The sequence below is a fragment of the Talpa occidentalis genome, unplaced genomic scaffold, assembly GCF_014898055.3.
Source record: "Talpa occidentalis isolate TD23 unplaced genomic scaffold, MPIMG_talOcc4v2.1 talOcc4.13, whole genome shotgun sequence".
Lineage (NCBI taxonomy): Eukaryota > Metazoa > Chordata > Mammalia > Eulipotyphla > Talpidae > Talpa > Talpa occidentalis.
The window spans coordinates 67,223,036-67,502,251 of NW_023601322.1; the positions used below are offsets into that span (position 1 = coordinate 67,223,036).

The window sequence follows — 279,216 nt, forward strand, 5'->3', positions numbered from 1 at the left end:
GCAGAGGCTGCAGATAGCTTCATAATGCTGCAATTTAACTCCTTGCACCACGAGGGAGGCCCTAGAATGTAAATTTTTTTTTTTTTTTTAAGATTTATCCATTCATGCATACAAGAGCTGGGGTACAGGCTAGAGATGGGGGGGTGTGTGTGTGTGAGAGGATTCACCAGACACAGAGTGAGAAACAGAACAGGCGGATTGACTGAGGGGAGCAGCTGGCGAGACAGGAGAGGTCTGCTGCGCCATGTGGGTTGCTTCCTGCCTGGCCAGGGATGGAACTCGTGCTGCAGAGGCTGCGGATTCCTTCATAGTGCAGTGCTTAACCCTTGCGCCACCAAGGAGGCCCTAGAGTGTAAATTCTGAGACCACAAATCCTATTTGTTTTCATCTCTGCCATTCCTCTGGTGCTTCATATAATGTCTGACACACTATAGGAATTCAGTGATATTTGTGCAAAGAATAAATGATTATGAGTTTAGTTCTGTTTTTGACACTTAACAGCTCTATTTGGCTTTTTTTTTAAAAAAAAGATTTATTTATTTTTATACAAGAGCTGGGGTACAGGCCAGAGGCATGGGAGGGTGAGAGGATTCACCAGACACAGAGCAGGGAGCAGAACAAGCAGCAAACAAATACACTGCTGAGGGGAGCAACAGGCGCGACAGGAGAGGTCTGTCACACCATGTGGGATTCTCGCCAGCCGGTGGGAATCGAATCTGCACTGCAGAGGCTACAGGCCGGGGAGCAGCCGGGGATTGAACTGGCATTGCAGAGGCTGGCCTCTCTCTTTGGCTTTTATCTTTCTCTCTCATATATAAATATACATTGTGCCTTGGCAGGAGGGGGATTTCTGCAGGACTCACAGTGTAAAAACTTGCAAGCTTTCTATCAAACTGCAAAAGTCATGTCTGTAGATGAAGGCTCATATATGTCACATCCATATCATTATCCTTATAATATTTAAAAGGAGGGTTTCTGTGTTACCCCCTCCTGCAATACAGCACATCATAGGGATTGTGGTGCTGAAGGAAAGAATGTAGGATGAAGAATTAGAATTCTTTGTTACAATTGTTTGACAAAAATATGGCGCCTGGAACTCTAAGAATAACCTTAGGACATAGCTACAAAGACAGGCAATCAGATAACCATTACTCACCAGATTATAGCATCAGATGCCAAAGTAAAAAAAATGCTTGGTGGTCTGTTAATTTATTCAGCAACTATTTATTGATCACTTAAGTGTCAGACATTCCTTTAGGCTCTGAGTACATAGTATAAATTATACAGTATGCCTTTAGGGGAGCCTACAAATAGATATACAATATTACGTGAGGTTCTAGTAAGTGTTACAAGGAAGAAAGAAGATGAGAACCCAATATAGGATTTTAATGGAGATTGGACTTATGAAAATGTCTCCTTGTATGTGTGGAAGGAGGAGACCAGTTAGAAGGCAATGGCAATAATACAAACAAAAGATATAGTAGTTTGAACTAGCTTGATGGTGCTGAAGTTGATAAAATTGGTTGAGTTGGGACATACAGATAAAGTTGGCGTGATTAGATAATGGATTTGGATGTGGAAAGTTAGATAATAAAAGAAAAAAGTGCTCCTTATTTTGTTTTAAATGTTTTGGTCATTGGGATGGCTTTTACTGAGAAGGAGAAAGTCAGTTAGTTTGGGAATGGAAAATCAAAAATTTTGGACATGTTAAATTTGAAATGCTTGCTAAGCATCTAAGTTATGTTGAGCAAGCAATTGGATATTTGGGTCTGAGCACTTAGGAAAGGATTCTCATCTAGAAATACCAATTTTGGAGTAAAGATTCAGAAAGCTGTAGTTAAAGCCAGAAACTCATTGAGATCTCCTAGGGAGATCTACATAGAGAAAATGGCCACCCTGGGCACTTCACCATTTAGAGGTCAAGAAAACTGGGAAAAGCCAGGGAAGGAGACTGAGTGGGTTAGTAGGCAGTGTGGTAGGAGGAAGTTCAGGAGAGAATGTGCCTTAAAAGTCAAGTGGAGAAACTGTGTTAAGGAGGAAGTACCACTGAGAGTTTGGGAAAATGAAAGTTTAGAAAGACAGGGGTCCCTCGTGACCTTACCAGAGCAGATTCAGTGAAGTGATAAAAACCTGATCTATTGTGATGATCCATTATGAAAATATTTTACAGCTTGTATTCCTTTTAAATAATACTACATGAAGTGGAGATTATATGAAACACCAAAACTGATGATCTGTATACATGTTATACATGTAATAAATTAAACTAAATGCACAATTTCTTGATATTAAATCAGAAATGTAGATTGTTTCACTATAATGATGGCCTGAGGGGAATACTGTGACAGTTTCTCATAGCTCTGAAAATACTATTTTATTCTCTGCCTATGATTTGCAATAATGGGAATCACATTCTTTCATTCTCCTTTTCTGAAATCTACTTTGTGCTTTAAAATAGAAAAACAAGCTTTCTTTTTGTGTAGCTCTTTGTTGAGCTTCCTATTTTGTCTAAGCCAGCAGCTTTCAAAGCATTTGCTAAGGTTTCTGTATGATACATTGTTTGCAAGCTAGTTCTTTGTATTAGGGGTTTTTATTATGAGGTTTATTCTAATAATTGCTACCATGATTATTAGCCCTCCTAATCTTGCAAATGGTTCATTCCACAGAACCTTTATGGGAAAAGTGTATACTGGTTTAGAGGCAGTGGAACAATAGTGCATTTGAAGAACACTAACAAAGGTAGTAAACTTTTATCATTTTACTTTAGGGTGGCCTGCCTGCCTCACTATTACTTAGTGACTTTCAAACTACCTTAAAAATTGATTATTCATTATTATGGATAAATGTTGGCATTTATCTTTTAACTTATTTTATGCAATAATCAGTATTTGCTAATATATTTCAGCTAATACAGAAATACTACCATAGGTGATAATTTTATGAATATTTTTGAAATTCTTCTCAGATAATTTTAGAAACATTTTTAAAAGTAATATTCTCTAGCTCTTCCCAAATTGGCTAAAAATCGCAGTTGTTAATTAATTCACTCTGAGGAGGCTCCGGAGATTCTTTGTACAAACTAAGCACTTTCCCTTACCCCAGTTCCACAAAAAGGGTCATGATAAATGCAATAACTTATAAATATTTATTAAATGATGCCTCGTTCTGATATGCTCGGACTATGTCACTAAGGAAATGTAACTTCTAAAATGTAATAAACTCAAGGTAACATATAACTGCTCACTCATCCTCTTGTTACTCCGGAGCATCTGTATGAAAAAGGTAAACAAAAATAGATGACTAGGTCTTATATGGGAAGTTAAAGTTGTGATTTTTCTGTCTATGAGAAACTAAAGAAACACCCAATAGAACCTTCATTTTTACATTTTAAGGGAACTGAGGACCAAAGCAATGCAATGTCTTAACTGCAAGTTCGCAACACAACTGCCTGGAAATCCAAGTCTAGTGCTTTTCTCATTATCACAGTCAACCATTGACCTTCATGAAAATGCTTTTGAGCTTTTTTTTTTTCTTTTTCATTATATTTATTTTCTTAGATCATTGTTAAGTTTTGTGCAGTGTTTGATTTCTTCCCGCAGGCCCCCATAGTTTTCCCACCACTCTAGCACCTGTGCACCATCACCGTAGCCCCTTGTGCTCTTCCCTCCTGTTTTGACTCCTCCCCCTCACGCTCCCCTACTGTAGGCCTCAGATCTGTGGTCAGCTTGCAAGCTTTGTCTTTTTCCTGACCCTTACTTAGTTCAGTTTCTCTATATTCCACATATACATGAATCCAATATTTATCTTTTTCCTCCTGACTTACTTCACTTAGCATTATTCCTTCCAGCTTCATCCATTTTGCTGCAAATGGCATGAGTTTATTTATTTATTTATTTTTGATCACTGAATAGTTTTCCATTGTATATATATGCCAGAACTTTTTGATCCAGTCACCTGTTTTGGGGCATTTAGGTTGTTTTAGCTATTGTAAATAGTGCTTCGATAAACATGGGAGTACAGGTTTCCTTTTGAATTAGTGTTTTTTGTGTTCTTTGGGTGGACTCCTAGGTGTAGAATTGATACCGGAATTGCAGTTTTTCAGGCCTAGTCTCCCAGCCAGGAATGGACCCCAGGCTGCAGGGGCTGCGCTGAGACCCGGCCACTAGACCACCACGGGCTGGTGTCTTATGAAGCCGCAGCGGGAACTTCGCAGACGCTCAGGCAAGCAAGCGAAGAGGCAGATTTGTTTAGAGAAAGAAATAAGTTTATTGAGGCGAAAAGGAACAGAAATAAAGTGGGACTCCCAGGCCAATGAAACCTGGCCAGAGAGGGGCAGGGAAGCCCAAGTGGAGTCGTGCCTCAGGGAATATATCTCTTTTCCCTAATTATTCTAAAGCTCCACCAGTTTCCTTGTGATTGGTTGGTTCTCCGTGGTCTCACTCACTGCCTAAATGTCTCTGTGCCCACAACTAAGTCTCTGTGTCCCAGCTTTTTTTTCTTCATTGTCCTCCATTCAGAATGTCCTGTTGACCCTAAGGTCATAACATAAGTCCCTACTGTCATAAGTCCTGGGGTGTTTGATTAGTCCTCTTTGGAGTTTGTTGCCCTTATCTCTGGAGCCTTCCTTAACAATCCTGAAGTCCCTGAGCTGTCCTTGAGGCTGCCTAATTATCCCTAACTTGCCCTAGGACTCAGAATCACTGGATCATAAGTTACATCCATTTTTAGTCTTTTGAGGAACCTCCACACAGCTTCCCATAGTGGCTGGATGAGTTTACCTTCCCACCAGCAGTGTAAAAGGGTTCCTTTTTCTCCACATCCTCACCAGCATTTGTTGTTGCCAGTTTTTTGTTTGTTTTTAACTATGGGCTCTTCTCACAGATGTAAGGTGGTATCTCATTGTGGTTTTGATTTGCAAAATGTTTTTGATCTTCAAATGTTTGAGCCCCCCCCCCCCCCCCGCTTAGAAATCCTTTTATTTTAGCCAATTAATAAATACTTATAGATTGCCTCTGATATTTTAGGATTATTCTAAGTGCTGGGGGATATAACTGTGAAAGATAATCAGACCACTGATGCCAGCTTAATCCTGGGGATATTTTTAGAACTGGACACATTCGAACTTCAGAGTGAGTGTGTGTATTGTGTGTTTTTCCCAAGAAAAATTTATTCTTTTAAGGTATGCAGTTTGATGTTTTAGCAGATGACATACATAGCCATTTAACTGCAGCCACAGTCAAGATACAGAACATTGACCTCAAAGTTATCTCATGCCCCTCCCTTTCTCTTCGATCCCTACCTCACCTGAAGCTCCTGGTAACCACTAATCTGATTCTTTCTTTGTATAAATGGAATCACAAAGTTTGTCACCTTTTGTGCCCAAATCTTTCTTTTCCATGATGCTTTGAGATTCATCCATATTGTTGCATGTAACAGGAGTTAGTTCCTGTCTATTTGTCTCCAGTGTTTGGTAACTGAGCTTCAGTTTTCATATCCTCATTTATTAGCACAAAATTTGGAATCAACAATATGGAAAGTCTAAGAGGAGATTCTTCCTCATCCCCAGTCAGAGGAGAGATTTTGAAAGGGCTATTCTCTGTGTTGTGACTGAAAGTCAATTATAAACCAATGTAATGACTGAAATACAGCTGAGTTGTGACTTAAAAGAAAGCTGTATTTTGGCCATAACTGATGGAAAATTTTTAAAGATTTATTTATGCATACAAGAACTGGGGTACAGGCCAGAGGTGTGGGGGGTGAGAGGATTCACCAGAGACAGAGTGAGGAACAGAACAGGCAGATTGACTGAAATACACTGCTGGGGGGAGCAGCAGGCGAGTCAGGAGAGGTCTGCTGTGCCATGTTGAGTAGCTCCTTAGCCTGGGGATCAAACTCTTGTGCTACAGTGGCTGCGGATAGCTTCATAGGTTGCATCTTAACCCCTTGCACCACCAGGGAGGCGCAAATGATGAAATTTTAATATGGACTGTATATAAAGTTGTGGCAGCTCCTGCCTCCATGGTTGGCAATGCCACTGTTGCCACCATTGCTCGCCAGTAATTGGATGAAATAAAGAGTGGCTGTACTGTGGATGCTCACAAATAGAGTACGTAAGACCCTCTTCCCCTGTGCGCTGGACTGGACAGTCAATGACGGGTAAGATTGGGGGCAGACTAAAGAAGGCACTGGCCAGCCTCATGTCTGTGACTCCTGACGACCTAAGACAGACGCAGTCCCCGAGGGGCTTCATCATAATAAACTTTGGCGTTCAGATCAAACAAGGCCTACAAGCCTATAAGCCCAATCTAGGCAATAAGCCTTCAGTAAAAAACCCCTTCTTTGCTTGAAAACAAGGCTGCTGAGAGCGTTGCCTACAAACAAGCCTGATGGAATTACCTACAAAGCAGTTTAACCATTAACCAGTTAATCATTGTTTCTGAATAAGTAGTAACTTAGCAACTTGTCCATAATTAATTTTCTTACCTGACTTTTTCTATATATGTAAAAATCAGTTTCAGGAAATGTAATCACATATGCTTAGCAACTTGTAAACTATTAGCTAGAAAATTGTATTCTATGCCTAGGTAACAAGAAACATTGTTATGCTGGGAAAATAGATTTTGTGTGACCTAATGCCTTTTGAAAATGTATAAATATGCGTAATGATTTGAGCAAATTACACTCAGATTTTCACTCTCCCTTGAGTGTGTCTGTGTGTCATTCTTTCTTGTCCCCCGCCCTAATTCCTTCGACCACCTTTTGCTCGTTCTCACTCAACCCAGAGACTGTCTCGATCTCCCGCCACCGCTGAGCTGGTCTGTGGCATAAAGTAGAATAATTGAAATACTGTTAATACTCTTATTTGTGGATATGTCGTTGTGATTGTGGAGGAGAATGTCCTTATTCTTAGGGGATGCACATTGCATTATTTGACACAGTGGTGAGTCATAATATTTAAAACTTACTTTCAAATGATACACCAAAAAGTATGCAAGAAGAATAGTGAGAGGAAGGAAAGGAGAAAGGGAGAGAGAGAGAAACAGAGAAAGAGAAGTGACTGTGGTCAGTGCTATGGAGTAGTGAAGCTTGATATAGAAGTATGGATGTTCATTTTAAGAATCTGTCAACTTTTCTGTAGACTTTTCTTAAAAAGGAAAAAATCCAAACCATTGCAACTATCTCTTGAGGCCAGATACTTATTTCTAAAATGAAAAATAGTGGTTCCAAATGAAGTCATTAGAGTTTTTGGTTTAAGTAGCTATTCGGGCTAGTTGTTGAAATGTAATTATTTTAAAACTTAGGGAGAAAAAGAGATTAGGAGTAGAATTGGAGCTAAGTAGTGATAATTATCTCAAGGAGCTTTTTTGGGATAAAGAATAGCTACAAGAAAAATTAATAAAGATGTGAGAAATAACAATATGCTTGTCTACTGATGGAAAAGATCTGTAGAAAGGAGAAACTTGGTAATATAGGAAAGGCCAAAAGTATCGTCTTGAAATACGTGACATGAGCAGGGATTTGAGCCTAAGTGGTAGGGTGGCCTTCGCCAGGATACTGCTTGGATACAGCTTGTCCATAGTCATGGAACATAAGGTAGGATTTAAGGGGACAAACAGATCAGAATGTGGTGAGAGTTTGTGGACATATTCCTGGGATTGCTTTGCTTATCGAGTACAGCAATAAGATGCTGTATTGTTAGGGGAGATAAGGGTGTGCTGAAGGTTGGAAAAAGATGAGAAAATATGAAGTAGTTATGGCAAAATGGATAAGGACAAGAGGATAAACAGGTTAGGAAAATACAGTTTGATTATCTGACAGAATTAAGGGCCATTTAAAAGTTGCAATCACGAATCTAAAGTGAGACTATCCTAAATATAAAATGATGTATTCTGATGTTTTCTCCTACTACTTTAATCTCTGTGACTACAAGCCTGGTGTAGGCAAAGTTTTGGATTTATGAAACATAGTATTTTTACAAACTAGTATGTTAACATGAAATAAAGTCAAGGATAAGGATAAGTATAGAAAGTTAAGTATAGAAAGTTTAGAAAGTTAAGTATAAAATGGAGTGATTATAATGACTGACCATGATTTTTAACTGAAGAAGTAAGGACATGAGTCTGGGGGACAGGCAACAAACAGATGACAGAACTAATGAATTCTATGTTTTGGAGCAGTTGAAGATACTTTTGAAATTAGGGTCCTGCTGGGAATCATTAGGAAAAATCCAAGAGGGTAGCCAGACAGTTTGAAGCTTGAAATTGATGTGAAAAAGTATTGCCATTATTACCATGTTTTCATCATGTCAGCCACATGATTAACATGTTAACAGTGTTATCATGTTAGTAACATAACATGGGTGGGAGTAAGTGGCTGAGGTGAGTAGTGTATTCACTAGTTGGAGGAAAGATGGTCATGGAATGAAGAAATGGGGTGAGAAAACACAGCTGTATGAGTATTGAAGTTACCAATTATGATGGAAAACAGTGCTGGAGAGGATGATGAAGAACCAGTGTTAAAATCTCCCTAAGGGCACAAGGGGTTAAGCACTGCACTATGAAGCAATCCGAAGCCTCTGCAGCACGAGTTCAATACCCGGCTGGCCAGGGAGCAACCCACATGGCGCAGCAGACCTCTCCTGTCTCTCCTGCTGCTCCCCTCAGCAGTGTATTTCAGTCAATCTGCCTGTTCTGTTCCCCACTCTGGTGAATCCTCTCATCCCCCGCATCTCTGGCCTGTATCCCAGCTCTTGTATGCATAAATAAATTTTAAAAATCTTTTAAAAAATAAAAATAAAAAAAATAAAATCTCCCTAAAAGGAGGATGAGCGACACTGGACAGTGGGTCAGCAGATGACTGCTATGGCGTGGATGGCATGCATGGTAAATGTGAGGACATGAGATTCTAAGCTGAGTGTTGCCAGGCATAGAAAGGTAGCATCATCTGGACCTTGCAATGAAGGCCAAGGAAGAGAATTTATGTCTAGGCCCTGTAGAATTAGGACTAAGGAGAAGCGACAGCAGCTTTTTGAGAAAAATTAAGTGATGTCCTCAGAACCAGGTTTAGTTTGTAAGATGGTGATTTTCAGAATAGAGGTTGGCGCTATCGGGGATTTTGTTGATGTACCAGAGGCAGAATAGAAGGGTTTTGGCAGTTGAGGATGGTGGAAATGTAACAGGGTGGTCCCCAGGAAAGGGGGAGGTTCCCTGCCCCACCCAAGGGAGGGTGGAGCTGAGCAGGAAGAGGAGAAGCTGCAGAAGAGACTGAGGAAGGAAGCAGGATGGAGCCAGAAGGAGACCTGGAGGAGGCGCGTGGAGCCTAGAGACATGTGAAGAAACTGCGCTTGTCTTTTGGTCATGGACTGGGTGACACAGATGTGGGTGAGACCCATGGGGAGGTGACAATGGCAGCTTTTATCTTGATGTTGATTTTGCTCTTTTCCTTCCGGGCTTGTCTGCTTGTTTCTGACCCTTTTCTGTGGGTCCCCACTGGAAGATGCTTTAGACTTGTGGCAGGCTTTGGGGCCTTGCTCTGGGCCAGTCCCATATGGATGGACTTTTACCCACGAGGGGACGGGTAACTTTGGGTGCTTCATTTAGAAACTAGACTCTTTGCCTTACCTGTATTGTTTCCTAGTTTTATTAAAGTCTCCTATGTTTTGTGTTGATGCGGCGGATGGCAGAACCCATTTAGAATAGGCAGGTTTGCGGGGTTTGGGCTGCCCCTCTCCCTGTCCTATAACAGATTTAGTATAAGAAAACAAAATCCACAGAACAGTATGGAAATAACTCTCTGGGAGAAAACAGATGATGGGGGAGTTCTGAAGTTTTGACATTAACCATGATGTTAATTCTGATGGTCCTAATGTTAGATGGTGTTGATAAGACTGCACTTGGTAGGGTAGGCTCTTGTCAGAAACTTTCAGAATTCTGGGACTCTACCTTAGCTAAAACTGATGTCTTCCTAAAGGACAGGGCCACCGAATGGAGACCCCTCTGAACCCCTGTCAGTGCAGCTTTGGAGGCTAAAAACAAGGGACCATTGTCATCTTGCATGAGAACTTCCTTTGAGGTCCTGGGTATTATCCATTATAGGAAGAACCAAGGTTCTGGCTTTCTGACCTCTTTGAAGGCAGACCCACCTATTCCTGAAGCCCATGCTTCTCCAGATGAGAACATTATGATAGTTGTATTGCCAATGCTGCTCATTCTTCTCACCTGGGCCAGTGGTCTGTGACAAGCAGAGGGCAACTGGGATGTCTTTTGGTCCTCAGAGGTGAAGAATACCTTTGTTTCCCCTGTGGCAAAGATAGGCACCATGAAATATGAAAAGTTCACTTGGAGTCTCCCAGATGAATTTTTAAGTTCAAAAGTTGTTTATTTTGTATCACCACCATCAGAAACATAACGGCCTAATCAGTAACTGTAGACGTTTTGAAACATCCTAATATTTAAAAGGAAATTAAAAGTAAGTCTTGCTGGGTATCAATGTTAAAAATCACAAATAGACACACACATACTGAGTCACTGTAATAAGTTTCTAGTCTGAGTTCACCGAATCTCTGCAGATTCAATTTGGGATCAAATAACAGGCCATTCTTCTCTGCCACACTGGTCATTAGGAGCTGATGGGGACACTGATAGCACCTTAGCTACAGTGAACAAGTGCTTCCAGGTGACATTTTGTTCTGGGAAAAGTCTGGAAATGTAAGCGTCTGTTCTGTTTTTCTGAGCAATGCTAAGCAAAATTGGAGACTTCATTGTGATACCTTTTCTTAAATCAACTTAATGAGGAGTTAGGATACCTGAGTACACTCGGCATGTCCCATATGAGATGCATTGAACTGAACAAAATTAAATTTTAATCCAATTAGACATCAGGCACATTACATTAATGGATGTTTTGATAGTCTGACTTTCAGTTGATATTGAGAATTTCAACTTTAAACTGATGCTCATGGGAGATGAAAAGATGCGAAAAGGACTTATAAAGGTGCTCTGGGGAAAAGGAGGGAAAAGACGGGAAGAAAGACGGAGGGAGATGGTGAGGAGTTGTAGAGAAGAATCAGGTGCAGAGAGGAAGAGCATGGGAGAGAGCGCACTGGAGAGCTGGGAGGGGTGGGGGGAGAGAAGGAAGAGAAAGAAACTGAAATTGACTGCCAGTGATTCAAAATGTTTTCTTAGTGCCTGACCTTGCTCTGAGATCTTTATGGGTATTAATTATTTTAACTGTTATCCCTCCTGATATATAATTGGACATTAGTGTCAAAATTGACTTTGATGGCACTGTTAACATACATTGCAAACTCTTTCAATAAATCTAAGATCCACAAAGAACAGGCTCTCAATTTGCTTCTGGGGGAGTCAGATTTCTTGCCATGTTCCCAGAGAACCAGGAACAATGTTCTGTGGACTCCTTTTCAGGAAATGGAAAACAGACTCTTGCGTGCCCTGTGTCAGCCTGGGATCACTAGAGAGGCTGAAGAGTAGAGTTTTAGAAGCAAGGTGATTGGGCTTCTGTACTTGAGGCTTTAAGCTCCTGATCCAGCAAGCCCTCTGGGACACAGGCCTAATGCACTGTGTTCCTGCTACTGAAATGTCAAGTCTGCATTTGTTACAGTAATTATCCGTTGCATGAATATATGGACTGAGCATTGATTCTGAGATCACACTATAATCTCTCTAATACATCCACTGCGCCGAATCACACCATCAATTTTTCACACAGTTTTAAAGCCAAATTTGATGCTTGTAGACTTAAAGGCATCTTGTTTTCTGGTAAAGAGTTCAGAACAGTCAAATCATAATGTGAGAGAAGAGATGGAAAGGAATGTGCAACTTTATAGGAATCAAAGAAATACAAGTTAAACCACAATGCTCCATTTACCATATATTCAAAGCTGAGAAAGATTTACAATATCTAGTGGTAGATAAGGTGTAGAAACTGTCATAAACTGTTGGTCAGGGTAAACTGCATTTACGGTGGTGAATTTTGTAGTGTGCAAAAGTTTAATGTGCATATATTTTTCCTTAAGAATTTCAATTTTTGGAACTTGTCCTGAAGAAATATGTATGGGATTTATGTCTGGTGTAGTAAGCGTGTGTTTTTGGCGCTGTTTATGGTAGTAAAAATTTGGAGACTCTTTAATACTGCTAGCAGGAATGGGTTAAATAAATTATGGCGTAGTCATATTGTGGTTTGTAATACGAAATAGATGTTTGGTCTTTACTCCTGTTTCTGGCAAGAACTAAAACCCTGAGTTTCCAAGGGAAGTGAATGAAAGTGTCTTTTGTTATGTTAATGTAGTGACTTTTGGACCAAACCTTTGTGAACTGGTTGCCAAGGAAACTAACCCAGTAATTAGAAGGTTAGGGCTTTCGGTCCCTCCCCACCTCACCCTCCTCCCACCTCTGGGGGAAGGGGAAGAGCTGGAGGTGGAACCAGCCCTAGTGACCAGGGATTTGATCAATCTTGTCTTTGTAATGAAACTTCCATTAAAACCCAAAGGCTGTATTTTTGATAACTTCCAGCTTGGTGAATAGTTGGAGATGCTGCGAGAGTGGTGCACCCAGGAGGGGGCCTTGATGCGCTGTACCCTTTACCCATACCTTGTTCTATGCACCTCCTCATCTGGCTGTTCCTGAGTTATATCCTATCACGATCAGTCCATAACCTAGTAAGTAAAATGCTTCTCTGAGGTCCATGAGCTACTTCAGCAAATTGAACCTAAGGGGAAGGTGTGGGAATCTCTACCTCACAGCCAGTCAGCCAGAAGCACAGGTAACCACAGCCTGGGCTTGTGACTGGGATCTGCAGTTGGGTGTTGGGGGTTCTTATAAGACTGAATCCTGAGAAATCTGATGCTCTCTCTGGGTAGATAGTGTCAGAATTGAGCTAATTGTCAGGCACCTCTAGCTGGTACCCAGAGCTTTGTTGGTTTAAGGGTCCCCTCTTCTCCAAACACATTAGAAATTTGATCTCAGAACCTCAGAATACACGTCATAGAATGTATGCAGATGTAAATGTGTGTGGGATTGAGCAAGTTATAGAAAGTAAGACCAGCTGATCCTTTCTATACCTGTTTACAGAAAACAGTGTCCTTTTGCTCTTTTGGCTCCCCTCCTATGCAAAAGGATCCCAGTCACACTCTCCACTTCGCTCTGTCCTCTGCCCTGTCACTGTGTCTCTCAGTGTTGGTGTGAGGGGCTTGATTGGCAATGTGGGGACAAATAAATGGTTAATAGTTGGCTGAGCTCTGCCCTCTTTCCTCCTGAAATTGAGCTGCCTCCTGGGAATACTAGTTCTTTCCTGCCCCTTCATGCTGTTCTTTCCTGCCTGTTAATGGCAGGAAAGATTCTGGGCTGCATTTGGCAGTCCCTAAAGTTGGCGCTCACATCTCTCTCTACCCTCTAACTCATCTTTATCATTAACAAAAGTAACTTTTTGCTTTATATCATTCACTTGTTTATTAATTTATACATTACTTTAGATAAGGAAGAAGGCAGCTATTTATTGGGCCCTTCCATACCCAATTATATATGTATTGAAAAGGGCTGGGCTAAAGAGATTCCAAACTTTCAGTGGTCCCTCTGAATAGATTCTTCACCTGATACTGTCTAGATTCTGTATGTGTGTGTCTATGCATACAACTTTGTATTCGTTTTGGAGCCAAGAAAGAAGTCAATATTGATATTTTCATGTTGAATAAGAAGAGGAATAGAGCATATACAACAATGAAATACTGCTGTCTATATAAAATAAACACGGCCTCCCTCCTCCTGCGGCTGTCGGGGTATAGTGGAACGGGCATTGCCATCGCACTTGGAGGTCTCGGGTCTTCCAGCCCCTGGTGATAGGAGAATGGCTTTGCTTTGTCAGTGACTAGCTGTGTGATTTTGAGTGAGTTATTTCTCTTCCTCATTTTCCCATCTGTTAAATAAATTTCCTTTACACTGTAACTTTCTATGGTTCTATTCAGTGATGGTTAGTAGACATTAGGGAACACCAGCAGTCAGTTCTAGTGGTCCCTCGGTATCCGATCTCCCCTTTCCTGGGCACTTTCTTTCCCAACCGCGGTGCCCTGGGCCTTGGCTGGTAGGGCCACCTGACTAAAGTGACCCAGTCGGTTTCTCTCTGCGTGAAGAATTTAGAATGGGGCTTTAGAAAGAGAAGACAAGTTTCTGAGGCCCACCAGAACTAAGGGTAAATAAATTTACAAACTGCAAAGAGGAAAGAAAAATTGGCCATAGAGATGGGGAACAAGGAAGCCGATGAAGGGGGTTAATTAGAGACAAGTAAGCGGGGGAAATGGCTTCTTCTTGCCTGCTAGTCTCCGGTCCCTTCTGCAGGCTCAACTGCATTCCCGTCCTTGGTTTCAGTCAGACCTTGTGTGCTTATAGTAGGTTGCCTCCCCCCTTTTTACTGTCAACCAATCCAACTGCTGTTTATACTGCAGCCAGCAGACTATGCACTGAACTTTCACCACAGTAACATGCTGATCTATAAACCATTACCTTAGCAGATTTTATTTAACATATTGCTGCTTTTATTTATTTTTTTAGGGTTGCTTTTTATTTATTTTTAATTTACTTATTGTTACCGAAGTACCATTGATTTACTTCCCTGCTAGTGTTTTGACAGTATAGGATTCCCCCCTTCACAAGTAGTCACCATAGCACTCCCGCTCTCGAAGCACCCACAGTCATCCACCACAGTCCATTGTGCTCTGCCCCCACCCCCCTAGCCGGTCAGCTGTCAGGGATAGTTCTAAAGTTTGTCTTTCACTCTTTGTTTGGTTTTTCTATATTCTTCCTGTGACGACCACCCAGTATTTATCTTTCTCCTTATTCCGCATAGTGCAGTTACTTCCACCTCTACCCATGTTGCTGCATGGAAATGGCATGAGTTTGTTTTTTGATTACTAAATAGTATCCCATTGCGCATATACCACATCTTCTGGAGCCACTCATCTGCTCTTGCACCTAGGTTATTTCCATAGCTTGGCTATTGTAAATACTGCTGCTATAAATACAGGACAGCAGACTTCCTTTTGAATTGGTATGTTTATTTATTTGTTTATTTTTGGTAGATACCTAGAAGTGGGACTGCTGGGTTGTATGGAAGATCCATTTTCAGTCTTTTTAGAAACCTCCAGACAGCCTTCCATAGGGGCTGGGACCAGTCTACAGTCCCACCTTTTTCTTCTTACCCTGGCCAGCACTTGTAGTTTCTGGTCTTCTTGATGAGCGTCATTCTCACTGGGGTCACGTGGCATCTGATTGTGGTTTTGTAAATTGCCCTTTTAACCTAAGTTAAGTGGAGTTGGTTTCTTTAACTTGCAACCAAACAATCTTTTCTATCGTGCACATCTCTACCAGTAGAAGGTGGACTTGTTCCTCAGTCCCTGGGCCTTCTCCTGCCAAATCTATGCAAGGAAAGTAATTGAATGAGCATAAATGTATATCTGATTTAAGCCCAGTTCCTACCCTATAAGCACCCCCGGGTTAGATCCAGCACTGCCTGTCCCAGCATGTATACCACCCATTTAATTTGTTTCACAGCTGGCTTAGCAGTCATGTGAGTTGTGTGTTAAGCTAGCTGAGGCATCGTGATAGCTGTGAAAGGAAGCATGAAGCTTCCAGATTCCAGTATCACTGAAAAATTGACCCTAGGAGGACGGTGATCTGGAAAGTGCAGTTGAGAGGAAGTGTTTGCTTCCTCTGGACAATGAATACTGTCCGTAGCCTTAGAGAATGGAGTCAGCCTAAGGACTTGGGAGTGTAATTCTTACTCGAAAGGTTGGTTTGTATCAATAATGTAGTGAGGAAGATCTCCCAAAGCTATTAGGTAGTTGATTTTGTAACTGAGAATTTTCAACATATCAAGGCTGCTTTTATCTTTGGCTTTCTTATGGCCATTTTGATACGATAAAACTGTATTTCGGAATGACATCAAGCTTCACAAATACTAAATCCATACATCTTCCACTCATCTATGATGTAACAACCTGTGAGAAAGCTGGACAGCTTTCTATGCAGTAGTCAACCAAATATTAATATAGATATTAATATGTATAATCTAACCAAGGGTCTGAATTGTCTTTGAGGCTCCTTTTTCAAACATGAATCTCAGTCTGTGATTGAGTGAAGAAAAATCTTTGGCTGGAGTAGTGCACCAAGGAAAGGATACAGGATAAGTACATGACAAATCTAATTTCTTTCTTGAGAGTCAGTTTTTTATCATTTGTATAGAGAGCCCCATAATTTACTGCTGAGTACTAAAAAGCATTATGTGTTCAGATAGAAAATGTACTTTTTGTAGATGGATTTTTCAATAAAGTACATACCAGCCTTCCAAATTTCTTTTTTGGGTTACACCAGGTTTTATGAAGTTCAGGCACTGAATTTATCAGTGAATAAGGGCTAATTTTTGGTTCTAGTAGCAAAGATCTAGATATAGTCCAGAAGTCCATTGACAGAAGAAAGGGTGAGTGCATCATGACATTATGGTGTGCATAGTGTATGGGGTTATGGAAGAATTACAAAGAGTGATTGAGAGTTGGCCTGGAGAGGTCTCCATGTTATTGTACACCAAAAAGGCAAGCTTCAGGGTCTTGTTTTTAACTTTTGGGTTGTTGGAAAAGTTATGTTTTTTCAAAATACGGCATGACTTTTCCTATAACCCAATATTTACTTAAAGAAACCAGTTATGTGACCTATATGGCACATAAGTTTGATTTTCTACATTCTGCATAACTGGTTATGGCAGGAGGGTTGCGATGCACCACTCAGGCTCAGCTGGAAGGGAGAAGATGACCTTATTCATTGACTGAAGTCTCCTCCTGTTATAGAGCAACCCCGATATTAAACGGGTTCCTGGCTGTGGGTCCTCACCCGCGCGCTTTAAAGGGACTTATGAATACTCTACTACAGACACACACAAAAGGTTTATTTACAAGAGAAAAAGAAATAAGGAAAATGTACAACTCAGGGAGAAAATAGGGAAATAAAGTCTTTAATGCGTCCTACCCGATCCGACGACCTGGAAACCCAAAGTCACTCTCAGAGTTGGCCAGACGCTGCGAGCTGGCCGAGAGCCCAAAAATGGAGAGAGCCCTCAAAGCCCACGTGTCTGCCTTTTGTATCCACCTGGCTGCTTAACCCCACCCTCAGGTCCCAGCCACCTTCCCTTTGGTGGTGATGGGATTTGGAGTTCCCAGTGTCTTTGGCTTTGACCTGGGGTGGGGGTGGAGTCCACAAAGCCTATATGGAATTTGCTTTGGGACATCCTTTTCCCCCTAACACTCCCTGATAATAGGCGTGTGTGTGGGTATGTCTAAGAGAAAATGTGGTAAAACACAAGTGACATCATTACTGTTGGATTCTTGTATGAGAGAGAATTCAAAGAAGCTGGTGAGGAGATTAAATTTTCTTTCTACCCCTCTGGATTCTCTTATTTACAAAAGAAAATGAGTATTATTTTAGAATGAAAATTCAGTCACATAAAATTAGCTAAATAAAAATAAGGCATAACACTGGGAGCTGTTGACTCAGTGCTCCTGTATGCTGGGGTAGCAGTGGTCAGGTTTTTTGGCTCTGCTCTAAGATCCACTGCTGGCTGAGGTGGTCTGAATTATCCATTTTCTTTATGGATTGATGACTCTACAGCCTATGGTAATTGCATAACCTAGTAAATTTCTGAGCTTCGTGTTTTCACTACCCAGTCTCCCTCTTTTCCTTACGTGGACTAGGCGCATATTATGGAAGTAAATTTACCAGTGTCTGCCTCACAGGACCTTAAGCTTAGAAACTTTTTTGAGGTAAAAGACTGAAAATTTGCTGTCTGAGCAGCGAAAATTTTCTCACGGATCAACCCCAAGAGAGAGTGGGAACCAACAAACATTTTTTCTTAACTGATTCTGACAATAACGTGATGTACCACTCAGGAATAACTTCAAAAGAATAGGCCATGTTCATTTATTGAAGTCTTCATTCTAAGCATCATAGCAGTGTTATGTGCATAAAAAGGAAGAATTGCTCAGTTTGCAATTTACGTGTTGTAGCCAGCAGCCTAGTTATTATTGGGAAAAGTTATTTGATCAGCTTCTCCTACAAGAGGGTGAAGCATATAAGATGATGAAATAGGGTAAAGAGTGGCCAACTTGCCCTTTCTTTGGGAAGCTCTTGGGGGTTTCCAGTCCTCTGGGGATGTATCTGTAGATTTTGTTTCAGCGTACTCTTGCTGTTTTGGTGGTTTTGAAATTTAGGTTTAATATTAGAATTGCATTACTGTTTCATCAATTATATTTATGCTTTAGGATTGTGTTTTGAATGAGAAAACATAAAATGCACTAGTAGAAGACTTTTTTTTTTTTTAACCTTGGAGCCTAAAAGCCAGCAGCCAACTCTGGACACTCACTGGGAAACTTCATCCTTCAGAATTAGATGAATTGCCGTTCTTCTAAAGAGTGAATTCTGTGTTGTGTGTGGGACCCTTATCAACAGCCTGGCCATTTAGGGAGATACAGATTGGTTTTGTTCCTGATTAGCTGTAGGACATTAGGCCAGTTTGTGGACCTTTTGATATCATTTGCCTATAATCAAAAGTTGTTGTTGGAGGTGACTATTCTGTCTCAAGTGGTTGTAACTAGAGTCCCATGGAATTCATTTATTCAAACATGCAGAGTGTCTTCAAGCCCTTTGCTCCTGGCTTTGAGTGCTGATCGTTCATGAGGAACAGCTGTGAACACTGCTTCCCTGCCCACTTGTTCAGACCTAACTCTTGTTCCCGGTAGAAAAAGGTCGTGAGGAAATTGACTTTTATTGCAGTTTATGTTGATTGATTTACCATCCCTCACTCACATTTTAATCCTGAGTCTAATAGTTAAACTTTAAAAAAGGGGGTGAGGAGACGAAAGAAAAAGATTAAAAGTAACTTGATTGAACAGTAGGGTGTGCCAGACATTGTGCTCAATCTACCACACAAATCTACAAGCTCTGTACTGCAGGTACTCTCATTCTATAGACAACGAAATTGAAGTGGAAAAACCGAGTAGTGGCCTGCTCAATTTTAGTAACACTGACATTTTTGGCTAAGAAAATCTTTGTTGTGGGGCCTGTCCTGTGCATTATAGGGTGTGTAGTAACATCCCTGGCCTCTGCCCTCTGCCCACTAGTAGCATCCCTTGCGCAGAGAAGAAGGAAAAAAAAACAAAGCGTCTGTGGACGTTGCCAGATATCCTGAGGGCAAAATTGTTCAAAGTTGAGAATCAATGAACCTAAAGCCTGCGCCTCCTTACAGAGGCAGGTGTGGTCTACTTGTCACAGAACATGTGCTGTGACCTGAACCAACCTAGTACAGCACCTGACATACACCCTGTGCTAAGAGTTCATTTCTTGGGCAAGGGCGGGGGTGGGGAGGTCGGGCAATTCTTGACTTCCCAGTTGCAGACAGGCGCAAAGGCCAAACAAATTATGAACAAGATGACTGGAGAGTTCCAGTGAAAAAAGCTAAGTCAACAAGCAGCATAAAATGAGGTGTTAGGGTTTTCTTGCCGCTTCTGCGTATGTGTTGTTGGAGAAAAGGATAAGGCCTTTTCATTTGTTGCAGTTCTTTAGATCAAACTAGTGTACTGGGAAGTGACCCAGAAGCCTCCTGCCTGCCCATTCCAGTAATATTGTGGCGTTTTTGTCTGGATATTATTGGGTGTTTCACCTTGGTAATGAACGCAAAAGCCAGGAAGACGGCTGGAGAGTGATACAGTGAGTTTCATACCACACCTGTCTTCAATATTAACAGCTAATGATAATGTTCTATTTTCTCCTACCCTTTAACTTAGAAATGACCACCATTTCTTTCATACCACCATTTTCCATTTATTAGCAATAACAGAGGAAATACCAATAGCACCAATTAAAAATGAATCCACATGACGTGTTTTATCCTTACAGCTGTAGTAACTAGTAACTAACATGGATTGGAAAGCACTTTGCAAATGTAAAAAGTGCTGTACAGATACATTATAATTATCATCATTAATAAATTAGCCCGATTCTCCTACTATTCAAAAGGCACGTAAGGTCAGGTACATGGGTTTCAGTGGGGCAAAATGATCACAACCTACAATGTAGCAATGGTTTACATGTGTTGGCAACAAGTTTTACCCCATGCAATCCTGCAGAGCTGAAGTTACACACCCTTCCAAATATGGGAGAATGAAGCTCAAAGTAGACAAAACAGTTTTTGTTGAGGTTTAATGCTTTTGTTTTAGTAACAGACTCCTACCTCTTTTATTAACTTTTAAAAGATAATATATAATCAAACTTCTAAATTGTACACTTTAATGAAATTAAAATTTCTTATTCTCTGTGAGCTGATACTCCAGATGACATCAGAATTTCAAAGCATTCTGTAACTTCAAAGAGGTCAGGTTGGTCAATTTTGTGCTTGCACACCCTCAGAGAATATCTTCAGTATTCATTCCAGAATTGTTACTAGAAAAAAACAGCTTTATCCATTCTCTTGCCAGCAGGAGTCTTGGCTAGAGATGGCTCTTGGCTGACCATAAATAAAATTCCTTGAATCACCAGTTTCTTGATTTAAGAAAGAAATTTTACTGTGTCTTTCATACACAAAAGCTGATTAACAATGGCTAAAAAAACACTACTCCACTTTTCCACAGGTGTACAGAGGAAATATAATGGAATTACATTCGACAATAAAGCTTAAAGTTCACTCTAGGTAATAGTTGCATTAACATCCACATACACAAGCACAGAGTGAGTACATCGCAGGAGTCTTATAATAGCATACAGCATACATATGGGGGTGAGTTCAGGAAACGTCGTAGGTGTTAGTAAGATCAGCAAGTCAGAGTGTCATAGAAAAGGAAAACTAAACCAAAGAGGCGGTGTCGGCTAGCACACCAAGACACGTCACAGATTGAGAGGATTGAAAAGTCTGCTCACTGTATGTATGCGAAAACGTTATTTTTCTTCAATTTCTGGGTCTTGATAAGTTGGCTAGAGGAGGTTGTGTATTCAAAGTGCACAAATTGTTTCTTAGAAAAGAGAAAGAGAAAGATCCTTTATTAATTAATACATGCAAGAGGCAGCCCCAGAGTGACCTGAAAGAGTAAAGCTGTGATTGGCAGGTGGCCGGTATAATACAGATGTTCAGGCAATTCTCTTAAAGCACTTCTGTAGCAGCAACGATCATTTAAATGGCTGTAGACGGAGTCTCTTTTGAGGAGCATGTAGGGGACTTGTATTCATCATATTTCTCCTAAAGATTTATAATTATAGATTTTCTCTTTTTAAATAAATCTATCAAATAAGAAAAGTGAGGTGCTGGGGTTTTCTTTCCTTTCGTTTTTGCATATATGTATCTGTTGGAAAAGGATCTGGCCTTTTCATAAACATTGTGTGCAAAAGAATATTTAGTAAAGTGAGCACAAGGACATCTAAAGGAAATACATCAGATCTGCTTCTGTTACCCCAGGTGGCCCCCCCCCCCGTTAAACACTGAACACTTGGCTTGTAGGTATAATGCAAGTTTTAGGTTTATGGACTCCTAAAGCCTTGTCAGTGGGGTTGTTCTGTCTGCTAGAAGGTGGCCACTGCCTCTTGAGTTGTAAGATTTAGAAAGTCTGGTCCCTTTCAGTTTCACATTGCCCCTCCAGATCAGCAACTCCCACTTGGCGCCAGCTAGCCTAACCTGGCCCGTCCCGGCCACTGCGGGGCACTCACATACCCCGGCGGCCACACATACCCGGTGGCCACAGCCACCCAAGCTGCTCAATCTCAGAGCCTTTCAGCCTGCCCTGCAAGTGTCATCAAGACAGGATCCCCGGAGCACAGGGCAGAGAGTCCAACCTCTCACTGGCGGGGCTGGGAGGCCTCTCCTTTGCGGCGGAGGAGAAAGGAAACTTGGGTCTGCTTTTTAGGTTCTGAAAACAAGCCAGAGTGGAGAGAAAGAGTTAACACCAGACTTAGTAAAGCTTTTAAGACAAAACCTGTTAAATGCAATCTAGACAGACACAGGGAACTTGGTGCAGATTTCTGAGGGCTGAGAGAGGGCTGGGGGCGGGGGGGAAGGAGCAGGGAGTTGCTACATGGGAGAGATTTGCCATTATTACAAAAACTGGCTAAGTGGCTTGTTTCCATGAATTGACCTCACTGGTCACTGTTGTCAGTCGTGCTGTTCCCTTTCTCTTTTTTCTCCTGGCTCTTGTTACCCTTCTTCTTTTTCTTCTTTTTCTTGGTCTCTTCCTTTTTGCCGAAGGTTATGAAGTCACTTTTGTCAATTTGGCTGTTAGTAGGCTCCTGCCGGATGGAGATGATTGCAGGAGATCCTGGGATAATGAATTTGTCTGGCAACTCACCGGGACCAGATTGTTTGGGGTTGCCCGGTCCGTATTTAAAGGTCCAGCTGTTGCTGTTGACACCAGCACCGACTGGAGGGGACACCTCTCCTGCCTCTGGTTCTGAAAGACAAAATGTCACAAATCAGTAACGGTTAGTACCTGCCTCCCACGTCTCACGGGCAGGCAGGACACAGAAGCTGCAGGCACAGACCTGGTCCAGGAAACCATAGGTGATTTCTTCCAGCCTGAGGGCAAGCCCGGTTTTGGAAATAAGCAGGAGCGCAGATTTTCTGCCTGGAGGGTCAGGAACCTAATTATCTGGCAACGTGTTTTGGTTCTTTGTGAATACTTTCCTAAAGAATCTGCTTGTGATTTTCTGGCCTGGGAATGGGGCAGGAAATGTACTAGATGAAAGCAGAATACTGTATTCTGCTGAGAGTATATGAATCACAGAACCCATTGCCTGCAGATAGATCTTTTTTTTTTTGGTTAAGATTTATTTATTTATGCATACAAGAGCTGGGGTACAGGCCAGAGATATGGGGGGGGGAGGGGATTCTCCAGAGACAAGAGTGGGGAGCAGAACAGGTAGAGCTACTGAAACACACTGCTGAGGGGAGCAGCGGGTGAGACAGGAGAGGTCTGCTGCGCATGTGGGCAGCTCCCTGGCCAGCCGGGGATCGAACTGGTGCAGCAGAGGCTGTAGATTGCTTCATAGTGCGTGCCTAACTCCTTGTGCCACCAGGGAGGCCCTGCAGATGTAGCTTGACACCTAGTCTGTCCTAATGTTGATGACCTCGAGAGGAGGGGGGATGGGGAGAGAGGAGACAGGAAGAAGTGCAGCATAAGAGGATGGAATCCTGTTGCAATTTGGGCCTTAACCTTCATTTCTGAGCCAGCCTCAGTGCCTGCATGGCCTGGTAGGGACACACACTGTCAATCTAATCGTTTGGGGTTGGGGGTGGTGAGGAGGGAGGGCAGATATATGTACATTAAAAATGGAATTGCTGGGCCTCCCCTGGTGGCGGAGCGGTTGAACGCTGGGCTGTGAGGCTGCCCGCAGCCTCTGTAGCGCCAGTTTGTTCCCCGGCTGCCGGCCAGGGTCCCACCAAAAAAAAAAAAGGAATTGCTAATGATGTTGCAAGTAAATAAGTAAATGCTCTTGGTTTAGGAGCCCAAATGGTGGGGCCGTGAGAGCTGGAGTTTAGAAGCCCTTCGAGATCACCTTTCACTAAACCCTGAGCCCAGAAGTCAGTTTACACTCCCAGACCTCCATTTATTATTATGCCTAGCGGTGATGTCTTTCCTTCCATGGGGTAGCAGCTTCCTTGCCTGTCACCTGCACATGCTGGGGGGTTGGGGGGGTCTTTGGGTCCCACACATCACATGTTCAGTAAGTGATGTCTCATCTCTTCCTGACACTGATATGGATTGCAGGTCACAAAGGAAGGAACTAAAAAAAGCATACGCCGGATTTGTGTGTGTGTGTGTAAAGAACTGGGGAATAGGTCGGGCAGGGGGCATGAGAGGATTCACCAGAGACACAGTAGGGAGCAAAACAGGCTGATTTACTGGAATACACTGCTGAGGGGAGCAGTGGGAACAACAGGAGAGGTCTGCTGTGGGTTAGTTCCCTGGCCAGGCATGGAACACAGGCCATCGCACTGGTAGTGCTGAGACTTAACCCCTAAGCCACCAAGGAGACCTGTGCTCTGGATTTTTTGTGGCCCAGTGGGTTCTTCAAACTGGATGAATCCGGTTATCAAAATGAACTGTTTAGGTTAGACAGGTTTGCCTTCCATTAAATTAAATGGGGGCGGTTTGGTCCAAGACAACCAGATGGGGACCAGAACTTTCCTTGAACTGATTTAATGTATATTAGTCAACTTAGCATCCTAACACCCCAGGGGTGATGTTAAAAATGGCGGTCTCAACTCTGTTTCCCAGGGTTCTTAGATCTTAACAGGCCCTAGAATAATCTGTCTAAACCAGCTGTTTTCCTGGTTGGACAACAGTCCCTGGTCATAAACATAATACTCAACCTATAAAACATTCAGGTGAAGGTGCACATCACACTTCTTATAATACCTCCTTAGACATCCCAAGTGTGAGAACCATTATATTTTGAGGTGTAACCTTGAAGCTCTGACCTTTGCGGTTGGTGCCACCATTTTGGAATTCTGTCAAAGAGTCCTGGAACCTTCTCTCTTTTTTTTTTTTTTTAAAAGATTTTTTTTTTATTTATTTATACAAGCACTGGGTGCAGTCAGAAGAGCGGGAGGGTGAGAGGATTCACCAGAGCCAGAGCAGGGAACAGAACAGGCAGACTGACTGAAATACACTGCTGAGGGGAGCAGCGGGTGCAGCAGGAGAGGTCTGTCACGCCATTTGGGACCCTCGCAGGTGGCCGGGGATCGAACCCGCGCAGCCTCTGCAGCGGGCAGCTTTGTAGCCCAGTGCTCAACCGCTGCGCCACCAGGGGAGGCCCAGGAACCTTCTCTTTTCTAGCCTGTGACCACAACCCTTCCCTTCTCCATCCAAACCCTTTCTCTCCCCCACCCCTTTCAGCGTCCTCCCTATCTACCCATCCCCAGCCTCCCTTTCCCTCCCCTATATTCCCTTTCCCACACCCTGTTACTCCCCCTCAACATGTGACTGTATAGCTACAATGTCAACTTTAACAGATGAGGAATTGCTCCTTGTGGAAAGATGAACAAAGGAAGTGATTTCTTGAGATGAGACATAGTCTTGGTGAAGATGCTATGAACACTGTTGAAATGCCAACACAGGATTTAGATCTGACAAACTTAACTAGTAGATAGAGCAGCAGCAGCAGGGTTTGAGAGGATTGATTCCCATCTTGAAAGAAGTTCTGCTGTGGGTAAAATGCTATTACACAGCATCACCTGCTACAGAGGAACCTTTTGTGAAAGGAAGTCAATCAGTGTGGCAAATTACATTGTTTATTTTAAGAAACTGCCACCACCACCCTGATCAGTCAGCAGCCATCCACACTCAAAGCAGGACCCTCATCAGCAAAGATTATGACTCACAGAAAGTTCAGGTGATAGCACTTTTTAAGGTATGTGCATTTTAGACAATGTCGAGCACACTTACTAGATTAGGGAAGCCAGACAACTCACGGGACTTGCTTTGCCACAGTGGTCTGGCACTGAGCCCAAAATACCTCCCAGGTGTGCCTGTATGTCGTGTCTTTGTCCCCTCCTGTCCATGTTCACTGCTACTAACCTTTTCCTGGGCCCCACTGTCTCTTACTGGACTGCAGCAACAGTCTCTTCTTTCTGTGACTTGCTTCTACTTCTGCCTCTCTAACCCTCCACTTGGTACCCAGTCACTGAATTCCTTTATTTCTCCCCTTTTTAAAAACTTTTTAAAAACAGTACAATCCTTTAAAAAAATAAAATTTGGTTCTACCACAGCCCTTACTTAAAACTATTCAGAGGCTTTGTGCTGGCATGAAAAGAATCCAACTCCCTAGCGTTATATATGGAGAGAGCGTCAGCAATCTCAGCTTTTCCTTCAGTCTCATAGGAGTCTCCCTTTTACCACTGTCCAGCCACACAGGCATCTTGCATCAGGCACCTCTCTGCAATTCTTTTTACCTCAAGACCTCTACATGGGTTTTTCCTTTTGCCTAGAATCCCCTCCCCTTTTTTCTAGGCCCTGTCTCTTGGTTGAGGGAGCCTCTCACAGCAGGCCTGCTTAGCGATAATCTGCTTCTTTTACATGTCTTTGAGCTTCTGTGGCCTTTGCTTGGGATCCTTGGCCCTTAACTGCAAGAACTAATCAGACTTGTGCTCAGCTGCTGCTGCTGAGCAGAACAAGATCTGGTTTCTCCTTGTTCTGGTTGACGTGTAAGCCGGTATCTCCAAGGGCTCATTCAGGATCCCACAAGCATGAACTGACCTCTGATCTCACTCCCTTTAGGGTAAGACCCTTGCCCAGCGTTGCCTGTAAAGTGTTGTGATTGCGGGACAGAATTGGGAAGGAAGACAAGCCATTTCTACCCTGCCCTCCCCACCCCCCAACCCAAGACTAGTTCCCGCAAATAATCAAGGGGAAATTTCTCCTTTCAGTGCTGTCTCCCCAGCCCACCCTGCATCACAAAAGTCTCCTCTCCTTTGTTTCCAGTCACCCAGCACTGACAAACACTGACTGAGATGCAGACGACTCCAATGGATAAGCCTAGAAAGAGGGCGCGCACGCACACACACCCCCGCCCCGCCAGGTGGGGCTTGGATCCTTAGGCAGAGCCCCTCTAGAATCCAGAAGTTTTAATTGATCATAATGAAAGTAAATTGTTTTGTTTTTGCGGGGGATGGGGAGGTGGTGTGTGTGTGGGGGGGGTGAGACTAGTCTCCACAATATGTAGGCATATATTTTAAAATGACAAAATACAGGGTCTCGCCTGTGGCGCAGCGGTTGAGCGCTGGGTTCGATCCCCGGCTGCTCTCCGGCCACCGGAGGGGGGTCCCACATGGCGCGCAGACCTCTCCTGCCGCCCGCTGCTCCCCTCAGCAGTGTACCTCGGTCCTTCTGCCTGCTCTGCTCCCCGCTCTGGCTCTGGTGAATTCTCTCACCCTCCCGCACTCTGACTGTACCCAGTGCTTGTATAAATAAATCTTTTTAAAAAATTAAAATAAAAAAATGAGAACATATTCTTAAAGAGCTTATAGATCTGCAACTTTTAAAAACAGCTCTGGAGATAGCTGACTAGTCACTTCACCCTCTAATGCAGCTAGGTTTCCTTAGGTGCTGCCCAGGGCCTTTCTCCATGGTGAGCTGACTCTGGGCTGCAGGCTGTAAACTCTCCCCTAGCCTCCCGATGGCTCTGGAAGAGGTTTTTCTAATTTAAGCTGATTTTTCCCCTAATAGAACAACAGAACAATTCTGACCAAGGGTATTACTTTCAGGCAAGTTCAGAAGGGGCACTAGCTAGAAAATGTTGGAAGATGTTTAATCCTGGTTTTAACATCCATCATGATAGATTTAACAGTACATTGTCTTGGACTAATCCTGTAAGTATCTGTGCCTCAATTTCCTCATCCATAAACTGGCGATCAGCTTCCTGTCTACAGCAGAGTCTTGGATATATCTTCCTGTCCGTGTGGCACTGGGCTAAGCAGACCGCATGCAGTGTAATTTTTGCTCTTCACATAAAGCATATGGGTATATGGGCGTTGTTTATTTCGTGTCTGTTGTATAGGTGTTTCATAAATGAAAATGTTCAAAAAAAGGTCCAAAATAGTCCCTTGTGCCAAGCCCTAGTCCTCAAACCAAGATTTAGTCTAAATTGCAGTAAAAGCCTTAACCAGGAATGTAACAATAGCAGGTGGTCTACAAGACAACACCCCTGTGCCCCTAGGGGAGGGTTGTCTTGCCCCCGATCAATCTTTTCTTTTGCTAAATACCTGATCTCACTAAAAAACACCTTCCATTCTGTACAGATGCTTAGGAGTACCAGTCTACTGCATAAATGGGGGATCCTGCCTGAAACATGGCCTGTATGGTCTAAAGCCCCAGTCTTCCGGTTTGCTCCAAGGTGAAGGTAAGGAGACTGGGCTGGGGTGTGGGGAGAGGGGAGGGAAGGAGAAAGGAGTGGGAAAGGGAAGAGGTGGGGTGGCGGCAGAGGAGGGGAAAAGGGGGGGAAGGGCTTGGGGAACCGTAGGGGGTGTGGCAAGGGTCAGGGAGTGGGGATTTACCTCTGCCAAGTTCTGCTGGCTTCCCACAGTCCCCTGTTTGGTCTAAAACCCCACCCTTTGGGTTAAGGAGAAAGGTGGGGTGGGAAGGGGAGAGAAGGGGAGAGGAGTGAGGGGAAAAGGGGGAAGGGAAGGGGAAGAGAGGTAGAAATGGGGGAGAGGAGGGGCAAAGGAAGGCGCAATAGTGTTAGGGGGAAATGGTGTGAAGGTGAGAGGGGACCGAGGGGGAAGGGAGGGGAGGGTCCTCTCTGTCTCAGGCTTCTATAGGAGTCCCGCAGTCCCCTATTTGGCCTAAAACCCCAACAGTTGCTTTGAGGACTGGGAAGTTGGCTGAAGGGTGGAAAGGGGTGGGGAAGGGGTGTGGGGGAGTGTGGCAGGAGGCAGAGGCTGGGGGAGGGGGGAGGAAAGGACTGTGGCGTGAGTTCCCCAGTTTCAAGCTGTGTTGGCTTCCCACAGGCCCCCGCTGCGGGGTAGGGCTAGGGGAGGAGAAAGTGGGGGAGCCGAAGTGGCGGAAGGGGGCAGGGAGGGGTGGGGTAAGAGGAAGGGGGGCGGTGGGGGAAAAGCTGCCAGCGGGAAGGAAAGGGAGGGGTTGGCGCAAGGAATCTCCTCTCAGTTCGGAAGCTCATTGGCTTCTCACAGTCCCTTGTCTGCTCTCAAACCCCAACCTTTGGTTTAAGCGGGGGAAGTGGGACCGTGCAGGGGGAAGGGGGAGCAGGAGGAAGGGGCGGGAAAGGGAAAGTGGCGGGAAGGGGGCGGAGGAAGCAGGGAGGAAAGGGCAGGGGAGAGGAGGGAGGGGAGAGGTGGGGCAGAGGAGGGGAGGAGATGGCCAGAGGGTTGGGGGCGGGATTTTGCCGTGGCTCGAGGCTGTGGCTTCCACTGTCCCCAGTGTGCGCGGCCGCGGCAGCCTGGGGCTCCGGGACAGGGCGGGGAAGAGGGGGGCAAGGTGAGCTTCCGCTCAATTTGAAGCTCTGTTGACGTCCCAAGATCCCGTCTTTGGTCTAAAACTGCAAACTTCGGTTTCGGGACTGGGGTGTGGGGGGGGGGAGGAGTAAAGGAAGGGGATCAGGTGGGGAAAAGTTAGGCGAAAAGGGGAGGAGGAGGAAGGTGGGCAGGGCAGGGGGTGGGTAGAGGTCAGGGGGACGGGGCGTTTCCTCTCAAGGCCAAGTTCTGCTGGCGTCCCTGTCCCTGGCCTCTGTTTGGGCTGAATCCAACCTTGGTTTAAGGAGAGGGCTTGGCTGGAGGAGGGCGATTGGAAGGGGGAGAGAGTCGGAAGGGGGGAAGGGGGAGAGAGTCGGAGAGGGGTGGGAATTGGAAGGGGGAAGGGGCTGGGGGAGAGGAGAGAAAAGTGGGGGTTGAAGAGGACAGGGTTGGAGCAGGGGAGGGTGCGAGGAGGGGGAGGAGAACGGCGAGCTGGAAGGGGTGCTTCCTCTCGTGTCCAGCTCTGTGGGCGTCCCACAGTCCCCTGTTTGATGCCAACCTTTGGTTTAAGTAAAGGGTGGGGTGGGGGAACCGGGCTGGAAGAGCCTAGGGTTGGAGGAAGGGGAGGGAGAGGCCCCATTGGTTTGGGGGGGGCACTTCCTCTCTGTGCCAAGTCGCGTTGGCTGTCCAGTCTCTTCAGTCCCTTTTGGTCTAAAGCCCCTGACACTGGGTCTAAGTAGAGGGGCAGGGAGGGGAAGAGGGGCAGGGCGGGAGCTGGAGGGGGAGGGGGCCAGGAAGGGAGCAGTGGGAAGAGGCATCTCCAGGGGAGCGGAAAGGTGGGGAGAGAGGAGGGCAGGGTGGGGAAGTAGTTGGAGGAAGGGGCGTTTCCTTTTAGTTTCACGCTTTATTGGCTTCCCATAGTCCCCTATTTGGTCTAAACCCCCCCACCTTTGGCTGGAGAGGGGTGAGGAGAGGGGAAGGGGGTGGGGGGAGAGGTTTGGAAGGGGCTCTGGGTTTTGAGCTCCCTCCAGTTTCAGTGTCTACTGGATAAGCCAGCAGGAACCTGCTGGGGGGGAAACAGGGGTGGGGGTGAGGAGGGCTAGACAGGTGGGAGGGCAGTGGGGAGAGGAAAGGAGGGGTGGAAAGGGGAGCAGAAAGGGGTGGGGGAAGAAGGGCCGGTTGAGGGGGTGAGGAAAGGCAGCCGTGGGCGGGGAAGGGGGTTTCTTCTGGTTGGGTTAAGGAGGGTTTTGTGGAGGGGGAGGGGCGCGGAGAGCTGGAGAGGGGTGGGTTAAAGGACGGAATTTGGAGGGGAAAGGAGGGTTGGGGCAGGGGACAGGAGCTAGGAAAGAGGAAGGGGAAAGGCTTGGGTCAAGAGGAGTTTCCTCTGACGATCTGTTGGCTTCCCGTGGCCCCTACTAGGTCTCAAGCCCCAACTTTGAGTTGAAGGAAAGGGCTGTGTGGTGGGCAGGGTGGGAGGGGGGTAGAGGGGGGAAGGGGGCAGAGGAGGGGGCGCATTGGTGGTTCGGGAGGGGGGGGAAATGGAGGTGTGGGGGAAGGGAGCAGGCGGGGTGGAGAGGAGGGAAAGGGATGGGGAGGAAGGGTAGCTGGCACATGGAAATTGGTGGGGGGTGGGGCGGGAGGGAAAGGATGTGTGAAAAGATGTGTGGGGGTGATGGGGGGGTGGAGGAAGGGGAGTGTCCTGTTTCAAATTCTGGTGGCTGTCCACAGCTTGCTGTCATCTCTCCCCAGATGAAGGTAAGGAAAGGGGTTGGCTCGGAAAAGGGGTTGGAGGGGAGGGGAAGGGGGAGGGGAGGGAGGAGTGGGGAAGGTAACTGGAGGGGCTGGTGAGGAAAAAGCAGCAGGGGAAGAGGGTGGGGGGGAGGGTGGGGGGAGCTGGAACTGGATGCAGCTTGAGGGGAGGCTGGAACAGTCCAGGGAATGGACAAGGGGGCAGGGAAAGGAGGGGAGGGAGAAGGTAGGGGAAGGGAGAAGTGGGGAGGGAGCAGGCGGAGGGGAAGGGACTGGAGAAAGGCCAGGAAAGGTGCAGGGTAAGAGGCCCAGGGGGGAGACAGGTGCAGGCAGGGTGGTGAAAAGGGAAGGGGTGGAAATGGGTAGGGGACGAGAGGCAGGGGTGGGATGGGGCACAGGTGTGGGTGGGCAGTGGCGGGGCACAGGGGTGAAGGAAGAGGGGGTGCGGGGAAGGGGAGAGGGGAAAGTGGTGGAAGAGGGCGTGGGGTAGGGCCTCTGCTTTACCTCAGAAAACCAGGAAACAGCTGGTTTAGAGAGAATTCTGGAGCCTCTTAAGATCTCAGAACCCTGTGAAACAGGTGACATGGTTACTAACATCACTCCTGGGTGGTTTGGGTGCTGAATTGACTAATTTCAATTCAATCAACTCAAGGACGGTTCTGGTGTTCTCCTGGATGATAATGTCTCGATCAAATTGCCCCCATTTAATTTAGGAAGGCAACTTGTCTAAGGAAAACACTGTTTTGATAACCAGATCGTCAGTTTGAAGAGCCCACTGGGCCACAAAAATTCCGGAGCCTGCAATTTTCAGTTCCTTCGAGACCTGCAGATCCTATCAGCCTCGTGAGTACAGTTTCTGCCTGGAGGAAGAGTTGAGCTGTCACTTCCTGAGCATGTGATGTGTGGCAGCCACAGCAGGGACACCCCAACTTCCCATTGTGCTCTGGGGCCAGGTACAAACAGGGAGGGACCAGCAGCGCCCAATCACCAAAAATTCCTTTGTCTCCTTTAACACCCTTCCCAGCCCTCACCCAGAGAGGCAGCCTGTGGAGAAATCCACGTTCTTCGTCTACATCCTCAGTGCAGATACGCAACTTCCCTTCCTGCCACACAACTCATCTGGTGCCTTCGGGGTGATGAATCACTGGCGTTAACAGGACCCCTTTTCCTATGTACTTTTATAAAACCCAAACCAGCAGCTGAAGTCCTAATGAAGCTACCATTAGGGTTCGGTAGAATTATGGTAAAAGTGTAGGAGAACTGGTGTGTCTTAACAGGTTTTATGTGAAATGGTTGTCTTTTTACCTGATTGTATTTGAAGGATGGAAATTGTCTCTCTCGACACTCCCTTTATCTCACATAATAAAATAGACGGCATGTAAATCTACCTTTCAGGCGATGTGCGATGAGGCCAAATAGGAATAAGTGGGGGGCCAGTGCTCTTGGCAGTGACCCCGCGTGGCAGTGATCATGACAGCTGCATCTCCAGAAAAGGGGGAAGACACCCCGCCCCCATTTACATGCAGTCACCCGGCCTAGCTGCTGGGAGCCAGGGGCAGAACGGAGCAGGATGCCCACTAGGACTTTGGCTAAGGAATTTCCATTTGAGGGTTTTTACTACATGGCTATCTGACATCATTCCCTGAAGTTACCTCTAAGAGTGAAAGACTTCAAGGGGATGACGTCAGAGAAATGCGCTGGTGGGTACAGCAGTGCCCAAGACAGTTTCAGAAGAAAATGGAGTTGGTGAGAGGCAGGAAAGGCAGCCTCTTCACGCAGGATTGACTGCAACTGTGGGAGGAGATGCTAGAATCTGCTGTCTCGGCGGTGCCCTACAGGGAACCAGCTTGGTCTGTGGGCATAGCGAAACCCTCCTTGGGAGACCACTACCCAGACGAAGAAGGTGAGTACAAATGAGCCCAATGGGACTCGTTGCACGATGTTCCAGCAGTGCTGGAGGAACAGAGCAGCGGTAGAAGCCCGTGTTTAGCTTTTCCTGACTCCTGGGCAGTGGCGACCTGGCCTGCTGAAGGCATGCGCATGTGGGGCCTGTGGCCAGTCGAGAGATGCTGCACCTCCCCCTGCAGTGACCTTTAGGGCTAATGGCTGTCGCCACCGTCCCTAGGTCCGGCTGGGCAAGGAACCAGCGCGCAGGGGGAGAACAGCAAAACCCCCAGAAGACATTCCTGCTGCATCTCCCCCTGCAGTGACCTTTAGGGCTAATGGCTGTCGCCATGGTCCCTAGGTCTGGCTGGGCAAGGAACCAGTGCGCAGGGGTAAAACAGCAAAACACCCTGAAGCAGGGGAAGTACAGCAAAGTTCCCTGAAAAGACAGAAGCTTATCAAAAGATAACGACCACCAGAAACCACTACAAAAATGCTAAAAAACCTTATCTGGTCTTTCTAAAACTACAAACTTTAATCCCTTACTGTCTTTCTAAACTTCCTTCTTTCTTCTATAAAGGTCATTGGTTGTTAATTAAAAAATATGAAATCCTTAAAACAAGGCTGACTCAAATGAAACATTACTAAACCCTGTAATAATTAAAATGTAGTTTAGGTAAAAAAGTAGTTAGTAAAATTGTGATTATATAGTTTAAAAACAAAACTAATGGTCTATCTACTTAAAAATGAGGCTGGGTCCAAATGTAGATCACCGCCCTGTAGGTGATAGGCTGAGCCCATGAGCAAGCTGATTTCATTAATATTCATTGTTCCTGTGCTTTTGGAAAACATATATATACTGGTCACAAACTCAAAAAAAATTACACTCAGATTTACACTCTCTCTTGAAGTGTGTCTGTTTGTCATTTCTTTAACCAAATCCCTGACCACCCTGCGCAGTCTCTCAACCCTGAGACGGCCTCATCGTTCACTGCTGTGCTGGTCTGCGACAGAGAGATGTATGAAACCAGGCCTCTTCCTTTCCCAAGGTTAAAAAAAAGGGGGGGGGGGCAACAAGAACTATTCCATCCACTAACAAGGGAGATAGAGACTTCAGTGGCAGATTCCCTGATGAAAAGGCCCTAATCATAGCTGGCAAGTCAAACTGTCGCTGGTAACTCTGGGGGCTACAGAAGGAACACACACTGACTCGGGACTTCGCTAACCTGGCAGTAATGCACATGCGCAGAGTGCTGTTTTAAAGAATTGTCTGTCATGTGGATGCCTAGCTACTGAAAAGGGCCAACTGTAGAGCCTAAAAAAAGGCTTTTCAAGCTGGTTATGCTATTACTACCATATGACCTACTTGAATGGAGTAGGTCACTTGAATCCTCCCACAAACCATGTCTACCCAACAAGCAGAGCTCATTGCCCTCACCCAGGCATGGCAGATAGCAGAATACTAAACTGTGAATACTCACGAGAGCCATGACTTGGGGATATTAATGAAAACAAAGGGTTTTCTTACATCTTCTAGGGCCCCAATCAAAAATGGAGATGAAAAAAATAAATGATCTTAGTCCTGTATTGTTACCTTCTGAAATTGTTGCCATCAAAATGGAGGCACACAGTAGGACGAGCCTTACTGTTGGGGAAATGCCATAGCTGACTTTACACAAAAGCATCTGCGGAATCTATGAAGATTTTGGCACATGTGGATGAAGTCTATTTCTACTTCTCTGCAAAAGATCACCCTCCATTACCAGACTTCTGCCATCCCCATGTCCTTTTTATAAGGCAGTATAGTCTGCTCTTGTTTCAGAGAAATTAAGATTGTGTCATTTATGGTGGTAAATCACATGATCAGTCAAAGCTATACAAAACCCAAGACAGATGCTTGGTTTTGGGGGGCTCCAAAACCATTTTTTGCAGGTTTTGCAATGTTTTACCCACCAGAGTATATTTAAAATTACTCAAAAAAAACATTGGCAGGGAGACTTACATAAAATTGCACAGTCTACAAGCACTGCCTGACTTGCCATAATTCTGGAAAAATTATTTTTGTCCATAGCGATCTCAAGCTGAACGTCCTTCATTCATTTGCCACTTAGCATGGCTTACTGCTATTTTCTTGTTCATGTATGTTTTCCAAATGGGCTGCAGCCTCCCTGCTTTAGGCTGATGATCCTCAGAGGGGCAAACTGTTAAGAGCTGTTTCCCACTCAGGGTTTACCTGCCACACTATCCAGTGATCAAGTTACCCAACTCACTGAGCAAGTCACACAAGCCTTCATAGAAACCTTGCCAGTTTCTTGGAACTCCCACTGTCCCTGTCAGCCTCAATCATCAGACAAGGTTGAGCGAACTAATGGGATCTTCAAACTTAAGATTTCTAAACTTGTCAAAATCACTGAACTCCCCTTGGCCTAAAACCAAGATGCCTTTGGTCTTTACTGACTGTTCACAGTACCCTCTTTGGGAAACAAATTCACTCTACATGACAGTAACCAGCAGATCGGTGTGTACTGGTATAACCTTAGTTGATTCTTGCCTCATGCTATGAACACCTACTGTAAATTGCTAATGTTCTATGCTCAAGTTGGGTTCTGGGTCTTCCAGAACCCAATTCAAGAGATCCTGTTAGTCACAGTCTGGAGCCTGGTGAGTGGCTATTCTGGAAGTGTCACCGATGAAAGGTAGCCCTTAGTCCCCATTGTCCTAACCACTGACTCTGCTGCAAAACTAAAAACTTTGGGCCTCCCCAGTGGCGCAGCGGTTGAGCGCTGGGCTGCAAAGCTTCCCGCAGCCTCTGCAACGCCGGTTCGATCCCCAGCCCCCAGAGAGGGTCCCACATGGCGCGCAGACCTCTCCTGCCATGCCCATTGCTCCCCTCAGCAGTGTACTTCGTGGGTCTGCCTGTTCTCCCCGCTCTGGTTCTGGTGAATTCTCTCACCCTCCCTCTCTTCTGACTGTACCCAGTGTTTATATAAAGAAATAAATCTTTAAAACAAAAAAATGTGGTTCCTTTAAAAAAAAAAAAAAAACTAAAAACTTCGTGGACACATATCTGCTCCTGTGCAGACACTGGAGCACTACAGAACAAACTGATGAGGGGAGAAGTAGCTGCTATCAATGTAGACTGCTTCTACCAAGACACGAGGTCAGGGTTTCATATTTAAACTTGTTTTCTTTTTGTCTTTCCTTTTTTCTAACATTGGCCTGAAAAGATAACCCATGACCCATATCTCCCAGGCTACTACTAAAGGGTGTGGGGGGGGGGGCGGTGACATCTCAGACTAATGCATGTTCAATGATGTTGGGGATGCTATAATTCTGCCCATTGTAGACTTTTTCATGATTCCCAATTGTTCAGTTTCTCTGGAAGAAATTCAGCTCCTCTCTGTTGTGTCAGACGCCGTAATTCTATGTGTCTACCATTTCCCTCTCTTCTTAACTCTTAAAAATACTGCAGAATCTGCTATTAAAGCAAGTGCTATGTAAGTTCCTTTTTTGATTCTCTGACCTAAGTCATTATAACCCTTGATTATCTTTTAGCTAAAGAAGGCAGGCGTCTGTATTGTGACCAACACCCCTTGCTGCACCTGAAATAACACTTGGTACCTAAGATCACTGAGAAAACCACTTGGCTCAAAAGGCTGACTCTTACAACAAGGTCTGTCTTTCATTCATTTGGGTTTTGGGGACTCTAGTTCCAAAGTACACTGGATATGTTGGAATTTATCCTTCTTACTATTATAATCTCCATGGCTTGCTGTAGTCTCTCAAAAGCTTTCAATGCACATTTGCAGCTGCTAACCACAAAACAAATGATGGCCCCAAGACTGCATCATCACAAAAGGAATGAGAAGAATGACTAACTTTGGATGACAACATCATGTTAGTGTAAGATGCTTCCTTTGTTTATTCCCTGCATTCTACAACTAGCAAGACATCCAAAATGCAACAAGGGCTCCTCTGTTCAGCAGACCAAGATGCGGGAGAGAGCCACATATCAAAAGCTTGGTGGGTGAGACACAGGAGGCTAAAACGGGAACAGCAAAGATAGTGCTCACTACAGTGGCTGAGCCTGCAGCCTCAACAAGCCCAGCAGCAGTGACGGAGGCCAGAAGCAGGACCCTGGTTCCCTCTCTGGACTGTACCATAGTAAAACCAGTATCAACAGTAGAGGCAGGGCCAGTGACTGAGGAGTCAAAGAATCCAGCAGTGGCAAACGCACTGCCAACAATACAGACACCCCAGTCACACTGGTGCCAGTCCTTCACCCAAATTTGCCTCCCTATCCCCTCAACACAAAGGCAGTGCCTACAACCCAGGACCTGTGTAAGAAGGGTGTTTGCTACTTTCTGCATTGGCAGAGGTACAAGTCGTTAAACATTATGAAGGATCAGAATAATACAGTACCACAAGAAGAAAATGACAGTTCTCTAGAAACAAAGCTTTCAAGTCATTCAAGAAGATTCTACCTGACAAGAGAATTCAAAATTGCTGTCATGAAGACTTAACTAGCTACAAAAACACTCATGTAATTCGGTGAGCTCTAGAATAAAATTAATGAACAGAACAGATTACCAAAGAACCAAAATAAATGCTGGAACTGAAGAACTCGTTAAGTGAGATGAGCAATGCAATTGAAAGCACTGAAAATAGAGTAGACCAATGGGAGAGGGAATTACTGAGATAGAGGATACAAATCTAGAACAAACTACAAGAGTTTATAACTATCCAACTCTAATAGGAAAAAATAACATAAGTATGAGTCTCTTGGGAGAAGGGAGCAGAGAACTTGTTTAACAAGTAACTGAGAAGATCTCAAATCTGGAGACAAAACAGTATGTAAGTTTATAGAGCTAACAGGCCACTTAATTAAATTATTGCAGCACAAAAAGACCTTTACCAAGACACATTATATTAAGACTGTCAAAAGTCAGTGGTAAAGAATTTCAAAGGCAGCCAGGGGAAAAAGTCTGAAACCTACACTGGTGCTCCCCTTTAGGGATTCATCAGTTTTCACAGCAGGGATTTTATAGGCCAGAAGAATGGAATGATACCATCAAAATACTGAAAGTCAAATGCTGCAAGAACAGTCTACCCAGTTAACCCTCTGATATGAAAGTAAAATAAAGGCTTTCCTACAAACAAAAACAGATGGATTTTTACCACAACTAGACCTGTTTCAAGAAATGTTGAAAGGAGTTTTCCTGCCAAGAAAAAAGTACATAAAACCTCAAGCAAGATAATAGAAAGTTCCAATTCTACATCAAAATAGGGCATTAGGTAATTACATCATAAAAGGGAAACAAGCATTAAAAACAAATACAGACACTTTGATAATGAACTCAGTTTCAAAAGAAAATTTATGACCAAAAAAACATTAAAGGGGTAGATGAGGAGATGACATACATGCATATGAAGAGGCATTCAGTAGAAAAAGGACCTTTTATCTATGAGATGTTTCACACAAATCTCATGTAACCACAAAACAACCTAGAGAGACATGAAGCATTAAAAAAAAGTACAAACTGAGAAAACACCATAGAAAACCACCAAACCAATAATAATGGCAGACACAAGGGAAATACCTCATATCAAAAATGATGCTAATAGTAATTGGACTGAACTGTTCAAAAGACAGAGAGGTTGCAGGGATTAAAAAGCAGTAACCACTATGTGTTGCTTTAGGAGATCCATGTGAGGCTCTATGGATAAACATAGGCTCAAATAATGGATATTAAAAGAAAGCATAGCAGATAAAGTAGTCATCTGTCCAAAATATGGTATTATATAAGATAAATGGGTTGGTCCATTAGGAAGACTTAGCACTTACTAATATAGAGGCATGAAACATAGGAGCACCAAAATGGAAAAAATTAAAGTGAGACATTAACATGATAATAGGGAATTTTAACATCCTACTTATATCAATGGATAAATTAAACAGAAAACAATGGCCTTATGTGAAATTAGACCAGATGGACTTTTAGATAAATACAGAATAGTCTACCCAGAAGCAGAAGAATAGTATTATAGGTCAGTGTTAGTCTGAGGGAGCTGGAAAAGCTTTACCTAACAGTGGTTGCAGATTTCCTTAATTCAGGCATCAGCAGCTGCTAGGGAGGCTTGAACTCTTGGTCTCCTGCAGCAGTCTGCTTTCTGCTGCACTGGATTCTACCCTGTGCTGGCACTAAAGCTCCAGTCATCCAGACAGATATAGAGGAACTGGTTTATAAAGAATAAAGAATAGACAGCCTAGTATCCTCAGCAAACAACCTAGGATTATATCCTGCAGCATGCAATCTTAATGAGTCCAACAAATCAAATTAACAAAACTGTTCAGTCCAACCAACAGAAATTCACAAATAGTTTAGAACAAAATTAAGAAACAGAGGACAAGGTCCTCTGCAGTTCAACCCCCGGCCGGCCAGGGAGCTACCCACATGGCGCAGCAGATCTCTCCTGTCTCGCCTGCTGCTCCCCTCAGCAGTGTATTTCAGTCCATCTGCCCGTTCTATTCCCCACTCTGTCTCTGGTGAAGGCTCTCACCCCCCCCCACACCTCTGGCCTGTACCCCAGTTATTGTATGCATAAGTAAATATATCTTTAAAAAAAAAGGGCCATACTACAAATGATGGAATAAAATCCTGTACAAAAATCTAAATGCAACAGATCTAGGTAACTTACCTAAAGAGTTCAGAATTAACAACCCTAATGTTTATTAAAATAAAGAGAAAAATTAATGAACAAAATGAGACTACAACAAAGATGAAGAAAATATGAAAACGTTTCAAAAACAAATAATACAGCTAAAGAACACTAGGCTAAACTTAAAAATAAAGTGGAGGGACTCAATAGTAAAAAACAAAGCAACAGACAGAATTAGTGGGCTGCAAGACAGGGCAATGGAAAACGCCCAAATGTGGGAAAAGGAAGGAATTAGGAAGTACAGATATTGCCTAAGAATCTTATGGGACAGCATCAAGAAAACACCACCCAAATCATAGGGATCCCAGAAGGAAAGAGAAAGGGGTAATAAACTTATTTGAAGAAATAATGGTCAAGAACGTCTTTAATGTAAGAAAAACAAAAAAGACATTCAGATGTAAGAGATTCAGAGAAGTCCAAACAAAATAAACCCAAACAACATGCAAAGACACATAAGTGGTAAGAAACTATCAAGATAAGGAAGACAATAGTAAAGCATGTAGAGAAAAATGACTCATACGCGAGGAAGCCCCAATGAGATTATCTGTACATTTCTCGGTGGAAACCCTAAAAACCAGAAAAGAATGGCATGATATATTTAAAGTGCTGAAATACATGTATTTTCAGCCAAACAAAAATGAAAAGGAATTCATCATCTCTAAAGTGGCCTTGAAGAAATACTGAGGGAACTCTAACAAAATGAAAATCCCACCTTGAAGCAACACCACAAATATGCAGTGTGGGGGAGGGGAGTATTTAAAATGTGAACCAATAGAATGAGCTTGAGATCAATCTGCCCAGTAGGTTTTAAGTATAAAACATTACACATAAACCTCTTAACTCCAAAATAAAACCCACAGAGGAAATAAATTGGAAAGGGAATTCAAACATTACACAAAATGGAAATGTTAAATAATAAAAGAGAGGTAAGAGAAAAAAGTTCAAATGATGAAAACACACAAAAAGAAAACAATAAAATGAAAATAGTTACATTTCCAAATTTACCTTAAATGTTAATAGCCTGAATCCACCAATTAAAATGTACATAGGAGGGGCCTCCCTGGTGGCGCAAGGGGTTAAGATGCAGCACTATGAAACTATCTGCAGCCACTGCAGCACCAGTTCAATCCCCGGCCAGGGAGGTGACCCATATGGCTCAGCGGCCCTTTGCTGCCCTCAGCAGTGTATTTCAGTCATTCAGCCTATTCTGCTCCCCACTCTGTCTCTGGTGAATCCTCTCACCCCCTGCACCTCTGGCCTGTACCCCAGTTCTTGTATGTATAAATAAATCTTTAAAAAAATAAATGAAATGTATATAAGAGCTGAATAGGTCAAAAATCAGCTTTTTTTTTTTTTTTTTTTTTTGTGGGATCCTTGCTGGTGGCGGGCGATCGAGCCGGTACTGCAGAGGCCGCGGGCAGCCTCGCAACCCAGCGCTCAACTGCTGTGCCACCAGGGGAGGCCCAAAATTCAGCTTTTTATTGAGACTTTTTATGGAGACTCAAAAGACAAACACAGACTTAAAAAGTTGGAAAACAACCCTACAAGCAAATTGTATCCTATAGAAGACAGTTATATCAGATAAAGTAGACCTACAGTAAAAAGGTATGAGAGACAAGGATGGACTTTATGTAATAATTAAGGGCTTAAAACAACCAGCTTATATAACATTTGTATATGTGCCAAATAAGCGAACAACAAAAACACATAAAGCAGTTGTTAATAGAACTAAAAAGTCACACTAATGGTAGCAAAATAAGGGCCCTCCCTGTGGTGTAGGGGTTAAGTCTCAGCACTATCATGCTATCACTGCTGTGACTTGAGCTGGATCCCCAGGGAGCTGACCCACATGGCAAAGCAGACCTCTCCTGTCTCAACCACTGCTCCTCTCAACAGTGTATTTCAGTAGATCCACCTGTTCTGCTCCCCACTCTGTCTCCGGTAAATCTTTTCACCCCCTGCACCTCTGGCCTATACCCCAGTTCTTTTATGCATAAGCAGAAAAAATAAATCTTTAAAAAAAATAAGAATGATGATAGGGAACTTTAACAGCCTATTTACAACCATGGGCAAATCCACCAGGCCGAGAATAAATAAGGAAACAGTCCTAAGTGATAAACTAGACCATATGGACCTTAAATAGATAGATACAGAACATTCCACCCCAAAACAGCAAAATTTACGTTTTTCTCAGGTGCACAAGGAACATTCCAAGGTGAGAGACAATATGTTGGGACAATTGCCAATAAATTTAGGAAGACTGAAATTATACAAGTACTTTTTCTAATTACAGTGCTATAAAACTAGAAATCAACCACAAAAAGAAAACTGGAAAAATCTCAAGCAGAGACTGAACATGCTTTTCAATAACAATTTGGTCAATGAAGAAATAAAAGCAGAATAATTGGAGAAACAAAAATGATGACATGAGTTATCAGAACCTATGGGATATGACAAAAGCAGTACTAAGAGGGAAGTTAATAGCGATACAAGACTACATCAAGAAACAAGATAAGCCTCAAATAAACAATTTAACCTTACACCTAAAGCAACTTGAAAAGGAATAAACCCGAAAGCTGCAAAGAAAGTAATTTAAAAATCAGAACAGAAATGTATGACATATAATCCAAAAAGACAATACAAAGATCAATGAAAGCAAAAATTGGTTCTTTGAAAAGCAACAATTATAAACCTTTAATTTGGCTCAAAAAGTAAGTAAGTAGTAAATTCTAAAAAATAGACTCAGAAATGAAAGCAGATTGATCCCAACAGGTAGCATAGAAACAACAAGGCTGATGAGACTACTATGAACACCAAAATCAATAAATCTGATGATCCTAGAAATGATTAAATTTTTAGAATAATACAGCCTACCAAGACTAAGGCAGGAGGAAACAGAAGACTTGTGTAGACCAATCAAGTATGGAAACTGAAATACTAATAAAAAATCTCCCAAAAAACAAAAGTCCTGGACCAGATGGCTTCACTAGTGAATTTTTATTTTTTAAAAAGATTTATTTATTTATTTATACAAGCACTGGGTACAGTCAGAAGCACGGGAGGGTGAGAGAATTCACCAGAGCCAGAGAGGGGAGCAGAGCAGGCAGAAGGACCGAAGTACACTGCTGAGGGGAGCAGCGGGCGGCAGGAGAGGCCTGCGCGCCATGTGGGACCCTCCTCCGGTGGCCGGGGGGGCAGCCGGGGATCGAACTGGCGCTGCAGAGGCTGCGGGCAGCTTCGCAACCCAGCGCTCAACCGCTGCGCCACCAGGGAGGCCCTTCACTAGTGAATTCTATAAAACCATCAAAGATGAGCTTACACCTGTTCTTCTCAAACACTTTCAAAAAATTGAAGACGGAATACTGCCAAAGACATTTTATGAGTTCAGTATTATAAAGTGATTGCAAAATACACATCACAAAAATAGAAAATTACAGATCAATATTTCCGACCAACATAGATGCATAATTCTTAACAAAGTACTAGCAAAACAAAATTCAGCAATACATTAAAAGGATCATACACATTATAAAGTGGAATTTATTCCAGGGATACAGGGTAGTTCAACATACACAGATCAATTGATGTAATAGATTACATCTACAAAAGGAAGGACAAAATCATAGAACTATCAATAGATGCAGAGAAAAGTATTTGACAAGATTTAGCACCCAGTTATGATAAAATCTCTTAATAAAAATGGGGATAGAAGGAACATACTTCAACAATGATAAAGGCCGTGTACTACAACTCCACAGCTAATATACACTCAACAGTGCAAAACAAAGCTTTTCCTTAACTTAGTGTTAGAGATCTTAGCCCAAGAAATCAGACTGGAAAAAAAAGAAATGAAACTATCATTTGACTATATCAGATATATGATAATATATCTAGAATACCCTAAAAAAAAAAAAAAAACTATTAGAAACATCTTAAATGAGAACAGTAAAAAAGCAGGCTATAAAATCAATATAGTAAATTCTGTGGTGTTCCTATGTGGGAACAATAAGTGAGAAGAAAAAGAAATTAAGAACAGTCCGACTTACAATCACAGCAAAAAGAATTGAATACCTAGGAATATATTTAACAAAGGAAGTGAAAGATCTATACAACTCAAACTACAAGTCATATAATGAATACGCCCATCTTACCAAGAGAATTATACAGATTCAATACAATCACTATCAAAATCCCAACAATATTTTTAAAGAAAATAGAACGAAAATACAAAAAAAAAAATCTCTGGAATCACAAAACACCAAACCATGCTACAAAGTCACCACACTAATCAAAAATAGTACTAAAGATTAAAAATAGATACATGGGTTAATGAAATATAAATGAGACTAGAATTATACACTATTGACAAGCTGTGGCAAAAGAGTCATGATTATACAATGGAGAAATGAATCTCTTCAACAAACAGTGTTGGGGAAACTGGATGATATGCAGATGAGTGAAACTGGATCATTCTTCAAGTCCATACACAAAGATAAATTCAAAATGTATTAGAGACAAGGATGTAAGACATAAAGCTATAAAATACATAGAAGAAAACACAGATGATAGATATGTTCTACATTTCAGCATTAGAGAGAACTTTGCAGACTCAACCCCAATAGCAAGAGAAATTAAAGCAAAAATGAACAGTTGGAACTATATCAATTAAAAAGCCTCTGTAGAGCAACAGAAAGTATTAGTGTGAAAATACTGCCTACTGAATGGGAAAAGGTATTTGCATATCATACATTCAAAAAGGATTATTAATATCCAAGGTACATAACGAACCCATGCAACTCAGCAACAACAAAAAAACCTAATTAAAAAATGGTCAGAAGAATGAATAGATATTTCTCCAAAGAGGACACATAGATGGCCAACTAGCACATGAAAAAATGCCCATCACTTGCTATTAGGGAAGATGTAAATCCAAACACAATAAGATCATCTCATACTTGAACAAGTGTGTGTGTGTGTGTGTGTGTGTATACTTGTACATATATATGTATATATAATATATATAATGATGGTACATGTATAATGGTACATTATGTATATAATGGTTCATATATAATAATGGTGTATATATATATATATATATGAGAGACCACAGACTCACAAAAACCTAGTAACAGTCGATGGTGAGGGTGTTGTGTACCTTTGGTGGGGACATAAATTGTTGCATACTATTTTGGAAAACACTAACTTACTCAAGAAAACAAAAATAGAACTACCATATGATCCAAAATTCTGACTTCTGGGTGTCTATCCAGAGAGTATGAAATCATTACCTCACAGTTATATGCACAGCAATGTGTTTGTAGCATGGTACGCAACAGCTAAGATATGGAAACAGCCTGAGTGTCCACTGATAGATGAAAGAATTAGTTATATATACACAATGGAATACCACTCAACTACTGAAATAATGAAATTTTGCCATTTGCAGCAAATTGGAAGCATTTTGAGGGGATTATGCAAAGTGAGATAAATCAGGAAAAAGACAAATGACTTCAAGTGTGCAATGTGAAGAAACAAAGATTAACGGACAAAACAAAATAGAAATAAAGCAGTAGATGTTGATCAGCAATAGAGGTGTGGTTACCAGAGCAACAAGAGAGTAGGAATAGGGTGGAGAGGTTCTTATAATAAAAGCAGAATGCAAATTCTTCTCAGTGCACATAGAATATTCTCAAGAATAGGCCATACAGTGGTACACAAAACAAGTCTTAATAGATTTATGAAGATCAAAGTCATCAAGCATCTTTCTAATCACAATATTATGAAACTAGAACTTGATCACATGAAGAAAGTTGGAAGTAGACTGAATACATGGAGACTGAACAACATGCTACTGAACAACTATTGGGTCACTGAAGAAACAGAGATAAAAAATGAGACAAATGAAAATGAAAAATACATTAAGTCCTCGATTAATTTTGGTTCTTGGAAACTGCAACTTATGTGAGATAAAGTATAATGAAACCAGGTCATCTAATAATACCCTTTTGTGGAATGCTGGCCAGAATTATTTCCTCATCAATGTTAAAACCAAACAAAATTGAATGAATAGGGCCTTCCTGGTGGCAAAAGGGGTTAAGATGCAACCTATGAAGCTGTCTGCAGCCTCTGTAGCACGAGTTCGATCCCCTGGCCGGCCAGGGAGCAACCCACATGGTGCAGCAGACCTCTCCTGACTCGCCCGCTGCTCCCCTCAGCAGTGTATTTCAGTCAGTCTGCCTGTTCTGTTCCTCATTCTGTCTCTGGTGAATCCTCTCACCATCACCCCAACGCCTTTGGCCTGTACCTTAGCTCCTGTATGCATAAATAAATCTTTAAAAAAAAAATTGAATGATTTCAACAGTATTCAATAATCTACCATTCAATTTACCAGAATATATAGTATGCAGCAAAAGTGGTACTAAGAGGGATGTTTATAGCAATGCAGGAAACAAAAAAATCTCAAACATTCTAATTTTACACTTAAAAGAATTAGAACAAATGAATCCCAAAATCCACAGGAGGAAAATATTTAAAATGAAGGCAGTGCCTCCCTAGTGGCCTAGGGGTTAAGTCTCAGCACTATTACTGCTACAGCCTGCGTTCCATCCCTGGCCAACCCACATATGACACAGCTGACACCTGTCCTGTCTTGTTTGCTGCTCCCCTTAGCAATGTATTTCAGTAAAACCCACCTGTTCTGCTCCCTAGTCTGTCTCTTGTGAATCCTCTCATCCTCAACACCTCTGGCCTGTACCCCAGTTCTTACACACATACACACAAATTTTTTTAAAATGAGAACAGATAATCTTGACTTTCAACTACAAAATAATCAGGGACAAAGGTGGACACTACATAATGAGCAAAGGACAATTTACCAAGAAGATATAACTATTATTAATATTTATGCTCCAAATATAAGAGCAATTAGTTATATAAAGCAACTATTAACAGATCTAAAACAACATATCAACAAAAATACAATCACTGTCGGAGATTTCGACACACCAGACAGAAAATTAACAAAGAAATAAAAGCCTTAAATGAAGTGTTAGAACAGATGGGTTGACTGAACATTTATAGAGCTTTCCATCCCAAAATAAATCAGTATACTTTCTGGAACATTCTCAAGAATACATCATATACTAGAACATAAAACATGTCTCAGAAAATATACAAAAACAAAAAATATAACAAGCATCTTCACAGACCACAGTACTATAAAGTTAAAATTTTTTAAAAGATTTATTTATGCCTACAAGAGCTGGGGTATAGGCCAGGGATGTGGGGGGTGAGAGGACTCACCAGAGACAGTAGGGAACAGAACAGGCAGACTGACCAAAGCACACTGCTGAAGAGAGCAGCGGGCAAGCCAGGAGAGGTCTGCTGCACCACGTGGGTTGCGCCCTGGCTGGCAGGGGATCGAACTTGTGCTGCAGAGGCTGTGGATTGCTTCATAGTGCAGTGCTTAACCCCTTCTGCCACCAGGGAGACCTCTGAAGTTAAAAATGAAGCACAAAAGGAATCCAGTAACAAACCAAAACATGTGGAGACTAAACAAAATGCCTCTGAACAACTGGGTCAATGAAGTAATCAAAGAAGAGATCAAAAAGCATCTAGGAGCTACTGAAAATGGAGACCAGCTATCTGACCCTAATGATGCTCTTAAAGCAACTACTACATGGGGCATTGATGGTAATAAAGGTCCAAATTAAAAAAAAAAACATATTAATTTAACAATCTAAGTCTGCGGCTGAAGGAACTAGAAAAAGAAGAACAAAAGCATCCAAAACCAGCAGCAGGAGAAACAGAACAAATACTGATGAAAACAAAGGAGAAAGGAGGTATCACGCTTCCACACTTCAAGCTATACTACAATGCCATAATAATTACAACAGTTTGGTAGTGGAACAAAAACAGACACACAGACCAATGGAACCAAATAGAGAGCCCAGAAATAAAGCCGCACTTATATGAACACAACTAATCTTTGACAAAGGAGCAAAGAATAGGCAATGGAACATGGACAGTTTGTTCAATAAATGGTGCTGGAAAACGGGACCTCCACATGCAAAAAAATGAAACTAGACCACTACCTCTCACCATGCACAAAAATCAACTCAAAATGGATAAAAGAACTGGACGTAAGACCTGAAACCATAATATATATAGAAGAAAATATAGGTAAAACACTACAAGACATACATCTCAGAAATATCTTTAAATATCATCACCCAAAGCAGTGATAGTGAAGGCAAAGATAAACACCTGGGATTACATCAAACTGCTTCTGCAGAGCAAAAGAGACATTAACCAAAACAGAGAGTCACCCCACTGATCGGGAAAAAAATCTTTGTACTCCATCCAACTGATAAGGGACTGATCACAATGATATACAAAGAAGTCACGCAGCTCCACAAAAACAAAATAAACAGTCAAGAAATGGGCAGAAGAACCCAAAAGACATTTCTCCAAAGAGGAAATGCAAATGGCCAACAGGCATATGAAAAAATATTCAACATCCCTTATAATCAGGGAAATGCAAATCAAAACCACACTGAGATACCACCTCACCACTAAGAATGGCACATATCAAAAAAACAAGCAACAACAAATGTTGGCAAGGATGCGGTGAAAAAGGAACTCTCCTATATTGCCGGTGGGAGTGCAAACTGGTCCAACCACTGTGGAAAGCTGTCTGGAGGTTCCTCAGTCTACTAAAAACGGAGCTACCATATGATCCGGCAATTCCACTACTAGGGATCTACACAAAGGACACAAAAACAGTGATTCAAAAGAGCACCTGTAAACCTATGTTTACTGCAGCACTATTTACAATAGGTAAAACCTGGAAACAACCCAAATGCCCCCAAATAGATGACTGGATCAAGAAGATGTGGTACATATACACCATGGAATATTACTCAGCAATCAAAAAAGATAAAACTCATGCCATTCGCAGCAACGTGGATGGAGCTAGAAGGATTTATGCTCTGTGAAATAAGCCAGAAGGAAAAGGAAAAATATTGGATGGTTTCACTTATAACAGGAATATAGGGGAACCAAATAAGACATCAGTGCAAAACCAGTAGCAGGAAAGAATAAAAATTAGAGCAGAAATAAATGAAATAGAAAACAAAAGGACAGCCCAAAAGATCAATGAAACCAAAAGTTGGTTCTTTGAAAAAATTGACAAGCCATTAGCTATGCTTATAAAGAGAGAAAACCCAAATCAATAAAATCAGAAAGTGATGTAAATACAACAAACATGGCAGAAATACGGAGGCTCATAAGAATCTATTATAAAAGTCTCTATGCAAGCAAATTGAATTCAATGCAATAACTATCAAAATAACTAGAAGAAGTGGACAAAGTTTTAGACTCATACAACTTCCCAAGATTGAAGGAGGATAAAATAGCTTGAACAGTCCAGTCACAAGTGCTGAAATTGAAAGAGTAATAAAAGAAGTGTTCCCAGAAAAACGAGCCCAGGACCAGATGGCTTCCCCAATAAATTCTAGCAAACCTTCAAAGAAGATACAATACCTATACTACTAAAAACTCTTCCAAACAACAACAAAAAATATCTATGAGGCCCACATACCCTGATACTCAAAACAAAGACAGTACAATACAAAAAAAGAAAATTATAAACCAATAACGCCAATGAAAATAGATGAAAAAATTGTCAAGGGGTGGCGCAAGGGGTTAAGCACAGCACTGTGAAGCAATCCGCAGCCTCTACAGCATGAGTTCAATCCCAGGCCGGCCAGGGAGCAACCCACATGGCGAGGCAGACCTCTCCTGTCTCGCCCGCCATTCCCCTCAGCAGTGTATTTAAGTCAGTCTGCCTGTTCTGTTCCCCACTCTGTCTCTGGTGAATCCTCTCACCCCCCACACCTCTGGCCTGTACCCCAGCTCTTATAGGCATAAATAAATAAATCTTTTTAAAAAATCCTAGAAAACTGAATACAACACATCAAGAAAATCATCCACCATGATCAGGTAGGCTTCATTCCAGAGATGAAACAAAAAGGAAGACAAAACCCATGACTGTTTCAGTAGATGCAGAAAAAGCATTTGACAAGATCCAACATCCATTTATGCTAAAAAAAAAACCAACAAACAAACAAAAAAAACTCTTTTAAAATTGTAATGGAACTTACCTAAACATTATTAAAGCCAAATATGACCAACCCTCAGCCAAAATCATACTCAGTGGTGAAAACCTGGAAGCATTCCCCCTAAGATCAGGAATGAGACAGGGATGTCCACTATCACCACTGTTTTCAACACAGTTCTGGAAGTCCTAGTTGAAGCAATTAGGCAGGGAAAAGCCATAAAAAGAATCCAAATCAGAAAAGGCCCCCTAAAGACTCCACCAAAAAAAATATATATTTTATAATATATATGTATTTATATATATAAATACTTTATTTATATATATAAATATTTTATTTATATAAATAACAAATGCAGTTAACTTACAGGTTACAAAAGTCAATATACAAAATCTATTATATATACAAAATCTATGCAACCAGTGAACTAGGAGAAAGAAAAATGAGGAAACAATACCTTTTATGATCACATCAAAAATAATAAAAGACCAGGCCTCCCTGGTGGCCTGAGGGTGAAATCTTAGTGCTATCACCACTATGGGTCCGAATTCGATTCTTGGCCAGGGAGATACCCACATGGCACAGCAGACCTCTCCTGTCTCTCCCGCTGCTCCCCTCAGCAGTGTATTTCAGTCAGTCTGCCTGTTCGGCTCCCCACTCTCTCTGGTGAATCCCCTCACCCCCCACACCTCTGGCCTGTACCCCCCAGTTCTTCTATAAAATAAGTAAATAAGTATTTTAAAGAAAAATGGGCAGAGGACCTAAACAGGCATTCACCAAAGAAGACAGATCATCAACACATGAAAAGCTGTTTTTTATCGCTTATCATGCAAATTAAAACTACTTTAATGGCCTCCCCAGTGGCGGTGGCATAGCGGTTGAACGCTGGGTTGTGAAGCTGCCCACAGCCTCTGCAGCCCCGGTTCGATCCCCGGCTGCTCCCCGGCCACCAGAGGAGGGTCCCACATGGCGCACAGACCTCTCCTGCCGCCCGCTGCTCCCCTCAGCAGTGTACTTGGGTCCTTCTGCCTGCTCTGCTCCCCGCTCTGGCTCTGGAGAATTCTCTCACCCTCCCGCGCTTCTGACTGTACCCAGTGCTTGTATAAATAAATAAATCTTAAAAAAAAAAAAACCTACTTTAACATTTGACCTCACACCCATTGCAGTGAGTGTTGACATGAATGTGGAGGAAGAAATGCTCTTCTGCTCTGTTGGTGGGGATGTAATTGGTGTAGCCACAGGCTGGCAGTTCCTCAGAAAATTTAAAATAGAACTCCTGTATCATCCAGCAAGTCCACTTCTGGGTATATCTCCCAAAATATGAAAACACTAATGAGAAGAGAGATACACACTCCCTTGTTCACTGAAGCACTGTTCACAACAGCCAAGGAATGGGGACAATCTAAGTACCCACCAGCTGACAAATGGATAAAGATGTGGAATATACACGATGCACATTACAACATGGCTTTTTAAAAAAGCCTCCCCAGTGGTGCAGTGGGTTGAGCGCAGCACTGTGAAGCTGCCCGCAGCCTCTGCAGCACTGGTTCGATTCCTGGCCAGCCAGGGAGAGTCCCACATGGTGCTGCAGACTTTTCCTGTGTGTCTCACCTGCTGCTCCCCTCAGCAGTGTATTTCGGTCCTTGTGCCTGTTCTGTTCCCCACTCTGTCTGTGGTGGATCCTCTCACCCTCCTGTGCCTGTGGCCTGTACCCCAGCTCTTGTATAAAGAAATAAATCTTAGGGAAAAAAAAGTGAAATCTGGCCTCTTTTGACAACATGGGTAGGCCTTGAAGGTGTTGGAGAAGTAGCATGTGATTTCACTCATATGCAGAATGTAAAGCAACAAGGCAAATAACAACAGGATATACAGGCAAACCCTTAATCTCTGACAGCTGAAAGGTGGTTACCAGAGTTGAGGAGGGTGAGGAGGGGCTGCGATGGGCTGGTATAAACTGTGGACTTTGGGTGATGATGAAAAGTCCTTGCGGGGTCATCACTCCTGACAGAAGTACCCTCTGGTGGGGGATGTTAACAGTGGGGGTGGCTCTGTGAAGGTGGGGATGGGGTGGACAGGAACTTTGTACTTTTCTATCAATTTTGCTTTGTGTAACTAAAACTAATTTAAAAAAATATTGGGAGCATATATAGTATAAAAAGAAACAGACAAAACTAAACCAAAACAAACCCTTGAAGTCTGACAGCAGAAATGAGGCTCCCAGAAAGAGAGGGTGGGAGATGAGAAAGTGGGAAGGGGAACCTGTGGGCTGGGGTGGAGGATTATGGGTGCTTTGGTGGTGGGTGCGGTGTGTTAACATTCACCGGAAGAGGTGTTGCAGAAATTCTGGTCTTTTCCCCAGGCAGAGGAAGAACAAGCAGTACTTCAGGAATGGTGAGGTCAGGAGAAGCTTTACTAGTCATGCATGAGGCCCCAGACCTGGGTAGCCCGTAAGGTCTGAGCACCTGCTTAAAGACAAAGGGTTCCTTCCATACATAACTCTCTTACGGTGATAGCATCGGTTTTCAGCAGGCAAAACCATTTGCTGCAAAGTCCCCAGACAAGGGAAGAGGGGGCAGGCAAAGGGGGAAAGATGCAGGCATTGGGGATGGCCTTGGGGAGACAGACCACCTTGGCTGGCTTCCCCACTTGGTTGAAATGTAAGTTTGTTTAGATAGGCGCGCTGAGGCCCTGGCCATGCATCTTCAAAGGGAAAGAGCCTAAGTAAGCAAACGTGTCAATTATTATGCCTGCATCGGCGTGTGCACTGTACCTGGGCCGGAAGTTCTGCTGGAATCTTTATTATATTCATTTGCTCGATAATGTATTTTCTCCTCAGGGTGAGCCTACACCACGGAATCACACACAGTGCTGTGGACCAGTTTCATCTCAAAAACAATTTGCAGGATATGCACAGAACTGTTACAGTGTTGCCTCAATGAAAAGGAGCGGGACTGAGGTGGGCTTGATGCTGTATTGGTTCATTTTCACACCAACAGTGTAACTGCATGTTATTTCACAACAGTATGTTATTACTTATTGGAAAATACTCAGAGAAGTGTGCGGGAGATACACACTACACCATTGGAGGGGTTACTTCTGGAGACTGACCCGAGGCGAGGGGGCACTACTCATTTTATTTTAGTTCTGTGCACCACGTATTTGCTATGATTTTTGTTCTTTGGTAACTAAATCAGAGGGGGCAGAAGGAGTGAGATTTAAAAGAACACTAGCTCAGCCACTACTTGCTCTAAGTGCAAATTCAAAAATGGCTAAAATCTTGCTGAGACAGAAGCCCCCTCATCAAAACCAAAGGGCGACCTACTGAATAGGAGACGGTGTTGGCAAAATCGTACATCTGACAAGGGGTTAATATCCAAACTATATAAAGAACTCATACAACTTAACAACCAAAAAACAAACACCTGGATAAAAAAATGGGTGAAGGACCTGAACAAACACTTGTCCAAAGAAGAGATACAGACGGCAAGAGAGGCAAGTAGGAGATGCTCATCTCCTCTCAGGGAAATGCAAATCAAAAGCATCCCGAGTTACTGCCTCACGCCTACCAGAATGGCTGGTGTCAAAAAAGACAACAAGCAGTAAGTGCTGGACCCGCGTGTGGACCAGGGAGCGCTCTACACTGCTGGGAGGCGAGCCCGCGGGGTCACAGTGGAGCACAGTGCGGAGCTGCTCGGATCAGGGACAGGCGCCTGTGACCCACTGCCGGGTCTTTTTCTGGACAATACGAAACACTAATTACAAAAGACAACCTAAGTGCCCACTGACAGATGAGAGTGGACAGAGGAGACGCAGGGCGTGTGGCGCACCCAGACAATGGATTACTCTTCAGAACTGAAAAATACCCTGCCGTTTGTGACAATGGCCATGCACCCTGAGGGTCTCGATGAAGCTAAGTGAAATAAGCCAAGAGGAAAGCAATTACCACATGATTTCACTCATATGTGGAATACAACAAAACAAAGCAACAAAGAAAACAAAAAAACTGTTAGATACAGAGAACAGACTGGTGATTAAGGGGAAGGTCAGGGTGGGTGAAACGGAGGAAAGCCGTTAATGCAGTGGTAATGCAGTGGTAGGCGGGACCTAGACTTCCGGAGGTGATGATCTGTGGAGTAAATGTGTTGAAATGTAATGCTGGACTCCTAAAACCTGCATAATGTACCCTCAGTTGCTTCAGTCAAAATTTATCTAAAAAAAGGAAAAAAATAATGTGGCCCTGGGGTGGTGATGGAGCTCGAGTCTGATACACCTCATCTGGATGCTTGAGGCCCAGCTTGAATTCCCTTTCAAAGGCAAAGAACTGTAAGTTCCCAGGTCCCAGTACCTGGGAATGATGCTAATACCTTAAATTTTTATCACATCCTTGTTAAGCTAATCAAAGTAGGGGGGATTGTTAAAATAACTACAGGCCCAAAATGAAGTCACTGGTGCCAAACCCACTTCAGCAAACCAAGATTTAATATCTAAAGTGCAGCTTCAACGGTTGAGGCGGCCTGGTCAGCAAGAGCAGGCCACGGGCACCTGGAGACCCCCTTCCAGGCTCCTGGCGCCTGGTCTGGCCTGAAACAACACTGAGCAAGCACCCTGCCCCCTGCCGGGGCTCTTGATTACAGCCCCTTCCTTTTCATCAGGTCCTCAGGGCATGTTTTAGGTAGAAGGCACCGCCCAGTGAGGCCCATCAGACGCCCACACTCACTTGGTTGAATTCTGCCTTAACAGAACTCAGCGCTCACGTGGCTGCGAACCGGTGGGGCCAGGACCCTCAGTCGAGGGGTGAGACCTCCCTCCTGGGAGGCTGGCGAAGGCCTGTTGAAGACCCTAGAGCACGATCCAGACGGCACCGTTACTAGGGTCCCTGGCGGCGCCCCTGGAGTGGGCGGCACAGTCCGCCCCGCCCCGCGGCTCCCATTCATCTCTTTGTCGCCCTCTCTGGGATTCTGGTGCTGAGGTTGATAAAGAGCGTCCAGAAAACCCATCATTTTGATGAAAGCCCGGGACCCTCCGGCCAGACGGCTCTCGAGCCCCCTCCCGCCCACCCGCGGGGCCGGCGGAGCCCACGGACGACGAGAGCCGCCTCCGCTTGGCAGGCGCTGCTCTCCGGGCGCAGGGGAGTCAGGCTGCGGAGGCTGCGGATTGCGGGTGTGCGGCCAGGCTTCCTGCGGCCCGCCCCGGCCCTGACGCCTTCCCCAGCCGCCAGCCCCGCAGCCGCAGCCGTCTGGCCGCTCCGATTTCCTCTGAGCCTCCTGGGCTCTGAGCGAAGTGAGCGACCTTTGCATCACCCCCCTCCACTTTCCTGTGCCTCTCGTCCAGAGCTTGACAGATCAAGCAATTATTAAACAGTTATACACACTCAGCTACCAAAAGGCAAAGCCATCAGCATCACACTTCGCTGAAGGCTCAGGCTGCGCAGCAGCTCCAGCTCCTCCCCCGCCCGCCGTCTGTGCGGCTGTGGCCGCGAGGGCAGCTCTGCCTCCCCCAACCCCGTCCCTCCCTCCGCGCCCCGGACCGGGAGGTTCTCGCCGCAACTGCAGCCACCACCACGCCCGACACCGGAGAACCGCGGCCGAAACCCAAACCGCGCGGGACCTGCGGGGGAGGCGGCCCGGCTGGGCTGGGCTGGGGGCTTGTCCCCACCGCTGCTTTGTCCTTCAGGTGACAGTGGAAAGAGTTTTCCATGGAAACAAAGGAACGAAGGCTTTAAAATCAGAAACGCAGTTTAAATGCGACTGCCGCGTGTGATGTTTAGCAAAATATTTAATAGCTCTGGGCCTCGGTTTTCACTTGCAAAGGCGATAACGGCACCGGCCCCAGAATTGGTACAGGAGTAAATGTCATTATCCTTAATTTCCCCTCCCAGCCTTCTACAGAGCCATAACCCAGCCAGCACAAAGCACAACTCATTAAAATTTTACTTGCTAGTAAGAGCAGCACAGCCGAAGATTCGCTCATTTAAGGAATATTGCTTATTATTACGGCCAGAAAATGACATGTATATAGGTATTCAAAGGATTTCCATTTCACAGATCAGGAACCTGAAGGCTTCAGCTACAACACATTGGCTTCCCCAACTCTTACATGGGGATTGGGTAAAAAAGCTGAAAAATGATCCTCACTCTCCGACTCAGTGATAGAACTAGCACTTTTCCTGTGAAGCCTTGGGGAAGGGGGGGAGGTGCAGGGAGAGAGCTGAGCTGTCCCCAGAGCAGGAGGGAGGGGTGCTCAGGGTCAGAGGTGGCCTGGGGAGGGCAAGCTGGCGTCCGTCCGTGCCCCCAAGCTGCTCCCAGGGCTTGGGCCAGGCCAGCGGCGGGCTGAGTGCTCTGGGAGAAGGTTTTGGGGATGTTGGTGCCTCAGGCCACAGCTGGGCTCATTTTCCATAATCTTGAAGCGGAAGAGATAAATACAGTGACTTATTTTTAAAGCTACAGCTCTTGCTTTGTGCCCAAAATAACTCTGCCATTTCTAGGTTAAGAGTATAACGACATCACGTGCTGTGAGCCCAGATTCAAAACTTGGAATGGCTGGTCTCAAATCTCCCTAGGTCTCCATAGTCAGCTAAAAAAAATACATATTTTGCTTGCGTCACCCCCTAGCCCGGCAAGCTCTATGGCCTCCTCTCCCTTCCTTTCCTGGTTGCTAAGTCCCCAGGAACTCGGGAGGGCAATTTCCCCTCATGTCTTCCTGGCTGGCCTTAGACACTGCTTCATCCTGGGGGTAGCAGTGGGCGTCAGATGAAGGTTGGGGGGGGGGGGGGGGCCCTCCACCACTTACTGTTGCATAACTTTGAGCAATACTGGGCGCCTCAGCCCCCATTCCCTCACATGTAACACAGGGGTAACAACACCCGACTCGGGATTGTGCGCAGTCACAGTGCGGTGAAGCACCTGACAGTGTCTGGCGCAGAAGCTGAACTGAAGGGTAAGGCCGTCTTCCTCTGAGGAACCCTATTCCTGCGGCCGGCCTTCCAGGAACGACCTTTTCCAGCGGCCCTTCCACGGGCAGCCTCCCAGGGACCATTAAAGACCGGTAGCTCAGAAGCTCTCCAGCTTGGATGTGGTTGCTAAGAGGACGCTGTCTCTGGAGCCCCTGGAGCAGTGCGGGAGCCGCTTAGACCAGGTGGAAGGCACACTGGCCTGGGGGTGGGGGTCACGGCCCAGCTCCACCATTCTGCTCTCCACTGTCCCCCTACACTGGACTAGGTGGGGGGGTTCACCATTGTGCTCTCCACGGCCCCTTCAAGTTTCTTCATCTGTGAAGTGGATAGGGTGGCTCCCCTGCAAAGACATTGTTTTTCACCCCACTACATTTCTTTCTTTTTCACAGTTAATTACCCATTGTGCTAGGAATTTTCAGGTAGGCACCCAGCCCTTAAAGAGTTAGTAGAAGAAGAAAAAAAACAAACCCACAGGTAAATGAATACCTAGGATATTGCTTTAAGGAATAAGCAAGGTAGGGAAACCATCTAATAAACTTCTAGAGACAGAGCAGCAGTGCTCGAGGACCACCTCAGACCCCAGCAAACCTGTTCGGTCCCCGGCCCGATCAACTCAGTAGACGTGGGGCCCACCTAACCGGGGCGGTCTTGGTTTCCTGAACAGCTAAACGAGCGCCACCCCGGGGGCAGCCACACGGACGCGAGGGCTCACGCATGCGAAGTGCTCAGAGCAACACCTGGCGCAAGTGCACGCGGCACGGTTCAAGGGCTCAGCACAGGTTAGCTGCCATGATGACTATTCACAATGAAATTCTTTCTGCCCCGATATCCTCAGCCCTGAAGGCCAAGTCCCGTGATGGTGGTGTCACTGGGTTCTAAGTGACCAGGCATGAGCGGGAGGGGCCACAGGACAGTACACGTGCGTCCACCCCACGTAACAGGACGCCAGTGTGCTGCTGGCACCCGCTGCCCGGCAGCCCGGCGCTGGAAGGCAGGAGTGCGGAAGATGCGTGTGAGAACGTGCACGGCGGTATGGAAAAAAGCACAGATGCCAGCATGAGAATGGACAGGGTACAACCCAGGCACATTCTTGTCAAGGAAGAACGAGGTAGGTCTGTAGGTCCTGAGCAGGGAGTAGAGCAGGGCGGTCCCCAGGGAAAGCGGAGGGCCCGGGTTCCCTGCCCTAACCAAGGACGGCTGGAGCTGAGCAGGGAGGAGGGGAAGCTGGAGAGGACACTGGAAAGGAAGAAGGATGGGGAGCAAGAAGGAGAGCTGGAAGAGGCACATGGAGCGGAGAGACGCGAGGAAGCTGCACTAGCTTCTTGGTCTGGGGCCTGTACCATGGACTTTGGGGACAAGGAAGGAGACACTTGAAAGACACAGATGTGGGTGAGAGACCCATGGGGAGGTTAACAATGGCAGCTTTCATCTTGATTTTGATTTTGCTCTTTTCCTTCCAGACTCGCCTGGCCCTTTCTGCTTCTTTCCTACGGGTCGCGGCCAGAAGGTGCCTTAGACTTGTGGCAGGCTTTCGGGCCTCAGCTGACCTGCTTTGGGCCAACCCTGTTTGGCTGGACATTTACCCACAAGGGTAAATGGGTGCTTGATTTGGAAACCATTTTATCTATTCTTTCCTTCTTTCCTTCTCTCTTTTTTACCGGGGTACAGGCAGATGTGCAGGAAGGTGAGAGGATTCACCAGAGACAGAGTGGGGAGCAAAACAGGCAGATGAACTGAAATACGCTGCTGAGGGGAGCAGCGGGCGAGACAGGAGAGGTCTGCCGTGCCATGTGGGTATCTCCGTAGCCACCAGGATCGAACCCGAGCTGCGGAGGCTGTGGACAGCTTCACAACACTGCGCTCAACCCGCTGCGCCACCAGGGAGGCCCCCTTCTCTTCTCTTTATTGTACACTAATTGTATTAAAGTTCCTATTCATTAAAGGTCTTACACATTAGAGTATGTTTTGTCTTAACATGGAATATGGCAGATGGCAGAACCTATTTAGAGCAGACAGGTTTTGGGGTTCTGGGGTGCCTCCATCCTGCCCTGTAACTGAAACTGTTAAGTATGAAACAAAAAAGATATGCCAATATGAGTAATATCCCGTTTTGCTTTTTGAAAGCCTAAGTATTTTCTTAAGATTTCAGTTATCAATTATGTGATTAAAAATTAATCTGTTTAATATTTGCAGAGTGAACCCTAGTGTAAACCATGGATTCAGGGCGACAGTCATGTGCAGCGTAGGATCCAGATGGTCCCACGCTGATGGGGGCTGTCAAGAGTGGGGGAGGCTGTGTGGACTTGAGGGGGAAGGAAGTGTGGAAGCACTCTGTGCCTGCCCCTCGGCTTTGCCGTGCACTTCAGACTATTCTAAAAAATTAATTTTCTTTTTTTTTTAGATTGATTTATTTTTATACAAGAACTGGGGTACAGGCTAGAGACGCAGTAGAGTGAAGGGATTCACCAGAGACAGAGCAGGGAGCAGAACAGGCAGCCTGACAAAATACACTGCTGAGGGGAGCAGCGGGCGAGACAGGAGAGGTCTGTCCCGCCATGTGGGTTTCTCCCTGGCTGGCCGGGAATCGAACCCACGCTGCAGAGGCTGCGGACAGCTTCATAGCGCTGCACTCAACCTGCTGCACAACCGGGGAGACCCAAAAAAATTAATTTTCTTAATTAAAAAAAAAGGGGGGTGGCGAGAGTACACACAAAACTGTTAGTTAAAACAAAACTGTTACCTCCCTGAAGGGGGGGTCAGGTTGAGAGACCCTTCAATATTTTCATGAAATGATGGTTAATATTTACATCGGTGATGTAATAGCGTATTATTTTATAATACAGTTCTAAAGGCCCCCATGGTGGTGCAAGGGGTTAAGCACCACACTATGAAGCAGTCTGCAGCCTCTGCAGCATGAGTTCGATCCCTGGCCGGCCAGTGAGAAACCCATGGTGCGGCAGACCACTCCCGACTCACCCGCTGCTCCCCTCAGCAGTGTCTTTCAGTCGATCTGCCTGTTCTGTTCCCCACTCTGTCTCTGGTGAATCCTCTCACCCCCGCGTCTCTGGCCTGTACCCCAGCTCTTGTATGCATAAATAAATAAATCTTTAAAAAAAAGTTTTTGTTTTTTTTTTTAAATACAGTTCTAAAAACTTTACACTTCTAAAAAATCTGGGGATACACTCTAAACTACTGGTAGGGGTTATTTCTGGGGAATGTGACTGGAGGTAAGGAGTGAGGCACTACTCATTTGAGTTTGATACTGATTTAATTTTCTGAGTTTTGGGGGCATCTTTTTATAATTAAATGGCGGGGGGGAGTGGAGATTAAAAAGAATACTAGCCCAGTCCCTATTTGCTTTATCAGCTGCAAGTGTAAAAACCAGTTGAGATAGAAAGAAACCATCGAAACAAAAAGGCAACCTACTGAATGGGAAAAGATATTTGCACGTCACACATCGGACAAGGGCTTAATATCCAAAATAAAGAACTCACAGAACTTGACAACAAAAAAACTCATTCAAAAATAGGCCCGCGATCTGAATAGACACGACACCAAAGAAGACATACGGAAGGCCAAAATGCACGCGGAAGATGCTCATCATCATTCATCAGAGAAAAGTAGATCAAGACCATGACAAGTCATCTATCAACACATCTGCGAGGATGGCTCATATCAGAAGGACAAGAAACTAGCACCGGCAAGGATGTGGAACAACGTGAACCCCTGCCCTGTTAGGGAGAATTTAAACTGGTACAGCTGCTCTTAAAAACAGCATGGAGATTCCGCAAAAAATTAAGAATAGAAATACCATACTATCCAGCTATCCCACTTCTGGGTATTTATCTGAAAAACATGGAAACACTGCTTGGAAAAGACACACTCCTCCCCAAATTCATCGCAGCATTGTTTACAATAGCTGAGATACTGGAACTACCTAAATACCCATTGAGAGAGGAGTGCCTAAGGATGTGGGGCATATACACAAGGGAATACCACCCAGCCATAAAAAAGAAAAGATGAAATCTTGCCATTTGCAACAACTCTTAGACAGAGAACAGACTGGTGGTTACCAGAGGAGGTGGGCAAGGAGTAAAATGGGGGAAGGAGTCCAGACTTTTCGTGGTGCATAATGCTACGCATGTAAACTTACATGTTATAAACCAGGGCCTCCCTGGTGGTGCAAAGGATTAAGCACAGCACTGTGAAGCTATCCTCAGCCTCTGCAGCATGAGTTCGATCCCCGGCTGGACAGGGAGCTACCCACATGGCGCAGCAGACCTCTCCTGCCTCACCCTCTGCTCCCCTCAGCAGTGTATTTCAGCCAGTCTGCCTGTTCTGTTCTTCACTGTGTCCCTGGTGAATCCTCTCACCCCCTGCACCTCTGGCCTGTTCCAGGTACCCTGGAAGCTGGACCAGGTCTATAATTTGCAGGGCCCAGAGCAGAATGAAAATACAAGTCCCTTGTGAGGAGTCAGGAACTTCAAGGTGGCGACAGTATGACATGAAACTGAATGGGGCTTCCTAAGTGCAGGGCCCATGAAGCCAACTTGCCTGCGTCCCAGAGCTCCCTGCAGACTCCTCACAACTTGACAAGGGTGCTTCCCCCCACCATCCATTCTGCTGCCCCCCACCCCCAACTGTGTGAGGTGGAATCATTTCACCCAACAATCACACTGCTTCTGGCTTGCTTGGGTTTCGAAACTCCTCCCCTCCCTTCCCCCTTCACTTCGTTACAATCTGTGTTCTCAAAATTTGGCAGCGATCCCAGGTTCCCATCACTGTCACTTCTCAGCCTTGAGCGACCATTTCTAGACAAGCAGTGCTGTCCCTGCGCCCAGGGTGTAAAATGGAGGTGCGATCAGAGAAGGGGCGTAGAAGGATGAGGAGCATCAGGGTAGCCCTCTTCACCTCCATGACCTCCCCGTTCTGTGCACCTCAACGCTGTCCATGTAATCCAGCAGGAACACTGTGAATTTTCTGTGCTGAGTGCCAGGTATTGTGCTGAATGCCAGGAGGAGTCCATGGCATCAGAGACACCTTTCTTGAGCCACGCCCTGCGCATGTACTATCTCATTCAGCGCTCAGTTTCTGAAGACTAAGCAGATAGTTCATGAGCTCCTCTTGACCCCACGGTTGATTTCTCAAGACTCCGTAAGCCAAGGGGCACCAGAGTCTCCATTCTTAGGAACAGGTCGAACCCCTGGTGGCTCTCCACTGCCAACATGTGAAACTACAAGTTCTTTTTTTTTTTTTTAATAGAGGCATGTTATTTATTTGTTTGTTTGTTTGTTTATACATGCACTGGGTACAGTCAGAAGCGCGGGAGGGTGAGAGAATTCACCAGAGCCAGAGCGGGGAGCAGAGCAGGCAGAAGGACCGAAGTACACTGCTGAGGGGAGCAGCGGGCGGCAGGAGAGGTCTGCGCGCCATGTGGGACCCTCCTCCGGTGGCCGGGGGGCAGCCGGGAATCGAACCGGCGCGGCAGAGGCCGCAGGCAGCTTCGCAACCCAGCGCTCAACCGCTGCGCCACCGGGGAAGCCCGAAACTACAAGTTCTTTAGCAGGATTTGGAAAGGCCTTATGAAACCTTGCCCCAGTCTGCCTTTCTGATCAAATTTCCCGGTAGTCCTGATCCCCACATGACCCTGGTCCATCACACGCACTCTCTGTTCCCCCAGGGCCTGCTCTTCTCTTATTTTGTGCATGTACTGTTCCCTGTGAGAAGGGAGGCCCTTTCAGGAGAGGTGAGTCCACTTGTAGCAGCGTGATAGCCATAGGAAGGGGACGTTCCAGGTTCCCCGCTGCACCCAAGGAGGGGTGGGGCTGAGCAGTGAGAAGTTAAGAGAGACTGGGAGAAGGACTCGGAGGAGGCACGTGCAGCAGAGAGACAGGTAAAGAAGCCGCCGTACTTGCTTCTCGGCCTTGGACTTGCACCAGGGACTTGGGGGACATGGCAGGAGACACTTGAAAGAGACAGAGACGTGGGTGAGAAATCCGGGGGAAGCTGACAATGGCAGCCTTTATCCTGACTTGGGTTTTGATTTTGCTCTTTTCCTTCTAGACTTGTCTGGCTCCTTCTGCCCCTTCCCTATGGGTCCCCACAGAAGGTCCTTGGACTTGTCACAGACTCTTGGGCCTCAGTGGCCTTGCTTTGAGCCAAAACTGTTTGGCTGGGCGTTGCCCCACCAGGGAATGGGTAACTTGGGGTAATAGTTTCATGGGGAAACTATTTTAACTATATCCCTTTTCTTCTCGCTATTGCACACCTAATTGTATTAAAGTTATTTTCTATTGAAGGTCTTATGCACAAAGAGTATGTTTTTCCTTATGGGGTAGATGGTAGAACCCATTTAGAGTGTGCAGGTTAGGGGATCCCAGGGTGCCCCTCATTCTGCCCACCAGTACCCCCCACCATATCATGAGGACAGGACTGTTTATATATGCTTCATCTAGAATAGAGACTGGCCTTACGTAGGCCATCATTAATGTTTAATGACTATACAGAAGGTTCCAACCAAATTCTATCCTGAAGCCAAGCCAAGGAAAAACACCCCTGGACAGGGTACTTTTTGTGCATGGGCTGGGGGTGAGAGGAGGGAACATGAATGAATGAATGAAGGAGAAAGAGCGTGTGCCTAGTGCTGGGTAATGACGGAGCTGCAGGGCCCAGCCTGCGAAGTGGTTTTTCTAGTGCCCTTCAAGTTGCACCATTTAGAAGGCTCATATCCTGGAGGCGAGGTGGTAACCCAGGGCGAGAAAAGACCAAAGAAGCCAATTTATACTTCTAAATCCCTAGATTTGGAAAGAGCTACTGAAGCGCTCATCCTCCCTAAAGAAATCTCCCCAAGGCAAATATTTAGAGTCGATTTCTATTTGGTCCAGTAAAGAAACGTGCGTGACATTGATGACTGAGCACACACACCGCGGGCTGCCGACAGGGACCTCCGCGAGGGACACGTGGTGGCACAAGGGCTGCAAGGGGGTGCTGGTCTCCAGGAGGGGCCTGTGCGGGTCTCATGCCTGATCAATGTCAGAGGCTTGGGGGGGGAGGGGCCTGGGTGGGCGGGGGGGGGGCAGTTATTTTCTGACCCGCCCTGCTAGGGTGCCCGAGGCTTTGGAAATGTCCAGCTTGTTGGGTCTCGCGGAGGCAGCTGGCGTGAGAACATTTTCATGATACAAAATATTCCTGAAAACGAATCCTAAGTGCACAGGTGTCCACAAGCTCCTTGCCCCGGCCCCCACCCCACGAGCGCTGCGGAAAAGCAAGTGGGATTTAGGAATCCTTACCAATGTTCCCCCCAAGTTACACAGCCCCCAACACGCATGCGCACCCCAATTAGGCTCTGCACATTCTTCTTCAGAAAAGCCTGGTTTAAAAACATGCATCTGGGCCTCCCCGGTGGCGCAGCGGTTGAGCGCTGGGTTGCGAAGCTGCCCGCGGCCTCTGCGGTGCCGGTTCGATCCCCGGCTGCTCCCCGGCCACCAGAGGAGGGTCCCACATGGCGCTCAGACCTCTCCTGCCGCCCGCTGCTCCCCTCAGCAGTGTACTTCGGTCTTTCTGCCTGCTCTGCTCTCCGCTCTGGCTCTGGTGAATTCTCTCACCCTCCCGCGCTTCTGCCTGTACCCAGTGCTTGTATAAACAAAACAAACAAAAACAAATAAATAAATAAATAAAAAACATGCCTCTAAAAAAACAAAAAAAAACATGCATCTGCTTTCCCTTCACCCTGACGCTGGGCTCCTGGCCCCACCCTGCGGGCGGCAGCTCTTCTCCTACAGTGCCCTGCAGCCTGGGGGTGACCCAGAGGGCTGTGCTCCCCGAGTTGCTCCCCTAATCTTGGAAACACACACTGAAGCCTGGGACAGAGCTATGTCCCTCGGCCCTTAGCAGGGGGCGCGCTGGCACTGTGGAGACATACCCCCTCCGCTCACAGAGGAGCCCCCGGCACACCAGGCTCCACCCGCTGGCGGACCGCGCTGGGAAGGGAGCTCTCGCCTCTAGTGCCAGCAACTTAAGGTGTGCATCTGCTCGGGGGAGGACCATAAGCCAGGTCTTCGGGACACTGCCTCTGGACTGGGCCAGTGGGCAGCAGCGGCCCCCCTCTCTATCCGCAGCTCCCGAGTCCTCCTCTGCTCTAGCTCGGCCTCTGCTCCCCAAACCAGGAGCTGTCCCCCTTCACCAAGGCCGAGGTCTGCATTCTTGGTTCCCTTCCCTTGCATTTGGGAGGCCGGAGGCCCTGTCATATTCTCCAGACCAACTCTTTTGAGTTCCTGGACCCAATTTTCAATGGGGGGCAGGTGGGGAATCAAGCAGTTCTTGGGCCACCAGGTGGGCGTTCTAAAACTCCGCTATAATCGACACTGTCTGCCCGGAGAGCTGCCGCCTAGGGTTCGCAGGTTAAGGGTTCAGTTGCACAGGCTGCCGACCCCCTTCAGATGCAGGCCCAGTCTGTTACCTGAGCTTCTGACCAAGGGGTACAGGATGGAGGTTTCATTGACCTCCTCCCACCCCCCCACCCCCACTTCAGACTTCAGACACCAACCACAAGTCCAAGTTGTTATCTGTGCTTCTGACCAGCCTGCTGTAAATCAGAGGTCCCTGTGATCACCTCTTCCGGTGCAACTAATTTGCTAGAGTAGCTCACAGAACTCAGAGACGCATTTGATTTCCTGGATCACCAGCTTATCCAGCCTACTTGTGAAGGATATAACCCAGAAACAAGCAGAGGAAAGAGATATATGAGGGCACGTGTTCACCAACCCAGAAGTTCTCCAAACCCCGTCCTTGTGGATTTGCAGGGCGGCTTCATTATGTACGGATGACGGGTTAAATCAAGGCTGAGAGTTTCAACCCCCAATTCACAGGATTGGCTCACTGGCACCCAGCCCTGTACTTAGGAAATTTCCAAAAGTCATTTCATTAACATGACAAAAGATCCCTTTATAGCTCCTATCACTTAGGAAATTCCAAGAGTTTTAGGAACTGTAAGCCAGGAACCCTGGAGAAAGACCAAACAACTGTGAGAAATACATTTTGATCATGTGGATGGCCAGTCACAAATGGCACCATGTTTACCAATAATGAGCCTGAATCTGAACCCCATCCCTCAGGTGGCCTCTTGTGTCAACAGTTAGGATCTGGAGGGAAAGGGAGTAATGAATTAGGCCGCACCAAACTTCTGACAATTACGTATAGCCCACACTGACGACACCCCCTCATGGTCCTAACACGCTCCCTGATTTACCTTCGCCCTCTGCTGAAATGCACACACACGCACGCATGCACGCACCCCTCACGGAACGTGAAAGACCCCAGGGTAGAGAAATAATATGGTAGAGAAATAGGCTAAGAGATCTGTGCCCTATTTCCTGGCATCTGTGATTATGACACAAGAGATTTCACAGCCATGACTAATCCCAGGACATGCAGGTGGGCCCGATGTAATCGCAGGGGTCCTTTTAAGGGAGAAAGGGAGGCAGGAGAGCCACAGGCTCCTGCAGAAGTTCTGCTGCAGGCTTTGAAGATGCCGGAAGGAGCCAGCCCAGAAAGGCAGCTCAATAAAGCAAGGAAACAGATTCCCAAAGGCCTCCAGAGGAAGGCAGCTCTGCAGCCACCTTGATTTTGGCCCATTGAGGTCCATTCTGGACTTGATTCCCATGAATATAAGATAATAAATACGCACTGGCCTGCGCCCTCTGGACAGTAGTTACTGTGACAGCCACCCCAGGAAATGCACGCAGACTTCACACCTGGAAGTAGGGGTACTGTCACAGATAACTGAACAGGGAGAAGGGGCTTTGGAATTGGGCGATGGGCAGGGCCTGGAAGATTTCTGTGAGAAAGTGAATGAGAGAAAGTGCCTCGGTCACCTCTACCTGTTTTAGAAATGTAGACTACCTATTGCTAGAAATAGACAGTAGTGCTCTGATGAAGAGGCCTCAGAAAACAGCGAGGGACACAGGGTGGAAAACATGCGTGGTCAGGGATCACCTCAATGTCCTGAGCAGGCAGATGGTAGCAATGTGGGTGCTGATGGGGCAGCCAGTGAAGACTTGGGGGGAAATGAGGAAGGTGTTAATGAAAACTAAAGAAAAACGAATCCCTGTTACATAGTGACAAGATCACACCGTGATTTTAGCTCAGCAAAATCCACGGTGGGACTTCTGGCCTCCAAAGTGTAAGAGGGTAAATTTGGGTTGTTTCTAGGCTGCACAGGTGTGGTCACTCATGACAGCAGTTACCACGGAGATGAACATGGGCCCCTCCAGTCAGCCTGAAGCTCAGTGACCAGGCCGCTCCTCGCCGCCACCCATTAGGCAGGTCCCAGGGCTCCGCCGACGTGGGTTCTGAAACTGCCTTTGCCATTGTCACTCATTAATGAATTCCACGAACATTATTAAGCACCACTGTGTACTAGACGCTATACTTGATGCTGAGAATATCAAAGAGCAAAATACCTTAGATATGTCTGCATGTGAGGAAGCCCCTTCATTCCTCCGAGCCTCAATTTCCTTATCTAAATGCGGGAAGAGGAATTCCTTCCCTCTCGTTTAAGTACGTGACACATGTGAAATACTCGCCTCAGCACAGCCCTCAGGTCACAGCTATTATTAAGTCTTCCTTTCTCTTGTTCAAAAAGACTATTTCTACAAACTCAGGGGACAACAGCACTGGATTTAAAAACTTTGCAACTTCAACCCAAAGGCCCCATGGCATATACGCTTCCCCACGGCTCCCCATCGAACACACAGCCAGGCCCAGGGCTGGGGGGCTGTTGCTGCTCTGCTCCCCCCTAAACTCCCGACTTGCAGCTGGGGGCACCTCCAGCATCAGTTGCTCACACTGGCTGAGGTTCTGGCTTTGCTTAGCTTTCGGGACCCCGCGGTGATATGGGGACAGATGTGACCCATGTATGTGTCTTGGGTAAGCAGCATCTATGACGTAGGGTCAGAAAAGATGAGAAAGAAGACTGGGGTGTCACCTTACTCCTCATGATGCTCATGAGCAGCAGCTCAGGACACAGGCGTGGCCCGTGGATCAGCCCACGCCGGCGGACTTTCAGGCCATCAGCAACATTGGTTCAGACTTTTATAAAGGCATTATCTAATTTTTAAGTTTCTCTGGTGGTTTTTACATTAAACAGCAGTTATAACCTGGAGGCCCTCTTTGGGACTCAGCAGCTACTGTCTCCACGCTAACCCTTGACAGACTGAGTCCTACAAAGCTCTCAACTTCCTGTTTTACTACCAGCACAAACACCCCTGTGTCCCTTACTTCCTTTGGTGTTGTCACCCTGAGGACCACCTTCACCCAGCCCACTCCTTCAGGGACAGGCTGCTCCAGGCGGGGCTGCTGGGCCGAGCGGAACAGCATCCATCTTACTCCCTCTCCCTTTTCTAATAGTTGGTAAAGAGCGCCAAGCACTGAAGCAAATGGAGGCTGCTCTCCAGGCCACACGCTGGTCTCCAGGCCTCCTGGCGCTCAGCTCCCTCATGACCCTTCTGGAGAGGCCCCCAGCACTTGACCTGACCTTGTTTCTTCAGCTTAGGCAAAGACCTTCTCGACAGCAAGGTGAATAACCACTGCAAAACCAAGTTTTTCTGGGGCCTCCCTGGTGGCACAAGGGGTTAGGATGCAACCTGTGAAGCAATCTGCAGCCACTGCAGCACAAGTTTGATCCCCGGGCAGGGAGCTACCCACATGGCACAGCAGACCTCTCCTGACTCACCCGCTTCTCCCCTCAGCACTGTATTTCAGTCAGTCTGCCTGTTCTGTTCCCTACTCTGTCTCTGGTGAATCCATTCACCCTCCACACCTCTGGCCTGAACCCCAGTTCTTGTATGTATAAATAAATCTTAAAAAAATTAAAAAATAGACGGTGCAGAGTGTTCTTCCAAGGAGACCAAGGGGCCACTGACGGCTGGAGCCAGCAAGGCTTCATGGCTTCTCCTCAGTGGAATCCTTTTCCTCCCTCCAGGCCAGTCCAGAATGTACCCCATAATCTACATAGAGAACCCCAACATACATGATGAGTTCCACATGCCCAGAAAGTGGCAGCACATCTGACAAGGACGCTTATCCCCAGCTAGAGACTGCTAAGCCCACCTGGGCTGAGATGGAAGGGGAGCATGCAGGTGGCTGGCCCCTCAAAGACACCCCCGATTTGATTGTTCAGCCTAGTAAGGATATCACACCCCTCCAGGGCTGCCATTGCCATGGCAACAGAGGCCGTGCAGGGTGAGCAGGTGAGCGAGCAGCAGGCTTTCTACATTCTCCAACAAGGCCTGTGGCCACACTCACTCATGAAGAGGAAAAATTCACATGGCAGTTCTCCTAAGTGGACCCCAAATACTCAAGGCCTGGAGATCAGGCCCTCCTCAGGGAGTTGATTTTGTCAGAGGTAAGAAATCCCAACTCAAATATGACCACGAATCCCCCTATAAAACCAGGGCACAGAAACTGCATCTGTTTTCCAGAGTGAGGGGGCGTGGTGACCCAGGGCAAAAGAACCCCCTAAGGACACAAAAAGACAGCACTTTAAAAAAAAATCTTCTCTATAATAAAGCCTCCCCACAGAGACTACACAGAACATCTCAGGCCTACATTCTGAAGGTGAGGGATAAATTCATACCTTGAAAAATCATACTAGTTCCCCCTCACTAAACACTATTCTCACGCTCTGCAAGGTGTAGATTGTCTCAATTAATTCTTGCTACAGCCCTGGAGGCAGAAGCTACTGTTATCTCCAGTTTACAGAGAAAGAAACAGGTAGTGTGAAAAGGTAAGCAACATCCCCTGGATGTGGAACTGCAGTGTGGCAGAGCCCGAATTCATGGGAGGGGTGCTCTGCCCCACACCTGAGGTCACAGCCATCAGCGCTGCTGAGCAGCAAGGCCGGGGAAGCAACTGCCTTCCCAATATGGTTTTTGAGCCATCAACAACAGCAGATCTCAGGAATATTTACTCTCCACTCTAGACCAGTTGTTGAACTTTAGGTACAACAGGGACACATGGAGGAGCTTTTTAAAACACAGATCACTGGGCCCCACCTAAGACTTTCTGATTCGACAGGTACAGTTGGTGCTGCTGCTCCAGGAAACTGCACTTTGAGAACCACTGTCTGGCCTCCACAGGAAGCCTCTTGCCCCAAGTCTCACAGCCTTGGTTGCCTCACCTACCTAAATGATCCTTCACCCTTTAGTCCTGGATCCCCTGGGGTCCTGCTTGACAAGTTACAACCTTACCTTTCACAAGGCTGTGCATTTCGGAATCGCCAGAATTCTTTTGTAAACAGTGAGTATCTCTCACTCCAAAAATAACCGGTGTCACCTTAGCTAAGTCCCGACATCCCATGAGGAACCTGGAAAAACCAGTAGGAGACAACACAGTAGCCTGGCACCCTGGAGCCAAGCCAACTCCTTGGAAGGCAGGGCAGTCTCTAGAACCTCTTGGGGTTCCCTCTAGGAACTGGCCCCAGGAGGGCACTTGTTAAATCCTCTCCAGAGCATTCACATAGAGAACGTCAGTGTCACCCACATGAAGGACTGGCCCTTCATGCCCTCCGCCCCCTGCCCCCCAATCAGCAGCTGTGGCTGTGCCACATTCCCTGGTCAGCTCATTTTCCTTTGCTGCTCAGTCTCACCGGAAGCTGCTAAGGCCCCTGTACTTTGGGTTTGCTCTCACAGGGCAGGAGGAAGCTGGACAAAGAGCCCAGCCATCAGGATGAACCGACTCAGTGACTGACTTACTTGTGGTGGTGCTGGAAGCATCCCCTGTAATATGTCATCACTCCCTTCAAAGCATGGCTTCTTATCCTAAGCTTTTGTGAAAATGAATGAAGAGTATAGTGTGAAAGCCGAAGAATTCATCCATGGAGGAAAAACAACTGCAAGGAACACATGTGAAGGAGGCTCCATAGGTCCCTACCTGCCACCTGCGGCCGGCAGCGTTGGTCTGAGAAGGAGCTGGTTGTGGGGAGGGACTCGGGTGTCAAGAGACACAGGAGGAGTGGGCACAGGAGGAGCCTTCTGGAAGCAACTGCACCTCCATCAGGGAGCACTCAGGATGAGAGCATCAGTAAGGCAGACTCTACTTGGGACTGGGTTGCTTGGGATACATTTTCCTTTTCTTCAGGGAGAACTAATAAACCCTCCTGTTCTAAACCTCCAGTGGGCAGCTGAGCTGACTGGACTGTGAAGATGCCAGGCTGATCTGCAAAACCTCCAAAACCCTAAACCTGGGCCTAGAAACGGGAGCCACTGAATTCTGAGCTCCATATTATCAGCAAAGATGTATTACAGATTACACCAAAGTGTCCCACAAACAAGCAAGACTAGATATTATTAATCCTGTATGTCAAGCCAGCATTCAGCTCTTCTTTCTTAGTTCTCATGGCAACTTAACGAGATAGGCCTTATTATCACTGTACCAATTTACAGTTAGCTGTTAAGAAAACATGAATTTATGGGCCTCCCTGGTGGTGCAAAGGGTTAAGCACCACACTATGAAGCAGTCCGCAGCCTCTGCAGCACAGAGTTCGATCCCTGGCCGGCCAGGGAGCAACCCAGATGGCGAAGCAGACTCTCCTGACTTGCCCGCTGCTACCCTCAGCAGTGCATTTCAGTCAGTCTTCCTGTTCTGCTCCCCACTCTGTCTCTGGTGAATCCTGTCACCCCCTGCATCTCTGGCCTGTGCCCCAGCTCTTGTATGCATAAATAATAAATCTTTAAAAGAAAAAAAAAGGAAAACATGAATTTAGAGGCATCCCCGATGGAACAAGGGGTTAAGTTTCAGCACTATGAAACTATCCACAGCCACTTCAGCACTAGTTCCATCCCTGGCTAGGAATCTACCCACATGGCACAGCAGACCTCTCCTGTCTCGCCTGCTGCTCCCCTCAGCAGTGTGTTTCAGTAGATCCACCTGTTCTGCTCCTCACTGTCTCTGGTGAATCCTCTTTCACACACACACCCCCTATCCCAGCCAACACCCCAGCTCTTGTGTGCATAAATAAATAAATTTTTAAAAAAGAAAGAAAACATGAATTTCAACAATTCGCTTGCGCTCACCGGGCAAGTTTGGGATTAGTAACCCACTGAGATCTGACTCCATCCAATCATCATCTTAATCTTTACACCATATTCCCTCCACAAAATGCAGAACACATTTTGAGTCCTAAACCCTAAGATTGCCAAAAGGACAGAGCAGGGGGCAGAGAGGAATTTCTTTAACTTCCTATCACCGGGGTGGAATTATGCTGAAAAGTATGGCGCGGTCACCCCAGGGAACACCTGGCTCAGGCCAAAAGGACTATGAGCCCCAAGTCAGCAGCCAGACACAGTCCTGCACCCGAAGGACCACCCAAGAGAGGAGGGCCCGTGGGGGAGGGGATGACAGGGGCTCTCTCCCCAAGTGCCTCCTACCAGTCATCTGAATCTGATGGAGAGACCTGGGCAGGGGCAGATGACATCACCACAGCCAGTTCTGTCTCACATTTGCCTAAGAACATGCGCCAACCAGCATCAAGGAAAGAAAGAATTATTCAAAGTTAGTTCTTGTTTCACCAGACTGGGCTACAGGGCCTCTATGAGAACAAGAAAATCCCTGAAAGGAAGTCAGGCTCCAGGGCAAGACTTCACGTAGCTGCTTTGAGTGAGTGGTCCTCACCTTTCTAGACGCCCCCCACTACCCCGCAGTCCTTGGCAGTCCAGACCCATCTCCTCCTCCATCACTTCTTCACTCCATCGTTGGCACTGGGGTTGTGGATTTGTCAATGAACTATTTCATGTTCCTCCCCTTGCCATCTGGCAATATTAGCTCTCTAATGAATTGCTTTAATGTGTGCTTTTTCCCCCCAACAACTGTGACTTTTACTTGAATTAAGCAACATTCATAAATAGCAAATGCTGGCTGATTAGAATCAATGAAAGCCCTTAGAGTTGCCAGGAAAACTGGGCCCTTAGCTGCACATGTTGCTAGGACAGCCGAAGCATTTGAAAGGCACCTCATTATTTTTGGAAGGAACTTTTTACACACACACTTATGTCATCTGTTATCTATGTATGTGTGGATCTGAATTTGAATGGATTCTTGCAAACTGGCCATGCTATACACGTAAGTGCTAGATGTGCTTGGACTTGGAGCTAGACACACATGGGTTTGAATTTTTACCCCTGCCATTTATTAGCTCCATGACTTTGGGGATGTTTCTTAACCTCTCTGTCTGCAGTTTCTCATATGTAAAAATAGATAAATCTCTTGCAATATTGTCATGAGGAATAAATGAGGTAACACATGTAATGTACTTGGCACAGTGTCTGGGTATATTACGGCTCAGTAATTATTAACTATCATCACATGATATAGTGGGCTGTGGCAGGCACCAGCTGTAGTCTCTGTGACCCATCTCCCGCTGTTTCTGAAAAATGCCACAGGGATGAGCCTCCAAAGCCGTATCTTCATCACATGACCCTGGGGGCCATGTGATTTCATCATATGAAACTGGGTGCCTCCCTGGTGGCCTACAGGTTAAGTGTCACCGCTACTACCACGACAGTCTGAGTTCGATCCCCAGCGAGGGAGCTGACCCACATGGCGCAGCAGACCTCTCCTGTCTTGCCTGCTGCTCCCCTCAGCAGTGTATTTCAGTCATTTTGCCTATTCCGTTCCCCACTCTGTCTCTGGTGAATCCTCTCATCCCCTGTACCTCTGGCCTACACCCCAGTTCTTCTATGCAAAAACAAATTTTAAAAAAAGAGGAAATTAAAATGAAAACAATTATCCTATGTGTATGCAGCCACTGAGGTTTTGATCCAGCCTGTTAGAGTGTCTTTTCCCAAAGCTTAGATTAGGAATTGGACCCCACCGGTCCCAAGCCAGGAACCATGAGGCAGACGGTTCGGCTAACAGCGAGCCTGCACAGCAGTGAAAGAAATGGCTCTGACTCTGACTTGAAGTAAAAAAGGGCGATTCCGATAACTGGCCACTTCCATGAGAAACCTCTTCGCTTTTTCCTACCAATCTACCTATTACCTGTCTCCCTTATGCTTAGGACGTGAATGGCTCTCGCCATCGTCTTCAACCCAAAGGCCTTTGCTAACAGTGTCATCTCAGCCCACGAGGCCACAGACTAAGCATTTGAAAGGTACCTTGCTACTTGTGACGACAACTTTGCACACACCCATCCATTATCTTTTCAACCCTTGAAGGATGTTAAGTAGGACATCATGTAAGGACGTCAGTGGCGGTCAGAAGAGAAATGAAGAAAAAAAAAAGTGTCTTGTTAATATTACTGGTCTTAGAAAAACAGGCCATCTGATTGCTTTGCAGAACCCGAGCAGGAAGGTAGAAACACTGCTCCTTACCTGGTGTCGCACTGGATACCGTTGGCCACTGCTGATCAGGCCCTCCAGGGCCAGCCCGCAGAATGCCAGCCTCCTCCAGGTGCACGGAGCTGAGAAACACAGGACCCAGGATGCAGTGAGACAGAAATGCCTTCCAGGTTTCCTCCCACCCTCATGCAGTGCTCACGGCTCCGGAGGAAGGGCCGCGGCTTACCCTCCATAGCGCTGGCGCTGCAGACATTTCTGCTGAGCAGTGACCTGGCGTGAACCGCCAAAGCACTGCTGACTTGCTGCCCGCTGCGCCACTCAGACAATAAACATGTTTTATCTCTCTGGCAATTTTGGTTTTCATTAATGTCATCTGGTGCTCACTAAATCTAACGGGAAGCCCATCAGAGGGCTGATGCCATTTTAACATCTTACTGCTGAAGCAGAGGAGCAGAGCTTGTGCTCAAAGGCCCAAGCCTCTCCTGCTGGCTCTCTCATTTCTGGCTTCTGTATAGCAAAGAGGGAAACACACTGGAATTATTTGTGCTAACTGTAGTATTATTCCAGCTTGAATACCCAATTAATTCCTAACTGTATTTTCTGTTTCTCTCTCTATCTTTTACTCATAGGTGGTGCACCAGGCTTTTTCTGGGACGAGGGAGACCTTCTACCCACCCACCCACCAAGCCCATCTCAGAAACGATTATATCAGCATGGCCAGGTAGCCCCTTCTTAGTAAGCAGAGACAGAAAACATGCAATGTTCAGAGTGCAGGCATCACGTTCATTTCTACACAGCTAGTGCACATACATACTAGAGCCTCAAGTATTTGGTGGATGGATGGAGGGAGGAGTAAATGGGGCCCTCAGAGTAAATAAGCATGAGAGCCTTCGCCAAAATGAGGACCCTTTTAAACTAGACATCGGTTCATCTTGCAAATTAACCTACTGAGATAACACACTGCCATCTTGAACTACTGTGGGAAGGCCGTCTCTCACTCTCGACCTTCAAACAACGTCTCTAGAGGAAAATCACACACTATGCTCTGCCCTGTTGCTGTTCTCCCCTCCACCTCAGAATATTCTTTTTTTCCCCCAAATATTAATATCTTCGAGGTGTTCCTGGATCCTACCAGCAAGTGATATGGTTCAGTCTGGATCACTGTGAAAGTGACACTACCTTGGAACCAGTTCAGCTCAAAGCAGAATTTTCTAAGGAAGAGTTCCGTGATGTCCCAGACTGGAAAGGCCAGGAAACCAGGCATGTGTGAGAGAAGGATGTGTGTTTCCTACATGTCCAATGCTTGCATGTCTATGTACTCATTAGATTTTTTTTTAATGGGTAAAAGGGGTGATTTTTTTAGTGTTTTACTTCACTGTAGTTTTTTCAGATGTTTTGACACTTTTCCAGTAAAGCACTAATTCAACTGGGAAGGAAACCTGGTTTGTAAACCAGGTTTATTCCTACCGAGTGGCTCTATGAGCCAGCTCAGATAAGGGTGAAAGCCTACGCTGGTCTCTAACACATATGTAGAATTCCTTCCCACAAAGAGTATTCTGGCCTCCACACGAGTGTTTCAGCCTGAAATTATGATTCAGGTTCCAATATGTCAGCAAGCCAACTACTAATCTTCATTCTTTAAACTATTGCTTCTCTTTCAGAAAGCACACCCGATATAATTTCTGCTCAATTTATAATGTAATGCTTGAGAATATTAATTTATTTTCATCGAATGCATTTTTAATGGGTTAGAACTAATTTTTCATTAACTCAACATGTACTTTGAAAGTATGCTCATTAGAAAGTAATCTGGGTTTAGTGAAGAGCTACTTAACAGTTGCCCAGGTATTTTGTGGGGGTTAAGTTTGGATTTTATTTCTTCTTTAAGATTAAGTCCTTTTGGTGATAATGATCATTAGTTTTCTGGTCCTCCTTATTTCATGTCCAAAGACACTCACAAATAATGAATCTTTTATTTGACCCTATGACATGGATGCTAGATCAGCTCTGGGGCTAATGATAGTTAATCAATTACTGTCAAAGAGACAAAGCAGGGGAAGCAAATTATATTTAATCTGAGTCTTAGAGAAATGCTATTATTTTAGGTTAATTTAAAGTAAGCTAGATTTGGTCTCCAGATATTCAATAAGGGGCCTTAACACAGGGTCATCCTCTGAAGAGCCCAGGCCCTTGATGGCAATAAGATAGCAACAAGATGGAAAAGATCAAGTGATTCTAATGGGGGTGAACATGAACAAGAATAATCACCAATTACTGTGGCTGACGGGCTATAACAGGCAACATGGGACAGGAAGCCAAGGTAGACAGCGTGAGTACAACCACCACTCAACGCAGTCAAGTCCAAAAGCATCAATATTTTTCTTTTAATCTTGGGGGTTACAGTTTTGCTCTTCCATGTGTGCACATGATCCACCCCCCACAAACCATCTGTGCCAATACTCCATCTGGCTCGCCCCCTAATTCTCTTCCTCCTTCTCCCCCCTTCCCTCTGGTAACCATGAAATTCTTTCACTAAATCCAAGATTTATTCATGCTGTATTTTGCTTGTATAAAAAGCATCAGTATTAATTACAGTTTTTAAGAGGACAGAAAATTCAGGTGGAAAGGGGATAAAGGATGCTGGAATTACTTCCTTATAGACATTTGGATAAGAGAGTACAGAGCAGCCTGTCCTAGTGATTTTAGGGGGACTCTAATTTGCAAGTGCTTGATAAGCATTTGGCACTGTCCATTCCCAGTGTTTCAAGGAACAGACACAGACAAAAATAAATGTCCTCCCCTGGCAAAGGAGCTGAAGCTCAGTCTTGACAGTTTGCTCTATTTGAGCCACACAAAGTTCAAGTTGCTTCAGCCTCAAAGAAGAGGGGTACATACCTGTGCATTCCAGCTCTCAGGGAGGCAGAGTAACGCCAGTCAGGGTTGGGCTGTCGAGGCTGCAAAATCACAAAAAAGCCTTTGTTACTATGGCAAAGCAGAGGGCTCCTGGGGAGGATGTTAACTGATTAGTTAATTCTTAAATATTTCCATGCAACTGAAAGAAGTATTGTAGGAGCTGTTTCACGTGGGACCCTAAGATGATGGCATTTACACCCATCCCTCGTTTTACTGCGCTTCACTTTAGTGTACACGTTTTTGCAAACTGCAGGTTCATGGTCCCCTAGCACAGAGCAAGTCTACCAGCCTACCAGCACCACTGTTCCAGCAGCACGTGCTCAACTTCCTGTTTCTGGGTCACATTTAATTGAGGCCTGGATGGTGTATTCAGACACGATGCTGTTGCTCACTTAGCAGACTACAGCACAATGCACACACAACTTGGATGTGCACTAGGAAACCAAAAAATTCACATGACTCTCTACTGTAATATTCACTTCACTTGGGTGATGTGGAACCAAAGCCGCAGTAAGTGCCTGTGTAGCCGCTTTAGTGAGAAGTCAAGGGGCCCATCAGGGTCTTTGCACAGAACGAACAGCAGGGAAAGCCGGTTTAACCATGCTGAGGCCCAGCCCGGGCCCCACAGGCTGTGTTAAGTCTAGCAGCTCTATAGAGGGGACAGGCAGGCAGGTTGGAGACAGAAAAGCTTTTGTTGGGTTTGCCCTCAAGCGCCCCATTGGGGGAACATGCCTGTGTGGAGTCGGAGCCCGCTCCGCTTGGGTGCGCGGCCAGCGCGGGCTGCACTGCGGACACTGCGGTCTGCGGCCGCGCTGGTTCCGGAACCGCAGCAAGCCTGGCTCGACCCGCGCGCGGCTGCACTGGTCACCGCCTCCTCCGCAGGGCAGAGAGGGAAACAAACAAGGCGGGGTTTGATCTTGCGTTGCTGCATAATCCTTTTCACTGACCTGTACTCCTCCCTGCCCCCTCCTCCTGCTCAGCCTCCTCACTCAATTCCTGGTCACTCACGGGCCGGCAGGACCTGCCTCGGGCTGTCCGCAAATGCCACTCCAAAGTAGAGGACAGAGGGAAACATGGGCACCTAAGACGGCTTGGGGAGTTACTTGCTGAAGGGAGGCTACTCAGAAATCAGTGGGGATGAACTCGGTCACCATCACTGTCTTAAATCAGTCAGCAAAAAATTGAGATATGAAAACCTAGGGAGATGGAGGCTGTATTTTATATTTTCCTGCAGATTATAATGATCAGATTTAGTGGCTACAAAGCCACAGCGAAACTAATTAACTGTTTCAGAGAAATGTCAGTTTTCCCCTGTCATCCTCACAGTTCATTCAAGGATGCACAGCATTCATAAACCAGCTTCTTCTCAACAGGGAAGAAGCGACTAGCAGCTCAACTTCCAGACTATGGGATGGCAACACAGAATTCAAGGATTTACCAATGTCAAGGTTCAGAAAACACCCCAGGGTGCTCACCGCCCTCCGTGCCCTGCACTCTGCTGGCATGAACATGCTGGTTCCCTCATTCTTGGTTTTCCACCTCACAAAATGCTATGGAAGCCTCATATAAAGTAGCATCAATGAAACAAAGGGCTCCCATTTTCTGCCAGGGGAACAAAAGAGAAAACTGTTGCAAATTGTAAACCTGAAAATGATTTTTTGTTCATCAATGATGTCACCCTTACCATCCCCGACCATCAGCGGCACTAGTGTCAACTGTGAGAATGTTCCTTCGAGAAAGACTGAGACATCTGTGGAGTAAATGCTGCCAGTTTTTCTGACTGGGTGACATCCATGATGAAAACTGCTGCAGCTTGATCTTTGGAAAGAAATCACCAGCCTCATTTTGCTGAAAAACACAGTTCTGGGACTGACCAGGAAACTCGGCTCATACACAACCTCACCTCCACAACAACACATTTAATTTGCTATGCTGCCATCTTCTACATAAATCCACCAGCAACCAGATACTCCCCAGATTCATTTGCCAGAATAATTATGATGTCTTAATGCAGTAAGACAGGAAAAATGGGAAGAAATGAAAATGTTTTAAGTATCCACACAATAGCAGACAGCAGGATGAGCATTCCACACAGCACTGCGAACACCCCAATATCTGGGCTGCACCACAAACTCTCTGAAAAGGGGTTCTACCTGCTGTGTTGGCCAAACATGCTACTTGTCCCCAGACAGTCACAGCACAGCCAATAGTATCCTCAGAGCCTATAGGGGTTCAGGTATCTGGTGGGTTTTAAAAATATTTTGATTAATAAACTATCATGCTAGGGCATATATAACTGTACTCAAAGTAGAAAAATGAGAAATCTGGAGCTTTAAGAAGATTTAGTGACTTGCCTTATTGGGGAGGCAATAAGTCATATTTAGGGTGCCCTAACATGTTGGCATTGTAAATACATATACATGAAGCAGCTGTTTTTCTCTTCTTACTTCTGAGATTCCCAGATAGTGATTTATTTTTAAAACTGATACAAAGATCAAAGTAATAAAATGTACATAGGTTTCACCCAAACTTAAACCTGGGGGAAAATACCAGCTGAATGGCTCATTGCTGATACACCTCACACAGCAAGACCTGTCCTGGGCTGGGACAAGTTCCCGGAGTGTGACTTAGTTCTCTGCTGCCTGCATGGATATCTCAGGACTCTGCTTAATTTCTAGTGGTGCAAAGCCCCAGTCTGGTGATGTTTCAAAGTTTAGTTCTTTTGAGAACAGTCACTCCAAATGCAGAACTAGGGAGTCCATCTGGGTGAGATGGTATTACTATGAACAATAACCCATTTATGTTTCTATCAAAATCAGAGCAATAATCTGACTTATCTTGTAATGGCATTAATTATTATTTGCACCATAGAATATTTGAGCTACCAAAAGGTGAATCACCTCTTCCAGGACAGATTTAAAATAAAGCAGGTAAAAACACCCTACCTATGTCATTCACAAACTCACAGGATGACTCAGTGAAACCCACTATCTTCTGACCACGGAAATCCACATTGACTGCCAATAAATGGCTCTCTGAAAAACAAGACTACATGTTGCATCTCTCTTTCCTTAATATGTTAGGATGTATCCCCTGCAAATTTTTTATTTTGTGAGCACCAGTAGAAACTATGAAGACAGGAACCCAAGATGTCCCCAAGATCCCCACACTGTCACTTATGTGGCTCACACAATGTCCCAGGCTGTGACTGTGATGGGTCTCTCTCCATGGCTCCCTGTTACTGGCACAGTGGCTTTAAGAAAGGGAGCTCATCTGGGTGGGGTGGACCTAACCACATGAGCCCTTTCAATCAGAAACAGAAAGCAGAGAGATTTGAAGCATGACAGGGATTCCATGGGAGAAGATTCTCATTGTGGAGGAAGGAGGGCATGAGGCAAGGGACCTGGGCACAACCAGTGGGAGAGAGAGTGACCTCCAGCCAACAGTCAGCCAACAGGAATCTCAGTCCTCAAAGAACTGAATTCTGCCAACAACCTGAATGATCTTGAATGTGGCTTCTCCTTCAGAGGCTCCAGAAAGGAACTCAGCCCAGCTGGCATGCTGATTCAGAAAACAGGAAAATCAACCGGGTAAACAGGAGCAGAGGGCTAGCTCAGTTGTAAGGTGTAGGACTCGAGGATAATAAATGAGTGTTTTCTTTAACCACTAATTTGTGGTAGTTTGTTGCAAAGCAATAGGAAATAAATACATAAAGTATTGGTCAATAGACAAAAGGGAATATTATGTTAAAATACTCATATTACATATTCATCTTGCAGTAAGTCACAATGAATAGACAATAAGAGAAAGTTCTGGGTGAAATACCTCTGAAAGCAGTTATTTGCAACACTAATCCATAAAGCAGGAAAATAAACATAACTTTAAAACATACCTAATGGATTCCAGTACAACAGAAAATGCTAGGTTTGCTTAATTCTGGCTGCAGAGCCTGCTAGCACAGCAGTTACTCCCTCACTCACAGTTTCGCTTCCCTGGAGCCCAGAGTTCTGACCCTACAAGACCAGGAAGGAACTGATGTTGCTTATGTGCCAAGGAACCAACATTTCTCTTCATTTTTGCAAAGTCAGATATTTCTTTGCTTTTGTCAAGTTCAAATTCTTGAAAGAACTTGTGTAATTTCTAGGCTAGCATATTTAAAACATTGCTAAGGAATCATCTTGATCTTTGATTTTTGAAAGCATAATTCTAGATTTGATAATGCTCCAAAATATTATATGAAAAAGCTACATTTATACCCAGACTATAACATACACTGTAACACTGAACCAGGTGAAGTCCTACAGAAGTCACATTCAAAGACCCTTGTAAATCCCAATTAAAGTCAAGCCCCTGGGCTTAGTGACAGTGATTTTTCCCTCAAACACTGTCAAACTGACATCATTCTGACTTTTCACTGAGAGCAAAATCTGGTGGTCAACCAAAGCAAGTATCCAGAACTGACTCTGTTATTCTGTCAAGCAGACAACATGCCAATAGACAATTTATAATATGCCAGGCTGTGTCCCTGCAGAGCCTTCTGAGGTAGACCAGATGCCCATGTGATGGCTCACTCCTGGGTCGGGGAAAGGGTAGGCCAATGACATTCAAGCACAATAAATAGATTTCTTCATCAGTCAGAGTATGTGCAAGATAAAGAGACAGAAAAGAATCAGCCCTAATTCATCTGGCTCAGCAGATCTGTAGATGGGAGGAAGGAGGTAATTTGAAGAAATTATTATATTATCAGACCAAAGAAAATAAGTCTTTTCTCAGAACAGCCCTCTAGCCAGTGAGGCATGGTGAAACAAAACAGCCCCACCCACTCAAAAGAAGCATCAGAGAACCAAACACCAGAATGCAAACTCACAAACAATTTCTTCGCCTATTCTGACCATTGTGCAGCTTGAGTAAATTCATCACCATGTCACTTTACATGTAAATTATATCCAGGACATGTCCTGGGAGAACGAAATTAGCTGCCACTGCTTAACTCTTTCAGGTCACTACATCTGGCTTTAGGGTGAATATACACACACCATGGGAGAAATAATTGAAGACTTGGGACTACAAATCACTTTAAAATAAGTAAAAGTGAATACAGGATTTAACTCAATTCTGCTCTGTCATTTTCCACCAGTCATGCTAAATGGCCCCACTGAGGCACATGACTCATTAGTAGCCACACAGTGACTACCAGTAGATTTGGTTCATTTTCTTGGAGAGGAACATCAGGACTTCAGCAATCTCCAAAGAGAAATCCTGCCCTGATGCCAAATAGTTACTTTAAAACCTTCACTGCCCAAAGAGGCTCTTGGTGAAATAAGCTCACTGGGGGTAAAACCACAAAAGATTAGAGACGGGTGTGCCAGAGTGAACTCAGAGAAAGAACAAGATGTTTAACAGGCGCTGCAGGTGAAACAAATAAACAAATAAAAACACATTATTAGCTTGGCTGTAACGTGTTTACTCACTCATCCTCCATTTGCATCTTTCTAAGGAAGAAATTACTTTTACCAAAAGCAGCCTCTTTTCAGCATTAGTGGTAACCTAAATGCCTGCTAGATCCAAAGGAGCATAAACATCAGGATTTCTGCCTAGTCATACTATTCAAAAAGCACAGACACAACTTAAAGTGTCCTAACAGTGTGACTGTGGATGTTACTTAGCCCCTCTGAGTTGGTTTCCTCATACATTAGATGCTGATAAATATTTAATGTCTGACTTCCAGGTAATGAAACTGTGCATACATTGCAAAGCAGAGTATCTTTAGATAGCAGGGTGTCAGTGAGTACAAATTCCCTTACTCATCCTTTCCAACCCCCCTCTACACTGAATGCAGGCACATGGTATTCAGGCACCCCAGATCCTCCTGCCTGCTGCAGTGACAGGTAGGGAAAAGAGAAAACCTGACATGGGAATTGAACAGGTGGATCTAGCAGCGATGACTTTCAGAGTTGAATGATTTTGTTCCCATCTTGCCTGGCTCCGGCAACGTGATTTTCTCTCTCCCTCTAACCACAAGGAGCTGTGGATCTTTAGGGCTCCACAGTGAATTTCCAAAAGTGTCCAGGAGATTTTAGCCTTTGTTAAAATCACATGCTCTCCTGGCAAAATTCCCCAAGAACAGCACTTTTCTGACATAATTTCTCCCCAGATCAAAGGTCTGTGTAGCAAAGAACACATTAACACACAGGTCAGTGTAAGACAGAAGTAGTTCACTCATCAAACTGCCCCAAGCTGTGACTGGGAGAGGGAGGGCTGGAGTGCCAGTCCTCAGGGCTTCCGGCTCAGAGCTGGTGGCAAAGCTGAGCTCTCCAAGCCTCTTCACCCCCTGCAGCTCACCCCAGGCCCAAGAGCACCTCAGAGGAATTTAAATAGATGTCTACAGCATCCTTATTTAAAGTTAAGCCCTATTACATGCTTCCAAAAGCTATGATCTAAGGCATTCTGGAATGCCTTGATTTTCCCCCATTTTTCTTAATCTGCAATCTGCCTCCTATGGCGGCTCAGCATTGACCAATACCAGGCTCTTCTAATAAATCTCTCAATTCAGCTCCCCCCCACCACGCTCATCATTATTTTCCCCCCAGGAGTAACATGAATTTAAAATGTAAAAATAAGAGCATTACTAGAAAGACAGCAATATGTCAAGGAAGATACATCACAAAATATGAGGGAGGGACAAATACTATTAACTCATCTTGTAGTAGCTCTAAAAACCCCAGCTACAAAGTTATCATTCTTTATGGGACAAAATTTTGGCTTCTGAAATAAAGTTTAAAGTATCACAAAGGATGTTTATAGAGATAAACACTACACAAATGCACCCACACGTTCATGCCCCAGCCGCTAATTTATATACATTCTTCCTAACATTGAGTGAGCTGGTCTGTGTCCACTTAAAACCAGAGTGTTTATCAACACCCGTCTTTCTGTACAGCAAAGCACCTACTTTCCAAGCCTTCGCAGCTACTACAAACCAAATTTCAGGTTCAGAAAATGAATGTGTATTTTGGAATATATTGAGGTAGTTGTTTGAAATTTTGCTATCTAATTTAAAGACACGAAGAGGCTGCTTCATATCTAGTCAAAACCATAGGAAATGTCAACAGGAAATCAGATTACAGACATATTTAGTCAAGCTAAAAGCACAGAAATCCTCCTACAATGAATTCAGGGTATGCCAAAAGAGGGGACTAGTAGGATAGTTCTTTTCCCTTCTCTTTCTCCCCAAACCAAACATGTCCTGGTCTTCACCATAACCTCATATCCCTAATCCATTCATCCAAATATCTCCCTGGCTCAACCAGACAAATAGGTTCTTAGCCTCTCCACCTTACCATCATTCATTTCCCGACCGCCTCTATAGAGAGTTACCACATCAGACAGCCCAAGTAAATTTGGCTTCAGGTTGAGGTCCACAATCTCTGGCTTTATCATGTCTGTCCTGACTTTCCAGAAGATGCTTTTGCATTAGTTCAGTGCAATCACTAGACATGTTAACTGAAAGAATGATTTTCATTGTAAACAACCCAAGGTATAAACAGGGAGAGCATACAGAAGCCCAAAAGGCCACCACAGTCCTACAAGCCTCACAGCTTACGAAAGGCAAAACGAAACACCCCAGAAAGCAAACTTCTCCTGTAGCTAATGCAGCAGAAGCTATTTCTCCTTTGATCTCTTAACATCACCCCACTACCCATCTTATTTTCAAGCCTGTTCCATGTCTCTACTGAGCTTTGCTTTACCACCACATATACGACTAATTCTCAGTTCTCAAATAATTTTATGGTCAAGCCTTCACATATCTGAAAAGAAAATGGATTGTGAAATGATTCTCTAGTGTCATTTTTCAACATCAAAACACACAATAAAGCCAACGACGTGATACTGAGGGAGGAGGTAAGTAAGCACAACTCTGTGGAGGACCTCTTGACTCTCTCACCTCGTTTTGAGAAACAGCCTCATTTTTGAGGATAATCAGGTTCCCGGTGCTCTGCCCACTCTGTCCCGTGAGGTGCCTGCTCTCCCCCACAGCGGCTTGGGCTCCCCCAGGTCCTGGACCTGTCTGTGCCCCCGTGTTGTAAAACATGAAAGTGTCACTCCCTGAGCCTGCGGTCAGACAGGCCTTGTAGCAGTAGGTCTTGGTGAGGGAGCCATTGCCCCGCACCTCAATGAAGTGAGGCTGCACTTTGAGGCCATGGGGGATCCTGGCGTCAATGTTGTTATTGGCCTGTTTGTACAGTTCCGCGGGGCACCGCTCCCTCACGCCACAGAAGCCTCCACAGCACGTGGTGCCGTACGCCGTGTAGTGGTAGCACTTGATGATGCCCAGAACAATGATTGTCAAAAGAAATATAAAAGACACTGTGCTTAATGCTATGATTAGGTAGAGCGTGATTTCTGAGTATGTCCGAGGACTCTTCACGTGTCTCTGAGTGTCAGGGAGGATTCTGGAAACCCTGTCCACCACAGCCACGGTAATGGCCACAGAGGCCGACAGTGATGGCTCGCCATTGTCTCGAACCACCACTGTCAAGTTGAAAGTGGTCCCGTTCTCATCGCCCATCTTCCTGGTAGTCCTAATTTCTCCTGTGTGTAGCTCGACTTTAAAGAGGTCCAGGTCAGATGTCTGGGCCAGGTGGTAAAAGAGCCAGGCGTTCTGCCCGGAGTCTGAGTCCATGGCTATGACTTTGGTGACCAGGTAGCCAGCAGGGGCAGTTCGAGGCACCATCTCAATGGCTGCTGACGAGTTGGTTGAGGTAGGGTACAGGATGTGAGGGGCATGGTCGTTCACGTCCACCACATACACGTTGGCCGTCACAGTGCTGCTCAGCCGTGGGTTCCCCTTGTCCTGGGCCTCCACAATCACATAGAACTCCCGAAACTTCTCGTAGTCAAAGGAATTGACAGCATAAAGGCTGCCACTGGCACTGTCAATGGAGACATAGGAGGTGACAGGCAGCCCTTGAACCTCCCTCTCCAGGAGGGAGTAGGTCACCTCCGCGTTCTCCCTTTCATCGGGGTCTGTGGCTTGCACCGTGCAGAGCGACACCCCTGGCAAATTGTTCTCCTGGATATAGATGGAATAGGAGTCCTCCAGGAAGCTGGGTGGGTTGTCGTTGATGTCAGAGATTTCAACGCTCAGTGTCCGCTGGGATGTGAGCTGGGGCACTCCGTTATCAGCGGCTGTCACTGTGATGTTGTAGGCCGCCACCCGCTCCCGGTCCAGCTGGCCACTCACGACCAGGGTGTAGGAGTTTCCGATGCCATTCAGCCGGAAAGGCAGCGTGGCCTGCAGGCTCAGACTCACCTTCTGGTTGGAGCCTGAGTCTTGGTCGCTGACACTGAGAAGAGCCACGAGGGTGTTGGGCGCAGCGTCCTCGGGCACCGGGCTGTACAGATCCCTGAGCGCCACCTCCGGGGCATTATCATTCACGTCCACGATGTCCACCAGCACCTTGCAGTGGCCCACCATGGGCACCGGCCCCCGGTCAGTCGCCTGCACGTAGATCTGGTAGGAAGAGGCCTCCTCATAATCCAGCGCTCCACTGACCCGCACTTCCCCTGTGCTGGCGTCGATGCTGAAGAGCTGCCTCTCCCGTTCCGACGTGTAGCTGCTCAAGGAGTACCTGAGCTCGCCATTGGAGCCCTCGTCCGGGTCAGAGGCATTCAGCTTCACCACCAATGTGCCAGGGGGCGCGTCCTCCCGAAGCTGGACGCGGTAAGTGGACTGGTCGAAGGCAGGAGAATTGTCATTCGTGTCCAGGACGCGCACGGAGATCTGAGCGGTGCCGGAGCGGGCCGGGCGGCCCCCGTCCACGGCTGTGAGGACCAAGTGGTGCCAGACCGCCTGCTCGCGGTCTAGGCCCTTGCGCAGCACCAGCTCCAGCACCTTACTGTTCTCCTGCAGGGGCTTAAGGTCCAGCTCGAAGTGCTCGCTGGGGCTGAGCTCGTAGGTCTGCACGGAGTTGGCGCCCACGTCGGGGTCCTGCGCGCTCTCTATGTGAAAGCGCGCCCCAGGCGCCACCGACTCGCTGACCCGCAGCTGGTAGTCCGGCCGCGGGAAGCGCGGCGAGTTGTCGTTGATGTCCAGTACCTCCACCTCCACGGCGCTCACAGCCACGGGGCTGTGGGCCAGCACTTCCAAGCTGAGCAGGCAGCGAGGCCGCTGCTCGCACAGCGCCTCCCGGTCAATGCGCTCGTTGACGAAGAGCGCTCCGCTGGTCAGGTCCAGTTCCAGGTAGCGCGGGCTGGGCGCCCCTTGATGGTTGATGCGCAGGCAGCCCGGCCCCAGGCGCCGCAGCTCCAGCCCCAGCGCGTGAGCCACGTTGCCCACGAGCGCCCCGGGCGCCTGCTCCTCGGGCACCGAGTACCGCAGCTGGGAGGCCGCTGGGCCCGGTTGCAGCAGCAGCAGCAGCAGCAGGAGGGGCGGCAGCAGCAGCCAGGGCACGGGCGGCGGGCTGCGGGGACGCCCTGTCGCCCCGGGGCCGGTGCCCGCCAGCTCCATCGCCGCCGGCCGCGGCCGCCGGGCAGGGCCGGAGGCAGCAGCTTCCCGGGCCGAGCTCCACGCCCGGGCCCCGCCTCCGCTCGCGCCGCCCCGCGCCCGCTCCCCGCGGCTCACGCGCTAGCACACGCCGGGGGCAGCTCCCCGCGCAGGCCCCCCGGAGGGCTCCCGGCCCCGCCGCTCCCGCTGCCGCCCCATCGCCCAGCTCCTCGGCTCGCCTGGTCGCGCTCCGCCTGGCTCGGTTTCCAGCCGCCGCCGCTCCCGGGGGAGGGGAGAGGAAGCGGGGCGGGAGGGGGAGGCGAGCTCGCGGGTCGGCCTCGCGGCGCGCTCCAGGCGGAGGACGAGGACGGCGGCCCGGGCTGCTCCGTCGCGGCCGCCCCGGCCCCGCCGCCCCGGCCCGCGCTCGCGCCGCCCGCCGGGGCGCGGCCACTCCCTGCCTCCCCGCCCCCACCGCGCGGCCCTGCGCCGCCTCGGCCCGGCCGCCCGCGCGTCTGGAGGGAGACGCTCTCGGAACAGCCGCGAAGTCTCTCGGACGCGGGGGACCAGCTCCCCAGGAAGATTTCCAAGCGCAGTTTAGGAAAATACTGAGGCCCTTAGAGTACCGGCACCTGGGCGGCGGCTCGCGCTCGAAGGAAATCCACGCAGGGGAGGCGCTCGGAGGTGCCAGGTGACGGGGTTGATGCTTCACGCGACCCCAGCGTTCGCCCTCAGTGCGAAGCACCGCAGGCAGCGCCCAGCTCCCGGGAGAAGGGAGACCAGCAAATACTAGCCTCTTTCGCGGAGCAAGCTTAAAGCTAGCATCCTGGCACCCAGCACACAGTCCTCCTAGCCAAGTGACCCTTCTTTTCAGTGCCTTGGCAAATACCCAACACTTCAGGTTTTTAAAATTCGCTCTTTAAAATATTGGCCACAGGAAGCCGCAGACTTAGCTCTCATTTGACCCCTTTTGATCAGAATGGGAGAAACCTGGTAAATATTTTAAGGGCCTCGTGCCTCAAGCTTTTCCTTATTTGACTGCAAATCTTTTTCATTTCTCACCCAAGACATTTTCTTTGTTCCTTCAAGAGTGATTTAAACTTTTTCTTTAATGGATGACAGTGTCTTCAAGAGACTGTAAAACCATTAAATCAAGAGTTACTCTTGGTCTTCCAAGCCTGGCTGGAACTCCAAATCCATTAATGCTTTGCAGTGAAAAGTCTGCTCTTAATAAGCAAAAGGTGGGAGGCTGGGATTTAGCTTACAACAGCTAGCAATTTCAAAGGCTGCTGCTCATCTTCCATAAATGCAAGGGCTCCTTTAACACCTCTAAGCCCCCTTCCCCTAAGAATTCCTCCCCTGCTCCCCACCTTGTATTGCTGCAAAAGCAACACACAATCAGGTCTCATCAGTGAACAAGGGGCCTGGAGGAGCAGCAGAAGCCCTTGGGTGCTGTGTCATTGCCTCCTCTTGGTTCTGAACATTCTCTCTTCCCGGGTCCCTGGTCTCTTCCACAGGAGTTTAAAATCCACTGCCCCACAGGGGAAAAGCACACACTCACAGAAATGTTCTTTCACTTGCTCTTCTCCCAGCATCTCCCAGATCTTCCTCTGTGGGCCTTTTTTCTAGCTCTGGACTGGAACGGAGCCAGAACGAGACCTCACATTTGGCATGCTTCCCTCCTTGAAGGGATATCCACATAGGCCAAGGTAGAGACCATGCCCCCAGATTTCACATCCCTTCCTTCCACCCACCAAACGTGCTTGCTGACAACACTCCAGATCTAACCAATTTTATTCAAGAAAAGCTCCCAGCTTCCTCCCATCACTGCAGCTTATTTGTCCTCTTTGTTCCCTCAAGGGTGCAGAGTGGGAAGCAATTTCCATCACATTCTATTCCTGTCTCCTTTCTTAGGTCTCTGGCTTCTCCCTCTCTGTCTGCTTCATCCCAAAATGTCCCCCTTTGGTAACACTGTCTCTGTTTGCTGTGGTAATTGGATCTCAGAAAGCCATAAACTCTCAAGTGCACCAGCTGTAAGCCTGGCCTATGTCTTCACCCATCACTTACTTCGGAAAATAAATGACTTATAAGTGGAATCAAGTTGTAAGTTGTCAGTAAGAGTGACCTTTTCTTCTCATCTCCTCCCCAGGCCCTCATAGTCACTGCCACCTCTGCCCATGGCTCAGAAACCTGGCCAGTGAGTACTGACCATGCAGGACCTGTGCCCCTAAAAAGATCACAGGCGCTTAAGGACCAGATTAAAGTGACAGGCTGGGTCCTGTTTTAGTGGAAGACCCATGCGCCACATCTCAGGAGAAAAACCAGGGCCTGTCTTTCAGCAATCTTGTCATCTTCCAGCAAGGACATCTTGCCAGGTTGTCCATTTTGATGAGGCAGAATCACAAGTTTCACCCTTGATGACTGAGAAGGCAAACAGAGCCAACACCCAGCCCCTTTTCACAGACACGGTCCTGAGAGTCGGTGTGCTCCAGACTCACCACTCCAGATTCGTCCCTTGCACTGTTGTACTGAGCCTCTCGCCAGCCTTCCCAGTTAGTGGAATGGGGTTGCTCAGGTTGCAGGCACCTGCCCTGGCTACAAATATTGCTGCTAGTGCCTCAACTGCACCCTTATGCTTTCCTTCCCCAGGCTTTTCCCTACAAAACGCAGGCCAATATGGTGACTAGGAACACAGACTTTGGAGTCAGTCATGTCCCTGGTGTTGAGGGAGTAGAGAACTAGCTGGCTAGGGAGCCGGCCTGCAAGAGCTGGCTACAAGCTGGCTGGCAAGGGCTGATTGTATAAGCTGGGAGCTTGAGGGAGCAGAAAGCTGACAGGCAAAGGCTGTTATCCCTGAGCTAACAGGTAGAGGCCGGTAACCACAAGAGGCACATAGAGACACACAGCAGCTTGTGGTGGCTTCACACCTCTGGGTGGCAAAGTGGGGCAATGAGGCAAAGGGGGGTAGTGGAAAAGCACTGGAACCAGGCATGGCTTATAATCTCTCTCTCCCCATGAGAGATTATAAAAAAGTAAACCTACCCCCAACAGTAACAGGCTCCTCCCTTGGACCCCCTCCTGCTGTCAGGAGTCTCTCTTGCAATAAACCTGAGCTTGCTAATCTTCAGTCCAGTGTATTGGTGATTATTCCTCAATCGCTTGAACACAAGAACCCACCCGATTGGCAACAGTGTGACCTCAGATGTATGATTGAGCCTGAGCTTCAGTTTTCTCATTTTAATTGGGAAGATTAATATCAAGTAAAACTGAAAGGATTGTTATACTTATATGAGATGATTAATGTAAAAGCAATCTGTATAGTAATGTAAAAGCAATCTGACAAGTTTATTATTATTACTATTAAATATAACAATATTATTAGAAATCACCTTAGCTAAGCACCAAAGCTAAGCTGTCCCAATTATTCCCTTCCCAGTTATTACTAGAACTTATCCTATATTTTGAAAACAAAAACCAGTCCCTTTCTATACTACCAAAGAAAAGGAACTTCTGTCATAAGAATTCCTTCAAGGACCTTGTTTCCTCACAAGAGATCACTTTTGTAGGATACAGGAAAGCACTTTAGTGACAAAGAAAAGTTTCCCAACATGCTATCCCCTCCAGCACCCTGTGTGGAATTTGGCAGAGTTTGGCACTTAATTAATGTGTTGGAAAATAACTAAATTTACAACTTGTATAATCCTCTCAAATATAAATAGCATCTTTTATAGCCCCCTTTCTAAACCTTATATACATTTTAAGGTCAGCTTGAAATCCACCTCATTCAAAAATATTGTCTATTCTAAACATAATGACCATTTTTTCTCTTTTACCATCTATAACATATCTCTGAATGCTGACATGTGTCATTCTTTAATCCACATCCTTTAATAATTATTTTCCTTAATTATAAGCAACCCATAAGCAGGATCTACGTTTCATATTTAAACATTCTTCACAGGGTAGGAAACCTTACAAACTCTCAATAAATAGGTAATGATTGCTTCCTTTTTTCATAATCTGTTTTAGCAAATTCAAGAAAATTTACAACAATTCAGGTGCTTCTCGTTTGTTGGATAGGAACAGACAACGTGGACAGAGGGCTCAAAGGCCTGAACAACTGTTCTGTTGATTTCCTCTTTGAAGTTGTGAAATATACAGGATTCAACCTGGAGTACTGAATCCCACTGAAAAATTGCTGGACTTTCTAAGAAGGGCTCTGCTGAAGTATTATATTATCACTCTTTCTTCTTCGTATTATAATTGCTAATTATAAAACAAAAGTATTCCTTCCTCATGGTTAACAAGAAAAGTAACTGCCATGCTGATATCACAAGGTTTTGTTTACTCCCCTTTGGAACACTAGCTTTGGAGCACTATCCCTCCATTGCACCCCTTAATTGTATTTGTAAAATGCATTTACCATGAAGTCACTGGGTACAGGAGCCAAACCAATCATAATACAACCGAATTAAGCCTAGAAGGAAAACATGGGCACCCAGTGAACTCCCCCAACTCTCATAAATTTTCCTTCCCTATTATTGGCACCACTGAAAGTCATTTTACTTTGGAGAATCCAGCAATGTTTTAGCCACAGGGGAAGAGACATGCTTTGGTGGTGACTGCTGTGAGAGGAAGGGCTCTAATTGCCAAGTTGCGTATTTATGTTGTTCTCTAAACTGTGCATGTGATAATTAAAAAACAGGCAAAAGAATATTTTGATGTTTAGTGTGTCTGAGGTGGTTCTTTAAAAACCCACTTTGTTATGAAGGGACAGGACTTCTATCTTTACATGTCACCATAAGGAAGATACTTTCTAATAGGATCACTGCATCCTATACAGATAGAGCACCCAGTGCATGGAGAGATGAAAGAGCTTTTTTTGGTATAAAATGGCAGCTAAATTTTTTAGACAGTTTCTTCTCTCCAGTGGGAATGAATTAACTTTTGGGGAGAGTCTCTAAGTTTTTGTTCTGAACAACTAACATACTGTTATTCTCGACTGAGACATCTCTAAAGGTTGCTTCGAAGAAGCAATTTCCTAAAACAGATTATGAAAAAAAGGGACTCAAACTCCTTCAGACAAGTAACAATAAAAGACCATAGATTAGGGGCCTCCCTGGCGGCACAAAGGGTTAAGACACAACCTTTACAGCATGAGTTCGATCTCTGGCCAGGAAGCAACCCACATGGCACAGCAGACCTCTCCTGACTCTCCCGCTGCTCCCCTCATCAGTGTACTTTGGTCAATCTGCCTGTTCTGTTCCCCACTCTGTCTCTGGTGAATCCTCTCACCACTCCCCACCCCCCGCACCTCTGGCCTACACCCCAGCTCTTGTATGCATAAATAAATAAATCTTAAAAAAAAAAAAAAGACCATAGATTAAAAGCTTGGGACAGAATGTGTAATCTTAACAGGTAAAATTAAACTGTTCAATAATTTGGGACTTTGCCTTTCTATCTGCATTCTCAGCTGATATGGTCTAACAAGAATCGCAGGATGTTAAAAGTTGAGAGAGATTTAGAAAGTATCTCATTCAAGTTTTTGCTTTTCATTGAAGAAAATGTTTAAGCAGAGCTTGAACCTCAAGATTGGTAAGGAGACAGGAAACATAAAAGTGCTGTAAGTCAAGTGTTTGTAAGGAGATAAATTAGCTTTCAGAGTACTGGAAGAACTTACAGATGTGACTAGGGAGTCACCTTTCCTATTTTTAAAAACTTGCCATTAAACTTGACATAAATTCATTCAGCACTCTACTATTACCAAAGTAATTTTTTTTTTTTTTTTTACGAGCACTTAGAAATGAAAGTAGGCATACGAGGGGCTGCTTTGACTTTGCAAAAATCTGGTAACATCAAACCAACCTCAAAAACATTTTTAAAAATTTCACATGGGCATTTGACATTTTCAATTGGTAGAATCATAGATAAGGGAAATACTACAAAGTCTATGTGGAATTCCTGGAGACATTAAACAAAGTCTCCCAGTACATCTTTGCAGGCAAAATGAAGAACAGCTGCGAGACAGTGGTGTTAGGTGAGTTGATAATTGTTTGAGTAACAGTGCCGAAGAGGGTTTGTTAATGGAATGCCACAGCCTGGAAGGAGAATCCTAGTGGGTGATGCCAGAGGCCAGCCATTCGTCTTATCCCATTCAGCGTTTTATCAATGAGTCCAGACAAGCACACATCCAGAGGTCAGGCCATCCAAGAGTAAGTTGAGCTCTCTGGAATAGGAATAGCAACTGCCTGGGTTCAGCCACAGTTCCAGTTCACTAAAATTACTACCAATATTCTATGTGAGATACAATGTGTGTCCAACATTCGTAAATTTGTACTTAAGCTAATTTCTGGCTTCAGGTTTTGCCATTAAAACCTGCCCCAAGTTTCCATTCATCACTGAGGGACCTCTTATTTTAATAGAAAACCGTTTTTGGCCCTCTTTCTCTTCTGCAATTCTTGGGACTGTAGCCATTGAATAAAATAAGATGGCAACTTGGCACTAAGGAACATCCTTGTTCCCAAGTGGGCTTTAGCCAAAATATGCATTGATTTGGATACATTTTTTTTCTATTTCAAAAAAAATGTAGATATTGTTGAAGTACCTTGAATTTGAACAGTTTTCCAAGATAGAATTGAATAAAGAAGAAACGGAAATAAGGTATACAGCTCCATTTACAATCATGCCAAAAAGCATGACATAACTGGGAATAAACTTAACGAAGGAGGTGAAGGACCTATACAATGAAAACTATAAAACACCATTAAAGGAAATAAAAGACACAAAGAAATGGAAAGAAATTCCATGCACATGGGTAGGAAGAATTAACATCATTAAAAAGGCTATACTCACTGTTTACAATAGCTAAGCTTTGGAAACAACCCAAATGCCCAAAAATAGATGACTGGATCCAGAAGATGTGGTACATATACACCATGGAATATTACTCAGCATTCAAAAAAGATAAACACATGCAATTTGCAGCAACATGGATGGCGCTGGAAGGGATCATGCTCAGCAAAATAAGCCAGAAAGAAAAACAAAAATACCGGATGGTCTCACTCATAGCAGGAATCTAGAAAACTTAAATAAGGGACCAGGAAAAAGAATAACTATAAGAAAGTGAAAATCAAAATCAACAAAAAACTATGAACAAGAGACACTCTATGGGGGGTGAGGGGCAGGGAGGGGAAGGGACTGGGGTCAAAATAAGGGGGTTGCAATTGTATGGGGAATATAAAAATAAAACTTATTAAAAAATAGGGGCTCCCCAGTGGCACAGCGGTTGAGCGCTGGGTTGCGAAGCTGCCCGCAGCCTCTGCGGCACCGGTTCAATCCTCGGCTGCTCCCCGGCCACCGGAGGAGGGTCCCACAGGGCGCGCAGACCTCTCCTGCCACCCGCTGCTCCCCTCAGCAGTGTACTTCGGTCCTTCTGCCTGCTCTGCTCCCCGCTCTGCTCTAGTGAATTCTCTCACCCTCCCGCGCTCTGACTGTACCCAGCGCTTGTATAAATAAATAAATAATAAAATAAATCTTTAAAAAAAAGCATTAGATTAAAAAAATTATTAAAAAATAAATAAATAAAATAAAATGGCTATACAACCCAAAGCAATTTACAAATTTAATGCAATACCTATCAAAATACCAATCACTTTTTTAATGAAATAGAACAATTATTAAATTCATATGAAACCACAAAAGGCCCCAAATAGCCAAAACAATCTTGAGAGAAAAAAAAATGGTGGTATCACACTTCTTAACTTCAAGCAATAATAGTACAAAGCAACAGTAGTCAAAATAGTATGGTACTGGCACAAAAACAGAAACTCAGAGCAATGGAATAGAATTCAAAGTCCAGAGATAAATCCATATAAACATGAACAGCTACTTTCAACAAAGGAATTATGGCCATAAAAATGGAGAAAAGATAGCCTTTTCAATAAATGGTGCTGGGAACCATGGAGAGCCACAGGCAAATAATAAAGTAAGAACCATATTTAACACCATATATGAAAATTCACTCAAAATGGATTAAAGAGGGCCTCCCTGGTGGCGCAGGGGGTTAAGCACTGCACTATGAAGCAATCCACAGCCTCTGCAGCACGAGTTCAATCCCCGGCCAGCCAGGGAGCAACCCACATGGCAAGGCAGACCTCTCCTGTCTCGCCTGCTGCTCCCCTCAGCAGTGCATTTCAGTCAATCTGCCTGTTCTGTTCCCTGCTCTGTCTCTGGAGAATCCTCTCACCCTCCCCCACTTCTGGTCTATACCCCAGTTCTTGTATGCATGAATAAATAAATCTTTTTTTTAAAAAATGGATTAAAGAGTTGGACATAAGAACCGAAACCATCAAGTACTTAAAATATAGGGGATACACTACAGGATATCTCCCACAAAGATCTATTTGCTGATATACCCCAGCAGCAAGGGAAACAAAAGCTAAAATAAACAAGTGGGACTACATCAAACTTAGAAGCTTTTGTATCTCTAAAGAAACCATTGTAAAAACAAAAAGGTAACCTTTTTCCCATTCCCTACAAAATGAGAAAAAATATTTGCATAGCAAACATTTGATAAGGGGTTAATCTCCAAAATTTACAAAGTACTTATACAACCCACTAACAAAGAAACAAATAACCCTATTTAAAAATGGACAAAGGACCTAAACAGGCACTTCTCTACAGATTCAGATGGCCTATAGACAAGAAAAAATGTTCAACATCACTTATAAGGGAAATGCAAATCAAACCACACTGAGATACCACCTCAACCCTGTGAGAACGGCCCACAAAAAAAAGGATGGAATTAACAAATGTTGGTGAGGTTGTGGTGAAAAAGGAATTCTCATCCACTGCTGATGGGAATACAAACTGGTCCAGGCTCTGTGGAAAGGGTAAGGAGATGTTTCACGAAAATAAAAATGGAAATACCATTCGACTCAGCAATACCTACTGGCTTCTATTCACAGCAGCTTTTAAAGACTGCTTGTTCAACTACAGCTCATACTAGATTCTAGCTATGGAAAAAATAAAAATCTTGGTTCAATTTTTGCCAGTTTTGTTTCCATAATATTAAACATCACACTTTAGCCAGGCAGACTTTAGTCTATGCAAGACTAGATAAATTTAAAAGTAAATTAAATTTTGCTTGAGGGAAGTTGTAAAGCAACAATTCTTGATATTATACGCCTCATATGATCCATTTCGAACCACAGAGAATTACATCTTTATATGTCACTGTCCCCAAAACAAACAAATGTGAATAGCTAAAACTGTGCATCTTTAAAATGCACCAAGCTTATGAAGTCTCAAACAAAACTTGAATTTCCTGTACACATTCCTGTCAAATGATTTCCTTTAATCACTCCTGCAAACTGGTCTTCTGTCTCCTTTCACTTGACCTAGATCAGCTACCAGACCTAGAGAAGAAGTGGGATGGCTTGTGATTTCTCTCCCGAGACAGTTATCTTTCTCTTCTCCCATCTTTAGAAAAGAACTTGCACTGGCTGTGGGAGAAGCTGCTCCATCCTAGAGATCTGCAGCAAGGTAGAGGACTCCTTCTCAGATAATCATCTTGATGGCATCATTCCTAAGGAGAAGGTGGGCAATTTCTACTTCTCTTTTCACCATCTGACAGTTCCACTCTTACATGGCAATCACACTGCATTCTCCCATCTAGCCCTCAAACAGCATCAGCTGCATCTCAGGGATCTTCAAATTCAACAAAATCAAACACTTTGGAGTGGTCTGTAATAATCTAAAGCTCAATTCCAATTCGGTCTCATTATCATTGTTTCCAATATAACCTACATAAACCTTACAGTCTAAGGGATAGGAATCACGATGAATTTTTTCTAAAGGATCTTCCTGCCCATTGCTGCAGATGCTTCCATTGACCTGAGTCCATGAAATGGCAACAGTTAAGTCTTTAATCCACTTCAAATTTATTTTTCTTTTTTTTAAAAAAGATTTATTTATTTATGCATACAAGAACTGGGGTTAGCCAAAGATGCGGAGGGGTGAGAGGATTCACTAGAGACAGAGTGGGGAGCAGAACAGGCAGACTGACTGAAATACACTGCTGAGGGGAACAGCGGGCAAGACAGGAGAGGTCTTCTGCGCCATGTGGGTCGCTCCCTGGCTGTTCCTTCCATCGAACTTGTACTGCAGAGGCTGAGGATTGCTTCACAGTGCAATGCCTAACCCCTTGCACCACCAGGGAGGTCCACTTCAAATTTAATTTTGGCATGGGGTTAGAGAGTGACCCAACTTCATTCTTTCACATGCAGTCATTCCATTTTTACAGCACCATTTCTTAAAGATACTCTCCTTTCTCCACTGTATGGTCATGGCTCCTTTATCATGAATCAAGCATGGATATATATGTGAATTTATCCCTGGGTTTTCAGTTTTTTCCCACTGATCCACATGTCTGTTTTTATTCCAACTTTATACCATTTTAATTACTATTGCTTTGTAGCATAGTCAAATAACATGATGATCATTGTGAATCCTTTATAATGAATTAATTAATATTGATACATTCAGATTTATTTTTGAGATTTTAATTCTGTTCCATTGAGCCATGTTGAGCCAGCACCATATTGTTTTAATTATTGTTGCTTTGTAGTCTAGTCTAAAGCCAGGTAAAGTGATACCTCTGTTCCTCTTTTTTTTTTCCCCCCCTCAGGATTACTTTTACTATTAGAGAACTTCTATAGTTCCATATAAATTAAAAAAAAATTTGTTCAATTTCTTTGAAGAATATTGTCAATAGTTGATGGTGACTGTGTTAAATTTGTTACTTTTGATAGAATTATCATTTTGACCATTGATTCACCTCATCTGCAGGGAATGTCTTTCCATCTTATGTCATAATATATATCCTTTAATAAGTTCTTGTTGTTTCCATTGTGTAAGTCCTTCACCTACTTGGGTATTTATTTCCTGGATATTTAATTCTTTTGAAGCATTTGTGAATGGAATTCTGGGAATTATGTTGTGAATTATTTTCTTAATTTCTTCTTCTCATTCATTGTGCATAAAAATGCAACAGATTTTTTTGTGTGTTGATTTTGTGAGCTGCCACTTTGCTGTATTTCATTATTGTTTCCAGTAGCTTTTCAGTGGAGTCTTTAGGATTTTCAATATGTAATATTATATTGTCTGTATATAATAATATATACATTATATAATTGGAATAATGATAATTCCATTTCTTTTCAACTTGGATTCCTTTTATTTCCTATTGTTATCTGAATGCCCTAGGCAAAAACTCAAATACTAAATGAAACAGAAGTGGTGACAGTGGGCATCCTGTCTTTGTCCTGATCTTAAGCAGAAAGCTTTCAGTTTTTCATCATCAAGTATTATGGGGGCTGCAGTTTTGTATGCTTTATTATATTGAGGTCTAGTCCCATCTTGTTTAGCGCTTTTCTCATAAACAGGCACTAAATCTTATTAAATGCTTTTTCTGCATCTATTGATACTGCATAATTTTTATCTTTTCTTTTGTTGATTAAACGTATTGACTGATGTATATTAAATCATCTTGCATCCCTGGGATAAATCCCAATTGAAAATAATGTAGAATCCTTGTATTATTGATTTCAATTTGCTATATATTGTTGAAGATTCTTGCATCAATTTTCATCAGTGACATTGGTCTGTAGTTTTCTTGTGCTGTATATCTGACTTTAGTATTAGAGTAATGACAGTATCATAAGATGTATTAGGAAGCTTCCCTCTTCTTGATTTTAGAGATAATTTAAGCAAGTTCTTTAAAGCTTTGATAGAATCTGCCAGTAAAGTCATCCAGCCCTGGGCTTTTGTTTTGGGGAGATTTTTTTAAATTGTTCTTTCAATTTCCATGTTTGTGATTTTATTCAACCCTTTCTTTCTCGTTTAGTATTTTGGTAAGCCATATTGTTTTAGGAATTTGCCCATTTCTTCAAGTTACTGACTTTGTTGGAGTATAATTTTTCATAGTACTTTCTTATGACCCTTTGTATTTTTACATCACCTGTGGTAATTTCTCCTCTTTCGTGTCTGATCCTGTTTATTAATGTTTTCTCTCTTCTTTGTTAGTCTAGCTCCAGGCTTGTCTATTTTGTTTATCTTCTTGAAGAACCAACTCTTAGTTTCATTGATCTTTTTGGTTTCTATTTCATTCATTTCCACTCTTTTTTTTATTTCCTCCCTTTAACTAACAATAGGTCTGGTTTGTTCCTCTATATCAAGTTGCTTTAGATGTGATATTAAATTATTTATTTGTGATTTTTCTTGCTTCTTAATGTAGGTCTCAGATTTTTAATCACATTGTATGCTTAGAGCTGGTACCTAGGTAAATGTTATAGTACTCTTGCTTAATATAAAGCCAGATTCTAAGATTCTAGAGCTGGCCCTATGATTCATTACATATTTTGGGGAATGTTGATTAATTTCTCTAAACTTTGGCTTTGTAAAATAAGGAAAACATAGCAGTTCTTACAAGCAGTTGCTGCTATACATTTGTTTCTGATTTCTCTTTTTCCTATCATAAGCAAAGAAAGCATACTCTACTTGACTGCCAGGATAGAGATGGAAGACCTAGTCTGACTCAATTTATGTAGCATATCTGAACAAATGGTCTCAAACACCTTAAAATTAAATGAAAAAAGATGTAAAAATATATAAAATAAAAAATCACAGATTAAACTAAGTGAAAATGAAACAAGAAAAACAAGACCATATCAGGATACACCGTAATCAAATTTCTGAAAACCAGTGAAAAAACTATTATCTTCAAAGATGACCAAGCAAAACAACATATTAAATACAGAAGAACAAAAACAAAAATTGATTCCTCATCAAAAACAATAAAATCCAGAACATAATGGGGAAAAACCTTAAAATTAATCTAATGCATCTACAACTTAATGTTGTAGTTTAAGTTTCAGTTTTTCAGCGCTGACTAGGAAAAAATACATACACAAATCTCTCCCAATCAATGAACACCTTAATAGTCACTTTGTGACTTTTCTTTACCTAACCTATTGGATAATTCTCTAATAAATTTAGTGAATCAAAGACAATACGGTGGAAACTTCAATGAAATTTAATGAAGATCTAAAACTGAAGGATAGAATGGTTCAATCTTTTACTAGAAATATAGAGTTGATTTCAAGCAGAACTAAGTAAAATACCACTTTCTCTCTCTCCAGTCCAATGTTACATCTATTGCCAGAGTTATGACTGTAGGATATTCAATATCCTTTATAATTAAAATTTCATCATAGCTTTCCATGATTGGTTTTCTGCAGTACTTTAAAGCTAGACTAGTATTCCTTTGATCCAATTATCAGAAGCTCATTTAAAATCTCAACTGTATATGAAATATTTATTGGTTCATAAATCTATGTATACATAAAATACAATATATCAGACAGCTATGCCTTCAAGAATATGTGGATTAGTGATCCTTAAGCTAGCAGGAAGTGAGGAATAGAGGGGATTTTCAAATTACAAAGTCATTGTTTCCAATGGTCAACAATAATGTGTTAAGGAAGTAGCAGGAGCCCTGATAGTTAGAGTGAGTTTCTTAGGTATAATGATGAATGCTTATGTACCCTGCATGTGTTAAAGTCAACTTTAATTTGAGATGAATGTTATACCCCTGCATGGTAAAGTCAACTTTAATTCTGAGGAGTTGGCAATCATAGCAGGCATAGAAAATTAAATTATCATTGATTATTACCTATTCTTATCAATACATCTTGAAAAAAAATCACAGAGGGAGTCAGTGGTGTCACAACAGGAAATGTCAACTTGGAAAGACAGAAAGAAGGTGACCACATTCTTCTATGTAATGATTTTAACTCTTAAATGTTGGACTAAACAAGTTATACTTAAATCCAAATACATCAATCATTCATTTAATGTGCAGTATGTGCCAGTCCTAGAGATAAGTGCTTCCACATATATTGCACATTTAATTCTCATTAAAGAACTATTTTAACATGCATCAAGGTTAGTGGGTCAACACTAAGAGAGAATGGAGGAAACTCTGCAGGCAAGCAGGAGCACTTACAGTGCCCCCAAAAACCTCTCATTCATCACTGATCTTGATGGTGGAAAAGCGTGAATGTCCAGATGTAGACAATTCCCTTGTTCCCAACTTACATTAAGTGTACAGGAGAACTTCCCCATAAGGTGGGCCGCTCATCTAGGAAAAGTGTGCTTGGAAAGACTTACATGATTTTCAAGTTTAATATTACTACAACACAATGTTTACCATACATATTTAGTTTAGAACCTAATCCTTAACTAATATGTGATTGATCTGTATATCTATTTTTTTATTTATACTTGTGTGTTTTTAAATTTTTAAATCTCAGAATTTACTTTGTTGGGATGTCAGGATTTTATTTGCAGAGATAAGTCAGAACCAAACGACCTCACTGATTCATATTAAAAAGAAAACGTCCACTTTCTGATGCTAAGGAACTTTCTGTTTACTCAACATTTATTGAACATTAACTCTGTGATAAGGACTAAACACTAAACTTCTACAGTGCTTTCCTGGTACCTCTCATGTAAGGCTTTAATTTATATATTATATTTTATTATATATTTATTAAGTTATATTTTAATTTATATATTATTAGTTTTATATTATTATATGTTATTATTAGGTGTGTACATAGCTCATCTGCACAACATGCTTAAGGGCAGGATTCATTCATTCATGGTACAAATATTGATTAAATGACTATTATATACCAGACATGCTGCTGGTTACAGGAGACACCTTGGCAAAAGAAACAGACAGATGATACTGATCATCATGGAATGATGCCATGAGGGAGGTGGATGATAAATAAGTGAACAAATAATTGAAGTAGGCAAAAAAAGTCATAAATGTCAAAAAGAAACCATCAAGAAACATCAATAAAGACTACCTGATAGAAATACACTTTGGTATGGACACCAAGGAAGGCCCTTCTGAAGAAGTGACATTCTAGGGGGCCCTGAAGGATAAGAGGAGGTGAATATGCCAAGCACACACTCCAGTGGGGGGCATTCCCCGCGGAAGGGACAGTAGGTGTGAGAGCACGACTACAGGAAAAGTCAAGGCCACTGAAGGCTAGGAAGATAGCCTGTGCCATAGTTGGGTACAAGGAATGGGAAAGAGCCAAAAGATAGGAGAGAAACAAGAAGAGGCCATTTAAAAATGAACAATGAGGGCCTCCCTGGTGGCGCAGCGGTTGAGCGCTGGGTTGCGAAGCTGCCCGCAGCCTCTGCAGCGCCGGTTCCATCCCCAGCTGCTCCCCGGCCTCCTGAGGAGAGTCCAGCATGGCGCGGACCTCTCCTGCGCCCGCTGCTCCCCTCAGCAGTGTACTTCGGTCCTTCTGCCTGCTCTGCTTCCCGCTCTGGCTCTGGTGAATTCTCTCACCCACCCGCTTCTGACTGTACCAAGTGTTTGTATAAATAAATAAATAAATCTTTAAAAAAAATAAAAATAAATAAAAATGAACAATGAGGGCCTCCCTTGGTGACTCAGGCAGTTGAGCACAGAGCTGTAAAGCTGTCCGCAGCCTCTGCAGAGTGGGTTAGATCCTGACTGGCAGCGAGAATCCCACATGGTGCAGCAGACCTCTCCTATAGCGCCCACTGCTCCCCTCAGCTGTGTATGTCAGTCTGCCTGTTCTGTTCCCCACTCTGTCTCTGGTGAATCCTCTCACTCTCCCACACATCTGGCCTGTACCCCAGTTCTTGCATGCATGAATAAATAAACCTTTAAAAATAAATTTAAAAATGAACAAAGATGTAAAATATATATAAAATTTTAAAAAACACATAAAAGCATGGGCCTCCCTGGTCTCTCAAGGGGTTAAGACGCAACCAATGAAGCTGTCCGCAGCCTCTGCAGAGAGAGTTTGATTTCCGGCTGTCCCGGGAGCAACCGACATAGCACAGCAGGCCTCTCCTGACTCGCCCGCTGCTCCCCTCAGCAGTGTACTTTGGTCGATCTGCCTGTTCTTTTTTTTTTTTTTTTTATTTATATATTTTTGTTGTTTTTTTTTTTTAAAGATTTATTTATTTATTTATTTTTTTAAAATAGAGGCATGTTTTATTTATTTGTTCGTTTGTTTGTTTGTTTATACAAGCACTGGGTACAGTCAGAAGCGCGGGAGGGTGAGAGAATTCACCAGAGCCAGAGCGGGGAGCAGAGCAGGCAGAAGGACGGAAGCACACTGCTGAGGGGAGCAGCAGGCGGCAGGAGAGGTCTGCGCGCCATGTGGGACCCTCCTCAGGTGGCCGGGGAGCAGCCGGGGATCGAACCGGCACCGCAGAGGCTGCGGGCAGCTTCGCAACCCAGCGCTCAACCGCTGCGCCACCAGGGAGGCCCCAAAGATTTATTTATTTATACAAGAACTGGGGTACAGGCCAGAGGCGCGGGAGGGTGAGAGAATTCACCACAGACAGAACAGGGAGCAGAACTGCCAGATGGACCTAGAGCACTGCTGAGGGAACCAGCGGGCGAAGCAGGAGAGGTCTGCCATTCCATCTGCATATCCCTGGCCAGCCAAGGATCGAACTTGTGCTGCAGAGGCTGCGGACAGCTTCACAGCACTGCGCTCAACCCGCTCTGCCACCAGGGAGGCCCCAATCTGCCTGTTCTGTCCCCCACTCTGTCTCTGGTGAATCCTCTCACCCCCACCACTTCTGGCCTGTACCCCAGTTCTTGTATGCATAAGTAAATAAATCTTTTAAAAAATGCATAAAAGCAGACTCAAACATATGAAATATATTCACTTTTAAAGAGAAATGCAAATATAAAATCATACTGAGATTCTAAAAAAAAAAAGTTCAGATTTTATTCCACTTATTCCAGGGTTAGCCACTGTAGGTTATAAATAGAGGTGTGAGATGATTATTCTTTTCCCATCATTTCTATATGGAAAACGGGCTATTATAAGCACAGGTCAGGTGGAAAATGTGTCAAGACTGCTGCATCCAATCCGGGCAGAGAAGATGGGGTGTGGACCAAGGTAAAGGTTGTCAGTTGAAGATGGACACCTATAAGGCAGCATTTATAGGCCTGACTAATGAGGAGGCACGGCAAGGTCCCCCAGACAGAGGGAACGTCTACATGATGCACCAGTTTCTGGCATAAAGAACTAGGAGACAGTGGTATCAATTTCGAAAGACCATGAGAAGTGATGTGAGCAGATTTGGAAATCAAGGTTTCAGTTTTAGACACGTGTGAAGAGCCTGTTTCCAGAATGCCCAGTGGAGATGTTAGGTAGCCAGAGAAGCAAGACAAGCACTCAGCAGAAAGCTCTGAAGAATAGAAAATGACTAGCAAATAAATATTTCCTGAATAAGCCAGACACTGGGCAAGGTGGCTGTGGCTATCCTTTATCCCGATTAGCTCCTCCTGTACTGGCCTCACACGCCTTTTCTACTTCAGCAAAGCTCCTATTTCTTATAAGTACATAGGGCCCTTCCTGAAGTAGTTAAACAGTTGTGCAGAACCAACAACCTTCCCAAAACAGGGTCCCTGAAGTAACTAGGAAGGAAAAAAACATCTGGGGACTAACAGCCAGTAAAAGTATGTTTGTTTATACTGCCATAAAAACACCTCTATTGTATACATACATGCTTTTTGAATAATACAACACAACCATCTATTTTAGGTTTTTAAAAGATATAAATTTTGGTTATACTTTCCTCTGTGATTTATTTTTATTTTCTCTTAGTCTTTATTTAGGCTCACTATTGTTAAAAATACATGCTCCTTATACAGCATTCAATTCATTCAGAATTTAAAAAGCAAAAAAAGTAAAAGTTCTTTCAAATTCCTTTCCCTTGTCGCCCACCTCACTAACAGCTCACTATACTTTAGACATGCTCTCAATAAAGCAACTCACACACATTTTTTTTTGGTTGGCCAATGTGTGTAAAGTTATGTCTACACTGCACTGCCAGTCTAAGTGTACAATAGCACCCATCCGGACTTGTACCTATGCACCTGGAAATATTTATGTTACCAAAACATAATCACAATTACACACTATTATACAACTTTTCTCCTTTACTTAAATATTGATGAACATCTTTCCATTTCAGTAGGTATCATTCTAGTTTCTTTCTTATAAAAGTCTATTCCACATCCACTGTATGGACATTTCCTAATTTCATTTTATTTTATGACTGAATATTTAAATGCAATTCTGAAAATGTGTGCTTGTATGTGTCTGTGTTTATTCTTACAGGCGCTTAAGTTAACAGTATGCACATTTAAATTTTAGTTAGACATCTCAAAACGCTTCCCCAAATTTCTCTATCAATTATTGATAATACTCTGTCAATTGTAAATGAGTCAACTCATTTATTTCTGAATTATCACAAAATTCTTAGTTCATAGTAGTGAAGAAACACAGAATGTGTTCACAGCAATACTTTCCTTAATGAAAAGATCTTATATATTGTAATATATTTCATATGCCTCCCATAAAAACCAAAATGTGCATCAAGAAATTCAGCTCATGATGAGACTCAACAAAAACAAGGAAAATAATCCAGTCAAAAAATGGGCAGAAGAGCTAAAAAGAAACTTCTCTGAAGAGGAAATGCAAATGGCCAACAGGCACATGAAAAAATGTTCAACATCACTTGTAATCAGGGAAATGCAAATCAAAACTACCATGAGATACCATCTTACACCAGTGATAATGGCACATATTAAAAAAACTAGCAACAACAAATGTTGGCGAGGGTGTGGAGAAAAAGGAACTCTCCTGCACTGTTGGTGGGAGTGCAAACTGGTCCAACCACTATGGAGAGCTGTGTGGAGATTTCTTGACCTACTAAAGATAGAGCTTCCATATGATGCAGCAATTCCACTCCTAGGTATTTACCCAAAGGACACAGAAACATCAGTTCCAAAGAGCACCTGCACCCCTATGTTTATAGCAGCACTGTTTACAATAGCTAAGCTTTGGAAACAACCCAAATGCCCAAAAATAGATGACTGGATCAAGATGTGGTACATATACACCATGGAATATTACTCAGCATTCAAAAAAGATAAACACATGCAATTTGCAGCAACATGGATGGCGCTGGAAGGGATCATGCTCAGCGAAATAAGCCAAAAAGAAAAAGAAAAATACCGGATGGTCTCACTCATAGCAGGAATCTAGAAAACTTAAATAAGGGACCAGGAAAAAGCATAACTATAAGAAAATATCAAAATCAACAAACAACTATGAACCAGAGACACTCTATGGGGGGTGGGGGGCGGGGAAAGGAGGGCTTGGGGTCAAAATAACGGGGTTGTAATTGTATGGGGAATATAAAAAATAAAATTTAAATAAAATGTAAAAAAAATGAAATTCAGCTCACTTCTTCAAATTTATTTCAGTTAAGCTGACTGCTTTCATCATACTGAATTTTTTTAAATCATCTCTACCCTATATCCAAAGTTTGTTCCTTTAAGAATATATATTTGTTGCTATATATGTATGTGTGTATGATACTTCAGCAAAAACTTAAAACATGAGTCTGTAAGCCAAATCCAGTGTATCTAATAAGTAAACTCAACAGACATACCTTTCCAGAGATGATCACTGCAGCCTCTGGACAAAACTGAGAACTCTTCAGAGTGAACAGAAGCAGGCAGATTTGGGGGACACTCAAAGTTAGAGAAAAGGATTCCCTTGCATGAATTTCCTGTTAATGAGTTTCCTGTTGCTTTGGCCAGAGGGCAGGCCAGGTGCTAATGCTCTCCTGATAGCCCCAGGTTCTCGGCAGAAGGAACAAGAAGAGCCTAAGTAGCAACCACAACCTTTGCAGGGATCCAGGTGCTTGAGTGGAGAGAGCCTGAGGCGAGATATTCTGACAATGACTGTTAACAAGCAAAGATGAGAAAGCTAAACCCTCAACCATATGCCATGAAACTGATGTGCCTCTGAGGTATCCTATGGACCCACAAAAATTCTGAAGTGATCTTCAAAGAAGTCAAGGAATCTTTTTTTTCTAAGCAGAAGTTCTCACCTTGGGTATAAAACATTCAGTAAACTATGCTGTAAACAGGTGTGCCATCATCTAGGTTTTGTTGTTCTACTCAGAGAGCACAGACAGAATGGATTTAGCATCATTCTAAGGGCCCGAGGATTCTGGGACTGGTAAATTAGTCTTGGCTTCAACTTAAAGTCACCAGCTGCATTAGCCCCTTCAAAGGGCAGGGCAGGTCGAGGCCAAGCGCAAGAACCAAATGTTCTCCTGGATCGCCCCAGGCCTGTCCTTTGAAGCCTTGCCACCAGGCAGGAACCTCTCTCCTCTCAACCCATGAAAGTCCTAGATATAAGGCTATCTCTTTGTAAGGGCAGGAATGGCCACTGAGCAGGGTTTCTAGGATCCCATGCAGACCGGGTAAAGGAGGAATCAGAGTCCTCAGTGGCTTTTTGCAGGTTTTTGGGAGGCTGGCATTGGGGTTTACCAGCATATGGACTTTAATGGGACAGGGGTGCTAGACAGGGGTGCTGGGGGCCCACAGGGAGGCCCGCTGATAAAAGCAGTCCCTCCAACCCAAAATCCTCACTCTCTATCTGGGTTCTCTCCATGGCTTCTCTGCTCTTCTGTTCGTGGGGCTGGGGACCACCCTGTTGCTTCTCGGCTTCTCTTTCAGCTTCTCCTCAGCTTCTACTGGCGTCCCCAGGACGCCGACCTTAAAAAGCACAGTCTCAGCCCAGGTGAGTCCCACCTACCTATGCCCACACCCTATTCCAGGTGCCCGCCATCAGGCATGCATTCAGGACCGCGAGGATCCATCATCTATCCTGACGGCGGGAGGGCAGAAAAGCCTGACATTTTTCCTTACCCTACACTCTTCTTCAATGAAAATCTGTTGTTTAGTGTAGCCAACTTTGTTACTGATGTGAGCTAGAGCTCTAGAAAACTTGCTGTAGCTTCTACATCAGCTCTTGCTGCTTCACCTTGCACTCTTGCTCTTACTGAGACGGCTTCTTTCCTTACACCTCATGACCCAACCTCGGCTGGCTTCTGACTTTTCCCTCAGCCTTCACAGAATTGAGAGAGTTAGGGCCTTGCTATGGGTTAGGCTTTGGCTTAAGGGAATGTTGTGACTGGTTTGATCTTCTACCCAAACTCTCCATTATCACAGCGCTTCACTCCATTATCAGCTGTTCTGCTTTCTGAGCACTACTGGTGCTTCACTGGAGTAACACTTTTCACTTCCTTCAAGGACTTTTCCTTTGCACTCACAACTAGCTAACTGGCTCGAGAGGCCCAGCTTTTGGCCTATCTCACCTTTCAACATGCCCTCCTCACTAGGTTCAATCGTTTCTATCTTTTGATTTAAAGTGAGAGTCTTCCTATCAACTGAACTTTTAGAGGCCATTATAGGGTTATTAATTGGCCTAATTTCAGAGCTGCTGTGTCTCAGGAAACAGGGAGGCCTGAAGAGGGGGAGCTGGTGGAGCAGTGAGAACACATATTTATAAATTATATTCATCGTCTTAAATGCGCTTGGTTCACGGTGCCCCCAAAAACCTAAGCTAACAGTAACATCAAAGACTGATCACAGAGCACCACAACAGATAAGATAATAATAAAAGTGTCTGAACTGTTGCACAAATTACCAAAATGTGTCACACACATGAAGTGAGCATGTGCTGTTGGAAAGTGGCACCCACAGGTTTGCTTGATGCTTTGTTTGCTTTAATTTTTTAAAAATGCAAATCTGAGAGTGCAATAAAACATGTATGCCTGTATTTAGAATTCAGACCCCTCCTGTCTCGCCCGCAGCTCTCCTCAGCAGAGTACTTCAGTCAGTCTGCCTGCTCTGTTCCCCACTCTGTCTCTGGTGAATCCTCTCACCCCCCCACATCTCTGGCCTGTACCCCAGCTCTTGTATGCATAAATAAATAAATCTTTTACAAAAATAAAATTCAGATCTCTCTCAGATCAAAAAATTCAACTGACCACTGCCTACTTCTACTTAAATGTGATTTCCAAATTAAACTCATTATTTCCATGACCTTAATATCAGCTGTTATTTTACTATATACCTTAATCAGCTTAGTGACTAAGCTAACAGTCCTCTATATCATAGTAGATTTCTTTCCTCTAGCCTCAGTTTAAATTTTCATAACTTCTTACCTTGGTATTTTAGAAGTAGTTTAATCTACCTTCCTCCACTCTAGTCCTGCTAGTGGAAACTATATACTAATGCTAATAATACCATACTAATATTTAATTCTGATAATGGAACTTTTACATCTTGAATTCTTTTTTTTAAAAGGTTTTTTTTAAAAAAATTATTTATTTTACCAGAACCGGGGTACAGGCCAGATGTGTGGGAGGGTGAGCGGATTCATCAGAGACAGAGCAGGGAACAGAACAGGCAGACTGACCGAAGTACACTGCTGAGGGGAGCAGCAGGAGAGACAGGAAAGGTCTGCCATGCCATGAGGGCATCTCTGCAGCCGGCCGGGGATGGAACCGGCACTGCCGAGGCTGCGGACAGCTTCACAGCACTGCGCTCAACCGCCTGCACCACCAGGGAGGCCCTACATCTTAAATTCTTTTAATTTTTAATGATATTTCTTCTGCATGCTATTCGTAGTGGTAAATTTTAGCATTAAGGTAAAATTATAATAATCCCATTTGAATTTTTACTGACATGAATTCAAAATCAACCGATTTGGGGAATATTCCATCTAAGAGTACATTACTCCATTTATATAAGAGTTAATTTTTCAACAAAATTTCACACTTTTCCATCACATTTCTCATTAAGTCCTTCCTAGGAATTTTATGTTTATTGCTCTTCTCAATAGCAAAGATCTCTTTGCTATTTTATTTTCTACTATTGGCAAATACAAAAACTTTAATTACTTTGATGCATATCATCTACTTAGGCATACTTACATGATTTCATGGAAAATAATTCAAGTAATTTTTAATCAACTTATTTTGATTTCCTAAGTACACAGTTCTCCACTTAATGCATATAGATATTAATATACCCAAATTTATATAGTCATGTTTTTTAAATATGGAAATAACACAAATTACAATATACTCTGCTATTGGAGTATATGTAGTCATTAAAATATGCTCATAATTTGTAACATAAGACCTATATAGCAATATTAAGTGAGAAAAGTATGAATTAAAATATATATGCCTTCCTAAACTACATGTATTTTACAATAACATTAAATTCACTTTTCAAATAAAATACCACACAGTTATATGTGATTAAAACTATTTTTTAAATATTCATGAAATATTTTTAAAAGGAAAAGTAGAAACAGGTAATTCTGACTGTACTTGGGTGTTAGGATTACAGGTGGTTCTTCCTTTCCCAAAATGTCTGCAATGGTTATGTGATACTATTTAGTGTAAATGCTATTTGTAGGCCTTATTTCACCCTTTCTAGCTCCCTATATCTTTATGATAAAAGTTGAAAGATCAACTTTTGAAGGATCTTCTTAATCTGATTATTTACCTTTGCAGCCTCAACTTCTACCTTGCCTACTGTAAACGCTTGCCAAATCAAACTATCTTCAACTTGTCTTATGTTTTCTCAGCCCTTTACCTATTCCTCCACACCTTTACTCATGATTTGTGCTCTTCCTGAAATACTCATCTTCTACTCTATCTCCCTGCTTTCCCAATCAATCATCCATACTTTCTGCCAATGAGAAATCTTAGACGGGAGGGTTCCCTGCCTGGCTCCCTCCATCAGACACCTCAGTGACTTTTGGCTTTTCCTCTTGAATCTGACTGTATTATAATTGATGGTTTACTTGTTTATTATTGAGATATTTATTTGTTTATGTGGGTATAAATTATTTACACTGCTGATTGTGTCCCACATTTTCAGTGTCCCATGTTTAATGCACAATTTTCAATGTACAAAAGTGCTAAATGGGATGGCTACGAAAGAGAAATATGGAAATTATTCTAGGTCATCAAGTAAAGCCACAAATACCACATTTAATGAAGTTTGATAATCTGAATGTTTTAAGGGAAAGTGTGCTCCCTTCATTCAATAACTAAGGATTTCCTGGTTGATTTGATTTCTGTGTTTTTTTTTTCCCTCAAAATTAACCACTATTAATAGATACTTAAATCTCCCTGTCTAAGTTTGAGGAAAGTTAAGATACTGTCATTTTCAAAAGAAAAATAGTTCAAATATTTTAAGACATCCATAAAAGCATTTCACCACTACTCAGATGCTAGTCTTCCAGTGATAAAACTGTATGATAGGGAATTTCAGGTAATGGCTACATAAATTATTCAGAACAGCTATCTATAAAAGCAACTAAATATTCCGGATAAAATATTAAAACAATTGTCTTAAAAGCATTGAAAATCTGATAAGATAATGGGGGAATGCTAGGACAAATTCTGGAGGAAATTTAAACCCAGAGAGATAAGCAGAATATTGAACTTGCTTTTTGATCTGAAAGCACTTGCCAACACAATCATGGGCCCAAGTTCAGGTAACTTGTGGAGTAAAGAAAACAAACTGGGGACCAGGAGGTACATAGGATGATGAGTCTCACAGACTTTCCAAACTACATTAATCTGGATTACAGACCCAAGGACTATGCACTCTAAGGGACAGTGAATTTTTCAATTCACTGACCTATCCTCTAGACCACCTATCCTCTAGTCCAGTGGACTAAGGGGGAGTTTAATTTGGTATCAACCAAGGCAGAAAGAAAATAGGAAAGGAAAAACTCCCTGGGGTAGGATAGTAGACACCCTGCAGATTTTCAGTTGGGTGTACATAATAGCCTACATAGTCAAGACCCTTCAATCTTTTTTTTTTTTTTAAAGATTTTTTTTTTAATAGAGGCATGTTTTTATTTGTTTGTTTGTTTGTTTGTTTGTTTGTTTTGTTTATACATGCACTGGGTACAGTCAGAAGCATGGGAGGGTGAGAGAATTCACCAGAGCCAGAGCAGGGAGCAGAGCAGGCAGAAGGACCGAAGTACACTGCTGAGGGGAGCAGCGGGCGGCAGGAGAGGTCTGTGCGCCATGTGGGACCCTCCTCCGGTGGCCGGGGAGCAGCCGGGGACTGAACCTGCACCGCAGAGGTCGCGGGCAGCTTTGCAACCCAGCGCTCTACCGCTGCGCCACCGGGGAGGCCCAAGACCCTTCAATCTTAAACTTGGTGTGAAGTGGTTTATAAGTATACAACAACTGTAAAATGTAAAACAAATAAAATAAAATCCATCTGGAAGGAGGGTAGATTTAGTCCAAGATTCCAGAATATCCTGACAAATATTATTTTCAAGGCAATGACCATCACAAGTGAAAGAAAATCTGGTATACAGGGAAGTATGGAGCTGCGATCAAAACCGACTTAAGGAGTACACAGCAGAAACGCAATTCCAAATTTCAGACTCTAAGAGTATTACACATAGATTGAACATATTTAAAGAAATAAAAAGCCAGATTGAAAATATTTCCAGGGAAGTAAACATGGTAAAAGAATGTCACAGCAGATTTGAACAATAATATTAGAATCTTAATCATGAAAAATATAATAACCAAAATCAGAAACTCAAGGGTTTTAGTTTTAACAGCATGCTGGACACACAAGAAGACAAAATTAATAAAATTGAAAGAAAAATGGTAAGAAATTATTCATAAGACAGTACAATGAGACAACAGTGGAACTCAGAAGATAATGAACAGGTGAGTTTAATGTACCAAAAGGAAGCAAATACCACCCTAGGCTTCTACACCCAGGAAAAAATATCTAACAAGAATGACATTTCAGGGCCTCCCCTGGTGGCACAGCGGTTGAGTGCTGGGCTGTGAGGCTGCCCGCAGCCTCTGCAGCGCCGGTTCGTTCCCTGGCCACTGGCGAGGGTCCCACAAAAAAAAAAAAAAAAAAAGAATGACATTTCAGGCAAACAAAAACTGAATTAGTTCATAACCAAGAGAGGTATAGATAAAGTCATTTCATAATGTAAAAAGTTGCAATTTGGCAGGAATATATTATAAGTTTAAATGTGATTAAGCATCAAAAAATAAAATAGCATTTTTCATTCAAACTCCAGAAATATGACTATAAAACTGAGGTTACTAAAGGGGGATGGGAGGGTGGGTAGAAAAGGGGGCAAAGAGACATGATAGACTTTGGCAGAGGATTATGGGTGTCTTGGTGGTGGGTACAGTGAGGTAACACCACCTGAAGAGGAGGGACTCTATGTTTCTTTTTCTTTTTTTTTAATTTTTTAAAAAAGATTTATTTATTTATTTATTTATACAAGCACTGGGTACAGTCAGAAGCGCGGGAGGGTGAGAGGATTCACCAGAGCCAGAGCAGGGAGCAGAGCAGGCAGAAGGACCGAAGTACACTGCTGAGGGGAGCAGCGGGCAGCAGGAGAGGTCTGTCATGCCATGTGGGACCCTCCTCCTATGGCCAGGGAGCAGCCGGGGATCGAACTGGCACTGCAGAGGCTGCGGGCAGCTTCGCAGCCCAGCACTCAACCGCTGCGCCACCGGGGAGGCCTGGAATCTATATTTCTTAATCATACACAATGTTACCTTAAAAGCCAGTGTAACCTTAATTAAAAAAAAAAAAGTAAAATGCCCAAAAGTAGATGACTGGATCAAGAAGATGTGGTACATATATACCATGGAATATTACTCAGCATTCAAAAAAGATAAACACATGCAATTTGCAGCAACATGGATGGCGCTGGAAGGGATCATGCTCAGCGAAATAAGCCAAAAAGAAAAAGAAAAATACCGGATGGTCTCACTCATAGCAGGAATCTAGAAAACTTAAATAAGGGACCAGGAAAATGAATATAAGAAAGTGAAAATCAAAATCAACAAAAAACTATGAACCAGAGACACTTTTTGGGGGGTGGGGGGTGGGAGGGGAAGGATTGGGGTCAGAATGGGGCTTTTGCAATTGTATGGGGGAATATAAAAATAAAATTTAAGATTTAAAAAAAAAAAAAAAGTAAAATTAAAAAAGAAAGTTTAAAATCAAATTCAAACTTTCAAATATGAAATTCAATTTATATCGTTATGTAAATATATGAGTATTGATAATTATTAAACATAAAAAGTAAAATAGCCTCAAAATATCTGAAGCAAAAAAACTAACATAAATCCAAGGAGAAATAAACAATTCATTATTCATGAGATACTCTTTAACACTACTTTTTGGGTCACATAAAATAAGCAAATGAAAATAAAAAATAATACAGAATAGTTGAACAATGCAATTAGCAAACAACTTAAAGGCCTTATACAAAGCGTCATGTCAAGCAATTTTAGGATGATACCATTTCATGGACACCCAGAACATTTACAGAAATTGACCATTCGCAGCTGAAATAATATAGGAGAATAAATGATAGACAGTTACACTCGACAATATGCATGACTCTTACAGATAATCATCATTAGCAAAAGATGATAAAACAAAAGAGTATACACTGTGTATATGTGTGTGTATATATAGAGAGTATATATGAAAATACACACACACACACACACACACATATATATAGTATAAAAGAGCAAAACGAATCAAGGGTGTTAGAACTCAGAATAGTGGTGACCCATGGTGGGTGAGTGGGTAGTGACAGAGGCTTCCAGTACGTTGATCCGTGTGCTTGTTACACGGGTATATTCAATCGTGGACATTTATCCAACTGTGTATTTATTACGAGTGTGCTTTTCTACATGTGTTATTATTCTTCAAGAAAAATTTAAAGGACTATATGCTAGATTGCAAGGTAAATTTCAACAATTATCAAAGAATTAAAATCAACTGGATATGATTTGAAGAGAGTGCAGTGTAACTAGAATTCTATACCAAAAGATTATAGATTATCTCTAGATGTAGAACATCTTTATGTGTTTAGATATTAACAAAAAGAAAATACTACATCTGAAAACTTATGATGGACTGATTGAGACTTGCTTTATGGCCAAGAGTATGTTTAATTTTGGTAAATGTGCTATGAACATTTTAAGAATTTATATTCTTTAGTTGTTGGTGATTTTATACACACAGTTTATTAGTCCTGTTATTCAAATTTTCTATATCCTTATCAATTTCTTGTTTTCTTGTTCAGTTTCTAAACAAAGTATGTTAACATTCCCCATTCTGATATAGAGAAATATCTATTTCTCCGAGAGTGCAGCCATTTTTGCTTAATATAATTAAAGACAGTGTTACTGTTTTGACATTTAATACTGTTTTATCTTCCTGATGGATTGATCTTTTTATCATTATACAATGTTCCTATTTTATCTACAAGGCTTCTTTCCTTAATGTCTATGATAAATGCTATTTTTACAGAAAGCTTTATCATTTCCTTTTGGTAAATGTTTGCATGGTATATCTCTGTCCATCATCTTCTTTCAATCTACCTTCATTATTTTAAAAAGGGTATCTTTAATAAGTGACATATGGTAGTTTACTTTCTAACCAATATGAACATGTTTGTTAACTGGAATGTTTAGTCTGTTTATATCTAATGTAATTACTGATATACTTAGATTTAAATCTAACATCTTATGATTTGTTTTTATTGTTCCCATCTATTCTAATTTGCCTTTTTCTCCTTGTCTTCTTTTGGATTGATTACGTATATTTTTATCCTACTCTCTCTCCATTATTATCTTACTAGATATACATTCTTTTTTAATACTGTAAGTAGATTACCATAGGAGGTACAATATGTATTTTCTTCCTTTATCCAGGATATTTTTTTGGGTAAAAAATTTTAGGTTTGCAGATGTTTTCTTTAAGTCCTTTGAAGAGGTCATATCTTTGGTTTTTAGTTTCCTTTCATGAGCACTCAGTTGTCAGTTCTACTATAGTCTATTTAAAGGTCATGTAGTCCTTTATTTTCTAGCTGTCAAAGATGGCTCACTGAAAAACTAATAAAATCAATTAATCCATGGCAAAATAGAAAAGAAGAATAAAGCACAACTACCAATTTGAGAAATATAAGAAGAAATATCACTATTGTTTCTATAACATTAAAATAAAAATAATATGCAAATAGTGTACGAAAATGGAAAATGATGTAAAATATATATATACAGGGCCTCCCTGGTAGTATAGGGGTTAAGTCTCAGCACTATGAAGCTATCTGCAGCCACTGCAGCACAATTTTGATCCCCGGCCAGGGAGCTAACCCACATGGCTCAGCAGACCTCTCCTGGCTCACCCACTGCTCCCTTCAGCAGTGTATTCAGTCAGTCTGCCTGTTCTGCTTCCCACTCTGTCTCTAACGAATCCTATCACCATCCCTGGACACCTCTGGCCTGCACTCCAGCTCTTGTATGCATAAATAAATAAAATAAATATTTAAATATATATATAATTTTAAAAAATATATTAAAAAAAAGGAATAGGAGCACCTAAAGCAGAAACAACATAATGAAAAATTTAAAAAAAAGAGCACATCAAACTAAAAATGTCTTCTGTGACAAAATGAAAAGATAACGTAAGTGAAAAGGGGCTAATGTTTGCATTAGGGAGATGCAAACAAAAACCACAATGAGATATCATCTAGTGCCTGTTAGAAAGTTGTCATTAAAAAGACAAAAGGTATAATGCTGGTGAGGATGTGGTGGAAAGGAATCCTTGCGCACTGCTGGTAGGACCGTGAATTGGTAGAGCTACCGTGTAAAGCAGTATGGAAGTTCCTTGAAAAATTACAAATAGAACTATCATCATATAATCCAGCAATTCCACTCTGGGAATATATTTAAGGGAAACAAAAACACTATGTTGAAGAGCTGTCTGCACCACCATGTCCAAGGCAGCATTAACGGTAACAGCCAAGACAAGAAACAAGCCAAGTGTCCAGTGACCACCACATATATTCAGCCAAAAAAAAAAGAAGGAAATTCTGCCTTTTGTGACAATATGGATGGCCCTTGAGGGTGTTATGCTAAGAGGAATAAGTGAAACAAAGAATACAAATACTATATGATCTTACTTATATGTGGAGTCTTTAAAAAAGAAAGTGATAGAAAGAGAGGTCAGGTTAGTAGTTACCAGAGCCAAGGCAGTGGGAGTGGTGAATTGGATGAAGGTGGTCAAAGGTACAAACTTCAGTTATCAGATAAATAAGTACAGGGGATGTACTGTTCAGTATGCTGACTGTAGTTAACCTGCTGCATGGTATCTTTGAAAATATTGAGAGAGAGATGCTATGAGTTCTCATCACAAGAAAAAAACTTTATGTAATCTATATGATTCAACTGATGCTAACTAAACTTATCATGGTAGTCATCTCACTATATATAAAAATATATGTTAAATATCATATTGTACACTTTGAACTTGCATGTTCTGCTTATCAATTCTAAAAAAAAAAACCTAGAAAAAGTAAGATATACTGTGAGGTTTTAAGTCCACACATCATAAAATGTAAATTAAGTGCACAAATTTATAAGAAAAAAACAATTAACCAAACTGGTACAAGTAGAAATAGAAGACCTATATATTTTATAGATATTATAGACACTGAGTTTAAAATTTAAAACATTTTCATGAAAAGAACTCCAGACCTTTAAGGTTTCACTAAAATTCCCCCAAACATTTGTGGGAGAAAAACCACTGATTTACACACACTTTCCAAAGAACTTAAAGGGGTAATCCTTCTCAACTTACTATATAAAGCCAACATAGCCTGGATGCCAAATCCTGACAAAAACATTAGAAAAATTGAAAATTAAAAGCCAATTCCTAGCATAAACACAGACTTTTAAAATTCTAAGAAAGTGTCAGGAAACAGAATCCAATGATACAAAGAAGGATAATAAATCAACACCTGTCTGTATTTATTCCAAGAATGCAAAATTGATTTATCATAAATAAAGCAAGTTAATACATGGTGTGAATAAAATAACCACATGATCGCCTCAATAAACAGAATATTGTTGTAAATTTAACACCCATCCATAATTTATTTTATTTTAAATTGTTTTTTAATATTATTATTTTTATTTTTACATCATTGTTCATTTTTAAACAACATTTGCTTCCCCCCACCCCCTCAGGTGTAGTCCCCATAGAGTTTCCTTCACCAATGCACCCGTGCACCATCACCTCAGTCCCCTATGCGCCTCCCTCCCTCCCTCTGATCCCTCTCCCTCCTCCTCCCCCGCAGGATGTCTCTGATTTATAATTGTCTGTTTTTCCTTTGTTGTGTTTTGTATTGTTATTATTTTTTTTACACTGATGTCTTATTTGGTTCCCCTATATATTCCTGCTATAAGTAAAACCATCCAATATTTTTCTTTTTCCTTCTGGTTTATTTCACTGAGCATAATTCCTTCTAGCTCCATCCAAGTTGCTGTGAATGGCATGAGTTTATCTTTTTTGATTGCTGAATAATATTCCATTGTGTATATATGCCACATCTTCTTGATCCAGTCATCTATTTTGGGGCATTTGGGTTGTTTCCAGGTTTTACCTATTGTAAATAGTGCTGCAATAAACATAGGTGTACAGGTGTTCTTTTGAATCAATATTTTTGTGTCCTTTGGGTAGATCCCTAGTACTCACATGACTCAACAAAAACATAATAAACAATCCAATCAAGAAATGGGCAGAAGAACTTAAAAGACATTTCTCCAAAAAAGGAAATGCAAATGGCCAACAGGCATATGAAAAAATGTTCAACATCCCTTATAATCAGGGAAATGCAAATCAAAACCACACTGAGATACCACCTCACACCAGTAAGAATGGCACATACCAAAAAAACAAGCAACAACAAATGTTGGCGAGGATGTGGTAAAAAAGGAACTCTCCTACATTGCTGGTGGGAGTGCAAACTGGTCCAACCACTGTGGAAAGCTGTCTGGAGGTTCCTCAGTCTACTAAAAATGGAGTTACCATACAACCTGGAAATTCCACTATCCATCCATAATTTAAAACTCCATTCATGAGTTGGAAAAAAAAATTTAAAAAGAAAACCTTCTTAACCTGATAAATGGTCCCTGAAAAAAAATCAAACAATATATTTCATGTTAGATATTAAAAGTTTTCTCTCTGAGTTCAGGAATAAGACAACCCATTTTCATCACTTCCATTTAACAATGCCATGAAACCAAAAGCCAAAAAAACTAAACGATAGAAAGTTAAAAAAAAAAAAAGCTAACATCATTCAGACATGACATGATACTATATGTAAAAGATCTAAAATAATATTTTTAAGTGTGAGATTTTAAAATAAATTTAGCAAGGGCACTGGGAACAAAGCTAATACAACATTCAGTTTTATTTCTATATGCCTGTAATAAAAACCAATTAAAAATGAAATTTTTAAGAAACATCAAGAGTGCTGCTGGGCTGCAGGTCTGTCTACAAGCTGCAGACTCTGGTGCCTGTTCCACATGATGGGGTTGATAAAAGCTATCTAGAGTAAGGTCAACCTCAGGACATACAAGTGAAATTTAAAAGAAGGCAAGAGTGCAAAACTTGATTACTATGCTCAAAAATGCATGGCAATCCAGGATAACACTGAGTGATAACACTGAGTATTCAGATATGGGATGATAGTTCATGTAACCAATTGAGAAATCAGATTGCCTAAGTTTGTGTGGAAGGAGACAGGATAGTCTTTGCTGTTCATGCTCACGAACCCCCCAACTTTGGTGCGAAGGTTGGCCTCGCAGATGATGCTGCAAAATGTTGTACTGGCTGCTGCAGGCCCGTAGGCTTCTCAACAGGTGTGGTATGGACACGATCTACAAAGGCCAAGTAGAGGTGACTGGAGGTGAATACAATGTGGAAAGCATCAACGGTTAACTAGGTGCTTTCACTTGCTATCTGGATGTTGGACCTGCCAAAACTAGTACTGGGGATAAAGTTTTGGGGGCCCCGAAAGGAGCTGTGGATGGAAGATTGTCTATTCCTCACACCAGTTGATTTCCTGGTTATGATTCAGAAAGTAAGCAATTCAATGCTTTCTGCACTTTGGAACCATATCATGTGCCAGAACGCTGTGGATGACATGGATTACTTAATGGGAGAAGTTGATGATGCTTATAAGAAACAATTCTCTCAATATATAAAGAACAACATCACTCCAGACATGATGGAGGAGGTGTTGAAGAAAGCTCACACCGCTATACAAGAGAATAGTCTATGAGAAGAAGCCTAAGAAGGGAGTTAGGGGCCTCCCTGGTGGTGCAGGAGGTTGACTCTTAGCACAATGAAGTTATCGGCAGCCACAGCAGCATGAGTTTGATCCCCGGCCAGGGAGCTACACACATGGTACAGCAGACCTCTCCTGTATCCCCCGCTGCTCCCCTCAGTAGTATATTTCAGTCAGTCTTCCTGTTCTGCTCCCCACTCTATCTCTGGTGAATCCCCTCACCCTCCCCACTCTGTCCTATACCCCAGTTCTTGGATGCATAAATAAAATAAATCTTTAAAAAAAAAGGAGGTGGGCCTCCCTGGTGGCGCAAGGGGTTAAGCACCGCACTATGAGGTGATCCGCAGCCTCTGCAGCACAGGTTCAATCCCTGGCCGGCCAGGGAGCAACCCACATGGCGCAGCAGACCCCTCCTGTCTCACCTGCTGCTCCTGTCAGCAGTGTATTTCAGTCAGTTTGCCTGTTCTGTTTCCCACTCTGTCTCTGGTGAATCCTCTCACCCCCCCCCATCTCTGGCCTGTACCCCAGCTCTTGTATACATACATAAATAAATAAATAAATAAATAAATAAATAAATAAAAATAATAAATCTTTTTTTAAAAAAAAGGAGTTAAAAAGAAGAGGTGGAGGGCCTTCCCTGGTGGCGCAGTGTTTGAGCGCTGGGCTGTGAAGCTGCCGGCAGCCTCTGCAGCGCCGGTTCGATCTCCGGCCACCAGCGAGGGTCCCACATGGCACAACAGACCTCTCCTGCCACGCCTGCTGCTCCCCTCAGCAGTGTATTTCATCAGTCTGCCTGTTCTGTTCTCCGCTCTGACTCTGGTGAATTCTCTCACCCTCCCGCGCTTCTGACTGTACCCAGTGCTTGTATAAATAAATAAATAAATCTTTGGGGGGGGAAAAAAAAGAAGAGGTGAAACAGTCCCAAAAGATCTCTTGCCCAGAGGAAAGATGGGGTAGCTCAGAAAAAGGCAGGCTTCCTCAGAGCTCAAAAGCTGGAGCTGCTGAGAGCTAATAAGCCAAAACATTTTTTATGGAGATTTTTCAATAAAGACAAAACAATAATAAACTTACTAAGCCAAAAAAAATAGTATCAAAATATTAGATATCTAGTGAGAGTTTTGCAGTATCACTACATACATTCTCTTGCAGATACACATAAACATTGAGATAAAATAATAAATAAAACAAATGGAAAGATATACCATGATAATGGACTAGATGTTGATGGACATGTTATTATTATGTCAATAAACCCCTTATTTTTATAAAATAATTAAAATCCAAATGAAATAGTTACAGTATCAATAGTCCCTACATTTTCTGTAGATTCAATGTAATACCTATTAAAATCAGAGCAGGGTTTTGTGGGGGGCGGGTTTTGGTAGAAATTGACAAGTTGAGTCTACAACTTATATAGAAATGAAAAAAGCCAAAAATAACTAAGTTAATCTTGAACCAGAAGAACAAAGTGGGGGAATTTATGAAGTTATATACAAATATGAATTAAAAGCTACTGTATTTAATGCAGAATGGTAACTGGCACAAGAATAGACAAGTAGACCAGTGAAACGGAATTGGTCTAGAAATAGATGTGATTATGCAGTCATTTGGTTTATGACAAGGACAGCACCGCAGAGTAGTGTGCAAATGTGATCTTTTCATTAACTGGCACTGTGTATGCAGGAAAGGCAAGTAGATTTACAAATGGAAAAAGTGAATCCCAGCTCCTATATGACACGATACAAAAAAAAATTTTTTTTAGATGGATTTAAGATTTCAATGTGCAAGTTAAAACCTGAAAACTGATGGAACTATGGCAACCACTAATCGGATGTGGCTTTTTAAACTTACGCTTAAACTAATTACAATTAATAACATTTAAAATTCAGTTCCACGGTTTTACTGGCCCCATTTCAATTGTCTAGTTGCCACGTCTTATATATGCAAATATAGAAAATTTCTAACATGTCAGGAAATTCTATTAAACAGCAATGGTCTAGAATATAGGAGCATATCTTTATGACTTTGAAGTAGGCTACATTTTCATTAAAAGGTTAGAGAGAGTACTAAGTAAAAAAGATAATATTGATATGGGGGCTCATTAAAATTAGAAATTTCTGTTATTAAAGAAATACCATTAAGAAGCAAGGACTATTTCTATATACTAGTATGGAATACTGTAGTGAAATGTCAAAGTGGAGAACAATATGTATTGTTTTATTTTTAAATTATTTTAAAAAGCGAAGATAGGCACCTATAATGTATTTGGTTATACTTTACAGATATACTTACATTTTTAAAATTATATAAGGATAAACCATAAAATGATTCCCTATACAAGAGGGAAGAACTAAAGTAGATAAACAGGAATAGTAGATATTAGAGTTCTCTGAAAACACTGTTTTATAAGTTTACTTTGGAATCATGTAAATACTTGACATTATTACAAAAGAAAATTAAAATTTAGAAACATGCTCTAAATTTGAAAGCAACTTGAAACAAATGAACCCAACTCTTTGTGTAGTTGGTGGTCTAACTAAAAAAAGACAAACTAGGGCCTCCCTGGTGTCGCAGGTGGTTGAGCGCCGCACTGTGAAGCTGTCCGCAGCCTCTGCAGCATGAGTTCGATCCCCGCCAGCCAGTGAGAACTCCACATGGCGAAGCAGACCTCTCCTGTCTTGCCCGCTGCTCCCCTCAGCAGTGTAGTTCGTTAGTCTGCCTGTTCTGTTCCCCACTCTGTCTCTGGTGAATCCTCTCACCCTCCTGTGCATCTGGCCTGTACCCAGTTCTTGTATAAAAATAAATAAATCTTTAAAAAAAAAAGACAAACTATTCCAAGACACTTTAAAACATGTAATTTGACTGGACATGCCTACTGGGATATACCCAACAAATGAAAAGAATGGTAAAAACACTAAACAGATATTGTAATCATATCATTGATGTGGTGCTGATATTGTTTTCTTTTTTTTTTCTTTTTTTAAATTTTTAAAAAAGATTTATTTATTTATTTATTTATACAAGCACTGGGTACAGTCAGAAGCACAGGAGGGTGAGAGAATTCACCAGAGCCAGAGTGGGGAGCAGAGCAGGCAGAAGGACCGAAGTACACTGCTGAGGGGAACAGTGGGCAGCAGAAGAGGTCTGTGTGCCATGTGAGACCCTCCTCCGTGGCTGGGGAGCAGCCAGGGATCAAGCTGGTGCTGCAGAGGCTGCGGGCAGCTTTGCAACCCAGCACTCAACCACTGCACCACCGGGGAGGCCCTGATATTGTTTTCTAAGTCTGTTTGAATAGTGTGGAGTTCAATGAATTCCATAATAAATAATTATGTTGCTATAAATGAAAACTGGGATATTGGTGGAGAAAAGCAACATAATTTGGGAATTTAGGGGAGAAAAGAACAATAAATGTAAGATTGATAAAAGTAAGTGAAAGCTTTATAATACTGAACTTGAATTAGAAAGATTAGTATGAACTTGTGATGTATTTTATCTTTTTCAAAAATGCACAGTCACTGAAAAAAAGTAGTAACTCTGACTTGACACTAGAAACACACCTCTTGTTCAGATTATATCTCTTAATATCATCCCTTATAAAAATAAAGAATTGAAGGAGAATAATGGGTTACAGATCTGAGACAGGAAATTTATAAGACGAATATGGATATTTGCAAACCAGGAAGCAGACAGACATTATGTCAAAAATGAATGAAATGAGTTTGTCACTTCAAGGAACTCAACTGACAGTATTTGCTATGAAGGATAAATTTTAAGATTTTTAGTAAGAATTATAATTCTGGAAAACTTGTGTCTACTACTATGAGTTTGTAGGTTCCCAATACTAAAATACTGTTTTATGAGATTGGCAAATTTTTTTTTGTTATTGTGTAATAAAATGTATCCACATTGAGAAAATCTGCAAAGCTCAGTGAACCACCATTTCCCAAACAACTAATAAACCTGAATTTTAAAAAGTGCATAAGGGAGGAATGGATGGTGTTAGCATTTTTACAGTCCATTTATGCAGACTGTTAGTATTCAATTGTTACATTACATGAAAATATCACAAGTGTAGAACTAAAAAAAATGATGCGCTAGTACATACCACCATACAATGAAAAATTTCAAAGGCAGTAACCCTCAGAATTGTGATTCTCACGCACTGTTGGTGGGAAAGCAATCTGGCAGCAAAATTCATTTGGGAAACTGTTAGCAGAATCTATTAAAACAGGACAACGCCTCACAACCAAGCAATTTCTACTACTAGATATTATACCCAACAGAAAGACAAATATATGTGCCTCAAAAGACATGAGGAAAATGATCATAGCATAAATGTTCTTCGTAGCAAAAAATTAACTTGAAAAACATTGGTCAACAGAAAAAAATGAGTAAATACAATGTCTTCATACACAGCAATATGCAGCGATGTATCACGCTACGCACAGCAGCCTGAATGTACCGCCACAGAGAGTGGAAGAAGCCACTCTATTGTGTGGCTGCATAATCATACTATATTTTTCTGGTGTCAGAACTCATGATAACAGTTATATTTCAGAAGGTAGTAATTGTTGCCGATCGGGTAGGTTCTTGTGTTCAAGTGATTGAGGAATAATCACCAACACACCGGACTGAAGATTAGCAAGCTCAGGTTTATTGCAAGAGAGACGCCTGACAGCAGGAGGGGGTCCAAGGAAAGAGCTTGTTACTGTTGGGGGTAGGTTTACTTTTATAATCTCTCATGGGGACTTGCCTGTTTCCAGTGCTTTTCCACTATCCCCCTTTGCCTCATTGCCCCACTTTGCCACCCAGAGGTGTGAAGCCACCACAAGCTACTGTGTGTCTCTGAGATGTGCCTCTTGTGGTTACCGGCCTCTGCCTGCCAGCTCAGGGATAATAGCCTTTGCCTGTCAGCTTTCTGCTCCCTCAAGCACCCAGCCTCAGTCTGCTATCTTACAACCAGCCCTTGCCAGCCAGCTTGTAGCCAGCTCTTACAGGACTGCTCCCTAGCCAGTTAGTTCTCTACTCCCACATAATGACAGAGGAGGGTTGCGGGGGCTAAGGGGTGCTGGTAATGTCCCACTCTCTTACCTCTGTGGGAGTTATATGATTGACATGTTGACTTCAGATTATTCACCAAGCTGTGTATTTACGATATATGAACTTGTAGGTATATTATACTTCAATTACATGTTTTAAAATCAGGTTCATGTGAAGCAGCTAATACCATGCTTCATGGAAAATTTGTAGCTTTAAAGCCATATGTTAGAAACAACAAAACCTGAATATTAGCAAACGCCACAAGAAGCTAAAAAACAAGTAACAAATTGTATACAAGGGAAATGTGAGAAAGGAGATAAAGAGATGAAAATTAATGAAATGGAAAGCAAATATACAAGAAAGAGAATCCCAAAGGCCAAAACTTCATCCTTGAAAAGGCTAATATAACCAATAAACTACTTACAAATCAGGTCAAGAAAAAGTCAGGTGACAATCAACATGGGGACTGAAAGGGGACTGTCACCACCCATCCTGCAGATTCAGAAAGACTGCAAGAGGACTTGATAAGCAACTTCATGACAAAATATTTGAAGGTTTAGGTGAAATTAACATGTTTCTCAAAAAACAATTTACAGAAATGAAGCAAGAATGTAAAATAGGAGGCATCCCTGGTGGTGCAAGAGGTTAAGCATAGCACTGTGAAGCTGTCCGCAGCCTCTGCAGTGTGGGTTCAATCCCAGCCGGCCGGCAAGAATTCCACATGGCGCGGCAGACCTCTCCTGTCTCACCCGCTGCTCCCCTCAGCAGTGTATTTCAGTCAGTCTGCCTGTTCTGTTCCCCACTCTGTCTCTGGTGAATCCTCTCACCCTCCCACGCATCTGGCCTGTACCCCAGTTCTTGTATGCATGAAAAATAAATCTTAAAAAAAAATGTAAAATAGGAATAACTCTACCACTAGTTAAGAAATTCGATTTCATGATTTAAAAACCCCAAACACAAAGAAAACTTAAGGCACAGAGTGTCACTAAGGAACTGTACTAAATATTGAATACAAGGGAAATGTGAAAAAGGAGATAAAGAGAAGATTAATAGAATGGAAAGCAAATATATAAGAAAGAGAATCCCCCCAAAAGTATCATCAATCTTAACAAATATGTCCAGAGACTAGAAAAAGGAGAGGAAAAACTGCTTCCAGCTTCTTTAATAGGCACAGCATACCCTCGTGGTAAAAGGACAATGACAAGCCAATCTCAAGTGATGGGTATAGATGAAAAGCCACCATAAGGTGTTTTGATTGGTTGTTTTTATTTCATGTGAACATCATCTTGAGTCTAAACAAGACAACTATAATCTTCACACAAAGATTTTTTTAACTTTTTTTGCTTTTTCTATATTTTTACATCATTTTTCATTTTTGCACAATGTATGCTTTTTTAAGATTTATTTTATTTATACAAGAATCGGGGTACAGGCCAGATGCACAGGAGGGTGAGAGGATTCACCAGAGACAGAGGGGGGAACAGAACAGGCAGACTGACTAAATACACTGCTGACGGGAGCAGCAGGCAAGACAGGAGAGGTCTGCTCGCCTTGTGGGTTGCTCGGAGGCTGGCGGGGATTGAACCGGCACTGCAGAGGCTGTGGCACTGTGCTCAACCACCTTGCAGAGGCTGTAACAGCTTCACAGCACTGTGCTCAACCACCTGCACCACCAGGGAGGCCCCAATGTATGCATTTTCATCTTAGTTATAGTCCCCATACAATTCTCACCCCCCTTGTTTTGATCCTACTCCCCCCGCCCTGGCCCCGCCGTAGTGTGTCTCTGGTTTATAGTTGCTTGTTGATTTTGATTTTTACTTTATTATACTTAGTCTTTTTCCTGGTCCCTTATTTAGGTTTTCTAAATTCCTGCTATGAGTGAGACCATCTGATATTTTTCTTTTTCTTTCTGGCTGACTACTACCTCACACCATGCACAAAAACCAACTCAAAATGGATTAAAGATCTAGACATAAGACCAAACCATAAAATATATAGAAGGAAATATAGGTGAAACACTACATGACATACACCTCAGTAACATCTTTAAAAACACATCACCCAAAGCAGTGATAGTGAAGGCAAAGATGAACAGCTGGGACTACATCAAATTAAAGAGCTTCTGTTCACACAAAGATTCTTAAGAATGACCATCAAGTGCCCAAATCCAGAATACATTTTTTAAGATTTACTTTATTTATTTATGCATACAAGAACTGGGGTGTAGGGGCTCCCTGGTGGCGCAGCGGTTGAGCGCTGGGTTGCGAAGCTGCCCGCAGCCTCTGCAGTGCCAGTTCGATCCCCGGCTGCTCCCGGGCCACCGGAGGAGGGTCCCACATGGTGCGCAGACCTCTCCTGCCGCCCACTGCTCCCCTCAGCAGTGTACTTCTGTCCTTCTGCCTGCTCTGCTCCCTGCTCTGGCTCTGGTGAATTCTCTCACCCTTCTGTGCTTCTGACTGTACCCAGTGCTAGTATAAATAAATAAATAAATATTAAAAAAAAAAGAACTGGGGTGTAGGGCAGAGGTGTGGGGGTGGGGTGAGAGGATTCACCAGAGACAGAGTGGGGAGCAGAACAGGCAGATGTACTGAAATACACTGCTGAGGGGAGCAGTGGGTGAGACAGGAGAGGTCTGCTGTGCCATGTGGGTCAGCTCCCTGGCTGGGGATCAAACTCATGCTGCAGTGGTTGGCAATAGCTTGATAGTACTGAGACTTTAACGCCTGCACCACCAGGGAGGCCCCAGAACACATTTTTGAGGGTGTCACCGGAACCTGCAGTGAGGACACTAGTGTAGATGGCTAGCAGGGGCTTTGGGAGCCCAGAACTTGGCATGGGATAGATTGTTCTCTTTCTCTGCAAAAAAGGGGGGTATGTGATTTCATGTTTGTCCCTAGAGCTAAGACAAGGTCCAAGGAAGGCAGCATGATCTGTGTTTATAGTTTGAGGAAGAAAATTATTATCCTTATTTTTTTCTTTTTCATAAATGCAGTGTGAAAAAGACATGTCAGTTATTTATATCCTGAGCCATTCTCTTATCTCATTCACTATGATTGGGAACAAAATGAGTTATCATTTAGTTTATCATTTAGTTCTGTTTTTAAGAATAATCTTTACCATCAAATTCCTTACTTCCCATAACACTTTAGTCAGAATCTTAGACCGTGATCCATATTCATTTGATGTTCTGCCAAATGCTAATTATTTCTGATATTCACATTGTACGCACTGGAGCAGTGTAAAAACCTTTTAGCCATTTAGTCCACCTTCATCTGAACCCAGCTAAGTGTATACAGGCTCTGGAATATTGCTGTTTGCCTCTAACTGCAAATATTGAAGCTAACAAAAATCAATAGCTCATTAGCATTATCAGACATGTCAAAACTTTTCAGTTCATGCATTTCCCAGACCTTGTTTTTCCCTTCTGACCACTCAAGTTATGGAGTTTATGGAGTTTGTTGTTTGTTTGGTTGGTTGGTTGGTTTTTTGGCTTTTTACTAGTTTGTGGTTTCTGTACAATACAACAAATATTATTATACTATCAACATGGTATTTTTAAAATCTGAATATATTTCATATCCACAAGGCTTCCCTAGTTATGGCACTCCAAAGTCTTTCAGTGTAATTAATCAAACAAGCTTCATAGTCAAAACAGATCTAAGGAGGGCCTCCCTGGTGGCGCAGCGGTTGAGCGCTGGGTTGCGAAGCTGCCCGAAGCCTCTGCAGCGCCAGTTCGATCCCTGGCTGCTTCCCGGCCACCACAGGAGGGTCCCACATGGTGAGCAGACCTCTCCTGCTGCCCGCTGCTCCCCTCAGCAGTGTACTTCAGTCCTTCTACCTGCTCTGCTCCCCGCTCTGGCTCTGGTGAATTCTTTCACCCTCCCGCGCTTCTGACTGTACCCAGTGCTTGTATAAATACATAAATAAATCTTAAAAAAAAATTAGTAACCTTTAAAAAAAAAAACAGATCTAAGGAAAGTTCTAATTAATCTATGGGAAAGTCTATTTATAGAAAACGGTAAATAAAAACTCTTAAAATGTCAAAAGCATTCTAGCACTTTGTCATCAAAGTACACTGAAAAGGGAAAATATCCTCTACCCTACATATTCTGGAGAAAAAAAAAAAAGGCTTTAATTCCAGAAGAACTATACACTCACATTGGTAAGTTAGAGTATAATTTTTCATGTGGAATATTTAATAAAGTCAGTCATAACTAAGTAATGCGTTTTGCTACATTAATATTTATTATCTTAATAACTAAGTCATGCATTTTGCTACATTAATATTTATTATCTTAAAAATTGTGAATGCAACTAATTTTATTTAATTTTTTGCAACTAATTTTAAATGGAAAGTAGAAATTTACATCTCAGAGGTAACACCTTGGATGTCAATATAAAAAATTAAATTGCCTATCAGGAATATTAACAGGAAAAGCTAGATGAGACACATATCTACTGGTTGCACAGTAGATCCATTTTGTTTAAATCTGTTAAATAATATCAATAGGAGAGATACAGATTAAAATGTTTTCCTGATTTTCTTAAACTGATAGATTTGTTAAAACTGTAAATTAAACTGAGAAGAGCTTAGAATGTGAGCAAAATCTAAGCACATATGCATCAATGTGATTATGTGTGACTCAGTCACACTTAAAATTATTATGAGGACCTCCCTGGTGGCTCAGGGGATAAAGACACAGCGCTATCAAGCTATCGGCAGCCACTGTAGCATGAGTTCAATCCCTGACCAGGAAGCTAACTCACACAGCACAGCAGACCTCTCCTGTCTTGCCCACTGCTCCCCTCAGCAGTGTATTTCAGTAGATCGGCCTGTTCTTCCCACCCTGTCTCTTGTATGCATAAAGAAATAAATCTTTTAAAAAATATTATGAAATTACACACCTTTCGAAGGATTTTTGTTTTATAAAATTCAAGTAATCAGTATTTTATTTCTAGAATTCTGTGGGTGTCTTTAAGGCATTCAATTAACACTATGATATGCATTCTTTCCTAAAGAATTAAGATTGGTTCAGTATGAAATCACATAGGAAGAAATAGTAAATGCCTGTACCAACTACATAAACACTTTAAAAGTAAAATATCAACAAAGATGATAAAAGATTGTTCAATTGAATGAATGGAATGGTACAATATTCCCTGCATGTATAAACAGTATACCTCTGGGACTGTATCTCTCATATAAGTTAAAAAAATTCTCTGTTATTATCTATATTTTCCTTTTAAATAGCTAGCTTTCCTTTAAATTCCAGGTCCACTGGTCTTCTTATCACTTACTTATATTTTCTTTTTCCTCTAGTCAAAATGTGTTTCTCAATCAAGGGCTGGCTTCCCAACTTCACAGGCACTAATGGTATTCTCATCTCTCTCTGTTACAGAAAGCCATCAAGTAAGAGAAACAAACGGTGAACTTTTTTGATAGAAAAAGCAAGTGTCTTGATACCAGAAATACTAACATGATAGTATACCAATTTTCTCCCTTAAAACTGCATTTTAATTTGTGTTCTCTATAAATTTCACAATAACGACATGGAACTGGAACTCATATTTAGCCACAGGTTTTTCGTGCTAGCGATAGGATCAGGAATCCTCCGTTGTGTTGATTCATTATGAGGAAGAAAATAATCTCTGAAATATATTTGAAAGTGACTTTAAATTGTTAGCTATCTAAACATGTAAAGCAGAAAAGGTAAGTTAATGTTTTTCCCTCTTTTGACAATCGTTACCATCCAATTCACACATTCACAAATGTATTTATTCATTCATTCAGCAAAAATTTACTGATCGAATCTGTATTCTATCATATCGTGTGGGAATATTAATTATGCAAAATAATCATGGATGCAAGTCTATTTTAGTCACAATTAAAATCATTTTTTGAAGAATAACTTATAACCCACTATTATCTGGAATAGTAAAATAAGGGCTCTATATTCCCTTCCCAAATATTTGTACCTCTCCTTCCTTTGTATCCATAATCTCTGTGAGAAGTCAGAAAGGAATATTATAAACTTGCTGGAAAATGTCACTTCACTATGGTTATAGTGAAGTATTACAAGAATTTAACTTTTAGGGCCTCCCTTGGTGGCGCAGTGGTTGAGCACTGGTCTGCGAAGCTGCCCGCAGCCTCTGCAGTGCCAGTTGGATCCACCGGTTCCATCCCTGCCCGGCTGGCAAGGGTCCCACATGGTGCGCAGACCTCTCCTGCTGTGCCCACTGCTCACCTTCCTGCGCTTCTGACTGTACCCAGTGCTTGTATAAATAAACAAATCTTTAAAAAAAAAAAAAGAACTTAACTTTTATGAGTGGCATTACTCTCAAACATGGTTATTTACTTATTTCTAAGTATACTGACTTCTAAAACAATAAAACAAGCCGAATGGAATTTAAATGGTAGTGCACCTGTAAGCACATAAATGTTTCTGACATAATAATTAGCTCATCTTTCTTTTTTGTGAAATACCTCAATTAAAACACAAAATTAAGAGTTGTCAAGTCCTACATCAAATTAAAGAGCTTCTGCACAGCAAAAGAGACAATAACCAAAACAAAGAGAAACCCCACCGACAGGGAGAAAATTTTCGCACACACTAATGATAAAGGACTAATCACAAAAATCTACAAAGAGCTGATGAGACTCAACAAAAACAAAGAAAATAATCCAGTCAAAAAATGGGCAGAAGAGCTAAAAAGAAACTTCTCCAAAGAAATGCAAATGGCCAACAGGCATATGAAAAATGTTCAACATCACTTGTAATCAGGGAAATGCAAATCAAAACTACAATGAGATACTATCTTACACCAGTGAGAATGGCACATATTAAAAAAACTAGTAACAACAAATGTTGGCGAGGTTGTGGAGAAAAGGGAACTCTCCTGCACTGCTGGTGGGAGTGCAAACTGGTCCAACCACTATGGAGAGCTGTGTGGAGATTTCTTGATCTTCTAAACATAGAGCTTCCATATGATCCAGCAATTCCACTCCTAGGTATTTACCCAAATGACACAGAAACATTAATTCCAAAGGGCAACTGCACCCCTACATTTATAGCAGCACTACTTACAATAGCTAAGCTTTGGAAACAACCAAAATGCCCAAAAATGGATGACTGGATCAAGAGTATGTGGTATACATACACAATGGAATATTACTCAGCAATCAAAAAAAAAAAAAACAACTCATGCAGTTTGCAGCAACATGGATGGAGCTAGAAGGGATCATGCTCAGCGAAATAAGTCAGAAAGAAAAAGAAAAATACCGGATGGTCTCACTCATAGCAGGAATTTAGAAAACCTAAATAAGGGACCAGGAAAAAGACTAATTAATACAAAGTAAAAATCAAAATCAACAAGCAACTACAAACCAGAGACATACTACAGGGGGGCAGGAGGTGGGGGAGAGGAAGGACTAGGGTCAAAATAACGGGGGGTGCAATTGTATGGGGAATATAACCAAAATGAAAATGCGTACATTGTGCAAAATGAAAAATGATGTAAGAATTATATAAAATTAAATTAAATTAAAAAAAAGAGTTGTCAAGTCCTATACCCATAGTGTCACTTTCTTTCTATCAGTGCAAATAGGTATTCTCAGATGTGTTTATCATTTCTATGCACTTACAAATACTGAAGCTATCAGCTATGTCTTGGAGTGACATTCCCAAAAAAGACCATTTTGTCAAAATGGTATTCATGCATAGTACAGCCTAGCAGATAGGCTCTAGTTAACTAAATGGTATGTAATTCAAGATTGCATTCAAATGCCACCACAAAGCCTCCTCTGACTTCCTGTTCCCTGCCCAAACATTCTCTTACGTTCTCTTTCTCCCTCCTTTGAATATTCACTGCAATTTATTTTTGTATTTTTTAAGTTATCATAGTTTCCAGTCATCTATTTTAAGGGTATGAGTAAATGTCTCATCGCCCATGATATGAAGCTTATGTTATGTAAAACTCATCAGCAAGCAACTATAAACCAGAGACACATTGGGGGGTGGGGGGTGGATTAGGGTCAAAATAGGGGTTGAGAATTGTATGGGGAATATAACCAAGATGAAAATGCGGGCCTCCCCTGGTGGCGCAGCGGTTGAGCGCTGGGTTGTGAGGCTGCCTGTAGCCTCTGCAGCGCCAGTTTGAACCCCGGCCACCAGCAAGGGTCCAACAACAACAAAAAAAATTTTTATTTAATTAAAAAATTTAAAAAATATGAAAATGCATACATTCTGCAAAAATGAAAAATGTTGTAAAAATATATAAAAGAAAAAAATCAATAAAAAAGAAAAAAGAAAAAAACTTCTCATATTTTTCATTCCCACTTAAGGTATCAGAACGCCTTGCATATCCTCGTTGCTCAGAATAATTTTCTGAATGAAGACATATTTGCTATGTCACTCCCTAAGGAAATACCTAACAGGAATTGTTTAAAGATATCTCAGGTCACTTATCACATGTACCAGAAACTTTGGCTCTTTATTATGTTTAATTTTAGACCTTTGCACTGTATTATTTTTATTGTTCTTTAATACATTTGGGTTTCTGACCCTTGTTTCCCAAATATCCATAAGTTCTTTGAGGCCAAGAATAGCCTTCTAGTACTTTTTATTCCCAGAATTCTTAGCACAGGAGCCACTAAGTAGGAGTATTCAGTTCAACAGATTAACATCGCCAGAGGTTCATCTAAGGGATAAAACTTAGATGAGAGCTAGCAGCCCTCTCCTGATCAAGGGAATCAAACCCAATGAAATGAGCTTACCATGGCAATGACGTGTGTGTGCTGCCCTTTGCCATTCCAAATCTGAATACAGGATACAGGCAAATTCAGTCCTACCCCAGTGGTCAGATTTCTCAGGTCAGCAGCAGTGTATTCCCCTCGCAACAGCAAACTGTTATTATCAGAGCCAAGTCCCAGAGATGCCCGATAGAGATAGGTCTGGGAAAGTCTCTCAACTGTAGTGACATCTATTGTGGCTGATGTCATGCAAGGATTTGCAGTCACCTTCCTTCTACACCGCAGATCCTCTGGAGGGTGACAGCAGCTCTGAGAGCAACAACCTGGGCTCTGGATCAACTTGATACACACAAAGAAAAATAAGCATCCCAGAAATAAAACAGAAATACAGATCAGGGCAGTAAGTAAATACAGGTTCTGGGAGGAGAGGTGTCCTCCTGTTTCCCATGCATCTTCAAAGTCTGGAAGGACCTGCGGGGCAGAGTCGCTCAGCAGCACACCCAGTGTGACAGAAGAGGAAAGTGGTGGGTCTCCGCGGTCCTGGACCACTACCACCACTCTCTGTTTAACTGCATCTGTGGACAAAACTAATCTAGCAGTGCAGAGCTCTCCCATATGGGCTGAAATTCTGAACAGGCTGGAGTCAGATGCCTGAGAGATGTGGTAGGAGAGCCAAGCATTAGAGCCACTGTCTGCATCCTCTGCTACCACTTTTGTGACCAAGTGTCCAGTTCTGGCAGAACGAGGCACCATTTCCACTGGGATAGCGCCATTTCTGGGCAAGGGAAACAAGATGACTGGAGCATTGTCGTTTCTGTCTACTATGAACAAGTTCACGGTCACAGTTGCACTTCTTGGGGGAAGGCCACCATCGCGGGCTTCCACTTGGAAATGAAAGCCCCTGAGCCGCTCAAAGTCAAAGGAAGTTTTGGCAGTGATAGTCCCGCTGGATGACTCCACCCCCACCAAGCTGGAGGGCGCCACCCCTTCAGAGATACCGTCCAGCAGCTCATAGAAGACAAGGCCGTTCTTCCCCAGGTCCGGGTCCTGGGCAAACACTTGGCCTAAAGAGGCGCCAGGGCCGTTGTTTTCAGCCACAAAAAATTCCTGTTGCGGTTGGGAAAAGCTTGGTGTATTGTCATTGATATCAGCGATTGACACAGTCAGGGTCCTGAGGGTACTAAGAGGGGGTGAGCCACCATCGGAGGCCGTGATGGACACCTGGTAGGCGCTCACCTGCTCCCGGTCCAATGGGCCGTCAGTAAGCAAGCTGTAGTAGTTGTCAAAGGAAGCCTTCAGCTTAAAAGGGCCTCCGCTGGACAAGCTACAAATGACCTGACCATTGGGACCCAGGTCTTCATCCCTTACACTAAGGAAAGCAATCACGGTGCCAGGAGCGGCGTCCTCAGAAACTGGACTGGAAGGAGTCATGAAGATGACCTCGGGGGCATGATCGTTCACATCGGTCACTTCCACCAGGAGTTTGGCGGTGCTAGCTAGACCAAAGGCTCCTTCGTCCCTGGCTTCGATGTATGCCTCCAACAGCGATTCAGGTGGGCCCAGGGAAGCTGCCACTTGCACCTCCCCACTTCTAGGGTGCACGTGAAAGTGGCGTCGCAGCTCTGCTCGCGTGCTGTTGCTTAAGGAGTACCGGATTTCCCCGTTGGGGCCTTCATCCGGGTCAGAGGCCTGAACTCGGAACAACACGGTACCGTTGGGCGCGGTCTCTGGCACCTTGGTGCGGTATACTGTGTGCTCAAATACAGGCGCGTTATCATTGGTGTCCACCACGATGATGGTGACTTGCGTGTCCCCGGAGCGCGCGGGCCGCCCTCGATCCCAGGCCGTGAGCACTAACTGGTGGGTGGCTCGCTCCTCGCGATCCAGCGCTTTCTCCAATACCAACTCCGGGTATTCGCTGCCGTCGACCCGCGACCCCATGTCTAGGCGAAAGTGCTGGCTGGGGCTCAGGCGGTAGCTTAGCACCCCGTTGCTTCCCTCGTCGGCATCTTGGGCATTCGGGAGAGTAAAACGGGCCCCTCGCATCAAGAACTCGGGGATATACAGCTGCACATCGCTGCCAGGGAAGAGAGGTGAGTTGTCGTTGGTGTCCCGGACGTGGATGCGCACCTTGTGCAGCTCCAGCGGGTCCTGGAGCACCAGCTCATAGGTCAAGATGCAGGTAGCTCTGGCCCCGCACAGCAGCTCCCGGTCCGCCGGCTCCTGGACCACCAAGCTACCGCTGGCCAGGTCCACCCCAAAGTAGGGCTCGCTGTGACTGGAAAGGAAGCGAAAGTTGCGCAAGGACAGAGCAACTGCTGACAGCTTCAAGTCCGCGGCCACGTTGCCCACGGCTACGCCCCGCCGGGTTTCCTCCAACACCGAGTATTCGAGCTGTCCGGCGGCAGAGCCACAAGACACCCACAAACATAGTACCGCCACCCCCCAGCCCACCATCCTCCCTCTCGGCGTCCTCACTCCACCAGCGGCGACCCGGGATCATGCTCCGGATCACCGGAGAGCACCAGCCGCGGTAGAGAGCAGGCGGCGGGTGGCCGCGGCGCAGGCTGGGGGCGCAGACACCGCCGGCGTCCAGCTTCTCCAAAGCCGGAGCTGCCCGGCGCGGGCCGGCTGGGAGCCAGGCTCACAAACTGGGGGCTCAGCTGCCGTCTGGGAGAGCCGAGCCGGCTGGGTGCGGAGGAGCACAGCGCCGCCTAGGGGTGCAGAGGAAGGTGAGCCGCATGCGCGGCGGAGGCGCGGCCTCCCCAGCAGCCGGCATCGCGCCCCCCACCCGGATGCGCGCGGGGCGGAGCGAGGAAGCCGCGGGAGAGGCGGACGCAACTTCCCAGAAACCGCATTTCTTAGGACAACGCCCCGCGACCTCCCGGTTTAACCTCCACAGCCTTTGTCTGAAGACTGTAGCTGGGGCTGAGCTCTCTGGGGTCCCCTGGCCAATGTTAAGAACTTGGAGTCCGAACGCTCGGACCCACCGACCAGCTGCTGTGCGCGCGCAAGAGCAAGCTCGGGGGCAGGCGGTGAGGCGCGGCCCGGCTCTCGCGAACGACCACGCCTTCTAGGCTTAAGGAAACAGGAGCCGCAGACCAAGTGCTAGGGGACCTCGGTGGGTTGCCAGCCTGTCCGGGGAGGGAAAGTCTCTCCTGCACCTCCTTCTATAACAGGAGGTGCCAAGATTTTAGTACAGGTGACCAACGACGGGCAAACTAGAAGTCCCACGGAACTCTCGCTTTTCAAGGTGCCAAAGTGGTTGAGTGCAACGCTTACGGCTCTATAGAGACGTTCGCTTTTTGCGAACCAACAATCTCCCCGTCCCGGAGGCCCTGCTGAGAGTGCTTTGCAGTCGGCTTTTGCTGCTCTGGGTGACAGAGGCTGTTAGGAGCCCGCCGATATCAAGCACCAGAAACTCAGAAAGGTTGGCAGCTCGCCCCAAAACGGGACGGGCAGAAAAGTGGAGGGGAAAGCACGGACTCACTGAGATACTCTGCAGGACGACCAGAAAACTACTCTGTAAATTTACCTTTCGTGAATAGTTAGAAGACAGCAATGAGGAAGAGTAAGAACAGACTGATGCCCATACTTTCTCCAAATCCGTTTTTAAGCCGGTCTTCTGCACGGCAATCAGGACAGTTCTATCAAAAACACCTCTGAACAACAAGAAATACCTCCACATTCCACCTAGCACCCGACAACCAGCGGCACTCCCTGAGAGAGAGGGGAACTGAAAAAAAGTGTGACTAGAATCTCTGTTAAACACTAAATTGCTCACTAAAACCTCCCTTTAAAGACAGTTGTACAGTGTCCAAAACTCCACGAACCAAAATTTGAAAGACAAAAACTCAATACTGCTCGAGAATGGAAACTTTCAGGGCATTACATTTTAGCCAGAAAACTTCCTAAAAGTATTGATATTATTAAAGCTGACTGCTGGACACATGCGCTCAACTTGATGTTTGAGTATTTCTAAAATAATGTTTAATTGCTGATTAAAATGAAGTTAGGGGGTAATAGCATTCTGGTCATAAAACTAAAAGTGGAATTGGTAATGTCAGTGTGCTACTAAAAACCAGTAACCTTCCAGACACATCACAAGCCCGTACCTGGTCTCTTCTAGGGGCAGGCTGTAATATAAGGCTAACTAAATAGTAAAGACCTCTTTCCTTCTGAAGCAAGGAGCCAAAAGATCTTTCACATTAAGTGTCAGATAAGAGGAATCATGTCAGCCCCTAGGTTAGGTAGAATAAGTGTAGCCATCACCGGGTCTCTTCATTACGATGTGAAATAACCCATAAAATTAAATTTATTACATTTATTCTTCACTAAGTTTCAGAACCAAAACTAGGTATCTACTTTACAACCAGAGACTGGAATTCACATTTTCTTATTTCAATTTAATGCTGCTAACCAAGCTGTTTGGCAGTGGATATAGTTTTCACTTTTCTACTTGCAGCAGACAAAATACATCTGGAGAGATGTACTCATTTTTTAGAAGATTCCCTGACTTTTATACCTGCAATGAACCTTCCAGGAATTCTCAGCAGTATCTAGGAGGACAGTGTGGGTGGGAGTAGACCACGAAGTTATGAGAAGCAAAAACATACTGAGAATTAGCATAGAAAATCTTGATTAACAACTCTTTCCAATACACAGTTCTCAGACTTTTGGATTTTTTTTTTCATTCTCCTATTTAACTAACACTGATGTCTATTTTAAAGGATTTAACCTGTGTCAAAACTAAGTGGATGGCACTCACCTTCTTGGATTCATCCCACTTATATGCCTATCTAGAGACCTAACATTGCATTCTTACTCAAACTGGGATTTGGGGGAAAGCAATATTTAGGAAAGATCTGGAATATTCGGGTATCCCGAATATAAGAAGAAGGGTCTAGAGTTGTGCCTTTTGTATAAAGTGAACATTAAAATCATTAACAAAACTATTTAGCAGAACCTTGTTTATCATTTTATGGCATTTTCCCATAGTTTCTCCTAATTCAGGCATTTCAAGCTTATAATTAAAGGTGAGGACTTTAAGTAGACTCTATGCAAAAAACACTGTCTTGATTTTTGCTTGGTCTCTATTGCCAAGAGTATCACTATAAAGCTCTCCCACCAAACTTGGTGTTAAGTTGTAAATTTAAATGATTTCTAATCATCAAGCATAAACTGCTATTAAGAGATCTTGAAGTCAAACAAGAAAACAGTAAATCTGACACCCACCAAAGAGTTTGTCAGCAAAAGGATAATTACTTTAAACAAGATTTTCTTAGTGCATAGGACTATTTCCTGGTAATATAAGATGCACTTATGGAAACTAAATTACAAGACAAGACTTCATAATCATATAAGTCAATTTCCTTCTGTTAAATAGCTTAATGAAGTGTCCAAACAAAATTAATAAAGTGTGAGTTCTTTGAGGGCAGAGTTAGGTATATCACTCAATTTTGTTTCTTGACTTTTTAAGTAAGCTCTAAGCACATAAATTAAGTGTCTAAGAGCACTCTGGATGCATAAAATCTACTTAATTTTTTTTAAGTCGAATCCTTTACCAGTAACACATTACAGAATTTCTTTCTCAAGTTTCTGTTACCAAGGAACTTTTTCTCCCTTACATAATACTATATTAACTACCTTGAAACTTTATTCATGAATAGTCATTCTAATTAACTTTATGCAATTTACCACTTTTTGAATTTATGTACTAATGTTTCCAAAATTACCTCTTTAAAAGTCTTTTTCTACTTCACCTTCAAAATGTAGCCCTCAGAACTTACACTTGTCACTGGGTCTAGGTTGGTCAATCAGCTCCAAGAAGAGTCTAGCTCTCTATTCCAAATACCACGTATCAAATAATAGCATCTAAAATTGCATCTGAGACTCAACAAAAACAAAGTAAATAACCCAGTCAAAAAATGGGCAGAAGAGCTAAAAAGAAACTTCTCCAAAGAAGAAATGCAAATGGCCAACAGGCAAAGAAAAAATGTTCAACATCACTTGTAATCAGGGAAATACAAATCTAAACTACAATGAGATACCATCTTACACCAGTGAGAATGGCACATGTTTAAAAAAAAAAAAACTAGCAACAACAAATGCTGGCGAGGATGTGGAGAAAAAGGAACTCTCCTACACTGCTGGTGGGAGTGCAAACTGGTCCAACCACTATGGAAAGCTGTGCGGAGGTTCCTCAATCTGCTAAAAACGGAGCTTCCATATGATCCAGCAATTCCACTCCTAGGTATCTGCCCAAAAGACACAAAAACATTAATTCAAAAGGACACCTGCACCCCTATTTATTGCAGCACTATTTACAATAGGTAAGCTATGGAAACAACCCAAATGCCCAAAAATAGATGACTGGATCAAGAAGAAGTGGCACATATACACAATAGAATATTACACAGCAATCAAAAAAGATAAACTCATGCCATTTGCAGCAACATGGATGGGGCTGGAAGGGATCATGCTCAGTGAAATAAGCAGAAAGAAAAAGAAAAATACCGATGGTCTCACTTCTAGAGGAATGTAGAAGACCCATATAAGGGATTAGGAAAAAACTAATTATAATAAAGTAAAAATCAAAATCAACAGGCAACCATAAACCAGAGACATACTATAGGGGGTGAGAAGGGAACAGTATCAAAACAAGGGTGGTGGGAATTTTATGGGGACTATAACCAAGATGAAAATGCATACATTGTACAAAAATGAAAAAGATATAAAAATATATAAAATAATAAATAATAAAATAAATAAAATAAAATTGCATTTGATTTTTTTAATAGAGGCATTTTATTTATTTATTTATTTGTTTGTTTGTTTGTTTTGTTTATACATGCACTGGGTACAGTCAGAAGTGCAGGAGGGTGAGAGAATTCACCAGAGCCAGAGCGGGGAGCAGAGCAGGCAGAAGGACCGAAGTACACTGCTGAGGGGAGCAGCGGGCGGCAGGAGAGGTCTGCGCGCCATGTGGGACCCTCCTCGGGTGGCCGGGGAGCAGCCAGGGATCAAACCGGCCACAGGCAGCTTCGCAACCCAGCGCTCAACCACTGCGCCACTGGGGAGGCCCGCATCTGATCTTTTAACAGCTGTGCCACAAACTTTTTCCATGATGGATTAAAAACTAAAATATATGCCCTTTTTTGTAAAGGCTATTAAGCCACCCATCAAGAAGTCCTAGACTCTTTTTTTTTTTTTAATGAGATTATGTTTTTTTTTTAATTTTTTTTAATAGAGGCATGTTTATTTATTTATTTGTTTGTTTGTTTTGTTTGTTTGTTTGTTTTGTTTATACATGCACTGGGTACAGTCAGAAGCGCAGGAGGGTGAGAGAATTCACCAGAGCCAGAGCAGGGAGCAGAGCAGGCAGAAGGACCGAAGTACACTGCTGAGGGGCAGCGGGTGGCAGGAGAGGTCTGCGCGCCATGTGGGACCCTCCTCCGGTGGCCGGGGAGCAGCCGGGGATCGAACCGGCGCCGCAGAGGTCGCCGGCAGCTTCGCAACCCAGCGCTCAACCACTGCGCCATCGGGGAGGCCCAAGAAGTCCTAGACTCTTTTCTTACTTTTTCTTTTTACTCAAATTTGCTGAAAGTCATTACGATAAGAGGTAGCCTATCAGGTTCCATCACATAATATTGTTCATTTACATTTAAATTTCATGTACAATATATTTGGTGAGCAGTCACACTAAATCTTCCCCTGAGGTACAAATAAAATAAAAATTTTCACAGAGTGACTGACAAGGCAGGTCGGCAGCCACACTACTGAGATCAGTCTACTAGATGGTGCCTGCACTGAAATAAAAATCAGATGAAGCAACTATCAAGATCCTCTAAAAATGATTCTACATAAGTCTTCTATTATATTATAGATTCAAAAATGCTAAATAAAATATTACCAGATTATAATAGATGCTTAAAAGAAATTTGATAACAATTTGCCAGCTATCACCAAACAATGCTATGCATGTAAACAGTAAAACAATAGAATTATTTCCATGAAAATCATGAGCATAAAGAACATTCATCATATCATAGTTATTATTCAGTACTGATTTGGATATTCTGGACAACACAAAATAAGGAAATGTGTGTGTGTTTTAGAAAGGTGGATGAAATACACTGTTGGATGACATTTATAGATAATGTCATTTTCTATTCATAAAATTCCAGATAATTAAAGAAAAAATAATTAGAACTAAAAAGAGTTCAATGAGATGATATTTTAAAACTTTAAAAAATAAAAGCCATAGCTTTCCTACATACCTGTGATAATTAGACCAAAGTAGAATATCTACCAATTATGGATATATTTTAATGGACATTTTAAGGTCTCTTCTCCCTCATGGGATCTGCCAAAAACAACAAAAAGGACAGCTGACAAAAAATAAAAGTGTATCTTTGATGAAGTTCTACAAAACATTTGAATCTCAGTCATAATATATATATAAAGATAAGCTACCAAGTACCATGAAAATTGGACCAAGATGCAAGAGATTACTAAGTGAAAATTCCTGCCAATGCAGACCCTGAGAACAGGTAGTAGTTTGGAGTGTCCCGGAATAATGGTTCTGAGGAGCAAAATCTTTGTTTGGAGCAAAAATATCTATGTACATAGGCTGGATCGGGCTGAACTGTCTTGTCCTATTTCTTAACACAAATTAGGTGAGAAGACAGGATTGAATGTGAGAGTGAGCAGACACACATTTATTCCAAGAGTGAAACTAAGGGAGGTGATAATGTGGAGAGAAAATTCTGGATAAGTTGCTCAGCAGCTGCCAATTCTCAACAATTGGAAATACATAAACACTAAGGTACAGACTAGCCACTCTGTCAGATAGTAAATTAAAAAAATGTTGACTTAATCCTGAGCACTCTTGGCCCATCTACCTGTATTTTCCACCTGCAGACAGTCAGCCCTAAAGGGACTGTCCTCAAAGGTAATTAGTAACCAAGAAAGAGTCCATGTTGGATCTACAGAATTATTACAAGAAACAAAACATGGGGCCTCCCCGGTGGCGCAGGGGTTGAATGCTGGGTTGTGAAGCTGCGCTCCCAGGCCACCAGAGGAAGGTCCCACATGGCGCGCAGACCTCTCCTGCCGTCCGCTGCTCCCCTCAGCAGTGGACTTCGGTCCTTCTGCCTGCTCTGCTCCCTGCTCTGACTCTGGTGAATTCTCTCACCCTCCTGCGCTTCTGACTGTACCCAGTGCATATATAAATAAATAATAAATAAATAAATAAATAAATCTCAAAAAAAAAGAAACAAAACATGAAAATAAACATGAAAAATTATAAACAAGAATACACACCTGAAAATGTTTACTATCAAGCAGGTAAAGTTTTTGACTACAGGTGTCTACTCAAAAGATTCATGAAACAAATATTAGAGGGTCTAAGAGAATTAAGAACTCAAAAGTGTCACATAATTTTACAGAGAAAAATGAAAAGGTCATAGAAGACTATGAAAAGCCTTCTTTTCACAGTACAAATATTTCATAGTATGAACATAGAAGGCTATGAAAAGTAGCCCCAAAAAATCACACAGAAATTAAAGTCACAATGGAAACAGTAAAAAGGCAAACAGGGCCCTGCTTGGGAATCCATTCAGATCAAGTTTCAAGGGGAAAAAAATGAGAAAAACAAAAAATGGAAAAGAACCATAGGGAAAATCAAAGGGACAGCTTTGGAACACAGGGAAAAAGATGTCTAACATATTCCTAGAGAGACATTTTTAAAGGGGTTAAATACATGAAAAGGAAAAAAAAGATATTCAAGAACAATTTTTAAGCAAGTCTCCGATTTCCACTTGCAGAAATGAAGTCTAGTTTGTTGTAGCCAGTGGACACCAAGGGCAACAGGTGGGCATGGGAGGGGTTTTCCTAGTCAGATGTACAGGGCAGCATTACCAAATAACATATTTTTTTTTCTTTAGCTAGGGTATATATGCAAACTTTCAGTTTCAACGCCAACATATAAAGAGCTTGGAATTTGTCACTCCTGCCCTTACAACAACAAAAAACCTGGACGAATGACTTTTCTTGAGCCCAACAGAGAACTAGGTCTGAAGGGAAAACCTCCATTCTGAAATCTGGAGAGAAAAGGCAAATCCAGAGTCACAGCCAAGACCTGCTTATACAGAGCACAAGCAACTAGACTAGTGATTTTGACACACTGTTTGAGGCTGACTTGAGACTATCTTGAGAGTGAGAAACTCCTGCAGGTCACAGCCTTGACCACCCCTCCACACACTTTGTGGATTTCACCTTCAAGAATCCCACCATGTGGGTAGCTCCCTGGCCAGGAATCGAACTCGTGCTGCAGTGGCTGCGGCTAGCTTCATAGGTTGCATCTTAACCCTTGAGCCACCAGGAAGGCCCCAGATTGTGATTTAGATCCACAAGAACAAACCAGAAGTGCTAAATAAGAAACATTATAAATGCTTTCGCATTTCTCCAATCACCTTAAAAGACTTAATAAAATTATACAAAAAAATAAAATTATAAAAAGCAATAATTATTATATCATTGTATTGTTTGTAATGTATGTAAATGTGTGTTGGTTTCCTGCAGGTTTCCTATAAAAAAAAATCACATACTAAGTGGCTTAAGACACAGTTTTCTCACAGTTCTGGAGGGGAAAGAGTCAAACTCAATCTATTTGTGGGCTATAGTCTCTCGAGTTCTAGTGGGGCTTCCACTCCTTGCCTTGTCAAGCTTCCGGTGGCTTCATTACCCCAGCCCCGACCCTATCTTCACAGGGCCTTCTTTTCTATGTTAGTGTCATCTCATCTATCTCCTATAAAAACACTTGTCACTGGGTTCAGAGCCCACCTGGAAATTTCAGGATGAACTGATCTCAACATCCTTAATTTAATTTTATCTTCAAAACTCCAGAATATGTGAACACTGAGGGTCAGGATGCAGGTATATATCTTAAGAAGCCACAATTTCAACTACTACAAGATGTAATATATATAATAATAATGGGGGAGAAATGGAAATAAATTGTTTTATATCTCACAGAATTAAGTTAGTATAAATCTAAAGGATACTCTGAGTGTTAAAATGTATAAAAAGTCCAAAGAAAGGATGAGAAAATAAAATAAATTTTGAAAACTCATTGAAGAAATTAAAATTATGTATTTGAAAATATTCACTTAAGAAAATAGTACAGGAGGGCCTCCCTGGTGGCTCAAGGGGTTAAGACGCAACACTATGAAGCAATCTGCAGCAACTGCAGCACAAGTTCCATACCCGGCCAGGGAGCAACACACATGGCGCAGCAGACCTCTCCTGACTCGCCCAATGCTCCTGTCAGCAGCGCATTTCAGTCAGTCTGCCTGTTCTTTTCCCCACTCTGTCCCTGGTGAATTTTCACACCTTCCCCACCTCTGGCCTGTACCCCAGTTCTTGTGTGCATAAATAAATTAATCTTTTTTTAAAAAAGAAAATGATAGAAGAGAAATATGAAAAAAGAAACAGTTTAAATGGCAACAAAGAATTAAGACATAATGAAAAGCTTAAACAGTTTAGGCTGCCCGCGGCCTCTGCGGTGCAGATGGCAACATAAGAAGTTCAAAATGAAGGGTAAATATGCAGTCATAAAAAGAAAAGCTTACTGAAATAATTGCCCATCACCATATTTACTCAAAAAAGTAGCTCATTAATTGAATTTTTAAGATTAGAGTATCACAATTTTGATCAAAATTTTATGCCTAAGTTTATTTAGAGGTAGATTTAACATCATGTGGCTTTGTCTTTACTAGAGATATGTGGAATAGATACCAAATATAATGCTCTCTAAAAAGTAACTTTTATTAGGCCTCTGAGAGCATCAATGCAGTCTGCACTCTGCAGTGCCAGTTCGATTCCCAGCCCCGGCAAGGGAGAAACCCATATGGCGCAGCAGACCTCTCCTGCCTCACCCGCTGCTCCCTTCAGCAGTGTCTTTGGTCTGTCTGCCTGTTCTGCTCCCTGCTCTGTCTCTGGTGAATTCTCTCACCATCCTGCGCCTCTGACCTTTGCCCCAGTTCTTGTATAAATAAATAAAATCTTTAAAAAAAAATAAGTAACTATTCTTTTTTTGACTGCAAAACACAGGTCTATAAATAAAATCTGTACATGTAGTGTTAATTTTATTACAGAAGTTTGTAGATAATAATCATTACATTTAATATGTTTGAATCTTTATTGGAAAACAAGCACTATAATTTTCAAATATTTGAAAATAAGATTTACTTGCCTCTTTCTTTGAAGATGATGTGATTTTTTCAAAGATGATTTGATTTTCTTAAGCAAAATAACTATATTTGTACAGTACTAGCATGGAAATTATATGAGGTATCTTGTGTGATTTTACTTTAGTCAGAGTGGACATAGCTTAAATTATAAAAGCTAAAAATTAAAGTCTAAGGAAGTTTAATAAGTTCACATTGCCTACTCAGAAGAGTACATTCATTCTTTATAACTATAAAACATTATACTGCTACTGATTCCCAAATTGCTCTGTGGTGTATGATACCAAAGTTATTGGTGTTCATATTCATCTAAGATCCTTATTTCTCTAATGGTTTTGGTCCTAGTGAAACATTTCAGTGCGCTAAAATACTGCAATGTTAATATCCAAGAGAAAAACCATCATAATGTGTATACTGATCATGGTGATCAGTGTGCTATAATTAAAAAAAAAAAACTATCATGCCCCTAAAAAAAAGAGAGAAGAAACCAGGTTGCCTACACAACCACAAAGATTTAAGAGGCAACTAAACAATAGGGTAAAGTTGGATAAGTTTTAACACATGCGCAAGGCCACATTTTCAAGAAGGGAAGAGGCAAATATTTTGCCTAATACATAGATACAGACACAGATAATGAAGCAAAATAGAGGAATGTGTTCCAAATGAAAGAGCAAGATAAAACCTCAGAGAAAGATGTTAATGAAACAGAAGCAATTCATCAGATAAAAAATATAAAGTAATGGTCATAAAGATGCTCACAGAACTTGGGAAAAGAATGAATGAAAAAGAGAGAACTTCAATAAAGATATATAAAATATAAAGACCAACCAAACAAATGCCTCAGAGTTTAAGAATACAATAATTAGGGCCTCGCTGGTGGCATAAGGGGCTAAGCACAGCACTGTGAAGCTATCTGCAGTCTCTGCAGCATGAGTTCAATTCCCAGCCAGCCAGGGAGCTATACCCACATGGCACAGCAGACCCCGCCTGACTTGCCTGCTGCTCCCCTTGCCTGTATTTCAGTCAGTCTGCCTGCTCTGTTCCCCATTCTGTCTGTGGTAAATCCTCTTACCCCCTACACCTCTGACCTGTACCCCAGTTCTTGTATGCATAAATAAATAAATAAATCTTTAAAAACGAGAAAGAAAGAAAATGAGACTAACTTAAGGGATCTATAAACATCATCAAACAGAATAAGATTTGCAATAAAGGGGTCCCAGGAGGAGAAGAGAGAAAGGGGCAGAAATGTCCTTTGTAGAAAGAATGGCTAAAAACTTTCCAAAACTGGGAAAGGAGACATCCAGGTACAGGAAGCAAAGTGAGTTCCAAATAAGATGAATGCAAAGTGATCCACACCAAGACATATTCTAATCAATTAAAGATAAAGAATCTTAAGAGCAGCAAGAGAAAAATAAGATGCTAGACACAAGGGAACTCCTACAAAGTAATCAGCAAATTTTTCATCAGAAATTTTGCAGCTCAAAAGAAAGTATATATATCCAAAGTGCTGAAAGAAAAAAATTTCCAACCAAAAATGCTCTACTGAGCAAGGCTATCATTCATAAAATACAGTGTTTCCCAGAAATCAAAAGCTAAAGGAGTTCATCAACACTTAACAGGTGTTATAAGAAATTTTAAAGAGTCTTCTTTAGGCTGGAAAGAAGTGGAACTAATTTGAAATAAGAAAATATATGAAAGAAAAGATATCACTGTCTAAAGCAAATTTAGAGTAAAGGTAGTAGAGTAACAACTTAAAAATCTTGCATGAAGATTAAAAGACAAAAGTAGCAATATTAGATAAATCTGCAATAAATAAGAAAATATCAAATGTGACATCAAAAATATAAAACATGGGTGAAAGTGAAAATGTAGAGTTTTTGAATTCAAAACTGAATTGTTATCAACTCAAAATAGAGTGTTATAAACATAAGATGTTATGGGGTGAACATTATGGTAACCACAAAGCAAAACTTGTGTTTCAAACACAAAAGATAATAAGAAAAGAATCTAGATAGACCAATTTCAAAAAGTTAACAAACCACAAGGAAAGAGGATAAAAGGAATAGAAAGAAACTACAAAAACAACCAGCAAATGATGAACAAAAATTTGACAATCCCTCATTGCAAGGAATTAAAGCAGATCTAAAATAATGGGAAGAAATCCAATGTTCCTGGGTCAGAAGACTTAATGCTGTTAAGATGTTAGTATTCTCCAGATCTACAGATACAACTAACTCTCTATCAAAAATAAGCTGGCTACATTACAAAAATTAATAAACTGGGGGGCCTCCCTGGCGGCGCAAGGGGTTAAGATGCAACCTATGAAGATTTCTGCAGCCTCTGCAACAGGAGTTCGATCCCTGGCCGGCCAGGGAGCTACCCACATGGCACAGCAGACCTCTCCTGACCCGCCCACTGCTCCCCTCAGCAGTGTATTTCAGTCAGTCTGCCCGTTCTGTTCCCCACTCTGTCTCTGGTGAATCCTCTCACCCCCAGCACCACTGGCCTGTACCACAGTTCTTGTATGCATAAATAAATAAATCTTTTTTTAAAAAAGAAATTAATAAACTGATCTTAAAATCCGCATGGAAATCCGAGGCACCCAGAACAGCTAAAACAAAAATGAAAGAAAAAAACAACCAAAGTTACAGCATTACAGCATTAACACTTCCTAATTTCAAAACCAGCTACAGAGCAACAATAACCAAGAGAATGGAGTAATGGCATAAAAATAGAAAGGGATAAATGGAATAAAATTGATAATCCATAAACAAACTCTTACATTTTCTGTTCAAATGTTGATTTTCAGCAAGGGTTCCTAAACAATTCAATGTGGAAAGAACAGTTCTTTTCAACAAAGTGATGCCATGACAATTGGATAGGCATTTGCAAGAGAAAAAAGTTGGACCACTACTTCACACTATATATAAAAGTTAATTCAAAATAGATTAAGTGGGAGTGATACCAGCAAGATGTCAGAATAGGATGCCCATTCCTTATTACCCAACAAAAACACCAATATATGGACAAATATATATGAACAAAATATATATGGGCAAAAACACCAACATATATATGGAAAAGAGTAATGTATTTTATAAAAATTCCAGAATACAGTGAAGACATTGCAGTAATCTAGTTAATACAACATGAGAAAGGCTGCATTGAAACAAGAATAATTTTGCTTTACCCACATCAGCCCCTCCCTCAAGTTGGGAGTTAACCACCAGCAAAGAACACTCTGGTTATCTATTACACTCTCAGGAGCAAAGAGAAAAGTACAGCATGTGACCAATGTCTTGATTTCTAGGAGGGATGTCTGAGGGAATAGTTTCTGTCTTGTTTCACTTACAGAACTGATGGAACTGGCATAGTTTGGATGTCTGGAAGCCAATGGGAAGGAGAGAGAAAAGTGAGTGTGCTTCTTGTCCTTCAGGTCTTTAAAGGGTTATAAAAAGAAATTGGTCTCTGTCCCATCTGACTTGAGGTGCTGACAGGGAGTCAGCATATTTTGAATGGCCGGATGATTGAATTAGAATGAGAAAATTTCACATTGCTGTGAGAACAGAAAGTTATCGAAATGCAGCAGAGAAAGGCACTAGAAAGAACAAGAGGCCATGATCTTCAAAAAGTAACTAGGAAACATCTCTAATTGAGAAATTGCATGCAAAAGGCCGAGAAGTTGCATCCCCCTGCCCCAAATTTCCAGAGGCAACCCAAAATCTCTAACAAGGATGACTGATGAGATTCTCCCTGCGTTCTAATCTAGTACATAAAGATTGGGAGAAGCAGCTGTTTTTTGAAGAGTGTGGATACCAAAACAAAGTTATAAGATACACAAAGAAACAAGGAAACATGGCCCAATCAAAGGAACAAAATAAATCTCAAAAAACTGATCCTACCTAAAGAAATATATGAACGAACCAACAAATCAAAATAATCATAATAAAAATGTTTTACCAGCTCAAAAACCAATGCAGAAACAAAGTGAGACTATCAATAAAGAGAATAAAAAGGAACAAATTTTGTAGCTAAAAAAATACAATAAATTAACTTACAAGTATATTAGAGGACTTTAACAGCAGATTTCACCAAACAGAAGAATCAGCAAACTCCATTATATGAAATTATCCAGTCAGAGGAACAAAATAAAGAAGAGTGGGAAAAAAAAAAGGCTTGCTGCTAGCCTTGGCCCATGTGCATCTGCGACCAGTATCTGGCACTACACAGACACAGGCAATTGACCCCAAAAGTTGAATGCATATATACCACAAGCCCTGGCCACTAAAACTGCCTGCCCTGGTCCCATGTGACTTGACACAGAAACTGAAAACTCTTTGCAGCACTGTGGAGCCCCTGTATTACTAACCAAGGAACACAGTTGTCAATTTGTGAGCACAGCACCCTGAGCTGACAAGATATCGTGCACCTCAGACCCGAAGTCACCACATGCCGTCACAGTTGTCACCCTGTACCACTAAAAACCTCCCTAGCAACCCTTTACAGATAAAGGCCTTTCCTTTTGATATTACCCTGTAAAATCTGGAAGAGGTGACATTCTTCAAATGTGATGACACCAGACAAGACTACAGGGATCACAAAAATCAGGAAACATGATCCACCAAAGGAACAGAGTCAACTTTCAGTAACTGTACCCAAGAAAATGGAGATACAATATCTATCCATTCAAAAATAATTGTTCTAAAGATCAGAGGGGTACAAAACATAAACAATTTAGTGAAAAAAGAAAAAAACAATACAAGAACAAAATAAGAAGTTCAACAGAGAGACAGAATAATAAAAAGAGTCAGAAGCATGAAAAAGAACCAAAGACAAATTTTGGAGACAAGGAATACAATGAATGTACAAGAATTCAATATAGAGTTTCAATAACAGGCTGGAGTTAAACAAAAGAAAGAATCAGTGAACTCAAATGCAGATAATTTAAAATTATTCAGAGAAATAAACAAAAGAAAGTGAAAAGGAATTAAGAAAGCCAATAGGACTTAAGGGACGTGAAAAGAAACAATCTATATATTATGAGTCTTAGAAGAAGAATAGGAGAAAGTTAGAACACTTTTTTAAAATAATTAATGGGGCCTCCTTGGTGGCGCAAGGGGTTAAGACGCAACCTGTGACGCTAACTGCAGCCACTGCAGCACAGTTTGATCCCCGGCCAGGGAGCAACCCACATGGCACAGCAGACTGCTCCATTGCTCCCCTCAGCAGGGCATTTCTGTCAATTTGCCTGTTCTGTTCCCCTCTGTCTCTGGTGAATCCTCTCACCCCCGCACCTCTGGCCTGTACCCCTGTTCTTGTATGCATAGATAAATAAATCTTAAAAAAAAATTAATGAATCTCCAGTCTTGGGGAAATTTCTGACATCCAAGTTCATGAAGCAAATAAGTCACTTCAAAATTTCAAACCAAAGCAATATTCTACAAGACACATTATAACCAAGCTGTATAAAAATAAAGAAAAAGAGACAGTTTTTCTAAAATAGCAAGAAGTGGGCCTCCCCTGGTGGCGCAGTGGCTGAGCGCTGGGTTGCAAGGCTGCCCGCAGCCTCTGCAGTGCCGGTTCGATCCCCAACCGCCAGCGAGTGTCCCACAAAAAAATAAAATAAAATATCAAGAAGAAAAACTTTCTCTCACACAAGGAAACCCCCATAAAGGTTATCAGCATATTTTTGAAAAAACCTTTCAGGACAGAAGAGACAGGGATGAAATATTCAAAGTACTGAACTAAAAAAAAAAAAAAAAAAAAACCTGCAAACCATGATAACTTTACCCAGCAAATTTGTCCTTCAGAAATGAAAGCTAGATAAAGAATTTCCCTAACAAAAGTTAAGAGAGCTCATTACTCCTGGACTAGCCTGACAAAAAAAATCTGAAAGAAGATTTTAAAGCTGAAATCAAAGAAGGTAACATAAAAACATATAAGAATGATTAATACATTTGAAAAAGTAAATAGACAGTCAAATATAGAATAACCTAGTAATATAATATGGTGATGTGATAATCACTTAATTCTAGAATAAGGGTTAAGGGACAAAAGTATTAAAATACATATAAGTAAATAATTCACTAATAGATACACAATATAAAAAGATAAATTATGACAACAAAAACATAAAATAGGAAGGAATAAAAGTGTAAATTTTTTGTATGTGATTAAAGTTCATTGTTATCAGTTTAAAATAGACTATTATAAGATACTTCAGTAAACCATAGGTAACTTATAAGACAGTGATGAAAGAAACTGAAGACAGGGTCCTCCCCGGTGGCGCAAGGGGTTAAAACTCAACCTACACAGCCATCGGGAGCCATTGCAGTACGAGTTTGATCCCTGGGCAGGGAGCTACCCACATGGTGCAGCAGACCTCTCCTGACTCGCCCCCTGCTCCCCTCAGCAGTGTATTTCAGTCAGTCTGCCTGTTCTGTTCCCCACTCTGTCTCTGGTAAATCCTCTCACCCCAGAACCTCTGGTCTGTACCGCAGTTCTTGTATGCATAAATAAAGAAATCTTTTTTAAAAACAGACATTTATTTAAAAAAAAAAGAGGAAAAATTACCACTGATAGCAGTGAAATACAAAGGTTATAAGAGACTACTATGAAAAACTATGTGCCAATAAATTCAATAACCTTGAAAAAATGGACAAATTACTAGGTCAATATAGCCTACCAAAACTAACTCAGGAAGAAAAAGATGAAATAAACTGATCAAATACATGGAAACTGAAACAGTAATATAAAAAAAATCTTTCAAAAAAACAAAAGTCCAGGAAAAAGTTACTTTAAAAATAAATTCTATCAAATCTTTAAAGAAGGATTAATGTCCACCTTTTTTTTTTTAAAGATTTATTTATTTTTTGGGGCCTCCCTGGTGGCGCAGCGGTTGAGCGCTGGGTTGCGAAGCTGCCCGCAGCCTCTGCATCGCCGGTTCCATCCCCGGCTGCTCCCCGGCCACCGGAGGAGGGTCCCACATGGCGCGCAGACCTCTCCTGCCGCCCACTGCTCCCCTCAGCAGTGTACTTCGGTCCTTCTGCCTGCTCTGCTCCCCGCTCTGGCTCTGGTGAATTCTCTCACCCTCCTGCGCTTCTGACTGTACCCAGTGCTTGTATAAACAAACAAAATAAATAAATAAATAAATAAAATAAATCTTTTAAAAAAATTATTTATTTATACAAGCACTAGGTTCAGTCAGAAGGGTGAGAGGGTGACAGAATTCACTAGAGCCAGAGCGGAGAGCAGAACAGGCAGACTGACAAAGAAGTACACTGCTGAGGGGAGCAGAGGGCAGCAGGAGAGGTCTGCGCGCCATGTGGGAGCCTCGCCTGGCGGCCCGGGATCGGGAACCAGCGCTGCAGAGGCTGTGGGCAGCTTCGCAACCCAGCGCTCAACCGCTGCGCCACCAGGGAGGCCCTAATGGCCATCTTGCTTAAATTGTTTTATAAAATCCAGGAAGGATGCTCCTTAACACATATTAAGAATGCCAACATTACCTTAATACTAAGACCAGACAAAGACAGCATAAGAAAATTATAGATCAATATCTGTAATGATCATTGATACAAAAATCAATGTCAACAAAATACTAGCAAATCAAATTAAATAGTTTATTACAAGTATATAAATCCACATACATACCAGCACCTAGTGTATGATAAAACAGATGCATATGGTTTAATACATAAATTAAGTGATAAAATACATCATCCAAGAAAATTAAGACAAAAATCAAGATAATATCAATAGATTCAGAGAAAGCATTTGATAAGATTCTGTGCCCATTTATGATAAAAACTCCAAATAAGATGGGAATAGATGTAATCTACCTCAATGAAATAAAGGTCATCACAAACCTACAACTAATATTGTATTTGTTCTTGTCATCAGACAAAAATGGGAAATAAACGGAATTAAAGTTGGAAGAGAAGGGAAACTATCACTATTTACATACAATATATTATATATAAAAGAGCCTAAGGATTCCATCAAAAAAGAAACAATAAATGCATACAGTAAGGTGGCAGTTTACAAAATCAACTTAAAAATACATGTCCTTTTAATATACAAACAAGAAACAAAAGAAATTAAGAAAATAACTCCATTTACTATTGCTTTGACAATAATTAAAATACCTCAAAATCAATCTAAGCAATAAAATCTGAGCAATCAAAATACCAGCAATATTTTTTAAGATATTGAATGAAAAATATTAAAATTTATATGGAACTACAAATGGCCTCAAATTGCAAAACCAACTCTGAGAAAAAAGGGGAGAAAGAGAAATCATGTTATCAGACTCCAAACTTCACTGTAAAACAACAGTACTTGAAACAATATGGCAATGACACAATAATAGATACATGGATCAACAGAACAGAACAGAAAGCCCAGAAATAAATCCTCATACACAGCACTCAATCTTTGATAAAGGAGCCATGACTAGAAAATGAGGAAAGGACAGTCTCTTTATTATGACTGAGATTTTCCCAGTTTATTGGTGAAATCAATAAATCCACAGATCCAAGAACATAAATAACCTCTGGTGGAATAACACAAAGAAACCCGACTAAGGTATATCATAATCAAAATGCAAAAACCAGTGATAAGTAGGAGATTTTTATTTTTTTTAATTTTTTAAAGATTTATTTTATTTTATTTTATTTTTATTATTATTATTTATACAAGCACTGGGTACAGTCAGAAGCATGGGAGGGTGAGAGAATTCACCAGAGCCAGAGCAGGGAGCAGAACAGGCAGAAGGACCGAAGTACACTGCTGAGGGGAGCAGTGGGCGGCAGGAGAGGTCTGAGCGCCATGTCTGAGGCCATGTCTGAGGCCTTCGGTGGCCGGGGAGCAGCCGGGGCTCGAACCGGTGCTGCAGAGGCTGCGGGCAGCTTCACAACCCAGCGCTCAACTGCTGCACCACCAGGGAGGCCTAAGTAGGAGATTTTTAAAAGCATATGGAGTAGGGGAGGGAGGAGATGATCATAAAGGGAAACGAAGGTAAGAATGGTAGCAAAGTATTTATTGAGGCCATGCAAACTGTAAGAGAACATGCAAAGCAGAAGACAACGAATGACAGTTTTAAAACACTGAAAGAAAAAATTCACCCTATTCCCAGTGAAAATATTTTTTCAAAGATGAAAATAAAATAAAGATCTTTCTCAATAAAAGCTCAGTGAATTAACAGAAGACATACACTACAACAAGTATTTGAGCAAAACATCCAAAAAAGGGCTTCAGATGGAAGAGAAAAGATACCAAAATAATTGGATTTACACAGAAAGAATGAAGTTTATTTCTAAAATCATTATGTACAACTGCCATATTCAAAGCACACAATAAATTTTTATTAAATGAATTTAGTTAACGAGTGTTTAATATAAGAGTTGGGAAGACCTCAAAACCTGGAGACCTAAAATCTTCCATGCCTATAAATTAAAAGTACTACAAAATTCTTGGAAAACACATAATAAATTGAAATTAATAATACTCTAATGCATCATTTGCACATCAAAATTTGAATTTTGTGGAAGTAAGACACCAGTATTTAAGAAACATGTAAAATGGGCCTCCCTGGTGGTGCAAGGGGTTAAGTACAGCACCATGAAGCTGTCCGCAGCCTCTGTAGCATGAGTTCCATACCTGGCTGGCCAGGGAGCAGCAGACCTCTCCTGTCTCACCCGTTGCTCCCCTCACAGTGTATTTTCAGTCACTCTGTCTCTGTTCCCCATTCCGTCTCTGATGAATATTCTCACCCCCAACACCTCTGGCCTGTACCCCAGTTCTTGAATGCATAAATAAATCTTTAAAAAAGAAGTATGTAAAATGATACTATAAGATGGAGGCAAAAGAATTCTTGAAACAAAGTACTCATCAAAGGGTGAATAACTGAGTATATATACGCCCAAATATGGAGTGCTACACAACTATTAAAAGTATCGGACTGACAAGGATTTCCACAAGTTACTGGTAATGAGAAATATAAACTAAATTACACATATTAATAAACTTTCAAAGATACACAGTAACGAAAAACCCACTAGATGTATGTATGTACTATGTCTTTGAGCAATTATGTAACTGCAAATAAAAATATGATTGGAAAATCAGAAGGGTTTTCATGTTGGATATTCAGATGGGTTTTCATGATGAACCTACAGAGAGGAAGACAGCCCAAGACCAAAAAAAAAAAGGCCTCTTAAGAGGCATTCTTTAAGATAAAAATATTAAATGAAAGATATAAAGGAAAATAAAAGATACAAAGTATTAAATGAAAAGTTGAAAATTTTCAAACTGTAATTCAAAGTTTAGAAATGTTTTCCAAATGCCTAAATTATTCACAATGTCGGATTTCCTGTAAATCCTCATGTACACTGCCCTCCCTCATGGCGCAGGAATTAAAGTTTCAGCACTATCAAGCTACTGCAGGCCACTGCGATAAAAGTTCTATCCCCAGCCACGGAGCTAACCCATATGGTGCAGCAGACCTCTGCTGACTCGCCCGCAGCTCCCCTCAGCAGTGTATTTCAGTCAGTCTGCCTGTTCTGCTCCCCACTCTGGCTCTGATGCATCCTCTCACCCACACCTCTAGCCTACACCCCAGCTCTTGTATGCATAAATAAATAAATCTTTTAAAAAATCCTCATGCACCCAATAAATACTTAAGAAATATTAAGAAAACAACAAAAATAAATGGTTGGTGTTAGGGACAATTAAGATTAACCCATAATTCAGAAACATTCATTAAATCCTGTAATGCCAAGCAATAGCAAAAAATAATCTTGAAGTCGCGATTGTGAGGAAAGGTAACACAATTTGAAACTCACCTGTTTCAAATGTTGTGAATCTGCTTCAATTCCACCTATTTCCTCTGCAGAACTGGGACACGGAGGAAGGCTGGGGCTGAAGGCCATGAGGTCGGTCTTGGGCGGGCCCTCCCCGGAGCACACCCTCTGCCGCCGCTGCTGCGAGCACGACCAGCTCCCCACCGCGCTGGCGCACACCAGCGCCGGCTTCCCGGCCGCGCCCGCGCCCTCGCCCTCGCCCGGCGGCGCCGCGCAGCGCAGCGCCACGTACAGCAGCAGCGTCAGCACCAGCAGGCTGGACACGGCGCAGATGGCGACGATCAGGTACACGTTCACGTCCAGCAGCGCCGTCGGCGCGCCCGCCGCGCCCTCGGGCGCGCGCGACGACGCGCGGGGCGCCAGCCCGCTCTCCACCAGCGACAGCAGCACCGTGGCCGTGGCCGTGAGCGCCGGCTCGCCGTGGTCCTTCACCAGCACCAGCAGGCGCTGGCGCGGCGCGTCCGCCTCGTCCAGGGCGCGCGTCGTGCTGATCTCGCCCGTGTACAGCCCCACGCGGAACGGGCCGCGCGCGCCGCCCGCCGCCGCCGCCGCCGGCTGCAGCAGCTCGTACGACAGCCACGCGTTGTAGCCCGAGTCCGCGTCCACCGCGCGCACCTTGGCCACCACGTGGCCCGCGCCCAGCAAGCGCGGCACCAGCTCGCCCGCGCCGCCCGGCAGCAGCGCGGGCGCGTTGTCGTTCTCGTCCAGCACGAACACCTGCAGCGTCACGTTGCTGCCCAGAGGCGGCACGCCCGCGTCGCGCGCGCTCACCTGGAACTGCAGCAGCTCCAGCTCCTCGTGGTCCAGCGGCTGCAGCGCGAACACCCGGCCGCTCTCCGCGTGCACCGACACGTAGCTCGACAGCGCGCGCTCGCCCACCCGCCGCTCCACCAGCGAGTAGGACACCCGCGCGTTCTCCTGCGCGTCGGGGTCGCGCGCCGACAGCGTGCAGATGTGGCGGCCGGGCGCGTTGTTCTCCCTCACGAACACCGTGTGCTCGGGCTGCGCGAACGCGGGCGCGTTGTCGTTCACGTCGGCCACCTCCACCCACACGCTGGCCGTGGCCGACAGCGGAGGCGAGCCCCCGTCGCGCGCGGTCACCACCACCCCGTAGCTCGGCACGCTCTCGCGGTCCAGGGCGCTGTCCAGCACCAGCGAATAGTAGTTCTTGAAGGTGGACACCAGCTTGAAGGGGACATGGGGCGTCAGGGTGCAGGTCACCTGCCCGTTGACACCGGAGTCGCGGTCGGACACGCTGATCAGGGCGATGACGGTGCCCACCTGAGCATCCTCTCTCACCGGGAGCGACAGAGATGTGATGGTAACCTCTGGTGCGTTATCGTTTATATCTATTATTGCCACCAAAATGGTACAGTGACCCGTCATTGGGATATTCCCCTTGTCCACTGCTTCCACGGATATTTCATACAATTTCTTCTCTTCGAAATCCAACTTGCCTTTTGTCCTAATCTCTCCATTTTCGGGATTTATAAAGAATGCATATAACACTGCAGGCGATACAGGTCTTCTAAATGAGTAGATTATGTCTCCATTTGTACCATCATCGGGATCTGTGGCATTTAGCTTGATCACTAATGTTCCATTAAGTGCATTCTCTAACAGTCTCACTTTGTAAATGAATTGCTCAAATTCTGGGGCGTTGTCATTCACATCCAGAACTGTGATCAGCAGCTGAACGGTGCCAGTCAGCTGGGGTTTACCTCCATCACTGGCTGTCAGTAATAAACTATATTCCTGAACTTCCTCTCTGTCCAATGATTTCCTCAACACAAGAGATAACGAAGACGTTTGTTCACGACTGCTTTGTGTGTCCAAAGCGAAATAATCGTTAGGATCCATTTGGTAGGTCAAGGCAGAGTTTACTCCAATATCTGCATCGGATGCGCCATCTAGTGGAAGCCGAGTTTCCGGAGGTCTAGATTCCGCAATGATTATTCTCTTCTCACTTTCAGGGAACACGGGGGGATTGTCGTTAATGTCCCTCACCTCCACCTCCACGTGGAACACCTGCAGCGGCCTGTCCACGATCACCTCCAGGTGCAGGCTGCACTCCGCGCTCCGCCCGCACAGCTCCTCGCGGTCGATCCGAGAATTCACAAACAGAATGCCATTCTGCAGGTTTACCTCCAGAAGGTCCCCGCGGCCCTTGGACGCCAGGCGGAACACGCGGGGCACCAGCTCGGCCAGCTCCAGCCCCAGGTCCTGGGCGATGCGGCCCACGAAGGTGCCGTGTTTGGCCTCCTCGGGGACCGAGTAGCGGACCTGGCCGCTGCCCGCCCCCCAGGCTACGAGGAGCAGAAGGGAGAGCAGCAGGCGCCTGATACCTGGGCCTCCTGGCCAGGAAAACTGCATGGTACATTCAAAGGGTCCAGAGATACTGGAAGTATATAATACCTTACCTCAAGCTGCCGCTCAAGGTTCAATTCTACGTTCTTCTGTTGTAGAAGGATTCGCTAGGTATTTCCCACTATCTGCCAAATTTTCTGCAGGATAAAGCGGAAGCTCTTTCTTCCGCAAACGTTCTCAGTGAAGAGCGACACCAAGCGGACGAAAGAGGGAGTGTAAAATTGACTCAGTCTTCGTATTTCCCATTAATGTAGGATTTTTCTTCTATTTCCTGACTTTTTCACTGTAAATACGTAATTGAAGATTAAAATGTTCTTTCCAGGGCCTCCCTGGTGGCGCAAGGGGTTAAGAACAGCACTATGAAGCCTCTGTAGCACGAGTTCGATCCCCCGCCTGCCAGGGAGCAACCCACAGGGCGCAGCAGACCTCTCCTGTCTCGCCTGCTGCTCCCCTCAGCCGTGTATTTCAGTCAATCCGCCTGTTCTGCTCCCTGCTCTGTCTCTGGTGAATCCTCTCCCCTCACCCCCTACCCCCTACCCCACGCCCCGCATCTCTGCCCGGTACCTCAGCTCTTGTATGCATAAATAAACCTTTTAAAAATATGTTCTTTCCATAAATATTAAATCAGTGCATTCATCTCTGCAGTAGATGTCAGTTGACAAATGACTTATGGCTGCCATTTTTCCATAAATATATTTTTTTGCATGTGTAAAATTTCCATCAGAATTTTAAAAGAAGGGGAATATTCTACATTTGCTTTTGGAAATCTTTCTCTAGTTCCACATAGCCTTTAAGGTTTTGGTGGGAATGTCTTTTTCCTGTTATATTTTTGAGACCTGCTCACACAACAGTCATTGGCTGCAACTGGAAATATAACCAATCTTAAAAGAATAAGATGGGATGGTTTTTAAAAATATTGGTAAGCAATATACCATATTTTAAATAAATATGCCATATTTATAACTCCCCCACATATGATTGTGAAATGTGGGTATTTGTTCTTAAAGTGTCCAATGTGGGTATCAGTTTGCGTATTTGTGTATCATGTATGAGCATAAACACACAACAATTTAAACCATTTACGTATAATGCTTTACAGTTCTGAGTTCTCTTTGTTTAAAAAAATGTCAAAAGTTACTATTCTGTGTATTTGATAGAATTTAAATTATTACCAATAGGTTACTACCTCTTCTCCCCATCTTACACTAATTAGGAAAAATCCTAATTATCATATGAATTGATTGCTTAAGCAACAAGTCCACATAGATGTTAACATTAATCTGTAGCAAGGAAGAGAGAAAAGGAATCCTACTTTTATCTATTTTTATAACTATCATCATCAACCTACAAAGTTCCAGGCCAAATAGCACAATGATATTCTTGCCCGTTTTTGTATAACTCTTCAGAAAATAACACATGGGTTCATTTGGTATTTGATATTATACCCATCCTTTTATACTCCTTTACTTTTATTAACATAGCTTTGCTTTTTATTGAAGTGATGTTGCATTGTAACATCATACAATAGCTTTACTCTTAATAAGCAGAGTCCCTTGATTCCTTCTATTCTTGTCTATCAGACCTACCCTAGACCACATACTCAATCATTTAAAATATACACTTTCAGGGACTCCCTGGTGGTGCAAGGGGTCAAGCACCACACTATGAAGCAATCCACAGCCTCTGCAGCACAAAGTTCGAACGCTGGCCAGGGAGAAAACCACATGGCGAAGCAGACCTCCCTGTCTCACCTGCTGCTCCCCTCAGCAGTGTATTTCAGTCAGTCTGCCTGTTCTGTTCCCCACTCTGTCTCTGGTGAATCCTCTCACCCTCCTGCACATTTGGCCTGTACCCCAGCTCTTATATGCATAAATAAATAAATCTTAAAAAAAACAATGTAAGGACAAAACAAAAGAAACAAAAAGTTTTAAAAATAAGTAAATAAATAAATTTCAGCTATCTGTAACCTAACTTCCTTATGATTTTAACCCTACTGTAGCAAAATGAATGATGGTGCCCAAAAAGATATGCCCACATCTAGACCCCTGGAACCTAGGAATATATTACTTAACATGGCAAAAGATGTGATTAAGGCTCTTGAGAGGAGGCCTTAGCCTGTATTATACAGGTGAAGCCTAAAGTGCAACCACAAGAATCATTATAAAACAGATATATGCAAGGCTACGTGGCCAATAAGAGCAGGTAAAGTGACCACAGAAGCAGAGATTGGAGTACTGTGGCCACAAGCCAAGGAACACTGACAGCCATTAGAAGCTGGAAGAGACAATAGCTTATCTCCAACAGAGCTCCAGGAGGAGGAAACACTTTCATGTTAAACTTCTGTTCTCCAAAAATGTGAGAGAATAATTTTTTTGGTCATCATAAACCAATCAGTTCTTGATAATTAGAGCAGCACCAGGAACTAACACACCTACTCACCTAAATTCTTCAAATGGACACACTGCTTTTCATTTTTTCATATCTCTTGATGATTTTATACTTTCACAGATTTTACCCCAAAGTAATTGCTCCCAAATTAATATCTATAATCTAGCCTGGATTCCAGACCCATAGTTCCAATAGTAATCATATTCTCCTAGAACCTCAAGAGAAACATCCTCTTAAATGTTCCTATCCGGGCCTCCCCTGGTGGCACAGCGGTTGAGTGCTGGGATAAATAAATAAATAAATAAATAAAACAAATAAATGTTCCTATCCATCCCCTTGCTACACAAACACACAAATTATTCATCTAACTTGATCCCTCTTCTTGGTCAATGGCAATCTCATCCTCCCAGGTGACCAAACTAAAAATATTAGCATTACCTCTACTTTTATCTTTCTCTTATCATTTGTATTGAGTCAGTGTCTGGTTACTTTTATACTGCCAGTGCCTTTTACACATATTTCTTTCAATTAATTTATACTGCCATAATTTCAGTCTCCATTACTGAAAACTTAACATATTATAAAAGAGATTTTTTACATGATTTCCTACCTTCAGAATCTCCCCTATTCCAATCCTTCAAAAACATATTCATGGGTGCAAGTTCTGCTCATTTATTCATACTTCTCTCTCCATCTATAATAACTTCTTGTTAAAATGTTATCTGTCCTACAGGCACTCCTCAAAACAAAACATTGCCTAATCTCTAAAGTCCACTTCCACTTCTCTCATGGAAGGAATCAACCAGGAAGTAAATTTTGTTGCAATGTATTTACTCAAAAATTATTAATTGAACATATGCTATATCCCATGTCCTCAACTAAAGATCTGTGAGAGAGTAGTAGGCAAAACACTGCAAAGTGTAATTCCTTCAATAGCACACTGAGGGATTTAAAGTTTTATTTTCTGACTGAAGATAAACCTCTAGGTATTTTTGTGGAAAAAATTACACTATGTAATTATCACTTTAGAACATTCACCTGATAGTGGTCTCAAGGCAGTAGCAAGCATATGGATTTGTGATCCTCCTAAACTGGAGGAATTATCTGTGTAGTTAAAGCTGAAGGTTTCTCATCATAAGAGAGAAATTGATAAATATTGCAATATTGTACCTGCACCATAGAGGGCAGGCATTGTAATAAATTGAGATAAAATGAAGATCTTAGCACAGGTTCTGGAAAATAATAAAGGATCTATTAGTACTCTTATATTGAATAAAAGTTATGCCATAAAATATAAGGGGCACCATTATTTCCATGCTACCAAAAAAGAAAGACAAATTATTATGAATGATCAATTACAACGCTGCTTACCTATAACTTCATTAAGGTACATTTATAAGATGATTTTAATAATTTATAAAATGGTACAAGTTGATTTAGGTGGTTATATTTTAGATGTGAAATTATTTTATTATAGTTTATTTATATAACAAAGGCAGAGTAGCCATAACAGAGTAGCCATAACAGAGTAGCTTGAAAGAAAGTCATTTAGTGTGAATAGAAAATTATTCATCTTAAAATTAACAACATAATTTATATTATTGTTATGATACTAGAGAAAGGAGATTTTCTGAAATTAGAATGGTGATCAAGAAGGCGAATTTATAAGCCAATGCATTTTATAAACCAGTTAATGGTATTCAGGAACTCATTTCACTAAATTGCAAGTGTCCTATAGCCATGAAATTAGCTTCAAACTAAACATAAATTTTTCAAATACCTAGGCAGTATTTAACACTAAAATTTTAAAAGGGGGCCTCCCTGGTGGCACAAGGGTTAAGCACAGCTCTATAAAGCTATGCTCAACCTCTGCAGCACAAGTTCCATCCCCAGGCAGGGAGCTACCCACATGGCACAGCAGACCTCTCCTGTGTCGCCCGCTGTTCCCCTCAGCAGTGTATTTCAGTCAGTCTGCCCGTTCTGTTCCCCACTCTGTCTCTGGTGAATCCTCTCACCCTTAGAACCTCTAGCCTGTACCCCAGTTCTTGTATGCATAAATAAATTATTTTTTAAAAATTTTAAAGGCTAATATTCATAGTAAGATGAAAAATGATACAACAATATTTTAAAGTTGGTGACCAGTGTCATCTATTTGCTCTACATCTCATTCATTGGTGCTAGAAAATTAGGTGAACTAAAAAAAAAAAATTCAAAATTACTGGGTGATCAAAGATGTAGAGGAAAATGAAGGAAAAAAGACATATCAATGCCCTAGGAAAGTACTTAAAGGGAAAAATATACTTTGATATCAATGACTTACTTCACTGGAAGAATGTAGAGACTCTTCCGTCTGTGAAACACCAGGGCTGAAGGCCATGAGGTCGGTCTTGGGCGGGCCCTCCCCGGAGCACACCCTCTGCCGCCGCTGCTGCGAGCACGACCAGCTCCCCACCGCGCTGGCGCACACCAGCGCCGGCTTCCCGGCCGCGCCCGCGCCCGCGCCCTCGCCCGGCGGCGCCGCGCAGCGCAGCGCCACGTACAGCAGCAGCGTCAGCACCAGCAGGCTGGACACGGCGCAGATGGCGACGATCAGGTACACGTTCACGTCCAGCAGCGCCGTCGGCGCGCCCGCCGCGCCCTCGGGCGCGCGCGACGACGCGCGGGGCGCCAGCCCGCTCTCCACCAGCGACAGCAGCACCGTGGCCGTGGCCGTGAGCGCCGGCTCGCCGTGGTCCTTCACCAGCACCAGCAGGCGCTGGCGCGGCGCGTCCGCCTCGTCCAGGGCGCGCGTCGTGCTGATCTCGCCCGTGTACAGCCCCACGCGGAACGGGCCGCGCGCGCCGCCCGCCGCCGCCGCCGCCGCCGGCTGCAGCAGCTCGTACGACAGCCACGCGTTGTAGCCCGAGTCCGCGTCCACCGCGCGCACCTTGGCCACCACGTGGCCCGCGCCCAGCGAGCGCGGCACCAGCTCGCCCGCGCCGCCCGGCAGCAGCGCGGGCGCGTTGTCGTTCTCGTCCAGCACGAACACCTGCAGCGTCACGTTGCTGCCCAGAGGCGGCACGCCCGCGTCGCGCGCGCTCACCTGGAACTGCAGCAGCTCCAGCTCCTCGTGGTCCAGCGGCTGCAGCGCGAACACCCGGCCGCTCTCCGCGTGCACCGACACGTAGCTCGACAGCGCGCGCTCGCCCACCCGCCGCTCCACCAGCGAGTAGGACACCCGCGCGTTCTCCTGCGCGTCGGGGTCGCGCGCCGACAGCGTGCAGATGTGGCGGCCGGGCGCGTTGTTCTCCCTCACGAACACCGTGTGCTCGGGCTGCGCGAACGCGGGCGCGTTGTCGTTCACGTCGGCCACCTCCACCCACACGCTGGCCGTGGCCGACAGCGGAGGCGAGCCCCCGTCGCGCGCGGTCACCACCACCCCGTAGCTCGGCACGCTCTCGCGGTCCAGGGCGCTGTCCAGCACCAGCGAATAGTAGTTCTTGAAGGTGGACACCAGCTTGAAGGGGACGTTGGGTGTTACAGAGCAAGTCACCTGTCCATTGGCCCCGGAGTCTTGGTCTGACACACTGATAAGCGCAATGACTGTATTAGGCTCCGTGTCCTCTGGCAGTGGGAGAGACAAAGAAGTCACGGTGATTTCAGGAGCATTGTCATTGGCGTCTAAGATTTCTATCCAGATTGTACAGTGACCTGCCATTGGAGGATTCCCCTTATCTGTGGCCTCTACTTCAATTTCATAAAACTTGTTTTCTTCATAATCTAAAGTTCCATTGACCCTCACTTCTCCATTATTTTCATCCAGTGTAAATAACTGTTTTCCACTGGGCTTAATCGACCTCAAGGAGTATGTTACCTCTCCATTGACGCCTTCATCTCGATCTGTAGCATTTACCTTTATCACAAAAGTTTCTTTAACTGCGTTTTCCATCAGTCTTACCTTGTATTCTGATTGATCAAATTCCGGGTCATTGTCGTTAATATCCAAGACACCGACAAAGAGCTGAACGGTGCCTGTGAGCGCCGGTTTGCCCCCATCCGCAGCAGTCAGTAGCAAACTGAGTTCAGGAGTTTTCTCTCTATCCAGAGACTTCTTTAATGTAAGTGATAGTCTTTTACTTGGCTTGATACTTGTTGGTAATTCCAAAGAAAAATACTCATTTTGACTTAGTTTGTAGGTCAACTGAGCATTCTCTCCTATGTCCGCATCAGAAGCTCCCTCTAGAGGAAAATGAGAATCGGGTTGCTTAGATTCCGATATCAACAGCTTTTGTTCTCTGAGAGAGAACACAGGCGGGTTGTCGTTAATGTCCCTCACCTCCACCTCCACGTGGAACACCTGCAGCGGCCTGTCCACGATCACCTCCAGGTGCAGGCTGCACTCCGCGCTCCGCCCGCACAGCTCCTCGCGGTCGATCCGAGAATTCACAAACAGAATGCCATTCTGCAGGTTTACCTCCAGAAGGTCCCCGCGGCCCTTGGACGCCAGGCGGAACAGGCGGGGCACCAGCTCGGCCAGCTCCAGCCCCAGGTCCTGCGCGATGCGGCCCACGAAGGTGCCGTGTTTGGCCTCCTCGGGGACCGAGTAGCGGATCTGGCCGCTGCCCGTCTCCCAGGCTGCGAGGAGCAGAAGCGACATCAGCAGTCGCTGAGAAACTAATCCCCTTCTTTGAGATCGGAACATCGCATAGGACATTGACATCTAAAATAAGGCTCTTTACACTTACAGTTTCAGAGATTCCCGCCTCAGATAAAAAAATCTTGATATATTTTTGAGAAGTTTCAAAGGCTCCATTAACGTTACCATCTAGCATGATGGAGTTCTTTCTTATGGGAAATTTCTGCCTGTTGAGACCAACCCTTGAATCAACTATTCAATACTTCCACCAAGTAAAGAGCGACATCGTGTGCCTGAAATTGTAAGTACCATAGTCCACGTCCAACACCAGAATTTTACTTAAAAAGAAAATTTTACTTAAAGTGGAAAAAAAAAAACTTCACAGGTCATTTCATGTTAATTTATCTTGAAAATAGTCCTTCAAAATTACTTATTTATGGAACATTTAGATTTTAAATCTTATTGAAATTGATAATATGGAAAATGGTATTTTATACTTAACATTAAGTTCAAATTTTTGTTCTTATGTTTGTTCTTTCATTTATCTATATACCTATCGGCCTATAACTGTATAATACGTACATATGTATGTGCACACAAGTGTTCAATGCTATAGGTAGCCCATATGGAAAACTAGGATTAAATATTTCCTCATGTAAATTTTGTTCCTTATATAAAAACCAAATATGAATTGCTTTACTTTTAGTCTCTCTTGTTACTTTGGCTACTGGGAAACTCAAATACAAATATGAAGCTTTAATAACAAATATTTAGTCTTTATGTTTTGCATATTATATTATCTGTGTGGATTTGCCTTCTAATTGTATAATTTCCTTTAGTTCTGACATATATTCTATTGCTAATTTTCAATCTTTCACGTTTTTTTCAAATTTACAGTTTTCCTGACACTACCATTCTTCTAGAATTCATTAAATAAATTCAATACTCTTTCTCTAAAAACTAATAAACCAGATTCATCGCCATTTATGACACCAAATTCTGTGATGCATAACACAGCGATAAGTCATATAAGCCTCTAGAAAAAACATGATATGATACCAAGTACCATTAAATTTAATGTGACAGTCAAAGCCTGTCATCTATTTTAGAGAAAAGGGAAGCAACAGACCTCCAAATACTTCAATATGGAAGTTGGGGGTTGGTTTTTAGAAGCATTTGGAGTCTTCAAAAGGTAGAGAAATGAATATGAGAAAGTTTACCTAAAGGAGATGATGATATCATGTGCCTAAGTTAAACCCAGATATTGATTTAGGAATTACTTTCCAGTGATGTGAGATTTTGTGAGTATATGAAAGTATACCAGATGACCACCAACTCATAAAAAGAGTTTGATATAATGATCCTATAACCCATCTTCTCATTTTAGCTTTGATAGTTCAGATATCACCATCTCACCCAACTTTCTAGGACAGTTTATGGTTTCTCTGAATTCTTTGGGGGTGGGGTTGAGATGGAATAATAGGCTAAACCAAGAAAACATATCAGTATCATTATTAATGTTAACTGATTTTACAATATTTAATGTATGTTATAAAATTAATCGAAAAGAGTGAGGAACTTTCTGCCTCACCATTACTAACCCAGTTTGGTTGGTCTCAGACAACAATAATACTGAAGACTGAATTCTGAAAGACCTAAACACTTTCAAAGACTTTCATAAGAAATATATACTTTAAAAGCTGCTATCAAAATACGCAATTTTGGAAAAGTTTTTTAACTCCTTTATGTTCAGGATTTCAAAATGATATGACCACTTATATGTCAAAAACATTATCCTTATTCTCAGCAAAAAAGGACAGTCATTTGCATATGTGTCATTTGGCTTTGATTTTCTGCAAGAACAATGGAGACAAGACTCTTCTGATTTTTCTCATTTTAAATGATTCTTCTTATTGATATTGCTTCCAAACAACTAGTCCAAAGTCTTTAGAAGATAATTTTTGTTTACTAGTTAATTAATGTAAATACCTATCTCAATATGATATTAAGTCAATATCCTGAGTAATAATATTCACATTATAGGGTTCACAGAAGGAGAAGAAAGAGGAAAAAGGTCAGGAAAATTATTTGGGTGAATAATGGTCAAAAAATCCCCTAATCTGGGGAAGGAAACAGAAAACCCACTGAGCACAGGAATCCCACCGAGTTCCAAATAAGAGGAACCCAAAGAGATTCACACCAAGACATATTTTATTAAAATGGTAGAAGTAAAAGAGAAAAATCTTCAAAACTAAGAAAAAGCAGCTTGCCACATTCCAGGAAAACCTGGTATGGCTATCAGCACATTTTCAACATAAACTTAGAGGCCATGGGAAAGTAGCAAGACAGGATCAAATTGCTAAAAAGAAAAAAAAAAACTACAACCAAGAATTCTTTACCCAGAAATGTTAGCATTCATAATTGGAGAGATTAAGAGTTTCCCAATTTTACCTTAAGCAAAAGCTACAGAAGTTCATCATCACTAAACCAGTCTTGTAAGAAATATTAAAAGGACTTCTTGAAACTGAAAAGATATGGCACAAGAAAACATGTGAAATAAAAAATCTCACTGGTGAAAAAGTACAAGTACAGTAAAAGTATTGAATCAAGCATTTATAAAGCCAGCTTAAAGATTAAAAGTAGTAAAATTAACTAAATGTACAATAATTACTCAAGGGATGCATATAATATGTAGATATAAAATGAGATATCAAAAATATAAAATGTAGGGGAAGAGTAAAAAAGTACAGTTTTAGAATGAGTTCATTGCTTAGAAAGCCCCAATCCAAAACAGAATGTTGTATATAAGATGTCCTAAGTGGGCCTCCCATGGTGGTGCAGCGGTTGAGTACTGGGCTGCAAAGCTGCCAGCAGCCTCTGCAGTGCCGGCTTGATCCCTGGCCACTGGCGAGGGTCCCACCCACATGGCACGACAGACCTCTCCTACTGCACCCGCTGCTCCTCTCAACAGTGTATTTTGTCAGTCTGCCTGTTCTGTTCCCCGCTCTGGCTCTGGTGAATTCTTTCACCCTCCTGTGCTTCTGACTGTACCCAGTGCTTGTATAAATAAATAAATAAATCTTTAAAAAAAAAAATAATAATATAGTGGTTATCAAAGGTGGATAGGAGTGGAGGAAATGGATGAAGGTTGTCAAAGGTTTCAAACATCCAGTCATAAGATAGATTCTGAGGATACAATACATAGAATGGTGCCTATAGTTATAATACTAGTCTATATTTGAAAGTTGCCAAGAAAATAGTTGTTTAATGTTCCCACAGGAAAAAATATATAACCATTCAAGGCAATGGATGTTAACTAAGCTTATCATGGTAATCATTTGCAATGTATACATGTATCAAATAACTGTGTTGTACACCTTACATTAATACAATATTATATTGCATTATAACTCAGAAAACTAGGGGGAATAAATTATCAAATGCAATACAATATATAACTGGATTTTAAAACTATTAAAAATTGCTCTCACTAAAATAAAATTTTAAAAGACAAATGATAATTATGATCACAAACCCTTCTGAGGAAAATATCACCTAACAAAATCAAAATTTTAATTTCTATCTCAATTAGGATGTTGTACAAAATTGATGATCAAGATAATCACAAAGGTTTTTCCAAAGCAAAATTATGAGTAGCATTATTATGATAATTTGAATATATAAATATAATGAATAGAGGACCATTAGAACGAGAAAATAGATGGTAAGAATGATTAGTTGCAAGTAGAAGAAGTAGATTTGAGCTTTGCCTACTGGCTTCATTAACGCTCCTTAGTTCATTCTTGGCTGACTTAACATTCTTCACCTGAAGGAAGGAAGTTTTGAACTTCTGTTTCATTATTATTACCACTACTATTACTACCAAACAAGTAATATTCCAATACTGTTTATGATTGTAATGAGATTGTGAAAATAACTGGAGCTTCCATGGGCTTTATAATAAATCATCGCAAGAATGGGCAAAAATAAACCGGTAAACTATTACGTGTTTGACGTTAATAAGCATTAAATAAACCCCAGTTAATTAAATAAACCCCATTTAATTAACTTACATTTGAGCAAATCTCCATGTGATCCACATCTCCAGAACTTGAACCAGGAGGTACAGAAGGGCTGAAGGCCATGAGGTCGGTCTTGGGCGGGCCCTCCCCGGAGCACACCCTCTGCCGCCGCTGCTGCGAGCACGACCAGCTCCCCACCGCGCTGGCGCACACCAGCGCCGGCTTCCCGGCCGCGCCCGCGCCCGCGCCCTCGCCCGGCGGCGCCGCGCAGCGCAGCGCCACGTACAGCAGCAGCGTCAGCACCAGCAGGCTGGACACGGCGCAGATGGCGACGATCAGGTACACGTTCACGTCCAGCAGCGCCGTCGGCGCGCCCGCCGCGCCCTCGGGCGCGCGCGACGACGCGCGGGGCGCCAGCCCGCTCTCCACCAGCGACAGCAGCACCGTGGCCGTGGCCGTGAGCGCCGGCTCGCCGTGGTCCTTCACCAGCACCAGCAGGCGCTGGCGCGGCGCGTCCGCCTCGTCCAGGGCGCGCGTCGTGCTGATCTCGCCCGTGTACAGCCCCACGCGGAACGGGCCGCGCGCGCCGCCCGCCGCCGCCGCCGCCGGCTGCAGCAGCTCGTACGACAGCCACGCGTTGTAGCCCGAGTCCGCGTCCACCGCGCGCACCTTGGCCACCACGTGGCCCGCGCCCAGCGAGCGCGGCACCAGCTCGCCCGCGCCGCCCGGCAGCAGCGCGGGCGCGTTGTCGTTCTCGTCCAGCACGAACACCTGCAGCGTCACGTTGCTGCCCAGAGGCGGCACGCCCGCGTCGCGCGCGCTCACCTGGAACTGCAGCAGCTCCAGCTCCTCGTGGTCCAGCGGCTGCAGCGCGAACACCCGGCCGCTCTCCGCGTGCACCGACACGTAGCTCGACAGCGCGCGCTCGCCCACCCGCCGCTCCACCAGCGAGTAGGACACCCGCGCGTTCTCCTGCGCGTCGGGGTCGCGCGCCGACAGCGTGCAGATGTGGCGGCCGGGCGCGTTGTTCTCCCTCACGAACACCGTGTGCTCGGGCTGCGCGAACGCGGGCGCGTTGTCGTTCACGTCGGCCACCTCCACCCACACGCTGGCCGTGGCCGACAGCGGAGGCGAGCCCCCGTCGCGCGCGGTCACCACCACCCCGTAGCTCGGCACGCTCTCGCGGTCCAGGGCGCTGTCCAGCACCAGCGAATAGTAGTTCTTGAAGGTGGACACCAGCTTGAAGGGGACATGGGTGATAGCGAGCAGATCACCTGCCCGTTGGCGCCAGAGTCGCGGTCGGACACGCTGATCAGGGCGATGACGGTGCCCAGTGGCGCGTCCTCTGCAACAGAGAGTGATGGTGACGTCACGTGCAATTCTGGAACATTGTCGTTGACGTCCAAGACTTCTACCAGGATCGTGCAGTGACCAAACATTGGAGGATTTCCTTTGTCAACTGCTTTGATTTGAAGCTTCCATAATTTAGTTTCTTCAAAATCTATTTTTCCATTTACCTTTATTTCTCCAGTGGCTGAATCTATGCGAAAAGAGGCTTCAGTATTAGGGGAGACATCCGTTGCAAAGGCATACAGAATGTGACTGTTTGAACCATCGTCCAAATCTGAGGCGTTCGGTCTAATAACCAGTGTGCCGTTTCTGGAATTTTCAAGTAATTTTACACGATAGACTGCTTTGTCAAACACTGGGGCGTTGTCATTTACATCCAGCACAGTGATGTGTAACTCCATGGTGCCTGTAAGCTCAGGTTTGCCTCCATCAGTTGCTCTGAGCACCATGAGAAGCTCCGAATCGACTTCCCTGTCTAAAGGTTTCCTTAGTATTAGTTCCAAAGGTTTTACCTGCTCATCATTGCTCGGTACTTCCAGAGAGAAATACTCATTGGGGCTCAGTCTGTAAGTCAGCACAGCATTAGCCCCGACATCTTCATCTGAGGCGCCCTCTAGTGAGAAATGAGAGCCAAGAGCCATTGTTTCAGAAATAAACAGAATTTTTTGTGTCGCGGGGAATACAGGCGCGTTGTCGTTAATGTCCCTCACCTCCACCTCCACGTGGAACACCTGCAGCGGCCTGTCCACGATCACCTCCAGGTGCAGGCTGCACTCCGCGCTCCGCCCGCACAGCTCCTCGCGGTCGATCCGAGAATTCACAAACAGAATGCCATTCTGCAGGTTTACCTCCAGAAGGTCCCCGCGGCCCTTGGACGCCAGGCGGAACAGGCGGGGCACCAGCTCGGCCAGCTCCAGCCCCAGGTCCTGGGCGATGCGGCCCACGAAGGTGCCGTGTTTGGCCTCCTCGGGGACCGAGTAGCGGACCTGGCCGCTGCCCGCCCCCCAGGCTACGAGGAGCAGAAGGGAGAGCAGCAGGCGCGGGGCTGCCTGGTCAGCTGGTCCTGAAACTAACATCGTGCGTGCCTCCTCTTTTCTGGTTAGTAAATCAACATTTCATGAGTTGAAAGGTGCAGTCCTTTTGAGTTCTTGGTCTTGAGTTTTCAGTTGAGTTTAACAAGGGATATGTTTACAGTCTTTAAAGCACCGGAACAGTGACTAGTGTCTTTGTGGTCCCGGTAATCTTAATTTTTTTCTGTTAAAACAATCCTCTCCTTGGAGAACAACGACATCCGGTGGCTCGAAGTGGAAGTGCGTTTGGCGTATATATTCTCATTTACATTGCTTCTTTCCTAAGTTTTGCACATTTGTCCATGTTTTTCTTTGTTGGCTTTTAATTCTTTCATTATATATTTATTCTTCCCGTTTGATCATTAACTCTATAAGGGTGCTATTATCTTAAAATTATAATTTCAAGAAGCGTCTGTTATGGGTATAGTCTTGTAAGAAATTTGTAATAGATTCTATCATCACATGAAAATTCCATATTTTAAGGTTACTAGTGGTAGACTTTTAGACTTTTATATCATTATGAAATTACCTCTTATAAAGTTTACTCCATTGCCAACACTCTATAATTTTCTATAGCTTAATCCTTCTACTATGTTGTTATTCTAAATATTTCGTGCAGCTGTGAAGAGTTAATAACCCGGGATACAAGTGTCTAAGTTACCACCTCCACATTGTTATGTTTCAAATCAATGCTAATATGCAAAATACTTATCAGTTTATCCAAAGATTTATTTGCTTTGATGTTTATGATATACCTATACCGACTTGTGGAAATAGAAAGTATATTTATTTCTTCTTGATTTTAAAGCTTTTTTCCCAATTACTTTATCTGCCCAGGGTGAATGTTGAAGTTTCCACTCTAAAGGTCAACTTAAATTGCCATTAAAGATAATGTTTCCCACTGAATCAAGACTTATATTTGTCTGTTTATACTAATTATAAACATCATATTTGTCCGTTTATACATACTTTATTCCAGAATTGGGTAAAGAGACTAGGGTATCCAAAATCTAATTCATCCACCCAATTTTATTTTTCTGTTTTATATCAAATATGAAATAACATATCAAAATTTTCCTAATTATCAATTGCAATAAAGTTCACCGGTATTGTCTGTAAAGAGAAAAAAAAAAGTTTCGATCATTCTGAAGACTATCAAGGAACCAATCAGTCAATATCTGAAATCTTTCCAGTAAGATGGCACCCTTAAGAAAAACTCAAATTTCTCTACTAAAAAAAGTTATAAATGGTTACCCAAGTGATTCTTAGATTTTGTGTAAAAGTGAGCTTCAATGTTCATTTTGAACACTTTTAAAATAGTGATTCCATTATCATAAATCTATCTCAAAAATTTATAGTTGTAGCTACTTCTCATTCTTTTTTTAAACCATAGAAGTAATAAATTCAAGAGGAAAGTAAGGGAAATTTAATCACATGGGTGTGACTAAATTCAGAAAGAGATGACTAAGAAATAAACCTCCTCCTGTGTACTGACTAAAATAATCCAGTCCCTTTGGTAATAATTCCATGCTGAAACACCACTCCACCTTTAGCTTAAAAGATTGTTTCATTAATTAAGAATATGAAAACTAGTTTTAAAGTCAAAAAATTCCAAGACTACCCTAAGTTAATAAGTATAGTATACCAATAAAGTTAAGGTTGATTATTCATTTTCCAATAGGTTATCCGAATAACTATGTCATTGAGCGAAAGAGTACTCATGATTGGTGAGTTTTAATGAAGGGCATGTAATAAAGAGCATAACATGTATGTATAACATGATTATAAAAATAAGATGTCATCATTTTAAAAGAATTAGACTATTTTTGGGGCAAGAATGTTAAAGGCAATCTTTGATTTGAGAAAATTTCTGACTTCACATCTCTGAATTAAATGGAAAAAACTCTCTAAAATAATTGAAATGCATATTTGCCTTAATAATGGAGCCAGAGGAAAACACTGACAGGCTGACATCATAAAATTTGTCTTTTATAGCCTTCAACTTCTCATTGTAAACTCTCCCCTAATTTCCCCTTCCGGCACTTCCTCCTTTATAGATTTTAAGGTTATTGGGCTCTTGGAGAAAATTCCACCTTATTATGTTAATATCTTTGTGAATGTTTCTATATTTAAAGGAAACACGTCCAAAAGAAGGCAAAATAAAATAAATACTACTATATTAGTAAACACACAATTCCATTTCACTAATAGCACAAATGAAGACAGATCATCAGACAAGTCTTTTCTGCAAAGGGGCACACTGATATTACAAAGGATTGAAAGGAGGGTGGGGTATAAGAGGGGGAAATTCTATATGAAATAAAGCTAAGAATGAAGGATGTTGATAGGTCTGAAATTTATAATTATGTAAGTTCAGAGAATACTCAAATCCAAAAATAAATAAAAGGCATAATCCTCAGTTTAGTAATGAGAAATCACCACCTGTACTAAGGGAGGAAATATATATATATATATATATATATATATATATATAATATACACATTTTTTAAAAGATTTATTTATTTATTTATTTATACAAGCACTGGGTACAGTCAGAAGAGCAGGAGGGTGGGAGAATTCACCAGAGCCAGAGCAGGGAGCAGAACAGGCAGAATGACAAAGTCCACTGCTGAGGGGAGCAGCGGGTGGCAGGAGAGGTCTGCCGTGCCATGTGGGACCCTTGCCGGTGGCCAGGGATCAAACTGGTGCTGCAGAGGCTGTGGGCAGCTTTGCTCAACTGCTGCGCCACTGGGGAGGTCCAAGAGCTATATATTTATATAAAATAAGTTTTTAACTGTATCTACTTTGGTTGCACACCCTATAGACATATTGCCCTGAGTTTAATCAGAAGCTACCTTGTAAAAAAAAACTTTTAAAACCTACTGCAGCAAAAAAGTCATAAAATCGAAAGTATAAACACCATAACTCAGTACATTTATTTATATTCATAAAAGAAACAACAGATTATAAAGGCAACAATCCTTTAAAAGTTATAAAAGAATTATAAATAGATCCACAAACTTGTGGATTCTCTCTTTGGAAGTTTGGGAGCCCAACTAGGATCATCTTATATTGGAGGACAGTTGTCCCTTAGATCTGTACTGCAAAATATACAATTATATGAATTGAAAACAAAGTTAATACCAATCAAAGCATGGACTTTATGAACAGATAAATGCACCTATAGAAATATGACTTTTATAATTCATATGAAATCTTGATAAGGGAGAAGAAAGAATTTTACAGGAGATATCTGAATGTTTATTTCATAAAGTTGTTTGATACAACAATGAATACATTATTTTACTCTGCATTAACTTATCTTCTATAACCTCTAAGAGTTGGAGACTGGCCATGGAAAGTATTGACATTGAAGGCATGAAATGTACTGAGTTGTGGTATATATTTTTGGTTTTATGACTTTTTATTATTATTTTTTTTATGGGACCCTCCCCGGTGGCCAGGGATTGAACTGGCACTGCAGAGGCTGCAGGGCAGCTGCGCAACCCAGCGCTCAACAGCTGGGCCACTAGGGGAGGCCCAGTTTTATGACTTTTTAAATTCCTGCCACAATTGTCTTTCTTGGCATTTTGAAATTGGAATAGAGATTTCAAGTTTTACCAGAAACTATTTATGAAGCATGTATAAGAAAAAATTAAATCTACATATGAAAAAGGAATGTAATTAAGTTACTAAAAGCCAGTCAAAGTGATAAATTAGTTGCATTGCCATTTGGTCGTACTCAAATAAAATTAACAAGCAAAATGCAATCTTGTCTTGCATTTTGGAGAATATGTCATCCATGTAACCTGTTTAAGATGACTAGAAAAGCTATTAAACTAAATTGCACTTATGTAAGTACAGTAGAAAATATTCTAAGAACATAATTCCATTTTCTTCAAGGTTCTAATAAGAAGTGTGATTAAAGAAGTTCTTCTATCACTTTAAAATTAAAGCTGATTTTCAAATGCCTTGCGTTATTAAACATAATCAGAAGTCCTCCTTCAAATGGAAGAGCTAATGGTAGAATATCAAGAGCAATGCCTTTTACCTAGAAGAGACTCGATAATGAGGAACTGTTAAGTAAATTATGAAAATAATCGTGCACTATTTCTTCTGCTAAGAAAAATGAATCACACACGGGCACAGGTCCCACCATTGCCAAAAAACTAAAAAAAAAAAAACCTTAAAAGTTGAAAACAGGGCCTCCCCTGGTGGCGCAGCGGTTGAGCGCTGGGTTGTGAGGCTGCCTGCAGCCTCTGCAGCGCAGGTTTGATCCCCTGCCACCGGGGAGGGCCCCACAAAAAAAACCAAAAATTTGAAAACATTTCATGTAAATGCGTTATTTAGAGAAGTTTTATGAAAAAACTCGCAGGCTATATCCTGTACTATAAAGACCAATGAGTGAATACTGCGTATTGAAGATTTAGTATCACACATGTTCTGCTGCGCTACACAGTCTGTAGTTAGAGAGTAGAGAGTAAAAGACACATTTTCACCATGAAGAATACTGACCAGAGCACTTTTTGTTACTGTATTAAGGGTCACTTCAACATTTAGATATAAATGTGTAATAAAGTTATAAATTAAGGTAATAATCTTGCAAATAATTGTAACAAAAGAAAGTAGTTTATGAGAGTAAAACTATCAAAACTTGCAGGCTACCATAAATATTTGTATTAGAAAATATAAATAAATTCAGAATACAGGGTGTTTTAAAAATTGAAATATCAAGAAATGATTGGCGGCCCCTCCCTGGTGGTGCAAGGGGTTAAGACGCAACCTATGAAGCAATCAGCAGCTCTGCAGCATAAGTTCAATTCCTGGCCAGCCAGAGAGTAACCCACATGGTGCAGCAGACCTCTCCTGACTCGCCCGCTGCTCCCTTCAGCATTGTACTTCGGTCAATCTGCCTGTTCTATTCCCCACTCTGTCTCTGGTGAATCCTCTCACCCCCAACAACTCTGGCCTGTACCCCAGCTCCTGTATGCATAAATAAATAAATGTTTAAAAAAATGATTGGCGGACGGGAAGAATAAACAAATAAAATTAAACGTATTAAAATAGCTATATTAGATAGGGGTTGCTAAAATACTAAAGTATAAAAACAAACTATACAGGCAAACGATGAAAATATTCCGAAAATGGATTTGAGAGGGGGAAGCGGTTAATTAAATATCATTCACAGCGCCATAAATGAGAATAAAAGTATTAACACACCTTCCTGTACTGGTCTCCTCCAACGGATTGTTGTTCCACTTCCATATCTGGAACTGAACTCGGAGGAAGGCTGGGGCTGAAGGCCATGAGGTCGGTCTTGGGCGGGCCCTCCCCGGAGCACACCCTCTGCCGCCGCTGCTGCGAGCACGACCAGCTCCCCACCGCGCTGGCGCACACCAGCGCCGGCTTCCCGGCCGCGCCCGCGCCCGCGCCCTCGCCCGGCGGCGCCGCGCAGCGCAGCGCCACGTACAGCAGCAGCGTCAGCACCAGCAGGCTGGACACGGCGCAGATGGCGACGATCAGGTACACGTTCACGTCCAGCAGCGCCGTCGGCGCGCCCGCCGCGCCCTCGGGCGCGCGCGACGACGCGCGGGGCGCCAGCCCGCTCTCCACCAGCGACAGCAGCACCGTGGCCGTGGCCGTGAGCGCCGGCTCGCCGTGGTCCTTCACCAGCACCAGCAGGCGCTGGCGCGGCGCGTCCGCCTCGTCCAGGGCGCGCGTCGTGCTGATCTCGCCCGTGTACAGCCCCACGCGGAACGGGCCGCGCGCGCCGCCCGCCGCCGCCGCCGCCGCCGGCTGCAGCAGCTCGTACGACAGCCACGCGTTGTAGCCCGAGTCCGCGTCCACCGCGCGCACCTTGGCCACCACGTGGCCCGCGCCCAGCGAGCGCGGCACCAGCTCGCCCGCGCCGCCCGGCAGCAGCGCGGGCGCGTTGTCGTTCTCGTCCAGCACGAACACCTGCAGCGTCACGTTGCTGCCCAGAGGCGGCACGCCCGCGTCGCGCGCGCTCACCTGGAACTGCAGCAGCTCCAGCTCCTCGTGGTCCAGCGGCTGCAGCGCGAACACCCGGCCGCTCTCCGCGTGCACCGACACGTAGCTCGACAGCGCGCGCTCGCCCACCCGCCGCTCCACCAGCGAGTAGGACACCCGCGCGTTCTCCTGCGCGTCGGGGTCGCGCGCCGACAGCGTGCAGATGTGGCGGCCGGGCGCGTTGTTCTCCCTCACGAACACCGTGTGCTCGGGCTGCGCGAACGCGGGCGCGTTGTCGTTCACGTCGGCCACCTCCACCCACACGCTGGCCGTGGCCGACAGCGGAGGCGAGCCCCCGTCGCGCGCGGTCACCACCACCCCGTAGCTCGGCACGCTCTCGCGGTCCAGGGCGCTGTCCAGCACCAGCGAATAGTAGTTCTTGAAGGTGGACACCAGCCTGAAGGGGACATGGGGTGATAGCGAGCAGGTCACCTGCCCGTTGGCGCCAGAGTCGCGGTCGGACACGCTGATCAGGGCGATGACGGTGCCCACCTGAGCATCCTCGGGCACTGGGAGAGCCAAAGAAGTGACAAACACCTGCGGTGAATTATCATTTTCATCAAGGATTTCCACTAAGACGGTGCAGTGACCGACCATAGGTGGGCTTCCTTTATCTGTAACATCTACACGAATTTCGTAGGTGTTACTATCCTCAAAGTCAATAAGGTCATTTACTGTTATTTCTCCTGTCGTGTTATCCATCAGGAATTTCCTCCTTACGCTGGGTGCAACTAAAGAACTAAATGAATATATCATTTCCTTGTTTGTTCCTTCATCCGCATCAGAAGCGTTTAGCCATATTACTAACGTTTGGTTCGCTGAGTTTTCACGTACCTTGACTTCATAAACGGATCGGTCAAATACAGGCGCATTGTCGTTGGCATCCAACACCACAACCAGCAGAGTAACGGATCCGGTAAGTTCGGGTTTGCCTCCATCAGTTGCTGTTAATAACAACTGAAATTGAGGATTTTCTTCACGATCCAGCAGTTTGCGTAGAACAAGCACTGGAAATTTGCCTTTGTCTTTTTTGTTTATAGTATCAAGAATGAAAAACTCATTTGGACTAAGTCTGTAAGCAAGCATTGCGTTCTCGCCGACATCCGCGTCAGCAGCGCCCTCTAGTGGAAATCTAGAATCAAGCAGTCGAGATTCTGGTATGGAGAGCTTTTGCTCTGAGACGGAGAAGACCGGCGCGTTGTCGTTAATGTCCCTCACCTCCACCTCCACGTGGAACACCTGCAGCGGCCTGTCCACGATCACCTCCAGGTGCAGGCTGCACTCCGCGCTCCGCCCGCACAGCTCCTCGCGGTCGATCCGAGAATTCACAAACAGAATGCCATTCTGCAGGTTTACCTCCAGAAGGTCCCCGCGGCCCTTGGACGCCAGGCGGAACAGGCGGGGCACCAGCTCGGCCAGCTCCAGCCCCAGGTCCTGGGCGATGCGGCCCACGAAGGTGCCGTGTTTGGCCTCCTCGGGGACCGAGTAGCGGACCTGGCCGCTCCCAGCCTCCCAGACTGGGAGGAGCAGAAGGGAGAGCAGCAGGCACCAGGCGCTGTGGTCGCTGGGTCTGTAGATGAACATCCCTCCTTTCTCCTCTTTTACAAATTGATGGATCAGCGGTCTAGAAGACGCACACTCCCCAGATTTTCCTATTCCATTTCTTGCATCCAGTTTTATCGAAATGGCTGAGATCTTACACTGTACCTCTCTCCTAGTCCTTGAGAAACAAGGGATTTGTTGTTCTGAAACGCTATTTTGTGGAAGACAGCGACATTCGGTGGCTGAATTTGTAAGTACTACTCCATTCATTTAACTTTCTTTTAATTCTATTTTTATGTACTTGCAACTTTGTGGGCTTTCAAAGCGTTTTTGTCTCTTTTGTACATACTAATAACCTGTGTTGATCCTTACTGAAGCATCTTGTTGAATGTAGATTCTCAGAGAAGTAATTCCTTCCATAATTATCAGTATTTTTTTAAAATACTGAGGGTACCAATATTTAGTTGGTTGATGAATTTAAGTCTCTTCAAGTTCTGATACCTAATTCACTTCTATGTGTCATTCTTTTGAGTTTAAATAAACCTAACCGGAACCATCAATTCTCTGAAGTGTTTGCAAGAGGTAAATTCAGTTTTTGCTAGATTGTAGAGAAAGGATCACCCACTTCAACACAAGAACTTTCTCCATTCTGATTTCTAGTCTCCAACTAACATTTGTGTGACTTGGGTAAAATAAATTAACCTTTCCTCTGTCTCAGTTTTCACTTTTGTAACTTTGACATAATAATAATATGGCTGTTGTGTGAATTATGATATAGTAAGTGCCTAGCACATTACCTTAAGGAGAGTCGGTGCTTCCTAAATGGTAATTATTCTCAGGTGTGAGTTTACCTGCATGTATTTTCATAATGCTTAGGACCAAAATTGGCTCCTTGGGATGAATTATTACATAAAGGATACATGTTGTCATTCGACAAAGTCCTTATCAATGCTCAGTGGACTAAGTGATATGCCTACCCTTAAGAACACAGAAAATTTTTAAATTGAGAAAACAGGCATATAGGCAGAATTTTCACTATCTGATATGCATCTTAGATGGACAAAAGAACCTTAAACATGATCCTAAATAAAATGAGTAACAGATTTATGATTTCCACTTTCAGAGACAACTGCTTCTATCTTTGTTATATTTAAGTTTTTCAAATTCCCAAAACATACAGTTCTGGAATTACAGTTTTATCTTTGCTAACAAAGTTTTTCATCAAAATCTACAGTAAAAAATCTTTTCCTCAAAGTTCTTGGAAAAAAATATTCAGTAACTGAAATTCCCCATTAATATATCTCCAAGTTCTGAAAAACATGAAGCTTCTCTTTTTTCAAAAAAAAAAGGATAACTTAATAAATAGGGCCTTTCAGGCCTCCCTGGTGGTGCAATGGGTTAAACATAGCACTATGAAGCAATCTGCAGCCTCTGCAGCATGAGTTTGATCCCCAGCTGGCCAGGGAGCTACCCACAGCAGACTTCTTCTGCTGACTGCTCCCTTCAGCAGTGCATTTCTTTTGGGGGGGTGGGAAAGGAACACCCTATGAGAAAACCAATAGCTCAGGGTGTTGCTCCTGATAAATCCAGCACATTGCAGAAAAGTTTCAGACCCAGATGTTTTAACTCAGAATGATTCTGTTGATTTTTGACATGCCTGCTGATAAATATTGGAAATTGGGCCTTATTTTCATCCTTTGAATAGTGTCTTATTTTGAAATAACTAATATTAGCATTCCAATGAGGAACACTTTACAGGATTATGGAACTGATTTCAATGAAATTCTCAGCAGTGTATTTCATTCATTCTGCCTGTTCTGTTCCCCACCCTGTCTCTGGTGGATCCTCTCACCCCCCACACCTGTGGCCTGCACCCTAGCTCTTGTATGCATAAATAAATAAATAAATAAATAAAGCCTTTCATCATATTCAAAACTTGATTTTTTTATCTTAATGTTATAATTTATAAAAGAGCTATTTAAAAGATATTTAATATTTTTGAACTGTTAGTTCCTATTCGGAGTTTAAAGCAGTGCAAGAATATTTATGAATAAGAAAACTGACAGGAATGAGGATAACTCAATTCATTGACTCCATGTTCTCAGAAGTTGTTTCCTACTTCCCTACTCCTTTGGAATGACTCTAGTAACAAAGTCCATTCAATTCTGATTTTAAGAGTAATTTCTTTTAAAGCATAAATTAAAACGTAAGTTATCTATCCACCTAGAGTATAAATGTTCAGTTACAGCTAATATCTGGACACTAAAATAAGTTATCTTTTATTGATTGATTACCTCAAATAAGGTAATGACATAAACTAAGCTCCATTCTAGTTAATGTACACTGTAGGCCAGCTAATAAATGTCCTAATATGAATCTCCAATAATGATAAAAAATAGAGTAGTTAAATAATATCCCACCAAATAGCAGAAACTTGCTTTGCCAAACATCTCATAGGGCTATGGATCCAAAAGTTCAATTGGGAAAATATAACTATTCAAATAAAAACTTAATTCTGAAAAAAAAAAAAAAACTTCAGGTGGGGGCCTCCCCAGTGGTGCAGTGGTTGAGCTCTGGGTTGGGAAGCTGCCCGTGGCCTCTGCAGTGCCGGTTCGATCCCCGGCTGCTCCCCAGCCACCGGAGGAGGGTCCCACATGACCTGCAGACCTCTCCTGCCGCCCGCTGCTCCCCTCTGCAGTGTACTTGGGTCCTTCTGCCTGCTCTGCTCCCCGCTCTGGCTCTGATGAATTCTCTCACCCTCCCGCACTTCTGACTATACCCAGTGCTTGTATAATTAAATAAATAAATCTTAAAAAAAAAAAACAACTTCAGGTGGATAAGAATCAGCTGGAGTGTTTGTTATAATACAAAATTCTAGTACTAATTTCAGAAAATCTGAGGTGGCATCTGGGAGCCAGAATGTTCTATAGAACTCCAGGTGGTAGCAGTGTCAGATCTAAGGGTGTGGTTAACATGGGCCCCAATTGGCTTGGGACACACTCCATTTACATCTCTGGTCTTGTGTATTTATTTGTTGTGCCCCTCCCACTTTCAAAAGTTCGGGCCATAATTTAGTTAGCCCTGTTTAGTTACTACAATTCAAGGCCTAACATAGGGGAGCTTCATTATTGGTTTCATGATTCTGACTTGAATTGAGGGACATTACCTTTAGAAGCAGAGAGGGAGAGCTACTAGACCAACTATCTAGGTGTTGTTTTCCTGCTCTCACATCTCTGTTTGAACTGTGAATAAAGAACTAAATTACCAATTTTATCAATATAGCCATCAGTAACAAAGAATACAATTAACAATTATAGAAGACATAGTGTGTACTTATAATTAACAATAAGAGACTAGAAGAGTGATGGACATTGGAGGTTTCTAGCACCCTTATCCATATACACAAGCAAAGTTCAACTGACATATGGAATCTGAAAAAAGCGCAGGGACAAATATCTGGATTTAAGTGAGTTATGCTGACAGATAGATTTGACCACTGACAACACTCAATACTCAGAATTTGAAAGAAAATTTGCAAAGAAATGGGTTGTTTTTGCATGTGCCAAACGTGTTCAACAGGAAAAAGGAAAAAAATATATTGAAAGTTTTTAGTTTATTTGAATTTTCATGGTTATATTTGGGCCCTATTCTCAAACAACTCTGATTCTCCTCTACTGCGTGTTTTTCATTTGTTTGTTTGTTTGTTTTGATTATTAAGAAATACCTTGTAAGATGCCTAACTAACCAAAAAAGAAAAGTAGCTGAATAGAAATATAAATCACATAACAAAATTCAAGAGTACACAGGAGTTTTTAAAATATAAAAATAGAAGAGGGCTTCCCCGGTGGCGCAGCGGTTGAGCGCGGGGTTGCGAAGCTGCCCGCAGCCTCTGCAGTGCCGGTTCGATCCCCGGCTGCTCCCCGGCCACCAGAGGAGGGTCCCACATGGCGCGCAGACCTCTCCTGCCGCCTGCTGCTCCCCTCAGCAGTGTACTTCGGTCCTTCTGCCTGTTCTGCATCCTGCTCTGGCTCTGGTGAATTCTCTCAGCCTCCCGCGCTTCTGACTGTACCCAGTGCTTGTATGAATAAATAAATAAATAAATAAATAAATCTTAAAAAAAAAAACATTTAAAAAAAAAATAGAAGAGAAAATGAAAGCTTGAACTAAAGATAGAGTATGAAGAACCACCAATTTATAAGTCCACTAACCACAATTTAAAAAAAAAACGTTTTAACAGGTAGTGACTTTAAAGATGAACTTAAAAGATTTCATCTCCAGTATCTATCTTTTGGACTGTTGAGCATATAATAAAATCCTCAACTAAACTGGCACAGGTCAAAATTTTAAGTTCCAGACTATGAATTTCAAGGGAATTCAACATGTAGAATGGAGGTACCTCTCTAAAGCCTAAGCATTACATCTCTAGCAGAAATTATCATTAAAAAGGAAAAGGTCCTCTTCCCTCCCCAAGGGAAAAAAAAAGGAAAATGTCTTCTTGAAGAAAGAAAGTACCTGTCAGAAAGTATTTTTTGTCCAGATCGGATGACATATGAATTTCAAGAAATTTTCTAAGTGTAGGAAAATTTGCGAATCTACATTTTCTTTTCTCCATATTGTCAGATATTAACATATCTTATATATGTTTGAACAAGAGCTATATTTAGAACAATTATTTTAGAATTGGATTCCTAAAGTGAAGTAACTATTTTGTAGGGCATAGTGGAAGCAGACTGAATTTATAGACACTAGGTAGTGCTGATCAAACATGTTCATAAACAGTCTCATTTAGAAAGAGAGAGTGGTAGAAAACTACAAAATCAACTACAAAGGAAAAGTTATAAATTTCTCCTGCAGGGCTTCTTACAAACACAGGTTAAGAAAAAGGCACCGCAAGTACTTCGAAATAAATGAGTGATGTTGCCTTTACTTAATGTATAAGAAATAACTGGTTTCCACTTACTAACCTATGTGTACAGAAGCAGTTCTATTTTAAACTACTACAGTATTTAAAGCACTGCTTTAAAAAGTCAATAGACTCCCACAACAAATTTCAAATAAGTGATTCAGCATCCCATGAGCATTGTTCAATGTATGGTTTATAATGATTCTCAAAAGAAGTGTTACAAAAAGTTAAGTACTAGGAAGACGAAGTGTTTATTTCTGGAAATAAAGAAGATTCTACCAAATTCCTACAGTAAAGGGAAAATTATTTAAACGTACCGTTTCTGGTAATACATTTCTTTTTCAAGACTAAATAATAAATATGTGGATAAATAAAAGGCTAAAACCACCAACCTTCCCAGAGGAGTCCAAAGAAGCTTGAGGAACTTCCATTGCACCTGTAGATCCAGGACACGGAGGAAGGCTGGGGCTGAAGGCCATGAGGTCGGTCTTGGGCGGGCCCTCCCCGGAGCACACCCTCTGCCGCCGCTGCTGCGAGCACGACCAGCTCCCCACCGCGCTGGCGCACACCAGCGCCGGCTTCCCGGCCGCGCCCGCGCCCGCGCCGCGCCCTCGCCCGGCGGCGCCGCGCAGCGCAGCGCCACGTACAGCAGCAGCGTCAGCACCAGCAGGCTGGACACGGCGCAGATGGCGACGATCAGGTACACGTTCACGTCCAGCAGCGCCGTCGGCGCGCCCGCCGCGCCCTCGGGCGCGCGCGACGACGCGCGGGGCGCCAGCCCGCTCTCCACCAGCGACAGCAGCACCGTGGCCGTGGCCGTGAGCGCCGGCTCGCCGTGGTCCTTCACCAGCACCAGCAGGCGCTGGCGCGGCGCGTCCGCCTCGTCCAGGGCGCGCGTCGTGCTGATCTCGCCCGTGTACAGCCCCACGCGGAACGGGCCGCGCGCGCCGCCCGCCGCCGCCGCCGCCGGCTGCAGCAGCTCGTACGACAGCCACGCGTTGTAGCCCGAGTCCGCGTCCACCGCGCGCACCTTGGCCACCACGTGGCCCGCGCCCAGCGAGCGCGGCACCAGCTCGCCCGCGCCGCCCGGCAGCAGCGCGGGCGCGTTGTCGTTCTCGTCCAGCACGAACACCTGCAGCGTCACGTTGCTGCCCAGAGGCGGCACGCCCGCGTCGCGCGCGCTCACCTGGAACTGCAGCAGCTCCAGCTCCTCGTGGTCCAGCGGCTGCAGCGCGAACACCCGGCCGCTCTCCGCGTGCACCGACACGTAGCTCGACAGCGCGCGCTCGCCCACCCGCCGCTCCACCAGCGAGTAGGACACCCGCGCGTTCTCCTGCGCGTCGGGGTCGCGCGCCGACAGCGTGCAGATGTGGCGGCCGGGCGCGTTGTTCTCCCTCACGAACACCGTGTGCTCGGGCTGCGCGAACGCGGGCGCGTTGTCGTTCACGTCGGCCACCTCCACCCACACGCTGGCCGTGGCCGACAGCGGAGGCGAGCCCCCGTCGCGCGCGGTCACCACCACCCCGTAGCTCGGCACGCTCTCGCGGTCCAGGGCGCTGTCCAGCACTAGTGAATAGTAGTTCTTGAAGGTGGACACCAGCTTGAAGGGGACACTGGGTGTCAGGCTGCAGGTCACCTGCCCGTTGACACCAGAGTCGCTGTCGGACACGCTGATCAGGGCAATGACAGTGCCGAACGGGGCGTCCTCTCGGACAGGCAAGGATAAGGAAGTCAATGCAACATGCGGGACGTTATCATTCTTATCCAAAACTTTCACTAGCACCGTACAATGACCTACCATCGGAGGGTGGCCTCTGTCCATCGCATCAATACGGATCTTGTATAAATTCGTATTTTCAAAATCTAAATTCCCTCGAGTTACTATTTCCCCAGTGTTTGTATCTACTCTAAACTGGTCAGTAATCACGGGTGGCACAAGGCTATTGAAAGAATATGAAATCTCTCCATTGGCTCCTTCATCGCGATCAGAAGCATTCAGCCTGATAACTGTCGTTCCGTTTTCTGAGTTTTCGAATATTTTTACTTCGTATTCAGATTGTTCAAAGGTGGGCGCATTGTCGTTCACGTCCAGCACAGTGACCAGCAGCTGCACAGTGCCAGTGAGCTCGGGTTTACCTTGGTCAGTCGCTGTCAGGAACAAGTTATGGTCGGGAGCTTCCTCTCTGTCCAAAGATTTCCTTAACACAAGCTCAACTTGTTTATTCTCCTCATTTTTTGAATTTACATCCAGCATGAAGTATTCACTATCACTAAGCTTGTAGGTTAATAAGGAGTTAACTCCGACATCTGCATCCCAAGCACCCTCTAGTGGAAAACGAGAATGCGTCATTCTGGATTCTGAAATGAATAGTTTTTGTTCCTTTTCTAGGAACACAGGCGGGTTGTCGTTAATGTCCCTCACCTCCACCTCCACGTGGAACACCTGCAGCGGCCTGTCCACGATCACCTCCAGGTGCAGGCTGCACTCCGCGCTCCGCCCGCACAGCTCCTCGCGGTCGATCCGAGAATTCACAAACAGAATGCCATTCTGCAGGTTTACCTCCAGAAGGTCCCCGCGGCCCTTGGACGCCAGGCGGAACAGGCGGGGCACCAGCTCGGCCAGCTCCAGCCCCAGGTCCTGGGCGATGCGGCCCACGAAGGTGCCGTGTTTGGCCTCCTCGGGGACCGAGTAGCGGACCTGGCCGCTCCCAGCCTCCCAGACTGGGATGAGCAGAAGGGAGAGCAGCAGACACCGGCATCCCGGGTCTCCTTGCCAAGAAAACACCATATCAAATCCTCTTTTTAAAGTTACCCGAAGAGCTTCTTTGATATACAGAAGAACCACGGCATTGCTTGTGCTCTAATCCATTTCCGTTGCATCCTCCATTGTTGGGCATTCAGAGACTGAAAACGCTAGAGGTACGCCTCCCGGAGCTCGTCTATACAGAACTTCTTGGCGGACAGCGACATCATGCGGCTCCAATGGGTAATAGTTACAAAAATTCACTTACCTCCATGATAATAGGGGTCTTTTAATCCTCTAATTTCCTTTCTTTATTACCTAATGGTGATACTTTCCCTTTAACAGTTGCGCATGCATTTATAGCGTCTGCCTTCTTACTAATTTCGTTTCAGTTAGATAGCTTTTTCTTTGTAAGGAAGAAATTTCTTCCCATTAATTAAAATACTGAGAAATGTTGTAAGATCCAGACATGTCACACATTTCAGAAGTAGAAAGTTGTTCCATACTTCTGTGTAGAAGAAATATGTTATACTCTTGTGGTCACTCAAAATGTTTATATATAGTATTCTGGGCTGAGGAATAATTCTAAATTTTATATATTTTGATTTTTTATGGATAATCATTGTTATGCTTTTCTTTGTTTAATGAATGCCAAATATCCTAAACTTTTTCTACTAGTGCAAGAAAATTTTTATATGAATTGTTTGTAATTCTTAATATCATGGAAGACTGTTAAAATAGACATGGCCGATAAAACATTTCCCTAAAAATTTCTCTGCCACAGCAAGCCTTAGTATTGTTTTAACATTGGTCTTTTCTGTTGGCTTTTCATCTTTTTGGTTTCTCTATAATATGGACAATTTCTGAACTTATGCCTTTAGCCTTATTTTAAAAATCTTTCTCTTTTATGTATTTCTTTCTATATACCTTCAAACAAGTCTATTGTTTGAAGTATTCCTAAATTCAAATCTCCAACACCTATTCGATTTTCTAGTGGTCATATTTACATGTACACCGTGATATTGCTTAGAAAACAAGGTAAGTAAAATTTTATTTTAAAAGGCCTAATCAGTAATTAGCCAAAATGCAAATATATGAAAATTGCATTTTGTTTTTACAGCATGATCTTCTCCAAATTTACTTATGTTATGACTCCTTTTCCTTTGCTCTATTTAAAGTTTGCTACAGCCACTTCTCTTTGTACTTGCATGTCATAAAATGCCTTTACTAATACAACTTCCATAGCATTGCACTAAAATCTCCAGTGAGTTTACCTTCTACTGAATGAAGTGCCAAGACAATAGACTCACAATCAGAAACAGACAGTATGAGATCATAAACCAGCCTTTCAGTGTTTCCTCCATTTTCCAATGATCATGTTTTCCTCAACAAGCTCTTTGTTCAATTGGTTTCTTCTCCCCATATTTATCTCTCAAAATACAATTAACCCCTCAAAGAGTGCCTCAAAATTTTTTTCTCTATGCGTTTATCAGAAATAGCTCAATAGTTGGTGATTAAGCCCCCTTTGAATGGCTATAGTGGCAATTGTGAAGGGGGAAAGCTTTTCAAGGAACATGTGACCGTCCTTCTCACTCACCCAAGATTCTGGCATACTTGAAATTTTGTAGAAATTTCACAGGTGATAATGATTTTTTAAAAATTTATTTAATGATATGTCTTAATATATTTAATTGGAATCTCTCTAGAGGCACTAATCATTGCCCTTCCAGTTATTTTGGAACAATTGATTCTTACACTCATAGACTTCAGAAACGTCTTCATGAAAGATATGTAAACCAGCACCCTATGCACTGATGGTTTTCTTGGGTGTTTAGAGTTTTCAAAAACTTACTGTAATTGAAGTTACAATTTTTAAAATTAAAGTAAGCCATTACTATGGGCTTTACTCAAGTTCCTAGAAACCCAGATGTATGAGAATATGAATAACATCACCACAGTAAAATTTTCACTAGCTACAACTAAGAAAAAACAAATATGTTGCAGATTCTTACAGAAAAGCAAGCAATAAGAAGAGGTATTTTCTGTAAAACAACTTCCACTTGTGCTCCAAATTTACTCAGTCCAGTTCTGTAGTTTATTCTAAATAATGAGAATAATTGTGTAAAGAAAAGAGCATCACTCCTTAGCTCTAGAACTTTTACCAAAAATGTTCTCTAACCATGATATAAATAAGAGTATGATTTTTAAAAAATTATTTACCTGTTTTAAAAGTAGTGATAATTGATGAATAAAGATTAAAGTACTGAATCCCTTCTCAAGTTGTAGTCCTTCAAAAAATTAAATAGATAACAAGGCCTCCCTGGTGACCTAGAGGTTAAGTCTTAGTGCTATCACCATCCAGCCTGGGTTTCATCCCTCTCCAGGGACCTAACCCACATATGGCTCAGCAGACCTCTCCTGTCACACCCACTGCTCCTCTCAGCAGTGTATTTCAGTAGATCTGCCTATTCTGCTCCCCACTATCTCTGGTGAATTCTCTCACACCACTCCTACCCTGCATGTCTGGCCTACACCTCAACATCTCTGCACCAAAAAAAAAGAAAGAAAGAATTAATATTAAAATTTCTTAACAAGGGATGAAAAAGTGATTTTAAAATATATGTATGTGAGAGTAAAAGAAAAATAGGTGGAACAATAAAAAGAGGATTAACACTTTGCAACATCAAAAGCTAAAATAGTCATATTTTCCTACAAAATTCAATATTCTTTCAAGGAGAACAATAAATTATGATGGCTACAAATTTACTGGACAATGGTAAGAAATTCTATTGAATATGGAACAATTTTTTTAGTTTTCATACCTATACCATTACTTGAAAGTACATTGAAAACAGCAGGCACATGTCCTAATTTAACTTCCCACAGCAAGCTAAAAATTCACTAGTTGTGAGAGCTGACAATTTCTAACTATCAAATTTTTGGGTTTTTGTAAATTAAATAACTTAGCTTAGTATAATTTAGTTATTGACCTAGTGAAGTTAAAACAACTAGATGAATAAATCATAACTATAAATAAATCCATACAGGAAATCAAGATGCAGCTATGAAAATATAAGAAAACCCAAAAACACTAATAAATCTTTTAGGAAATAATATGGTATGAAAACCAATATGTAACTTAAAATGGAAATACGCAGAGTGCAGAAGACTACTTTCAGGGCAATCATTTGCTTTTTCAGAAAGGTCTCATACATACACATAAAATCTGGAGGAAGCTAAAGAAATTGAACATGCTTCAGGAATTCAAAAGGTTTTAAATGAATAGTTAGGGTTGAAGGTGAGAGTGAAACTTTTCTATATATACTATATTTAACTCCTTGAATTTTTAAATGTGAATATATATGAGTACACAAGCAAGGAACATAATTAAAATACTACTGAACTGTCACTGAAACTATATATTTATATCACAGGATAAATTCTTCATGAACATGTGAACTAAAACTGCTAAGAGTAAGGTAAAAATGTCACTAAGTAATAACTTCATACAAATGTAGAAGTAACTACTACAAACCATCAATATTAGTCTACAATATTGGACCTTGTAAAATCAAAACACCACATATAGAGTAATTTATGGTAATGAAATAGAGTGATTAAACAAAAATGATGATTGATTATAAAGATAGCAACTAAAATAAAAAAGTGTAAGATAAATAGAAAACCTAAATGATGGTAATTTTCTAATTGTTGAAATAATATTATTTTAAACTCACCTTGTCTGCTGATATGGGTCCTTGAGGTTGACAAGGGCTGAAGGCCATGAGGTCGGTCTTGGGCGGGCCCTCCCCGGAGCACACCCTCTGCCGCCGCTGCTGCGAGCACGACCAGCTCCCCACCGCGCTGGCGCACACCAGCGCCGGCTTCCCGGCCGCGCCCGCGCCCGCGCCCGCGCCCTCGCCCGGCGGCGCCGCGCAGCGCAGCGCCACGTACAGCAGCAGCGTCAGCACCAGCAGGCTGGACACGGCGCAGATGGCGACGATCAGGTACACGTTCACGTCCAGCAGCGCCGTCGGCGCGCCCGCCGCGCCCTCGGGCGCGCGCGACGACGCGCGGGGCGCCAGCCCGCTCTCCACCAGCGACAGCAGCACCGTGGCCGTGGCCGTGAGCGCCGGCTCGCCGTGGTCCTTCACCAGCACCAGCAGGCGCTGGCGCGGCGCGTCCGCCTCGTCCAGGGCGCGCGTCGTGCTGATCTCGCCCGTGTACAGCCCCACGCGGAACGGGCCGCGCGCGCCGCCCGCCGCCGCCGCCGCCGGCTGCAGCAGCTCGTACGACAGCCACGCGTTGTAGCCCGAGTCCGCGTCCACCGCGCGCACCTTGGCCACCACGTGGCCCGCGCCCAGCGAGCGCGGCACCAGCTCGCCCGCGCCGCCCGGCAGCAGCGCGGGCGCGTTGTCGTTCTCGTCCAGCACGAACACCTGCAGCGTCACGTTGCTGCCCAGAGGCGGCACGCCCGCGTCGCGCGCGCTCACCTGGAACTGCAGCAGCTCCAGCTCCTCGTGGTCCAGCGGCTGCAGCGCGAACACCCGGCCGCTCTCCGCGTGCACCGACACGTAGCTCGACAGCGCGCGCTCGCCCACCCGCCGCTCCACCAGCGAGTAGGACACCCGCGCGTTCTCCTGCGCGTCGGGGTCGCGCGCCGACAGCGTGCAGATGTGGCGGCCGGGCGCGTTGTTCTCCCTCACGAACACCGTGTGCTCGGGCTGCGCGAACGCGGGCGCGTTGTCGTTCACGTCGGCCACCTCCACCCACACGCTGGCCGTGGCCGACAGCGGAGGCGAGCCCCCGTCGCGCGCGGTCACCACCACCCCGTAGCTCGGCACGCTCTCGCGGTCCAGGGCGCTGTCCAGCACCAGCGAATAGTAGTTCTTGAAGGTGGACACCAGCTTGAAGGGGACATTGGGTGTTAAAGAGCAGGTCACCTGCCCATCAGCTCCAGAATCTCGGTCAAACACATTAATCAATGTGATGACTGTACCAGGTTGAGCATCCTCTGAGATAGGGAGAGACAGGGAAGTAACAGTCAACTCTGGAGCATTGTCATTAGCATCCAGAACTTCCACAAGAACTGTACAGTGACCAGCCAGTGGTAGGGAGCCTTTATCAATCGCCTCCACTCGTATTTTGTATGCTTTACTTTCTTCAAAATCGATTAGTCCTATCGCTGTAATTCCTCCATTTATGGGGTCTATGTAGAACTTAGATTTTATATCTGAAGAAACGTCACTAGAGAATGAGTAAATAATATCCCCATTCAAGCCTTCGTCTAAATCTGAGGCGTTTAGTTTAATGACCAACGTTCCGTTAGGTGCATTTTCTGGCAGTTTCACTGTATAGAGCGCTTTGTCGAAAACCGGGGCATTGTCATTGGCGTCCAGCACTTCCACAAGTAACTGAACGGTGCCAGTCAGCTCGGGTTTGCCTCCATCGGTGGCCGTGAGAGTTAAACGAAGTTCCGGAGTCTCTTCCCTGTCTAAAGGTTTCCTTAAGAGAAGTCCGAGAGGTTTTACCAGTTCGTGGTTGGTTGGTACCTCCAGCGTGAAATAATCACTGGGACTCAGTCTGTAAGTGAGCTGAGCGTTCTCCCCAATATCTGCATCCGACGCGCCCTCTAGTGGAAACCGAGAGTCAAGCGGCCTGGATTCGGCCATAAACAGATTCTTTTGTGTTGCTGGGAACACAGGGGGATTGTCGTTAATGTCCCTCACCTCCACCTCCACGTGGAACACCTGCAGCGGCCTGTCCACGATCACCTCCAGGTGCAGGCTGCACTCCGCGCTCCGCCCGCACAGCTCCTCGCGGTCGATCCGAGAATTCACAAACAGAATGCCATTCTGCAGGTTTACCTCCAGAAGGTCCCCGCGGCCCTTGGACGCCAGGCGGAACAGGCGGGGCACCAGCTCGGCCAGCTCCAGCCCCAGGTCCTGCGCGATGCGGCCCACGAAGGTGCCGTGTTTGGCCTCCTCGGGGACCGAGTAGTGGACTTGACCGGTGCCAACCTCCCAGGCAGCGATAATGATAATAAACAGCAGTAGATTCCGGTCTCCTGGGTCGCCTGGACTCGAGTACAACATTGCTAGTAATTGATTTTTTAATTCTAATCAGCATAACTTGCTCCAGATTTAGAAGAATCTTCTTATTCTTTCTTTACCATCCTCATGAGCTCGCCATTGTTCGGCATCCAGATAATGAAAGTGTGCTGGCTTTCCAAGTGACAACAGATGACTCGGTTTTGTTGAATATGAGAGGATTTCGCGATAAAGAGCGACATCATGTGGCCCAAAAAGTAAGTACGAATTCAAGATTATATTGATAAGTGATGGTTTTATTCCAACCTCTGAGATTTTCCCCTCTTTTTGTTAAACTGTAAGATAATATTTCTCACACCTGCTAAAGGTATTCTTTGAGGACTTAATTTCTGAATTTTTAGTTGTGACCATAATTGTGGTTGCATTGAAAATACATTTTCCCACAAAACTTTAAAATAAAGATAAAAATCTAAATGATAACAAAGCAAGTCATATTAACAACACTAAGTTAAAAATCCTTTGTACTAGAATTCTGGAAATCCCATATTGTTAGATTCAGTTTCCCCTTTAAGATAATTCCTGGACGCTCTAGGGTCCAGTCTCTCAAGAATATACAAATGGAAGGAAAACCTAGAATTGGTAAAATAAGGAATACAAGCAACTTGCATAGATGTCTTTCTTAATAAAACACAATAATAGAAGATTTTTAGGATCTCTGAAGAGGAAGAATTTGTATTAAGTGAATTTGGGGAAAAGTAGTCTGAATATCTCTTTCCATCCTAAATTATATATTTCATTCCAGAAATTCATTGTTCTTGTATCTATATATTCTTTTGCATCCTTAGACTATGTATTTTATAAGTATATCTCATCAGATAATTATTATTGCTCATCTGTCACACTTGGACCAGTCCTTTAACTCAGCTGGAAGAATTTTACCTTTTTTAATCTAGACAAGACAGCAAGTTGTCTTCTTTGAGTTAGTCCTATATTCCCAACTGCAGGTAAAATAACTGCATCTGTGTTCTAATACTTTCCGAGTTTGGTATTTGCCTAAAGGAGTTTTAAATATTGCTGTTACTCCCAAACAATTGCATTAGTTTCTGAATGTATCATCTTGTCCATCCCAACCTTCATTTGAACTTCTCTTTTTCTGGCAGTCATTTTCCTATTGCTTTATACTTTTAATAGTTTTCAAATGACTTGTGAGGTGAGAAAATACTTCTTAGTTGAGTACTTAGAGTCATCTACGAGATTTTTTCACAGCACTTTTCTTACCTTATCTCATATTCTTTCCTATGGGAAGCAAATGTTTTGACCACAGTGAAACATTCCCTCTTTCCATACACTTTGGGCATTTTCTATTTACTTAAGTTCTTTTGTTTGGAACAATATCTACTATTAATGTTCTCCCAGAGAAACCTGATCCTTTAAGAAACCATCAAAACCATTATAACCCTGGAAGGGCTCCTTCAACAAGGAAGATGGGCAGGAGATTGTTTTCCAATTTGAATCAATGATTACATTTCTTACACCTCTTAAATTATTCTACCTGCTAAGATGGTGATAATTAGCTACAACACATATCTTTATTTTTCTGTGGACTTCCTGAAATCTTGTTAATTTAGTGATTCTGGGCCCAGAGTCATGGTCTTAAAGACCCTCCCAAAAACTTTCAAAATATTTACTCAAGAGTGATGGCCATGGCTCTCCTCTGTTCCCTAAGAGAACAGGTTGATTTTAAGTTGTTCAACATTACTATATAAAGTATAATCTTTATTGATTTTTAAAAAGATTTATTTAGCTATGCATACAAGAGCTGGGGTACAGGCAGAAATGCGGGGGGGTGAGAGGATTCACCAGAGACAGAGTGGGGAACAGAACAGGCAGATTGACTGAAGTACACTGCTAAGGGGAGCAGCGGGCGAGTCAGGAGAGGTCTGCTGCACCATGTGGGTTGCTCTCTGGCCAGCCAGGGATCGAACTGGTGCTGCAGAGGCTGAGGACAGCTTCATGGGTTGTGTCTTAACCCCTTGTGCCATGAGGGAAGCCCCTCTTTATTGATTATTATAGCAATAGCCTATTTTGTCAATCTTAAGTATGTGTTTACTTGTGTGCTTATTTTTAAAACCCAGGGAAACAATCTTAATACTTTCTGCCATTTCAAGAATGGAAAATTAGGGCCTCCCTGGTGTCACAAGATTTGGTTAAGCATCAGCACTATGAAGCTATCTGCAGCCACTGCAGTATGAGTTGGATCTCCAGCCAGGGAAGTGACCCACAAGGTGCAGCAGACCCCTCCTGTCTTGCCTGCTGCTTGCCTAAGCAGTGTACTTCAGTATATCCACACATTCAGCTCCACACGCTGTCTCTGGTGAATCCTCTCACTTCCCTGCACCTCTGGCCTATGCCCCAGTTCTTGTATGCTCAAATAAAAATAAATCTTTAAAAATATATATAATAAAAGATGTCTTTCAATGTAGTACATGGCAGATTTTCTTTGTAGAAATCCTTGAAATGCTTCGGTGTTTCAAACATTGTAATCCACATTGATAAGCTCAGAATTTGGGCACCTTTCCCAGAGCTACATGGAGGCTCTTCTAAGGTTTGAGTCATGAATAGAGTGAGTTGATTCATAAATAGACTGATTTAATTTTGCTTTCCTTGATTTATTTAAGCCAACAACAAATTTTATCAGGCACTTACCATTTAGCTAATACTATTTATAAGTATCAATACCTTACAAGTATCAATGTACTAAATACTTATAATTCACTATGACAGGTACACTGTTTATCACCCAGACTTTAGAGATGGATACTGTTAAACCCAGAGATCAAACAATTATCAAATGTTGCACAAAACAAAATTGGTAGGAGTTGAATTTAGGTAAGGGAGTATGGCTTCAAGATTCACAACACTTGGGCCCTCCCTGGTGGTTAAGGGGTTAAAGTCTCAGCATTATCAAGCTATAGTCAGCGACCTCAGCAAGAGTTCATCCCCCACAGGGAGCTGACCCACAAGGGGCAGAAGACCTCTCCTGTCTCACCTGCTGTCCCCTCAGCAGTGTATTTCAGTAGATGAAGCTGTTCTGCTCCCCACTCCATCTCTCAGCCCCGACCCCCCGCCTCTGGCCTATACCCTAATTATTCTATGCATAAATAAATAAAATCTTTTAAAAAAGATTCACAACACTTAACAGGACTGTCAATGCCTTCAAATAAAGATATGGTGAATAGCAAAATCATAATACAGAGAATTGAAGTGGTTTCAAATAACTGTTACGAAAATTCAGACTTACTTTGACACAATGAGCATCATTTAAATCTTGATGCTCGCCCATATTCGTCACTCCAGGACACGGAGGAAGGCTGGGGCTGAAGGCCATGAGGTCGGTCTTGGGCGGACCCTCCCCGGAGCACACCCTCTGCCGCCGCTGCTGCGAGCACGACCAGCTCCCCACCGCGCTGGCGCACACCAGCGCCGGCTTCCCGGCCGCGCCCGCGCCCTCGCCCTCGCCCGGCGGCGCCGCGCAGCGCAGCGCCACGTACAGCAGCAGCGTCAGCACCAGCAGGCTGGACACGGCGCAGATGGCGACGATCAGGTACACGTTCACGTCCAGCAGCGCCGTCGGCGCGCCCGCCGCGCCCTCGGGCGCGCGCGACGACGCGCGGGGCGCCAGCCCGCTCTCCACCAGCGACAGCAGCACCGTGGCCGTGGCCGTGAGCGCCGGCTCGCCGTGGTCCTTCACCAGCACCAGCAGGCGCTGGCGCGGCGCGTCCGCCTCGTCCAGGGCGCGCGTCGTGCTGATCTCGCCCGTGTACAGCCCCACGCGGAACGGGCCGCGCGCGCCGCCCGCCGCCGCCGCCGGCTGCAGCAGCTCGTACGACAGCCACGCGTTGTAGCCCGAGTCCGCGTCCACCGCGCGCACCTTGGCCACCACGTGGCCCGCGCCCAGCGAGCGCGGCACCAGCTCGCCCGCGCCGCCCGGCAGCAGCGCGGGCGCGTTGTCGTTCTCGTCCAGCACGAACACCTGCAGCGTCACGTTGCTGCCCAGAGGCGGCACGCCCGCGTCGCGCGCGCTCACCTGGAACTGCAGCAGCTCCAGCTCCTCGTGGTCCAGCGGCTGCAGCGCGAACACCCGGCCGCTCTCCGCGTGCACCGACACGTAGCTCGACAGCGCGCGCTCGCCCACCCGCCGCTCCACCAGCGAGTAGGACACCCGCGCGTTCTCCTGCGCGTCGGGGTCGCGCGCCGACAGCGTGCAGATGTGGCGGCCGGGCGCGTTGTTCTCCCTCACGAACACCGTGTGCTCGGGCTGCGCGAACGCGGGCGCGTTGTCGTTCACGTCGGCCACCTCCACCCACACGCTGGCCGTGGCCGACAGCGGAGGCGAGCCCCCGTCGCGCGCGGTCACCACCACCCTGTAGCTCGGCACGCTCTCGCGGTCCAGGGCGCTGTCCAGCACCAGCGAATAGTAGTTCTTGAAGGTGGACACCAGTTTGAAAGGAACGTTGGGTGTCAGAGAGCAGTTCACTTGCCCATTGGCACCTGAATCTCGATCAGACAGACTGATCAGTGCGATGACAGTGCCCAGCGGAGAGTTCTCTTGGACAGGCAGAGATAGGGAGGTTATGACCATCTCTGGGGTATTATCATTCTCATCCAGGATTTTCACTATTACTTTGCAGTGTCCAGTTAAAGGGAATGTACTTTTGTCTACAGCATCAATATTAATTTCGTATAATTTACACTCTTCGTAATCCAGTTTTCCCTTAACTCTTATTTCCCCACTATTAGAATTTATTGTAAACTTAGATTTTACATTATCTAGAACAAGATTACTGAAGAGGTATACTATATCCTTATTAATACCCTCATCTGCATCTGAGGCGTTCAGTTTAATAACTAATGTTCCATTTGGTGCATTTTCCATTAATCTGACATTATAAATTGATTTGTCGAATTCCGGTGCATTATCATTTGCATCTAATACAGTAATCAACAATTGAACTGTACCTGTCAGTTCTGGTTTTCCTCCATCAGTTGCAATCAGCATTAAACTATGTTCTTGGGTTTCTTCTCTATCTACTGGCTTCTTCAAAACCAGCTCTAAAAAATTTGTTTCGTCTTCGTTTGCTCTAACATCCAAGTCAAAGTATTCACTAGGACTTAATTTATATCTCAATTCTGCATTTGCTCCGATATCCATGTCAGATGCGCCCTCTAGCGGAAACCGGGAATCCGCTATTCTTGACTCCAAGATAAATAATCTCTGTTCCTGTCTGAAGAACCTAGGCGCATTGTCGTTAATGTCCCTCACCTCCACCTCCACGTGGAACACCTGCAGCGGCCTGTCCACGATCACCTCCAGGTGCAGGCTGCACTCCGCGCTCCGCCCGCACAGCTCCTCGCGGTCGATCCGAGAATTCACAAACAGAATGCCATTCTGCAGGTTTACCTCCAGAAGGTCCCGGCGGCCCTTGGACGCCAGGCGGAACAGGCGGGGCACCAGCTCGGCCAGCTCCAGCCCCAGGTCCTGGGCGATGCGGCCCACGAAGGTGCCGTGTTTGGCCTCTTCAGTGACGGAGTAGTGGACCTGGCCGCTGCCAGCCTCCCAGGTTGTGAGGAGCAGAAGCGAGAGCAGCAGACGCCGGGATCCTGTATTTCTTCTCTGGGAATATACCATTGCAAAATCGTTCCAATTTTCAAACGTCTATTGCACAGTCACAAAATAGTTTTGGGAAATTTAATTCCCAGTTTGCTGAACTGGTTATTGCTCACCTTTTCAGCTTCAGCAGCGGAGTAAAATATGGAGTGACCGTTTTTCTGTCTAAGGAAAATACCCTGGATTCCTTTGTTGTTAAAAAAAAAAAAAAAAAATACAAAGTTTCGGTTTCCAGCGCCATCATGTGGATGAAAGGGTAAGTTTCTACTTTGTTATGCTTTACTTACCTTACTTTGGTTAAATATTTCCCAGTTTCAATGATGTGTGTATTCTTTATTCTCTTTCTCTCCAACCATTATACCAACATATATCACTAAATTTTAAATGAAATATATCAACTTGCATAAGGTATTGCAAAATCGCTATTGTTAGAGTTTTAACACCCCAATTTTTACTACAGTGATTTGTATTAGTCTATTCTCCTTAGGGAGAGACTTTATATAGTCCCCGACTGACATTAAAAGTTTTAGTTTTTCATTTGTTTCCACATTTATATACTTCATACTACAATTCCTGAGTTTTTCCTCTTATTTTGATGGGATGTTTCAATACTACCTCTGTTACTCATAAAACCAATTTGCATTCCTCTGATATCCATGTCAGACGCACCTTCTTTGCAGTATTTAATGTTGATCTTAAAGATTCTTACCAACTCTACTAATAGGAATTTCCACTAGCATTCACATCATCCAAATGCTAAAGAATTTAAACATTAATCAACTTTCAAGACTACTTACCTATTAGTTACAGATAATGATAATGTATAAATATTTTAATATGCAGTGGTAAAAAGGAAATTAAAAAATGATGATAAATCATGTGTTACAATATAATCATTTAATGTTGGTTCACCTTCTATTGTAGAAACATGATTGATGTGACATTTTAAGACTATACTATAACTAAATTTATTTTTGTAGTAAATATTAAGTGTTTAAAAACCAAACTGATATTTTGGTATTAACGATGTATGCACAGAAATTTAGAAAATATTTTCAAGATATATTTATACCCAATGAAGAAAATGCTATGAACAGTCTCACAGGTTTCTTTCAGTTTATAACTTTCTTTCATGTAAGATATTCTAAGAGAAAACAAAGTTTTTGACATTTGACCTGTCTTCACATGTTTTAGTTTATATTGTTTTTATTTATTTTTTTAAAGATTTATTTATTTATTTATACAAGCACTGGGTACAGTCAGAAGCGCAGGAGGGTGAGAGAATTCACCAGAGCCAGAGCGGGGAGCAGAGCAGGCAGAAGGACCAAGGTACACTGCTGAGGGGAGCAGCGGGCGGCAGGAGAGGTCTGCGCGCCATGTGGGACCCTCCTCTGGTGGCCGGGGAGCAGCCGGGGATCGAACCGGTGCCACAGAGGCCGCGGGCAGCTTCGCAACCCAGCGCTCAACCGCTGCGCCACCGGGGAGGCCCAAATGATAATCTCTTAAGTCATATTCAATTTTAAAATATTAGGTCAAATGAGTGGGAACAGCAAGGGTGAAGATTCTTACAGCATAAACCAGTATCCAGGATAAAAAAATTCTCCCTTAATTACTATAATTAATGAATAATAAACTGTAATAAGCTTGGTTCTTATGATTCAGTGGTGGGAAGAAAGGCAGCTTTTTAAAATAAATACAAAATCCTTATTCTACTTTATACTTATTAACTTAAATGAAACTAAAAATTAGAATGGGGGAGTATGAGGAAGAGAGAAAAATAAAATATCCAGATAAAGACAGAAAAGGAGGACTACAAGGGGGAAAGTTTCAGAATTAAAAAAAACTACAGCAGGGCCTCCCTGGTGGTGCAGGGGTTAAAGACAGTGCTATCAAGCTATCGCCATCCACTACAGATGAGTTCAATCCCTTCCCCAGGCCAAGGAGAAACCCACAGGGTACAGCAGACCTCTCCTGCCTCTCGCGCTCCTCCCCTCAGCAGTGTCTTCAGTCTGTCTGCTTGTTCTGCTCCCTGCTCTGTCTCTGGTGAATTCTCTCACCCTCCCACACCTCTGACTGTACCCCAGTTCTTGTATAAATAAACAAATCTTTAAAAAAAAAAAAAAACAGCCTATATGTAGATGTTGGAAAAAATTTTTTTAAAAAGAACTCATTTCTTGAGAACTGATCTAGGTTCAGTAGCATGTCCTTGGGGAAAATTAATCTTTGTTCCCATATCACAACAAGCGAGAAAAAAATCTAAGTAGATTGTACATCTAATGTGAAAAATGAAACCAAATATACCATAAGAAATTATCTTTATGACATAGAATTAAAAAGAAAAGATTGATAAATTGATCTCAACTAACATTTTAAATGTCTGTTGACCAAAAGGCAAATAAATGAGTGTTTAACTGTACAAAACATGAATGAAAAGACAAGCAGTGTAGTGGAAGATGGCAAAACAGGAAAAAAGGTTATGTACAGATTGTAAGAAATTTTGAAAGCAATAGAAAATTAGGTAGGAGATGTAAACAACCACTGCATAAAATAGGATATAAAAATAGCCAATAACAATGTATAAAGATGATCAACCTCATTCATAATTCAGAAAACATGTAATAAAGTCAAAATTACTGAAAATAAAAAATACATCCAGCAAACTGGCAACCATGTACATAATCTGGCAATGGAAAATTTTGCAGATGACATGGAGCAGTAACAACTCTAAAACAGGGCCTCCCTGGTGGCGCAGGTGGTTAAGCGCCGCACTGTGAAGCTGTCCGCAGCCTCTGCAGCACCGGTTCGATCCCAGCTGGCCAGTGAGAGTCCCACATGGCTGAGCAGATCTCTCCTGTCTAGCAAGCTGCTCCCCTCAGCAGTGTATTTTGTCAGTCTGCCTGTTCTGTTCCCTGCTCTGTCTCTGGTGAATCCTCTCATCTTGTATAAAAATAAATAAATCTTAAAAAAAAAAAAGAACTCTAAAACAGTGGTAGCACCAGGGTGAACAGATAATAGCATTAAGGAAACTATCATTACCTATTAAAGATAAAGATAATATAAATATGCTATGTTCTACCAATCTTGCTCACACTTAAAAAATAGAGGTATGAATTTACACAGACACTGAAAATTTAAACTATTATTAATGAAAGCATTGTTTGGATTAGACAAAAGGAAAAACAATGCAATATCATGTGGAATAAATACTTTATAACATATCCACAGAATAAACTACTAGAAAATGAATGAACTCCAACTACATATACCAATATGGATATCCCATAGAATGATGAATGATATACATCGCAAACTACAAGTGCATGAATGAACATAGCGTATTTAGTGTAATTCCATTTAAGTAAAGTTTAAGAAACAGATCTTAACTGATAACAATTATAGAGTGAAAATTGTGGTTACATTTGGGGAAGAGAAAAGGAAAAGTAATTTGGAAAATGGATTTGAATGGCTTCTGGAATAGATGTAACAGAACTTTTCACTTTAAATAATTGATTGATGTAAATCATTCTGACAGCACTTTTCAATATATTATGGGCAAATAGTACAAATTATTTCTAAAAAGTGCATTACTACTGAAAATTGAGGGAGAGGGCAACCACAAAATATATATTACTAGTTATATAAACAGGCAAATAAGAATAAAATTTTAAAATAATATTGCCTTGGGTTTCCTATAGTTTAAAAGAATTTAAATGGGTAAGTAGTAAAGAATTTTAATTCTCAGATTTAGATTCTGAAAAAAATTTTAATTAAGGGGCCTCACTGATGGTGCAAGGGTTAAAGTCTCAGCGCTATTAACCTATCACCAGCCACTGCAGCCTAAGTTCCTTTACTAGCCAGAGAGCAGACACATGGTGGCATAGCAGACCTCTCCTGTCCAGGCTGCCTCTCCTCTCAGCAGTGTATTTCATTCAGTAGACCTGCCTGTTCTGCTCCCCATTCTGTTTCTGGTGAATCCTTTCACCACCACCCCCTACACCTCTGGCCTATACCCCAGTTCTTGTATGAATAAAAAAAAATTTTAAATAAAAAATATTTCAGTCAATCCACATGTTCTGTTCCCCACTCTCTCTCTGGTTAATCCGCACCCCCAACCACACACCTCTGGCCTGTACCCCAGCTCTATGCAAAAATAAATAAATCTTTAAAAAATGAAATAACAAATAGCTAAGAAGTTGATATAGAGCCTCTCTGGTGGTGCAAGGGGTTAAGTGTTAGCAATGGGAAGCCATCCCAAGCCACTGCAGCATGAGTTCCATCCCAGGACAGGAAGTTAACCCACATGGCACAGCACACCTCTCCTGTCTCACCCCCTATCAGTTTAGCAGTGTATTTCAGTCAATCCACAAGTTCTGCTCGCCACTCTGTCTCTGGTGAATTCTCTCACCCCTCCCCCCCAACACACACACCTCTGGCCTACACCCCAACTCTTGTATGAATAAATAAATCTTTAAAAAAAAAGAAGTTGAGGGCCTCCTTGGTGGCACAAGGGGTTAAGAGGGAACATATGAAGCTTATCCTCAGCCACTGCAGCAGGAATTTCCATTCCCCAGTCAGGGAGCTACCCACATGGCACAGCAGACCACTCCTGACTCTCCGCTGCTCCCCTCAGCACTGAATTTCAGTCAGTCTGCCTGTTCTGTTACCCTCTCTGTCTCGGGTGAATCCTCTCACCCACCACACTCTGGCCACCACACTCTACCCCAGTGCTTGTATGCATAAATAAATCTTAAAAAAAAGAAGTTGATATAATAAAAGCAGACTAACTTCAGATTAAGCAAATGATATTAATAAACTCACCTTTAAAAGGGAATCCCCACTAGATGACTCTTGATTCTCTCTGTCCCGAGAGTCAGGTACACTGGGGCTGAAGGCCATGAGGTCGGTCTTGGGCGGGCCCTCCCCGGAGCACACCCTCTGCCGCCGCTGCTGCGAGCACGACCAGCTCCCCACCGCGCTGGCGCACACCAGCGCCGGCTTCCCGGCCGCGCCCGCGCCCTCGCCCTCGCCCGGCGGCGCCGCGCAGCGCAGCGCCACGTACAGCAGCAGCGTCAGCACCAGCAGGCTGGACACGGCGCAGATGGCGACGATCAGGTACACGTTCACGTCCAGCAGCGCTGTCGGCGCGCCCGCCGCGCCCACGGGCGCGCGCGACGACGCGCGGGGCGCCAGCCCGCTCTCCACCAGCGACAGCAGCACCGTGGCCGTGGCCGTGAGCGCCGGCTCGCCGTGGTCCTTCACCAGCACCAGCAGGCGCTGGCGCGGCGCGTCCGCCTCGTCCAGGGCGCGCGTCGTGCTGATCTCGCCCGTGTACAGCCCCACGCGGAACGGGCCGCGCGCGCCGCCCGCCGCCGCCGCCGCCGGCTGCAGCAGCTCGTACGACAGCCACGCGTTGTAGCCCGAGTCCGCGTCCACCGCGCGCACCTTGGCCACCACGTGGCCCGCGCCCAGCGAGCGCGGCACCAGCTCGCCCGCGCCGCCAGGCAGCAGCGCGGGCGCGTTGTCGTTCTCGTCCAGCACGAACACCTGCAGCGTCACGTTGCTGCCCAGAGGCGGCACGCCCGCGTCGCGCGCGCTCACCTGGAACTGCAGCAGCTCCAGCTCCTCGTGGTCCAGCGGCTGCAGCGCGAACACCCGGCCGCTCTCCGCGTGCACCGACACGTAGCTCGACAGCGCGCGCTCGCCCACCCGCCGCTCCACCAGCGAGTAGGACACCCGCGCGTTCTCCTGCGCGTCGGGGTCGCGCGCCGACAGCGTGCAGATGTGGCGGCCGGGCGCGTTGTTCTCCCTCACGAACACCATGTGCTCGGGCTGCGCGAACGCGGGCGCGTTGTCGTTCACGTCGGCCACCTCCACCCACACGCTGGCCGTGGCCGACAGCGGAGGCGAGCCCCCGTCGCGCGCGGTCACCACCACCCCGTAGCTCGGCACGCTCTCGCGGTCCAGGGCGCTGTCCAGCACCAGCGAATAGTAGTTCTTGAAGGTGGACACCAGCCTGAAGGGGACATGGGGCGTCAGGCTGCAGGTCACCTTCCCGTTGACACCGGAGTCGCTGTCGGACACGCTGATCAGGGCGATGACAGTGCCCAGTGGAGCGTCCTCTCTAATTGGGAGGGACAGGGACTTGAATTCCATCACTGGCATATTATCATTAGTATCTTCAACTTCTACCACAACTGTACAATGGCCAGACAGTGGAAGCTGTCCCTTGTCAATACCCTCTACAAGAATTTCATAGGATTTGCTTTCTTCAAAATCGATATATCCCTTTACCATAATTTCTCCAGTATTTGGATCAACATGGAACCTGGATTTCACAGTGGGTGAAATATCAGTCGAAAATGAATAAATAATGTCCCCATTCGCGCCCTCATCTAAATCTGAGGCGTTTAGTTTAATGACCAACGTTCCGTTAGGTGCATTTTCTGGCAGTTTCACTGTATAGAGCGCTTTGTCGAAAACCGGGGCATTGTCATTGGCGTCCAGCACTTCCACAAGTAACTGAACGGTGCCAGTCAGCTCGGGTTTGCCTCCATCGGTGGCCGTGAGAGTTAAATGAAGTTCCAGAGACTCTTCCCTGTCTAAAGGTTTCCTTAGTACAAGCCCAAGACGCTTAGCCCATTTGTCCTCTGACGGTTTTTCCAGTGAGAAATAATCATTGGGACTCAGTCTGTAAGTGAGCTGAGCGTTCTCCCCAATATCTGCATCCGACGCGCCCTCTAGTGGAAACCGAGAGTCAAGCGGCCTGGATTCGGCCATAAACAGATTCTTTTGTGTTGCTGGGAACACAGGGGGATTGTCGTTAATGTCCCTCACCTCCACCTCCACGTGGAACACCTGCAGCGGCCTGTCCACGATCACCTCCAGGTGCAGGCTGCACTCCGCGCTCCGCCCGCACAGCTCCTCGCGGTCGATCCGAGAATTCACAAACAGAATGCCATTCTGCAGGTTTACCTCCAGAAGGTCCCCGCGGCCCTTGGACGCCAGGCGGAACAGGCGGGGCACCAGCTCGGCCAGCTCCAGCCCCAGGTCCTGGGCGATGCGGCCCACGAAGGTGCCGTGTTTGGCCTCCTCGGGGACCGAGTAGCGGATCTGGCCGTTTCCAGCCTCCCAGGCTGCTAGGAGCAGAAGTGAGAGCAGCAGACGCCTGGATTCTTGATGGCTTCCCCTGGAAAACTCCATCTCACGCCTGCAGTGCTTTGTTCTCATTAAGGGATCTTGTCTCAAAATCAAAAGAAATCTTCTGACCATTCAATCCTGTTCCTTTGCATTCTGCGTTTCCCAGCATCTGGATGGTGGATGCAGCTTCTTTACCATGAGAATAGAGGGGATTTTTTTTTTTTTTTATCTTCCATCAGGTTAATTTTATGGTCGAGAGCGACATCATGTGGCTCCTAACCGTAAGTATCGATTTTGGAAATGCAGACTCTACTGTAAACAAAGTCTTCATTATTCTTTCAACTATTTCCATACTCACTGCCTTTGGGGAATAAGCTCACATTTAGGATTACTGATTGATGAATGGTGGCAGCTTTTACCTAGCGGAAACTTTTCTCATACAGGTTTTAAGTATTTACAGAAATCCAATGTACTTAACACACATTTTGTAAACATGAAATTATAAAGTGTCAGGAAATTTCACAACAGATTTTTCCTGTGTTCTCAAGCATGTGGGATGTTATTAATAATGATACACTCTTCATCTATGGATTTAATTGTCTAGTGTTGAAGACTTCCAAGCACCAATCTCTAGGGAACCTCTGATCCCAAATCTAAACCACTGAAAGGAAATTTTGCAAACTTTAACATAAAAAAGAAAGACCATCTTCCTTAAATCATCTAAGGACAGAAGGGGCAAGTGAGTTTTATCAAATAAGTATATGTGGGACATAACTTGTATGGGAACGTGTTCCAAATAATTTCATACACTGGAATCCATTCATATCCCATGAGCAAGATTGGTGGTTTTATTTTGACTCTTACTATTTATAAACACTCACCTATTCTCCAGGTTCTAATATGCCTTAGCTTATATTTTCTCCCACCTTCCCATAATATTTTAGTCAAATGGACAATTTCCTTCTTCCAAGTACATTTTTCAGTAAACAAATACATTTCACCCCTTGCCTAATATATAATTTCCAAATTCTTCAATTTCCCTCATTTTATGACCATTTAAATTTATTTTACCAAGGAAGGCCTTGTGATTATGCCAATTGGGCAGGCATCTTTATTTCTTTAAATACACTTTACTTCTTTAAATATACTGCTTTAATCAGCTGGGACATTTGTTACATTACTTTCTCTTTTGTAGGTATTTGGAAATGCATGTCTAATCCTCCCTTTCTGAAATGTATACTTTTAAGGAAAATAGTTGTGCCTGATAGTTAAACAGTTCAGAACACTTACCTAGTATTTACTGTATATCTACCTAACAGTATGTTTTGGTTCTCTTCAATTGTCTAATAAAATGCATTAAATTAAGGTGTACCATAGAAAAGCTAGTCAGGAAGATATGATATATAAGCAATCTCTATAATTTTCTAGAGATACAAAATGTTTTCCTGAGACATTGCCATAATTAAGATATATTTCAATTTCCATATTTAAAATCTAAGTTTAGGGCCTCCCTGGTGGTGCAAGGGGTTAAGACGCAACCTACAAGGCTGTCCACAGCCACTGCAGCACGAGTTTGATCCCCAGGCGGCCAGGGAGCAACCATGGTGCAGCATATCTCTCCTGATTCACCTGCTGTTCCCCCTCAGCAGTGTATTTCAGTCAGTCTGCCTGTTCTGTTCCCTACTCTGTCTCTGGTGAAGCCTCTCACCCCCCCCATACCTCTGGCCTGTACCCCAGTTCTTGTATGCATAAATAAATAAATAAATAAATAAATCTTTAAAAAATAAAATCTGAGTTTAGCTTAGTTTTAATTTCAGTTCATTGCAGTGATGATCTCTGAGGCATTCTGAGTTTTAACTGTCATTGAAGAATTCCCAGTAATAGAGCACAATATATTTTCTTTACATAAACTTAAGTTAGAATGACATGATGGCAGCCATTTTCAAACTTGCTTTGCTCCTATAATCACAAATCCTTTTGCTTACTGGTTGTCTAGGACTTATTTTGGAAAATAGCTTTAAGTTCTCATTCTATATAGAACTACACTCAATTGTTTTTCTGAATTAAAAAGTTTCACTGAGGACTCAAACTGTAGATGTGTAGAAAATGATCATAGTTGTCAAACATACTAAGAAAAATTGAAAAGGGCTCCCTTTCCATTTACTATATTTTGCAAAATAAATGCACAGATGAGGAATGCTACAGAATAGAAATGGGTATTTGGGAACAATTCAATATTCATTTGATGTAGCTACAATACTAGATCTTTGAACAACCCCATAATTTAAATATGATGATAATTATACCTCATAAAATATGTAGTTAACTAAGGTTGGACATGACATGATGTGCCTAATTCTTGACAGATAAGAGGGTAATGCAGGATAATGCCAAAAAAGGAAATAAAAGTGGGGAAAGTGAGGAGTATCTCTATACTTTATAAGTTAACCTCCACAATGTTACCGGTATTAATAAGGTTTCAGCAAGGAAGCTTAAATAAGGACGTGGGAAGTTACAATATATAACTTGTGTAGGAAAGTATTCCTTTTAATTTTATTCACTGAAACCCATTCACTAACTATGAGCACGGTTGATATTCTCATTTTTATCTCTAATGATTTAGAAATATGTTTCTGTCCTCTATTTTTAATATGTCTAAGCTTTGGATTCCAGTGGCAAGGAAGCTTGAATGGGAATCCAACTATTTTTGAGGGAAAATGATCAAGTACTAAATAGAGGAATGACTAAAACATATTTCACTCCAATTATTTAGTGCCAGTCTATTTAGTGCCAATTATTTGGAGTTTTGTTCTTACTACATAGCACTCAGTACACAAGCTGGTATTCAGAGGAATGACAACAGTCATGACAATGGCTTATTGGACTTGTTAGATATAGCATCCTTAGTACTGTATGCAAAAGAGGTTAATGTTTAACAAGTGTTATTATGATAGTGTTAAAATTGGATATGCAATATTATTCTCAACACATTGTTCAAGTGGAAAAGAAAAATCCATAGCAAGATCAAGTCTAAAAAAGAATATTTTCTAAATGATTCACTAAAAGGAGTATTAAAATTTGATATGCTATTGATATATTAAATGCTTACTGATTAAATGATGAACTGATGATAAACAAAGACAATTTTAAAACCAGTATGATAATTATCCTACTTATTTTTTAACCAATTGGTAAAACTAGCAATTGTTTAAGGTACACTATCACCAAATGTGAGCACAGGAAATAAAATGAATCATATTCAAATAGGAGGTACTGATAAAACTGTAACAAAAAGGGGGTGATTACTTAAAGTGAATTCATAAAATGGGCCAATAATGGTGGGCTAACATTAAGTAGGAAATCCAAATGATAAACATTGTGGGGACTAGCACAGCAGAATTGGAGTCAAATATTCTAAACAATGAAATTCACCTGAAAAATATAGTAGTTTCTAACCAGAGATTTAGTAAAAATAATACTACTGCTGCCGTTCAACAACAACAAAAACCACGTGTAGATCTAACTACTTATTCCTGATTTGGTTCAAAAATATTAGTCACAAGGAGAAAAAGGAACTCTCCTGCACTGTTGGTGGGAGTGCAAACTAGTCCAACCACTATGGAGAGCTGTGTGGAGATTTCTTGACCTACTAAACATAGAGCTTCCATATGATCCAGCAATTCCACTCCTAGGTATTTACCCAAAGGACACAGAAACATCAATTCCTAAGAGCACCTGTACCCCTATGTTTATAGCAGCACTATTTACAACAGCTAAGCTTTGGAAACAACCCAAATGCCCAAAAATAGATGACTGGATCAAGAAGATGTGGTACATATATACCATGGAATATTACTCAGCATTCAAAAAAGATAAACACATGCAATTTGCAGCAACATGGATGGCGCTGGAAGGGATCATGCTCAGCGAAATTAGCCAGAAAGAAAAAGAAAAATACCAGATGGTCTCTCTCATAGCAGGAATCTAGAAAACTTAAATAAGGGACCAGGAAAATGAATAATTATAAGAAAGAAAATATCAAAATCAACAAACAACTATGAACCAGAGACACTCTATGGGGGGTGGGGGGTGGGGAAAGGAGGGATTGGGGTCAAAATAAGGGGGTTGTAATTGTATGGAGAATATAAAAATAAAATTTAAATTAAAAAAATTAGTCACAAGAAATCCAATATTTTGACCTTAAAACCATTACTTGAAAAATCGACTGTTAGAGGGTAATTATTAAAATGTTTCCAAAGGAGTAGAAACGTGGAGGAATAAAGTCATTTTTGAAAGAATAAAGAAATTACTTACTTTGGCGGAAAGATCAACATCCACACCCAGCTGCTCTTCTCTATCCCCATTAACTGGACCAGGAGGAAGGCTGGGGCTGAAGGCCATGAGGTCGGTCTTGGGCGGGCCCTCCCCGGAGCACACCCTCTGCCGCCGCTGCTGCGAGCACGACCAGCTCCCCACCGCGCTGGCGCACACCAGCGCCGGCTTCCCGGCCGCGCCCGCGCCCTCGCCCTCGCCCGGCGGCGCCGCGCAGCGCAGCGCCACGTACAGCAGCAGCGTCAGCACCAGCAGGCTGGACACGGCGCAGATGGCGACGATCAGGTACACGTTCACGTCCAGCAGCGCCGTCGGCGCGCCCGCCGCGCCCTCGGGCGCGCGCGACGACGCGCGGGGCGCCAGCCCGCTCTCCACCAGCGACAGCAGCACCGTGGCCGTGGCCGTGAGCGCCGGCTCGCCGTGGTCCTTCACCAGCACCAGCAGGCGCTGGCGCGGCGCGTCCGCCTCGTCCAGGGCGCGCGTCGTGCTGATCTCGCCCGTGTACAGCCCCACGCGGAACGGGCCGCGCGCGCCGCCCGCCGCCGCCGCCGCCGCCGGCTGCAGCAGCTCGTACGACAGCCACGCGTTGTAGCCCGAGTCCGCGTCCACCGCGCGCACCTTGGCCACCACGTGGCCCGCGCCCAGCGAGCGCGGCACCAGCTCGCCCGCGCCGCCCGGCAGCAGCGCGGGCGCGTTGTCGTTCTCGTCCAGCACGAACACCTGCAGCGTCACGTTGCTGCCCAGAGGCGGCACGCCCGCGTCGCGCGCGCTCACCTGGAACTGCAGCAGCTCCAGCTCCTCGTGGTCCAGCGGCTGCAGCGCGAACACCCGGCCGCTCTCCGCGTGCACCGACACGTAGCTCGACAGCGCGCGCTCGCCCACCCGCCGCTCCACCAGCGAGTAGGACACCCGCGCGTTCTCCTGCGCGTCGGGGTCGCGCGCCGACAGCGTGCAGATGTGGCGGCCGGGCGCGTTGTTCTCCCTCACGAACACCGTGTGCTCGGGCTGCGCGAACGCGGGCGCGTTGTCGTTCACGTCGGCCACCTCCACCCACACGCTGGCCGTGGCCGACAGCGGAGGCGAGCCCCCGTCGCGCGCGGTCACCACCACCCCGTAGCTCGGCACGCTCTCGCGGTCCAGGGCGCTGTCCAGCACCAGCGAATAGTAGTTCCTGAAGGTGGACACCAGCTTGAAGGGGACACTGGGTGTCAGGCTGCAGGTCACCTGCCCGTTGACACCGGAGTCGCGGTCGGACACGCTGATCAGGGCGATGACAGTGCCCAGTGGAGCATCTTCTAATACAGGTAATGACAATGATTTAATAACCAACTCAGGTATGTTATCATTGGTGTCCAAAATTTCCACTAGGACCGTACAATGACCTACCATTGGGGGAATTCCTTTATCTGTCGCATCTACCTGGATCTCATATAACTTAGTGTCCTCGAAGTCTATATTACCCTTCACATTTATGTACCCGTTAACAGGGTCTAAGTGGAATTTTGACAAAGTATCTGCAGGCATATCTGCATTGAAGGAATATACAATGTCTTTATTTGGTCCTTCATCCAAGTCAGAGGCGTTAACAACCACAACCACGGTACCGTTTGGTGCATTTTCGAATAATCTAACCTTGTAAACCGTCCTTTCAAACTCTGGGGCATTGTCGTTCACATCTAGAACTGTGATTTTCAGCTGAGTAGTGCCAGTGAGCTCCGGTTTCCCACCATCAACCGCCGTTATTAGTAAGTGATGCTCCGGAGTGTCCTCGCGATTTAAAAATTTTTTCAACACCAGTCCGAGAGATTTAATCTCCTCATCACTTCTTTTAACAGCCAGGGTAAAATAGTCGTTGGAGTTAAGGCTGTAGGTCAACTGCGAGTTCGCTCCTATATCTGAGTCTGACGCGCCCTCTAGCGGAACCCGAGAACCAGGCGGCCGGGATTCGTAAACAAACAGTTTTTTCACTGTCATTGGAAATACCGGCGGGTTGTCGTTAATGTCCCTCACCTCCACCTCCACGTGGAACACCTGCAGCGGCCTGTCCACGATCACCTCCAGGTGCAGGCTGCACTCCGCGCTCCGCCCGCACAGCTCCTCGCGGTCGATCCGAGAATTCACAAACAGAATGCCATTCTGCAGGTTTACCTCCAGAAGGTCCCCGCGGCCCTTGGACGCCAGGCGGAACAGGCGGGGCACCAGCTCGGCCAGCTCCAGCCCCAGGTCCTGGGCGATGCGGCCCACGAAGGTGCCGTGTTTGGCCTCCTCGGGGACCGAGTAGCGGACCTGGCCGCTCCCAGCCTCCCAGGTTGTGAGGAACAGAAGCCAAAGCAATAGACGCCGGACTTCTAGACTCTCTCTCCAGGAAAATGCCATTGCGCAAGCCTTTCCCAAATATTGACTCTCTCTTGCATCCATCCAATATTTAAAAAATAATTTCAATTCCTTATTCTTCATTTCTTAAACAATCCTGCCGTGCTCGTATTCAGAGACTGTGAGGAAAAGCAGCATCTGGGTACGTAATGAAAGCTTGGTTTCTTTTGTAGTGAAAGACCTTGTGGTGGACAGCGACATCATGTGGCTAAATATGTAAGTATTTTTAAATGTATCTTTTCCTTATATTTCGTTTGAACTCCCCAAAATTCTATTTTTGTTGAATTTTCCTTTGAGGACTATTCAAAGTTTTTATATATGATCAAAATATATCTTTTGTGTGTTTAAACTAACTCATCACTGTTCAGTATCCTGGTCCATGACATAGAGTAAAATATAGTAACCGAGATTACTGTTATTACAGTGGTGGGTATATATTGGAAATAGTCCCCATGTAACAAGCGCGATGCTCTTTTGTTTTAATGAGTCCATCCCACTAACTTTTCACAACAACCCTATGAGGTAGGGATTAATATGATTCACTTTTTTCAAAAAAAGGAAGTGGAAACACAAATAAGTCAAGTAGTTTCAAAACAATCTAGGGTAGTAGTGTTTCAGTGGGATCTCAATCTTAGTCAAGACCTGTAATTAACCACTTAGCCTTGAAATCTACTTAAAATCAGGCTATTGATATTTGTGGACCTCAAAACATCAAGATATTGAAATATGTGTATATACATATTCTCTATTGTGGTAATTGTTAATTTACAAAGTATATTTACTTATGTCTATTAATTAGTAGGATGTCTACAATATACAAATTCTTTTTTCTGTAAAACCTTAGATAAATTCTGATTCTCAAGAAAAATGTACTCTATGCATTTTGATGCTTATGAAGTCTGAATAATTAATGTTACTTGTAGCAATAGACTTTCCTTAAAAGGAGTTCAAGATTTCCCCCACCAACTGCCTCAATCCCTTTAAAAGCAGATTTCAGATGAAGATCAATTAGTGGAAGCTATTTCTCTGATTCATCAATATCTTCCTACATTTGGGGAAAACATCAAATAACTTAAGCACCAAATAGCCAGACAGTTTTAGACAGCAATATCACCCCAAGACCTCTTCCTTTGGTTGAAACAAAATTTTCCTTTCCAAGTGTAACATTTGTCAAGTTTATGGTTTTAATTAAGTAACACAAGACTTTCCAATAAAATTGAAGCCATCCAATACAATCTTTGCCTTTTGCAAAAACTCCAATTTCACTAGAAATATGAAAGTTGTCAGGTGAAACGGAGTGAGCTTTTACGGTCATAGAAGAGGATTCTCAGGCATTGCATGTGGTGTCAGAGAAATATGGTGAGTCTCTGCACAGTGGGAGGCCTAGGCACATTAGCCCAGTGACACTGATGCTGGAAGTATGACTGAGCAACTGGATAATATGAGACTGGATAGAGCACTCTCCACTTGTATGAAGAAGTTCCCCACCTAGTCACCCAATAGTGTGATTTATTTTTTTAATGTTAAGGTTTTTAAATTAAAATTGAGAGGGTGCTCTTTGTATTGAACTCTATGGTGACTTAAAACAAGGATATTGCAAGTATGAAATATTTATTCAAAACAACAGATTATTGGGCATCCCTGGTGGTGCAAGGGGTTAAGTCTCAGCACTATGAAGTTATCTGCAGCCCCTGCAGCATGAGTTCGATGCCTGGCCAAGGAGCTGACCCATATGGCACAGCAGACCTCTCCTGTCTCACCCCCTGGTCCCCTCAGCAGTGTATTTCAATCAATCTGCCAGTTCTGCTCCCCACTCTGTCTCTGGTGAATCCTCTCTCTCACACACACACCCCTCTGGCCTATACCCTGGTTCTTGTATGCATGAATAAATAAATCTTTTTTAAAACAGGTTATTATACAAACAAATGATAGCCAACATTAGCATTTATTCTTAAATGATGTCATGTGTAGAAATAATCTAGTAGGACAGATACTTTTGGAAGTGCTGGCATTAACATATCCATTTAGGGCGCTTTCAAGGGCAAGGAAAAGAAACACTAACTTATTGACACTTACATAAACAGATAACCAAATGAATTTTTTCGATGCTAAAAAATACTTTAAAATAAGTGCAGGTAGGGGGCCTCCCTGGTGTGATAGCACAAGGGTTAAAGTTTCAGCTCAATCAAGCTATCACTAGCCACTGCAGCATGAGTTCCATTCCAGATAAGAGAGCTAAACCACATCTGACACAGCAGACCTCTCCTGTCTCACCCACTGCTCCCCTCAGCAGTGTTTTTCAGTAGATCCACCTGTTCTGCTCCCCACTGTCTCTGGTGAATCCTCTTACCACCACCCCACCTCTGCCTACATCCTAGTTCTTGTATGCATAAATAAATAACAATAAATCTTTTTAAAAAGTTCAGATATATAACACTCTTATTCCAATATATGGATGGTGTAAACTGGAGATAGGCATTATATAACCATATTCTTCAATTTTTTTTTCAAATGTGATTTTTTCAAATTTGAGAAAAATATTTACAGGTATTGTTAAGTTTTCAACTTTTATGGATGTGGTTTTCAGTCCTTTCAAGTATATTCTGATGGAGGGATTTAATTACGGAAAATAGAAAAGGCAAAAAAGGGAAAATTTTAAAAATTAAATGCTCTGAATGAAAGAAATTGATCTCTAATTTATAAACTATATTGCACAAGAGGACAACATAGATCTGTGACTGGGAATCATTATATAATATATGTTAACTGAAAAAGAACAATTCTAGAATTTGGAGGAAAAAATGAAAAGGCTGGGGCATCACTCGTGGCTCAAGAGGTTAAGCACAACACTGTGAAGCTATTCAAGTTCAATCCCCTGGCAGGGAGCCACCCATAGTGCAGCAGATCTCTCCTGTCTCACCCAGCTGCGCCCCTCAGCAGTGTATTTCAGTGAGTCTGCCTGTTATGCTCCCCACTCTGTCTCTGTTGAATCCTCCCATCCTCCCGCACCTCTGGCGTGTACCCCAGTTCTTCTATGTATCAAATAAATATTTTTTTAAAAAATGAAAAGGCTCACCTCTGCCACGTGTTCTGATTCTCTGGGTTGTTGCCTTTCTTCCTTGGAGCCTGGACCTTGAGGAAGGCTGGGGCTGAAGGCCATGAGGTCGGTCTTGGGCGGGCCCTCCCCGGAGCACACCCTCTGCCGCCGCTGCTGCGAGCACGACCAGCTCCCCACCGCGCTGGCGCACACCAGCGCCGGCTTCCCGGCCGCGCCCGCGCCCTCGCCCTCGCCCGGCGGCGCCGCGCAGCGCAGCGCCACGTACAGCAGCAGCGTCAGCACCAGCAGGCTGGACACGGCGCAGATGGCGACGATCAGGTACACGTTCACGTCCAGCAGCGCCGTCGGCGCGCCCGCCGCGCCCTCGGGCGCGCGCGACGACGCGCGGGGCGCCAGCCCGCTCTCCACCAGCGACAGCAGCACCGTGGCCGTGGCCGTGAGCGCCGGCTCGCCGTGGTCCTTCACCAGCACCAGCAGGCGCTGGCGCGGCGCGTCCGCCTCGTCCAGGGCGCGCGTCGTGCTGATCTCGCCCGTGTACAGCCCCACGCGGAACGGGCCGCGCGCGCCGCCCGCCGCCGCCGCCGCCGGCTGCAGCAGCTCGTACGACAGCCACGCGTTGTAGCCCGAGTCCGCGTCCACCGCGCGCACCTTGGCCACCACGTGGCCCGCGCCCAGCGAGCGCGGCACCAGCTCGCCCGCGCCGCCCGGCAGCAGCGCGGGCGCGTTGTCGTTCTCGTCCAGCACGAACACCTGCAGCGTCACGTTGCTGCCCAGAGGCGGCACGCCCGCGTCGCGCGCGCTCACCTGGAACTGCAGCAGCTCCAGCTCCTCGTGGTCCAGCGGCTGCAGCGCGAACACCCGGCCGCTCTCCGCGTGCACCGACACGTAGCTCGACAGCGCGCGCTCGCCCACCCGCCGCTCCACCAGCGAGTAGGACACCCGCGCGTTCTCCTGCGCGTCGGGGTCGCGCGCCGACAGCGTGCAGATGTGGCGGCCGGGCGCGTTGTTCTCCCTCACGAACACCGTGTGCTCGGGCTGCGCGAACGCGGGCGCGTTGTCGTTCACGTCGGCCACCTCCACCCACACGCTGGCCGTGGCCGACAGCGGAGGCGAGCCCCCGTCGCGCGCGGTCACCACCACCCCGTAGCTCGGCACGCTCTCGCGGTCCAGGGCGCTGTCCAGCACCAGCGAATAGTAGTTCCTGAAGGTGGACACCAGCTTGAAGGGGACATGGGGCGTCAGGCTGCAGGTCACCTTCCCGTTGACACCGGAGTCTCGGTCATGCACGCTGATCAGGGCGATGACTGTGCCCAAAGGAGCGTCCTCTCGGATGGGAAGTGAGAGAGATGTTATTGAGATTTCTGGTGTGTTATCATTGATGTCCACAAGTTTTACTGAAATTTTGCAATGCCCAGACATTGACGGAGCTCCTTTGTCATATGCAATGACTTGAATCTCGTAGTATTTCGTTTCTTCATAATCTAAGTTTCCTTTAGTTCTGATTTCCCCTGAGCTGGAATCTATTTTGAACTTGTTCTGTATAGTAGAGGGCACATCACTACTAAATGAATACACAATCTCGCTGTTTGATCCTTCATCTGCATCAGAAGCATTTACTTTAACCACTAATGTTCCGTTTGCAATATTCTCCATCAACTGTACTTTGTAAATTGATTGGTCAAAAGTGGGTTCGTTGTCATTCACATCTAGTACCTTAATAAGCAACTGAACGGTGCCAGTAAGCTCAGGTTTGCCCCCATCAGTAGCCACCAATAACAAATTAACCTGAGAAGTTTCCTCTCTGTCCAGAGATTTCTTCAGCACGAGAGACAAAGATTCACTTAATTCCTCATTTGTCTGTATATCTAGAAAGAAAAAGTCACTGGTGCTCAGCTTGTAGGAGAGAAGAGCATTTACTCCGATATCCGCATCAGATGCTCCCTCTAGAGGAAAACGCGAGTCAAGCAGCCTCGATTCATGAAACTGGATAGTCTTTATTGCCAGCGGAAAGACCGGCGCGTTGTCGTTAATGTCCCTCACCTCCACCTCCACGTGGAACACCTGCAGCGGCCTGTCCACGATCACCTCCAGGTGCAGGCTGCACTCCGCGCTCCGCCCGCACAGCTCCTCGCGGTCGATCCGAGAATTCACAAACAGAATGCCATTCTGCAGGTTTACCTCCAGAAGGTCCCCGCGGCCCTTGGACGCCAGGCGGAACAGGCGGGGCACCAGCTCGGCCAGCTCCAGCCCCAGGTCCTGGGCGATGCGGCCCACGAAGGTGCCGTGTTTGGCCTCCTCGGGGACCGAGTAGCGGACCTGGCCGCTCCCAGCCTCCCAGGCTGCGAGGAGCAGAAGGGAGAGCAGCAGGCGCCCCACCTCCCGTTCCCTTCTCATAGAAGACACCATTACCAATCCTCGGTGAATTGATCAAATTAGAAAATCGCGTTTTCCAAATTTTAGATATTGTTCTCTGCTTAAGTCCAGCCGCTTCTCTTTATCGTTCAGCTTCTCGAGTGACAATGCGGATCTGGGTATTTTTCTTCCTGGAGATAACTCTGTGGTGGACAGCGACATCATGTGGCCGAAATGTAGGCTGGATTCGTTATTCTGTAGATTTAAAACTAGCCAAGATCTAAGTTTACTAACAGTTTTCATGCTGGAAAAATGCCGATTTTAAACTCTGAAACATAATTTTTCTTTTAACGCATTCAAAATTCATTTTAAAATTTACCAATTCAACCATTTAAGGGCACAGCTTAGTGCTAAGGATATTGTGTTGTGAAGCAGATCTCAGACTTCATCTTGCATATATGAAAGCTTGCATCCCTTAGACAAACACATTTTCTACCACCACACCACCTACCCTGACCATTCTACTTTGTTATTATGAATTTGAGCATTTTTGCTAACTCATTTAAGTGGAATCTTACAAGATTTCCTTTTTTATGAGTGGCTTGTTTCACCTTGGCCAATGTCCTCAGTCTTCAAACATGTTGTAATATGTGACTGGATTTCCCTCCTTTTTGAGGCTGATTAATATCATAATGTACTTTATGTCACATTTGTTTATCCATTTTTCCATCTGTCTGTAGACATTTGGGTTGCTTTCACTTCTTGGCTATTGTGAATAGTGCTGCTATGAACATGGTGTAAAAATATTTCTCTGAGGCCCTGCTTTTAATTCTTTTGGATATATTACCTCTTTTTAAATCATTTCTTCAAGTAAAGCACCTAGGAGCAGAGGATCATTTTAGTCATTTGAAAATATATTCATATATTCCATTGCTAGATTTTTCCGGAACTATTGGAATTTTTCCTATTTTCTGATAGAACAAGTATTAGTAAAGAAATGCATCACTCAAGCCACCTTTAGGCTTGCTGTCAGTCAGGAAGGTAAACAGGTGAGAGTGAGAAATCAATGTTTATTTGTAGCCACAATCTATATATCTGTTCTCCTCCTTCTGGAAACACTAGAGGTTTTCACTTCCTTGTTACTCTGAGGTCGCATAGCTGCGTAATTTTCTTGGACCAATGTGACACTTTCAAGCAGTAGCATGTAATTGTGAGTACAAGCCTCTCTTCTGCTACCTTTTCCTGTTGTAGCAATTTTGGAAGCACAGGTTGACATTGAGAAGTCATAAGATCAAAGCGATCTGGGCCCCCCAGGTGCCACAGGGTTTAAAGTCTCAGCGCTATCAAGTTATTGCCAGTCACTGTTGCCTGAGTTCTATCCTGGCCAGGGAGCTACCCACATGGTGCTGCAGACCTCTTCTGTCTCGCCAGCTGCTCCCCTCAGCAGTGTATTTCAGTAGATCTGCCTGTTCTGTTCCCCACTCTGTCTCTGGTGAATCCTCTCACCCTTGCACCTCTGGCCTACACCCCAGTTCCTGTATACATAAAAAAGCGGTCTGGGATGCTGAGCCAACACATGGAGAAGACTGTCCCAGACATTCTCCCACACCACACAGGACTTTACAGGAACCAGAAAGAAAATTGTGTGTATGTTAGAGGGGAAACAGAAATAGTCAATGTGCAGGAACAGAGTCATTTGGGGTCACATGGCCATTAAGCTAATCTGCTAATGTGAACAGAATTTATTTTAGAAGGAAAGCATCACAACAGGTAATGTACAACCAACAGAACATTATTGTTGACATTTTTACTAAGGCATCTGACCATTAAGCAGATTAGATCACTTGATTCTTGGATTGCTACCTCTTTTTCTTCTATGTAAAAGGTAGGAGACAAAAATAATAAGCTGAAGTAAACATGTTTTCAGCATCTCATTTTTTGCCTAGTATTCAATCTACCTTGGGTTTTTTTTATATATATGTTTGTTCTTTTTACCATTTGGGGCTTAGTTGTGGTATTGTGAAAGACCAGAATGAAGATTTTTGCAAGAATGAATGCTCAGACACATAAATTTTAGGGAACTGACAGATTGGTTTTACAAGTGCAATGAGTTTAATTTTAGCAATGGACACTATATTTGTTTCCTAAAGTTGTTGTGACAAATTGCCACATTCTTGGGGGCTTAAAATAATAGGGACTTGAAACCCTCTAGTGTTCTCACAAGGAGAACAGAAATAGTGGTTACCAAAAAAAACCCAATTATTTCTTATTCAAGTAATATGTTCCTACCTATTTATTATTTTCTTTTCTTTTTTTATTTATACAATAGTTGGGGTACAGGTAAGAGGCATGGGAGGGTGAGAGGACTCACCAGAGATAGAGTGGGGAGCAGAACAGGCAGACTGACAGAAAGCACTGTTGAGGGAGCAGCGGGCATGACAGGAGAGGTCTGCTGCGCCATGTAGGAATCTTCCTGGCCAGGGAATCAAACCCGCACTGCAGAGGCTGCAGACAGCTTCACAGCACTATGTTCAACCCGCTGCGCCACCCGGGAGGCCCACCTATTTATTATTATACCAGGAAATAGAATTATAATTCTAATCCTGATAGGAAGTTTTCTGAAAAAGAAGGAACATTTCAAGAAAACAGTCTTCTCGTGTTTTCCCATTAATTTCAGGCAATGCAAGAATATTTCTCTACAAATGACACTACATTGGTATTATTATATCAAGATAACTTGAAAATAAAATTATAATCACTAAGATCATATCCACAAAACTAAAATTGAATAATTAAAAGATAAAAATGTTTTTTACCAAGAGCTTACTGAAATCAATAATTTTTGTTTATATGGGGGTGCTTGAAAATCCAAGCCTCCATTAAAAATGAGAATAACATCATTATTCTCATATGTACAAGTGCAATGACTTTGCCTAGTTTTTTTTTTCAGATATACAAGGTATGAACCTATTAATTTTAGTGGATAATTAACATTAACAAAAAATAAATCCATTTACATAAAAATGATCATAATCTGGTAGTAAGATCACAATTAATTAGTTGTTCTTAGATCCCTAGTGCATCAATCTAAATTTTGTTTCTGACAGTAACCCCAGTGTCATTATGTGAAGACATGCCTGAATGTCTTTAGGCCAGATTTTTCTTTTTCACTTTTACTTCCACGAATTTTATGTTGAACTATTCCCACACCATAAGTTTTTGTTTCTTCAGTTTCTTCTGGGATATCTTTGTCTTCTGTGCAACCTCCTCTTATGGTTTAAGAACAATCTGCTCTTTTTCTTTTTTTTAGATTTACTTTTATTTATCTATGCATATGAGAGATGGGGTAGCGGGTGAGAAGTGTGGGGAGGGGGTGAGAGGATTCATCAGAGACAGAGTAGGGAGCAGAATAGACAGATCTACTGAAATACACTGCTTAGAGGAGCAGCAGGCAAGACAGGAGAGGTCTGCTGTTCCATGAGGATTAGCTCCCTGGCCCCCAATCTGCTCTTTTTCAATAAGGATCATCTCCATGTGGCAGATGAAGCTCACCTAGGGGTTAATCCAACCATGAGCTCTGTAAGTTCTGAGACGCACCTTGGGGGCTTTGTTCACCTGGATGAGCTCAGTGACCAGAGAACCTACATCTAAATGCTTAAGTTCAGCATTACACTCTGCATTTTTAAGCATGTACAGTAAAAACTCAGCACTCTTTTTGGGCTGCCGACCCTGCATTCAGCTGCACTTTTTGGCCTGGGCACACCTACCAACTCCACCAGTGTAACGACAGAATGGCACACACTGCTTCTGTAGAGTGACTGCTTCTATAGAGTGACATCAAATACTTCATGGTCTTTCAGATATGCATACCCTTCATGGCCTGGTAGTGTCAAAAGTGTTCTTAACGGGCCTCCCTGGTGGCCCAAGGGGTTAAGCACAGCACTATGAAGCTATATGCAACCTCTGCAGCAAGAGTTTGATTCCCAGCTGGCCAGGGAGCTACCCACATGGTGCAGCAGACCTCTCCTGACTTGCCTGCTGCTCCCCTCAGTAGTGTATTTCAGTCAGTCTGCCTGTTTCTTTTTTTTTTTAAGATTTATTTACTTATGCATACAAGAGCTGGGGTACAGGCCAGAGATGCAGGAGGTGAGAGGTTTCACCAGAGACAGAGTGGGGAACAGAACAGGCAGATTGACCAAAGTACACTGCTGAGGGGAGCAGCGGGCGAGTCAGGAGAGGTCTGCTGTGCCATGTGGGGTTGCTCCCTGGCCGACCAGGGGATTGAACTCATGCTGCAAGTGGCTGTGGCTTCATAGTGTGGTACTTAACCCTTTGTGCCACCAGGGAGGCCCCCAGTTGGCATGTTCTGTTCTCCACTCTGTCTCTGGTGAATCCTCTCACCTCCCCACCTCTGGCCTGAACCCCATTACTTGTATGTATAAATAAATAAATCTTAAAAAAAAAAGAATATTCCTAAAACGAACTCAAAGATTTGAACCTCTTGATTTGCATGACTTTGTAGGGATTTCCAGGTCTAGTGAGTAGCAAACCATTTTCAGAAATCACCTAAGGTGGCTTACAGGAAGAGTTCAGGCCTAGTTTAAAAGGTAGACTTTAAATTACTTAAAAGAGAAAAAAAAAGATAAAAATGTGTGTTTTACCAAGTCATTTGGTAGACTTCAAATGATGTTTATTTCCATTAGTAATCATATTGTAAACCTCTCGGTGAAGCACTACTAAGTAATTGGTTTTCCGACCTATATTAATGCTTAGAGAAACAAGTTGTGTCATTCTAGCCTCCAATATCAGCCTTTAATATAGTTTTTCTGGCTTGATAGAAGAAAATATAGGTTCGGTTTTTACATACTACTTATGGGTGGGTTTTTTTTTTTCAATTTAGTCTTAAAACATGGTTTCCTCTGTTCCTCCCAACTGTTTGATCATTTTAATTTCCCTTTTCAGGGCACTTTGCATAATCTTGCTTATATTTTTCTTTAGCTGAGGCAATGAGAGTTACACTACTTTTCTGAGTACTTTTTGCATAAAAAGAGAAAGCCTTCATTTGTTTTGCTTCCAGAAAGCTTGATAATAACAGCCAGATCTTATTGCCTATTTTTAAAAAGTCACAAATAGAATGAGATCCTCCTTTATAAACACATTGGTTAGACACAGAAAGCTGAAAATGACTATTACACCAAATCCAAGCTTTTGCATAACCTAGTTGTTATTTTAAATGTGTGTAAATGTGGTTACCTAGAAGGCAGGTACCTTACCTGTATCTTGTATCACCATTTCTGCCTCCCTAGGTTCTACAACAGAGCTGAGTATATACAGTCTTTCTAGATTTTATGATGAGATCACATCATGATAAACCCACCCTAATTAGAAAGTGTAATTAGAAAGTGCATTCAATAAATATACCTATTCTACTGAAAAGCATAGCTTAGTCTAGCATACCTTAATTATGCTGAGAACAGTCACATTTGCCTAGAGTTAGTCCAAATCATCTAACACAAAGCCGATTTTATAACAAAGTATTCAATATCTCATGTAATTTATTGAATACTGTACTGAAATTAAGAGGCTGTAGAATATATTTGTTTACCCTCCTGATTTCATGACCTCCATCAGGAGAGAGCATCATATGGGTATGGTTTTTTCCTGGGTGTGGTTAGCCCAGGAAAAAATCAAAACTCACAACTCAAAATATGGCTTCTACTGAATTTGTAAATTTTGTACCACTGTAAAATTAAAAAGCCATAAATCAAACCACCCCAATTCAGGGACTATCTGTAGTAGACTCTCAACTTGTGCCTATGGAATGAACGCATAAGTAAATACTGAGTGTCTCTAGAAGAAATCGTAAGCCTGGAATTTAATATCATTAACAAATGTAGCTCTTGGTACATGAAAATGTGGATAGGGAAAAGAAATTACTTTGTGTTTCCTTAATGTATCTTTCTCAATTTTATGATCCAGCAAAGTTGATCTACTTTTTGAGGAACTGGGAAATTTTCCTGACAACCTGATTTTAAAATTATTTTTGCTGACTCTTTCCAAAAGACTGGTGTGATAATTAACACTTGAAAAGTTACAGAAACAAGTTTGCAACCTAAGTTTTATGAAGCTCTAAGCAACAGCTCTGTATCAAGTTAAATCTGAAAATAGAGCTACCAAATTATATTAATTTTTTTCTTTTTTTCTTTTTCTTTCTTTCTTTTTTTTTTTTTTTTTTTTTGCACAGATGATCTAGTGCACAAGCCAGAGGTGGGGGTGGTGGGTAAGAGGATTCACCAGAGACAGAGTGGGAACAGAATAGGTGGACTGACTGAAATACACTTCTGGGGAGAGTAGCATGCAAGACCGGAGAGGTCTGCTGTGCCTTGTGGGTCAGCTCCCTGACAGTGGTTATAACTTGTGCTGCAGTGGCTGCTGATAGCTTCATAGTGCTGCAACTTAAGCCCTTGCACCACCAGGAGGCCCAATTTTGAGCTTTTTAACAGATTTTTTAAAAATTTGCCCTTACAAATTTATTCATTGTAAATGATCTTTAAATTTTAATGAAAGGTAATAAAGTTATTAGCAAGTTTGGGGTATGTATCTTTGGGAGATTTGGAGAAAACCACATAAACACTGAACTTTGTGTGAGCCTCCTCCATGAATTGGAGCCAAAGTATGGACTTCACTAAGTTATTGGAAAGATTGGGTACAGTAAAAAATATTTCAGACTATTTGTGGATGGAGTAAATGGAAGGTGCTCAGTAAGTGTTTTCTAAGAAGATCATAAATAACAAATTCATGCCACAATATGCCTTCTAGGAGAACTCAAGGTCAATGGCATCAGGCCATAATGACAATGAGATAATGGTCATGTTTTAACAGAAAAATTAAAATATCGCCCAATAAAAATATTTCAAATTACATTTGCTTAGAACAATTCTTTTTACTACCCACTCTGAAATTTCCCACACTTAAGAGAAACTGCATACAATTTTGTGCCCAAGGCTTGATATTTCACTATGAGATATAACTAATAAACCCGAAAATATCTTTGTATTTGATCACACTGAGACCCTGGGTTAAATAAAAGGCTATTTCATATTTCAGTGTTTTTTCTTAAAGTATCCTACCATTTTAAAAGGATAATAACCATTTGTCCCTATATTTGCGAGATATGTTTTACTCAAGATGCAGGCAGCGACTAAGAATAAATATCTAACTAAATGGTAAGATTTGTTTCACATTCTTCAAAGTAAACATTTTGGAACATTTTTTTAAAGTGAATATAAAACATTGTTAGATAAATTTAAAAATATTAAAGCCAAGCCTTGAGAGTTGGACTTACATTACCGGAAAGGTCCGAATTTGTTTGTGGATGTTCACTTTCTTCCAACGCGTTCAGACCGGGAGGAAGGCTGGGGCTGAAGGCCATGAGGTCGGTCTTGGGCGGGCCCTCCCCGGAGCACACCCTCTGCCGCCGCTGCTGCGAGCACGACCAGCTCCCCACCGCGCTGGCGCACACCAGCGCCGGCTTCCCGGCCGCGCCCGCGCCCTCGCCCTCGCCCGGCGGCGCCGCGCAGCGCAGCGCCACGTACAGCAGCAGCGTCAGCACCAGCAGGCTGGACACGGCGCAGATGGCGACGATCAGGTACACGTTCACGTCCAGCAGCGCCGTCGGCGCGCCCGCCGCGCCCTCGGGCGCGCGCGACGACGCGCGGGGCGCCAGCCCGCTCTCCACCAGCGACAGCAGCACCGTGGCCGTGGCCGTGAGCGCCGGCTCGCCGTGGTCCTTCACCAGCACCAGCAGGCGCTGGCGCGGCGCGTCCGCCTCGTCCAGGGCGCGCGTCGTGCTGATCTCGCCCGTGTACAGCCCCACGCGGAACGGGCCGCGCGCGCCGCCCGCCGCCGCCGCCGCCGGCTGCAGCAGCTCGTACGACAGCCACGCGTTGTAGCCCGAGTCCGCGTCCACCGCGCGCACCTTGGCCACCACGTGGCCCGCGCCCAGCGAGCGCGGCACCAGCTCGCCCGCGCCGCCCGGCAGCAGCGCGGGCGCGTTGTCGTTCTCGTCCAGCACGAACACCTGCAGCGTCACGTTGCTGCCCAGAGGCGGCACGCCCGCGTCGCGCGCGCTCACCTGGAACTGCAGCAGCTCCAGCTCCTCGTGGTCCAGCGGCTGCAGCGCGAACACCCGGCCGCTCTCCGCGTGCACCGACACGTAGCTCGACAGCGCGCGCTCGCCCACCCGCCGCTCCACCAGCGAGTAGGACACCCGCGCGTTCTCCTGCGCGTCGGGGTCGCGCGCCGACAGCGTGCAGATGTGGCGGCCGGGCGCGTTGTTCTCCCTCACGAACACCGTGTGCTCGGGCTGCGCGAACGCGGGCGCGTTGTCGTTCACGTCGGCCACCTCCACCCACACGCTGGCCGTGGCCGACAGCGGAGGCGAGCCCCCGTCGCGCGCGGTCACCACCACCCCGTAGCTCGGCACGCTCTCGCGGTCCAGGGCGCTGTCCAGCACCAGCGAATAGTAGTTCCTGAAGGTGGACACCAGCCTGAAGGGGACATGGGGCGTCAGGCTGCAGGTCACCTGCCCGTTGACACCGGAGTCGCTGTCATGCACGCTGATCAGGGCGATGATTGTGCCCAGTGGAGCGTCCTCCCTGACAGGCAAAGAAAGCGACGTGACCGCCAGCTCTGGAGCATTATCATTTACATCCAGTACTTTCACTAAAACCTTGCAGTGACTTGACATTGGAGGACTTCCTTTATCAACTGCTTTAACCTGAATTTCGTAGGATTTTGTTTCTTCGTAATCCAGCCTACCAATTAGAGTAACTTCTCCTGAACTGGAGTCAATTTTAAAAATTTTTTTAATGCCAAGAGGAACATCACTGCCAAAGGAAAAGACAATTTCGCCATTTGCATCATCGTCAGCGTCAGAGGCATTTAGCGTGGTCACTAAGGTTCCATTTGCTGTAGTCTCTAACAGGTGGACTCTGTACACCGCCTGGGAAAACAATGGGGCGTTGTCATTAACGTCAAGCACCGTGATCAGCAGCTGAACTGAACCTTCTAGCTCTGGTTTGCCTCCGTCTCTGGCTGTCAGTGTTAAATGAAGTTCCGATATTTCTTCTCTATCCAAAGATTTCCTCAATTCAAGCGAAAGTGACTTACTCAGTTCATCACTTGCCTGTACATCCAAAGAGAAATAATCACTGGGGCTGAGGGTGTAGGTTAGAAGAGCGTTGGTGCCTATGTCTGCATCTGCAGCGCCCTCTATCGGAAAACGAGAGTTCACCTGCCTGGATTCAGAAATAAATATCCTTTGTTCTCTCCCTTTGAAGACAGGCGGGTTGTCGTTAATGTCCCTCACCTCCACCTCCACGTGGAACACCTGCAGCGGCCTGTCCACGATCACCTCCAGGTGCAGGCTGCACTCCGCGCTCCGCCCGCACAGCTCCTCGCGGTCGATCCGAGAATTCACAAACAGAATGCCATTCTGCAGGTTTACCTCCAGAAGGTCCCCGCGGCCCTTGGACGCCAGGCGGAACAGGCGGGGCACCAGCTCGGCCAGCTCCAGCCCCAGGTCCTGGGCGATGCGGCCCACGAAGGTGCCGTGTTTGGCCTCCTCGGGGACCGAGTAGCGGACCTGGCCGCTGCCCGCCCCCCAGGCTGGCAGGAGCAGAAATAAGAGCAGCAGACGCAGAGCTCCCTTGCTTCCTCGCCTGGAAAACAGCATCGCAAAAGCACTACACCTTTGATCTAGCTCTCACCTCACTTCAAATTCCTGCTTTTACTTCATATTCTCAGTAATTTCTCTCCTTACCGTTTTTTCTTCTGTAGGGCGGTGACAAAATGGTGCTTCCTCTGTTAGGTTTAAGTTATCATTGACTGGACTTTGTGGTATACAGCGACATCATGTGGCTAATGCCATAGATTTTAGATACATTCATTGATTTCCAGAATAGTGTATATTCATTTGCAATATACTCAACGCAATTATTTTCAATTTCAAATCTTTTCAAAGACCAGGACATTTCAAATATTATTTGAGAGTACGTAATTCAATATTTTCCTTCAGTTGTTATTACAAAGCTATTACAATTGGATTTGGGTAGAAATCAAGGTACAGAAAGCAAAATAATCTTACCTTTTTATTTAAAATGAAGTATCAATCCATATTTTTATTATTACATATTCATAACTGAATAATGGAGTTTTAAAATAAGGCACACATTGATCACTAAGTCCCCATATTCTAGGATAGTTTGTGTTTCATTTTTAACACAAAATATTGTGTTCTCATTTCGCACACATTACCAGGTACTTACATGTGAAATTTTACAGATACATATGCTATATGTCAATGTTATAGGACAAACATAATATTTGATATATTAAATCTTAGAAAAATGATGTTTGGGACATTTCCCTTTAATGCTTGTTATAATCATCTAACTGATGAACTTATAACTTGACCTCCAAAAGTTGCATTTCCAAATAGAGTTAGAGTCCATTGAATATTCCTACATGAAAATTTCATCTGTACTTTATTGTCATATAAAATGTTGCATCTTTCACATTATTTTTATTGAAATTATTTATTGAAATTAAAATAATGTGAATACTAAAATCAATATTAAACATACATATCTGAGAATCTTACAATCATCCATAACAAAAATTTAAATATGAAGGTACATTCTTAGAAGAAACTGAGAATAACCAATACATTCCTCTAAACTTCATATTTAGAACCAATTAAAAAAATAACTTAAAATGTCATCTGAATAAACTTTCACTAGTGTATTAAAATTGAAACACAAAACAACAGTAAGGTAAGGACTTCATTATCAAAATATACAAAAATTAAAGGTTACATAATACTATCCTCAAGGGAAAAACTTGGAATATAATATCTTGGGAAAAGGATAATCATATTAGTCATTTCCTTGTCAAATGAGACTTGAGTGCAGATTTTGAAAAAGCATGTGGGTTGAAGACAAAGCTATAAAGTAGTGAGAGAGGATCCCAGCATCAACATTGGCAGGTAACATAAAAATTAACCTTGCCTTTTGCCATTTTTACTGTTACTGTCACAAACTTCCCACCTGGAATTTAAATATTGTGTTCTCATTTCACACACAATAAATACCTTTTTCACCTTTTAGTTTTCCTTGAGAGTTCTTACATCTGATGAAGACAAATTCCTTTCTGAAGCAGTTGTTACCCTAAAAAATATTCCCCATTACATGGACTGATCTCAGATATGAAAATAGATCAGAATGCTCAGAAATTCTATTATTAAAGATATATTTCAGGGCCTCCCTGGTAGTGCAAGGGGTTAAGACGCAACCTATGAAGCTATCGGCAGCCACTGCAGCATGAGTTCGATCCCTGGCCAGGGAGATACCCACATGGCGCAGCAGACCTCTCCTGACTTGCCCACTGCTTCCCTCAGCAGTGTATTTCAGTCAATCTGCCTGTTCTATTCCCCACTCTGTCTTTGATGGATCCTCTCACCCCCCCATATCTCTGGCCTGTACCCCAGTTCTTATATGTATAAATTTTTTTAAAAATCTTTTAAAAATTAAAAAAAATAAAGATGTATTTCATTAGACTTAAAGGATATTATTTTAAATGGGGGAGAATTATACATTTAAACTTTAAACATTCTGTATATATTTATACAAGTTAAGCTGGTATAAAACTCAAAATTAGAACACTATAGCTTTAAGATAGTAAATGTAATGTCTATGGTAACCACAAAGAAAATAACATAGATTTTTTTTAAAAAAAGAAATGAGGGCTCCCTGGTGCAAGGGGTTAAGATGCAACCTATAAAGCTTCAGCAGCCTCTGCAGCACGAGTTCGATCCCCTGGCCGGCCAGGGAGCAACCGACATGGCACAGCAGACCTCTCTGACTCACCCGCTACTACCCTTAGCAGTGTACTTCAGTCAATCTGCCTGTTCTGTTCTGATGAATCCTTCCACCCCCCACACCTCTGGCCTATACCCCAGCTCTTGTATGCATAAATAAATAAATCTTTAAAAAAAAAAAAGAAGCAAGCAAGGAATGGAAATATTTTCATACAAAAATTAATAAACATAAAAGGAGAGAGTAATGCAAAAATGAGAAACAAAATAAGCTATAAGATATATACTGATAAGAGTTTAATTCCTCAAGAAGATGTAACAAAATAAACATGTATACACTGTTAGCCAAAGCTAGCAATTAAGTAGGTACCCCCTCACTAGCCCTAGCCACAGCCCTGGTCCCAGCAAAAGGGTACTAAGAGTCAGAACACAGATGGGCTGTTCCTGTGAAGAGGCTGTGCCCAGGCAGGTAAAATGCTGTCTTTTGAAAAAGCAATGTTTTAGTAACTGCTGCCTCCAGACAAATTAGTAACTTCAAAGAATGTCAACTCAAAGACATGTAATATTGCTAAAATTTGCAGTTCCTTGAATATAAGGCTCTAAATAGGGTAAATTTTAGCAACTCTCTTTGTTTTCCTCTATGCACAGATGACATCAGATAAATACATTAACTGGACCCCTACCCAGATCTCTGTAGAAATCCTTGAAATATTCCCTGTAAGATCCCTCCCTGTGAACTGTACATGATCTTCACTGAGGAGCTCAGAATTTAGGCCGCTTTCCCAGGACTGTCTGGAGGCTGATCCAAGGCTTAAGTCCTTAGTTTTGATTTTTTAATAAACCCACTTACTTTTGTTTGCCTCAACTTATTTAAGCCAACACCACCAGACCACAAAAGATGTGAAGCAAAAATTGATAGAAATGAAGAGAGAAATAATTCTATAATAATAGCTGGATACACATGATCATATCAATAGATGCAGAAAAAGCATTTGAGAAAATCCAATACACATTCATGGTGATAAAATCTCAACAAATTAGGAATAGAAGGGGACTTCCTCAATTTGATATCTGACTTCATACTTAATGGTGAGAAACTCAAAACTTTCCCAATAAGATTAGATACAAGGTAAGTATTTCTCCTCTCATGATTACTTTTCAAAACTGTCCTGGAAATTCTACTACTGCAATAATATAAGAAAAGGAAATAAAAAGTATGTACATCAGAATGGAAGAAACAAAACAGAGATGACATGATCATCTATGAAGAATACCTGAAAGAATAAACAACAACATAAAACCTTCTGGAACTGGATAAATGATTATAACAATATTGCAGTGTACAAAGATAATGAAAGTCAATCACTTTCCCATGTACCAGAAATTTAACAAGTGAAATTTAAAATAAAAAACACAATACTTCTTACATTAGCACCCCAAAACCTAACAAGATAACCTAACCTATATATACACACATATACATACATACATACATACATATATATATATATATATATATATACATGGAAAACTACACAACTCTAATAAAATAAATCAAAAAAAGAAGTTAATAGGGCCTCTCTGGTGGTGCAGGGGTTAAAGACATAGCGCTATCAAGCTACCTCCAGCCACTGCAGCACGAGTTCGATCCCTGGTGTGCCAAGGAGCAACCGATATGGTGCAGCAGACCTCTCCTGTTTCGCCTGCTGCTCCCCTCAGCAGTGTGTTTCGCTGGATCTGCCTGTTCTGCTTCCCACTCTCTTTGGCAAATCCTCTCACCACCACCCACACCTTAGTCTATACACCAGTTCTTGTATGCATAAATAAATAAATCTTTTTTAAAAAAACAAGTAAATAAATGGAGCTGTATCTCATATTCTTAGGTATGAAAATTATCAAGATATCAGTTTTATCAAGATATTATCAAGATATCAGTTTCTGCCAAATTGATCTACAGATTCAATGCAATCCCAGTCAAAATTCTAGCAAATTATTTTGTGTATGTCAACATACTGGTTCTCAAGTTTATGAGGAGGGAAAAAGATTTAGAATAATGAATGCAATGTTGAAGGAGAGGGACAAAGGAAGACTGACACTAACCAATTTCAAGAGTTAACAGACAATGTGGTATTGGTGTAAAAAGAGAGAGAGAGAGAGCCTGCTAGAAGAAGAGCCCCATAAATATAGTCAACTGATCTTTGACAAAGGGCAAAAGATACAATATACCAAAGACACACTTTTCTTTTTTTTTTTAAGATTTATTTATTTTATTTATACAAGCACTGGGTACAGTCAGAAGCGCGGGACGGTAAGAGAATTCACCAGAGCCAGAGTGGGGAACAGAACAGGCAGACCGAAGAAATACACTGCTGAGGGGAGCAGTGGGTGGCAGGAGAGGTCTGTGCGACATGTGGGACCCTCACCTGGTGGCCAGGGATCGAACCGGCGCTGCAGAGGCTGCGGGCGGCTTCGCAACCCAGTGCTCAACCGCTGCGCCACCGGAGAGGCCCTAGGACACTCTTTTCAACAAATAGTGATGGAACTACTTAAAACAGCCACAGACAAAACAAAAATATAATCTAGACATAAATTTTACAACCATCATAAAAACGAATTCAAAATAGGACACAGACAAAAATATAAAATGCATTTCTATAAAACATAGTCTATAAAATTCCTTGAATTTTGGAAAATATAGATGACCAAGTATATGGTGATGACTTTTAGATGCAACACCAAGTATATGATCTAGAAAAGCGATATTTGATAACCTTGACTTTGTTAAAATTAAAAATTTTCTGGGCCTCCCTGGTGGCACAGGTGGTTGAGCGCAGCGCTGTGAAGCTGTCCACAGCCTCTGCAGTGCCTGTTTGATCCCGGCCGGCCAGTGAGGTCCCACATGGTGCAGCAAACCTCTCCTATCTCGCCCGCTGCTCCCCTCAGCAATGTAAGTCATCAGTCTGCCTGTTCTGTTCCCTGCTCTGTCTCTGGTGAAAACTCTCACCCGTGGATCTGGCCTATACCCTGGTTCTTGTATAAATAAATAAATAAATAAATCTCTAAAAAAAATTAAAAATTTTCTATTCTGTGAAAGACGTCAAAGCATAGAGAAGACAAGAAACAGACTGAGAAACGATTTGCAAAAGATAAATCTGATTAAAGGACTGTTATCTGAAATATATAAAGAAAATTTTAAACTACAAAATGAAACAGCCACCAGATTAAAAATTGGGCCAGAGTTAATAAATAACTCACCAAAGAAGTATACAGATGACAAATAAACAAATGAAGAGATGTTCATATAAGGGAAATATATCATCCAGAAAATGCAAATTAAAACAAAAATGAGATACTGTAGCACATCTATTAGAATGCCCAAAACCTAAATACTGACAATACCAAATGCTGACAGGATACAAAACCACAGTAATCTCAAATATTACTGGTAGGAATATAAAATGGTACAGTCACTTTGAAAGATAGTTTGTAGTTTCTTATAAAACTAAGTATACTTCTACTTCACGATCCAGCAATTGTACTTCTTGGTACTGATCCAAAGGAGTTGAAAACTTATGTCCACATAAATATGCACAGAATATTTATATCAGCTTTATTAATAATTGCCAAATGTCCCTCCATGGGTGAATGGAAAAATAAACTGTGGTACATCCAGACAATGTATTATAATTTCACACTAAAAAGGGCCTTCCTGATGGCACAAGGGGTTAAGATGCAATCTATGAAGCTATCCACAGCCACTGCAGCACGAGTTCAATCCCTGGCCAGGAAGCTACCCACATGGCACAGCAGAACTCTCCTGCCTCGACTGCTGCTCCCCTCAGCAGTGTATTTCAGTCAATCTGCCTGTTCTGTTCCCCACTCTGTCTCTGATGAATTCTCTTACCCCCATACCTCTGGCCTGTACCCCAGTTCTTGTATTTATTTATTTATGCATAAATAAATAAATCTTTAAAAAAAACAGAAATGAACTCAAGACATGGGAAACCTTATATGCATATTACTACGTGAAAGAACCTAACATGAAAAGGCAACATACATATGATTACAACACTATAACTTTCTAGAAAATGCAAAACTATGGCCACAATAAAAGAATCATTGGTTGCCAGAGGTTGTTGGGAGAGGGATGGATGGCTAGGCAGAGTACAGTGGATTTTTAGGACAATGAAACTACTCTCCATACCATTATGATGGAGACATATGATTATATATCTTGTCAAACACATAGAATGTAAAATATTAAGTCTTAAACATAATGTAAACTATGAATTTTAGATGACAATGATGTGTCAATGCAAGTTTACCAATTGTAACAAGTGTGCTACCTGCTGGAGGATGTTGATAATGGGGGAGCCTATAGAGTATTGACAGAGGGTATATAGGAAATTTGTGTGCTTTCCAATTTTTCTCTGAAGCTAAAATTGCTCTTTTTTTTAAAGATTTATTTATTTGTTTGTTTGTTTGTTTGTTTGTTTATTTATACAAGCACTGGGTACAGTCAGAAGCGCGGGAGGGTGAGAGAATTCACCAGAGCCAGAGCGGGGAGCAGAGCAGGCAGAAGGAATGAAGTACACTGCTGAGGGGAACAGCGGGCGGCAGGAGAGGTCTGTGCGCCATGCGGGACCCTCCTCCAGTGGCCAGGGAGCAGCCAGGGATCGAACTGGTGCTGCAGAGGCTGCGGGCAGCTTCGCAACCCAGCACTCAACCGCTGTGCCACCAGGGAGGCCCTAAAATTGCTCGTAAAAAACAATATATACAGGGCCTTCCATGGTGGCACAAGGGGTTAAGATTCAACCTATAAAGCTGTCCACAGCCTCTGCAGCACAAGTTTGATCCCCCAGCCAGCCAGGGAGCAACCCGCATGGTGCAGCAGACGTCTCCTGACTCGCCCACTGCTCCCCTCAGCAGTGTACTTGGGTCAACCTGCCTGTTCTGTTCCCCACTCTGTCTCTGGTGAATCCTCTTGCCACCCCCCCTTCACACCTCTGGCCTGTACTCCAGGTCTTGTATGCATAAATAAATAAATCTTTTAAAAAATATATATATACAATCAACATAGTAAAAAGGCAATCCACAGACTATGACAAATCATATACTTGATAAGGAATTAATATCCAGAATACATTAAGAACTCCTAAAAATCAACAGTAAGAAACAATGAAGTTGATTCAAAAAATGAGCAAAATATTAAACAGATATTTCTCCAAAGAAGACTTACAAGTGGCCAATAAGCACATGGAAGGATCCTCAACATCACTAATCAGTGACATGAAAACCAAATTACAGGGCCTCCCCGGTGGCACAGAGGTTGAGCGCTGGGTTGCAAAGCTGCCCGCAGACCCTGCAGCGCCAGTTGGATCCCCGGCGGCTCCCCGACCACCGGAGGAGGGTCCCACATGGCGCGCAGACCTCTCCTGCCGCCTGCTGCTCCCCTCAGCAGTGTACTTTGGTCCTTCTGCCTGCTCTGCTCCCCGCTCTGGCTCTGGTGAATTCTCTCACCCTCCCGCGCTTCTGACTGTACCCAGTGCTTGTATAAATAAATAAAAATAAATCTTAAAAAAAAAAAAGAATCCCAAGGATGAGAAAAATTATATTTAAAAAAAAAAAAAAAAGAAAACCAAATTACAATGAGATAATGCCTCACATCCATTATAATGGCTACTATGAAAAAAAAAGTCATTGAGAATGTAGAGCAAACAAAACCCTTGTGTACTGTCAATAGGAATGTAAAACAGTACAGCTGCTATGGAAAATAGTAAGGTGGCTCCTCAAAAAATTAAAAAGAGAATTAGCATGTGGCCCAGTAATTTCACTTCTGGTTATATACTCAAAAGAACTGAACACAGGGTCTTAAACAGATACTCTATACCCATTTCATAGCAGCATTATTCACAATATCTAAAATAGGGAAACAACCCAAATGTCCATCTGTAAATGAATGGCTAAAGAAAAATGTGGTATATACATAAAAAGAAAGAAAATCTTGAGGCCTCCTGGTGGCACAAGGGGCTAAGTCGCAGCACTATGAAGTTGTCCGCAGCCACTGCAGCACGATTTAGATCCCTGGCCAAGGATTTAGATCCCCAGGGCACAGCAGACCTCTCCTGTCTTATCTGCTGCTCCCCTCAACAGTGTATTTCAGTAGATCTGACTGTTATGGTCCTCACTCTGTCTCTGGTGAATCCTTTCACTCCCTGCACCCCTGGCCTGCACCCCAGCTCTTGTATGCATAAATATATCTTTAAAAAAAGAAAAGAAAATCTTGTCACATGCTACAACATGGGACAACCATGAAGACATAATGCTAAGAGAAATGAGTTTTTCACAAAAAGGCAAGTACTGTATGACTCCACTTATTTGAGGTACCTGGAGTAGTCAAATTCAAAGAGACAGACAGTAGAATGTTCATTGCAGGAACAGATGGTCAGAGGGCTAGGGAGTTAGTTTAATAGTTATTGAGCTTTAATTTTGAAAAATGAAGAGTTCTGGGATGGATGATGGTACTGGTTTCACAATAGGAATGTATATAACACCACTTAACTTCACATTTAAAAATAGCTGATACGTTCACATTATGTGCACTTTACCAACCTTTTAAAACTTGGGGTTCTAAAATATGTTTAGTAAACCTCAGAAAGGTAGGGAAGACAAAACAGAAACAAAAACCAGAAGGATAAAAGATGACATATTTTATATCAAATTATAGATATGTAAAATATGAGAAACAAAACCTGGTGGAACTGAAAGGAGAACTAGACAAATCCAAAATTACAACTGGAGATTTCAGCATTCCTCTCTCAATCATTGATAGAACAATGAAAAGGAAATTGGCAAGGATACACAAGAGCTCAGCAACACCATCAACGAAAAGGAACTGACTGATATATTTTAGAACACTGACCCAACAACAGCCAAATATATATTCTTTTCAAATGTCCATGAAACATATTACAAAGTAGATAATACCCTGTGTCACAAAATCTCAATAAGCTCAAAAGACATGAAATCAGGGGCCTCCCTGGCAGCGCAGGCGGTTGGGCTCAGCACTGTGAAGCTGTCCGCAGTGCTAGTTCGATCCCGCTGGGCTCGGAGCAACCCACATGGCCAGCAGACATCTCCTGTCTCGCCCACTGCTCCCCTCAGCAGTGTATTTCATCAGTCTGCCTGTTCTGTTCCCCACTCTGTCTCTGGTGAATCTGCTCACCCTACTGCACCTTTGGCCTGTACCCCTGTTCTTGTATAAATAAAATAAATCTTAAAAAAAAAAGACATGAAATCATAAAGAGTATGTTTTGACAGTGATGCAAACAAAGGAATCAAATTAGAAAGCAATAACAGAATATAAAGGACACTTGGAACTAAGTGTCCATAGGTCCATAAATCAAAGAGGAAGTCTCAAGGGAAATTAAAAAAATACATTGAACTGGATGAAAATGAAAATCTATGAAATACTTGGGACAAAGGTAAAGGAAAATTTATAACACTACATGTGTTAGAAAATAGCATAAGTATCAAATAAATAACTTAAGTCCCTACCTCAATAACCTAGAAATAAAAGAGCAAAATAAACCTAGAATGTCCTCAAGTAAGGAAATAAGAATAGAAACCGACAACATTAAAAAAAAAAGAGAGAGAGAGAGAGAAGATCAGTGAAACAGAGGTGGCTCTTTGAAAAAAATTCAATAAAATTAACATGGATCGGGCCTCCCCGGTGGCGCAGCGGTTGAGCACTGGGTTGTGAAGCTGCCCAGCAGCCTCTGCGGCGCCGGTTCTATCCCCAGCTGCTCCCTGGCCACTGGAGGAGGGTCCCGTATGGCGCGAGGACCTCTCCTGCCGCCCGCTGCTCCCCTAAGCAGTGTACCTCAGTCCTTCTGCCTGCTCTGCTCCCCTCTCTGGCTCTGGTGAATTCTCTCACCCTCCCGCGCTTCTGATTGTACCCAGTGCTTGCATAAATAAATAAATAAATCTTAAAAAAAAGTGTTTAAAAAAAATTAACATAGATCTAGCAAGGCTGATGAAAAATAAGTGCAAAGCCACAGATTAACAATAATATGAATTAAACAAGGACTATCACTGCAAATCCAGCTTATATCAAAGGGATCCTAAGAAAATATTGAAAACAATTCTACACAAATAAATTTGTCAATTTTAATGAAATGGAACAACCTTGAAAATAAAAGCTATCATACTCCCCCAATATGTAGTCCATAGTTTGTATAGCTCCATAATTCTTTTTTTTTTAATAGAGGCATGTTTTATTTATTTATTTGTTTGTTTGTTTTTGTTTGTTTTGTTTATACATGCACTGGGTACAGTCAGAAGCGCAGGAGGGTGAGAGAATTCACCAGAGCCAGAGCGGGAGCAGAGCAGGCAGAAGGACCAAAGTACACTGCTGAGGGGAGCAGCGGGCGGCAGGAGAGGTCTGCGCGCCATGTGGGACCCTCCTCCAGTGGCCGGGGAGCAGCCGGGGATCGAACCGTCGCCGCAGAGGCTGCGGGCAGCTTCGCAACCCAGCGCTCAACCGCTGCGCTACCGGAGAGGCCGGCTCCATAATTCTTAAAAGAAATTGAATTCCTTATTTAATAACTTCTGAAAAATATATTTCCAAATTCAAATTATTTCATTGGAATTCCACTAAGCATTTAAAGAATAATTAACAGAAATGGGCCTCCCCGGTGGCGCAGCGGTTGAGCGCTGGTTTGCGAACCTGCCCGCGGCCTCTGCGGCACCGGTTCGATCCCCGGCTGCTCCCCGGCCACCGGAGGAGGGTCCCACATGGCGCGCAGACCTCTCCTGCGGCCCGCTGCTCCCCTCAGCAGTGTACTTCGGTCCTTCTGCCTGTTCTGCTCCCTGCTCTGGCTCTGGTGAATTCTCTCACCCTCCCGCGCTTCTGACTGTACCCAGTGCATGTATGAACAAAACAAGCAAATAAATAAATACATAAATAAATAAACATGCCTCTATAAAAATTAAAAAAAAAAATAAAGAATAATTAACAGAAATACTGCAAAAGTCTCCCAGAAAATATAAGTAGTGGCAACACTTCACAATTCACGATATGAAGTTAGATTCAGACTGACACAAAAGCCAAAACAATACCCAAAAAAAGAGCGAGAGAAAACTACAGAACAACATTCCTCACAAACACAGATACAAAAAAATCCTTTATAAAACATAAGTAACAAATTTTTCAACAAGTAAAAGGACATATACATCATGACTAAATGAGGCTTATTCCAAATATGGACAGGTGGCTCAATATTCAAAAATGGGTCATTGTAATCCACCATATAAACAGGCTAAAGAAGTCACTTAATCATTTCAATCAAAGCAGAAATAAAAGCACTGACAAAATTCAATGCCCCATTTATTTATTTATTTATTTGTTTGTTTGTTTGTTTGTTTGTTTGTTTATTTATTTGTGGGACCCTCGCCAGCTGCTGGGGAACCAACCGGTGCTGCAGAGGTTGCGGGCAGCCTCACAGCCCAGCGCTCAACCGCTGTGCCACCAGGGGAGGCCCCTCAATACCCCATTTATAATAAAAGCTCAGAAATATAGAAACAGAGAATTTCCTTGTCTTGAAAAAGAGCTGACATATTTGTGAAGGATCAAATGATTTCACCTTAAATGTAAACACAGCCAAGATGTTTGATCTCACCTCTCTTACCTAGTACATTACTGGAAATTTTACCCTGTGTAATAAAGTAAGAAATATATTATTCTAAAATTTATTCAAAAATTAAAAGTAAAACACACAACTCTAAGACTTTTACAAAAAAATGTAGAACTTTCATGATCTAAGGGTAAGCAAAGAACAGTTCTTAGACTTGACACCAAAGCAGTCTATAAAAGGAAAATTTGATAAATCAGATCATTAAAAATTTCCTTTTTGTTCTAATGTATATCACAATCTTGTATATAGCAAATGTTCTCCAAAGTAACCATTGTAATTGCCTGATAATATTGTGCCTTTTAGAGAGATACAAGCTTAAATTAGCAAGTAGAGTTTCTACACTCTTCAATCTGTTGCAAGATAGATATTATAATATTTTATAAGTATAAAAATGAAGACGTCCTTCATTAAATTATATTATGAATTCTCTTATGCTAAGAAATAAAAAATTGTTGCCTAAAAGCCTTCCTGCATTCCTTAAATTTGTTCTTACAACAATGAATTATTTTATGAAAACTAAAATCTCTAAAATTATTTTGTGAAAACTAAAATCTTCTGGTTTATAGAAGCACTTTCCTCTATTCATTTTCTCACCTGCATAAATTCCCTGAAGCTGAGTAATGTGATAGCCACTACTTAAGGTCTCTCCACATATTTTATGTTTATATGGTTTTCATCAGTATGAATTCTCTTTCGCATATTAAGGTTCCTTCCTGGACTAAAGGGTTTCGAATATGCCTTACATTCATAATCAGTCACATCAGTATAAATTAAAGGCTCTAAGACTCAAATTATTTCTAAATCTCTTCCCACATTCCTTATATTCAAAGAGCTTCTTACTAATATAAACACTCTGATTTCAAGGAAGTTTTTTTTTAATTTATTTTTTTATTTTTATATTCCCCATACAATTGCAACCCCCTGATTTTGACCCCAATCCCTCCTTTCCCTGCCCCCCCCAAAGTGTGTCTCTGGTTCAAAGTTGTTTGCTGATTTTGATTTTTTACTTTCTTATAGTTATTCTTTTTCCTGGTCCCTTATTTAGGTTTTCTAGATTCCTGTTATGAGTGAGACCATCTGGTGTTTTTCTTTTTCTTTCTGGCTTATTTCGCTGAGCATGATCCCTTCCAGCGCCATCCATGTTGCTGCAAATTGCATGTGTTTATCTTTTTTGAATGCTGAGTAATATGTCATGGTGTATATGTACCACATCTTCTTGATCCAGTCATCTATTTTTGGACATTTGGGTTGTTTCCAAAGCTTAGCTATTGTAAATTGTGCTGCTATAAACACAGGGGTGCAGGTGCTCTTTGGAATTGATGTTTCTGTGTCCTTTGGGTAAATACCTAGGAGTGGAATTGCTGGATCATATGGAAGCTCTATCTTTAGTAGGTAGAGGAATTCAAGGAAGTTTTTGATGGACACTAATGGTTTTCCCATGTTGACATTTATAGGGTTGGGATATTTTTTATATTACCAATATTAATGATCTGATATTGAGTAAGTTATCCATCCACAGTAAAGGCTTTAATGACTTTCTTGTAGTCATAAAACTACAGCAGAATGAATTCTCTAATATATAATTAGAACGGAATTAAGCTCTTCCCACTTTTCTTACATTAATCAGATATTTCAACAGTATGAATTCTCTGATATTGAACATGTTGTTCACACACAATAAATTCTCTGATGAATGAATTTTCTGATATTGAACATGTCCACACACAATAAATGCTCTGATGAATTCTCTGATATTGAATATGTTGTCCACACACAATAAAGCTTTGTATTTCTTATATTCATAAAGATTATTTTTCGTTTAAATTCTATGCTTTGAAGAAAGAACTTAAGTAGATCTAAAAACCTTCCCATGGGCCTCCCTGGTGGTGCAAGGGTTTAAGCACAGCACCGACCCAGTTCTTGTATGGATCACCCCCCACACACAACTCTGGCCTGTACCCCAGTTCCTATATGCATTCACATATTATCTTGCATGCATACAGGAACTGGGGTACAGGCCAGAGGGGTGTGTGTTGGGGGAGGTGAGAGGATTCATCAGAGACAGCATGGGGAACAGAACAGGCAGATTGACTGAAATACACTGCTGAGGGTAGCAGTGGGCGAGTCAGGAGAGGTCTGCTGCACCATGTGGGTTGCTCCCTGGCCAGCCAGGGATCGAACTTGTGCTGCGGTGGCTGCGGATTGCTTCATAGGTTGCTTCTTAACCCCTTGCGCCACCAGGGAGGCCCCTATTTTGTGTTTCCTCACCTATATGAATTCTCTGATGAAACTTTTCCATATATAATAAAGGCTTTCTTTCATTCCTTACATTTATAAAATTTATCAGTAGGAACTTTCTGGTTGAAGAAAGGTCTAAAAACCTCCCCACACTCCTCACATTCCTATAATTTCTCACTTATATGAATGTGGCTACATTAATAGATGTGGCTACATTAATAGAAATATAATATATAGCATATAATGATTACTGTATTTCTTATATTCATAAAACATTTTACCAGTATGAATTCTCTAATATGTAATAATAATTGAATTAAGTCTAAACATCCCTTCACATTTCTTTCATTTATCAGGATTCTCATCAGTATAAATTCTCATGTTGAGTAATTTGCCTACATATAATAAAATCCTTCCCATATTATTAATATTTATAAAGTGTGTCACCAGTATAATTCTCTAATGTGCAGAATGAACTCAGTTTTAAAGGCCTCCCTGCATTCTTTATATTCACAGGATGACTCATCCTTGTAAATTCTCTAGTGTTAACTGAATTATCAGCACAAACAATGACCTCACATTCTTAACATTCATAAAGCTTCTGCCCAGTATGAATTCTCTATGGTGTGGTAAGGACTAAATTAAATTTAATTCTCACATTCCTAACATCAGTATGCTTTTCACTAGTATGAGTTCTCTGATACTAAGTAAATTGATATCCACTACTGAATATGATTCTGCATTATCCTATTTCTAATTAGAGAAATTTTTCTCTCAATTTGAAAAAGGTTTTATGGGATATTGCTTAGACAAAATTCCTGTCTATTAGGAATTATGTATAATAAAATGAGAAAACATATATAAGTGATAATTTAATAAAATAATTTGGGTAAAACATTCCTTTTGAGGACCTCCCTGGTGGCCAGGCTTTAAAGTCTCAGTGCTATCAAGCTATTGCCAGCCACTGCAGCATGAGTTCGATGCTCCAACACAGAGCTAACCCACATGGCACAGCATACCTGTCCTGCCTTGCCCACTGCTCCTTTCAGCAGTGTATTTCAGTAGATCCACCTGTTCTGCTCCCTATTCTGTCTCTGGTGAATCCTTTCAACCCTGGCACCTCTGGCTTACACCCTAGTTTTTGTATGCATAAATAAATAAAAATAAATCTTTTTAAGAATAGCTATAAGAAAGAAAAAATCAAAATCAACAAACAACTATGAACCAGAGACACACTATGGGGGGAGGGGACGGGAAAAGGAAGGATTGGGGTCAAAATCAGGGGGTTGCAATTGTATGGGGAATATAAAAATAAAATTTAAAAAAAAGTAAAAAAATAAAAATTAAAAAAAACAGCATGAAATCCAAAAAATAAAAAATTAAAATAAGTAAATATTTAAAAAAAAAAAACTTTCCTTTTGCAGTATCTGATACCTCTCAAGCATGTCTTTACCCTTTCAGTCATTTCTAAAAATAGAAGCCTTAAGGTCAAGTATATTATTTCTTAATCTGATTCCTTAATTCCTGAATCATATATTTAGTGTCCACTCTCTAGAATTTTGGGTCCAAAAACTGTCATGGCAATGGGAAAAGCTCCAGAACTAGACTGCTATATCTCTAATAGCATTCTCAAAGGAAATAGTTTTACTAGTTTTGCTAGTTTTTTATATTTACCAGTTACACCCTCTAATAGTGTTATCCTCCCAATTAAAATATCTGCAATTTTTTATTTGGACCCTGAACACTGACTAAATGCATAAGTAAATGAAAAGATAAAAAATCAACAATGCATAATAAAATTAGTATTGATTTCCTAGGACTGTTGTAACAAACTACCACAATCTTGATGACTTAAACAATGGTAACTTATTTTCTCAAGTTCTAGAGGCAAGAATATGATACTGAGGTATTATCAATGCTTCACCCACTTCAAAAGCTTTAGGGGGGAATCCATCCTTACCTTTTCCAGCTTCTGGTGACTGTCAGCATTCCTTACAGGTATATCACTCCAATCTGTCCCCCTATCTTTACATGGGTTTCTTGTGTTTTGTTTCTGTCTCTTATAGAACATTTGTTAATGGGTTTAAGTCCTACCTGGGTAACTCATCTTAAGATAGTTAATTCAGGGCCTCCCCGGTGACGCAGTGGATTGAGCGCCCCACTGCGAAGCTGTCAGCAGCCTCCACAGCCTCTGCAGTCTGGGTTCGATTCCCGGCCGGCCAGGGAGAAATCCACATGGCATGGCAGACCTTTCCTGCCTTGCCCACTGCTCCCCTCAGCAGTGTCTTCTGTCCATCTGCCTGGTCTGCCTGTTCTTCTCCCTGCTCTGTCGCTGATGAATTCTCTCACCCTCCCGCACCTCTGACATGTACCCCAGTTCTTGTATAAATAAATAAATATTTTAAAAAAAGAGTTGCCAGAAACAGGGGTGGAGAGTGGAAGGAATGGGTAAAAGTAAAAAAAAAAAAAAAAAAAGATAGTTAATTTAATTACAAAGCAAAGACTCTATCTCCAAATAAGGCAACATTCAGAGGGCCCAAATATTACAACATGGAAACATTTTTTTCTTGGGGGTGAGTGGGTAGGGAAGGCACCAACCTACTGCAGTATTCAATAAAGTTCAGTACATATTTTGATTAAAAATAACTCTTAGGAGGCCTCCCTAGTGGCGCAGGCGGTTGAACACAGTGCTGTGAAGCTGTCCACACCTCTGCAGTGCCGGTTCCATCCCCGCGGGCCTCGGAGCAGCCTACATGGCACAGCAGACCTCTCCTGTCTCACTTGCTGCTCCCCTCAGCAGTGTCAATCTGCCTGTTCTATTACCCACTCTATCTCTGGTGAATCCTCTCAACCCCCACACCTCTGGCCTGTACCCCAGTTCTTGTATGCATGAATAAATAAATCTTTAAAAAAAATAAAAATAAAGGGCCTCCCCAGTGGCTCAGCAGTTGAGTGCTGAGTTGTGAAGCTACCTGCAGCCTCTGCAGTGCCGGTTCGATCCCTGGCCACCGGGTGAGAGTCCCACATGTCGCGCAGACCTCTCCTGCTGCCCGCTGCTCCCCTCAGCAGTGTACTTCGTCAGTCTGCCTGTTCTGCTCTCCGCTCTGGCTCTGGTGAATTCTCTCACCCTCCCGCGCTTCTGACTGTACCCAGTGCTTGTATAAATAAATAAATATTTTTAAAAAATAAAAATAAATAAAAGTTGCTACACAGAATGAAAGGGAAGGAAGTAAGCTCCTATTGTGAGAACAGAAAAGGAGAGTAATGGCATAGGACAGAGAACTAAGACAAATATATATGTTGAATCAATGGATAAAGGACAGATTGCTTAGTAAATAGGTTTGGAAAACTGTCTCATTTGCTACATATAATATATGCTAAAAAAAATAAAATTGGGGGTCCCCCTGGTGGCACAAGGGGTTAAGTGTCAGCACTATGAAGCAATCCACACCTACTGTAGCATGAGTTTGACCCCTGGCCAGAGAGGTGACCCATAGGATGTGGTAGACTTCCCTGTCTCATCTGCTGCTCCCCTCAGCAGTGTATTTCAGTCAACCCACCTGTTCTGCTCCCCACTCTGTCTCTGGTGAAATCTCTCACCCCCCTGCACCTCTGGCCTACACCCCAGCTCTTCTATGCATAAATAAAATCTTTAAAAAATAAATAAAATAAAATAAAATTCACATCATCAAAGATATATTTCAAGTACATCGATGACTTTTAAAATTAAATGACTTTAAAAGAAATGACTTTTAAAATAAAACTTTAAATCTAAGGCCAAAACATGAATTGCATTATACTAATTTATTTAGTTACTAGATATATATTGGGAAAATGTCTCAGATGAAAACTTTGTCAACAGTCCCAGATGAGGCTGGAATATCTTTTTTTTCTTCAGAAAGTAAGGAAGTTCTCCCATCTGTCTACTTGGTCTGAATACAAACACCATCATGAGAAGTTTTTGGTAGAAGGAAAATTGAATCCATAGCTTTCCGATATAAGGACCAGGAAGAGAGGTTTCAGAGAACCATGAATACCAAGGGTGGCCAGACAGCGATCCCACAAAGCTGTGTGTGAATGCCTGGGCTCTACTCCAAGTAGTGTGGCTCTTATAAACAGGATATTATAGACTTTAAGAGCTGATCTAGAAGAGACCACAGTCCAATGTTCAAGACTGAGAACTTAGAGGCTTGATGAAAATGATACTGCTTTCACTTAGAAGACAGAACTGAGTTTAGAGCTATAGGTAAGAGAGAACAGGTTAATATTTGAGATCTAAACCTAATGTGGTCAGCTGTCTGCTAAAACAAGAAAACCCACAACATTCTCCTTATGATATAAAGAATGCCAACAGCCTCATAATATTCAAAGTGTCCAGGATAGAATCCAAAATTCCATGGACTATGAAAAACAAAGAAATTTTGAATCATGAGAAAAAAGTCAGTCAGCAGCTTCAGATGACTTAGATGTTGGAATGAACAAAGATGTAAAAGCAGAAATTGTAACTGTGCTCAAGAAAGTAAGGGTGAATACTCAAGTAATGAATGAAAACTTCAGTAACAAGTACAAGATATAAAAAAGAACCAAAAGTGAATATTAGAATTGAAATACAATATCAAAATAAAATAATTAGATGGACTCAACAGCAGAATGAAAATAACAGAAAAAAAGGCCAGTGAACTCAAGATAGACCTAGAAAAATTATCCAATCTGAATAACAGAGAAAATCACATTTTAAAAGGGAACAAAAACTCAGAGATTAAAAGGATAATACCAAATGATTTAATAATTATGTCAAGTCCCAGAAGACAATATAAAAACATGAAGCTGGAAAATATTTGAAATTAATATCCAAAAATTGCTCAAATTTGGTAAAAAATATAAACAAGAAACTAAGTAAAAACACCTAACAGCATAAATTCAAAGAAACATTTCCAGACACATCATTTTCAAACTGCTGAGAAGTAAAGGCAAAATAAAATCCTGAAAACCAGAAAGAAAACAATGCACTTTATATAGGGAAGTAATTATTCATGTAACTGTAGGTTTCTCATTAAAAACAATGTAGGTATAAAGCAGAACATTTTTAAATTCCATAAGAACAGCCAGTCCAAAATTCAGTATCTTGCAAAAAATATTCGTTAAAAAGGAAGGTGAAATAAAGACTTTACAGGTGAAGAACTAAGATAATGCATTGCTAGTGAACCTGTTCCAAAAGAAACACTAAAGAAAGTTCTTTATATGGAAGGAAATTATACCAAAGAGAAATTTAGGACATAAGAGAAAAAGAAGTGGCAATATTGGGTAAATATAATAAACTATTATTATCCACTAAAGTTCCATAGGCTACATATGATGGATAAAGTAAGAATTAATTTTTCTTCCCCTATTTTAAAACAATTTCAATTATTTAAGTCACATCTGCTCCTTGAAAATTACCATGTTATTACACATGATTATATAGAGCAAAAATTTTATCCTCTGAATTTCCTCTTCCTTCACTAGCATTAACACTATTAACATTTCAAACTTTATCCCTTTAAAACTTTTTTTTACTACATTCACAGTAGATACATATATTATGATTTTTTCCATATTTCTTGAACTCTTCATTTAGTAGTAACACTTGGAAATCTCTATGTATGTCAGTTTTGCATTTTCATGACCGCATTGTATTCCATATTATAAGTTTAACATAATTTATTTGAATTGTTGTGCTATGTCTAGTCATTTGCTATCCCCCCCAAAGTCTACAATGGACATTATTACATGTTTGTACATGAATGTCAGTTTTACCTTAAGATAATTCCTTTGGAGAGGAATTATTTGGGTAGGGAGTTTGCATATTTGAATTTTTTGATAATTTGCAAAATACCCTCCAAATGAGTTTGCAATCTGTCTATTTAAATTTTCACCAGGGCCTCCCCGGTAGCACAGAGGTTGAGCGCTGGGTTGCGAAGCTCCCCGCAGCCTCTGCAGCACCGGTTAGATCCCCCGCCGCCGGGCGAGGGTCCCACTTGTCACACAAACCTCTCCTGCCGCCCACTGCTCCCCTCAGCAGTGTACTTCGTCACTCTGCCTGTTCTACTCTCCGCTCTGGCTCTGGTGAATTTTCTCACCCTCCCGCGCTTCTGACTATACCCAGTGCTTGTATAAATAAATAAATAAATCTTTTTAAAAAATAATAAAATAAAATAAATTTTCACCAGATGGGCAAAAATGAGATATTATTAATTTTTCTTCCTAATTATTAGTGATATTAGGATCCTTTATATATTCATTCACCAATTGGCTGAGTCCATGGTTGGTAATAGCAAATTTTTGCTTGCAAACTTAACTTGATAAATTTGAGAGCACAGCAGCTGAGACCCTAGGTCAATTACTCTCCTTGTGTCTGGAGCACCAAGGACACATTTTCATGGCTGCCCCTAACTCTAATTCACTATCTTACAGGAAATAGTAAAAGTTTCCTGCAGATTTTGTAGTCACTTCAAGAAAACACTGTACATACTAATGATCAGGTTTTTCAAAGGAAGTGGCTAAAGCAGAGCAAAAGGTTTCTGTGACTCTAGTCTCTAGTAAAGTAGGACAGTTATCACTGACCTGGCCATTCAGAGACCCAGCAGCAAGTTTCTCACTAGAGTTTAGAGAGATATTCTAGCAGTGACCTTCTACTCCTCAGTTCTTCTGTTTTGATGTCTACATGTTGCCAGGCACAGTGCTGGGTTCCAGGGAATCACAGAGACAAAAAGAAAACAGCTGCACTATAGATCCCTCTTGAAACTGTTCCAGATCAGGGCCTCCCCAGTGGCGCAGCGGGAAAACAGCTGCACTATAGATCCCTCTTGAAACTGTTCCAGATCAGGGCCTCCCCAGTGGCGCAGCGGTTGAGCGCTGGGCTGCGAAGCTGCCCGTGGCCTCTGCGGCGCTGGTTCGATCCCTGGCTGCTCCCCGGCCACCAGAGGAGGGTCCCGCATGGCGCGCAGACCTCTCCTGCCGCCCGCTGCTCCTCTCCTGCCGCCCGCTGCTCCTCTCCTGCCGCCCGCTGCTCCTCTCCTGCCTGCGGCGCTGGTTCGATCCCTGGCTGCTCCCCGGCCACCAGAGGAGGGTCCCACATGGCGCGCAGACCTCTCCTGCCGCCCGCTGCTCCTCTCCTGCCGCCCGCTGCTCCTCTCCTGCCGCCCGCTGCTCCTCTCCTGCCGCCCGCTGCTCCTCTCCTGCTGCCCGCTGCTCCTCTCCTGCCGCCCGCTGCTCCCCTCAGCAGTGTACCTCGGTCCTTCTACCTGCTCTGCTCCCTGCTCTGGCTCTGGTGAATTCTCTCACCCTCCCGCACTTCTGACTGTACCCAGTGCATGTATAAACAAACAAATAAATAAATAAAACATGCCTCTATTAAAAAAAAAAAAGAAAGAAACTGTTCCAGATCATATAAAAAAAGCAAATGTTCTAATTATTTACTTGAAACATAGATGAAAAGACATGGGTAAAAATAGTACTTACAAAGAGACTTCCAGTTTCTACACTGACATCTACAGTACTTGGAACCCATCACTGCCACCCTAAATATGAGAACAAGGCTGAACAAACTGAAAACCAACCCTTAGGTCCATCAGAGAACTGAGGTCACAAGGCAAGCCCTTGGCCTCAAAACTGGAGAGAGAAATGGACATAGTGAATCACAATTTATCTAGAGCAGAAGCCATCTATAAAACCCAGTTGCAGTAGAAACACTCAAATAGTAATTACTTAGTGCTCAGTATGCACTATATTGAGCATTTTTTAAAGTATGTGAGCCCCCACATTTTCCTGAGTTTAATGCCAGAAAAATTCCATCATGAATAGAAAAATAACAATTTTGAAATGCACCCAGAGGGTTCTATTCTCTTTAACAAAATCCTATTTTCAAAAGAAATTATCTTACCAGAGTCTGATCAATGTGGGAAAATAACCCAACTCCAGCCCCCACTAACCTTCTTGTCTTACCTCAGAGTGGGGAAAAGTGATGTCACCAAGATATTAGAATAGGAGACCTAGCTGCTGTCCATACCCCCTATAAAAATCAAAGATTCAACAGCTGTCCATGAACAAAAACAGTTCTGGAAGAACCCTGGAGGCCACAGAGGAAACTTTAGCAACACAACAGAACAAAAATTTGAAGATCACAGCACAAAAGGGGAAGAAAGAACAGCCTCAGTTTGTCTGAATCATCCCATTCCCCCATCTGCATTGTTCAGCATCAGGAGGGAACTCCCCAAATACAAAGGGTTCCCCTTTCTGGGAAGTGAGCAATCAGCTTCCCCAGCCTTTCAGGATATGACACGAAGGACCCATCCTGATTTCAGCCCACCCAGAAACCAGCAAGCTGAGACCTACAGAAAGAGCTAAGAACAAAGAAGAAAACCAGAGGCCACCGATGTTAGCCACAAAGCAGGAGAGACCACAAATCCCAGTGACCTGATTTACAAATGACATTAGCAATTTTTGTGACTAAATAAATCTACAGCCAGCACAGCAGCCATGGAACCCCTGTATATTTCTCACCAGTTGACCTCAAACAAAAGCAACAACAGATGGGCTTATTTGGAAACAAAGAACCCGAGAGGGAAAATCGGACAGTGCCTTCAAGGACAGACCCATGTGTACATCCCAAATCCAAGGTTAACAACACTCTAAATCACCTCTGCAGAGCACCCTCCCCCTCAGAGAGGGAGACAGCTTCATCCTCTGTGTTAGATGCAAGTCATGTTGGGTCCCATAACTTACTGATTTATGCCCATAAAGACACTCTCTTTCTAGTCCCCCAAACCAATTTAAATAGGGCTTCTGAATATTAATGCTAACATTTTACCCTTTTGATCTAGATCTTTCTTTAAAAGCATCATATGCCAGATTCAATGATCTCTTATACCATGGTGCTGGGAAGGATTTTCCTGGGTATCACGTCCCACACTGGAGGGAAGACAAAGAGGTTGAGAACTTAGTGAGGGTTCATTAGAGTAACAAAGAGTATAGAAAAGAGATCTCACATACTTCTTACCTCACATCTTCTCAAAGTGTGTCACAGACTGTGGATCCTCTTGAAGTACTCTTCCTGCATCACCTCATTAAGCCATTATTTCTGCAAACCTCTATAGATACAAGTACAGAAATTAACTGTGAGCATACAAAGGCAAAATTAAACAATACAACTCTTGTGCAAATGATGATGCTAAATCAGAAACCAAAACTAAAAAGACAATTAGCTAAATAGATAAAATCAACCAACCAACCAAGGGTCATTTGGTGCACTTGCTTTAACCAATTCATTTGTTTCTTGATTTTATGTCATTAAATTTCTACTTTTCCAGATGCACTTACCCATGCACAACAGGTGATGATTGCTACCACACGTTTGATATCAAGTAGATGACCACAGACTATGTGGTTATTCAAAACTATTTTAGTCCTTGAATCAAGTCACAGTTGATAAGTTGACTGGAATTTGGCTAGCTGTCCTAATGCGAAGGATTTAAATAACCAGAAAGATTTCCCATTTTCATAACTGATTGGAAGATGCAGATATGAGCACTCCATTCACCAGGAGAAGTTAGAAACAGGTGGTAAGAAACAATGAGGGGAACATACATAGGCCTGGCTTGGTCATTTGGGGAAGGCCATCTGTTGAGATGTCATCCGCTTCAAGTTTTTGGAAATCTGCATTTGCACATCGTCAGGTGGAGTCAGGACGTGGGGCTTGCTTCAGGTGTGTCATGCGAACTGAAGAATCCTTTTCCTGAAGTTTGGCTGCATGAGGATTTGTCAACAACGCTAGATAAGGTCTTTTCCAACAGGGCTGGAAAGAGTGTTTCTGAAGATATCTTGTCCAACAGATGAAATCCCTAGGTTGTAGAGAGTGTTGCTCAAGGTTGCTTTGTCTTTTTGGATTGTTTCGTGAAAGGACTATTCAACCAGAAAAGGGTTATTTTTGAGAGGCAGTTAGACCTTTACAATATTGACGTATATCTTCCTTAGTCAACTGTGGATCAAAAGAGGTTAGTCGCATTGTACCTTCTGTGACTATCTCAAAGGTGTGAGAATTTAGAAGTTCCAAAAGGGGTGGGTCAGCAAGCTCCATTTTTTTTTTTTTATAGAGGCATGTTTTATTTATTTATTTATTTGTTTGTTTGTTTTGTTTATACATGCACTGGGTACAGTCAGAAGCACGGGAGGGTGAGAGAATTCACCAGAGCCAGAGTGGGGAGCAGAGCAGGCAGAAGGACCAAAGTACACTGCTGAGGGGAGCAGCGGGCGGCAGGAGACGTCTGCGCGCCATGTGGGACCCTCCTCCGTTGGCCGGGGAGCAGCCGGGGATCGAACCGGCGCCGCAGAGGCCGCGGGCAGCTTCGCAACCCAGCGCTCAACCGCTGCGCCACCGGGGAGGCCCTGCAAGCTCCATTTTAAATGCTTTTCCGGGTGCCTTCCACCCACATAATTTTCAGCTTTCAATGAGTCCCTGTGACATGCCATAGACTTGTAGTGTGGGGTTCTACATATATATCTTACCTATCTTAGGAGAGGTTCTTCGGGGTATATCCTAGACTAACATCAGTTTCCCCCAAAAGTTAGTCATTTGAAGAAAGCACTTAAAAACACATTGTCCATATGGCTTTTGAAACATATTCAACTGTGTGTTCCTTGACTGCAAAAAAGAAATGCCCGTATGGCCCTCATATTATTTGAATCAGTGAACTAGTAACTACAGCATTACAGAAGCTTCTTTAAACAGGGCTAAAAAAACAACAACAAAAGGGCTACAGTATGGCTCTCAAGTGTGTTACTAAACTTTGGTTTCTACTTCTGAAAACTCAGAGTAGTGGATTAGCTATCAAGATACTTTCATGTTTTGATGGCACTGCCTCTTGCAACATAACACCACCAGAAACTTACAGGACACTTTCAACCATTTCAAAGCCAGCACCCACATGGAGCCCTGCTCATTTACTTCTTTTTTTAAAAAAGATTTATTTATTTATGCATACAAGAGGTAGGGTACAGGCCAGAGGTGTTGGGGGGTGGGAGTGAGAGGATTCACCAGACAGAGTGGGGAACAGAACAGGCAGATTGACCCAAGTACATTGCTGAGAGGAGCAGCAGGTGAGTCAGAAGAGGTCTGCAGCACCATGTGGATTGCTCCCTGGCCAGCCAAAGGATGGAACTCATGCTGCAGAGGCTGCGGACAGCTTCATAGGTTGTGTCTTAACCCCTTGCGCCACCAGGGAGGCCCTCATTTACTTCTTTATGAGGAAAAAAGGTGACCTCGCTGCAAAGTGGCTAGAATTTTCCTTTAATCAATTTACTTCTAAGTTACAGAAGCAGCATAGAGGTCTTAAAGTTAATAGTTCTCTATCATCCTGGACAATTTGGTGACCATACTTCCAAACTTAACATTTTGACAGTTAAATACAATCACATTCTTCTGTAACTTGCTTTTAAAAAATTTAACTGTAAATGCTAGACGCCTTCCTTCTTTTCAGTACATGTCATTTTTTAAACTAACTTCTAGTATTTTTTTTAAAGATTTATTTTATTTATGCATACAAGAACTGGAGTACAGGCCAGAGGTGTGGGTGGTGAAAGGATTCACCAGAGACAGAGTGGGGAACAGAACAGGCTGACTGACTGAAATACATTGCTGAGGGGAGCAGCGGGAGAATCAGGAGAGGTCTGCTGCGCCATGTGGGTTGCTCCCTGGCTGGCTGGGAATTGAACTCGTGCTGCAGAGGCTGCAGACAGCTTCATAGGTTGTGCCTTAACCCCTTGTGCCACCAGGGAGGCCCTGTACATGTCATTTTTAATGGCTAGGCGGCATTGCATTTCTCCTAGTTTAACCATCTTTGAAAAGAACATTTCAGTTACTTCTAACTTTTCTCTGTAAGAAGATTATTTAATGTTTTCCCCTATCCACTTATCTGATCATTTCCTAAAGATATTGTGACTATAAAATTTGATATGAGTGGTCATTGCCACACTGCCTCCAGGAACGTCCTAGTTTCAGAATTCTATTTATGTAGCTGCCAAATAATTTTTCTTATGGTTGCCAACTTAAACAGTGGGAAAAGTACAAATGATGCTTCCATGTCTTTGATAAGTAGATTAAGCTTTAAAAGCTATATTAGGAATTTATTTTTCTTTTGCAAATTGGTTCTTGTTCTCTAAAGCCCAGCTAAAGTTTTCTTCCTACTCCCTGAGTTACAGACTTTTTATATAACAAGAATATTGTCCCTTTTTCATGTTGCAACATCCCTGGTCTTACTTTACTTGGTTTGGTTGATGGTGTGTTTGTGTAAGATGGGAATTTTTCTATAGTCATATCTGTCAATTTGTTTTGTTTCCTGCGTTTTAACATTATACTTGGGTCTTCCCCATCCCTAGAACAATAAAAACAGTGTTTGTTTCTAGTACTTAGCCTATTTGGAATTCTGTAAGATATCAGAATCTTTTTCCAAATGCATAGTTGTCCCAGTATTTCATTCTATTGTCATTCTCTCTCTAATGACTAGAAAAAAAATTTTATTTACACACTATTTTCTTCCTACGTGTGTCTCTGGAAAAATACCACTGTCTCTTTGCTTCTGCTGCATGATACATTTTGATAAACTGGACAGTTTTCCATCTTTCATAGAACTCTCCTGAAGTTAGGCTCAAATACATGTTTGATTCTTATAGAATTAGTATTCTTTCTACCCCTTGTCCTGATCCCTTTATCAGTTTGTCTGGCAGATTTATTCAACAAACAGTGCATAAAGGTTCCTTTTCCTCCACACTAACACTTACTGTTTCTGGTCTTTCTGATATAAGTCATTCTACAGTTGTAACGTAGTATCTCATTGTGGTGTTGACGTGCCATGTTCCATCAGGAAACTCAGAGGAATAAGCTAATCCCCCTGCCCCCCCAGGACAAATACTCTATAGCTACTCCTTCAGTCAGTATGTTTTATTTAGTAACTACCACATACAGGCCTTGTACAAGGCAGTGGTGTAAAAACAGTTAAAAACCTGGTTCCTGATACCCAACAAGCCCTGGGTTTGAAGGGGTAATGGCACATATCTTTAATCCTTGCATTCCTACTCCCTTATATAATGGACCGAAGGGAGCACTTTGGAAAGCAAGTATTAAGTTTAAGTTGGTTCATGAATCTTTCAAGCATTTCCCATTTTGCCTACTTTGGTCTTTTCTTGAATATTTGAACATACACAGTTATTTCATAATGTGGCTCTAGATGTGCACTGTTTATCCCAGCTTGGCACCCAGTAAAAAATATTTTTCTTCTTTCTATGACTGTAAAGCTGGGGAGATCCCCACTGGGCTGAAGACTTCAGATCTCTTCCTTCCCAACATTTGACCCATGCCCAAAGTTCCTCAATGAAATGATTTGATCCCCCCAAAATGTTTCTTTTCTGATTTTTATAAATTGTAACAAAGAGGGAAATGATTAATTTCCCTAAGTAAAAAGGAGAGATTGGACTAGCCTTTATTTTTATGACTTTTTTTGTTGTTGGTTTATTTTTATTCATTTTCATCACTTTTGAAGGAATGTTAGCAGTCTAAATCAGAAAAACAATTGTCTTTAGGCAGGAAAAATGTACACTGGGTCAGTCATTTCTTTCTTTTCTTTTACTTGCCATCTTCTAAAGGCATGACTTATCATTTCTGCATGTCATTATATGAAATCTTCTCTACATGTGACCATCCAGCTTCTCCTGCCAAACAGCAGTCTTCTTTGACTTGCAATTCTATGAGCACATAAAGTCATCTGGAGTTTCAGAGCACCCATGTTCTGCAGTGGGAGAAAGGAAGTGCTGTTTCTGTGAAGGGTGGACCCTTATAGCTGGGCTTCTATTAGCCAAGTGGAGAGATAAGGCAGTATTAGAGAGATTCCCTTTGTGGGGTGGGGGAAGCACAGGTTGGCCAGCCTTGTAATGTACCTCATCCCTGGACAGATGGTGTACACAATTAATGGATAATTTCACCTGTGATTGTTCACAGGCCAGAATCAAACAATGCATGTCAGAATTTGAGAAGTTTTTCTGCTTCCCACTGATGTGGTTGAGAACGCCAAGTTGTACCCCTCACAATACAGAGGAGGTGGAAGAGTAGTCTGTTAGACAGGTGGTGCTATATAGGCAAATATCAAAGGAGTAAGGCAGTTGCTGTCCTAGAGCAATTCTTCTTTGGCAGTGTGACATAAAAAGAACCATCTACAAAAGGGGATGGTGTGGTATGAAAAAAGATTTGCTAGTAGGCTTCTGACAGGTGTTCTTTTGTGTGTGAGAGCAGGTAATAAGATATTTGACATAACCAGTTGTTCAATAGAAAACCTTGAAAATCAGTCTTTGGCCCACTCCAATCTCTCTACTGCCTATAGACAACAGTAAACCCTATCAAATTACTTGGTCATTAAAAAAACAAATTGCTTGGCTGTGACCTACAAAAACAACATTTTCACAGGAAATTTAACTCTATTTTAGAATGGTCAATAATAAAACACGTAAGACTGCCTGATATGTATTTGTGTTTTGCACATCATCTTTGAAGTAGGGACAAACTTTTTCCCCCCTGCTTGGGCTTTCTTGGCTGAGAGAGATGTATCACGCAGAGGAAAGAAATGGACTTATGACATTCTGAGTATGTTAACGTGGCAGAAGCTGGAAGCAGGCTGTCTAGATTCCTGGTACTGATTAAAATGTTGACTTCAGATGGTGATGTTCTTTGAAAATGAGGAAGAGAAATTGCAGCCAAAAAATGTAAGAAATCTAGCATGGTACGTAATACTACTCAAATGATTTCAAGTTTGGCCTTTTTCAGGCAATGTATTATTCAAGAGCCCAGGTGGAAAGAACTATGATGTGGCTGTAAACAAAAATTTTGGTGGTACCCTCATTTTCACATTAGTTGTAGTTCTCATGACAATCTACCCATATTTACATATTTGAAAGGAAATGGCAAGAAAACATGAGGGAGATTATTCTGGTTGAAAGGCTTTACAACTAAAATGGCACAAATATGCTATGTGCAAGCCTAGCTGAGAGGCTGGTTTTGGCTATAAAAACAAGAAGCCTATTTAACAGACTGCTCAGATAGAGGGGTAGGCATGGGCAAGCACAGCAGCACTGCACAAAGAGGATGCAGGGCCGAACCGGTCCTTAAAAAAAGCCAGGATTAACTGAAGATGCTGAACTTTTCTGGCCTGGTCTGGCACCTTAATTGTATCAATTTCTGGTGACACAAAAGTTCCCAACTTCTCCTGCAGCTGCTCACCGATGATTACACATATTCCTGGCTGCTAACTAGACAGTTGTTGATATACAATAGTTTGTTATTGGAGAAAGAACTAGTTTGGTAAGAAGAGCCATTAGATCGTTAATTCCTTAAGTATTGTAACTACTGGGTTATTCTGCTAATACAAATTGTCTCATGAACAGCATGTTTGAAAGAGAGGTTTTTTTGAGTATGAGCTAACTACTTTCCCTGCCTGGTGCATCCTTTATGTCCTTTCTTACATATGCTTTCAGAAAGATGCTTCTATTGGGCCTCCCCGGTGGCGCAGCAGTTGAGCACTGGGTTGAGCGCTGGGTTGAGCGCTGGGTTGCGAAGCTGCCCGCGGCCTCTGCGGCGCCAGTTCGATCCCCAGCTGCTCCCCGGCCACCAGAGGAGGGTCCCACATGGCGCGCAGACCTCTCCTGCCGCCCGCTGCTCCCCTCAGCAGTGTACTTTGGTCCTTCTGCCTGCTCTGCTCCCTGCTCTGGCTCTGGTGAATTCTCTCACCCTCCCGCGCTTCTGACTGTACCCAGTGCATGTATAAACAAAACAAACAAACAAACAAATAAAACATGCCTCTATAAAAAAAAAAAAAAGAAAGATGCTTCTATTAAGACAAAGGAAGCTAAATATTTCAGCAAATATTCAAGTTCCTAACGTGTGCTGGGCACAGAGTTCACAGTATTAACTTGAGCTGTGGCCTCAGAGCATTGGGCAGTTAATCCCAGAATAAACACTTCTGAGGTAAATTCTGCGTCATGCTCCTTTGTGAACTACCTTTCAGTAATACATTTCATTTCTAGTATTTTGAACAGGGCTTAAACTCAGAAACCACTAGTTTGATGTTTTCATTCTATGCTATCATGTCAGATTATCTTTGCGTTCTGCCACATATTGGGGTAGTCCTGGGGTAGTCTTCTTTGTTTGCAAGAGATTTAAGGAAGGAGTTACCAGTTGATTCGTTCTGACTCTACCAAAGCTAAAAGAAATCAAACCTTGTGTCCAAAGAAAATGCATGGAGCTGGTATTTTCTGGGGAGAAGATTAGCAATTTAGAGCTTGAATGCGTTAAGTCAGGTACTAAAAATCTAACTGGGTCACTGATATTTAAATTAAAAGATGATAGATTGGCAGTGATGGCACCCAAAATGGTAAAGTAAGAAGCTTTAAAGGTTGATATCTCCACCAAGTCAATCCTTGAGCTGGAAAAAGTGACTGAAATCAACTATTTGGAAATCTGGAGTGTGACTGGACAGAAAAATGTGACAAGCTGCTGATCTTTCCCATATGAGTGTTCGGCTCTAAGAGGTCCGTTCTGGCTCTCAACAAGCAACAATTAGCAATCCTTGAGGGGTGAGAGATTCAGATTGCCAGAATACTATATTACAGTGCTCAGGATGTACATTCCTCAAAAAAATTTACAAAACAGAAAATTTTGACCTGTTCACAGGAGAAAAAGGAAGCCCAGACAACAGAATTACTAGTCAAAGCCTAGATCAACTGTCTTATATGTGTTCAATTTGCTCCAGGAAATTGGGAAAATAATGTCTGAGCAAAATGAGAATATTGAGAAAGAGAAATGATAAAAAAGGAAACAAATACTAGAGACAAAAAGTACAATTATCTGAGGTGAAAAAATTATAAGAGGTTAACAGCAGCTGTGAAGCAGGCAGAAGATAAGCAAACTGAAGGTGAAATTATTGAACTGTTTAAGACTGAGGAACAGAAAGAGAATGAAGCAAAATGAATACAACCCAAGAGATCTATGGAATATCATCAAGCTTGCAAAAATACATTTCACAGGAGTCCTAGAAAGAAAATAAAGGAAGGGGAACAAAACATTTTTTGAAAATTTAATGATCCAAAACTTCCTATATCTGATAAATCTACACATCTGGGAAGCTCAGTGAACTCGAGGAAAATAAATTCAAATATCCACATCAAGATACAGTATACTCAAATTTTCAACGAACTTGAAAGCATCAAGAAAAACAATTTATAAACAAAAGATTAAATAAGATTTTAATAATTGACTTCTCATCAGAAATCATGGAGACAAGAAGGCAGTGGGATGACATATTTAAAGTCTTGAAATTAAAAAAAAACTATCAACAAGAGAGATTTCTGTATCCCAGAAGACTATCCTTCAAGAATGAAGGACAAATTAAGATATGTCGAGGTGGGGGGCCTCTCTGGTGAAGGGGTTAAGTCACATCACTATGAAGCTATCTGCAGCCACTGCAGCACGTCATGGCACAAGTTCAATCCCCTGCTGGCCAAGGAGCTGACCCACATGGCACAGCAGACCTCTCCTGTCTCGTCTTGCCCACTGCTCCCCTCAGCAGTGTATTTCAGTACATCTGCCTGTTCTGCTCCCAACTCTGTCTCTAGTGAATCCTCTCACCACCCACCACCTTGCACCTCTGGCCTGTACCCCAGCTCTTGTATGCATAAATAAATCTTAAAAAAAAATGTTAAAGGGAATTCTTCAGACTGAAATGAAAAGACACTGTTACTGGGCAAGATGAGAGGCACCCCAGGAACTCCAAATAGGTTCTGCTACTTTAAATAGGTTCTGCCATCTGCCACATAAAAATAAAACATACTCTAGTGCAATAAGACCTTTAATGAAAAGGAACCTTAATACAATTAGTGTGCAATAAGGGCACGAGAAGGGGACGGATAGATAAAATAGTTTCCAAATCAAGTACCCAAAGACTTCCATCTAAGGCACCTTCTGGTGGGGACCCCCTAGAAAAGGGGCATGAGGGATCAAACAAGTCTGGAAGTAATAGAGCAAAATCAAGATAAACACTGTCATTAACATCCTCATGGGTCTTTTGACCATGTCTGTTTCAAGTATCTACTTTTATGTCCCCCAAGTCCCTGGAGCAAATCCAAAGGCAGAGAAGCAAATGCAGTTTCTTCACATGTCTCTCTGCCCCATGTAGCCCCCTCTAGGTCTCCTTGCTCTCTCCTTTCTTCTTTCCTTCTCCAATCTCCACCTTCTCCTCCTCCCTGCTCAGCCCCACCCTCCCCTGAGTGAGGCAGGGAACCTGTGACCTCCCCTTTTCTTGGGGACAACCCTGTTACAACATTAGACAATAACTTGAAACCTAAGAAGAAATAAAAAAATTCACAATACACTGGAAAAGGTAACAATCTAGGTAAATAAAAAGCCAATATCATTGTTCTTTTGTTTTGTCTTTTCCTTATATGATTTAAAATTGGAACATGAAAGTTATAAATTTATCTTTTCTATTTTTTTATTCATTATTATTTTAAAGATGTATTTTATTTATTTATGCATATAAGAATTGGGGTATAGGCCAGAGGTGTGGGGAGTGGGAGGATTCACCTGAGAAAGTGGGGAGCAGAACAGACAGATCTGCTGAAATACACTGCTGAGGGGAGTAGTGGACTAGACAGGAGAGGTCTTGTTAGCTCCCTGGCTGGTGATAGCTTGATAGTGCTGAGACTGTAACACCTGTGCCCCCAGGGAGGCCCCTATAAATTTATCTTAACAGGTACAATGTGTATAAAATAAATGAGGAAGTGTTAGGGGGAAAGGTTGTCCTGAGCTAATTCCATATAGGCTTTGTGGACTCCACCCCCACTCCAGACCAAAGCCATCAAGACATTAGGAAAGACAGATCCCATCACCACCAAAGGGAAGGTTGCTGGGACCTGAGGGTGGAGTTAAGCAGCCGGGTTTGGTATAAAAACCAGACACGTGGGCCTTGGGGTCTCTCTCCTTTTGGCTTCAGGGCTCGTGGCTCGCAGCCAGCTCTCAGAGTGCCTTTGGGATTCCAGAGCAGCAGAAAGGGTAGGATGCATTTAAGACTTTATTTCCCTCTTTTCTCCCTGTGTTGTACACTTCCTCATTTCCCCTTCCCTGTAAATAAACCTTTTATTAACCTGTGTGCCTGCAGTGGAGTATTAATAAGTCCTTTTTAAGCACATGGGTGAGGACCCACAGTCAGGCAACCCATTTTATATCGGGGCTGCCCTGTCACAGAAGGACAGATAAAGAGGAGCAAATTGTATACAATCGAAATTAAATTTGTATTATTCAAACCAGTTACTGTAAGTTTAAGAGATGCTAATTTTAATCCTCTGGGTAAGGACTGGAAGGTTCAGTCCCTAGGCTCATCCTGACCACGATCATTGGTGGCCAAAACATAACATGTTCAAAGACTGTGCACAGAGTGCATCAGGGCTCCATGCCACGCCCCTAGAGGCCTCCTGGACATTCCTCAGACTTCCTGGGAACCCACACAGAAGCACCCTGCTAAGTAGCTGAAACCACAAATTCACCACCTAAATAAAAAATACCAAATCCTGGGAACTTGGAACTTTCCTCTTAAAGGCTCTATCTGTCCTCCACCCCATCTGTTCATGCAGGCCGTTATCACTTACCATAAATCCTCCTTCTGAACTTCCAAACATTGAGGTCCTCACCGAGCACCCCCAGAACCTTGAGTTGGCAGAAGATCTATGGTTTGTTATACTCAGGAAGCTCAGCTGCACAGTTAAGTGACCCTTAAGCTGAATTGGGGGCCACACCCATGCCACTTCTCTGATTCCCCACACAGGCTGACTGATGGGGCTTTAGATATGGTAAACTTTCAAGGGCCTCTCAGTCATAATTTACGGAGGACACAGCATCAAAAGTTCCCATTGGTCCTTCAGAAATTGTTACCTACAATGTTAGTGTAGGAGGGTAAGACACTGCCCTGCACTACAGTTCCTGGCAGTGCCCTTTAAAACCACATTTGTTATTGTTATGCATAGAAATTGTGATGCGTAGAAAGGGGAGTTTCCAGGTACCCTGCCCCACCCATGGAAGGGTGGAGCTGAGCAGGAATGAGAAGCTGAAGAGGAGGAGGTAGAAACAGACAGGAAAGAAAAAGACTGTAGGAAGCACATGGAGCAGAAAGACATGTGAAGAAGCCACCCTTGCTTCTTGGCCTTGGGACTTCCCCCAGGGACTTGGGGGACATGGAAAGAGACACTTGAAAGAGATGTGGGTGAGAGACCCATGGGGAGGCTGACAACAGCAGCCCTTATCTTGATTTGTACTTTGATTTTGCTTATTTCATCCCAGACTTGCCTGGCCCCTTCTGCCCTTTTCCTATAGGTCCACCCCCAAGAAGGTGCCTTAGACTTGTGGCAGGCTTTCAGGCCCAGTGGTCCTGCTCCTTGAGGGGATGGGTAATTTTGGGTGCTTGATTTGGAAATTATTTTAACTATATTCTTTCTCTTCTCTTTATTGCACACTAATTGTTGCACACTAATTGTATTAAAGTTCTTTTCTATTAAAGGTTCCACACATTAGAAAATGGTTTATCTTTATGTGGCAGTGAGACACAGGGCAAGCTAGGAATTAGACAGTTTTAGGGACACTGCAGGAGGGGACCTCTGAGAACTGAGGAAGGCTTCAGAGATAAGGGCAGCAAGAGGAGTGTAACTAATTCCACCTGGAAAAACAAACATCCCAGGACCAAGTGTTAGGGGAAAAGGATGTCCTAAAATAATCTCATACAGGCTTTGTAGACTCCACCCCCACTCCAAACTAAAGCCATCAGGACATTGGGAAAGACAAATCCCATCACCACCAAGGGGAGGGTGGCTGGGACCTGAGGGTGGAGTTGGGCAGCCAGGTTGGATATAAAAACCAAACACGTGGGCCTTGCTCGCTCTCTGGCTCGCGATCGCTCGCCTCCTGGCTTCACCGCTCCTGGCTGGCGGCCAGCTCTCAGAGCGCCATTTTGGGATTCCTGATCGGCGGATCGGGTAGGACTCATTTAAAACTTTGTCTCCCACTTTTCTCCCAGAGCTGTACATTTCCTCATTTCCCTTTCCCTTATAAATAAACCTTTTATTAACCTTTCACGTGTGCCTGCAGTAGAGCATTGATAAGTCCTTTTAAGCGCGCGGGTGAGGACCCACAGTCAGGCACCCCGTTTTGTATCGGGGTTGCTCTACAACACAAGGACAACATTGTTAACGTTGGCCTTGGTTTCCTTCCGGTGATAAAGGGAGGTAGAGATTGGGGAAATGGAGAGTGGTTTAATTTATGGACAACTTAGAAGGGCAGCTGTTTAACTTCTAAATAGCAAATTAAGTGAGACAGCCGAGAACTAAGCAATCACAAAGAGACTGGTGGAGTTTTAGAATAATGAGGGAAAAATGGTCAATATTCCCTGAGACACAACTCCACTTTGGCTTCCTGGCCTGGGAGTCCCCCTTTATTTTTGCTCTTTTTCTCCTCGATAAACTTTTTCTTTCTATAAACAAACCTGCCTCTTCTCGCTTGCTCGCCAGAGAGTCTGCCAAGTTCCTGCTGCGGCTTCGTGAGACACCAACCCGTGGGGGTCTAGTGGCTGGGGCTCAGCGCTGCCCTGCAGCCTGGGATCAGTTCCTGCCTGGGAGACTAGGCCTGACAATTCCGGTATCAGCAGATAGCAGAACCCATTCAAAGTGTGCAGGCTTGGGGGTCTGGGGCACCCCTCATTCTGCCCACCAACAGAATTACTGTGATAACTCTAAGTCATTTTTCCATTTAGTTATTCTGATTAATGCCAAGTACTACATTACTACATTCTTCTCAAACTGGGGCATGGATATCCTCGATTCTGCATGGGGAGGATGCAAACAGTGTGTCTCAAGTACGTCTTTTGGGGGCATCAATTTTACTGTGAGATTTGGAAGACCCCAGTGTGTTACAAGAACTTATCATCCTACCCCCACAAACAAGGAAGAAAAGCAATAAGGGGAGAAGTTTCCTCAGTCCTTTTAAGTTGCAAATGTAATCCATCCTTGGAATGTAAACACACAGAGAAAACCAAAACAATGCCCTAAAGGACTAAAGGGGAAAAAATGGGGCCTCCCCGGTGGCGCAGCGGTTGAGCACTGGGTTGCGAAGCTGCCCGCAGCCTCTGTGGCGCTAGTTCGATCCCCGGCTGCTCCCCGGCCACTGGAGGAGGGTCCCACATGGCGCGCAGACCTCTCCTGCCGCCCGCTGCTCCCCTCAGCAGTGTACTTCAGTCCTTCTGCCTGCTCTGCTCCCCGCTCTGGCTCTGGTGAATTCTCTCACCCTCCCGCGCTTCTGACTGTACCCAGTGAATGTATAAACAAAACAAACAAACAAATAAATAAATAAATAAAGCATGCCTCTATAAAAAAAAAACAAAAAACAAAAAAAAAACAAAAAACAAAAAAAAAATTTAAAGGGGAAAAAATGAATTAGAACCTTTTTCAAATGCAAACTGGGAGGTGAGGGTAAGAACAGAGAATGGGGGAGGGAAGTGCTTTGCTGGTAGGTGTGGTCTGTGAATCTCTTCCCCTAAATCACACAAGCATTGTAAGCCAACGTTACCTCAGAAAGTGAAATAAAATGTACACTGCTAGAGAATTTCCCATAACGTTTTTGTTTTCCTTAGGAATTAAGAATTCTGAAGGAAAATAGAATGTTTTCTGTATAAGAAAGGATGCAGGAGGTGGGTTTTCTTTTGATAAACATGGGGAAAATGAGTAATTTTGTTTCAGAACAGAAAATACAGGACAAAGACTGAAAGAATATAGTAATGATGGAGGACAAGAATAGAAAAACTGGAAAGGAGGCCTCTTAAGACTGAAACCTGACTCACACAGGGAGGTGGGGGTCGAGGGGAATAACATGACCATTAACCCAGCTGTAGAGGTCCGACCCTTAGGCGCCAGTGCCTTATCACAAGGCATGAGAACCAAGCAGGATCAGATGCTACAGGGAGTGGAGCAGAGGCCTGAGGGGAAAGATAGGGAGATTGGGCCCACCCTGGAATCTCTGGTCCCTTTCTAGTTTTGCCTGTTACCAAAAGGGCCACTCCACGGAGGAGTGACCCCTCCCAAAGAGAAAAGGACTATATCAGTGCAGTCTCTGCACAGGCTCAGGACAGCACTCCCACTGCCCACCTGTGATTATGCAGGTACCTCTTTTCACCAACTCTCTCCCTCTGCAGGGCAGCAGCTTCCTGCCTGCCCCTGACCTATCAAAGCCGCCTGTCTGCAACCATGCAGGCCTCTCTCAGCAAAATCTGTCCCTTTCCCTAATAAACCTGCTCTTTAAATATAACTAATGTCTCTGTCTCATGGAGAAACATGCCTGGGGAACTCGCCGTGTGCCGCTGAAATGGGAGCTCTGGTGAAACTGTTAGGGGGAAATGATGTCCTGAGCTAATCCCATACAGGCTTTGTGGACCCCACCCCCACTCCAGACTAAGGCCATCAAGACATTGGGAAAGACAAATCCCGTCACCACCAAAGGGAGGGTGGCTGGGACCTGAGGGTGGAGTTGGGCAGCCAGGTTGGATATAAAAACCAAACACATGGGCCTTGGGGTGGCTCGCTATCGCTCGCCTCCTGGCTTCACGGCTCCTGGCTCATGGCCAGCTCTCAGAGTGCCATTTTGGGATTCCTGATTGGCTGATCGGGTAGGAGTCATTTAAAACTTTGTCTCCCACTTTCTCCCTGAGCTGTACATTTCCTCATTTCCCCTTCCCTTGTAAATAAACCTTTTATTAACCTTTCGCGTGTGCCTGCAGTAGAGCATTGATAAGTCCTTTTAAGCGCGTGGGTGAGGACCCACAGTCAGGCACCCCGTTTTGTATCGGGGTTGCTCTACAACAAAACCTTTTCCAGAGTGAACCTGAGACAGGGCAAGCTAGGGTTATTAGGCAGTTTTAGGGATAGTGCAGGAGGGGACCTCTGAAGAAATCAGGAAGGCTTCAGAGATAAGGATAACCAAGGAAATGCAAACAATTCCACTGGGAAAAACAAACACCATTGTTAAACACTAGGGGAAAACAAACATCCTAGCACCACAGGTAATCTTGTTAAGGATGGTCCTGGTTTTCTTCAGATGATAAGATGAAGTGTAAAGATGCTCACCGGGAGGGCTAGACCATAAAGGTAGAGCGATAAGCATAACAGATGGGGAAAAAAAACACTGTTAAGGAATGTGAAATTCCTTGCTTAGTACCCTCTGGGAGTTAACCAATCAGGGAGAGAAAGAGTAAAATTTAAACATAATGAGGGAGAGAAAGTATATATTGCCAACATAATATCCCATACCGGCTCATCTTGGCCCCTCCCAGGTACTTGATACCTGGGAGTCTTTCTTCTTTGTCTCTTTTCTTCCTAAATAAACTTTTCTTTCAAAGACAAGATTTGTCTCTCTCTGCTTACTTACTCCAAAAGTCTGTGAATTCCTTTCTACGGTTTCGCGAGACAAGAACTCGTGGTAAAGCGGCAGCAGTTGTTACACACGCCGGCATCAAACCCAAGGACCCTCACACACTCTATGACCTACATCAGTAAGTCATATTAATTTTTTTTTAAGAATTTATTTATACATCCAAGAACTGGGGTATAGGCCAGAGGTATGTGTGGGGGTGGTGGTAGGAGGATTCACCAGAGACAGAGTGGGGAACAGAACAGACAGATCTACTGAAATACACTGCTGAGGGGAGCAGCCGGCGAGACAGGAGAGGTCTGCGGCGCCAAGTGGGTCAGCTACCTGGCCAGATAGAACTCGTGGTGCAGTGGCTGCGGACAGCTTCATTGTGCTGAGATTTAACCCCATGCACCATCAGAGAGGCCCCTTATTAAGTTCTTTTAACTTAACAAAGGTTTAGGGGCCTCCCTGGTGGCATAAGAGGTTAAGTCTCAGCACTATGAAGCTATCTGCAGCAAGAGTTTGATCCCTGGCCAGGGAGCTGATCCCCACTCTGTCCCTGGTGAATCTCTCACACCTCTGGCCTACATCCCAGCTCTTGCATGCATAAATAAAATAAATCTTTTTAAAAAAGATTAAATTAGGCCTATTCAGTATGTGAAGACCTCATGGAAAACGTCACATAAGGAAAAATGTTAGACTTTTGGGGGCATATATGTAAATATTATATAAATTTTCTAGGGTTATATCTTCCAAAAAGTCTGATATGTTCTAGAATAATAGTCTTACTTGCCCAATCTGGCCATTCTTCTGAAATACCATAAGCCACAAAATTAAGCAAATTTCCTTGTCACTTTGGTGTAATCAGATCTTCAACTGTGGTCTTTTAAAGTCTTTTGCCATTTACCAAAGTTATTTTTTCTAATATTTTGTATTCAAATAAATTCACAGAAAAGGACTTTATTTTTTTTTAAATAATAAATTTTATTTTTATATTCCCCCATACATTTGCAAACGCCCCATTCTGACCCCAATCCTCCCCTCCCGCCCCCCACCCCCCAAAAAGTGTCTCTGGTTCATAGTTTTTTGTTGATTTTTATTTTCACTTTCTTATATTCATTTTCCTGGTCCCTTATTTAAGTTTCCTAGATTCCTGCTATGAGTGAGACCATCCGGTATTTTTCTTTTTCTTTTTGGCTTATTTCGCTGAGCATGATCCCTTCCAGCGCCATCCATGTTGCTGCAAATTGCATGTGTTTATCTTTTTTGAATGCTGAGTAATATTCCATGGTATATATGTACCACATCTTCTTGATCCAGTCATCTATTTTTGGGCATTTGGGTTGTTTCCAAAGCTTAGCTATTGTAAACAGTGCTGCTATAAACATAGGGGTGCAGGTGCTCTTTGGAATTGATGTTTCTGTGTCCTTTGGGTAAATACCTAGGAGTGGAATTGCTGGATCATATGGAAGCTCTATGTTTAGTAGGTCCAGAAATCTCCACACAGCTCTCCATAGTGGTTGGACCAGTTTGCACTCCCACCAACAGTGCAGAAGAGTTCCTCAGAAAAGGACTTTAAATAGCATATAGGCTACTCTCATGGAACTTACTCTCATGGAACTAAGAGTAAGTTGCAGAAGGTATGGGGGAAAAAACTAGACTTCTGGTAATTACACCATGATAGGGACTCATGATAAGGACTGAATGAACTGTTAAAGTTGAATATAAATATTAATGACTTTTTAATTAATTTAATAAAAGTTACTGGTTCTTTTATGTTTTGCTTTTTCCAGATTCAAGGAAACTTTTCTTTTTTTTTTTCAAGCTATGACTGCAACCATCTGTGAAATTACATCTTTTTGTGAGCAGAACTGAAAGATTTGCTTTTCTCTCTCCATGATACATCAGAAGGGAAACACTTTTGGTAAATAATCTTATTGTTGGGGGAAAAGGATGTCCTACAGCTAATTCCATACAGGCTTTGTGGACTCCACCCCCACCCCAGGCCAAAGCCAAAGACACTGGGAACTCCAAATCCCATCACCACCAAAGGGAAGGTGGCTGGGTCATGAGGGTGGGGTTAAGCGGCCAGGTTGGTATAAAGCCAGACACGTGGGCTTTGGAGGGGTTCCCCCATTTTGGCTCTCTGCCAGCTCACAGCTCTGGCCAGCTCTGAGAGTGCTTTTTGGGTTTCCAGGTTGGCGGATCGGGTAGGACACATTAAAGACTTTATTTCCCTATTTTCCCCTGAGTTGTACATTTCCCTTATTTCCTTTTCCCTTGTAAATAAACCTTTTATTAACCTTTTGTGTATGCCTGTAGTGGAGTATTAATAAGTCCCTTGTAAGCGTGAGGGTGAGGACCCACAGCCAGGCAACCGGTTCAATATCGGGGCTGCCCTATAACATTATCTCTCACGGCAATGTTCTTTTTTTGTGTCAATCCATTAAGACTCTTTTTCTCTTTAATAGTAATGATGATGTTACCATACCTTTGAGTGAAATGTGAAAATTTAGACTAAACTTCTTTCAGAAACTAGAGAGATCTCAAAGAGCCAACAAAGAGAAAACAACAGCCCTGATACCTTACTTACAGGGTTCTAGAAGGTCAATTAGAAAAGCATAAGATGAGTCATCACTTGGTAGACCTGGAAATCTCAGGACATTTGGGAAACCTTGAGAAAAGAGGAAATTACAAAAAAATGCAAGTGTTATGGGAAGATTCTGTAAGATCTTACCTTGGCACGACTTGAAGCCTGATAGGCAGAATGTTATAAAACATTCAAGCAAAACAAATTATCTACATAATTATTTCTATTCTTGATGTGATTACGGAAAAGAGGCCATATTTACTTAACTGGAGAGAAATATGTCAATAATATAACTTTTGTGGACATCAGAGCCAAGTCCAAATCATTTTTTTTAAGATTTATTTATTTATTTATACAAGCACTGGGTACTGTCAGAAGCGTGGGTGGGTGAGAGAATTCACCAGAGCCAGAGCGGGGAGCAGAGCAGGCAGAAGGACCGAAGTACACTGCTGAGGGGAGCAGCGGGCGGCAGGAGAGGTCTGCGCGCCATGCGGGACCCTCCTCCTGTGGCCAGGGAGCAGCCAGGGATCGAACTGGCACTGCAGAGGCTGTGGGCAGCTTCGCAACCCAGTGCTCAACCGCTGCGCCACCGGGGAGGACCTAGTCCAAATCATTTTTAAGGTATTATTTTTTTCCCTGTAAACTGGATTGGACTCTGAATTTTTCCAATATCTGACTGACTTTCTAAATTTTACCAATTTTGTCTCCAATCTTTTGACTTGATATAATGAAGATCTAAAACTGTCTTTCTAAAATCACACAAGTTGGAAATTGAGAGCTTAATATCAGAAAAATCATGACAATTACTTCATGGACTGTCCCCATGACTGCTATTTCTGATTACCAAAGGATACCAGAGACACTGCAATCCAGGAGAAACTCAGCTGAAGAAAATTCAATACCCTAACATCTAGAAATCTCCACTGGTCCTCAAAACTCCTGACTGGAATTTTGGTTTCAACCTGAAACCTTTTTCTTTTGCCTCCATAAATATGCCAATCCATACCCTAAAAATATTCAAGTGTATGAGCCACAGCAGGCTAACAAAAGAAAGTAACCTGGACAACAGAATCACCCTAGCCTATAAATTGATTGAACAAGGAGATGTATGTGCAGTATCTAATTCCTCCTACTCTATCTACACAAATACTTCATCAGAAGTAGAAACCCTCGAGGCCTTTCTGGTGGCCCAAGGGGTTAAGCACAGCACTATGAAGTTATCTGCAGCCTTTGCAGTATGAGTTCCATCCCCAGCAGGCCAGGGAGCTACCAACATGGTGCAGCAGACCTCTCCTGTCTCACGCACTGCTCCCCTTAGCAGTGTATTTCAGTCAGTCTGCCTGTTCTGTTCCCCACTCTATCTCTGTTGAGTCCTCTCACCACTTGAACCTCTGGCCTGTATCCCAGCTCTTGTAAGCACAAATAAATAAATCTTAAAAGAAAAGTAGAGGGCCTCCCCGGCAGCGCAGCGGTTGAGTGCTGGGCTGCGAAGTTGCCCGCAGCCTCTGCAGCACCGGTTTGATCCACAGCTGGCCGGCGAGGGTCCCACATGGTGCACAGGCCTCTCCTGCCGCGCCCGTTGCTCCCCTCAGCAGTGTATTTCGTCAGTCTGCCTGTTCTGCTCCTCACTCTGGCTCTGGTGAATTCTCTCACTCTCCCGTGTGTCTGACTGTACTGCTTGTTGCTTATGCCTTATCTTCAAAGTAGCAACTGATTATGACTTCAAATCCCCTCCTTCTGTGATGCACTAATACCTCCACTGAGATTCAAAACAGTTTATTCCTCTACCTTAGATCAGTGCCCTGAATCAGCAGGAAGTATACCAACGTGGCTGTCACCCTAATTCCCTTAGGACTGAGAAATATACTAACTCAAGGGAGGATGGAAGCCAAGACTAGAAGTTGTTCTGCAGAGTCCAGAGCCTATTCTGTAAAAAACAATAAGAGGAGGGGGGGAGGTCTGTGTATAAGGTCTTTCTGGTGGCAGTGCTGCACCAGAGAATTTGCCGTTGGTCTCTCTTTCTGTCATATGGCCATGGTTCTGGAGATAAACAAGTCTCCCCTCTGAAAATCTATGCTAAGTTTTAGCTTTTAAAGACCTCCTAATGTCTGCACTTAAAATATTCAATTCTCTTTCCTTAAACTCTTCTCAAAATGATGTTACCACCCAACTGACATTGTGATACTATAGAAAAATGTTCTGTTGTGTAAGACAAAATAAGGTACATCAGTAACATATAGAAATCTGAAAGGAGGTAGTTTTCCAGGGAAATTGTAAGCAGAATTATTACTAGCATTAGAGGCCAGAAGGCAGTGTGTTGATATATTCAAAGGGTTGAAGGAAAAAGTTGTGAATCAAGAATCCTATAACAGTTCTTCAAAAATGGAGAAATTGAAACGGGTGGAGGGGCCCACAAAAGGGCAACAAGGGACCTCCCCGGTGATGCAGTGGGTTGAGCACAGCGCTGTGAAGCTGTCTGCAGCCTCTGCAGCACCAGTTCGATTCCCGGCCAGCCTAGGAGAAACCCACATGGTGAGACAGACCTCTCCTCTCTCGCCTGCTGCTCCCCTCAGCAGTGTATTTCAGTAGATCCGCCTGTTCTGCTCCCCACTGTCTCTGGTGAATCCTCTCACACACACTCCCACCCCGCACCTCTGTCCTGTACCCCAGTTCTTGTATAAAAATAAATATTTTTTTTTTAAAAAAAAAGGGCAACAAGGCAGGAGGCCGGATATAAGGATGGAATGGCCACCCACATGCCCAGGCTCTGAGACCAGAGAGCCACCAAAAAGCCCCAAAAGGCCAAAAACCAAAACTAAGAGCTATAGTCTAATAAAGAACAGTGGCTGATAATAGGACAAGTCACTGTGGGTTCTCACCCACGTGCACAATTACAAGAGACCTTAGACTCCAGAACAACCATGGGGTTTATTTTACAAACAGAGGAAACAAAGAGCTTACTGTATCCACAGTGGTGGCTACCTCATCCAGGTAGCATCAGTGAAGGTCGTCACCAGTCACCAGGAATGCTGGACAGCACTAGCCAGAAGTGAGGGCCACTGCTGGTTCCGCAGAGGTGGTGTCAGAGACAACTGGTGTTAACACCTCTTTGTGAGTTGTTGGGTTACACCAACAATAAACAGCTCTTTGAGATACCAGGCCCAGGGCCTTTGGTGCTCCTCTCAGGCAATGTCAATGACAGGATCAAGACTCAGTCTGCAACAGAGTCCTTTGGCTTCTCTTCCCTCCTCGGAGTCGGCTGCTAGATGCTTCTTTTTCTTCTTCATTTGAAGGCTGAAACCATCTTCTTTTCCTCAGGGGCTGGCAGCTAAGTCTCTGGGCTGGCGTCATCTCTCTTCAGCTCCTGCCAAGCCTGGCTTATATCCTCTTTCAGAGTGTCTCATCCACAAGTCTAATTGAACCATTTGTCAATCCTGTGGCCTATTGGACCATTACCAATCAGCCCATAGCATCTGATTGGTCCATTCCATAACCCAGGATGTGCACTTTACATAAAAGGGCTCTGAGGAGGAATTGCCACAACTGACTTGTGGTGAGAGGCTGGGTCCTGGTAACAAAAGTCTGATTGGACCATTTAGCACCAATTAGCTCCTAGCTCACACCTGATTTGTCCAGTCCACGATCCAGGAAGTACACTGTTCCATAAAAGGTCGCTGAGAAGCAACTGTCACAAGTGCCAAAATGGCAGTTACTGAGCTCTGAGGAACAACTGCCACAACTGACTTGTAGTAGAGCCACAGGTTAAAAGAACACCACAGCTCCCGCTGGCTCCCACTGCTGAGGCTGCTGGGTTCTAGTAACAAAATTAGGGGCCTCCCTGGTGGCATAGAGGTTAAGTCTCAGTGCTACCAACCTATCACCTAGTCACTGTGGTATGAGTTCTATCCCTGGCCAGGGAGCCAACCCACAAGGCGCCGCAGACCTCTCCTGTTTCACCCGCTGGTCCCCTCAGCAGTGTATTTCTGTCAATCCGCCTGTTCTGTTCTCCACTCTGTCTCTGGTGAATCCTCTCACCTCCCACATGTCTGGCCTGTACCCCAGCTCTTGTATGCATAAATAAATAAATCTTTTTTTTTTAAAGATTTATTTATTTATTTATACAAGCACTGGGTACAGTCAGAAATGCAGGAGGGTGAGAGAATTCACCAGGGCCAGAGCGGGGAACAGAACAGGCAGAAGGAGGGGAGCAGCGGGCGCGGCAGGAGAGGTCTGGGCGCCAAGTGGGACCCTCGCCGGCGGCCGGGGATCGAACTGGTGCTGCAGAGGCTGCGGGCAGATTCACAGCCCAGTGTTCAACAACTACACCACCGGGGAGACCCCATAAATAAATAAATCTTTAAAAAAAAAATCCCAGCTAGTTATTTTGTGGCTATCAACAAACTGATCCTAAAGTTTTTATGAAAAAGCAACAGACCTACAATAACCAAGACAATACTGATGAAAAAAGTCAGAGGACTGATACTACTTTAAGATTTACCACATAAAGCTACAAAGATCAGGTGGTGTGGTCTTGGCAAAAGAATAGACAACAGGGCCTCCCCGGTGGTGCAGTGGTTGAGCGCTGGGTTGCGAAGCTGCCCGCAGCCTCTGTGGAGCCGGTTTGATCCCCGGCTGCTCCCCGGCCACCGGAGGAGGGTCCCACATGGCGCGCAGACCTCTCCTGCCGCCCGCTGCTCCCCTCAGCAGTGTACTTCGGTCCTTCTGCCTGCTCTGCTACCAGCTCTGGCTCTGGTGAATTCTCTCACCCTCCCGCGCTTCTGACTGTACCCAGTGCATGTATAAACAAAACAAACAAACAAATAAATAAATAAATAAACATGCCTCTATATAAAAAAAAGAAAGAATAGACAACAATATATCAGCAGAACAAAAAGATCCCCAAAATAGATCCACACAAATAGTCATTTGATTTTTGTCAAAGGAACAAAATAATCAATGGAGAAAGGGAAAGTTTTTCAGCAAATGTCTAATGCTAGAGTAACTGAACATCACATACAAACAAACAAAATTAATCTACACAAGACCATCGTAAAGCTGTCATAAAACATAGCTTTCAGAATTCATCAAAAGATCTACATATAAAACTTTAAAACTAGAAGAAAATGTAGGCAACCTTTGGTTTGGTGATGTTTTTTTAAGATGTAACACCAAAAGCAGAATCCAAAATGAAAAACTGATAGCAGACTTCATCAAAATTAGAAACTTCTGCTCAGAGAGACACTTTTTTTTTTTTTGTGGGACCCTCGCGGGTGGCCGGGGAACAAACCGGCGCTGCAGAGGCTTCAGGCAGCCTCGCAGCCCAGTGCTCAACTGCTGCACCACCAGGGGAGGCCCTCTGAGAGACACTTTTAAGAGAATGGAAAAACAAGGCACAGACTAGGAGAAAATGTTTGCAGAACACATACCTGATAAAGAACTTATATCTGAAATAAATGCTATAGAATGAATGCCTGTGCCCTCTCCCCCATTCATATGTTGAAATCCTAACCCCCAAGGTGCTGAGATTAGGAGTGGGATGTTGTGGGGTGATTAAGTCATGAAGGCAATCAGTGGGATTAGTGGCCTTCTGAAAGATATCGTGCAGAACTTCCTACTCTCTTTCTACCCTGTGAAAAAACAATTTATGAACCAGGAAGATTTTTCCAAACACAAATCTGCCAGTGCCATGATCTTGGATTTCCCTACTTTCAGAACTGAGAAGTATATATTTTTTTTTATTTAAAAGTCATCCACTCTTGGGCCTCCCCGGTGGCAAGCGATTGAGTGCTGGGCTGCAAAGCTGCCCACAGCCTCTGCAGTGCCAGTTTGATCCCCAGCCACTGGCAAGGGTCCCACATGGTGCACAGACCTCTCCTGCCACGCCCTCTGCTCCCCTCAGCAGTGTACTTCATCGGTCTGCCTGTTCTGCTCCCTACTCTGGCTCTGGTGAATTCTCTCACCCTCCCGCGCTTCTGACTGTACCCAGTGCTTGTATAAATAAATAAATAAATCTTTAAAAAAAATTAAAAGTCATCCACTCTATGTTGATTCATTATAGCCATCCTAATGGACTACACAATATGTAAAGAACCTAAAACATGAGGGCCTCCCTGGTGGCACAAGTGGTTAAGTCACAGCACTATGAAGCTATCCGTGGCCACTGCAGCAGGAGTTCAATGCCCGGTCAGGGAGGTAACCCATACGGCACAGACCTCTCCTGTCTCACCTGCTACTCCCCTCAGCAATGTGTTTCAGTCAATCCACCTGTTCTGTTCCCCACTCTGTCTCTGCTGGGTCCTCTCATCTGCCCCCCCACACCTCTGGCCTGTACCCCAGTTCTTGTATGCATAAACAAATAAATCTTTTTTAAAAATAAAAAAAAAGAACTTAAAACATGAGAATCAGAAAATAAGCTACTCAATGTTAAAAATGGGCACAAGATCTGAAAAGGCATTTCACCAAAGAATATATATGGATTGCAAAATAAATGCATTAAAAATGCTCAATATCATGTCATTAAGGAGTTGCAAATTAAAGTAACAATGATATACCACTACATAGCAACTAGAATAGCTAAAATCTAAATAGCAAAAAAAAAGTGTAGCAACACGACTCTCATTCATTGTTGGTGGGAATGCAAACTAGAACACTGAATTTGAAAACATTTTGGAAGCTATTTAGAAAACTAAATAGTCTTACCATATGATCCAGCAATTGTACTCCTAGTTATTTCTCCAAATGAGTTGAAAATTATGTCTAAAAGGAAAAAACAAATACATTTATACCTCTATTCATAACTGTCCCAAAAATGGAAGCAATCAAGTTTTCCTTCAAGAAAATGGATAAACAAAGTGTGGGACACTGGTGGAATGGAATATTATTGAGTAATAAATAACTACTTAAGAAAATACTCTTATGTTGGAAAATGACCTTATACATTTGTCAAAATCCAGAGAAATAGAAAACACAAAGTATAAATCCTACTATGAACTGGACTTTGGTTACTAATAATATATCAATATTGGCTTATCGATTATAACTTATGTACCACACTGTTGATTCAAAGAGGCCCAGGTAAAGGGAGGGAAAAGAGAGAAAGGACATAAGAAGCAAATCACTTCAGATAGGAGGTGGCAAGTTTAAATAAGCAAGGGAACTTAGGAAGCTTATCTTGAGTGGCTGCAGGAGAAGAAAACCCTATTTACAGACAAGAAAAAAAAATAGATACATTTTTAAAAGTGAATTTACCAAAAGATGTGCAAAATCTCATGTGGAAAAAGCTAAGGCCCTTCTAAAAGTCACAAAAGTCAACTTGAGCAATGGATAAACATTCCTTATTCTTAGCTTAAGTCAATGATTAACTACAGAATAATTATTAACTATAGGAAAAACAAAAACAAAAAAAAGGAACTAATCATAGTACATTACCATGTTTAACTTAGAATATTTGTAAAGGCACAAGGAAACATGAATATTCAACTAATGAAGAGTTGTTTGGCAACTACATCTGGAAAATGGGTGAGGAGGGACCTACCTGGTGGTGCAAGGGGCTAATACACAGCCTATGAAGCTATCTGCAGCCACTGCAGCACGAGTTTGATCCCTGGCCAGGGAGCCACCCACATGGTGCAGTAGACCTCTCCTGACTCGCCCACTGCTCCCCTCAGCAATGCATTTCAGTATATCTGCCTGCTCTGCTCCCCACTCTGTCTCTGGTGAATCTTTTTACTCACCCCCTACCCCCGCACCTCTGGCCTGTACTCCAGTTCTTGTATACATAAATAAATCTTTAAAAAAAAAAAAAAAGAAAATGGGTGAGGAGAAGTCAAGGGGATAGTGTTTTAAGAGTTTACTCCAGATCTGTCATAAGGAAATAGAAAATGTCCAAAACTAATGAATCAAAACACACCAGACAACCTTTTGTGTGGCCAGGGCATATAAGGGAACCTAAATCCATGAATTTCTTAAGTGTCCTCTACTGATAGCACCCCAGATGCCTGAAAGCCAGTCACTGCCTCTCCAGAGGTGGGCACATTTGCCTCAGGCCTTGAGGAACATCTTGATTTTCAAAGACCATGAAACACAGTAAGATAAGAATAAGACAAATAGCGAAGAGGAAAAAGCAAAGCCAAGAGAGGGTAGAAACAGTCCTGAGTGGACTTCAGATGCTGGAATGACCATTTATAGAATTTATAGCAACTTTTTTTCTTATTTAAAAAAAAAGCCAACTTGAAAATAACTGCAGATAATAGAGAAGTATAAAAAGTAAATTTGTAGTATGAAAAATAAAACATGAAGAAATGATTTTTAAAAAATAACAACCAAGATTAAAAATTGAAGGTAGAGCCATCATGCCATCCAAAATCTATACTACTGCTGATTCTATCATTGAACTGACCAATTTGGAATATACTCTTATTTGATGTACAAATTTTACCACCCAAATACCTTATGAAGTAGATATATTTTTTAACAGCAGAGGAACATAAAACTACCACCAGAGTCCCACCTTGAGTGGAGAAATGCTGACATTAGGTCTGAAACCTCGTGGATGATAAGAATTGAAGGGCTAAAAAGAAGGGTTTGAGGGCCTCCCTGGTGGTGCAAGGGGTTAAGCACTGCACTATGAAGCATTTCACAGCTCAGCAGCACGAGTTCCATCCCCAGCCAGCCAGGGAGCAACCCACATGGCTAGGCAGACCTCTCCTGTCTCATCTGCTGCTTCCCTCAGCAGTGTATTTCAGTCTGCCTGTTCTGTTCCCATTCTGTCTCTGGTGAATCCTCTCACTGCCCCCCATCTCTGGACTGCACCCCAGCTCTTGTATCCATAAATAAATAAATATTTTTAAAAGGGGGTTTGAAAGTGTTTGAGACCAGAAAGGCAATCCTGGGAAGGCATCTTTTTGAAGGAAAGAGATGAATTGAAGGGAAGGAATCCCTTGAGGCCTTGATGATGAAAAGAAAGAAAGAAACAAGTAATGGGGCCCCCCTGGTGGCACAAGGGGTTAAGCAGCACACTATGAAGCAATCCACAGCCTCTGCAGCACGAGTTCAATCCCTGGC

The 279,216-nt window shown here is 43.3% G+C and overlaps 11 protein-coding genes, 1 long non-coding RNA gene and 2 pseudogenes across 12 annotated transcripts; 1 reads left to right on the forward strand and 13 right to left on the reverse strand.

Annotated features, from left to right (window-relative positions):
- Nucleotides 1-21,906: 21,906 nt before the first annotated feature.
- LOC119243372 (protocadherin alpha-10) lies at nucleotides 21,907-173,058 on the reverse strand. The gene is given in 5 exon segments (XM_054694315.1): nucleotides 21,907-22,483; nucleotides 73,794-73,882; nucleotides 76,656-76,714; nucleotides 170,684-171,888; nucleotides 171,891-173,058. Coding segments are annotated over 5 exon segments (2,832 nt in total). The 3' UTR covers nucleotides 21,907-22,172.
- Nucleotides 96,515-111,663, reverse strand: LOC119243721 (serine/arginine-rich splicing factor 3-like; annotated as a pseudogene).
- On the forward strand, nucleotides 111,662-130,795 carry LOC119243722 (60S ribosomal protein L5-like; annotated as a pseudogene).
- On the reverse strand, nucleotides 134,106-136,587 carry PCDHAC1 (protocadherin alpha subfamily C, 1). The gene has a single exon (XM_037509130.1). It carries the CDS (start codon nucleotides 136,585-136,587, stop codon nucleotides 134,131-134,133), a length of 2,457 nt encoding a protein of 818 aa, XP_037365027.1. The 3' UTR covers nucleotides 134,106-134,130.
- On the reverse strand, nucleotides 164,304-166,703 carry LOC119242716 (protocadherin alpha-11-like). Its single transcript, XM_037508222.2, has one exon. The coding sequence runs from the start codon at nucleotides 166,692-166,694 to the stop codon at nucleotides 164,304-164,306; it is 2,391 nt and encodes a 796-aa protein (XP_037364119.2). The 5' UTR covers nucleotides 166,695-166,703.
- Nucleotides 173,059-178,264: 5,206 nt separating the features above from the next.
- LOC119242899 (protocadherin alpha-10-like) lies at nucleotides 178,265-180,667 on the reverse strand. The gene has a single exon (XM_037508333.1). It carries the CDS (start codon nucleotides 180,665-180,667, stop codon nucleotides 178,265-178,267), a length of 2,403 nt encoding a protein of 800 aa, XP_037364230.1.
- A 5,202-nt stretch (nucleotides 180,668-185,869) lies between these two features.
- On the reverse strand, nucleotides 185,870-188,384 carry LOC119242900 (protocadherin alpha-8-like). Its single transcript, XM_037508334.2, is given in 2 exon segments — nucleotides 185,870-186,118; nucleotides 186,121-188,384. Coding segments are annotated over 2 exon segments (2,439 nt in total). The 5' UTR covers nucleotides 188,317-188,384; the 3' UTR covers nucleotides 185,870-185,875.
- Nucleotides 188,385-191,993: 3,609 nt separating this feature from the next.
- Nucleotides 191,994-194,452, reverse strand: LOC119242717 (protocadherin alpha-7-like). Its single transcript, XM_037508223.2, has one exon. The coding sequence runs from the start codon at nucleotides 194,364-194,366 to the stop codon at nucleotides 191,994-191,996; it is 2,373 nt and encodes a 790-aa protein (XP_037364120.1). The 5' UTR covers nucleotides 194,367-194,452.
- Nucleotides 194,453-197,630: 3,178 nt separating this feature from the next.
- LOC119242901 (protocadherin alpha-5-like) lies at nucleotides 197,631-200,153 on the reverse strand. Its single transcript, XM_037508335.2, is given in 2 exon segments — nucleotides 197,631-197,744; nucleotides 197,746-200,153. Coding segments are annotated over 2 exon segments (2,340 nt in total). The 5' UTR covers nucleotides 200,011-200,153; the 3' UTR covers nucleotides 197,631-197,669.
- Nucleotides 200,154-204,780: 4,627 nt separating this feature from the next.
- Nucleotides 204,781-207,235, reverse strand: LOC119242902 (protocadherin alpha-4-like). Its single transcript, XM_037508337.1, has one exon. It carries the CDS (start codon nucleotides 207,214-207,216, stop codon nucleotides 204,781-204,783), a length of 2,436 nt encoding a protein of 811 aa, XP_037364234.1. The 5' UTR covers nucleotides 207,217-207,235.
- A 4,133-nt stretch (nucleotides 207,236-211,368) lies between these two features.
- Nucleotides 211,369-214,016, reverse strand: LOC119242903 (protocadherin alpha-3-like). The gene has a single exon (XM_037508338.2). The coding sequence runs from the start codon at nucleotides 213,913-213,915 to the stop codon at nucleotides 211,369-211,371; it is 2,547 nt and encodes an 848-aa protein (XP_037364235.2). The 5' UTR covers nucleotides 213,916-214,016.
- Nucleotides 214,017-216,886: 2,870 nt separating this feature from the next.
- Nucleotides 216,887-219,314, reverse strand: LOC119243378 (protocadherin alpha-2-like). Its single transcript, XM_037509132.2, has one exon. The coding sequence runs from the start codon at nucleotides 219,293-219,295 to the stop codon at nucleotides 216,887-216,889; it is 2,409 nt and encodes an 802-aa protein (XP_037365029.1). The 5' UTR covers nucleotides 219,296-219,314.
- A 7,242-nt stretch (nucleotides 219,315-226,556) lies between these two features.
- LOC119243380 (protocadherin alpha-1-like) lies at nucleotides 226,557-229,141 on the reverse strand. The gene has a single exon (XM_037509133.2). It carries the CDS (start codon nucleotides 228,975-228,977, stop codon nucleotides 226,557-226,559), a length of 2,421 nt encoding a protein of 806 aa, XP_037365030.1. The 5' UTR covers nucleotides 228,978-229,141.
- Nucleotides 229,142-251,463: 22,322 nt separating this feature from the next.
- LOC119242718 (uncharacterized) lies at nucleotides 251,464-263,086 on the reverse strand. Its single transcript, XR_005124545.2, has 3 exons — nucleotides 262,766-263,086; nucleotides 252,087-252,177; nucleotides 251,464-251,998 (listed from the first exon to the last, which is right to left on the reverse strand). It is a non-coding gene; the product is annotated as an uncharacterized LOC119242718 (long non-coding RNA).
- Between the last annotated feature and the right edge of the window lie 16,130 nt (nucleotides 263,087-279,216).

Coding starts and splice junctions, on each gene's coding strand:
- LOC119243378 (XM_037509132.2), bottom strand. CDS start 219,295: ATGGTGTCTTCTATGAGAAGGGAACGGGAGGTGGGGCGCCTGCTGCTC.
- LOC119243380 (XM_037509133.2), bottom strand. CDS start 228,977: ATGCTGTTTTCCAGGCGAGGAAGCAAGGGAGCTCTGCGTCTGCTGCTC.
- LOC119242899 (XM_037508333.1), bottom strand. CDS start 180,667: ATGTTCATCTACAGACCCAGCGACCACAGCGCCTGGTGCCTGCTGCTC.
- PCDHAC1 (XM_037509130.1), bottom strand. CDS start 136,587: ATGGTGGGCTGGGGGGTGGCGGTACTATGTTTGTGGGTGTCTTGTGGC.
- LOC119242716 (XM_037508222.2), bottom strand. CDS start 166,694: ATGTCAATGTCCTATGCGATGTTCCGATCTCAAAGAAGGGGATTAGTT.
- LOC119242717 (XM_037508223.2), bottom strand. CDS start 194,366: ATGTTGTACTCGAGTCCAGGCGACCCAGGAGACCGGAATCTACTGCTG.
- LOC119242902 (XM_037508337.1), bottom strand. CDS start 207,216: ATGAGAACAAAGCACTGCAGGCGTGAGATGGAGTTTTCCAGGGGAAGC.
- LOC119242903 (XM_037508338.2), bottom strand. CDS start 213,915: ATGAAGAATAAGGAATTGAAATTATTTTTTAAATATTGGATGGATGCA.